Source organism: Bos taurus, chromosome 11 (genome assembly GCF_002263795.3).
Source record: "Bos taurus isolate L1 Dominette 01449 registration number 42190680 breed Hereford chromosome 11, ARS-UCD2.0, whole genome shotgun sequence".
NCBI classification, from domain to species: Eukaryota; Metazoa; Chordata; class Mammalia; order Artiodactyla; family Bovidae; genus Bos; species Bos taurus.
In genome coordinates this window covers 105,247,425-105,528,993 of record NC_037338.1, presented here as the reverse complement: position 1 = coordinate 105,528,993, position 281,569 = coordinate 105,247,425, and the positions used below count along the sequence as shown (strand labels likewise).

General features: G+C 58.3%; 2 protein-coding genes across 6 annotated transcripts; one reads left to right on the top strand and one right to left on the bottom strand.

Annotated features, from left to right (window-relative positions):
• The first annotated feature begins 78,701 nt into the window (after positions 1-78,701).
• On the top strand, positions 78,702-87,517 carry FCN1 (ficolin 1). Of its 3 annotated transcripts, XM_005213509.5 has the most exons (10): positions 78,702-78,818; positions 80,088-80,201; positions 82,522-82,584; positions 82,996-83,031; positions 83,551-83,763; positions 83,960-83,992; positions 84,385-84,512; positions 84,978-85,107; positions 85,978-86,112; positions 87,086-87,517. In XM_005213509.5, the coding sequence occupies exons 1-10, from the start codon at positions 78,716-78,718 to the stop codon at positions 87,331-87,333; spliced, it is 1,203 nt and encodes a 400-aa protein (XP_005213566.1). In that variant the 5' UTR covers positions 78,702-78,715; the 3' UTR covers positions 87,334-87,517. The 3 variants fall into 3 exon arrangements, with proteins under 3 accessions (XP_005213566.1, XP_059747041.1, NP_001010996.1); NM_001010996.1 differs by lacking the exon at positions 83,551-83,763 and having other exon boundaries at positions 78,716-78,818; positions 87,086-87,333; XM_059891058.1 differs by lacking the exons at positions 80,088-80,201; positions 83,551-83,763.
• Positions 87,518-109,686: 22,169 nt separating this feature from the next.
• COL5A1 (collagen type V alpha 1 chain) lies at positions 109,687-260,902 on the bottom strand. Of its 3 annotated transcripts, none has more exons than XM_024999726.2 (66): positions 260,378-260,902; positions 223,145-223,312; positions 217,370-217,583; positions 216,164-216,326; positions 197,618-197,749; positions 196,200-196,337; positions 195,126-195,377; positions 194,029-194,196; positions 193,840-193,896; positions 190,487-190,528; positions 190,207-190,269; positions 183,772-183,846; positions 182,845-182,937; positions 181,417-181,473; positions 180,523-180,576; positions 180,158-180,211; positions 178,827-178,880; positions 177,589-177,642; positions 176,377-176,430; positions 175,354-175,398; positions 174,514-174,567; positions 173,946-173,990; positions 173,465-173,518; positions 173,204-173,248; positions 172,175-172,228; positions 167,351-167,395; positions 166,978-167,031; positions 163,734-163,778; positions 163,094-163,147; positions 160,964-161,071; positions 160,321-160,374; positions 158,051-158,104; positions 154,690-154,734; positions 154,510-154,563; positions 153,531-153,575; positions 152,994-153,047; positions 151,960-152,013; positions 149,089-149,142; positions 148,188-148,295; positions 146,460-146,549; positions 146,315-146,368; positions 144,947-145,054; positions 141,904-142,011; positions 140,899-140,952; positions 139,651-139,704; positions 139,447-139,554; positions 138,028-138,081; positions 137,824-137,931; positions 136,546-136,599; positions 135,493-135,600; positions 134,675-134,728; positions 134,346-134,399; positions 133,484-133,537; positions 132,866-132,919; positions 131,947-132,054; positions 131,808-131,861; positions 131,663-131,716; positions 131,258-131,365; positions 130,099-130,152; positions 129,241-129,276; positions 128,805-128,858; positions 128,100-128,355; positions 126,838-126,950; positions 121,249-121,317; positions 117,400-117,633; positions 109,687-111,977 (listed from the first exon to the last, which is right to left on the bottom strand). In XM_024999726.2, the coding sequence occupies exons 1-66, from the start codon at positions 260,499-260,501 to the stop codon at positions 111,831-111,833; spliced, it is 5,544 nt and encodes a 1,847-aa protein (XP_024855494.1). In that variant the 5' UTR covers positions 260,502-260,902; the 3' UTR covers positions 109,687-111,830. The 3 variants fall into 3 exon arrangements, with proteins under 3 accessions (XP_024855494.1, XP_024855495.1, XP_059747891.1); XM_024999727.2 differs by lacking the exon at positions 121,249-121,317 and adding an exon at positions 121,119-121,187; XM_059891908.1 differs by having other exon boundaries at positions 196,209-196,337.
• Positions 260,903-281,569: the final 20,667 nt, after the last annotated feature.

The window sequence follows — 281,569 nt, the reverse complement described above, 5'->3', positions numbered from 1 at the left end:
GTTAGCTGGAAGGTCAGACCCCTGTGGCCCTGTGGCTGTGGGTGCCTGGAACCCAGGTCAGTGATTGCAGAGGTTGGAGAAGGTACCTGCAGTTCCTGCCGGGGGCGGCAGGGCCAGGCTTGGGGGCTGAGCCCCGAGCCCCCCGCTCACTGACCCTGCATGGCCGAGACCTGTGACTGCCTGCCCTCCCTGCAGGGCAAGCTGCTGGCTCTAGTGAGTGAATGAGTCAAGGTGCCCATGGGAAGCTGGCTGTGGGTCCTCAGACGGTGGTCTGGGCCATAAGAAATCCCTCCAGCAGGAACTAGTCGTCAGTGTCTCCCACCTGCAGGGAGCTGGATGAGCAGAGCCCGTTGCTGGAATCAGGCACTGCGCTCATTGCCCACCTCAACCTCCAAAGCTCCTTGGCCCCTTAGGCCGCCGGCACGGCTCCAGGTTCTGGAGCTGGGCTCTGCTCTCTGTCCTTGTAGCCGGCTGTACAGGCAGTGTTCAGCTCCTCTAGCCTCCAGGGGAAGTGGGAAGCCCTTCATGCAATGTGGCAGGTGACCCGAGGCCTGGGGCCCAGTGACTGGTCAGGGCAGGACGCAGGGCCTCCCGAGACCCCCACCAGGAGGCTCAGCGAGCTCCCACCAACCCCGCTGAAGTCATCAACTTGGGGCTGCTGGCTGGCGGGGTGCCTGGACCCTAGAACAGGGAGCAGAGCTTTGCCCAGACCCCTCTGGACGGCAGACACTGCCCCAGGGCTGGGCATGCAGGCGGCTGGCTTCCCAAGACCTTTTTGGGTCTTATTGGAAGAGCCGGCCTCCTAATCAGGTGTGCGTGACATCCTCTTCTCACATACCCTGGGACGAGGGTCTGCTGAGGTCTCACTGTTCCCAAGCAGGCGGGCGGGACCGGCATGGCCCGGAGGAGACTTCAGCATCGTCACCTGCAGCTGGGAGGCCCCAGGCCCTCAGAGCAGGAGAGACTTCCGCCCAGACCCCACGAGGCTCCTCCCCGCAGGGTGGCGCTCTGGCTGCCGCTGCAAAGGACCACAGGTGGGCGGATTCATTCTCTCCCAGGTCCCCCTCATCAAGGTGTCGGCAGGACCTCGCCCCCCACCCCCCCCGGAGGCCCCAGGGGAGGAACCTTCTGGCCCCTTCCAGCCCCTGGAGGCTTTAGGCGCCCCACAAGGACAAAGAGCAGAGCCCAGCTCCAGGACCTGGAGTCACCGGGCCGAGTGACTGCAGTCAGTGTCTGCCTCCATCTTTATGTGGCTTCTCTTCCACCTGGGTCAGATGTCCGTCTGGGCCCCTTGTTCGAGGGCCCTTGTGACATCAGGCCCCTCGATAACCCAGGGTCTCCCTCCCACCTTAGCGTCCTTCGTTACACCTGCAAACACCCTGCTTCTGCGTAACTTCACATTTACAGGATCCTGGGGTTGGGACCCGTTATCTTCAGGGGCCACAAGCAGGCTGAGCAGACTCAGCAGGAGCCCCACAAAAGCTGGACCCTGGAACCCAAGGCTGACAAAGTCACAGACTCTCAACGTGCCATGCTCTGCAGCCATTTTTCAGTTTAATTGGCTTGAAATGGATTTGGCTGGGAGGGACGTCCCAGGAAATGGATGGGTTTAATAACACCTCCCATCCGTGCAGGGCGTGCCAGCTCCGGAGCCGGGGCACATCCGCATGCATCCATCCTCTCGACGCGGCCCCTGGAGCCGGGGCGCATCCGCACGCATCCGTGCTCTTGGCGCGGCCCCTGGAGGGGGCAGTGACACCAGCGCTCCGGTCACGTCTCCACAGAGGGGCCACCCCTCCGAGCCCCGGGCGGGCTTTGCAGCTGAGAAGCCAACCCGCAAACGTCCACCTCCAGCCCAGACCACAGGTGGCCGGGACCCAAAAAGACAGCCCTCTCTGGACACGTCCATCTGAGCATCCTTCTGGGAGCAGAGGGCGCCGTGCGCTGGCACCTGGCACCCTCACCCGCGAGCAGCCGGGGTGGCTGTCCTCCCTGCAACAGGCCCGCATGTCTGGGCAGCAGACGGGCACTGCTGCCGGCCGCAGGCACGGGCTCCAGCCCAGGCCTGGCGTACGCACCGCTCCTCATCCTCTGAGGTGCCCGACCTCTGGATCTACCCAGGGGAATCCTTACTCCCCTGCACCCCTCACGCAACAGAGAGAGGCCGTGGATTTCAGCTCAGGGTGGGGGCTGGTCGGGGTCTGCCGCTGAGAGCCTGTGGCTTCACCCCTAAGGGGCTGAGAGCGCCTCCCCGGTGAATGGTGGCTGGAAGGGGGCTAGAAGCACCTCCACCCTTCCTGCCCCAAGACCATGGGCTGGCCCAGGGCGGGGGCTGGGCAGAAAGGCTGGGCAGCCCTTGGCCCTTGTCCACCCCTCCCGAGTGGGGGTGATGGTGCGTCCGGCCTGGGCCCAGGACCCTCTGGACAGCAGACGTTTCCAAGGCTCAGGGAGAGGCTGCAGGTGGGTCTGGAAATGCTGTCTGGGTGACTCATGGGAGTAAAAGGCAGGTGGGACCCCCGGGCCAGTCTCCCCAGTGACCTCAAATGTCTGTCTGATGACAATCCAGAGCATTGAAGGGCCTGGCCCACAGCAGGATGGGGCCCCTGTGGACAGGGTCCAGGCCCCGGGCAGGGCAGGCTTGGTCAGGGCATGGTGGAGTCCCCTGTGGACAGGGTTCAGGCCCCGGGCAGGGCGGGCTCGGTCAGGGCAGTGGGGTGGGTCCCCATGGCCAGGCCCTGGGCAGGGCGGGCTGGTCAGGGCATGGTGGAGTCCCCTGTGGACAGGGTTCAGGCCCCGGGCAGGGCGGGCTCGGTCAGGGCAGCGGGGTGGGTCCCCATGGACAGGGTCCGGGCCCTGGGCAGGGTGGGCTCGGTCAGGGCATGGTGGAGTCCCCATGGACAGGGTCTGGGCCCCGGGCAGGGTGGGCTCAGTCAGGGCGGTGGAGGCAGCAGTGGCTGCCGTCAGCCAGGTCTTGTCTTGGTGAGCACAGGGCCACAGAGAAACGGAAAAACAATTCTTGTTTTTTCTGAGGAATTTGTCATGTACGTAACACTGTCAGGAGCGCTCAGCTGGGAGCGAGACGCCTGGTCTGGACTTGGGCTGTCGTCTCTACGCCCTGTCCCCAGAGTCCTCGCCTCTCTGGCACCCGTTATTCGCGTTTGTGTACCTGCTGGGAGGAGGCAGCCGTGAACCAGCTGTTAGCCATGTTTCCATCCCTCTCCCGTCTGTGGGCTCCAGAGTCAGTCCCCTCCCCTAAACCCGGCTGCAAGATGCCAGCAACGGGGTGCGGCAGAGCCCCCACCAGGGCAGACCCCAACTAGGGCAGACCCCCCACACTGCGGCAGACCTCCCAAACAAGGGCAGACCCCCACACCAGGGCCAACCCCACCACCGGGGCAGGTATCAGGGAGGGAGGCCCAGCCGGGGGCACTGGAGCCCAGAGGGCCTCTCCAGGGTGGGGTTTCTGCAAGCACAGAGGACTTGGGGTGTCAGATCTCGGCTGTCAGTGGAGCACACTTCTCTCCTTCCTGTAGACATGCTCTTCAGGGAAGCACCTGGCGTTTCACTTCCCTTTCTCTTCTAGGAGGTCAGGCCGCGCTTCCTGAAAGCTTCATCTCTTATCCATGGAGTGTTTGTGCTGTGGCGCCTTGGAGGGGCTGGGGCTCTGGACAAGGATGCAGCTCCACACTCCTGGGCCTAGCGTCGTCCACCGGGGCCGCCTTTACACCTGCTGCCCGGACCCAGGCCCGCTGTGCGCCCTGCCTGCCCACCCCCACCCTCGAGCCCCACCAGGATCCCAGGACCTGGAATCCAACTCTGGTCCCGGGAGGAGGAGGAGGGGTCCTCACACCTGCCGGGCGGCCAGCACAACCTCACAGACGCTCGCCGGCAGACACAGGGCCGCGATGGGCCGGCATCTCTGACTCCTTTCCTCTGTAGGGTCCCTGAGCTTGTGTGATCTCACCCATCACCTAAGGATTGAGTCCATTTCCGCAGCTGCCCTCAGCTTTGTTTTCCTGCTTCGTGGGAGTCTGACTGGGGTTCCCTGAGACACCCCACCTGGGGCATTTAACCAGATGCAGAGCCCGAGGTGAAAACTCAACAAATGGCGGCCAGTATCAGTCGTCTTTGCCTTTTTATGTTGTTCATGGTGTTCTTGCTGCGAGAATACTGGAGTTGTTTGCCATTCCCTCCTCCAGTGGACCACCTGCATATTCATTGCACGGACTGATGCTGAAGCTGAAGCTCCAATACTTTGGCCACCTGAAGGGAACCGCTGACTCATTGGAAAAGACCCTGATGTTGGGAAAGATTGAGGGCAAAAGGAGAAGGCAGTGGCAGAGGATGAGACAGTTGGATGGCATCGCTGATATAGTGGACGTGAACTTGGGCAAACTCCAGGAGATGGTGAAGGACAGGGAGGCTTGGCGTGCTGTCGTCCGTGGGGTCGCAAAGAGTCAGATATGATTTAACGACTGAACAACAACAAATCCGTTGTCTTACGTACAATTTCACTGGCTGTGATTTATTATTACTGTCACTGTTATCACTGGCCCATCCTATCAAACGAGGGGCTGCTTTCTGGAGCCTGGAGAGCAGAGTGCGACTCCTCCCAGACTAGGATGGGCTGGAGAAGAGGCAGCCAGGGCCAGGCCCGGGCAGGCGGGGGGCATCCAGAGTGCCTGCCCGTGTGACCTTCAGGTGGACAACCAGGACCCTGTGGTGCTTGGTTCTGCTTAGATTTTTGTTTACCTGAAATTTAAATTTTTTCGGGATAATGTTGACACCATTCAGGGGAAGCAGCTGTCAGTTGGGTGACTTGTGTGTTTCGTGTGCTGGGTGGGCATCTAATCCACCTGTTTTTTTTTTTAAACATCTTTATTGACATACATTCGCAGACTCACAAGGCATCCATTTTGAGTGTACGGCTCCACAGTTTCTAGGATATTTGCAGATGAACATAACCGTTACTACAGTCATTTTTGGGAACTTTCATCAACTCAGAAAGGAGCCCTGTTCCACTGACTGTCACTCACCGGCCCCACCCCTACGTCCTTAGCAACTGTCCCTCGGCTTTGTGTCCCAGTGGAATTCCCTCTCCTGGGCGTCTCGCAGGAGTGGAATCGTGTGAGGCATGGTCCATAGCGGGCTTCTTCGCTTCCTGTGCTTTCCAGCTTCATCCACGCTGTCCCACGTGCCAGGGCCTCACACCTTGTCGTGCTAGTAAAAGCCTTCGTGTGGATGAACCGCATCTGTTTATCCAACCATCGGAGGTGGTGGCAAGGGCTGTCTCCTCGACCTCAGCCTGCTGCCTGCCCTTGGCACGGCCAGCCCAGGTTTAGCAAAGAACCCTGATGAAACTGGTACCCGAAACAGCCCCCCGCTCCATCCTCGATGTCGGCCTTTAGCAGGAACCCTGACAGGCCAGGTGAGCAGAATTCCCCACCTGGCTCCCCAGCCAGCTCCTCTTTGTGACCCCACCTCCTGTCTCCCCCGACCGTGGGAGTCCATCCCCGGCCGTCCTGCTCTGCTCAGAGCTGAGCTCATTTCTGCCCCACAGTCTCTCCCACCGACTACGGTGACTTGAGTCAGGTCTGTCTTGCTATTTTTAACACGTGCTGGGGGCAGATGTTCTCTACCAGCAGACATCCGGTCTGTCCCCATCTAGGCCGTGTTCCCACCTGCTGCTCTAGCGTTCAAGTACAGGGTTCGGCGTGGACATACGTTCCCGTCTTTCTTAGGTACTTGTGCAGGAGTGGAATTTCTGGGTCTTGTGGCTGAAATTCTGATGTCACAGAACATCTTGTATTTTATCTGGCAGCTTCGGGCCCTGCCCATGCACGTGTCTTATGGTGGGGCAGGGGGCGACCTCTTCCACTGCACTGAGGGTTAGGGTTCTGGTCCCGGAGTGGAAAGAGGCCAATGCCAGTGGTCACAAGTCACGGCTCTGGGTCACGAGCTGCCAGTCTGCACACGGGTCGTCCGGTGGCCTCTGCCACCACCTGCCTCAACTCTGGGCTGGGTGGGCTGGTCTTGGGGTCCCAGGGACCCTGGAAGACCCAGGCAAAGCTCGCAAACAGGAGGGGAAATGTGCTTTCAGATGCCCATCCTGGGCCCCCAGCCCCAGTGAGGCCAGGAGAGTAGAAACAGGACAAATTTCTCAGGCACCTTTATCAGGGAGTCTGCCCCGGGCAGCCAGCACACAGCTCCCCAGACAGGCTTTGGCAGCAGCGAAGCCTAAACACTCTGCCTGTTCAGAGGCTGGACATCCAGGCAGGCGCGGGCAGGGCTGGCTCCTCCTGGCCAGCTCCCTCCTCGTGGGGCCTGCAGACGCACCTCCCTGCCCGCCTCCCACTGCCTCCATCTGTCTCCGCACCTTTCTGGTCTCTCTCTTTGTGTCCACGTCTCTTCTCGTAAGGACACCGGTCAGTTGGGTTTAGCCTGCCCTAAAAACCTCATTTCTAACTTAGCCACCTCTTTCAACTTTATCTCCGAGTCCAGTTACACACTGAGATCCTGGGGCTAGGACCTCAATATAGGGATCTTGGGGACACAATCCATCCTGTGCCTGTATGCGAAGTCACTTCAGTCGTGCCCGACTCTTTGCGGCCCCACCAGGCTCCTCTGTCCAAGGGAGTCTCCAGGCAAGCATGCTGGAATGGACTGCCATGCCCCTCAGTTCATCCTGGAGCATGAACCAGACCTGGAGGTGGTGCTGGGTCCCTGGGGATGGGCTGCTTTTCTGGAAGGGAGAGGACTCAGGTAAAGACCCATTTACGCACAGGAGGAAAATGAGGAGAGAGACTGGGGAGGAAGGAAGACAGGACGGCAGCCCATAAGGGGTGGACACGGGTGAGCCTGGCCTCGGGGTTCCCAAGAGGAAGGGCGGCTGGCCTGCCTCCCAGCCGCGGACCTGGCTCCAGGCACCCTGGCTAGGCAGCTGTCTGGGCCCCCGGGTCTAAATCAAGACTGTAACGAGGGCAGCCCAGCCCCTCTTCTCTAATTAAGGCTGTAGGGAAACAGAGAGCTCCCCTGTAATTCAGCCCCGGCCCCTTCTCTGTCATCTTAATTAAGGTTAGGGCTACCGTGGCTTAGACGGCTGCCATTGTTAGCACTAAATCAAATGCCGTTTTAGGATACGGGCCGCTTGAGAGTGAGGAACGGCAGGGCTGAGAAATAAATATTTGAAAAGGGCAGAGAAGCTGTGAAATTGCTGCTTTGCCCTCATTAGCATGGATCCCAGCTCCGTTTGTCTGAAGCCCTTGCTCTGCAGAATCCCGCCGTGGAGGCGCCCCCAGCCAAGCCGCCCATGGAGGTCAGTGCCCCGGGGTGCAGAGGGCAGGCTGGGCAGCAACAGCCCCTGGGGGAAGCGGGGATGGCTGCCAGGTGGAGAAGCTGCCATAAACAGGCCTGTGGGCCCTCCAACCCTGATGCCCGGGTTTTTAACTGTTATCTCCTTTTTGGGAGAGGGTCATAAGCCCTTCTTCGGGGCACTGAAGGAGTGGCCCACAAGTGCACACCAGAGTCTCATGAATAGATGGCAGGTGATAAATGCACTGCACATGGCATTTCAGGGAAGTCTGAGCCCCAGGGAGAGGCCCCTTGCCTGGTGAGTCTACAGGAAGCACTGATAATAAAATAGGTCTCTCTTGGAAAAATAAAAATCGTTGTCAGTGGTGAAAACTGACGAACCCCAACTCAGCCAGGTGGCCAAGGTCAGGGTCAGCAGAGATGAAGGTGATGGGTTGTGTTGACAGCAGGCACCCTTCACAAGATGGGGAACCTCACCTCTGCAGCCTTTCTCCCCAAACCCACCACCCAAGTGCAAACTGGAGATGGAGGAAGCTGGACCAGTGACCCGAGGAACACTGCCCCAAAGCCACTGATGTGAAAACATCCGACCAGTCCCAGATGAGGGGCAGTCTACAAAACTCCCGCCCAGCCCTCCTGAACTTCCCAAGGTTATGACCAAAGACAACGAAAATCTGAGGAAACGTGCCAGCCCAGAGGAACCCAAGAAGACGTGAGAGCTAACAGCCCTGTGGGTCCCTCGGGGTCCTGGGACAGAGGAGGACATTAGGGAGACACTGGTGAGACCTGAGTAAAGTTTGAAGTCTAGTTAGGGATGGCTCTGTGGAGGAAAACAACTCTCCCAGCCAGCACCGATTCCTCATTATCCTTTTTTTTCTGATTGAAGTATGGTTGATGTGCAATATTATATGAGTTTGGTGGTGGCTTTAGTGGTAAAGAACCTGCCTGTCAATGCAGGAGATGTAAGAGACCTGGGTTAGATCCCTGGGTCGGGAAGATCCCTTGGAGGAGGGCATGGCAACCCACTCCGGTATTCTTGCCTGGAGAATCCCCATGGATAGAGGAGCCTGGCGGGCTACAGTTCATAGGGTTGCACAGAGTTGTAGATGGCTGAAGCGCAAGAGGGCATCAGAGGGCAGACACACTGAAACCATACTCACAGAAAACTAGTCAATCTAATCACACTAGGACCACAGCCTTGTCTAACTCAATGAAACTAAGCCATGCCCATGGGGCAACCCAAGATGGGCGGGTCATGGTGGAGAGATCTGACAGAATGTGGTCCACTGGAGAAGGGAATGGCAAACCACTTCAGTATCCTTGCCTTGAGAACCCCATGAACAGTATGAAAAGGCAAAATAATAGGATACTGAAAGAGGAACTCCCCAGGTCAGTAGGTGCCCAATATGCTACTGGAGATCAGTGGAGAAATAACTCCATAAAGAATGAAGGGATGGAGCCAAAGCAAAAACAATACCCAGCTGTGGATGTGACTGGTGATAGAAGCAAGGTCCGATGCTGTAAAGAGCAATATTGCATAGGAACCTGGAATGTCAGGTCCATGAATCAAGGCAAATTGGAAGTGGTCAAACAGGAGATGGCAAGAGTGAATGTCGACATTCTAGGAATCAACAAACTAAAATGGACTGGAATGGGTGGATTTAACTCAGATGACCATTATATCTACTACTGTGGGCAGGAATCCCTCAGAAGAAATGGAGTAGCCATCATGGTCAACAAAAGAGTCTGAAATGCAGTACTCGGATGCAATCTCAAAAACGACAGAATGATCTCTGTTCGTTTCCAAGGCAAACCATTCAATATCACAATAATCCAAGTCTATGCCCCAACCAGTAACATTGAAGAAGCTGAAGTTGAACGGTTCTATGAAGATACGAGACCTTTTAGAACTAACACCCCAAAAGATGTCCTTTTCATTATAGGGGACTGGAATGCAAAAGTAGGAAGTCAAGAAACACCTGGAGTAACAGGCAAATTTGGCCTTGGAATACGGAATGAAGCAGGGCAAAGACTGATGGAGTTTTGCCAAGAAAATGCACTGGTCATAGCAAACACCCTCTTCCAACAACACAAGAGAAGACTCTACACATGGACATCACCAGATGGTCAACACCGAAATCAGATTGATTATATTCTTTGCAGCCAAAGATGGAGAAGCTCTATACAGTCAGCAAAAACAAGACCAGGAGCTGACTGTAGCTCAGATCATGAACTCTTTATTGCCAAATTCAGACTTAAATTGAAGAAAGTAGGGAAAACCACTAGACCATTCAGGTATGACCTAAATCAAATCCCTTATGATTATACAGTGGAAGTGAGAAATAGATTTAAGGGCCTAGATCTGATAGATAGAGTGCCTGATGAACTATGGAATGAGGTTCATGACATTGTACAGGAGACAGGGAACAAGACCATCCCCATGGAAAAGAAATGCAAAAGAGCAAAATGGCTGTCTGGGGAGGCCTTACAAATAGCTGTGGAAAGAAGAGAAGCGAAAAGCAAAGGAGAAAAGGAAAGATATAAGCATCTGAATGCAGAGTTCCAAAGAATAGCAAGAAGAGATAAGAAAGCCTTCCTCAGCGATCAATGCAAAGAAATAGAGGAAAACAACAAAATGGGAAAGACTAGAGATCTCTTCAAGAAAATCAGAGATACCAAAGGAACATTTCATGCAAAGATGGGCTCGATAAAGGACAGAAATGGTATGGACCTAACAGAAGCAGAAGATATTAAGAAGAGGTGGCAAGAATACACAGAAGAACTGTACAAAAAAGATCTTCATGACCCAGATAATCACGATGGTGTGATCACTCACCTAGAGCCAGACATCCTGGAATGTGAAGTCCAGTGGGCCTTAGAAAGCATCACTACGAACAAAGCTAGTGGAGGTGATGGAATTCCAGTTGAGCTATTTCAAATCTTGAAAGATGATGCTGTGAAAGTGCTGCACTCAATATGCCAGCAAATTTGGAAAACTCAGCAGTGGCCACAGAACTGGAAAAGGTCAGTTTTCATTCCAATCCCAAAGAAAGGCAATGCCAAAGAATGCTCAAACTACTGCACAATTGCACTCATCTCACACACTAGCAAAGTCATGCTCAAAATTCTCCAAGCCAGGCTTCAGCAATATGTGAACCATGAACTTCCAGATGTTCAAGCTGGTTTTAGAAAAAGCAGAGGAACCAGAGATCAAATTGCCAACATCTGCTGGATCATGGAAAAAGCAAGAGAGTTCCAGAAAAACATCTATTTCTGCTTTATTGACTATGCCAAAGCCTTTGACTATGTGGATCACAAGAAACTGTGGAAAATTCTGAAAGAGATGGGAATACCAGACCACCCGACCTGCCTCTTGAAAAATCTGTATGCAGGTCAGGAAGCAACAGTTAGAACTGGACATGGAACAACAGACTGGTTCCAAATAGGAAAAGGAGTTCATCAAGGCTGTATATTGTCACCCTGTTTATTTAACTTATATGCAGAGTACATCATGAGAAACGCTGGGCTGGAAGAAGCACAAGCTGGAATCAAGATTGCAGGGAGAAATACCAATAACCTCAGATATGCAGATGAAACCACCCTTATGGCAGAAAGTGAAGAGGAACTAAAAAGCCTCTTGATGAAAGTGATAGTGGAGAGTGAAAAAGTTGGCTTAAAGTTCAACATTCAGAAAACGAAGATCATGGTGTCCAGTCCCATCACTTCGTAGGAAATAGATGGGGAAACAGTGGAAAGAGTGACAGACTTTATTTTTCTGGGCTCCAAAATCACTACAGATGGTGACTGCAGCCATGAAATTAAAAGATGCTTACTCCTTGGAAGAAATGTTATGACCAACCTAGATAGCATATTCAAAAGCAGAGACATTACTTTGCCAACAAAGGTCCGTCTAGTCTATGGTTTTTCCTGTGGTCATGTATGGATGTGAGAGTTGGACTGTGAAGAAGGCTGAGTGCTGAAGAATTGATGTTTTTTTTTTTTTTTAAAGAATTGATGTTTTTGAACTGTGGTGTTGGAGAAGACTCTTGAGAGTCCCTTGGACTGCAAGGAGATCCAACCAGTCCATTCTGAAGGAGATCAGCCCTGGGATTTCTTTGGAAGGACTGATGCTAAAGCTGAAACTCCAGTACTTTGGGCACCTCATGCGAAGAGTTGAGTCATTGGAAAAGACTCTGATGCTGGGAGGGATTGGGGGCAGGAGGAGAAGGGGACGACAGAGGATGAGATGGCTGGATGGCATCACCGACTCCATGGACGTGAGTCTGAGTGAACTCTGGGAGTTGGTGATGGACAGGGAGCCCTGGCGTGCTGTGATTCATGGGGTCGCAAAGAGTCGGACACGACTGAGCGACTGAACTGAACTGACTGAACTTAAGCGACTAACCATAGCACATTGTATAAGTTACAGGTGCACGGTATAGTGATTCGCAAGTTTTAAAGGTTATGCTCCACTTGTAGCTATTATCCGGTGTTGGCTGTACTCCTTGGCTATACTGCCTGTATCTTGAGCTGCTTTTACATATAATTTGTAGCACTGCATCCTCTGCCCTTGCATGACCCCCCTTCCCTCCGGGACTCTAACCACTGGTTTCTTCTTTGTTTCTGAGTCTGTTTCTTTCTTGCTCTTTGTTGCTGTTCTGTCACTGAGTCGTGTCGGACTCTTTGTGACCCCGTGAACTGCAGCCCGCCAGGCTTCACCGTCCAAACTATGTCCCAGAGTTTGCTCAAATTCATGTCCATTGAGTAGGTGACGCTAGCTAACCATCTTATCCTCTGACACCCCCTTGTCCTCCTGCCTTCAATCTTTCCCAGTATCAGGGTCTTTTCCAATGAGTCAGTTCTCCACATCAGGGGGAAAGTACTGGAGCTTCAGCTTCAGCATCAGTCCCTTCCAATGAAAATCAGGGCTGATTTCCTTTAGGATGGACTGGTTGGATCTCCATGCTGCCCAAGGGACTTTTATGAGATTTCTCTAGCACCACAGTTCAAAAGCATCCACTCTTTGGTGCTCAACCTTCTTCATGGTCCACCTCACATCCATACGTGACTACTGGGAAAACCACAGCTTTGACTACACAATCCTTTGTCGCCAAAGTGGTATTTCTGCTTCTTAGGACTCTGTCTAGGTTTGTCACGGTTTTCCTTCCAAGGACGAGCGTCTCTCAGTTTCAGGGCTGAAGCCACTGCCTGCTGTGGTTTTGTTGTTGCTGTTACAATCACTCGTTGGCTCTATTTTTAGATTCCGTGTATAAGTAACGTCATACGGCATTTGTCTTTCTCTGTCTGACCTAACACTCCAAGTCCATTCGCGTGGTTGCAAGCGGCGACATGTCACGCTTTTTTACGTGGCTGAGCCGTATTCCACTGCGTGTGCACCTTCTTCATTCGTTCATCTGCTGATGGACACTTAGGCTGCTTCCACATCTTGGTAGAAATAAAGCTGCTGTGAACTTTAGGGTGCACGTATTTTTTCAAACGATGTGCTATCAGAAAGAGAAATTAAGGAAACAATCCCATTCACTATCACATAAAAAAAAAAAAAAAAAAAAAAAACACCTTGGATGAAACCTACCTAAGAAGGTAAAAGATCTGTACTAGGAAGGCCGTAAGACACCTATGAGAAAAAACTGAAATGGCACAAACAGGCGGAAAGATGCTCTTTGTTCTTGAAATGGAAGAACCGATATTTTTAAAATGACCACACTATCCAAGGCCATCTACAGATTCAGTGTAACCCCTACTGTAATGCCGGTGGGATCTTTCACAGAACTAGAACAAATAATGTAAGAGAGCGTGTATGAAAGCACAAAAGACCCCCAGGAGCCAAAACCATCTTGAGAAAGAAGAACAGAGGTTGAGGAATCCTGGTTCCTGGCTTCAGACTACACTGCAAACCTACAGTGATCAAACCAGTGTGGTGGCGGGGCAAAAACAGACGCATGGGTCAGTGGAGCAGGACAGGGAGCCCGGAGAGGAGCTCACAGCACGGCCAGGCAACCCACGACAACGGAGGCAGCAACATCCACTAGAGAAAAGACCGTCTCTCCAATAAGGGTGTCGGAAAAAGTGGACGGCTACATGTAAAAGAATGAATTAGAGAATTCTCTAATGCCTTACACAAAAATAAAGTCAAAATGGATTAAAGGTCTAATAAGATCTGATACTATAAACTCCTAGAGGAAAACAAAGGCATAACAGTTTTTGACTTAAATCACTGAGTTTGTTTTTTTTTTTTGGAACCACCTCTTAGAATAATGGAAATAGAAGCAAAAATAAACAAATGAGACCTAGTTAAACTTAAAAACTTTTGTATAGCAAAGGAAACCAGCAATAAAGGGAAGGGCAACCTACTGGATGGGAGAAAGTGTTTGCAAATAGTATGACCCATAAGGGATTAATATCCAAAATATATAAACAGCTTTTACAGCTCAACATCAAAATAAATAAATAAATGAATAAACAACTTAATTAAAAACTGAGCAAGGAGACCTGAATAGACGTTTTCCCAAGGAGGACATGCAGATGGCCAATCAGTTCGGTTCAGTCGCTCAGACGTGGAGGACGGATCGCCGTGCGCGGGTGGTGGACTGTAAACTGTAAACGGCTGCAGCCACTGTGTGAAACAGGAAGTTCCGGAGAAAATTCAAAACAGAGCGGCCTCGCGATCCGGCGGTCCCACTCCGGGGCGCGTGCTGGCCACTCCTCCTCGTCCTCCAGGGGTAAAGGGACCGGATAAACGCTCGCAGAGCCTCTGACGTAAGCTCCGCAGCTGGCGTCTGAGGGTGTCACCCATCATCCCCAGTGCTTCCTGGTTTTGAGGGCAGGCTTCACTTCCGGCAGCGATCTGCTCCTCGTCACAGCCTGGGTGTTTTGTCAGTTGCCCATGCGGGACCGCTCATTGGCCAGGTGAGTGCAGGTGTGGTCTCTGAGCTGCTGCAAGCGCTCTGTGTGGGCCCGTCTGATTTCCACAGGGGATGCCCTGAGACAGCTGCTGCTGTTTCCATCTGCAGGGGCTGTGCACACACAGGGCCTCCGAGAGGCCTGACGGGAACAGCGGAAGACCCACACGTGCAATAGACTAAAGACCCAGGAGCAGATCACTGCCAGAAGTGAAGCCTGCCTATAAAAATAGGAAAACAACGGGGATGACAGACGACACCTTTAGATGCCAGCTGCACCGCTTACGTCCGTGGCTTTGGGAGCGTTTATCAGGTCCCTTTAATGACAGGTACTGCAGTTCCCGGCCCCAAGGAGCTGAGGCTGCAGCTAATCGGCCTGCCCCAGGGGGAGCCGTGGGCGCCCCACCTGTGCATGGGTTTACCTTGAGGCCAAGACCTGCAGATGGAGAGGCCACGAGGAGTGAATGGGAGAAGCCGGGTCCTCAGCTGCCAGAGAGGTGGGAGGGAATGAAGACGCAAGACCACGCACCAAACATGCAGGTTCTGGGGTCACCCAGCCCTTCTGAACTGGAGCCTGAGGCCCAGGAGTCTGCACGTTTAGGGGCTCCCCTGGTATCCTCACACGGTCAACACCGAGCTGTGGGTACCGGCCGCGTGGATTCCAGCCCGGTCTGATGCTGGGGCGCTCGCGTCCAGTTTCGGTGCCTTAGGTGGGCATCGCTGTCCTATGACTAGCCACCTTCCCCCCAACACACACACTGACTCCTCTAGCCACAGGACTGTCGCTGCCTGCACGAGGCGGGCAGGGCCTTTGGCCAGGTTGGATGGACGTGTGCCTTGCCCTGGAGAGATCCCAGAGTCCCCTGCCCCGGAGAGACCATCACCCGCAGCCATGCCTCGGCCCTCTAAGGGAGCTTGCCATGGTCCCCTCTCTCAGTTGTCCAAATCTGCTGAACTTCAGATGTACCAGTTACCGGCAGGGTGTCTGGATCCTGGGGACCTTGGCTAGGACCACCGCTAACGAGTCTGCCCGGAAGTGCCACCTGCCTTGGGGCTCTCGCAGACCCAGGGCTGCCCCCCTCCACCATTCCCTTCAGGCCTCTGGGTAACCGTGTGTGTGCACAGACTCCCCTACCACACCCCTGCACAGATGGAGCGAGGGGGCCAGGGCATGGGACCTGCTGGCTGAAGGGCTGCAGGTGGAAGCTGGGCGTCTCCTGCAGAGTCCAGTCCTCCAGATGCTCGCTGAGCTCTCGGCTGATCTCTCCACGCCGAGCAGACACCGAAGTGGGGCGACCTTCACCTGGGAGAGCTGTGTCTGCAGTCACTGACCCCAGAGGAGGGACCACGGTCGAGGCTGCCCAGACAGATGAGCCTGCCCACACCCCATGGCTGCTGAGACGAATTACTACAGGCTAGGGGCTTAACACGAGAGAAACCTCTCGTCTCGCAGTCTGGAGAGCGGCAGTCCCAAGCCAAGGGGTCGGCAAGGGTGGGCTTTCCTGGAGGCTCCGGGGGCTGCCCCCTGCCTTCGCCAGCGCCCAGCTGTGGGCCTGTTGTTCCAGTGCCTGCTCTGGCATCACGTGGCCGTCCGTCCTCCGCGGGCCTCTTCTGGTCCCCAGGCCTCCTCCCGAGTCCCCTCTTCCTACAAGGACACGAGTCACGTTGGATCAGGGCCCACCCTGCTGTAGAGTGAGCCGCTGTAACTAATCACATCTCTAAGGAGCCTGTTTGCAAGTAAGGCTGGGCTCTGAGGTGCTGGGCGCGGGCTCCACACGAGAATTTGGGGGGCAGTGAGGGTACAATTCCTCACAATGCTGGGGAGGGGGTCAGCTTTGAATTTCTCTCCTGCTGAAATACCTACCAGCAGTTTATCAAAGGCAATTCATCTCTTTTCTTCTCCTCCCTCTTGGCAACCCAGCACAGGCTGATTCTAATCTCCTTTGTTAGCATCCCGGTTCTGTGGTTCTGGCTCACCTCTGGGCTGGGGGAGGGGAGCGGGGCCGCCTTGGACCCTGCCCTGCTGGGTGTTCCGCGCCCCCCCATCCTGGACCCCTCAGCCTCCAAGCCGTCACCTCATCCCCCCGACGGCAGCCTGCCTTTGTCCCTGTCCTGGCATGACACGGCCTGTCAAAGCTGCGGAGCCCAGGCTCTCTGTGCACCGGAGGATATTTTCAGCCAAGAGAAAAAAATCTTTGGGAGAAGGAATTTTTAAGATCTCAGAGAAAAATAATAATTGCAGGCTGCACTGTTATTAAGTCTATTTTTAGAGAACTTTTCGGGCTGTTCCTCCCACCATAACTATCAGTTGTGAAAAGTGATGTGTGTTTTCACCTGCAGAGCGCAAACCCAGCAAGATTCCGGGTCTGATTTATCTATTCAGGGCAAGCGGATCTTCAGTGTCAGCCTCGCTTGCCGTTACCTGCACCTCGGCAAAGACCATGAAGTCCTGAAGTCAGAGGTGGGGTTAAATCCACGCTGAGCGTGCCAGCTGCCATCACCCTGAGAGCTGGACCGCCGCCCAGGGACAGTGTGGCTGCCAGGCCAGGAAGGGGGCATCGCGGGGCCGGACCCCCGCAGTGAGGGCCTGCATCTGGGTTTGGGCAGCCTGGAGGGAGGGTCACCTTGGCTGGGGTGGCCCACAGCCAGCAGGAGGCCCAGGGAGACTCACGTCCTGCACCGTCTCTCCGCAACCCCGAGGAGGAAGGGCCGGGCAGTCTGCGGGCGTCTGTGTGGCCGCGGTCACTGTGGGCCAGCCTCGGCCACCCGCCTGCACCCGTGCTCCCCGCCCTGGCCTCACGGTGGAATCCCCCGGAGCATGGGGTCACCAAAAAGCATGGCCGGGGCCTGAGGTCTAAGCCGGGCATGGTGGGGTGGCGTCCCGCACTCCGGACAGTCCCTCTGGCTGCCCCGCTGGTATCTCAGACCCACCGTGTTCAGAGCATTTCTCCTGAGCACCGCCCTCCCAGACTCCTGTGATCCAGGGAACAGGGCCCCTGGACCCGGCCCGCAGGACAGAAAGCAGGGGGTCACCTCTCCCTCCAGCCCTGCTGCGCCCCCACCCCACAGGGCAGAGCCAGCTTCTCCACCCTGAGACTGGGCCTTCCCCCTGCCCCCCACAAGCGGGTCCCACTGAGACTCTGACATCTCCCTCTCGCTGCCACTCAGACGCTTTTCAGGACTCAATGTAGAAGCCCCTTCCCAGGGGAAGCCCCCCGACACTCTCAGGCTGAATCATGCTCCAGCCTACCCCCATCTGGCTCCCGAGGGTCAGGGGCCCAGAGATGGACCCTCCCAGCACCTGGCAGGCGTGGGGAGGGGGCCACAGGGAGTTAATGAAGGGTCAGGGGATGGGTGAGATCTGGTAAACCTTTGATCCCAGAAATCTAGGCGCTGCTCTGGGGTCTTGGGGTCTTGGGCGGAGGGGGCAGAGGCTCAGGCAGGACTGAGGACAGCCTCAGGCTGAGTGCCTCCGCTGGCCGAGTCTGCATCTTCGGGCAGCCCCCGCCCCGCCTGGGCCCTCCGGCTGGAGCTGTGTGGAGCGCCGGTGAGCTCTCCAAACCCTTCTCTGTTGGCTTCCTAGGACGGGACAAATCCACAAACAAACATGAGTTTGCAATGGCCTCTTGCTGCTTGCTTTGCAGTTAATGACTTTATCTGTCATCTCAAAGCAGAGCCGGGACTGACCACAGGGAAGGGGACCTGGAATTGTCCCCAAAAGGCCAGACCAAGGAGGGCTGGACGGCTGGCCTGACCATGAAAGGGGCCTCGAAGCAGGACAGCGCAGCGCAGGGCGGGCCGGCCAGGAGCACAGTTTCCCTGTTGCCGTGTGTCCTGCCCGGGCTGACGGGGGCCTGAGGGACACGTGGGAGGTGGCAGCCCCTCTGCCAGCCCCCAGAAACCCAGTGGCCTTCCACGAGGGTCCTTAAGGTCTTTTCTGCCAGCAGTGTTCAAACTTTGCACCAGAAGCTTACAGCGTTTGTGAAGGAGAAAAACACACAGAACTTCCTTCCCAGGCAGGGTCCCCAGATAGAAGTACAAATAAACATACAGGATGCCCACTTAAATTTGAATTTCAGATAAACAATGAACACTATTTTAGTATAAGTGTGTCCCATAACATTTAAGATAAACCTACACTAAAAAGGTAAAGTTATTTATCGGATCAAAAATAATCAAAGTAAATGAGGAATCCTGTATTTTATCTCTTTGAACACTTCCCTCAGGCGTCCAGCGTGTTCCCAGCACATCCCAGAGGCCACCTCCACGCAGTTCTCAGCTCCCAGCACTCCTGGGAAAGAAGCCGCTGCCCTCTCTAGACAGCTATTCAGGTTGTTCAGAGTTATTCAGTCTGCAGACTTCTGACCTTTCAAGAGGCAAACAGCCAGCTGGTGGCAGACAGAGGCCTGCAGCCAGGTCTCCTGCCCGTCCGTTCACTCCTCCATCCCCCGTCCATCTATCCATCCCCCGCTCATCCCCCGGCCATCCTTCCTTCCATTCATTTATCCATCCATCCATTCATCTTCCCAATGCCCCAACGCCCAACCATCCACCCTTCTATCTATCCATCCATCTATTCACCCTCGTATCCATCCACTATCCACTCAGTCAGCCAGCCAGTCAGCGAGCTACCCAGAAAACATTTATTCAGAGCAAACTAGGCTCTGGGGCCTTGTGCAGCTGCTGGGGAAACAGAAAGAACAAGATGGAGTTGATGTGTGCAGTGGGCTTCATGATCCATTGAGAAACCAAGTGTTTGCGGTTAGTGCTCTAATCTAGGGCTTGTGGGGTTCACTGGGGGCCCTGGTGCAGGGAGGCATTGTCCTGAAAGTGATCCTGGGGCTTGCCTTCCAGGAGACTAGGGCGTTTGCTAAGAAAGAAGCCGGGAGGCGCTCCAGGGAGCAGCAGAGCAGACGCAGGAGCCGTGTGCGCCGTTCCCCGCCCACCGAGGACCCAGTTTGCTGCAGCCTCAGACCTGGGCTTCTCCTTTAGCGCTACTGACATCTTTGGACAAGTCAATTGTCCGCTTAGCTACATCCCTGGCCTCTGCCCACTGGGTGCCTGCAGAAACTGTGACCACCACAAATACCTCCAAGCATTGCCCGACGTCTCTTGGGGGCCAAAGTTGCCCTCAGTTGAGATGCTCTGTGTTAGAGGCTAGAGAGCCAAAGCGTAAAAAGTGCATCTTTTTAAAGGTGCTCATGGTCCTCCCAGAACCTTGGTGGCACAGAAGTTGGTGGGGACGGGATGGAAAGCAAGCCTGCTACAGCAAGCGCTCGGTGCAATGGCATCTGAGACTCTCGAAACCACAAGCAAAGGCCTGGAAAGCCTAAGACTATCCAGGCAGGGTTAACAGTGTGAGGTAGATTGCTACTCTTAAATATATATCAATAATATACATGTGTGCGTGTATATATAAATGGTCAATAGCATATTGTATTTTTTCACACTGTTTACCCAGCATAATTTGCAGTTGGTCTGTATTTGATTAAATGCCATCATCTTTTATGTACGAGTTACATAAGTAAATAGAAAAATCATTTACACTCCAACGCCCCATGAAAAATTAATCTCAGGTCTGTCCCACACGGCCATTCTGAGTCGAGCCGTGTGGCTCATTGAATGTCGGGTGGGGGTGGGGGTGTCATGCGAGATGCTCTGCAAACTCCATTTCTCCATCTTAATAAGCTGGAATCTTCAAGAATGTTCCTCGAATGTGTGGATTCAAAACTATAGTTGATGGTTTTTTAATCAAGTAAATCTTGCAAAAGTTTCAAAACAACAAATTATTTAGTATGTTGCCAGACCAGGAGCTTCTCCTGGGAAATCATTTCCTTGGTTGTAACATTACCAGAGTTTGAAAGCCAATCCGCTGCACTGGGGGGCTGGCACACCCCAAAGGGCTCTGGATTCACCCCTGGAGGGTCTCTGGAAAGAGAGCGGCTGCCTGTTTCCCTCTGAGCCTCGGCCTGGCTCTCAGACCAGGACACCCTCTGGGCTGGCCCTGTGCCCTGCGGTCCATGCACACCTCTCGGGTGAGCTCCAGATACGCCCACCCCCCCCGCCCCATTCAGCGCAGCCCACAGCAGAGCCCCCCGGGGCCAGGCAGGGTGGTGAATGCAGAAAGAAACCTTGCTGGTCCTCTTTCCAGGAGCTTTTCTAGAGCCTTCAGGAGACGCCCACTGCCTCCAGCATCAGCTTACTTTGCTCCCCACCCCTGCAGTCGCGGCCTGTGGCTGCCATGACAGACGGCCACAACTGGGTGACTTCCGGCAGCAGAGCTTTATTCTCTCCCAGTCCTGGAGGCCAGACGTCTGAAAGCAGGGGAGGGTCCTTCCCAGCGCCCTCAGGTCCTGGGGCCCCAGGCCTCCTTGGCTGTGGGCGCAGCACTCCTGCCCCTGCTCCGTCCTCTCCTCTCCTCTCCCCGCTGAGTCTCCCCGCTATGTCACTTATAAGGACACTCACCTTTGGGTTTAGGGCCCACTGGGGTAACCCTGGGTGATTTCATTTCGAGACTCTTAGCTTAGTGACATCTATAAAACTCCCGGGGCTCCCACCTATAAGGTATCACTCAGAGGTCCCAGGAGGCCACCATTCACCCCAGGACACCTTCCCCTCCAACAGAGGGCCCTGCTCAAGACCAAAGGCTTTGTTGAGGTCTTTCCTTCCTCGGCTCCCAGGGTCTCAAGTGTTGTCCTGTCCCCTGCTGGACAGTCAGCTCCTTCCCCCACCGCATTCTACTTACGTGTGGGTGCTCCAACATGCCCCAGGGCATCACTTCAGGCAGGTGCTTTCTCGGCTCCTGGGTTCACTGGCCAGTACTGCCTGCCAGCCTCTGTAGCCTCAGGAGTGGCATGGGATTGGAAGTTTGTAGTGGTGATGAGCTTTTCCCACGCAGGGCCATAAAATTCTCCCAGTTAGAACCTCTCTGACTTTACTAGGGGCTTCCCTGGTGGCTCAGATGGTAAAGAATCCACCTGCAATGTGGGAGACCCGGGTTTGATCCCTGGGTCGAGAAGATTCCCCTGGAGGAGGAAATGGCAACCCACTACAGAATTGTTGTCTGGAGAATTTCATGGACAGAGGAGCCTGGCGCACTACAGTCCATGGGGTCACAATGACTGAGTGACTTTCTTTCTTTTCTTTCTTGGCTGTATTCCTTCCCAGCACCTCCCCTGGCTGAGTTCACCCTCCGTTTCTGTATCCCCTTCCAGCATGTTGACTTTGGAAGCCATGGGTAAAGGGACAGGAGGGGAGATACATATGCCCGTGAGTCTCCACCCAGAGAAGGCTGCCTCCCAACAGGAAGCTGCGTGGGGCTTCCTGTGAGTGGAAAATAAACACGTGTGGGGCTTGGATATCATACTTGACCTAACCCTCTGGTCAGGGATCCCATGCCAGCCCTGAAAGTCTATTAAGAGTTGCTCAAGCTTCTGGGATTGGGGGCTGGGTGCCAGAGATTTCCTTCCAAAAGGTAGTTTGAATGGTTAACCTAAAACAATAAAAAGCCAGTCATTTTATCAGCAAAAAGGAATTATTCAGGACAGGCAAAGAACTTCAATTTGGAACATGCAGTTTATGACTAACCACATGCAAGTTTGGCGAAGGAAAAACTCTTTCTTAGAGAGAAGGGGAAGCGGGAGGGCTGTTCTAAACAAAGAGTCCATTGGAGGAAACTGGGAGTTGGAAGTGTGGTGGCTTTTCATTGGCTGTGCTGTGCTGGTCTCTCATTGGCTGAGCTGTTGCCAGGTGGGGAGAAAATCTTCCTTTCTCTGCTGGGCAGTTAAGTAGTAACTTTCTTCCTGATGGAGACTCAAGGTAGGTCTCTACCTGTTGGGATCTGTATCTACATTGAGTGGTATGTGCATGAGAGCTCCATTTTAGTAAGGTTTCCCTTTATTAATTTTCACAGATCATGTTGTTCTTTTGCTTTAAAAATCTAGCAATGCTGAGAAGCCATTACAAAAAACATTAATAACATGGGAGACATGCTCATTGTAAAGTTCAGTGAAAAATGCAAGACATCTTTAAAGAATAAAAGAATTCTGTATAAAAGAACTCTGTGAGGGCAGAGGACTAGGTGGGAGGCAGGTTGTTCAGTCGCTCAGTCGTGTCTGAATCTGCAACCCCATGGGCTGCAGCACGCAGGCTTCTCTGTCCACTATCTCCTGGAGCTTACTCAAACTCTTGTCCATTGAGTCAGTGATGCCATCCAACCATTTCATCCTCTGTCGTCCCCTTCTCCTCCTGCCTTCCATCTTTCCCAGCATCAGGGTCCTTTCCAATGAGTCAGCTCTTCACACCAGTTTGCTTAAGTATTGGAGCCTCAGCTTCAGCAACAGTCCTTCCAATGAATATTCAGGGTTGATTTCCTTTGGGATGGACTGGTTGGATCTCCTTGCGGTCCAGAGGACTCTCAAGAATCTTTTCCAACACCACAATTTGAAAGCACCAATTCTTCGGCGCTCAGCCTCTTCCTGGGTGGAATGTAAGCAGTGGCCACCATACTTTCCATGCTCTTTCCTGCTACATTTGGTGTTTGTGAGCGATCACTGTAAGCGCAGCGGCTTAAACCAGTGCAGACCCATTCTTCCAATGTCTGGAGGTCAGAAGTCTAAAATCAAGGCGTCAGCAGGGCTGGTTCTTTGGGGAGGCTAAAGAGGATCTGTTTCCTTTCTTTTTCCAGCTTTTGCCAGGATTCACAGGTTCTGGGATTCACGGGTTTGGAGGATTAGGACACTGCCATCTTGGGGGCCATTATTCAGTGCACCAGCGTATTTTCTGATTTTCCCATAATGAATACCTATTATCTTAAAATGCACAAAAATATTTAATGCATGTTGTATAGCAGACCTGGTGATGCCCTAGCAGTGCTGGGCCTGTGTATTTATTTTCAGTTAAAAGTGCTTAGCAAGGCATCCAAAGTCCCCCTAGTGCAGCTCACTCTTCCACTTCAGCTCCAGGAGCGCTCATCCCCCATCTCTCCAGAACCTTCTCTGCCTTGCTCTCCTAATTTTTGCATCTCCTAATCCTTCAGCCCACCTCTGGGACACATCCCACCTTGATCCTCCTCTCCCCAGCTGCCAGCACTCTTGCCTGGACCACCAGGAAGAGCTGTGCTCCCCCGCCCAGCCCCAAAGCCCAGCCCAACAGAACTGCAGGCAGAGCTGTGAAAGCAGAGCCCAGGTCACTGCACAGCTGCTCCTGCCTCCCACCCTCCCTGTTCTTGACCTGGAAAGTGCCCACAGATGCCACGCCTCCCTGCATCACCTCCTCCAGGAAGCCCTCCCAGGCTCTAGCAGATGGAGTCTGTCCCCCTCGTCTGCATCTCGCAGCTCCCCACTCTGAGCACCTGGGAGTCGAGCTCAGGGCTCTGACTCCCACCTAGAGTGGCACAGGCAGCACACGGCCCAGCCAGGCGGGGCTCTCACCGGCTGCGGAGCCTGCTCTGGTCTTCAGCGTGCTGTTTACATCCACCAGTGGCTACAACTTGGTTTCCATCTCCTCCACAGTTCCCACTGACCTTAACGAGTCCCTCAGGACCACCCCGTGACCGCCCCAACCACAGCTTTCCTGGATCACCCCCTTCCTGAAGCAGGCTCTAGGTTTCCCTTTCACTGTGCAGGCTCCCCCTCATCGCCTCAGTGTGGCTTCCCCCACTGCCCTCCCCTCTTGACCTCCTGGCCGCAGGCGACCAAAAGCAGCCTCCAGCTTCTGGACACCATCTGTAGACTGGTGACTCCGTGTGTGTGTGTGTGTGTGTGTGTGTGCGCGCTCAGTCATGTCTGACTCTCTGAGATACCGTGGACTGTACCCCACCAGGCTCCTCTGTCCCTGGGATTTTCCAGGCAAGAATACTGGACGGGGCGGCTCTTTCCTTCTGCATGTCGGTTCCAGACCTTGCCGAGGTGCTCTGTCTCAGCTGTTCTCTGCTGACCACTCCCCAAGAGGCCTCCACTTGGAGATGGCCCCACCGCCTGCCCCATCCAGTCGTCTCCCCGCCAGCCACATCTTTGCATCTCCTGATCTTTCAGCCCACCTCTGGACACATCCCACCTTGATCCTCCTCTCCCCGGCTGCCAGTGCTCTTTCCTGGACCACCAGGAAGAGCTGTGCTCCCAGGCCCAGCCCCACAGAATGGCAGGTGGAGCTCTGGTAGAGGGCCCAGGCCACTGCATGCCTGCTCCTGCCTGCACCGCCCCCTCCGATGGCGCAAAGCCCCCACTCCCGCCCCCTCTTCCAAGGGCCCCGCCACCCACAGTCAACCCCCAGCCAGCCACGTTTCCACGTCAGCCCGACGCGTCGTCTCTCGGACTCTGAACGGCTGCTTTATCCGTGTCATTGTCTCTTTCCCGGCCCACCCCTCCCACCTCCACCCTCCCGGCCCCCACCTTTCCCATCCCACAGCCCAAAGCATCCTGTTCATTCGCCACAGTCTCTCCCACTTGGCACAAAGGGGAGAATGCAGTAAATACGCCTTATACTTCAGAGTCAGTTAGGAAAAGACAGAACTGACATGCAAAGTGGTGAGTGTCCCAGGACAAGGCCTCCGGGAGACCCTCTGAACCCCGGCTTAGGACGTCCATCTGCTTGGAGGGGCTCCGCCCTGGCCGCGTCCCCCCAGCCCCGCGGGGAAGACGCCTGGGCAATCTCCCCTCGCCCCACTGCTCATCTGCTCCCCAAAGCTGCTGAGGAAAGAACGGCCTTTGATTTGCTAACAAATGATTGATTTGCCTCAGTTTGGAGCAGCATGAGCCATTTTAATTAGCAACATCTAACACTGTTAGAAACGATTTCTGCAAATGTTAGCAGCTCCATTTTTTGTCTCTCCAGTCACTGCAGTGAAGACACAGACATGACCCAGCCAGAGCCCTGGAGTGACCCTGCAGAGAGCCCGGCCCCTGGTGAGTTACTCAGACCCTGGCGGCCTCGAGGGATTGTCCTGGGGTACGGTCCGCCCCATGTCAGGCCTCCAGGGAAACGCCACCTTGACGGCCACCGGGCCACCGGGCTTGGTCAGTGCCGTTCAACACCTGTGGGCGACTCGCGTGCCTGGCACGGGGTCCTCTTGGCCTGGATTTCACACAGCACATGCAACAGCCCTGGGACCCTGGCAGCGTCCCCTCCCACCTGTGAACTAGGGGACGGGCTAGAGGGTCCGGGGACCACCCTGGTGAGTGGCCAGGTGGGGTGCCCACCCTCCTCCAGGGCTGGTTCCAAAGCACTGTGGGGCTGGACATCGGCCACCTCTGGTCTGACAGTCCCTGTATTTTGTTCAAGCGTGGCCTTCTGCTCAGCTCTGACCGACACCCAAACAGGGCCTTGGCTGGGCCTGACCTCGTGGCTGGTGGTATCCTTACTGTTGGCCTCATGCCCCATGAGGGCAGGACCCCTGTCCCTTGGCACAGTGCCCGGGACTCAGGGGGCATCTGTAAAATAAATGAACAAGAAGATTAATTCACAGGGTGATGTTAAGGATTGAGTCTGATACCAACCAGGGTTCTTGGCCTTTCCCAATCAATAGAAATTGATCAGAGGCCAGACAAGAAGTTCAGGCAAGGCTTTATGGGGCCCCTGCTGCAGCAGGGGGAGGCAAGAACAAACAGCTCCCCTTGCTCGCCCGCTGAGGGAGTTGAGCTGGTTCCTTACGTGCGGTGAGCAGGGGTGTGTCCAGGGTTTGGCCCAGAGGGGTGGTTAGGAGGCTTGCCCACCCCTTAGGTGGTGTTGAATGCAGGGGCCATGCACACTATACCCTGCTTTTCTGCTCTTTCGGCTGCTGGTGGTTCAGAAGCGGCCATGGGCTTTTTGATCTTTCTGTAGCTCGTCCATGATTTGCCCGATCTGCCCACGCGAGTGCGCTTGCTGGTGTTGTTAGTCCCTGGCGGTCCCTTTGTGTTTTGCTTCTGGAGCAGACGTGTGTCCACGTGCACGCACTGCGGCAGAGGGTCCCGGGCCCCAGCCTGTCCCAGGCCCACGCGTCCAGAGCCTGGCCTCCCCTTGACGCCTGACAGCTACTCAGTAAGCGCTGCTGTAGGAGAAGGAAGCGGGGAGGGAGGGGTGTTCCGTCCAGACGCCGGGCCACACTCACCAGCACTGCATCACGCCAGTCCGCTCAGCCCCACCGAGGACACCGGTGCTGCACACCTTGGGCCACGCCTGGCTCCCAGGAACAGCCGAGGCACCACGTGGTGACCAGCGGTCTTTCTTCCAACGCCGCACTCCAAGCCCTGACGAGGTCTTTAAGGGCCGAGCTCTGGAGCAGATCACACCTTCTCCTGCACCTTCTCCTCCTACCCTTCGTGGTCCATGGCGAAGAACGCCACCCCTGCACGAGTCTGCCCGGATGAGAGGTGCCCTGAGGCTGAAACGCCTCCTTCTCGGGGCGGGCCCGCAGCCCAGACTCCCAGACGCGCCACCCCCAACCACCCGCCATTGGGTGCACTGGGCTGCATCCAGCCCTCTTGCTGCCCCCGAGCCAGGGAGGGTCTGGGTTGTGGGGGGAGCACTGAGCATACAGACCCCCCGGGAAGGCTGGGATTTATACAGATTACTCTTTGATGGCTTCCCAGGTGGTGTTGGTGGTAAAGAACCCCCTGCGGTGCAGAGGACCAGAGTTCCATCCCTGGGTCGGGAAGATCCCCTGGAGGAGGGCATGGCAACCCACACCAGTATTCTTGCCTTGAGCGTCCCATGGACAGAGGAGCCTGGTGGGCTACAGTCTGTGGGGTCGCAAAAGAGTTGGACATGACTGAGCGACTGAGCACGCACACACACTCCCTGATACAGGCTGGAGATTCAGGTTCTTCTGCAACAAGCCTGGGAGGCGATCAAGGGAAATAGGAACTGAATCTAAGGTGGGGATGAGACCCGCCCCCCTCCCCGCCCCCCCCCACCCCCCCCACTGTGTGTCTGCCAGGACTAGGGACATCTGCTGTTCCTTGCTGGAAAATGGATGACGCTTCCTTCCAAGCTGATCACAACCTGCGATCATGCCCAGGCAACAGCTTTCCAAGAATCCGCCAGGCAAATCCTTCCCAGGCACCGACTGCGGTTTTCAAAGCTCTCTCATATCTATTCTCTCACAAAAGAAAAGAAAAAAAGCCACTGTTTGTTGAGTGCTTGGTGTGCGCTCACCAACTGCCGAGCAGAGAGCGTTAGAAGAGCCGGTCTCGTCCAGCTATGCCGTGGGTGAGGCCTCGTCATGGCGATTGTGCCTATGAGCAGACTGAGGTGCAGAGAGGTTAGTCCACCTGCCCAGGGCTCCCCCGGTGGCTCAGATGGTAAAGAATCTGCCTGCCAATGCAGGAGACCTGGGTTAGATCTCTGGGTTGGGAAGATTAAGATCCCCTGGAGAAGGGCGTGGCAACCCACCCAGGTATTCCTGCCTGGAGAATCCCATGGACAAAGGAGCCCGGCGGGCTGCAGTCCACGGGCTCTCAAAGAGTTGGACACAACTGAGCGACTAGCACAACAACACAGGGTCACACGACAAAGAGGCCGAGATATTTGCCAAATCTCGCTGCTCCCAAACCACACCCTTTGGCCTCTGCCCAAGGCTCCTGACTGCCTGCCCAACAGATGACCCAGAGCTCAGCTTTCCTGCAAGAAGAATCATGTTGCTGTGCAGAGGTGAGGACAACTGGGCGTTGGCGATGTGGGTAGCAGGCACTCTTTACCTTCTGGGATTTTTGAAGATTTTCACGCAGAAAAGTGGAAAATGAGTAATGAACGCTAAAGGTGCCCAGGTCATGCCTAGAGCTGAGCACCACGTCCCCCAGGCCTAGGACCTCAGTGTCCAGAGTCTTCAAAACTTTAGCTAAAAGGGCAAAGGGACAGTTAAAGCCAATCTTTGCTGCAAAGGGAATTTAATCTGTACCTTTTCTCATCTTCTGCTCGGCTTTAGGGCTCAGACGGTGGGGGTGGGGGGTAGGCGGCAGGCAGGCAGGCATCCTGCCTGATCCACAAATCGACAGCTTGGTGGTCGGCACTCCTGGACGCCACTGTTTCATCCTTAGAGGCACCAGGATGGGCAGGGCACCCGGAAGTGCTCACCTGTGCTCCAGAGACAGCCGGGTTGGGTACCAGGCAGAGCTGGGAGTCAGGACTTCATAGCGAGAAGCTCTGAGTACGCTGGGGTCCCAGGAGGCCCTGGCCCTTTCACAGCATGCTTGGCAAGGTGGTGGGGGGCCTGCCGCCCACAGAGTGCGCCCTTGGGCAGGTGACAGCTCCTCTGTGCCCCAGCTGTCTCATCAGTGAAACCAGGGCGTCCTGAGGGTGAGATCATGTAAAAGATGCTCTGACAGACAGTAAAGTGAGTCACTCAGTCCTGTGGACTCTTTTCAACCCCTGGCCTGTAGCCCACTAGGCCTCTCTGTCTGTGGGATTCTTCCAAGCAAGAATACTGGAGTGGGTAGCCATGCCCTTCTCCGGGGACCTTCCCAACCCAGGGACTGAAGCTGGGTCTCCTGCACTGCAGGCAGACTGACTCTTTACCATCTGAGCCACCTAGCACTTGGTAAAAGCAGTCACTCCGAGCGTGAGCTGGCTGTGTGAGCCTGGAGCAGGGCGGGGGCAGGGGAGTCTGTGCACCACTTTTCTAGAAGTCTCTGGAGACGCTCATGTGGCTGACACCCACATACAGAGCAGCAAGCCCACCCGTGAGGAGACTCTCCCCCACCCTCCCCAAGGTCCCTGGGAAAGGCCTGCGTGGGGAGGCAGTGGGGCCCCACAGGTGGACCCCACTCCTGCCCCATAGCCAGGTTCTCCCAGTACAGAGCCCCGGGGTTCCCAGGGGAGGCTGAGGAAATGGGGCTGCTCCCTCTTCTCGGGAGCCTGGAATCTCACCTGGAGATCACTACATGGCAGTTCAAGGAGTGTCCAAGGCAACGGCAGGCCCGGAGAGCGATGCCCACACCCCAGGCCCTGCAAGAGGCACAGATGGAGGCTGAGGCAGCAAGTGCATGGGGAAGTGGAGCCAGGAGTCTAGTGGGGGACACGGCCGGCACGGAGCTGCTCCCCTCGTATGCCTGCAGTCTCGGCCCGGAGGTGGACGCTGCCTCCTCCCCACTGGGGGAGGCGGTGACCACCTCGTCCCCCTCGTCACTGGAGCCCAGGTTCTGCAGAGGGCAATCTGGAACCTGTGTGTGTGTCCCTGGAGCCTGAAGCCTGGGAGGTGCAGCGTGTACGTACCATGTAGTTCAGTTCCAAATCCCCGGCTGCCAGGCCACAGGGGGTAGGTATACATTTTTAGAAATCAGAACATTGATAAAAATAGGCAGTTGGTGGGTCCTGCTGGCAGAGGACGTTCCAGGCTCTTCAGCAGGTGCTTTGGGCAGAGGGCGGTCCCTCCTAATGATGCTCTCGCGTGAAGTGCAAAGGGACAAAGCAGTCATGTACCCAAGGAGAAAGTCTTTTTCCGAGGACCCCCTTCCCCAGCCTCGACACTCTGACGTTCCAGAGCAGAGCCACCCGTCAGAGGCCCCTCATGCCCAGCAGGACTGGCGACTACTGCTGAGTGATGCACACACACCCTTGGCTCCGCGTCCGCGTGGCTGCCCCAGGTGAAGAATGCAGACTGGGAAGCTGAGCCCGGGTCTGGTCCACTGTGCACCAGGCCCAGGCTCACCCGAGCCCCGCCCACCGTGACCCGGGACCCGCCCACTGTAACCCTGCCCCACTCACCTTGCCCTGGCCCCGCCCACCGTGCCCGAGCCCCGCCCACCATGCTCTGGCCCCGCCCACCGTGGCCCCGGGTCCATCGGCCTTCTCTGTTTCCCCCTAGAGGCGGAGGCTGGCGCTTGCCTCTAGTCCACTCGTCCACTGATTCTCTTTCAGTTCCAGTTCACAGGGGCCTTGGCTTTCTCCCAAAGACACCTGTGAGTGAGTCGCCTTGAAGAGCAAGATCCTTTGTTTTCTGCCCTCAGGCAGGTGTTAGGAAGTCGGGGCACCAGTGTTAAGAAAAAAATGTCCCGAGGCTCTCTGCCGGGGGAGGGGGGACGGGGTAGGGGGGAGAGGGGATGCGAGGAGGGGGAGGGGGAGGGGCGGGGGGCTGGGGGAGGAGCGGAGGCCGCCTCTGCTCTGCCTGGCCATCTCATCACCAAGCTCAAGGGCGAAAATCCTGTATGACATTCAAGGCCTGTTTCTGTGCTGAAAGCAGAAACACACTGCCGGGGCTTAATAAGCCTATTTAATTAAGCTGTAAGTCTTAAAATTAAATTACAGTGAAATCCATACCTCCCTTTAACAAGTGTAAATGAGGGCGCCAGCCGAGTCCCTGGGCTGGCTGGTGGGAGCCGCCCTCCACCTCCCCTGGCTCCTCTGAGTGGACCTCGTGGCGCTGACAGCCCGGGGCGCTGTGCCAGCCTGGGGGCCTCAACCAGAAAAGCTCTGCTGTCCACAGCGGGAGGACACTGGCCACACCCCAGGGCTGGCCCCAGGGCTTTGCGGGGCGGGTCCTCCTAGGCGCCCAGCACAGGAGAAACTCAGGGCCGCCGTGTAAGGCTGCACGGTTGAGCCCAGGTCCGATCCAGGCTAGGCAACGCCTTCCTCCGCTTCCCACAGTTCTGCCAAGACCACGCTGTTTCCCCAACCTGAAGCCTGCTCTGAATTCCATGACCAGGTCTGTTTTGCTAGGTCAAAACCCTGCTGGAGGGACTTCCCTGGAGGTCCAGTGGGTAACACTTTGCCTTCCAATGCAGGGAGAGTGGGTTCAATCCCTGATCGGGAAGCTACGAGCTCATATGCGTCACGCCAAGAAATCCAGTACATAAACAACAGAAGCAATTACTGTAACATGTCCAATAAAGACTTTAAAATGGTCCACATTAAAAAAAATCTTATGAAAAATTACTGGAAATGATGAGTAATTGTTCATTCCCTAATTCTGCTCAGTATGTAACCTCTGTTCCCAGCTCTGAAAGTACCCAGCCCGCTGGTGACCTGAAAAGATGGCCGCTGCAGCAGCCAGGGGCACCGCCATGCCGGCTGGAACTGTGGGCAGAGGGCAGAGAGGCCAAGTCCCCAGCCCCCAAGCAGACCGGCACCAAGCTCCAGGGGAAGGAGCTGGCCCCACTGCTCCCCAAGTTCTGAGCAGGTGGTCAGGGCACCTGAGTGGGTCCCTGGGGATCTGCAGTGGAGGCTGGAAAAGCCAGCTGCCTGGGCTCCTGGAGGCCAGGGTCCTGCGGGTGCAGCCCTTCCTGCTGGGGAGATGAGGGGCCACCAATTCCAGGGAAGTCGGGGTCAGATGTAGACCCTCCCAGGGGGATAAGGGCTCAGCCCCACCTCAGCCAGCCCATGACTCTTCAGCTGAAACCAGAGCCTGGAGCCAAATCACAGAAAACCTAAATTTCTGGGTTGAAAAGCTGTGTCTTGATGCTGTGTGCAGTCGGCCCAGACACTGTGAGGCCTGCAGGGAGCACCATCCTCGGTCGACACTGACAGTCAGCATTCTGGGCTTTGGTGGGAGCAGGGTGGAGAGACCTGAGGGCGGCTCCTGCAACAGCTGATGGACGCCTGTGGTCAAGGGCCAGATCAGTACCGGCCAGGCTGTGCGGGCCTCCCAGGCAGCGAGGGAGGAAGAGAGGAGTGGACCTCAGGCTCTGTCCCTGCAGCCCCACTGTGCACCTGTCGCCCCGCCTCTGTTCCCCGGCCACCTTTCTAGTGTGGGGTCACTGTACCACTGGGCGGCCCCTCTCTCCTGGTGAGAGAGCTGGGACCCTCCAGAGACTCCCGCTGTTCCCAGCCAGGGGGCTCTCTGCCTAGGACCATCTTGTTCTTCCTCTGATATATGAAACGATAGCCTCACTCGATCATTTCTTTCCTAACATTTTGCAATTGCTCTGCCAGCAAGGGGCTGTGTTCACTGAAGCTCTTCAGGCATAATTTGATTAAGATGTTGAAACACCATCGCAGAAGCAAAGCTCTGGAATAATCCGTATGGACAGCTGGTAGAAACACGAGCTGGGGCCCCTCACACCCAGGAAGCTAGAAGCAAAGCAGAACGACACTTCCTTCTTCCCCCCGCACAGTCGAGTTCCTTGCACGCTGACCTCGCGTGCAAAGGCACTGCGGTTAGCTGCGCTTCGCCCCTGAGGATGATGAGCCCTGAGTGCCTATAAAAAAACGTGTCCCAGTCTCCCGTTTCACAGCTGGGGTCTCTGTATTCCTCATAAGAAAGGTGAGTGAGAGCAGGCAGCTACTGGTTGAGTTCCGGCTGTGCATAAATTCTCTGTCCTGGATTACTCACAGTCTGATTATGGAGATAAAGCATGTGCCCGTTAAACAACAACAAAGACAACACAGATGAGGGGGAATTAACTGGCAAACAGTGTGGTTCTTTTTAGGAAGCAGAGAAGTGTAGAGAAGGAGATACGTGAGTGTGTGGAGGGGCGTGTGACAGGACTTTCTCAGGAGGCGTGGATTCATACTGGACTTTGAATCAGCCGGTTTTACTTGCCCGAGGTTCTGTGGGTCAGCAGTCTGGACTGGCCTCATCTGCGTGACTCCTGAGCAGCAGACGTCTGGCAGCTGGTGGTCCTGCATGGTCCCAGATGGCCTCGCCCACGCGCTGGCTGGTTGGGAGCACCGTCGGCTGGGCCTCCCTCCCCTCTGAGCCTGGGCTCCTGTGTGTGTCGTCTGAGGGCAGTGAGTTGAGGGTGAGACCCCGCCGCCATCCCGGTTCCCGTAGCCTTGTCTACCCCTGTCTGTTGGTCAGCCCTGCTGCAAAGGGCAGGAAAACAGCTCCACAAAGAGCTGCAGAGTCACGCTGGAAAGGGGCCTGTGCTCAGGGGTGGCAGGAATTGTGTCCTGCTGTGCAAACAACTGAACATCCTTGGGAAAACCTCAGTGTTACAAACCACTAGCCTCAGATGGGACCTTCTTGTGGCTCTGGGCTTCCCAGGAGGCTCAGTGGTAAAGAATCCATCTGCCAGTGCAAGAGATGCAGGAGACTTGGGTTCGATCCCTGGGTCGGGAAGATCCTCTGAAGGAGGAAATGGCAACCCACTCCAGTAATCGTGTCTGGGATATCCCATGAACAGAGGAGCCTGGCAGGCTACAGTCCATGGGGTTACAGACTCGAATACAATAGTGTGAATATCTATAGGAAGATGTATGATACCCTTTCTATGCCGTAAAGAGCCACAGGCTAGCAGGTCTTAGTAAAATTGCTGGTTGACACGTGATGGTCCCGGGAGAGTTCGAGTGGGAAGCAGATGGCATCCAGAATCACATTGAGGGTGTCATTGGTAGGTGCCAAAGGGCACGAGCAATCTGTGAGCTCGTGAAGAGCTGTCTGATGTCTGGTTCAGAGTGGAAGGACCTTCATGCCTACCTGTCTCCAGCATAACATTTGTGGAGTAAATGAACAAGAGGAGGAAATAAAGTAAGGTCTCGTTGGCACTCACACAAGCATCCCTGCCACTTATGGAGCACTTTATGTTCCTGATTTTCTTGACCCATCACAACATCTTTCAATGCCATTATTATTATCTTCTTGTCATACACCCTGTCAAGGGCTCCTTCTCCAACCTGTCATGTTCCAACAGGTAACCCTTTCTTGTACACTCCTCATGCCCTGAGGAGAGAGCTTTCAAGGGTCTAAACTTGAGCAGATCTGCGTGAACACGTCTAAAGCTTGGAGCAAAATCACATGTAGCAGGGATGCCCAGCCTTATTACTCCCCCATTCCATCTTGTCCTCGCTCAATCCCAGGACAAACAGCCAGAGGCCCTTCTGTTCCCAATCAAGGTGGACTCCAAGGACTTCAGGATCCAGCGGTGGACACAGAGATGCACCAGCTAGACCCCCTCCAAGATGACCCGGCTGCCCAGCTTTGGGGAGAGCTCAGCACATAATCTCCAGCTATCAGCTCCCTTGCAGTTCTCTCAGCTTTTGCTTTGCATGTTTTTGAAACTGTTATTAGGTACATAAACGTTGAAGATTCAGAAAACGAAGATCACGGCATCCGGTCCCATCACTTCATGGGAAATAGATGGGGAAACAGTGGAAACAGTGACAGACTTTATTTTTCTGGGCTCCAAAATCACTACAGATGGTGACTGCAGCCATGAAATTAAAAGACGCTTACTCCTTGGAAGGAAAGTTATGACCAACCTAGATAGCATATTCAAAAGCAGAGACATTACTTTGCCAACAAAGATTCGTCTAGTCAAGGCTATGGTTTTTCCTGTGGTCATGTATGGATGTGAGAGTTGGACTGTGAAGAAGGCTGAGCGCTGAAGAATTGATGCTTTTGAACTGTGGTGTTGGAGAAGACTCTTGAGAGTCCCTTGGACTGCAAGGAGATCCAACCAGTCCATTCTGAAGGAGATCAGTCCTGGGATTTCTTTGGAAGGACTGATGCTGAAGCTGAAACTCCAGTACTTTGGGCACCTCATGCGAAGAGTTGAGTCATTGGAAAAGACTCTGATGCTGGGAGGGACTGGGGGCAAGAGGAGAAGGGGATGACAGAGGATGAGATGGCTGGATGGCATCACTGACTCGATGGATGTAAGTCTCAGTGAACTCCGGGAGTTGGTGATGGACAGGGAGGCCTGGCGTGCTGCGATTCATGGGGTCGCAAAGAGTAGGACATGACTGAGCGACTGATCTGATCTGATCTGATCTGATGAATTCACACCATTATCATTATGAACAGACTTTCTTCATCCTGGTGATATCTTTGCTCTGAAATATTCTTTGTCTTATAGCCAAACCAGCTTTGTTTTGATCAGTGTTTGCATAATGTATCTTTTCTGAATTGTTTTCTTTTAGCCTATTTCTGCCTTTATAGTAATACAGATTTCTTATAATTCAGATTATACCCAGGTCTTGCTTATTTACCTAATCTGTTAGTAATTGCCTTTTAATTGGTGGGTTTTGGATCTTTTACATTTAATGTAATCACCAACAGATTGGTTTTCAACCTACCATCTTGATATTTTTTCATCTTATGCCTCTATTTTTTGTCCTCTTTTTAAGTTTTTTAAAGAATCAATTGTGATTTTAAAGAAAATTTTATTAAACTCCTGTGTTGGCGAATTAGCTATGAACTCTTACTGGAATGCTTTGTTGATTATTTTGGTATTTATAGTACAGGTATGAAGCTTGTCAGTGTCTTGTTGTTCAATAGAGAAGTCCTGTCCGACTCTCTGTGACCCCGTGGACCACAGCACACCAGGCTTCCCCGTCTTTCATTTTCTCCTGGAGTTTGCTCAAACTCATGTCCATTGAGTCAGTGATGCCATCCAACCATCTCATCCTCTGTCACCCCCTTCTCCTCCTGCTCTCAATCTTTCCCAGCATCAGTGTCTTTTCCAATGAGTAGGCTTTCCGAATCATGTGGCCAAAGTATTGGAGCTTTAGCTTCAGCATCAGTCCTTCCAATAAATATTCAGGGTTGATTTCCTTTAGGATTGACTGTTTTGATTTTCTTATTGTCCAAGGGACTCCCCAGAGTCTTTTCTAGCACAGAAGTTCCAAAGCATCAATTCTTTGACACTCAGCCTTCTTTATGGTCCAGTTCTCACATCCATACATGACTACTGGAAAAACCTTAGCTTTGACTTTATGCACCTTGGTCAGCAAAATGAAGTCTCTGCTTTTTAAACACTGTCCAGGTTGGTCATAGCTTTTCTTCCAAGGAGCAAGTGTCTTTTAATTTCATGGCTGCAATCACCATCCACAGTGATTTGGGAGCCCAAGAAAATAAAATCTGCCACTGTTTCCATTTTTTCCCCATCTGTTTGCCATGATGTTACGTGTGTTCTCCAACTGTGGTATTGGAGAAGACTCTTGAGAGTCCTTGGACTGAAAGGAGATCAAACCAGTCAATCCTAAAGGAAATCAGTCCTGAATATTCATTGGAAGGACTGATGCTGAAGCTGAAGCTCTAATACTTTGGCCACTGGATGTGAAGAACTGATTCATTGGAAAAGACCCTGATGCTGGGGAAGATTGAAGGCAGGAGGAGAAGGGGGCAACAGAGGATGAGATGGTTGGATGGCATCACCGACACTATAGACATGAGTTTGAGCAAGCTCTGGGAGTTGGTGATGGACAGGGAGGCCTGGCGTGCTGCAGTCCATGGGGTCGCAGAGTCGGACACGACTGAGTGACTGAACTGAACTGATTTGCCAAGAAGTTATGGGACTGGATGCCATGATCTTAGTTTTTTGAACACCGAGTTTTAAACCAGCTTAAACTCTTTTCTCTCCATTAAGAGCTTCAGCTCCATGTTTATCATGCTCTGTTATTTTTTCAGTAGTTTTTTAAACCTGTGCTTTATTTTGTGAAGTTTCTATTGCTCTGTCTTAAATATCACTAATTGTTTACTCTTCATTCTTCAGTATCAACTCTGTCATTAATTCTATTTAATGTATAAGTCATCTTAGACATTGTAGTTTTCATGTCTAGAAGTTTGATTTGAATACTTTTATATCTTTCATGTCTCTGTTTAATATGTTTACTCTCCTGTAACATTTTGAATGTATGGAATTCAATTAGACTAATTAGGTACTCCTTATTCACTAATTCTATTATCTGTGTCATTTCTGGGTCACTTTCCATTGAGTGATTTTCCTCCTTAGTATAGGTTGTTTTTTCTTGGTTTTTTTGCATGTATTGCAAGTTTTGGTTAGATGCTGCTGCTGCTGCTAAGTCACTTCAGTCGTGTCCGACTCTGTGCGACCCCATAGATGGCAGCCCACCAGGCTCCCCCGTCCCTGGGATTCTCCAGGCCAGAACACTGGAGTGGGGTGCCATTTCCTTCTCCAATGCATGAAAGTGAAAAGTGAAAGTGAAGTCGCTCAGTCATGTCCGACTCTTAGCGACCCCATGGACTGCAGCCCACCAGGCTCCTCCGTCCATGGGATTTCCAGGCAAGAGTACTGATATCATGAATTTTGTCTTGTTAATAGTAACATTATATACAATCCTATACATATTCTTGAACTTACTCTGGGATGTTAAGTTCCTTGGAAACATTTTACCTTTTTGGTGAGCTTTTTCAGACAAAAACAGAGAAGCATTTCAGTTCAGTTCAGTTGCAGTCGTGTCCAACTCTTTGCGACCCCATGGGCTGCAGCACGCCAGGCCTCCCTGTCCATCACCAACTCCCGGAGTTTACTCAGACTCATGTCCATTGAGTTGGTGATGCCATCCAGCCATCTCATCCTCTGTCGTTCCCTTCTCTTCCTGCCTTCAATCTTTCCCAGCACCAGGGCCTTTTCTTATGAGGCAGTTCTTCATATCAGGTGGCCAAATCAGGTGTCCATATCGGAGGAGCAACATTTAGTCGAGTGCTACTTTTTGTCAATACTCTTTTGAGTATGCCACTTGCCCTGTAACTTACGATGTCTTACACTCTGGTTGTGAAAACAGACTTCTTCCTAGTCCTGCATGAGTTCCCAGGCTGTTCCCCGCAATCCTCTTGAGTGCTTCCCCCTTCAACCTCAGGTATTTTCCTCACTTACTTGCGCTGATTTGCTGAAAACTCGTGGGTCCCCCTGCTGATGGCTAAGGTTCTCTGCAGCTCTGTCCCCTGAAGACTCCAGTTGCCCTGGCCTCCCTGAACCTTGAGCTCCAGCTCCTCCACTGAGAGTGACCTTGGCCTGTCCCGAGTTCCCTTCTTGCCTACATCCTGGACATTCTCCATGGGCAGCAGCAGGAGCAGTCACAGGCCTCACTCCCTTGTGTCACAGCTTTCAGGGTACACTCTTTCGTGTTGTCTTGTCTGATGCCCAAAATCTTTGTAACTATCGTGTGATCTATTTTGCCCAGTGTTTTTGTTTTTGTTTTCAGTTTGGGTTTTTTGTTGTTGCTCTTTCAAGAGGGGGAATAGTTTGGTTTCTGTCAGTTTATCTTGGCTGGAAGCTGTGTTAATTTTTAATGTTGTTTCTGCTGAGAGAAGGCTTTGCGCAACACATTCATTCACCAAGCACTTGCTCACTGAGTGTAAGTGTGCTGGGCAGAGGATCACACAGGGGAGATGAAGCAGGAAACAGACAGGGTGGCTGCCGTCAGAAGTAGAGAGACACTAAATGAGTCTCACAATTAGCTATTTAACTATATAGCTGTGATCCCCGAGGGTTATACAAGCTGACAGTGTCCAAGCAGATGTGATCAAGTCAATGTGATGGTTCATGAAACGTACATCTTTAGATAATGAGTTATGATTAATTTCCCCTGCAGACTTAGAGAACAGAAATGGGTCCAAATGGCCACTGGGTTTACCAGGTGGGAAGTGAGGGGAGTCCTAGCTAGAGGGGTGTGGGGAGAGGGAGGGAGGAGGGGCCTCCAGAACACCCACTGCTCCTGTACCTGTGCCCCGGGGAGATCCCGTCTCCCCGCAGCTCGTCTCTGCAGCCTCTTGTTTCCGCTGTCAGATAGCAGCAGAGGTCACGCAGCTCCCAGGTGCCCAGCTGGTGTGAGGGGCTGAGGGTTAAAGAACAAAGAGAGCAGCTCGGTTCTTTCAGGGAGGAGGGAAAGCATGAAAGTGCTGATCTGGAAACTGCAAGGAAGTGGGGGAGGAGGCCACATCAGACTGTGTGCATGGGGTGTGTGTGTGGTTACAGGGAGGAGCGAGACAGGGGGTGGAGGGGCACTCCAGCCAGTGTGGGGCAGGAGGGTGGGCACCATGGGGGCGGAAGAGTGGGCAGCACTCCCTCCCGAGGAACAGGGAGCAGGCCTCCAGACCCTCCACCACTGGGGCCTGCCAGGCCCACCGTCTCACTGGAGCTGAGTGCCATCCCTCAGGAGGGCCCAGGATCTTTGCAGGGAGAAGAGCATTTCTGCTGTGCCAAGCTGTGCCAGATGGCTTTGTATCGGGGCTGCTGGGGTCCAGGGACAGCACCAGGGCATGAAGATGCTCCAGCACACACATGCAGTCAGGACCACGGCTTTGTCCTTCCCGCCCTCCTACACAGCCCAGATGCTCAGCTAGAGACAGATCGGCCCTGTGGCCTCGCCTTCTTCATCCTGACCTTTCAGACAGGATACGGCTCAGAGGCGGGGAGTCGGGAAGCTTCAACTGACGTTGTAGCAATATAAGAAGGTAAATATGTGTTGATAGCTGGCCTTCAACACCCAAATCCCCTGACGTCTGGTCCCCATGTGGGGGGAAATTGGTAAGATGGCGCCAGTCAGGCTCTCTCACCCTATACTCTCATGCCCTCTCACCCCATTCTTTCATGCCCTCTCACCCCATGTTCTGTAAACAATGGCTTTGCAAGTTTATGTAGCAGCTAAATCACTTAAAGAACTGTGCATGCACGCTACACAGTACTCACCTGGTCACAGGCTACTTTGTGCAGTGTGCCTGTATGTGCAGCATTGGGGAAGGCTTTGCCGCTGTACTGGGGTTACACTGTTGTGGCATCATGATTGCATTTGTGTGAGGTTATCTTATGGCTACATTATGGTTATGTTATGGCTGCCCATCAGCCAAGAAAGAGGCTTTGTTACGGCAGCCATGCCAGTCAGGAAAAAATAAACGTGTCTGGGGTTCCTTCCACTCCTAGAGTCTTCTTCTAGCCTCTTAGCTCTAGCCTTGCCTTTGCTGGGTTCAGTGAGCAGTGCAGGCAGTGTGAGCAGTGTGGGCAGTGTGAGCAGTGTGAGCAGTGTGAACGGTGTGAATGGTGTGGGCAGTGTGAGCAGTGTGGGCAGTGTGAGCAGTGTGAGTAGTGTGGGCAGTGTGAGCTGTGTGAACAGTGTGAACAGTGTGAGTAGTGTGGGCAGTGTGAACAGTGTGAGTAGTGTGGGCAGTGTGAGCAGTGTGAACAGTGTGAACAGTGTGAATGGTCTGAGCAGTGCGGCCAGTGTGGGCAGTATGGGTAGTGTGGGGAGCGTGAGCAGTGTGGGCAGTGTGGGTAGTGTGGGCTGTGTGAGCAGTGTGGGCAGTGTAAGCAGTGTGAACAGTGTGAATGGTGTGAGCAGTGTGGGCAGTGTGGGTAGTGTGGACAGTGTGGGCAGTGTGGGTAGTGTGGGCAGTGTGAGCAGTGTGAATTGTATGAGTGGTGTGGGCAGTGTGGGCAGTGTGAATGGTGTGAATGATGTGAGCAGTGTGAGCAGTATGAATGGTGTGAATGGTGTGGGCAGTGTCAGCAGTGTGGGCAGTGTGAGCTGTGTGGGCAGTGTGGGCAGTGTGGGCAGTGTGAGCAGTGTGAATGATTGGTGTGGGCAGTGTGAGCAGTGTGAATGGTGTGAGCAGTGTGAACAGTGTGAACGGTGTGAGCAGTGTGAATGGTGTGAATGGTGTGAGCAGTGTGAACTTTGTGATTGGTGTGAGCGGTGTGAGCAGTGTGAGCAGTATGAACAATGTGAACAGGAAGACAATCTGCGTCATGAACAGCTTTAGCAAGACACTGTGTCTCGCCACTCTCTTGTGTATCCATAGTGGTCCTGAGCCCGGACATCTGGGCGAGGTAGCGCATTCCGATGACCACACTGGACTGGGCAGCAGGGGCTGGACTCACGAGCTCTTCCCTTCCTGACAGCTGTGACATTTCTGAACCAAAGTTCCTTGAAAAGCACCCACCCACTGTCAGTTGGCCCTGGCAGAGCTCATCGCTATTTATTATTCACACCAAGAAGGTTTTAGGAGAGGCTGGGTGCTCATCGACCGGGAAGCACAATTATTGTTTCATTAAAGATGGATTACACATGTGGCTGGTCATTATAATAATGACTCTGCTGACACCGTTAATTGGATGATAAATGATTCCACCCTTGCTCCTCTGGGTCAATACCAGAGCTGCTCCGAGAAATGCTGCCAGCCTTTCTCCTCCACCCGAGGGTCATGAGAGAGTCGTGGAAGGGCAGGCAGTGCTCAGGCTACATGTGAGGTCAGCTTGGGGGTCAAAGGCACCGGGCTGGACGTTTCCAGCCTAATTCATGGGCACACCCACGGCTGCCAAGAACTCAGTCGACCTCAACTGTCTCCATAAGGAACTTAATTTCAATTTAATAAGACAGATACTGTGTGGTTTAATGACACTTTATCATTAGAAGCAGATTGATGGACGTTGAAGGCATGAGGCAGCCCTACCAGGTGCGGTGATGCTGGGGTGCCCTTGTTAGACCTCAGTCAGCACCCAGGCTGTCGAAGTGCTCACTCATTCATTCATCTCTTCACTCATTCATTCATTCATCAGTCACAGGCGGTCAGTGGATGGATGTGGGGAGCAGACACAGCCTGCACCCTCCCTGGCTCTCGATCACGAGGGAAAAGAGGACAATGAACTGAGAACAGCTGTGCAGGGAGAGCCCAGGTACTGTGAGCTGTGGGCGGGGTAGGGGCGGACCTTGCTCTGGAACCCAGGGTGTTGCAGGAGAAGTGTTTATGAGGAAGGCAGCGCCTCACCTCCCTCCCCCCACCCCTGCCTCCTTGAGGGTGAGAGTCTTTAGATGGAGCTCAGCAGGAAGCGGGCAGGAGAGAAGGTCGAAGTCCTAGGGGTGGCAACTCCCAGGGGTTGGGGAGGCCCTCAGGAGGGGGTTTTGCAGGAAAGCTAGGGGTGGTGGAAGCCAGCAGGCAGGGGAGGGTTCAGGCTCTCAGACCTCCAGACCCTGAGCTGTCAGAGGGAGTGGGAAATTCCAGCCAGGGATGTTGAGGACTGTAAATGTTGGAAGGAGGTGCTCCAGGCCCCGGAGGCTCCCCGGGAGTCCCCCTCAGCCTCCCTGGGGGCCTTGCTCCCAGCAGCCCACTGCAGAGTCTTCATTTGCTTTCCGTACAGAAGGCGAGTGTCTGATTTGTTACAATTGACAAGTAGAAGCTGGTAAACGCACGGCCCACTTTCCGTCCACTAGGCCGGCAGGATTCTAGCTGGTCCCGTGCAGCATCAGCGAACACAGCAGTGAGCTCCAGGCCGGCCTCGCCTCTGAGCTGGGGCGGGGGGCAGGCGGCGGGGGCCAGGGGCTCCGCACAGGGCAGGGCGCTGCTCTGCAGTTAGAGCTGCATCACTCCTCTGCTCTGGGGACGCCGGCAAATGTGGGGACAAGTCTGGCCCCTGTGTTTGCTGAAATTCAGGCCTCATTTCCGGCTTCTAACCACTGAGTTCTTGTCCCCAAAACAACTTGCTCCTTTGGAAGTACACTTTTGAGATTGAGTAAGAGTGAAGGTATAGCAGAGGATTGTCCCGATTGTGTCTCTCTTTACCCCTCTTTTTTTGTGGAGAAGGAAGCAGAATTTAGCACTGTGAAAAATTAAAATATTGAGAAGGCAGAAATGAGAAAAAATGATTTTATCTTCCCAGCAGCCCTTCCTCCCTTGATTGACCAAAATATGGGAGGACCTGAGCAGCCAGGATGTGCCGAGGCCGAGAGCCGGGGGTGGTGGGAGCGTGTCCAGCAGGCGGGCCGCGCCCCCCACTCCCGTCCGCGTCCTCCGGGCTGTCAGCAGCTGCCCACGCCAGGCCGCCTCCTGCCCACGGACACGCTTTTTATAAATGGAAGGAGCTGTTGTCTTTCTCCTGGTGGGGGCGAAATCCTGAGACGAGCGCAGGCGCCTGGAGGCAATCATGTTTCCCCAGCAGGGATGAGCTGGTAGAGATGCACAGGGCCAGGTTGCTCATTCAAGGTCAGGGGCAGAGTTGGTAAAGCGGAGGAGCACTTTAGCGCCTTTTAAAATTGATGACGATGCAGGCCTAATGTAAAGAGGGCCTCTGGAGCTGCCTGGGGGGGTGGCTGGAAGCCCCGTCCTCCTGCGGGCTCTGAGCTGGGCGGCTCTGCTGTGTTGCCATCCCCCATCCTGTCCCCAGGCAGCTCTGAGGCAGGCTGTGCCGCTCAGTCTTCGAGTCGAGGGACCTGAGTCTCAGGACGTCCATCAGCTGCCCAGTGCCTCCCCGACTTCCCGGAGGCTTGGTCACGGGGCTGCGTGACTGTATCTATCTCCCAAGGTGGCTGGTCTCCCTGGGCTGAGCTGTCCTTCACCGTGACTCCTTTCCTCCCCATCCCGGGCTGGGCAGCACCCGGGGCATCTTTACTGCTTCCCTGCGGGTGTGTCTGGCTCCCTAGCCGTCTCCCGCACCATCCCTCTCAGGGCATCTTCAGAGCCCACGGATCTGTCCGCAGCTTCCCATCACCGAGGACAAAATGGATCAGGATGTGAAAGGATGGCCTGGTACCCCGGGCAGTGACCAGCCCAGACCCCAGTGGCACTGCCCACCTAGTTCTGAGCCCTCAGGGCCGTGATGGTTAAATGCAGGGCCGGCAGAGCAGGCTCCAGGCCACCAGAAGTGCATCTGGGGCTTCTCTCCGCCTCCTCCTCCCTCCAGCCGACCGCAGAGCAAGGCCGTGAGTCAGGCGAGGCGTGGCCACCCTCACGCATGAAAGGCCCACAAGGGAAATGAGTCTGGGAAAGTGGTTCTTCCCCCTGCTGTGGCCTTAGACCACTAAGTACCTGCTCAGCCCATCACGGAGCATGGGGACCAGCCCTGAGTGGTCTTTCCAGGAAGGCCCATTAGCAGGTGGGGACCCTCCAGGGATGGGGCGGACGCCCCATCCAGCTCTGTTAATCATGTTTTTAAAGTCCCCAGTGCATTTGCACTAGCTCTTCCCACCAACCAGTGAGCCCATTTCCGCCCACTGAAGACTCCAGGGAAACAGTCTCTGCATCCCGGGAGTCAGTGGGGAAGGGCTAGGAGGAGGGGCCAGTGTGGGCAGAGCCCGAGGCTGGGGAGGCTGCCCGGCACTTCGGAGGGCGACCCGGGAGCCAGCACGCGGAGCTGTCACGCAGCCGTGTCTCCCCCTGCTCATGGGGGATCTTGCACCAGCCCACTTGCTTTTAGATATTTTGTGTGTGTGCTCAGTCATGTCTGACTCTTTGCGACCCCATGGCCTGTAGCCCGCCAGGTTCCTCTGTCCATGCAATTCTCCAGGCAAGAATACTGGAGTGGAGTGCCATTTCCTTCTCCAAGGAATCTTCCCCGCCCGGGGATCAAACCCAGGTCTCCTGCATTGGCAGGTGGATTCTTTACCACTGCACCATCTGAGAAGTCTTATGTACTTTATTCCCCCCAGTTTCAAAGGTTGCACAAATTAATCCTACAAACTTTTCTCTGCCCATCCCTCAAGGATGTGTGCGGGCTCTGCGGGGGCTTGGGGCAGACGTGTCCCGGTGATGTTTCAGCTGGCTTTGTCCAGACTGAGGGCCGTGGAGGAGGACGGCTGGAGCATTGGGGGCTCCCTTGGGGAGGACAGAGAGGCAGGTCTGGGGCTGCCGTTCTGCCCCGAGAGGCCCTGAGAAACTCTGGTTGGGTGCAGGTGGTCAGTTACTGCAGTCAGGACCCCCTGGCCTCAGCTGACTTCCTGAGTCCAGCCAGGGGGCTGTCAGACTCGGCTCTGAGTGGACACAGAAGGGAGATAGCAGAAGGCAGGCTCAGAGACTTAGCCCTCTGTTTTGCAAAGATGGTGTGTTAGTCGGGTAACAAATTACCCCCAAGTGGAGAGGCTTAATTGACAGACATCTCTCATCCCGCCGTGTCAGTGGGTCAGGCACTCAAGAGCCGCCAGATGAGAGCTTCTGGCCTCCCGTTTCTCTCGAGTCTGCCGTCAAGGTGTCTGTGGGGTAGCCCCACAGGAAGGCCAGACCAGGGCTGCAGAAGGGCCCTGCAGGACGGCACACTATGGCGGGGGCACCTCTGAGGGCTGTTTAGGTGAACTCACTGCAGGGCCAGCCCCTCCCCAGGCAGACGGTGCAGGAGAGGACGCCGGGAGGAGGGTCAGCCCACTTCCGAGCAGGTCTCAGGAGTCACTCCCAGTTGTGTCCTCCACACTCCTTAGAAGCAGCCACTAAGCCGTGCCCACAGCCCCGGGAGGCAAAACAAGCCCCGTCTCTTGAAGGGACACTTGCCAAAGAGTTGTAGACATCTTTGTCAACTTTTGTGAAAATCTTTCCGTATTTCTCTATGCCTCTGTGTACCGAAGGGCATGAAAACTTGAATTGTCAGAATCCGAATGAATTGGATGCTTTTGGAAGAATCTGTATTGAATCCTGGTCTTGTCATTCAACCAACATCTGTGACTACCAACGCGTGTCACTGTTTTCCTGGGCTGTGTAGTGTTTCACACAGCGTGATGTCAAGGGAAGTGTTAATGGGATGGTGGATGTTGCCCGAATGTCTGGAGCCACCATTAAATGTATTTAGCTCATGGTTCACTGGCCATTCAAGTTGCAGTCCAAGTTTAACTACTTTAGACAGACTTTGGGTGGATATGGTGTCAGAGATGGCTGGCACTCTCCCTGGGCTCTCTTCTTCCAGGGCACGTACAACCTCATTCTCAAGGCGTCCTGGAGTTGGGGGTGACCAGGTGCAGGGGTCACCCCATGGGACACGGGGGTGAGGGTGGGTGGGGAAGCACCTCTCTCTCCCTTTCTCTCTACTTGAAAGGCTGGGGCCTGGATCCTCGAGTGACTGTGAGGGTTTTCTGTTGGGAGAAGGCCCTGGGATTTGGGGACTGTCCAGTGGAGCCCACCACAGCTTTGTGCCCTTGTCCAGGGACCTCTGGAGATGTCCTCCAGGGGGCTGGGTTCTGGGTCAAAGGACACGGGCAGCTTAAATGCTGACACGTGGCATCGCTGCCCGCCACGAGCGGCGCTCACCCTCCTGGGGCCTCCCTGGGGCCTGGCCGCCAGGCCCGCCAGCTCCATCATGAGGCCGGATGGCCGCCAGAGGTGTTCACTAGGGCTTGGGACTTACCCTGCCCTCAGGTCTCACCCCCTCTGTCCTGGACGGTGGACTGCCCGAGTGGACAGAGTGGCTCAGCCCGGCATCCGTCCAGGAATGTGGTTCTGAGGAAATGAATATTCAAAGAGCCCGCCTGTGGGTCCTGGGGGCGGTGCAGGGGGCTGCAGAGCAGGCGGGCCCGGCCTGGCTCTGACCTCGCTGCGGTAGGTGCCCCGTGCTCCGCGCTGGTGTCCGCGGATGCTGAGCTCCTGAGGGCAGCTTCTGTCTTGGCCCAGCTGAGCACACAGGAGGCGCAGGTGCAGTTCATCCTGTGAATGAGTGGAAACCAGAAGGGCTGAGGGGAATGTGAGGGTCCGAGCGGCTGCCCCTGAAGCTGATGTGTTGTGGCCCTAAGCCAGGGCCTCACAGAGTGGCCATGTCAGGGGACAAGGTCTTTGCAGAGGAGCTCACGTTACCGTGAGGCCGTTAGGGTGGGGCCTAACCCAATATGTTGCCATTAGTCAGTAAGCTGCGTCCAACTCTTTTGCGATTGCGTGGACTCTACCCACTGGGCTCCTCTGTCTATAGGATTTTCCAGCATGACCAGTGTCCTTATAAAATGGGGACATGTGGACACAGGCAGAGAGGCGTTCACGTGCGGGCACGGGGAGAGGGCGGCCTCAGGGAGCCAGCCCTGCTGACGCCCCGATCTTGGACACCCCGCCTGCAGAGGGTGCATTTTGAGCCTCCTGGTCTGCGTACAGCGGCTGAGCAAACCGACACGGGGGCTTTGTGGAAAGTGCTGGCTGGCAGCCTGGCTGAAGGGGGGCCTAAACCTCCAAGCAGTGTCACCAGTCCCAGTAAATACGCCTCCGGGGCCGCCCCCCATGCCCAGCACCCCATCGTGCTGTGCGGCCTCCCAGCTGCGGAGCCAGGCCCACCATTCCTAGTTCGTTTCTGAAACCTGCTGATTTGGCCTCATTACCTGCTCCGGGTCTCACTGCCGGTGGTTTTGTTTCCACTCCTCTGGCTTGTCAGCACATTTCATTTCAACGGCAAGAAGTGGGTCTTGGATGGCCAATTATTCCCCATTTAGAATCGTTCTCTTCAGCACAAAGAACCTCACACGGAAGGCTCTTCATTTTATTTCAGGCAACTCAGACAGCAGTTATGCCCCTTGATGAGTTATCGGGGAGAGGAGCGAGCAGGCGTGAGCGTGAGTGTGTGAGTGTGTGCCCCCTGTGCTCAGGGCTGTCTCTGCTGTTCACTGTCAGTTACCGTCACACTTTGGAGCTAGCGACGCCAGACCGTGGGCTGAAGCTGAGCCCGGACACCTCTGCAGGACGGAGCATAAGTGCCCTAACTTCCCTGGGCCTCGGTTTCCCCTCCACGTACGGGAATCACGGGGACCACACCTCAGGTGCAGAAAGCGATGGCACAGGGCCCAGGTGCCAGAGGCCCAGCAGTGCTGTCATGATCAGCCCTGGCAGGCTAGTTCCTCCCGGTAAGCCCATGAGGTTGGTGGAGGACATGTAGCTAATGAACCCATTATACAGAGGGGAGAAGTGAGGCTCAGAAGCACCGAGGGCGGTGTGCCTAGCTGGGACTCAATGCAGGCTTCTGATTTCAAACATGCTTCCTCGCAGGGCAGGCAGGACACGTCCTCTGCCTCAGGGGCTAGAGGTGCCCAGCCGGTAAGCGCTGCCCCAAAAGCCAGACGCCTAATACAAACATGCTTTTGCGTGGGAGATATTTTCTTCCTGGCCTTTCAAATGACCACAGCTAATAGTCACCCTTATGCTCTGAACAAGTTAAAGAAGAGATTCTTTGAGGGCATTTATTTGCCTTTGTGGCCTTTAAAAAGCATAATCAAAGTTTATGTCTCTGGCTGGGAGGGCAGACCTCCCATTTATCATAAAGTCATGGCTGGAGGGGTCAAGAGGAGGGGAACCTGGGCACCCGCTGATTGTCAGGCTTCTGGGCGGGGCTCTGTGCCAGGGGAGCCCCGCGGACGAGATCTCACAGCAAACCCGTCCGTGTTCTGTGCGGCCACGGCTGCACGGGGTGCGCCCTGCTCGCTCCCACGTCCTGGGGTCAAGCCCGCCCTGTCAGGGTTGAGACAGGCAGAGGCCGGGTGAGGGCCTTCGGGGGCGGAGCTGCGGGGACACCTGCAGTGCTGGCCGCTTGAGTAGGACACAGGCCTCAGGCCCCCAGAGCGGCCGGGGTGCTCTTGTGACGAAGCCTGGAAAGAGTTCCGTTCACCTCCCCGTGCTGAGGGTGTGTCCATCAACACTGCTGGGAGCATCACAGACCTCCATCTGCTTCCCGGAACAATCTGAGCTTTATTGAGGTGCAACCGATATCCCAACACACGCACGCTTAAGTGTACACGTCTTTTTTCCCTGCGCCATTAAAAAGTTTGTTTTATATTTTTAGATTTTATTGGACTGTGGTTGACTTACAATGCTGTGTTAGTCTCAGGCGCATAGCTTGGAGATTCAGGTATATGTGTACACACACCCATTCTTTTTCAGATGCTGTTCACGTCCAGGTTATCACAGGACACTGAGCGAGTCCCCTGTGCTGTACAGTAGGCCCTTGCTGGTTAGCAAACACGGACAGGTGTGCTGCGAGGTCTCGTCCACGGGGCTCCCCTGGCACAGAGCCCCTCCCGGGGAGCCTGACAATCAGCAGGTCCCCAGGCCGGAGGAGCAGAGAGGGGAGAACCCCTCCTCTGGACCACTCCAGCCGTGACTTTATGGTCGTCTCTCTTCTATGGAGTCGTGGATGTATATTAATGACATCTTGTTGAGTTTGGACGCAGCCACACACTCACGGTACCTTCACAACCCCGGTGCCTACCGCACCCATCACCTCCCAAAGCTTGCTGGTATCCTTCTGCTCCCCTTGTAAGAACACAGCCTGAGATCCGTCCTTTGCACCTATTTTAAAGGGTGTGGTTCCCTCTTGGAGGTTGGTATCATCTTGGACAGCAAAGCCCTAGAACTCACCCTGCACCCGGACAGACCACACCTGTTGACCTCCGTTTCCACTGGCTCCGGCGGGAGCGCAGCTGCTGTGAAGTGGACAAGGGCTGACGGAGCCCCTCCTGTGGGCTGAGCTCCTGGGGCCCGGAGAAGACCCAGCCCCGCCCCCTGCTCTCAGGTGTGACTGCCTGGCCGGGAAGGTCAGAGCCCGTGCATGGCCTTAATCACTCACTGCATGTGTCCAGGTACTGGCGCCGAGGTGGAGAGACGTGAGACAGCCAAGGCCAGGCAGCCTGTGTGTGTGGGTGGGGGGTGCTGGAGGTCTGTGGGGCCAGCAGGGACTGAGAGGTGAGCCTCTGGGGTGGAGAGTCGGGGGCTGTGGGCCAGGTGAGCGTGGCACACTCAGAAGACCACATGGGCTTCTAGGGCGCTGGGACTTTGGGCTTCTTCAAAGCCCCAGAAGTCTTTTCTGAGAACCTCGGTCCGCGTCTTTGTCGGTAAGTGCTCATGACTGTGAGCATCTTACGCGAGCTTCAGGGAGAGCTCAGAGAACTGCGAGGCCCCGGCCCCGGTCCCGGCTCGGCCTCCAGCTTCTGGTCACAGCTGCCCTTGGCCTCAGCTGCCCTCTGTGGGAGCCGGAGGTGGGGGAGTTAGTCTCCAGGTGGGCCACCTGGAAGGCTCTAAGGATGGCACAGGGTTATTCAGACAGAACAGGGCGGCTCGGCTGTGAGATCCTAGGCACTTGGGGTGGCATGGGGGCTAGTGACCCAGGGACCGCCCCCTTCCCTGGGGCTGGCCGGGGGGCTGCTGTCGGGCTCTCCTGGGGAGCCAGGGAGGCCCTCGGGGCGCTCCATGCACCTCCCAGGCAGCTTGCCCCTGCACTGCTGTGCGCTGGCCCCAGAAGAGCCACGACACCTGCCACCCCAGGCCCAGGGCAGATTCGGGAACCACGTGCGCCGTGCCCGGCGCCCAGGAGCAGAGACCTGCACCGTCCTCCCGGCCGAGCCTCTCGCCCATATCCTTTCACGCAAGCAGCCTTGACAGAAGCCGTCGCTGTTTCTGCAGAGCAGCTGGGCTGCGTCGCCATCCCTTGGGGACGAAGGTCACAGCGCCCTTGTCTGTTCAGCACGGCTCTGCAGAAACGGCCTAATTACTCATTAAAAGCTGGGTTGGAGCCCTCGTCCTGCAGCTGCACAGGCCTTAATTACGCCTCTCCCCGTGCATCCCGGAGAGCAGGGCCTGGGAGGGGACGGTCGTTAGTTCTTAATTGGCTTCGTGTGCGCAGCCTGAGCAGGCCCTCTCCTTGGGCTCCCAGAGATGCCGGAAAACCCTGGGAGCGTTTCCTGCCCTTTCCCCGGGCCGCGTCCAGAACTGGGCGTTGGGGCCTCTTCCTCCCGCGTGCTGCTCACTTCTTCCCAAGGAAGCAGCTGTGACTGGACCGCCCGGGGGCGGTCTGCAGCGGGCACGCTCCTTCCCAGGGTCCCACCCGTTGTCTTTGCCTGGGTATCCCCCTGGGTGTCCTTGGGCCGTCTGCCTCAGAATTGCCCTTGCCGGTCACACAGCTAGTCCCCAGGCCCCTCGCAGTCATCCCCAGAGAATGAGTGTCTCAGAGGATCAGAAAGGGGCTTTTCCAGGCTCTGGTGTGAGCAGTGAAGGAGGCACATTCCCTCCTGGGTCTGCTGGAGAGAGGGCGGCAAGCTCCTCCCACACCATGTCCCCACCATCGGGGGTCAAGAGGTGGAGTGTTTCCTGCCGAATCAGTAAGCAAGGATGTCAGGGCCATCAATTGCAGCCCTCCAATGTGAGCCCTAAGGGCGCTCAGGAAGGAGAAGAATACGTGTGATCTGGCAGGTATCAGGTTGCAGCCACTCCCATCGGTGAGCCCAAGAAGCTCAAGGTGTGGAAACCACAGGAGACTGGCCCCTCAACCGGGCCGCACAGGAAAGGAACGGAACGGTTCCAGGGAGCCCAGACTCTTGCCTCTTACCAAACGGAGAAAAGTGCTACGTTCCTCACTGGAAATATCTGGCTTCCTTTAATTAACAACACTTTTTTGATGTTCAGACTGCCTGTTGTTTGTTGCAAAACTTCCTGGCTCCCCCGCTCCCCTCCTCTGAGCAGTTCTCTCAGGGATACTTGAGATGCTGCCTCCCGGGCTCAAGTCCTAAAAGTTCCCACTGAATAAAATGGAACCCTCGGCCTTCAGGTTGCATGTATTTTTTTCTTTTTCAGTCGACAGGATGGTTCCAGGCTTGCAGCAGCCCAGCCTTCCTGGCCCTCTCCACCTCTCCACGTGCCCTTCCAGCTGCCAGCGTGCGGGCCGGGGGTGACACATGCCCGCCTTCAGGCCCTCCCGGCACCCTGCCTCGGGGACCATCTTTCTGACACCCACAGAGGGGCCCTCCCCTCCATGAAGCCTTGCCCTCTGGACTGTGTCCACCTCTTTGCTGCCTGTGAAGTGGACTTACACCCTAAATGGGTCAGGGTGCTTCATCCTCCCTGTGGACTTGACTCCATGTTGCAGCTGCCCTGCCTGTCTTGCTCACGGTCGGCATTCGCCATCTCAGCACCAGATCTGTAACGACTCAAGGAAAGGATGGAAGATGCAGGGAACCCTGGCAGGATTCCTGACAGCAGGGTGGAAGTCAGAGGGGTGGCTGGTGCTGCACCGGGGCACGGTAAGTGGCCACAGCCTCCACCCAGAGCCGGAGCTGCCCTCGAGGGGGAGACTTCCTAAGAAGACCCCTGCCAAGCGGAGATGGAAGGCAGGTGGCTGTGGGTCAGATCTCCTCTTCAGACGCAGCCACAGATCCCTGGGGGAGCCTGGGGCTGGGGCTCAGGCTCCATCCATCTGGAAGGCCCCGGGGCAGCAGCAACTCTAAGGCGTCAGCTTTCTTGAGATGCTCAAAGCACCGCAACTAAAGTGGAAAACAGCAACGTCCAACCCACGGGCAATGTTAACAGCTCAGACACTTCGGGAGTGGAGGCTTGGGCCGCACATCAGGCAAGGAGCCTCAACAGTGAGGAGGAGGGCGGAGGCTGAGAGCCGGGTGGGGAGGCAGTTAGGAACAGTCCCTGGGCCCGCGTGACCAGGCATGGCTCATCCCGACACGCGTGTGTCGTTCACACAGTCACCGAATGTGCTCTGCCTTCCGGCTCCGTGTCCCCGCTGCTAAGCCAAGTGGTGTTGGCAGCAGTTACTTGTCTCAGTTACATGGGGGCTGGGGGGGCGGCCTCTAAGCTGCCCCGTATTCACAGCTTTACATAAACCCCCTTCTCGAGTACAGGCTCACCAGGGACTCACTGCTAATGAATGGATAAACTCTGGCACAAAAGCTGGGCCCTCACGTCTGGGACGCCACTTATAAGAAGACACGGACTCCACGTCCTTGGGCTTCCCTGGTGGCTCAGACAGTAAAGAATCTGCCTGCAATGAGGAGACCTAGGTTCGATCCTTTGGAGCCCGAGCTCCAAGGGATGCAAACTTCCCTGTGGAGAAGCTTGTGTGTCGAGATCCTGACCACTCAGCTGGCAGCCGTGTGGGTTAGCATGTGAGCGTAACCAAGTAGGGCCCTCTGGATCTTTCCAGGACAGACCCCTCTCCCATATCGTCTGCTGCAGCTCCTCCGCAGTGCCCAGCTAACAGCATCTGATGCATGCTTCTGTGCTGTTTTACAGATGCTGAAGCCACCACAAAATGGAAGGACTTAACGACTTGATGGCCAGGAGCACACAGCCCCCAGACATACTGGTGCCTGAGGCCCGAAGACGTGAACCCCTGAGACACGCCCTGTTACCTCCCCGTCAATAATGGAGAATGTGCAGGAGCCGGCCAGACACCCTGGGGTCCCGTGCCTCACGTGGCCTTTAAAAAGGCCCTGCTGAGACCCTCCTGGGGAGTCAGGGTTTTACAGCATGAGCCGCCTCCTCGCCTTGCCTGGCGCCTGGACAGGGAAGGCTGCCCTTCCTTCACTACAGCCTGCTGTCGGCAGACCGGCTTCACCGCTGTCGGGAGGCCCTCCCCAGTCCAGGCTCCAGACCAGCTCTTGCGGGCCCCCGACTGCAGCTGTAGATGACTTTGGGTAGAGTCCCCCAGCTAAGACACCCCAGATTCCTGTCCTCAGGGGTATCGGTGAAGCCTCCAAGTTTCGGGAAATGTGTCCCACAGCCCACACGTGATAGACAATGATGCTTTCAGTGCTGAAGTCACAGGGGCCGAGGGCGAGTGTGACTAAGCGGGAGCCCGGGGAACAGCCCCGGGGGTGAGGAGAGGGCTCTGTGTTCGATTTGGGCAAGGCTTAGTGTATTTTCAGTTTTATGGAGGTCGTTAGCATCACGTCAGGCGTAAGGCTGGATCCTGCTCTTGCTCGGGCACTGAGACTGTTCGGATGAGGTTGGTAGGGGTAAGGGTGATGGTGTGGATGTGGTGGGCTCCTGCTGTGTCGCCTGCCTTACTTACTGCCCTCTCCTGCACAGCCCTGGGCTGGTTTGGTCCCCAAGGGCAGTCGTGGCCTTGGGAGGAAGGCTGGGGCAGCGCCGGGCACAGCCTGTCTCTTCTCTGTGGCTGCCAACTCCTCCTGGGTTCAGACTCCTGGGCCACCTGTATGTTCAGCTCCTGTCCAAGGTCTCCAGCATCTTCCCAGGGCACCTGGCCTTGAGGCTGGAGGCCATGGCAGTGAGGCTACCCTTGAGGGTCCACGCATCCCAGCGGTTTCCTGGTGTCCTGCTTCCCCACTGGGCATCCACCTCTACCCCTGGCAGGCTGCCCGCTGACCTCAGGTGCCACTGGCAGATGCAGAAGCAGAGCCTCCTATTGGCTGTGTTGCCAGCTCCCACAATTGCATCAGGGCAAAGTCCTGTAATAAACCCTTTAACTGTATCTCCCGGTGGTCCTGCCTCTCTGATCAAAGCCTCATCCTGACCTCATTCCGAAACAGCGAGGCCCTGTCCCCCAGCCCTAAAGGAGAAGAAAGGGCCTCTCTGCGGTGTGTTGGCTGTCACCAGGAAAATGGTGACAATGTCTGAGGCCAGCCAGACTTTCCACTGAAAGAATCACATAGGGACACCATATGAAATTCACAGACATTGCTCCTGCCCTTTAGAATAATCCCCCTGAGCCAGGGCACAGGAGCGCTGTGGTTGCTCTGCTCATCAAATCAAGATGGCAAGGACTGGGCTTGGTGACTAGCCCACACGCTGTGCACACACGTGTGCACACACACACACACGCATGCACACACAGACGCACAGAGGCACATGTACAGAGACATAGACACACACAGCCAGACACAAGCCACACACACACAGATACACCAGCTCACTCCAGCCCCATTTTGCGTTTTAAACAAAGGCCAGGAGAAACGGCACCTCAAAGGGTTGCTAGTGGATTCGACATTATTTTTTGAGACTTTAGGAGGAGAAAAGGGTCTCAGGAAATATTACTTCTTGTTGCTGTTGACACTGCAGGCAAGACTGGAATGGTGAAGATCTGTGTCGGGCGGCATGTGCCACGGGATGCAGCGCGTGTCTTTGTGGGCACGGGTCTTTCCTCAGGGGGCTCACAGTGCCAGCAACACCTCCTGGGGGCCCGCCTGGGTTGCCTCCACTGCCTCCCCGCGTCCTGCCCAGGGGCCGGAGGGATGCTCTGCACACAGAGGTGCGGATGTCGCTGGCTCAGGCCGTCTCTCCATCCTGGCAGCTCCTTCCATGGTGCCGGCCACATGGAGATGAGGGGACTGGCCAAGAGGGACAGGGAGGCTGCAATACTGCACTGTGGCCAAACTTGTGGGGAGAGCGCACAGCCAGGGTCCGGAACGTCCCGGGTGGCGAGGGGCATTCTGCAGGGGGCACTCTCGTCATCAGCCGGCTCCCACGTGGGCCCAGGAGACTTCGTCAGAGTCCAGTCAGCTTCCGTTCATAATTTATCAGTGCGCACCTTCAATATTCTGCTCCACTGAAACCCTCTAATGAATGGTGCGGCGTGAAACCAGAGGCTTGATGAAAGATCAGCTGGACAGAGAAAGATACATGCTTATGCCACCTGATGAGAAGAACTGGCTTGCTGGAAAAGACCCTGATGCTGGGAAAGACTGAGGGTAAGAGGAGAAGGGGATGGCAGAGGATGAGATGGTTGGATGGTATCACCGACTGGGTGGACACGAGTTTGAGCAAGCTCTGGGAGAAAGTGGAGGACAGGGAAGCCTGGCATATTGCCATCCATGGGGTCGCAGAGCAGGCCACGACTGAGCGATTGAACAACACAGTGGTTAGGCAACCGTGCTTACTCCTTGCCTTCTTCTGACAGTGTCTCTTCCAGGTTACAGAGATCAGAGCTTGGACCCATGGCCCTCAGCCCTCAGCTCTGGTGTCCACCAGCCTTTGCTCCAGCGAAGATCCCACTCCAGCCTCAGGCCAAGGGTCACATCAGAGTGTGGGCAAGCCAGCGTGGCTCCTCCTTCCTTTCTTGCCCTGTCAGCTGCTCTTCCCGAGGTCGGTGTCCAGGGCAGGCTAAGGCGTGGACATGGCAGGCCCCTAGTGATGCGAGTCCCCTGGCCAACCTCACTCAGCCGGGGGCAGCCAGCACTGCCCGACCTAGATGACTAGAGGAGCAAGTGCTGAGTGCAGAGATGGGGATGCAGGATGCAGGTCTCTGAACCCACGAGGCTTAAGCGTGAGGGGCACTTCCGTCTGTCTCCTTCATCACGTGCCCCCAGCGCCTGGCGTGATTGGAGTGCAATAGAGATTCGCTGAGCAGATGAACCTGCACGAGTTTAGTGAAAAGTCTCCCTGAGTCAGTGCTGCTCCTGGATTCTGTTTTCCTTCCGACACTGGACGGCGGTTCAGTCAGAATGCACGCCCCGCCTTTTCTCACCCACCCATCCAACAGGGCTCTCCCGAAGGGCCTGTGAGAGCTGCAGGGCCAAACAGAGGTGGGGCCGGAGGGCCTGCTGCCGGCTTCTGGGCGGTGGCCCTGGGATCCCCCAAGGAGAAGCCCAGTTAGCAGACTGGAGGCGCTCCCGCCTTGAGGGCTTAGGCCCTGGGCACTCAGCTTGGTCCTGAGGGTCCAACTTCAGCTGAAGGACTGAGAGCAGCGTACGAAGCAGCTGGAGGGATTTTGTTTGAAATCTTGAGGAAGTCAGGACAGAGGAGAGTGGTGGGTGAACGTGAGGAAGAGAGGAAGAAGGAGGGGTTCTGGAGACTTGTGCTGAAAGAGTTGTGGCCAGAGCGAAAGAAGGCTTTGTTTTGGCACCATTTAAAAATGGCCACGGGCTTCCCAGGTGGTGCTAGTGGTAAGGAACCAGCTTGCCGATGCAGGAGACAAAAGAGATGCGGGTTTGATCCCTGGGTCAGGAAGATCCCCTGGAGGAGGGCATGGCGACCCACTCCAGTGTTCTTGCCTGGAGAATCCCAAGGACCGAGGAGCCTGGTGGGCTACAGTCCATGGGGTCACAAAGAGTTGGACACGACTGAAGTGACTTGGCATGCAAAAATAAGCACAGTGCCCACTGAGAACATGATATTTAAGGCAGAAGAACAGGATGCTTTTCCCCTAAAATAAAGAACAGGACAAGGATGTCCACTCTCACCACTTCTATCCAATGTTGTACTGATGCTTCTAGCCAAAGCAGTTAGGTAAAAGAAAGAAAGAAGGAAAAGGCAATCAGGAACGAAAGGAAAAAGTGAACTATCTCTTTTTGCAGATGATATGATTTTGCACATAAACGATCTCAAGTAGCCCCTGGTGAAAAAGACTCACAGAACTAATAAGGAGCTCAACAATGCTGCAGAATATAAGATCAACATACAATAATCAATATATTTCCATATACTTGTAGTGAATAGCCAGAAGTGAAAATAAGAAAATAATTCCATTTATAATAGTAGTAAAAGGAATCAAACATATAGGGGTAAATTTAGGATGTCTAGGGGTAAATCATTTCATGCAAATAGGTGGGGAAACAATGAAAAAAATGAAAGACTTTATTTCTTGGCTCCAAAATCACTGCGGACGGCGACTGCAGCCACAAGATTAAAAGCAGTTGCTCCTTGGAAGACAAGCTCTGACAAACCTAGACAGTGTATCAAAAAGCAGAGATGCTACTTTGCCAACAAATGTCTGTACAGTCAAAGCTATGGTGTTTCCAGTAGTCAGGTACGGATGTGAGAGTTGGACCATAAAGAAAGCTGAGCGCCAAAGAATTGATGCTTTTGAACAGTGGGGTTGGAGAAGACTCTTGAGAGTCCCTTGGACTGCAAGGAGATCCAGTCCATCCTAAAGGAAATCAGTCCTGAATATTCTTTGGGAGGACTGATGCTGAAACGCCAATCCTTTGGCCACCTGATGCAGAGTCAACTCATTGGAAAAGACCCTGATATTGGGAAAGACTGAAGGCAGGAGGAGAAGGAGATGACAGAGAATAAGATGGTTGAATGGCATCACCAATTCAATGGGCATGAGTCTGAGCAAGCTCCAGGAGATGGTGAAGGACAGGGAACCTGGCGTCTGCAGTCCTCGGGTTTGCAAACAGTTAGACATGACTGAGTGACTGAACAACAACAACACATTTAGCGACAGAAGTGCGTGACTTGCCTGTTGAAAACTACAGAACATTGTTAACAGAAGCTAAAATCGAGTAAGTGGAAAGACGTTCCAAGGTCTTCATAGAAAAGGCTCACTGCTGCTCCGGGGGTAACACGCCTCAAGTTCATCTATAGGTTCGGTGCAGTTCTTACTGAAATCTTTGCTGGCTTTGTGTGTGTGAAAGCAGATAACGTGATCCTAAGACTCACGTGAAATGCAGCGAATCCAGAGTAGCCAAACCAACCCTTAAAAAGAAGAACCAAGTTCCAGGACTCAGCCTTCCTAGTTTGGAAACCTGCCTCAAAGCTACAATAAGACAGTGTGGTTCTGGTGTCAGGACAGATGGGGAGACCAGTGGAGCGGCACCGAGGCTCTGGAGGCAAGCTCTCACTTCCGTGGTCACCTGTCATAAGGACTCCAAGGCAGCTCAGGGGGGACGAATAGTCTTTGCAACAAATGGTCCTGGGTAGCCACACGCACGCACAGAGATTATCTACATGTTAAAAACTATCTCAAGATGTACTGAGACCTAAATGTCTACGGAAGTCTTGCAAGAAAACACAGGCGTGCATCTTTTCAGCTCAGAGCAGGCCAGAGTCTCTTTGAAATGACATCAAAAGCACAAGGAACAGAAGGAAAGTACACAATGTGGACTTCAAATTAAAAACTTTCGCACATCAAAGGACACGAGAAAGTGAAAAGACGACTGGCAGAGCGGGAGAAAATATTTGCAAATCGTGTCTCCGACAAGGGGCTTGTATCTAGAATATATAAATAACTCTTACTCCTTAATAATAGTAAAAAGAAATATCCAGTTTTTTTCAGGGCAAAGGACATTTCTCTAAGTAGCATATACAAACAGCCAATAAATACATAAAAAGAAACTCAGTGTTATGCGCTGCTGGGAACATGCCAGTCGACTCCGCAGAGCGGTACCCCATGACCCCACAAGTCCACTCCTGGAGACACACCCAGCAGAGGCGAAAACATGGCCCAGAAAACATGTCAGCTTTCATCACTGACCAATGCCCACCCCGCCCCGTCTCGTTCCCCTGTGAAGCAGCGCACAGTCAAGGGTGTGGTGGGTTAGTGCAGACTGAAGGGTCCCAAGACCTCAGCAGAGCCGAGGACACTGGGGCTGGGGTGGAGGGTGGGGCTCCCACACAGGGTCAGAGTCGGGGGCAAGTCGCTCAAGATCCCATATTGAGATGCGAACCTGGCCACTGAGTTCTTTCTACCCAGGACACCCGTGGCCTCCTCTTCCTCCAGAAACGGTGGTGCTCCCCCTCTGCGAGCCGCACCAGCAGCCCTGGGAAGAAACACCGCTTCCCCGGATCTGGGCAAGGCCGCCAGGAGGGCTGTTGGGTCCGATCCTGGGCGGACTGTGGTCACAAACCGTTTTTGGAGAACTGACTCTGGGAATTTCTTTTCTGCCTCACTTCTCCCCTGTGTCAAAGGACCAGCTTGGACCACACGACCTCTGAGCTCTGAGGATAAGCTCTCCTCCTGGAAGACTGCCTGCAGAAACCATCAGTGAGAAGCCCTGGTCAGAAGGACGCGCCCCCACCTGCACACTCAGGACGCCCCTCACTCGGCCCGGCCCCAGTTCTGATCTGGCTCCTGTCCCAGCCACCTTCACCCTTCATGGCTGGAGCAGAGCCCCGCGCCACTCTCTGTGTCAGGGGGTGGGGCGCACAAGAGGGGTTTCATTTACCCCTGGTTCCAAGACCCGGGGGCAAAACAACAGTAATGCCGTCTCGAGCACCGGGAGAATTTTACCCACAGCCTCCGGCTTCCCCAACAATTTGAATGCCAAGGAGGACGTGCTGTATTTATAGCAGTGCGTCCCAATTGCAGAGGAAAGTATTTGAGAGCAAAACAGCACTTTCTTTTAAACTGCTCGCCTTGAAAACGGCCAGGCTGTCATCATTCTGAGGGAGGCTGCGTGAGAGCTGGAAATGCAGGTACCAGAGAAAAAATAAGAACAAAGTCACGCGCAAAAGGCCCTGCATGACAGCCGCGCGCGGCAGAGCGGGGAGCTGGGCGGCTTTCCTTTTCTGTAAGGCAGCGTGGGCATTGATCCCCGCAGGCCTGCCCTGGCGAGGCTGGAGAAGCAAGCAGATGCCCCAGCACCCACAGGGGCTGCGTCTACCGGGCACCCGGGGTCTGGCACGGGCACAGCAGACTCAGTTTCCTGGGTCCTGGGACGAGAATCAGCACTTCTCTCCCCAGGGCTGAGGTGATTAATGAACAGCAGAGGAGAGCTTTGAAGATGAAAAATACCCTCACCATCCTGGGGATTAATCATCGTATAATGAGTGTTCCATGACTGTGCGGCAACTTAATTACCTGGAGTCGACAAAATGGTTTTCCTCCCGCTCCTCTCCGGAGGGACGGCTCCCACGGCGGGGCCCGCGGTACGGACGCTCAGCAGAGAATCAAAGAGCTCCCTGAAGCTGCACAGAGGCTCCAGGAGGCTTCTCAGACGACATGGCCTCGAAGGTGTGGGCGACAGGCAGGAATGGCTCCTCATGTGTGATGGAAATTGGGTTGAACTGGCGTCGTCCTGAGCCGGCTGAGTGTCTTGCCCCTCAGAGCACCTGTCCCAGATTGGGGGACGGGCTGTCAGCGTGGGCCTCCAGCTGGAGGTTGGAGGCCAGACCCTCATCACGGGAGAGGCTTGGGGGCAGGACACTGGCCCTGGTCACCCCACCTGAGGCCATAACCATTGGGCACCTGCTCTCCCCTTTCTGGGGGCTTTTTGTGGGGAGAGGCAAGAGGAGCCTTTTAAACAGTGAAGTGTTTCTCGTGAGTGAGCAGACTCACCACGTGACCTGTGGATAGGAAGGGTCCACGCTGAGTGGACATTCTTAACCCCGGCTGACACTTCCAGGGAACCTCGCCAAAGTGTCCTGCCCTCTGCTGCTGCCGCCAAGTCGCGTCAGTCGTGTCCGACTCTGTGCGACCCCATGGACTGCAGCCTACCAGGCTCCTCCGCCCATGGGATTTTCCAGGCAAGAGCACTGGAGTGGGGTGCCATTGCCTTCTCCAGTCCTGCCCTCTAGCTTATTGCAAAGGGGCATTTGAACTCATCAGATCAGATGGGACTTGAGAACATGAGACCCAGGGAGGCAAGAGGCCCCTCAAGAGCAGAGCACCCAACCTGGCCAACGCAGGGTCCGGGAGCCCCGCGGAAACCCCAAACACCCTCTGCTGAGAGGGCCTCAGTTTTGCTGCCTGGAAAGTGGGGCTGAGAGGTGAGCAGTGCCCTCCGCAGGGGGCTTCTAAGGCATCCCTACCGCCTCCTCCCCTGCCCATGACAAAGCCCAGAACCCAGACCCACCCTCTCGGAGCAGGACGAGGTCCCGCACCCTGGGATGCTGCTAGGACCTCCCTGAGTCCATGCAGACAGACTTCTGATAGCTGGAGGAGCCCAAGGTCTGGATCTGCAGCTGGGGAGCAGGACCGGGGGAGGCTGGGCTGACCAGGATGAGAACCTCCGCTCATCCCCGTCTGGTTCCAAATCTGACCATATCCATCACTGTCAGCTCCAGGGGAGTGCAGGGTGCCCCCCACCCCCAGACAGCAGCCCGCCCAAGTGAAGTGCGGGAGCACAGAGAGACCACTCCCACCCCAAATCCGCTATCTTCAGAGGAGGGCCCGACAGTGCTCCAGAACACCGGTATGCCCTACGGAGTGCTTTCCTCCAGCCCGAGGGCTTGGGTGTGCTCAGTCGCTCAGTCATGTCCACTCTGTGACCCCGTGGACTGTAGCCTGCCAGGCTCCTCTGTCCATGGGACTCTCCAGGTGAGAATCCTGGAGTGGGCTGCCAGGCCCTCCTCCAGGGGATCCTCCTGACCCAGGGACTGAATCCACGTCTGTCACGTCTCCTGCATCGGCAGATGGGTTCTTTACCTCCAGCACCACCTGGAAGCCCGAGGGGCTGGGGAGGCAGAGATGTAGTCAGTCACCACCCAGGTCAACCGCCTAGCTGTGGCTGATGCATGTTCAAAAGGAACGGGGAGGCAAAAACTCTCAGGAAGCTTCCGCTGATCAGTCTTTACAAGACCATGTAAATTATTTTAATCAGATAATTTTGGGGGTCCTTCCAGCTGAGCTAAACCAGAAAGATTTGAATAGAGGAAGCAGAACTAACTTGAAATCTGAGGCTAACGGGGGAGGGCCCCTGAAGGATGCTAATGACAGCCGGGCATCAGGGGACAGCAGCTGTGTCCTGGAAAAGGCAAGACTCTGTCTCCTCGTCCTCCTCGCAAAGCCACGGTTCACTGCCGGCCAGCATCTGCGTTCTCCACCTCAGCTCGCTCTGTGACATCCACCAGGTTGCCTCCGGCTCCCCAAATGTCACCTGCAAAATACAGCCCCCAGCCTCCAGGTTACAGAGATGAAGAACAGCTATAAGTCACTGGAGCCCTCCCAGCGCAGGATGACTGTCACCTGTGACTGATGTCATTGTGGGTTTTCTTTACATAAGTCCTGTTCAGTTCAGTCACTCAGTCGTGTCCGACTCTTTGCGACCCCAGGGACTGCAGCACGCCAGGCCTCCCTGTCCATCACCAACTCCTAGAGCTTGCTCAAACTTATGTCCATCGAGTCGGCAAAGCCATCCAACCATCTCATCCTCTGTCATCCCCTTCTCCTCCTGCCCTCAATCTTTCCCAGTATCAGGTTCTTTTCCAATGAACCAGTTCTTCCCATCAGGTGGCCAAAGTACTGGAGTTTCAGCTTCAGCATCAGTCCTTCCAAAGAATATTCAGGGCTTATTTCCTTTAGGATGGACTAGTTGGATCTCCTCGCAGTCCAAGGGACTCTCAAGAGTCTTCTCCAACACCACAGTCCAAAAGCATCAATTCTTTGGCTCTCAGATTTCTTTAAGTCCAACTCTCACATCCATAGCTTTGATTAGCTCTCCTTCTTTATTTCAAAGAAGGTTGAAATTTGCCTGTGGCTGGTGCTGCGTGCTGCGGGCCATGCATTCAGTGCTGCATCAGCTGCGTGACCAGGTGACCCAAGGCCCCAGGCCACTCCTGTCATCAGCGAGCTCACAGGGTCCAGGGTGGCCCTCACGTCCTCTCATGCTGTCTGTGCAGGTAATGGTGTAACCGGGGGGCTTCTCAGGCCTTGGTCCTCTTGCTTGAAGGAAACTTAAAATATCTAGATGTCTGGGTTGCCCTGCGACTCAGGACTCCCTCCATCGGGGTTGTTATTAATATGACAACATCGCTGATTTTTCTTTAGAGGGGCTTGTAGTAGGAAGTGGGGAGGCTGCTGTGTCTGATACCCAAGGCTGACTGACCCCAAGTGTTTCCTGAGCCGCTGCAGGTTGGCAACTCTTGAAAAAGGAGCCTGGCTCCCTGGGAGGCTGGGGATCAGTGGAGGTCCCCAGACTGTGGTTTTGGCTTACCCAAGAGGTGCCCCAGGGCCTGACAAGCTGCCAAAGAAAAAATCACAAGATGTACCCTGACCTGGTTTCAGTTCTTATTTGTCATCCCTTTTGAAACAATTTGTGGGGAAATTGCCCAAATAGAATGCTTACAAAACAGGTTATGACTCGCTCACGGAACTCGCTAGTTGAGTTTGGAAATTTTGGGGTGGATTCCTGAGCTTGGAGTGACCTGTTATCTGGCTTGCCCGGGACCAAAGGCTTTCTGGGACATGGAAGTTTCACTGCTGAAGTGAGGACAGTCCTAGGCAGATGGAACCAGTTGGTGAAGGCCCCCTATGGTGGCTGTCTGTGCCCAGAAGCTCCATCATGTTGATTGGCCAGTGGCCAGCCAATCAGAGGCTTCCCTGGGATTCTTCTCTTGTAGTTGCTGGGTCATGCTGTCTCTTGCCTCCAGCTCACAGACCAGGATGATGGTGACTTATCTGCAATTGAGCCCACGTTCTCTCTGTCTCTGGGGAAGGAAAGAGCCCAGGCAGAGACCCACATGGGTGCATGTGTGCTCCTGGGAGTCTGAAAGTCCACCCACCTGCCCTCAGCCACCTCTTGTCACTGAGAGGGCCAGGATAAGGGATGCTGGGAGGGTGGAAGGAAGCGTGGTGTGTCCAGGCCTGAGGCAGGGCCCCGTGTTCCACTCCGCTGGGCAGAGAACTTGCTACCTGAGGTGCCTGTTCGGGAAGAAGGAGCTGAGAAGAAGGTATTTACATGCAATAAATGTTGAATTGCTCCCAGGGCTTCTCCGTAGCGCTGTGTGTCTGGGATTAATTTTATCCATTCTACCCACATCTCGATACCCTTCAGCAAGGTTAATCCTGTCCTAATGCAGGTTTAAAAATTAAATCCACTGCAATGAACAAATGTCGTGGGCAGCCTCAGCCTATTCTTTTATGCAGAGTAAATATGTTTGCACAATGGCTCTGGGAACAGAGCTCCAGAGCTGGTAACGTGTGCGCTCAACACGGCTTCATCTCTCTGCTCGTTTCATGCATTATATATGACGGTCCCCATCCAGCTCGCCAGCCTTCAAGTCAAGAGCAAAGCAGATTGTGTTCTGGTCCCCGGAAACAAGGAGCCAGGCAAGGATTTAGGATTTTAAGAATTAGTTTAACTTGGATGAGAACTGACTCCTGGGTTTTTTTTTTTTTTTTTGTCTGTTCACAGGCTTTAAAAATGCATGCAAGAAGTAAGCAACAGCCACAAACAAAACAAAATAACTCCTGCTTCTAGGCCGGTTTTCTCTGGGTTTCCAGAAGGTGACAATGACCTCCATCCCTTGCAAATCGGGAGGAGGACGCTGTGAGATCTGCTTTCCCCGCAGTGTCCTCGGGCCTGCAGACTTGATTAAGATATTAAACAGCACACGGGTGAGCCGGGTCTCCCGGGGAGCTGCCTCTGCTGGAGTCCTCAGCCTGATGCAAGCGCCTCCAATCCAGGGGTGCCGAAGGCTCTATGGGAATGATCTGCCTCCTGAGATATAAATTCCAATTTACTGTGACACAAACGATTACCCTGCAAACACTGGTCATCCGTCTTCAGGTACCTGGGGGATGTTCTGGCTGGTGTTATTATCTCCTGGAAATTAAAATGGCCCGAGGGTGAGGATTACTTCCTGCCAGAGCCAGGGTGTCCTGCCTCCCCTGCCCCAACCTCTGGGCCTGGGAGTGGGTGGCAGAGGCCCTGGGTCACTGGAGGAGGAGCTGTGTAGAAAGCCTGGTGGCGGGGAGGGGGTTGGAAGAAGAGGCCCCTGTGTGGAACAGAAGGCCAGGGTCTCTCCCCTGATGGCCCCACTGGGCAGAAGGGTCCCCCTGTGGGGAGGGGTCTCCAAGGTCGGCTCCCCCCCTCTAGGACTCCCCGTCTAGGCCTGCAGGGTGGGCCTCCCGCTCTAAGGACCCATGTGCCGGCGTCCCTGGTCCACCCCCCACCTCCCCCACAGAACTCTCCTTCTGAAACAGCTTTATTGAGAGCTAAATCACATGCACAAATGTGCCCTTGTTAACTGCACATTCAGTGCTTTATGTGTATCTGCAGCGCTGTGAACCTTCAGTGCATTTTGGCTTTAGGGGGCAGTGAATATTCTATATCCGAGAACATTCTAGAACATTTTTATCAAAGAAAGCTCGTATCCCTTTGTTTCGCCCCCAGCACCCCTCCCCTGCCCCGGCCACCCCTGGCCTGTCTGCATGGCCTCTCCTCTTCTGGACATTTCGCATCAGTGCAGTCGGGCAGCATGTGGATTCGTGACCAGCTTCTCCACCAGTGCCGTCCGAAGGCTCAGTCAGCGCCTCATCGGCGCTTCTGCTCTGATAACATCCTGTTGTATGGACAGCCATGTGCACGTGCGTGCTAAGTCGCTTCAGTTGTGTCCGGCTCTGTGTGACCCCATGACCTGTAGCCCACCAGCCTCCCAGACCACGGATTACTTTCTTATGCATCAACCAATGGGCGTTGGGCTGTGTCCACCTTCTGAGCACTGTGAGCAGGGCTACTGTGGACAGGAGGGTCATGTTCTCATGCGGATGCCCGGCGTAACCTCCCTGGGGACTCACCAGGGAGTGGAATGGCGGTGTTGAGGCGGCCCTGAGTCCCGGGAGCTTTCCCAGAGGCTGTCCTGGCCTCCTGAGTGGGCGGTGAGGCGGCCCTGAGTCCCGGGAGCTTTCCCAGAGGCTGTCCTGGCCTCCTGAGCGGGCGGTGAGGCAGCCCTGAGTCCCGGGAACTTTCCCAGAGGCTGTCCTGGCCTCCTGAGCGGGTGGTGAGGCAGCCCTGAGTCCCGGGAGCTTTCCCAGAGGCTGTCCTGCTTTCTGTCCTGGCCTCCTGAGCAACCCTGTTCCAAGTCGCTTTACACCCCCGTGGAGACACACCCTTGAGGGCTGGTCCCAGTTCCTGCAGAATTTAGGATCTTTCACCGCCCTGCCCCCCCGCCCACCCTGAGCAGAGTCCAGACACAAAGAGCTGGGGGACTCTTGCCTGCGCCCCGAGGTTCAAGCCGTGAAGGTACAACTGGGAGCAGGGCCGGGTTCTGCCAGGGTCCAGGGACACAGGCTGCAGCTGGCCGGGGGTGCGTGCGGGGGGTGGGGGTTCCGGCTTCAGCAGAGAAGGGTCAGAAAGCACGTCCAGTCCAAACGACTCCTGAAAAACAGGGAAACTGAGGCTCCGGGAGAGCGGGGTGGCCCTGAGGCTGCAGACCAGCCTGAAGCCGTGGAGGGAACTGCTCCCTCGCATCCTTCCCCGCCCCGGCTGCCTTGGGCAACACGGGACTGGAACGGGGGGCTCATCCAGCAGAGGGCAACCAACTGTCTTCTGGACTTGGTTGCCATCGGTTCTTACCTTTGATACTGGGTAGGTCTCCACCTTTGCCAGCCAAGGAAGAGAAAGGGGGTGATGGCCACTGAGGCTGGGTGATGGCAAGGCAGAGTTTATCCCTCCACCACCCGGAGTCTTTGAGCACGTGTTGTATTTCCCGAGCCAGAGCTGAGCTCCCGTAGGGCAGGAGCCCCCACATGTGTCCTGGCACACGGGGCTGACAGAGCATATGCCCGGTGCCCAGCAGGGCCCACAGGACTCTGGGGGGGAGAGGAGAGACTGGCTCTTTTTGCATGCATACATGTGCCTGTGCGTGTGTGTGTGAAATGGGTACATACGTGTGTGATGTGTGTGCATTGGTGCATATGTGTGTGTGCATGCACGTGTGTGCATGGGTATATACGAGCAGCTGTGTGTGCATGCCTGCTTGTGTGTATGGAAGTGTGTGTGTGTGTGTCTGTGTGAGAGAGAGAGAGACAGAGAGCGACAGAGAGAGAATGAGTTCTCATTCTAGAATAAAAGGGGACTGGTTTTTCTCAGCTCCATTTTTAGTGAATCATCATAGTTTTTCCTCATCAGATCATCTCTCTAGAAAAAAGCCAATACATTCAGCGGGTGTATCGGGTATGCCTATTGCACATATTGAACGGACATATTGACATACTGACGCATAGTAACATCTATTTTCACCAGTAACGATCAATTAGAAAATATGCTTTTTTCCAAAGGTGTCATGCACGGGGCAGGAACAGAAACCGTATGGAATCTAGGAATTAACCCGAATGGGAGACTCTCATATGACCTGAATATATAGAAAGACTCCAGGCCCCTCTGATGGGAAGAGCTAATGTTATAGAGATGCCAGATCTCTTCAAATTAACCCATAAATCCAATGCGACCCCAATCAAAAAGTTTCTTGCAGAACTCAGACGTGATCTAGGATTTATGTGGAGGGTGTTCATTGGAAGGACTGATGCTGAGGCTGAAACTCCAGCACTTTGGCCACCTCACGCGAAGAGTTGACTCGTTGGAAAAGACCCTGATGCTGGGAGAGATTGGGGGCAGGAGGAGAAGGGGACGACAGAGGATGAGATGGCTGGATGGCATCACCGACTCGATGCACGTGAGTTTGGGTGAACTCCGGGAGTTGGTGACAGACAGGGAGGGCTGGCGTGCTGCGATTCACGGGGTCCCAAAGAGTCAGACACGACTGAGCGACAGAACTGATTAAGGTCCACAAAGAGCTTCACCAGCTTTATAAAAGAAGTGTGACTAGGGTGTGGACTGTCCTGCGAGATACAGGACATCCTGCACAAAGAAAGAAATGACTCCCATGTGGTCTTGACAATGAGCGGTGGACTGGATTCCAAAGTTCGGGGCAGAGACCACCGACCGCCTGTGGGATCTTCATTCATTACAAGGTGGTCCCACAAATCCAGTGGCAAAGGACAGAGCTCCAGACAGTTCCAGAAACTCGCCCATCTGATGGAGCATAATGATGAATCCCCGTGTGTGTGTGTGGGGGGGAGGGTTACCTAGAAACTAGGAGGACCACAGGGAGTGAAGAGCCAGATGGGAGACGAAGAAGAAGAAAGTTAGAAAATGAAATGCAGGGGATTATCTTTGGGACGTCGGGGGAGGGAGAGACTTCATAAATAAAACTTTGAAAGCAAAAATGGTAAGTGCAAAAGACTCCAAGGCCAAAGCTAGCGGGGAGCCAGTGGGAAGGGAGCAGATGCCTGTACCGTCTGAAACCCGTGACTCACGTCTGGAAAGCACTCCGAGAAGGAGCGTCCTCAGGGCGACGGAGAGCGGGTTACGCAAGAGGAAACCTGGTGCTACAGCGTGGGCGAGCTGTTGAGGACCCAGGCGGCCATCAGAAAGCTGAGCAGTGCAGAGGAGGGGCCCCGCGGGGACACGTCCATTCTGAAGGACAGTCCCTTCAGGTAGCCGAATCCAGGCTCCGCAGGCCGCAGGGCCTGGAAACCCACGTGGTGTGAACACCGGGCCCTGGGAGACTGCAGGGCGACATGGGCGGCAGCGGAGGGTGGGCTTTGAGGTCACCCGGGAGACCGCCTAGGAAACACGGACAGGTCCAAAGCGATGCAGACGTGGCAGCCGAAAGCAGCAGGCTGAATGTAGATAAACGCACCGAGACTCACGTCCCTGAAAGTCTCGGGCTCACACACACACACACGCGTGCAAGGCCCACACGGCCGAGTGGAGAAAGCAGAATTCAGAGTGAGCTCCAGTAGGTGCCACTTACCTATGTGAAAAGACAGGCACACACGAGCACACTTTCCGGGAACGTCGTTCAAGTCAGAAGGTGTCCCTGCTGATAGCTGAGGACGAGGAGGCGAGGGAGGGGGCCCGGGACAGGCCCGACGCTGGGGGCTGGCCTAGAAATCAGGTCATCGCTGGGGTTTGTGACAGTGAAGAGGCGGGGATTCTACAACTACGGGCCCGGTGTGACTCTCCCGAGCCGCAGGGGACGTTCGGCAGGAACGTCTGCGGACATTTCCAGTTGTCATGACTCGGGCCGGGGACGCCACTGGCGTGTAGCAGGCACTGGATGGCTCCTTTGGCAAGAGCGGTCTGGGCCAAAATGTCAGTAACGCAGGGCTGAGCGAGCCTGCCGTGGGGGAGTTGTTTATGGCGGGAGAAGGGACGTTTCAGGTCGATGAGGGGTGGGGAAGAGAAAGCTTCCTTCTGGCAGTTGACAGCCTGGCACAGTGCCACCCCCCTGCCCCCCACCCCAAGTTTTCAAGAATGTTCCAGGAGGGGCCCTGGGGGGGGAGGTCTCCCCTTTGGGGACCCCAGGCACTTCCGTCTCACTGGGCCCCTTCCTCCACAGAAAATCATTAAAAATTGTATTTTGCAACGATGGAGGTTCAAAGTTGAATATAACCTTGGCCATATTTATCTACTTTCTTCCTCTGATTTTAAAAGACATCAAGAACATTTTTGTGGACCCCCTAGCATCTGTCATGGGCTTCCCTGGTGGCTCAGTGGTAAAAGAATCCTCCTGCAATGCAGGAGCCTTGAAAGATGCAGGTTCGATCCCTGGGTGGGGAAGATCCCCTGGAGGAGGGCACGGCAACCCACTCCAGTATTCTTGCCTGGAGAATCCCGTGGACAGAGGAGCCTGGTGGGCTACAATGGGGTCATAATGAGCTGGACATGACTGAGTAACTGAGCATGCACGCACAGAAGTTTCCAGGGACCGTAGGCACTCTTGGAGCAGTGGGGGCCGCACGCCTGCGGAGCCCTGCCCCCCGAGGGGGCTGCCTTCCGGCTCCAGGTCTGGTCAGTGTGCACAGCAGACAGGGGTCCCCAGGACACGGCTCCCAGCATGCTCGACGGGGCGGCCAGGACCCAGCCCGGCTGCTGAGAGGCAGGGGCAGGGAGGGAGGCTGGGGTGGGGAGGAGGTTACAACACCACCTGCCAGAGGGCTCCTCCTCACAGGTTGTGAAACACCCACCGGAAACAGAGGCTTGGCACGGGCTGGGTGGCGGGGGTGCTTGGGGGGCAGGTGGCCAGGCCTGGAGGACGGCCTGGGAAGCCAGCAGAGAGGCTGCCGGGAGGAGGTCAGGGCCAGGGGAAGGGTAGGCGCTGACCTCCCCACAGTCACTGACCCCATGGTTCCAACTTACTATCCTCACTCCACAGGGTCCCCAAATCCACCCTGTTATCCCAAGTTTGGTGACAAAGAAGACTCAGAGAGGTCAAGCGACGGGCTCAAGGTGGCACTGCCTGGGTCAGGAGGACCCGGGCCTGGGGGTGCAGCCTGGGGCTCCTTCACGGCGAGCCCCGCGTGCTCCTTCTCCCCAGATAGAAAGCCAGGACAGCTAGTGAGGGCCCCTTCCCTGGGCTCCAGGCTGGACTTGACTTGGCAGGCAGCCTCCCCGCCGCTGAGCAGCTCCGGATGTAGACGGTCTTCACAGCCAAATGAAGGTGGCTTCGGGGGATATCGGGGGGACCCTGCCAGGTCCGGCCGGCACACAGCCCCTTTCCTGAGGCCCTCCAAACGCAAGTCCTTGCAGGAGCAGGAAGGAAGGGAACCAGCGGAGGGACAGGGGACGTCCTACCCTGGGGGCCCCTCCCTCCTCCTGGGAGGAGGAGGCTGGGACTGGGGTCTTGGAGCAGCCAGCCCTCTGCGGGTTGGGGAGGGTTTGCACCTGTTCTCCCAAGGGCCCTGACGTTCCTGGGGTTGTTGTTCTGACGCTCAGTCGTGTCCGACTCTCTACAACCCCATGGACTATACTATCTGCTCCCTGTCCTTCACCATCTCCTGGAGTTGGCTTATCCATTGAGTCAATGATGACATCCAACCATCTCATCCTCTGTGGTCCCCTTCTCCTCCTGCCCTCAGTCTTCCCAGGATCAGGGTCTTTTCCAATGAGTCAATTCTTCGCATCAAATGGCCAAAATACTAGAGTTTCAACTTCAGCATCAGTCCTTCCAATGCGTATTCTGGGTTGATTTCCTTTAGGATTGACCGATCTCCTTGCAGTCCAAGGGACTCTCAAGAGTCTTCTCCAGCACCACAGTTCAAAAGCATCAATTCTTTGGTGCTCAGCCTTCCTTGTGGTCCAACTCTCACATCCATACATGACTACTGGAAAAACCGTATCTTTGACTATACAGACCTTTGTTGGCAAAGTAATGTCTCTGCTTTTTAATATGCTGTCTACAGACTCCCCTAAGAAAGTTGAAGGCTGAAAATGCCATGTTACTCACTGAAGCATTTCCCTCAAAGACCCATCAACTCATCAACAGAAATCAATAGTTGGAGCGGAATCCTGTTGATTAAAAAACCTCACTTTGCTGTGTCTCCTAAACAATGACTTGGTGGCCCCGCCCTAGGCCCCATTGGAAGACCCACTCTAATCCAGACTTCGAAATCTCAGTCAATCGGACCCACCCTTCCTGCTCCAGAGCTCTGAAGCTCTGGCAGATGCTGTGGCCCTCACCCTGAGCCAGAGCTCTGAAGCTCTGGTAGATGCTGTGGCCCTCACCCTGAGCCAGGACCTAGGTGGGGGGATTTGGAGCTTGAGCATCACTGGGCGGGCTCACACCTCTCCTGAATCCACAGTCATGTGCAAAGGCCCCAGGAGAGCCCCGGCGCGCAGCCCCTGGGACTGGGGTGGGGGGAGATGTGCGGGAGCCCCGGCCCTGGACCAGCTCCCTCAGAGGCAGTGGAACAGCACCTGTGTGTGCTGACAGCCGGCCTCCCGGGAGCCAGGCAGGACGCAGGGGCCTTGCGAATCCCCGTGCTTGCTGGGGACCGCCGCGCTGCAGCAGGAAGTGATTCAGATCAGTGTGGCCACTGCAGGCTCCATTCCACTGTATTTAAACGTCCTTTTTGAAGTGGACAATAACACTTCCTCACCAGAGTGCAGAAACAAAGCGTGTCGGGAGAAGCTGGAGGACAGGGCCAGCCCCCGGAGGAGCCCTCCTGAGGGGGCTGCCACCCTGGCTGGGGCACCTGGCCGTCCTCTCCACAGTCTGCTCAGCGCACCTCATGCCAGCACGGCTGTGTGGAGTGGCTGCTTTTGAACTTTACGTACAAACGCAACCAGACAAGGTCTCCTTTCTGCTGCCACTTGCCCTGAGATGCTGTGCTTGTGAATTTCCATGCTGGTTTGGAGGAAGCAGGGACTCGTCTGTGTGACACTCTGCAGGTTTCTCCGGTTTGAACACACGTCAGGCGGGGGTCTGTCCGGCTCCAGATGGACACTTGGTTGCTGTGGTTTGGCGCGGGACGCTGTCCTGCCTGTGTCCTCTGCCCGGGCACGCGCTGGGAGTTGGGGCGGGGCCGAGCTCCAGGTCGTGCGTCATCAAGCTGGTGCAGCCGTGCAGGCCTCCGATCACTAACCAAGTCAGGGGTCTCATCTGTTTTCTACCGGCCACTGAAATGTCTCTTCTGAGGGGTGTCTGCGTAGGCCACTTTCCCACTTTGCACAGGAGCATCGATTTCCTGCAATTCCTTCTTTCTTCTGCACACAGCAGTTTGTGACTGCTGCGTGCGGCTGATGGCTCCTCTCCACCCCCTGGCAGCTTTTGTCTCTCTCGGGGGTGTCGTTTGAAAGCCCAGTATTCTTAATTTCAATGTCAGTTTTCAGACTCGTCCATTACTTAGAGCTTTTCATTCCTGCATGAGATACCGCCAAAGTTGTCTGATGGCTTATGATGGGGCCCAAGACTACCGTTCCGTCTTTCGCATTTGGGCCTGTGATTCTGCCAACATGGCTCTTTTTCTGCTGTATGGAAAGGGTCAAGTTTCATTTCTGGTTTTCCCATGTGAATACCCAGAAACTCACAGTGCTTATTGGAAGTTTATTCAAAGAGAAGAGGGCTGGGGGAGGGAGGGAGTGGGAGGCTGGGTGAGCAGATGTGAGCTCTTAGTGCATGTGTGGGTGCTAAGGCACTTCAGTCATTTCTGACCCTTTGTGACCCTACAGACTGTGGCCCGCCAGGCTCCTCTGCCCATGAGCTTCTCCAGGTAAGAACACTGCAGTGGGTTGCCGTGCCCTCCTCCAGGGGATCTATCCCATCCAGGGATCAAACCTGTGTCTCTTACATCTCTTGCATTGGCAGGCGGGTTCTTTACTACCTGGGAAGCCCAAGCTATTAGATGTAGGATGGATAAGCAAGGTCCTCCTGTGCAGTGCAGAGAACTACATTCAATACCCTGAGATAAGCCCTAATGGAAAGAATATTAAAAAGAACATATGTGTGTGTGTGTGTGTATAAAAGCAAATCGCTGCAGTACAGCAGAAATCACACAACATTGTGAGTCCACTATTCTTGTTTAAAAAAGCTGGCGCTTTCCCTGTTGGCTCTGTGGAGTTGGCCCGTCATGCGTCGAGTTTCTGAGTGTGCCTGAATTTGTTTCTAGATCCTTTATTCGGTTCTGATGGTTTGGCCTGGATCCTGGAGCTGGCACCACACTGTCTCAGTGACTTTATCTGCACGACAATTACTGGCATCAACTAGAGGAAGTCATCCTTCCTTGCTCCAGCTCAAGACATCCTAATCATTGGCCTTTAACCTTTAAGCAAATTTCAAATTCACCTCGCAAAGTTTCCCAATAAAAGGGGCCTTTAACTGATAATGCAGTGACTCTACGGGTCAACTAGAGAGAAACTGGTATTTTTATGACGTTGAGCATTTGAATCCGTGAACAGAGAGCATTCTTTTAGTTGCTCTCTTTAAGCATCTCTCCTTCACACCTGATGTTTCTACATGGAGACTAGTGTCTATTTTGCCGGAATTATTCAGTTATTTGAGTTGCTGTCACTATTGCAAATGTTTAAAGTTCCTTTTTGTAATTCACTGTTTAACTATTAGGAACATAATTGAATTTTGCTAAGCTCATTCATGATAGGATAGGACACTGAAAGGGGAACTCCCCCAGGTCGGTAGGTGGCCAATATGCTACTGTAGATCAGTGGAGAAATAACTCCAGAAAGAATGAAGGGATGGAGCCAAAGCAAAATCAATACCCAGTTGTGGATGTGACTGGTGATAGAAGCAAGGTCCGATGCTGTAAAGAGCAATATTGCATAGGAACCTGGAATGTCAGGTCCATGAATCAAGGCAAATTGGAAGGGGTCAAACAAGAGATGGCAAGAGTGAATGTCGACATTCTAGGAATCAGAGAACTGAAATGGACGGGAATGGGTGAATTTAACTCAGATGACCATTATATCTACTACTGCAGGCAGGAATTCCTCAGAAGAAATGAAGTGGCCATCATGGTCAACAAAAGAGTCTGAAATGCAGTACTCGGATGCAATCTCAAAAACGACAGAATGATCTCTATTCATTTCCAAGGGAAACCATTCAATATCACAGTAATCCAAGTCTATGCCCCAACCAGTAACGCTGAAGAAGCTGAAGTTGAATGGTTCTATGAAGACTGACAAGACCTTTTAGAACTAACACCCAAAAAAGATTTCCTTTTCATTACAGGGGACTGGAATGCAAAAGTAGGAAGTCAAGAAACACCTGGAGTAACAGGCAAATTTGGCCTTGGAATACGGAATGAAGTAGGGCAAAGGCTAATAGAGTTTTGCCAAGAAAATGCACTGGTCATAGCAAACACCCTCTTCCAACAACACAAGAGAAGACTCTACACATGGACATCACCAGATGGTCCACACCAAAATCAGATTGATTATGTTCTTTGCAGCCAAAGATGGAGAAGCTCTATACAGTCAGCAAAAACAAGACCAGGAGCTGACTGTGGCTCAGACCATGAACTCCTTATTGCCAAATTCAGACTTAAATTGAAGAAAGTGGGGAAAACCACTAGACCATTCAGGTATTATCTAAATCAAATTCCCTTATGGTTATACAGTGGAAGTGAGAAATAGATTAAAGGGACTAGATCTGATAGACAGAGTGCCTGATGAACTATGGACGGAGGTTTGTGACATTGTACAGGAGACAGGGATCAAGACCATCCCCAAGAAAAAGAAATGCAAAAAAGCAAAATGGCTGTCTGGGGAGGCCTTACAAATACCTGTGAAAAGAAAAGAAGCGAAAAGCAAAGGAGAAAACAAAAGAGATAAGCATCTGAATGCAGAGTTCCAAAAAACATCAAGGAGAGATAAGAAAGCCTTCTTCAGTGATCAATGCAAAGAAATAGAGGAAAACAACAGAATGAGAAAGACTAGAGATTTCTTCAAGAAAATCAGAGACACCAAAGGAACACTTCATGCAAAGACGGGCTCGATAAAGGACAGAGATGGTATGGACCTAACAGAAGCAGAAGATATTAAGAAAAGGTGGCAAGAATACACAGAAGAACTGTACAAAAAAGATCTCCACGACGCAGATAATCACAATGGTGTGCTCACTCACCTAGAGCCAGACATCCTGGAATGTGAAGTCAAGTGGGCCTTAAAATGCATCACTACGAACAAAGCTAGTGGAGGTGACGGAATTCCAGTTGAACTATTCCAAATCCCGAAAGATGATGCTGTGAAAATGCTGCACTCAATATGCCAGCAAATTTGGAAAACTCAGCAGTGGCCACAGGACTGGCAAAGGTCAGTTTTCATTCCAATCCCAAAGAAAGGCAATGCCAAAGAATGCTCAAACTACCGCACAATTGCACTCATCTCACATGCTAGTAAAGAAATGCTCAAAATTCTCCAAGCCAGGCTTCAGCAATATGTGAACCGTGAACTTCCTGATGTTCAAGCTGGTTTTAGAAAAGGCAGAGGAACCAGAGATCAAATTGCCGACATCCGCTGGATCATGGAAAAAGCAAGAGAGTTCCAGAAAAACATCTGTTTCTGCTTTATTGACTATGCCAAAGCCTTTGACTGTGTGGATCACAAGAAACTGTGGAAAATTCTGAAAGAGATGGGAATACCAGACCACCTGACCTGCCTCTTGAGAAACCTGTATGCAGGTCAGGAAGCAACAGTTAGAACTGGACATGGAACAACAGACTGGTTCCAAATAGGAAAAGGAGTATGTCAAGGCTGTATATTGTCACCCTGCTTATTTAACTTATATGTAGAGTACATCATGAGAAACTCTCGGCTGGAAGAAGCACAAGCTGGAATCAAGATTGCCGGGAGAAATATCAATAACCTCAGATATGCAGATGACACCACCCTTACGGCAGAAAGTGAAGAGGAACTCAAAAGCCTCTTGATGAAGGTGAAAGAGGAGAGTGAAAAAGTTGGCTTAAAGCTCAACATTCAGAAAACGAAGATCATGGCGTCCAGTCCCATCACTTCATGGGAAATAGTTGGGGAAACAGTGGAAACAGTGTCAGACTTTATTTTTCTGGGCTCCAAAATCACTGCAGATGGTGACTGCAGCCATGAAATTAAAAGATGCTTACTCCTTGGAAGGAAAGTTATGACCAACCTACATAGCATATTGAAAAGCAGAGATATTACTTTGCCAACAAAATTCCATCTAGTCAAGGCTATGGTTTTTCCAGTAGTCATGTATGGATGTGAGAGTTGGACTGTGAAGAAAGCTGAGCACCGAAGAATTGATGCTTTTGAACTGTGGTGTTGGAGAAGACTCTTGAGAGTCCCTTGGATTGCAAGGAGATCCCACCAGTCCATCCTAAAGGAGATCAGTCCTGGGTGTTCATTGGAAAGACTGATGCTGAAGCTGAAACTCCAGTCCTTTGGCCACCTCATGGGAAGAGTTGACTCATTGGAAAAGACTCTGATGCTGGGAGGGACTGGGGGCAGGAGGAGAAGGGGACGACAGAGGATGAGATGGCTGGATGGCATCACCGACTCGATGGACATGAATTTGAGTGAACTCCAGGGGTTGCTGATGGCCAGGGAGGCCTGGCGTGCTGCGATTCATGGGGTCGCAAAGAGTCGGACACGACTGAGCGACTGAACTGAACTGCAGCTCATTCATTCTAAAAATTTTAGATTCCCCTGAATTTTCTACAAAAGTAATAGCAGCCTTGTACTTGCCTTTCCAACTCGTATACATCTGATTTATTCTTTTCTGCCTTACTGCTCTGATAGTGACGCTGTGCATCTGACCAGAAGTGGTGATGTACGAGCAACCTGGCTTGTGTTCACTCTGAGGGCGCCTTTCGATTTCCGCCACTGACCGTGGTGTCGTCTGGGCAGCCGTGGCGTCTGGAGGTCTGTCTCCACGCTCCGCTGTCTCTGTTTGTCCCTGTATGTGTTGTCTTTTGTCCTCACGAGCCTGGTTATCTTGTCCTGCGTTCTAAGATTTAATTTGAAAGATAGGTATATTTGCAGAAATCATTTAAGTCTTGGGGTAGTAGTATTCTTCTGAGAAGACCTGTGTTGGTTTCAGCTTGGAGCAAGCAGGCAACCGTGACATAGGCAGCCCTCACCAGAGTTTCAAAGCCCAGGTGGCTCCGTGGTAAAGAATCCGCCCAGCAGCGCAGGAGCCACAGGAGACAGGGGCTCAATCCTTGGGTTGGGAAGATCCTCTGGAGAAGGGAATGGCTACGTACTCCACTCCAGGCTACCCATTCCTGCCTGGAGAATTCCATGGACAGAGGAGCCTGGGAGGCTACAGTCCATGGGCTCAGAAAGCATCGGACACAACTGAGGGACTAACACTTTCGCTTCTGTTTGTCTTCTGAGGACAGATGGCCCCAAATACCTCAGCTGCCGTTGCCAGAAATCAGATGCCCTTGGTTGATCCCACTTTAGGACATCTGAGCTTGACAGAGTCTCGCGTTCTGGCATCTTCGTAGGCCCACATACTTTAGGGACATTAAAGTGATACCTGACTGTGCGATCAATGTCCCACCTGCAGTCATCCTATCAACAGTGAGAAGAAGAGGAAGCACCCTGGTACAGGGAGGGGCTTGCGCAGATGGGGTAGCGGGGCTAACACCAGCCACCTCTCTCCCCTTCCAAGACCAGGTGAACGACCCTGCACGAGCTCCTCTCCAGCAGACAAAGCTCAGATCCGTAGCTGGCTGGGGGCTGAGTGATGACTGAGGCAAGGCGACCTCTTTCCTCCTCTGTCTCAGGGGGCTGGAGCCGCCGCACAGCACTGTGCCGAGTCGGTGTCATCCCAGAGCCCACGGAGATGGACGCTGGGCCCTGTGCGCCTTTCAAAACCTCAGGTTTGGCCATCCATGCTGCTTTCCTAGTTAGACAGTAAGTGCGGTTAGGATGCCAGCTCACGCACGCTGCCTAGAGAAATGTGAGTCCATGAAGGAGTTTCGCCCCCAGCTCCTCCCCTCCGGCACCACCCTGCTCTCCTTAGTGACCCTCTACACGTCTGCAGAAGCCCTTCCCGGAGCGCCACCGCCTGTCCTGGTTCAGGGTGATCACTGTACTGGTGTGGAGGACAGCCTCTGGGATCTAGGGGGGCAAGGCACAGCCTCACCTTCAGGTGTCAAGACCAGACCCGGTGGTCCTCGGAGCCTCGGACAGACTCGAGGAGATGTCTGGCTCCCACCAGCAGAGTGGCTTCAGTTCCCCCACTGTGAAATTCAGATCATAGTGTCTTCCTGATGGGGCTGCTGTGAGTAGCATTTGGCACCTAAGAAGCACTCAGGATTTTTTTTTTTTCTCTTCCCCTGTGTTAGGTGCTTAGTCATTAGAACATTCTGGAAATCAGGTGAGGGAGGGAGGGGTCTTGCTGCTCCTCATACCCCAGTCAAAGCCTTGGCGTGTTGCCTGGGCAGAGCTGGGTGATAAGGAGGGGGTCTGGGGATGGAACTTTCCTTAAGCCACAAAGAAGGCAGACCCCTTCCAACGCAGGGTTCCTGGGAGCTCTCTCAACCGGCAACAGGGTATCCTGCCAGCAGAACTGAGCCCAATTCACTGGGCAGCCTGGTGGGGCCCAGAGGGAAGGAAATGCCCTTTGCCATCCTCTGGCACCTCCTGTGGGTGTAAGCAAAGAGGCAGGAGGAAGTGGGCGTCCCCCTGGAGTGGAGAAACCGCAGGCCCAGGCAGGGGCTGGCTTCCACTGCCCGCAAGAGCTCGGGCACAGACCACAGGACATGGAGCTGGGAGGCGCGGCCGGGGCCCTGGGGCCCAGTGGCCCGCTCCTCGTGTGCCTGTGCTTCGGGACCCTCGCTGCCCAGGCTGCAGACACATGTCCAGGTGAGATGGACCTGTTTCCGGCCCCTGAATGCTGGAGCTCCCCACTCACTGACCATAGGTAGCATCCAGGGTGAAACCCTCTATCCGCACCTTCTGAAGACTCAGCAGCTCAGCTGCAGCTCAGCTTCATCCTCAGACTAGGAGACAACGAACGGCCCAAGGCCATGTGGGAGGAGCGGGAATTTAATCCGTGTCTGTCTCCCTCTCAAGCCTCGGATTTGCTCCACGGAGCATCCCGTCAGGTCTTGGCTCTGCAGCCAAGAAGGACAATGCCCCCTGCTTCCTGTGTTCTCCTGGACTTTTTAGAAAGGTTCTCTAATCCCAGGGCTCCCACGCTCCCTTGGGGTTTGTTACTGCAGATTTTTGGCTTTCATGCCAGAGTGTGAATTGGCAGGTTTGAGGTATAAGAGTGGGTGGCCTCCCTTCCGATCTGTGCAGGGGGCTGCGCCCACGCCTGGAAAGAGATATCCCTGAGGACAGACCAGTCTCACCGTGAGTTGAGGATGTATTTGTGGGGGAAGCATAAACTTGTTCCCCTGAGAGCATCTCTGGTGGAGACAGATTCCACAGTAGCAGCTCCCGTGTCTGCAGCGTCTCTGTGCCTGGCTGACTCCCACACACTCTAAGTTGTCTCTCGTGAGGATGTTTTAGTTTTGAAATCAACAAAACTAATTTTTCTTTTTTTCCCGAGAAGGAAATGACCCCCTGGTTCCTGTTCTACTGGAATTTGCTCTGTGTTCTTAGATCAAATGCATCTTCTCTCCGGGGGGACCTACAGGGACCCCTTCCAATTCAGGAGCTCTATGGTCACAAGTCCGAGGCCTGGGGTTGAAAATGTTATGCTCTCCCCAACCCCCAAGTCTTATAAATATTTATTGTTGTCATGTAGTGGAACTACATGCCATGAAGTATACCAAGAATCTAAAAATCTGCATTATCTGATCTAATTCTCCCCACAGCCTTATTTTTGTCCCCATTTGGATTCCCAGAACTCAGAGGGGTTGAGTGACTTGCCCAAAGACACACAGCATGGAGGTGGGGGGCTGGGAATCAGGCAGGGTGGATTCCATGCCCAGGCATGGCCTCCCCACTTGACCAGTGCCCACCAGAGGCAGGAAGCTCACTGCCAGGCTGACCCCTCATCTGAGACCAGTGACACCAGCCGGAGCCGAGGGACCAGGTCGCCTTGTGGCAGACACTCTTGGCTTGGGCGGCATGTCGCTGGCCCTGTGATGAGCGCCCTGACCCCAACTCCGCGTTTCTCTGCAGAGGTGAAGCTGGTGGGTCTGGAGGGCTCCGACAAGCTGTCCATCCTCCGAGGCTGCCCAGGGCTGCCCGGAGCCCCAGGGCTCAAGGGAGAGACGGGTGCCGCTGGACTGAAGGGTGCGTGCCCCGGGTGGGGACGGGGCTGGTGGACTGAAGGGTGCGTGCCCCGGGTGGGGACGGGGCTGGTGGACTGAAGGGTGCGTGCCCCGGGTGGGGACGGGGCTGGTGGACTGAAGGGTGCGTGCCCCGGGTGGGGACGGGGCTGGTGGACTGAAGGGTGCGTGCCCCGGGTGGGGACGGGGCTGGTGGACTGAAGGGTGCGTGCCCCGGGTGGGGACGGGGCTGGTGGACTGAAGGGTGCGTGCCCCGGGTGGGGACGGGGCTGGTGGACTGAAGGGTGCGTGCCCTGGGTGGGGATGGGGCCACAGAGCTCCGGCTCTTCTCAGACCAGAGCCCGAGCAGGGCTGTGCCCGCTGAGGCACCTCAGTTGGGAAGTTTGGGTCACGGGTTCTGCCCAGAGGTGACCCCGGCACCCCCCCCGGCACTGCCGTCCCCGGAGCAGGGTGCTGGTCTCAGCTCTTCTCAGCTCACGTCTGGGTGTCTTCTCATGGAGCATACGCTTCCAGGCCCTTGATCAGGACTGGCTTTTCCGTGACCGTTGGCAGGAGCTCTGCACCTCAAGCACCCGGTGAACTCACCCGGAAACCGGGGCCCCAGGTTTTCCTCCCTGCGCCTCAGAGGAGAAACCTGGGGCTCCGAGCAGCCATGCACGGCCAGGGAGGGAGGAGCTGGGTCTCCACCCAGTGTGAGGGCCCCCAGCACTCCACACATCTGCCCACATGGCAACCCCCTCCCCTTACAAGGTTTGCGGCCCTGAAACGGGCTCTGAGACGGGGTTCTGCTGGGGGACCCCAGGATGAGGGCACTTCTGGTCCGCAGCCTGCCAGGGGCTGTGTTTACTTGGCCACAAGCGGAAGCGGCCCTGCCCCTCTGTCCCACCCCCACACCCCACACCCCAGGGCGGTGAGCCTGTGAGTAGACCCCTGCCCTTCCGTTTGCTGAGCCTGGGGCAGCCTCTCCCGACCTCCCATCAGTGCCTGGGAGGAGGGGAAGGGGCCCTGGGTGGTCCTAGCCTCCTGCCAAGGTTAATAATGCAGACCTGGGCCTCATTATTTCTTGGGCTCCAAAATCACTGCAGATGGTGACTGTGGCCATGAAACTAAAAGACACTTGCTCCTTGGAAGAAAAACTATGACCAACCTAGACAGCATATTAAAAAGCAGAGACATCACTTTGGCGACAAAGACCTGTCTAGTCAAAGCTGTGGTTTTTCCAGTGGTCATGTACAAATGTGAGACTTGGACCATACGGAAAGTTGAGCCCTGAAGAACTGATGCTTTTGAACTGTGGTGTTGGAGAAGACTCTTGAGAGCCCCTCGGACTGCAAGGAGTCCAACCAGTCCATCCTAAAGGAAATCAGTCCTGAATGTTCATTGGAAGGACTGATGCTGAAGTTGAAGCTCCAATACTTTGGCCACCTCATGTGAAGAGCTGACTCATTGGAAAAGACCCTGATGCTGGGAAAGATTGAGGGCAGGAGGAGAAGGGGACAACAGAGGATGAGATGGTTGGATGGTATCACCTACTCAATGGACATGGGTTTGAGCAGTCTCCGGGAGTTGGTATTGGACAGGGAGGCCTGGTGTGCTGCAGTCCATGGGGTCACAAAGAGTCGGACACGACCGAGCAACTGAACTGAACTGAACTGGGGCTTCAGGCTGCTGACCCTTCCCCTCTGGAGGTGGAGTCGGAACCTTCCCAGTGGGATACGTAATTGTGTCTGACCTCCCTGCATCTGAGTTCAGCTGGTGATTCAGACAGTAAAGAATCTGCCTGCCATCCATGAGATCCCTGGGTCTGACTCCTGGAATGACAACCCACTCCAGTGTTCTTGCTTGGAGAATTCCATGGACAAAGAGCCTGGTGGGCTGCAGTCCGTGGGGTTCCAAAGAGTCGGACATGACTGAGCAGCTAACGCTGTCCCCTGCATCCAGGGTGGAGCACAGAGAGCTGGGCCCGAGGCTCGAGACTCCAGGTGCCCCCGTGTGATAGGGTCTGTGAGGACGTGTTCCTGGCCCCAGCCCCCGATTGGACGGCAGAGCTCTGTGCGGTGGCGTGGACCTGGGCCTGCTCCACAGAGGCCTGCAGGAGCTGGACGCCGGTGGCGCCCTGGGGTGCCGGCTGTCTGCAGCGGGGGCCACGGGCACTTGGTCCCCACTGTCTCCGGTATCACCCTCAGGCTGGGGCCCGGTGGCAGCAACCCTGAGGATACTGGAGCTGGGATGGGAGGGTCAGGACTTTATTTCTCAGGGCAGACAGAGCTCAAGTAAGGTGCCTCAGATGGCCTTTCCCAATGGTGTGTCTTTGGGATTTACAGGAGAACGAGGTTTGCCCGGAGTCCCTGGGAAGGCAGGGCCGGCTGGACCCAAAGGAAGCACAGGTGATGAAGAGCTGCAACCCCCCAGCAGGACCCTGGGGCCTGTCTACAGAGCCGGAGAGTCAGACCAAGAGGGGCGGGGAGGTGGAGAGAGGGGGGAGAGACAGAGCGGGAGGGCGGCGTGAGAGACACGGCCTGTCTTACCGCCCGCGTCCTGAGAGCCTCGAGGCGGCGCGTGAACAGGCCCAGGGTCCTGGGTCCCCAGCAGCCTGCTGTGACCCAGGGAAGGATCCCAGGCCTCACGTTCCCAGCCGCCCACCCGCTCCACCAAGACCCAGGCATCTGAAAGCCGTGTGAGCGTGGAGCATGCGTGAGGCTGAGCCACCCCCCGAAGAACTGAGCCTGGGGTGGCTTCCAGAGCGGAGGGTCGCTGTCCACTGACAGGCGTCCTCTGCATCCCCTGTCTCTCCCCAGGAGCCCAAGGGGAGAAGGGTGCACGTGGAGAGAAAGGTGAGCCCCTTCCCTCCCTGGGGGCACCCGGCAGGCTTTGCAGGGGGCTGGGGGGGTGGTCCACGAGGCCTGGGTCACAGGAGGTGCCCCGGGGCCCAGGAGAACGTCTGGGTGAGGAGCTCAGACCATGCCCTGGCCCCGCCTGTCCAGCCCATGATTGGGGCAGAAGGGCGGTCCTCGTGGTTGGAGGCTCGAGGAGCCCGCAGCTGCCAGTTTTGCCCCGGGGAGACTGGCAACACTGATTCAGTGCATGACTGTGGACGTTTCGCCTTTTCTTTTTTCTGATTTATGCCCATTTATTTAAACATTTCTTAAAGTAAGAAAAGGTAAAATACCAAGACACAGTCAGGCTTCCAGGCGGCACTGGCGGCAAAGAGCCCGCCTGCCAGTGCAGGGGATGCAAGAGACATGGGTTCCATCCCGGGGCTGGGAAGATTCCCCCAGAGGAGGGCATGGCAACCCCCTCTGGTATTCTTGCCTGAAGAATCCCCGTGGACAGAGGACCCTGGCGGGCTACAGTCCTCAGGGTCACAAAGAGTCGGACACGAGTGAGCACTCACAAGACACCGTCACATGCTTTGACGACAAGTACAAAGTGCGCTGGTTGGGGCCAAGCATACCCCAAACGCCCCCAGGACTTTCCACGACCAGAGGCTCTGATGGTGGAAAGTGACGGGCCCGGAGGAGCTGACCCTCAGTGCCGGGAGCCTCAAAGCCCAGGAGAGGCGGCCGGTACGGTGGTCCAGCCAGTTCCCCCAGCGAGCCCCGCGGCTGAGTCTCGGAACCGCTGCCCAGGGCTGGGGGCTGTCCGTCCTGAAGAGCTGGGCGACGGTTTCCACTGTCAGTGCCGTGTTCATGGAGCAGAGGGGCTGATGGGCCCAGGGCTGTTTCCAGACGTGTGACACGCATGTCCTCTCTCCCACAACAGGAGAGTCGGGGCAGCTTCATTCATGTGCCACAGGTGACTGCACACACGCCGACCCCAACCCCAGACCTCAGCCAGGACCTGCTCCCGTGGGGGCGGTTGACCAGAAGGCCAGCTGCACAGACTCTGGTTCTAGCATCCAGAGATGAAACATTCTCTGCACATCTCACTCCCCAGTTACAGGCAGCTATTGCCTGAATGACGTGTGTCTTCCACAGCGGTCTTCCTGGGGAGCTTATAACTTTCCCTGGAAGGCGGGGTGCCCAGACCATGGTGGGGACAGCTCTGGGAGGTGGGGGTGGTCTCTGTCTGTCCCAGGCCTCGGTGCCACCATCCCCCAGGCAGGTGTCCCCTCCTCTGCCCCCTCCCCTGCCCCTGCCCTGCCCAGGCTCCTGACCTGGCATCCATCCCCCCATTTCCCCTCCCAGGACCTCGGACCTGCACGGAGCTGCTCACCAGGGGACACTTTCTGAGCGGCTGGCACACCATCTACCTGCCCGACTGCCGGCCCCTGACTGTGCTGTGTGACATGGACACCGACGGCGGGGGGTGGACCGTGAGCTGCCGGGGTCCCAGAGACGGCGGCGCGGCCCGTGGGCAGTGGTGGGCGTGTCCAGGAGGCTCCTTTGGTGGGAGACCAGTCTTTAGAGGCCTCTGTGAGACTGTCTAACCCCAGGCTCAGCTGACCCCGTCCTGTCACTGAGGTCGGGAGAAGCAGAAATGTCGGGGCAGGGGCAAGGAGGCCTGTAACCCCAGGCCATGGGCTGAGGCCCAGAAGTGCCCACTCCTCTCCAGACACGTGGCTTTGGGCTTATCGCCTGCACTCTCTGAGTCTCCATGATCTCCCTGGCCACATGTAGGTACTCCCCTGACGGTCCCCGGGGTCTCTAATGAGACCCACATCCGGGGCCCCAGCCTGTGGAGCGCTGTGAGCTACTGGTGCTGTGCTCACGGGTGGCGGGGCGCCCCACAGGGGGACGGCAGCAGGGGCCTGTCTCCCAGCACCCCCCTCCACGCACAGGTTTTCCAGCGAAGGAAGGACGGCTCTGTGGACTTCTTCCGGACCTGGACCGCGTACAAGCAGGGCTTCGGCAGTCAGCTGGGCGAGTTCTGGCTGGGGAATGACAACATCCACGCCCTGACCGCCCAGGGTAGGGCCACGGCGGGGGCTCTGTGGTTGGGGGGCCTGCAGCCCACAGCTCCTGACCCTAGTCCTGGGCTGTGTGGAGCAGAAGGCCTTGCCCCTCACGTGCTCCCCTCTGACAGCAGGAAGGCTATGCCTTTGCCAGCAGGGAGGCATGCTTCTCAGACTCTCTGAGGGTCAAAATCGGGAGAAGGGGGGTTATTGGAGGGAAGATGTCTTCTGGTCTCAGGACCAATCAGACCTTAGAACCGGAGACGAGGAAGTGGGCAGGAGGCCATCTGGACTGGGGTGGCCCTCCTCTCTCTTCCAGTCGTCAGTCCTGCCTTGAAACTGGGCTCTGAGGCCCACAGAACCCCTTCCCTCCTTCTCCCGGTCACTGCATGTGGGGGTCCCGACACGGGCCCCCTCAGCCCACTGCTCTGTTTCATAGAATCAGCCTCACGGGTGGTCCTAAGTTCAACTGTAAACCTGTGAATCCTATTTTAAATTCTTCCACTACCTCAGGGCAACCGTGAAGGTGTCCACTCATGTGCCTGAAATTCTTGCAAAAGAAACAAATACAGATACACTTTCCTGCCCTGGCATTCACAGCGGTTTGCAGGAGAATTTAGGGTTTCCAGTAGAGTGAGGCTTCATTCCATTCAAGGAATACCAACTGTGGGATTTGGGGCGAGGCTGGTGGAACAGAAGGGGAGCCATCGGAAGTCAGGGAGCCCTCCCTGGAGCCTCACATCCACAAGCCTCTCACACCTTCCCCGCTGAATTATCCCCGAATGCCAAGTTCAGACACGCCTCTAGAACTTACCCAAATTCTCACCTCCTTTGCCTGGAGGTGGAGGGTCCCTTCTGCTTAGACCTGAACACCTTCCTTCGACAGGAACCAGTGAGCTCCGGGTAGACCTCATGGACTTTGAAGGCAACCACCGATTTGCCAAGTACCAGTCATTCAGGATGGCAGATGAAGCTGAGAAGTACAAGCTGGTCCTGGGAGCCTTTGTGGAGGGCAATGCAGGTCAGAGTCTGCACGGCTCACTGCAGTGGCCAGGGCTTCAGCTCGGGGTTGGGGAAGCAGAGAAGCTGCTGGGCGTCCTGGCTCTGCCTCCCCGAGAGACCCTGGACTGGGGGCTCCCCTCTCGGGGCCCGGCTTCCCCATGTGTGATCGCAGATAAGAAGGTGCCTGCGTTTCTATGTAACGTGGGGGCCCGTGATGCTCTGAGGTCACTGACCCCGTCCTGCTAACACCTGGGAGAGAACGGTCATCTCACAGGAGGCCTTAGAGCCCCATTCCCAAGTGGCTCCACAGAACACCAACCCTGTGGGATGTTCTTTGCCAGAAAGACCCCCTGGTCACAGACTGTGGGAAGGCAATCCTTGTGGCTCATCCTGGAGCTTCCAGGGTACACTTGTGTTCAGAAATGGGGCCAGGTGCCTGCTGGACTGTGTTGAAGCAGAGCTCCGGAGAGCAAGGCCCTCCGGGATGCTGGAGGGGATGGCAAACGGGAGCCTTCAGGTGCCTGTTTGACACACATGGTCTCCTCTGAGCCGCCAAGGAAGGAGCAGGGCAGGGACCCTTGACCATGGTGTAGGTGAGGCCCAGGCAGGCGTGGGGGGCGTGGATACTGCGGGGGCCAGAGGGGAGCTGCACGCCCGGGACCGAAGCTGCAGCCAGGGCCCCCGGTGAGGCAGTGCTGGGCCCCTGGGATGACCAGGGCAAGCCAGTGGGAGGGGGCAGGGCCCAGGAGAGAGGCGCAGGCTTGGGGAAGAGAGGGGCCCCAAGGTCCTGGAGGTCTCCAGGGAGCCAGGAGGAAACAGGTGAGGCTGGAGGGAGGCTCGCGCCCTGGTGCAGAGTTCCGGGACCAGGAGGCGCCCTCTGCCCCATGGGGGTCTCCAGAGGGAGGTGCGCTGGGTGGGCGGCAGGGCCCCCCGACGGCGGCTCCCTCTAGGACCAGCGACACCCCACTCTGCCCGCTCCCCTCCCCGAGCAGGTGACTCCCTGACGGACCACGGAAATCACTTCTTCTCCACCAAAGACCGTGACAACGACGAGAGCCCCTCTAACTGTGCCGCGCAGTTCCAGGGGGCCTGGTGGTATCACAGCTGCCACTCGTCCAACCTGAACGGCCGCTACCTCAGGGGCCCGCACACGAGCTACGCCAACGGCATCAACTGGAAGTCGTGGGGCCGGTACAACTACAGCTACAAAGTGTCGGAGATGAAGCTGCGGCTCACCTAGGCGCCCGCAGCCTCCACGGGCTTCGCCCCATCCCCGGCGAGGGCCAGGCCCCCACGTGGCCCCGCCGCCCTCTGCCTCGGCTTGTAAAGGCGCACAGGGTCTAGTCCCTCCTGTCGGCGTCTGAATTCCGAGCCCCGCAGCCTCACCAGAAGAACCACGGTTTTAAAGAGTTTGCTTTCTGACATACTTCTTCCTGGCGGTTTTCATTTGCGTCCTTGAACTTGAGCTTTTCTGAGCATTTCCCCCACGGCCGATCTGCTGCAGGGGCTTCTGACCCGGCCGAGCCAGGGGCAGTTCAGGCCCCCCTGTAGCACATGCAGTCCCCAGTGTCCCCCAAGCATCAGCCGCAGCCTTAAGCTCCTGCTGTTAATAGACGGGGCAGTCCCCTCCGTCCCCTAAAGGCTCCTGCCTCCTCCCACCTCACTCCCAACATCACACGCTTTTAAACAGGTCACTGTGGGACTAGAAGACTCTCATTAAAAGGAGGGGCATTTGCTATAAATAGGGGCTTTCTGCTTCCACGGTGCAGTGCGTGCTCTGGGCCAGCCTTCCCCGAGACCCGCTGAAACGCCAAACACAGGTCCGCACAGGACAGGGGCTGCATCTGCCCAGCAGAGCGAGGGCAGCTGGGCAGCCACGTGCTAAACCCCAGGGGCAGAAGCCTCCCTCCGCACAAGCCTTGGTCCCTGGACCATCGCAGACCTCAGGGTACGAAGCTCAACAGCCTGATGGGAGACGGAGGACAGTTGTCTGTCTCTCAGGCCAGGGAGACGCCTCTTAACTGAGACTGCAGAGGAGCCGGGTGGAAAGGGAAAGGTCGATGGGTTCAGCTGCATTCACTCAAGAGCCTCTGTTTCTCAAAGGACTGAGTAGGAAACGGAAGGAAACTCACCCAGGGACAGAAATCCCTTGTGACACGTGTGTGCGTGTGCTGCTGCGTCCAGCTCTTTGCGACCCCATGGACTGTAGCCCACCAGGCTCCTCTGTCCATGGGATTCCCATGGACAAGGGATATCCCAGGCAAGGGTAATGGAGTGGGTTGCCGTGCTCTCCTCCCGGGGATCTTCCCGACCCAGGGACTGAACCCGGGCCTCCTGCAGCTCCGGCATTGGCAGGCAGGCCCTTTACCGCTGGGCTCCCAGGGACGCCCTTTGTCACACATAGGTTGCTAGCTTTCTACTGCTGCCTCAACTCATTACCAACGCACGAGGAAAATGTGTTATCACAGGGCTGTGTAGGCTGGAAGTCTGGCGTGGGCGTGACGGGACTAGAAGCAAGTTGGCTCGAGCGCTGGTTCCTTCTCTAGGCTCCAGGGAGCGTGCTCTCTCGCGGTTCCAGCTTCCGGAGCTCCTGGCCCTGCTTGGCTCAGGGCCCTCCCCATCTTCAGGGCAGCAGGAGTGCAGCCCTCTGGAGGGCCCCTCGGCTCTGAAGGACTCTGGCATCTGGCTGGGCCCACCCGGGCGTCACAGGCCCTCTCTCCGCCTCCAGATCCTTCGTTTAAGCACCTCTGCCAAGCCACTGTCGCCGTGTAAGGTGACGCACTTCCAGTCCTGGGGATCAGGCAGGAGCTCTTTAGCAGGGGGAGCATATTCTGTCTACCATGACTCATTAAAAAAAACCAGGATGATCTCACACCCAGAGTATTTAAAGAACTCTTCTTGTTGCTTAGTCGCTAAGTCATGTCCGATGCTTTGGGACCCCATGGACTGCAGCCCGCCAGACTCCTCTATCCATGGAATTCTCCAGGCAAGAATACCAGAGTGGGTAACCATTCTCTTCTCCAGGGGATCTTCTCCATCCAGGTGATGAGCGGTGATGAACCCATGCCTCCTGCATTGCAGGCAGATTCTTTACTGCTGAGTCACCAGCGAAGCCCAAAGAACTTCTACCAATCAACAGAATTTTAATCGCTTATTAAGAAGGGTTAAGAGATTTGAACAGACACTTCATAAAAATGATACCCATAGGACCAATACACTTATAAAAAGCTTCTCTGTTTTGTTGCAAATTATAACCAAAATGAGATGCTATTCCATACTCATCAGGACAGATAAAATTTGGAAACCTGACCACAGCAAGTATCAGTGATGGGGCAGGGTTGGGGGGATTACGTATATTGTGGGTAGCAGTGTGAGCTGACGCCACCAACTTGGGAATGAGTTTGGTGTTAATTATTAGAGCGGAAGACACACAGGCCCATACCTGGCAATTCCACTGCCTGACGTGGAAATGACCGTCGTGTGCCTCAGGGACCACGGCCAGGAGAACCTATGGCCAAACTCTTCACAACAGCCCCAGGCTGGCAACCACCCGAGGCCCGCGGAAGAGGGCAGATAGTGACGAAAAGACAGCTGTGTGTGGTGCCGCACAGCGGTGGGGCTGGACAGCTGTGACCTCACCCAGGATGGAGACGCAGGACGGCGGCTGGGGGGATGCTGGGCTGAGGGGCGGGCACGCTGCTGGCTCGCACGAGGCTGGTTTCCAAGTTAAAGAGACCTGCAGTCTTTGGGACGACCACCTGCCCCAACGTGAGGGCTGGACCATAAAGGGCTGAGCGCCGAAGAATTGATGCTTTTGATCTGGGGTGCTGGAGAAGACTCTTGAGAGTCCATTGGACTGTAAGGAGAGCCAACCAGTCCATCCTAAAGGAAATCAGTCCTAAAGATTCATTGAAAGGACTGATGCTGAAGCTGAAACTCCAATACTTTGGCCACCTGATGTGAAGAACTGACTCATCTGAAAAGACCCTGATATGGGAAAGATTGCAGGCGGGAGGAGAAGGGGGCGACAGAGGATGAGATGGTTGGATGGCATCACTGACTCAATGGACATGGGTTTGAGAAAACCCCGGGAGTTGCTGATGGACAGGGAGGCCTGGTGTGCTGCAGTCCGTGGGGTCGCAAAGAGTCAAACACAACTGAGCGACTGAACGACAGTAACAGCTTGGGTGGTAAATGTAAACCGGGAAGACAAGAGGCTGTGTGTACTTGGGTGGGAGGGGGCGGCGACAGGGACCCCGTGGGCCTTTGGGATTCTGAGCGGTGATGACAAGCCCGTGGGCCGCACAGTAACAAAAGCAGCCAGACCTCACTTTTCCTCTTAGGGACTTTCGTGTACACACTTACTTCACACTTTTATAACTATTTGTAAAGAAAGTGCACGCCTTAGATCTAGGAAGGCTGGCAACCCACGCGTCTTTTCCTGACGTCCACGGCCACTGACTCAGTAACTGAGGAGGTGTCCCTGCAGCCCACCGAGGGCTGACCAGACCCCATGAGGTGCTGATCGCCACCTCTCATCAGAAGTAAAGCCCGCTAATTAAAACTGCACTTTTCTTTCTTAATAGGTAAACATCTTATAAACCCAGGAAGACTTGGAAGTCTAGAAGTGATTAATATACCAAAAGCCTTAAAATTCTCACTTTCATATTAAGAAATCTGGATAGCTTTGGAATCTCACGGTCCCTTAAGGTTTAAAGAACCTGGTCTATTGTAAAGAAAGCCTCATAAATCCAGAGTTAAATATGTAATTATCCAGTTGACTTAGCCTTGTAATGCTATCTAGAAATCTTAGGACATTTATTCACAGTACTGGAATATGTAAGAAACTCTGGGTTCATAGCATTTGTAAGTGAAATCATTAGATTTCTAAAAATTAATAGTACTAAGAAGGTTTTGTCCGCTAGGCAATTGAAATGCCTAAGAAGAAATTGAATACATTACCCTTATTATCACAATTCAAAGTTTTGAAGGCTTAATGAACTAGATTTGTAGTATTCAAAGACCCTTAAAAGTGACTATTAAGATTTGCAAGTCTTAAAAAATGAGATGCGTATGTCGAATGTGAAAGATTAGGCAAAGTTTTTGAATATGTAGCTTTCAGATATCAAATGTATTTTAGAAAAGCAGAGTCTTTCCTAAACACAAGTGCCTATCAGACTCAAATCCTCGAAACTCAGTGATGGTTAGAACAGCTGCCCTGGCACCTGGCGGGGGCAGCCGAGGGGTTGTATTTAAGCAACCCCCCAGGTCTGTTCTCAGCATCCGCTCCTGAGCAGGAGAGGGAGCAAGGCCCCACCGCAAGGTTTCCACGGGCGGGTCGCTCTCCCAGGCTTGTTCTCACCACCTCTCTCTTATTAGTGAATATTTTTATTGCCCGATTTTCCCTCTTCCAGCTTGTGCTGGGGACACTTTCCCTACTCCTGGGGTGTTCGTGTCTGAGGACCCCCCTCCATCCCTGCCCTCTCCCGCTGACCAGGAGGGTCCTCCAGCCCCTGTAAGCTCACTGCCCTCTACCACTGACCAGGAGGGTCCTCTGGCCCCTGTAAGCACCCCTGCCCTCTCCCGCTGACCAGGAGGGTCCTCCGGCCCCTGTAAGCACCCCTGCCCTCTCCCGCTGACCAGGAGGGTCCTCCGGCCCCTGTAAGCTCACTGCCCTGTGGCTTCAGCGCCCCCTTGTCCTGCACACACTTTTTGTCTTTATCAACACGCGGCCAGATGCTGCTCTTGTGCAATTGTGTAGTCTTTATCCCTCTTGGCATGTTATTGCTGAAACTCAGCCTCTCTTCACTGGTGCCAAACAGAAACGTGGGCACAGAGTCTGGGGTGAGGTGGAGGAGAGTAGCTTTAAGTGCTTTGACGGGCAAAGGTGGCCACGGCGGGCTAGTGCCCTGAAAACCACGTGACCCACCCTGCAGGGCATCAGCTCAGTCGCTCAGTCGTGTCTGACTTACTGCGACCCCATGGACTGCAGCACACCAGGCCTCCCTGTCCATCACCAACTCCCGCAGCTTACTCAAACTCATGTCCCTTGAGTCGGTGATGCCATCCAATCATCTTATCCTCTGTCGTCCCCTTCTCGCAATTAGCTGTCTAATGGATGTGTTTGGATGTGAGAGTTGGATCATAAAGAAAGCTGAGCGCCAAAGAATTGATTCTTTTGACCTGTGGTGTTGGAGAAGACTCTTGAGAGTCCCTTGGACTGTAAGGAGATCCAACCGGTCCATCCTAAAGGAAATTAGTCCTGAATATTCATTGGAAGGACTGATGCTGAAGCTGAAACTCCCCTACTTTGGCCGTCTGATGCGAAGAGCTGGCTCATTTGAAAAGACCCGGACGCTGGGAGAGATGGAAGGTGGGAGGAGAAGGGATCAACAGAGGATGAGATGGCTGGATGGCCTCACCGACTCGATGGACGTGAGTTCGAGCAAGCTCCGGGAGTTGGTGATGGACAGGGAGGCCTGGTGTGCTGCGGTTCATGGGGTCGCGGAGTCGGACCTGACTGAGCGGCTGAGCCCACCGCCTCTGGCCCATCCATCTGGTGACTGGCATGTAGCTTGTTTTGGCATCTGAATCTTCATTTTAAGCGCCTCCCCAGATGCCTCTGAGGAACAGCTGGGCTTGGAACCCACTAATACGCTGTCTTCAGGGCTAAATGTACTCGTGGATGATTTCAGGGCAAGCAAACGAAAGCCCCGGGCTTCTGGCCCATCAGAGCAGAGCTCGTGTGGAAGGAGACAGTGGTGCTGCAGGAGGGCAGAGCTGAGCTAATTCAGGGAGGACATTTCTGTCTAAGTCACACGAGTTATCAGCCGAGCAACCAGGAGTCACCCCGGCCGCTCACGACACCCGCGCCTGTCAGCCCCAGAAAGCCCTGCTCAGTTACGTGGCTGCCACCCTGAGAGCCTCACAGCCTGCCGGGTGAGCACAGCCTTCTGTTCCATTTTCAGAAGCTGTCTCTGTCCTCAGCTCCTCTGTCGAGGCCACCGGTCTATGGGGCCTGTCCGAGGGTGGCGGGCACAGGGCGTGGACATCTGCGGCCCCGGGCACCCGGCCGCCTGGTGGAAGCGCTCTCCCAAGAAGCAGGGCCAAATGCACGGCCAAGGGTGCCCCTGAGGTCAGACGGCCACTCCGGCCTCGCTTCAGAGTGGCCCAAGGGGGCAGCAGGGTTCCCCGCCCACAGGGCGCTGGGGCAGGAGGGAGTGGGTGTCCATCCGGGGCTGCAGGGGCTCTGGTCCTTGCTCTGTCCAAAAGCCAAAAGCATGGACTGGAGCAGCTGCGCCTCGCTTTTGTCCCCGAAATCTAATGATTTCTATTTCAACCCCAATTAAAATGTAGGACACCTCTCTTGCAGGCACAGGACTCCGGGAGGGCTGTGCTCACTCCCTTGGGACAGATGGACATTTCCAGATGGTTCCGGGCTCTCCCGCCTTCCTGGCTGGAACGTGTGCCACATATTCGAGTGGGGTGGGGGCGGCGGGGGAGGGGGGGCGCTTGCAGCCTCCTGAGAGGCTCCAGGAATCAGATAATTGGCCGCCCCCCCCCCACCCATATGGTTGATTAGTCATTGTGACAATGACGACCAAGCTGAGAAGCTCCAGGGTGGCAGAAGAAATGGATAGGAAATTGCCTGAGGAAGGTGGGCTCAGAGCCCGGAGCTGGATTTAGGACAAGGGCGAGGTTGCGGGTCGCCCCACTCGCCTCCCTGCTCTCTGTCCCTCCCCCGGGCCACCTCTTTGTAAAGGTAAGTGACAGCTGTCTGCTTAATACACAACTTCAGATCTCAGGCTCGTGATGCCATACAAACGTGTCATGGTCCCACAGGGCCTGGGGGGCTGGTGACCCTGCAGTGATCCAGGCCGTCCTCGCCCTCCGGAGCCCGGCTCCTCCGTCCTGAGACACGTCCGGTCCCTTCCTCGCTCCTTTGCCTCCATGCCTCCCTGGATCTGCCATCTTAACGTGAGTTTGCTCTGAGCGCCCAGGCTTGGGCAGGAAAGATCTTACTCCCAAGGCTGAGTCACCCTATTCCAAAAATAAAAAACACTTCCCTGCTCTTTGGAACTCAAGAGCTTTGAGAAAGTTCCATCCCTTCCTTTGGGGGTCTAGCGACGCTTAGGTGTTTTCCGACTTGGTAAGACCTCAGCGTGCTGGACTCTTCATTTTATTTTTCCTGCTGGCAAATGGCTCGATTCTTCCCTAAGCCCTTCTCTTTCTTCTCTGTAATGCCCCCTCAGACCGCCGAGGCCGAGAAGCACGCACATTCTGGATTTGCACGGTCTTTGCTTGGAGCCCCAGAAGCCCCTCAGTGGAACCGCCTTCCGAGTCGTATGAGAAGCAGCGCTCGCGCCGAGCACGTTTCTGCCTTCCTCCCTGCCCCTCGCTCCGGCCTCCGCTCTTCCGATGTGACTGCTGTCCAAGACGACTGTGCTGACAGCCACTCTGGCAATCAGGGCAGGCACACAGGTGCGCTGAGGGGCCTGGGCTTCCCCGCCGGGAGACCGGGGGCTCTCAGGGGCCTGTCGGGCTGGAGGCTGCACGGCTTCCCTCGGCAGTCCACATGCAGGTAGGTAGTCTGATGAACGTGGGAGTCCAGCCAGGCCGGGCAGGCAGTGAGGCGGGATGGACTCAGACAGTCAGGCTGGGCCCGGGTGAAAGAAACATAGGACCCCTTCTGCATGTCACTCCCAAGTGAGTCTTCACCACACTTGTGGGGTGCCCCCCACTAGACCGGGCGCTCCTTCTGAGGGGGCATAGACTCGTTCACCCACCAAGGAGGGCTTTGCAGATGCCTGCTGAGGGATGGCGGGAGGGGAGGGCTTGTTCTGTCTTTGTTCACTAAGCTAGTAGAGCCGTTCCAGTGAAGAAAATGGGCTTCCCAGGTGGCTCAGATGGTAGAGAATCTGCCTGCAATGGAGAAGACATGGGTTTGATTCCTGGGATGGGAAGATCCCCTGGAGAAGGGAATGGAAACCCACTCCAGGATTCTTGCCTGGGACATCCCATGGGCAGAGGAGCCTGGCGGGCTACAGTCCACGGGGTCACAAAGAGTCAGACCTGACTCAGCGACTGACCGAACTTAGTGACGGAAAGAGAAGGTTGCCATGGCCTTGAGGAAAGGGGGTCCAGGCTCGAGGGTTTTCCTCTGTTGCTGAACATTGGGATACGGTTGTTTGCTTGTTTTACAATTTTTTGACATGGACCATTTTTAAAATCCCTCTTGAATTTGTCACAACACTGTACCTGTTTTATGTTTTGGCTTTTTGGCCCCGAGGCATGTGAGATCCTGGCTCCCGGACTCCCTGCGCTGGAGGCGAAGTCTTAACCACTGCACCGCCAGGGGAGTGCCCTGTGCTACAGTTTGAACATCCACGGAGCCTCCCCTCGTGGTGACCAACCCTCCTGGTTTGTCCAGCTCTGAGGGCTTTTCCAGGGTGTGGGATGTTCACTGCTAAAACCGGGAGGACCCAGGGTGACCCGGACAAGGTGGTCACCCTGCTCTTCCTGACCAGCGTCTCTGGGGAGAGGACGGAAGCTAGGGCATAACTCTGGGTGCAGGGAAAGTGGGGAGAGGGGCCTGTGCGCCCAGGGCGGTGCTCCTCCTCTTGGGGGTGGCATGCTGCCCCAGGCTGTCTCCTGCTCTGGGCAGGCCCTCCTCCTCGCCCCTAAGAGTCTGGCTCCCAGCCCGTCACTCCCATCCTAGTGATGCCCCCTCCTGGGCCTCTTTCAAGTGCAGAACTCCGACCCTAGGGCGCAGCTGTGCAGAGCTGAGCACGGCGCCCGGCCCTGGTCCTGCACCCCACGCCATCACCAATGCAGCCTGAGCAGCACCCCGTTTCTGGTGGGCAGTGCTGGGCTCCACCTGGGCCCAGCCAAGCCTGAAACTGACCAGATGGCCTGTCCAAGTCCCTTTCTTGTAAACTGTTCTTAAGGCGTGGAATCGTTGGAAAAGCTTGAACCTCATGGTGAAGGAAACGGGAAGTGGGGCCCGGCCGAGCCTGCCAGGCTGGTTTCAGGCTTTGGGGCGAGTCCCAGCTCCAAAGTTCAGCGTTACTGGGGGGAGGGGTGATGCTCCTCAGGCTGGGAGGGAGACCCAGTTCCCCCAGTGGGTTCTGACGGCAGAAAAGGCGGATAGGCTGGCTGCAGCACTGACCTCGCGCCCCGGGCGCCTGTGAGCGGCAGGCGATGGAAGGACAGAGGGCCGCCCGCCAGTCCCCGCTCTGGCCGGCATGCCCAGCAGAGCCGGGTCCCCAGGACACACCCCCGACGGGGCACCCCAGGGGCGGGGGCAGGGAGTGCGGCCGGGGTGGGGAGGCGGTTACGACAGACCCCAGCCAGCAGGCTGCTTCTCCCAGGTTGTGACGCTCCCACCGGGAAAGAGGCCGGTACAGGAGGAGGCGGCAGGCGGTCAGGCCATGGAGGGCGGCCCTGGAAGCAGGAAGAGGCTGCTGGGAGGTCAGGCCAGCGGGGAGGCTGGGTGATGGCTTCCTCACGGTCGCTGCCCCCAGCGTGTGCTCCGTCGCTCAGTCGTGTGTGGCTCTGGGCGACCCCGTGGACTGCAGCCCGCCAGGCTGCTCTGCCCATTTTCTGGGCAAGAATACAGGAGTGGTTGCCATTGTTTCTTCTAAGAGATCTTCCCAACCCTTGAATCTAACTGGCATCTGCTGCGTCTCCTGCACTGGCAGGCGAACCACTGGGCCAACTGGGAGCCCCACTGACCCCGTGTTTCCCCCTTATTATCCTCACTCCATGGGTCCGTGAGTCACAGGACAAAGGAGACTCAGAGCGGTCAAGCAACTTGCCCCAGGCTATACCATCTGAGCCTGGCAGCGCCCAGGGAGCCCAGCCCTTGCCTGTGACCGGCTGAAGCAGAAACTTAGCTGTGTTTGAGATCAGCCGCTCTCTGGGCCCTGAATGAGACCCAGGGGAGGGGTGTGCCCTGTCCCCCGGAGGTGCTCTCACTTCATCTCAGGGTGGGGGTTCTCTTGGGGTTGGGGGCCAGCCTCGCTCACCTGGATCGGGAGGCCCGCCCTCCTCCTGCGGCCGGACTTCCGGGCAGGCTGCCAGGGCCGTCCAGACAAGCGGTGTCTCAGTGGAGTTCATCTCTCTAGGGTCCGTCGGGGGTCATGGCCATCAGAGCCAGTCCCCGCCAGGCTGGACCTGTGCCCGCCCCACTCCAGAGGTCACGGCCGCAGTGAAGAACCTGGGCCTGTCCACAGTACACCCCGCCCCCCACCTCCCCACCTAGACCTCTGCCTCCGTCTCCCCCAGTGCAGACCTGGGCCCTTGGAGGAGCAGGAGGGGAGGGCAGGGCCCATTGAGGGACCCGCCCGGCCTGAGCTTGGGCTCCCAGCGGGCCCCAAAGCCCTGCTCCTGGAAGGCAGCCCTGGTGGCCTGGAGGAAACAGGACTGGCGTCTTCCCTCCTTGGGGACCCCTGGCTCTTCAGACGCCCTCCAGCTCTTACACCTTTCCACGGCCCCCTTATGGACGGACACGCACCTGTATGCAAGGCAGATGCACATATAATGCAAGTGAGTTCGTTACTACGGGAGGTTAGTTCCGAGCCCCCTTGCTCGCCTTGTACCTTTGACCTCATTTTCACAAATACTTTAAAAAATGAAGTCTTCTCAAGTCCCCAAAGCAAGAGACTATTTATAAATAAATTATAGCAAGGCTCATATTATTTATGAAGATCATTTTTTTAAACTCTCAGCCCACCTTTCAATTAAGCAGATTTTAAACCTAACACTTTAAAATTTTCTGGCTTGTCAAGTAAAGAATGTTTCTTGTTTAATAGTTTTATTTTTGCCTTCCACGATAATGATATGACACTTAAATTATTTTTTTCTCAAGAGGGATTGCTCAAGATTCAGTTCCACGAATTAATTATAACATCTATAAAGGAGGGTCCTTTCCAGGAGAATCTTAGTTCTAGGACTGAGAAGCCAAGTGCATGCTTGGTCGTTAAGTTGTGTCTAACTCTTACGATCCCGTGGACGACTGTAGCCTGCCAGGCTCCTCTGTCCATGGAGTTGTCCAGGCAAGAACACTGGAGTGAGTAGCCGTTCCCTTCTCCACGGGACCTTCCCGACCCAGGAGCTGAACCCAGTGCATCTTCTGCACTGGCAGGTGGATCCTTTACCACTGAGCCTCCTGGGAAGCCTGAGAGGCCGGGACATGGCTCAGACTCCCAGTCCCGCCTTTTCCAGCTGAGCCAGTGGGCTCAGTCCCTTCCACAGATGCTACGGGCATGTCAGGGTAGGGGGTCCCCAACCCCGGATCTTGGTCCTGACTGTGGCTCCCGGGGGTGCAGGCGAGGCCTCAGCTGCCCTGGAAGATGGTGCATCAGAGCCCGGGGCTGGCGAGTGAAGAGCTGCCTTCTGTGTTCCCAGGCAGAGTCCACACCCAGCAGGGACCGCCCCCTGCCCAGACGCTAAGGAGCCAGGTCTTCAAGGAAAGAAAGAGGCGGTGGGGATACTGCCGTGGGGGCAGAGCTCCTGATGCCGTGTTGAATCACCGCGTTTCAGTTTCTCCGTTTCTGTCTTGGGGACCAGTCGGGCCTGTGGGTGTGGGCCTGTGCTCAGACCTGGGGGAAGGAGGGCCACCAGCCCCGGGCCGCCCGCAGGCCGGCCCCGCTCCGTCCTGCTCTGGCTCACCTCAGGCCCTCGGGCAGCAGGAGACGCACGAGCGGGCGTGGGTTCCGGGAGCAGCGGCTCGGAGGTCAGGATACGGCTCCCCCAGATGTGCTGCCCTCTCCGAGGTTCTGTGCGGTTCTTAGACTGGCTAGGAGCCGTCTAAGGGACCTCGGGGAGCAAGGGGGTAGTAACCACCTGGGACCTTTCTGGATTCTCTCTGAGTAGAGGACGCAGCCAGAACGGACACAAGAGGGCTGACGGGGACACAGACAGCCAGGCAAGAGTTACGAACAGGCCAGCACCAGGGCAGGCCAGGACGGGGCGGGGGTGGCCCTCCTTCCCCCGGGCCTGAGGACAGGCCCACATCCACAGGCCCGACTGGTCCCCAAGACAGAAACCGACAGACTGAAACGCGGTGATTCAACTCGGCGTCAGGGGCTCTGCCCCCACAGCAGTATCCCCACCGCCCCTTTCTTTCCTTGAAGACCTGGCTCCTTAGCGTCTGGGCAGGAGGGCGGTCCCTGCTGGGTGTGGACTCTGCCTGGGAGCACTAGAGGCCACCGAGGACTTTACGGGGAATGGGGGCCGCGAGCCTTGGTGGCGTGGACCTGCAGGGACAGCTGGGCCGGGGGCTGGGCCCACGCATGTCACTTCACCGCTGAGCCCGGGTCAGAGGACACTCTCTCAAAGGGCTGAGCGTGAAGACTCTCGGACGTGCGGTCACCTGGCCTGGCCTCCAGCCCCGCGCCGGGCCTGAGCGTGGGACTGCCTGGAGGCAGCGTGGCCAGCAGGGGGCGTGAGACTGGACCGGCTCGCGTCCCCACAGGGCCCTGCTCCAGACTCTGCTCTCAGAGCCCCGGAAACACCCTCAGCCCCGGGGACACCTGGCCGGACGGGGGCCGGGGACCCGCAGTCAGAGCAGGGCAGTGGGGAAGGCAGCCCAGGTCTGCCTGCCGTCGGGGAAGCACGTGTCTTCATCGAGAACACGTGCCTGGCGAGACCTGGGGTGGCAGGTACTCTCACCCTCATCGGGGGCAGAGGGCGGGAAGTCGCTGGTGGCACAGAGTGTGAGGCTCCGGCTCAGGCTCTTCCGCTCCCGTGAGGATAGTGGTGGAGCCCCACATCCCCTTCCGGGAGAGGGCTCTGGACGAGCCGCCCCCAGCCGTGCGTGTGCAGGGGGCCGCTCCCAGGGGCCCCGGCCAACGGGCACTGCCCTCGGTGGCCCGCACCTTCAACTCCAACACCATGGTGCGGTTGTTGCATGCTTTCCCACCACCCACTGACGTTGTTTGCAAAGCTCTCGTGGGATCCCGAGGTAGCTCCTATTCAGGTCCGATGGGTGACCGTCATGCCACCAGCCCCCTGGCACCACATCACACCGTTTCCAGAAGTCTGTCATTGTCTTTGGCGGAGAAGGTGCTGTAGTTGTGAGTCGGGGAATCATCTGCTCAGAAGGAGAAGTAGCCTGATTGGCGCCCAGGATTAGGAGGTCCCGGATGCTGGTCCTGGTCAGGGCTGCCCTGTCCGGCTGTGCATGTTGGGCACTGCACACCACCAAGGGATGCCACTCACGTGGCCCCAGGGAGCTCCCTCTGCGGATGCAGTGGTCCTGCCATTCCCTCGTCGGGTCTGCTCCTCCCAGCTAACAGGCATCCTCTTGCCTGGGGGAGCGTGGCCCTCCCCGCCCAAGAACTCTCATTCCACAAGAGAGCGCTCCAATAATAAGAACGGGAACGGAACCTTCAGGGAAATGGGCTGAATGGTCATCCTTCTCCATATTCACCAACAATAGTAGTTGACAAAAAAACCACAGCTTGCTGGACCCTGTGCTGGGTCACGCCAGCCTCGTGGGCACGCTCAGGTGTTCATGGTGTCACGTTACTGTGTGAATGAAGAAACCGGTGAGGTTAGGTCCCCACCAATGTCCGTGGAAGACGCAGAGCCGGGACGCTGGCACGGTCTCTGCTTCCCCGGGCCCGAGCTGAAGCCCCGGCCGCCGCAGAGCCCCGTGCAGACTCTCACCCGCTCTGCCCTCCACAGAGGCTCCCAGGACCAGCTTGCGCTTCTCTCCCTGGGGCCCTGCGGCTCCGGGCAGCCATGGGCAGCCTTGGAGAATAGAGAGCTCGTCGGAGCCCTGCAGACCCCCGGCTTCACCTTTGCAGAGAAGACAGAGTACAGGGAAAGGCTCATCCTGGGCCTGAGGGCCTAGCGTAGGCCTGCCCGCGCCAAGAGCGTCCGCCGCACACTTTGTCTGAGTGTGTGTGGACCTCCGGCCTCCTCTGCCGGGATGAACTGAGAGCCAGTCTTCCCTGTTGGTGGAGCCCTCTCCCACCAGGAGGGGCTGGCAACTGAGTTCCTCCTGGAGGGAGTTCAGAGGACGCCGCCCCTGTATTTCCTGGTTTTCAAGAGCCTCTTGAGAGTCTCTCAGACTGCAAGGAGATCAAACCAGTCAACCCTAGAGGAAATCAACTCTGAATTTTCATTGGAAAGACGGATGCTGCAGCTGAAGTTCCAATACTTTGGCCACCTGAGGTGAAAATCTGACCCATTGGAAGAGACCCTGATGCTGGGAAAGATTGAGGGCAGGAGGAGAAGGGGACGACAGAGGATGAGATGGTTGGATGGGATCACCGACTCAGTGGACATGAGTTTGAGCAGGCTCCGGGAGGACAGGGGGGCCTGCTCCACTGAAGTCCATGGGGTCACAAAGCATCAGGCACACTGAGCGACACCAACCACCAAGCATCCACTGCTCAGAACAATCAGTCCACCCAAGTGGCCGGCTGTGGGGGTGTGGGCTGCTGCCGGGATGTAAGCTTTCAAGAGCAGGAGACGCCAGACTCCATCCATCGTGGGCCGGGCTTGGGGGAGAGGCGGCCTCCCTGGCGATGTGCAGACGGAACAGGAGGGAGAGACCTGTTGAGCTGGGGCCAGAAGGAAGCCCTTTGGCACCGGAAGGGGGGCACTTGGCACCCGCGCTGTGTGGGCGGGGGTTGCTCTCAGGCTGGGCTGAACTTTTCACCGGGCACAGACGGGGCAAGAGGCTGGTGCTCACAGTGTTACCATTTTAGCGTAAAGAATCTGGCCTTGGGCTTTCCTCGTGGCTCAATGGCTAAGAATCTGCAGCTAACGTAGGGGACACCAGTTCGATCCTTGGTCCAGGAAGATCCCACCTGCCGTGGAGCAGCTGAGGCCATGCGGCGCAACTGCTGAGCCTGCCAGAGACAATGGCTGAAGCCTGCGCACCCAGAGCCCACGCCCCGTAACCAGGGAGGCTGCCGCACGGGAGCCTGCGCACCCAGAGCCTGCGCTCCATAACCAGAGGCCGCCGCACGGGGAGCCTGCGTACCCAGAGCCCGCGCCCCGTACTTAACCAGAGAGGCCACCGCACGGGAGCCTGCGCATTGCAACTAGAGAGGAGTCCCCGCTGCTGCAACTAGAGAGGAGTCCCCACGACAACGAAGACTCAGTTCAGCCCAAAGTTTACATAAATAAATAAATCTTTGAAAGAAAGGAATTCACGCGGCATTTGATGTTTGGAGTAGCAGCTTTGTGAAAGTCGCTCAGTCGTGTCTGACTCTTTGTGACCCCAGGGACTATACAGTCCATGGAGTTCTCCAGGCCAGAATACTGGAGTGGGTAGCCTTTCCCTTCTCCAGGGATCTTCCCAACCCAGAGACTGAACCCAGGTCTCCTGCATTGCGGCAGATTCTTCACCAACTCAGCTATGAGGGCAGCCCTTCAGGGAAGTACCAGCTTTAGTTAAGAGAATCTGGCCTGTTAAAATAACAACCTGATAATTCAGCTGAAAACGTGACCTTGAATAACAGAACGAGTTAGTGATTTTATGGGGAAATATTGCTGTTTGGTTTATTGTTTATAGTTGAGAGTTAAGAGGCCTCTAAATTCATCACATTGGTATGTGTCCATTAGTAGATCCCTAAAAATTAGCTTCTACTCAGAAGGTTTCGTTAAAGGCAGACAACTGAAACGCGAGAGCACAGATGTGAATTGGTTCATTTTGAAAATGCAATTAAAACATTGAAAGCTGTTAACTGAGTCAGTCAGTGGAACAGGAATCACTCACAGGTCCCGTAAAGGAAGAAATTCCAATGTGCCCTTTTACATATAGAATGAGGTTGATACATTCAACTTAAAAGCTGAAGGAATTGCTGGACTTTAAAATGTATAATTTTAGTAAATTGAACAAATTGCATTTGAATTAATTTAAAAAGACAGTTGCACACGGAGTAATCTTCTCTGTGCCAGAAAGGGAACAAGAGTCAGCCATGATGCATCAGAGAGGAGAGAGATCCACACGGCGAGGATCAGGCCTGGCTCCGCTGGGGTGCCTTGGACAGCATCTCTCGGAAGGGATGGAAAATGGAGATGCAGAGAAGGAAAGACACTGCCTGGGGCACACAGCCTGCCAGTGGGGAGCCAGGACTAGAGCTCTGCTCCGGAGGTCGGTGGGATGCTGGCGCCCCGCCCTCCCTCCCCCTTCCTGACTCTCCCACCCCGCCCTCCGGCTTCCAGTACACATCCCCACCCCTGCAGTGAGGGTTTGCAAACCTGTGCTTGGGCTCTTGCTGCAGGGCACGCTTTCCTGCTCCCCGCACAGAAATTAGACAATCACTAATGGCAACCCACTCCAGTGTTCTTGCCTGGAGAATCCCAGGGACGGGGGAGCCTGGTAGGCTGCTGTCTATGGGGTCGGTCGCACAGAGTCGGACACCACGGAATCGACTTAGCAGCAGCAGTTCTGCGAGGTTCCCCACAGGAGCTGAAAGGCCGCTCAGGCCACAAGCGAAGGATCAACCCAGGATGATGGTCGAAACGGGAAGTCCTGTCACTGGCCGCCTTGCACATGGGTGAGTCCTGCTCCCGAATTTCAGAACTCACCGCTGCTGCTCCATAAGCACGCCCTGGGCCAGCACACTGGGATTCCACTTCCTGTTTGGCCTCTCCAGCAAGAGGAAGCACTGAGGCCGAAGCTCCAAGCCTCCAACCACCTGATGTGAAGAGCTGACTCACTGGAAAAGACCCTGATGCTGGGAAAGACTGAGGACAGGAGGAGAGGGGACGGCAGAGGATGAGATGGATGGATGGCATCACCGACTCGATGGACATGAGTTTGAGCAAGCTCCGGGAGATGGTGATGGACAGGGAAGCCTGGCATGCTGCAGTCCACGGGGCCGCAAAGAGTCGGACACGACTGAGCAACAACCATCAGGAGAGAAAGGGGTGTTTAGTGAATACCTGCTGCGCACCAGGGGCTGGTCTGGGCCCCATGACGCAGAGGGAAGCAGAGACGGTCCCTGCACACTGGGAGCCTGCGCTGTCAGGGGAGACCGAAAAATTAAGTAGACAAACAACTACACAATACTAACACAGGGTGAGCTCTGATACAACGTGAAAGCCGCGTGCGCCACCAAGGAGACATGAGCTGAAGAACTTCCTTCCGTGTTCCTGGTTACAGGATCTGCTTGGCAACAAATAAGCCTTCTTCAGTTTTTCACATTCTTTTTCCATCGTAGGTTATTATAAGATACTGATACAGTTCCCTATGATTTTCAGTAGCACGTTGCTGTTCATCTGTCTTATATATAATAGCTTGTATCTGCTAATCCCCAGCTCCTACTCTATCCCCCCACTTCCCCTTTGGGAACCATAAATTTGTCGTCTGTATCTGTGAGTCTGTTTCTTTTTGTAAACAGGTTCATTTGTATCATTTTTTAGATTTCACCTATACTGCTACTGCTGAGTCGCTTCAGTCGTGTCCGACTCCGTGCGACCCCATAGACGGCAGCCCACCAGGCTCTGCCGTCCCTGGGATTCTCCAGGCAAGAACACTGGAGTGAGTTGCCATTTCCTTCTCCAATAAAGGGATATCAAATTAGTCTTTTTCTGGCCTACTTATTTAAGTGATAATCTCGAGGTCTATCCACGTTGCAGCAAATGGCAGTTTTCATTCTTCTTCATGGCTGAGTGGTATTCCATCGATACATGTACCACATCCTCTTCATCCATTCGCCTGTCGATGGACATCTAAGCCCCTGCTCTGTCCTGGCTGCTGTAAACAGTGCTGCCGTGAGCCCTGGGCCGCGTGCGTCCTTGTGGGTCACGGCTCTCTCCAGATATATGCCCAGGAGTGGAATTGCCGGATCCTATGGTGGCTCTGTTTCCAGCTTCTTAAGGAGCGTTCATACTGTTCTCCATAGTGGCTGCAGATGTACCTTCTCACCCGTGTGTAGGAGGCTCCCTTTTCTCCACACCCTCTCCAGCATTTACTGTTTGTAGATTTTCAAATGATGGCCATTCTGACCGGTGTGAGGGGATACCTCACTGTAGTTTTGACTTTTCTGATAATTAGCAACAATGAACACTGGTTTTTAAATGTGCCTATTGGTCATCTGTATGTCTTCTCTGTATGTCTTCTTTATCCAATGAATATTTTATTTCATATATAGCCATCTTTATTTCTAACATTTACAGTTTGTTCATGCTTTAGTTTTCTTCTCTCTCTTGAAACGTCCCATTTCTTTTCTCATTATGCGCACCTTTTCTCGTGTGTTATTTAACCCATGTATCCTGCTCATTATGCGCACCTTTTCTCGTGTATTATTTAACCCATGTATCCTGCTCATTTCGAAGTCCTTGCCTGTAACCTTGGAGGCTCCTGCTCATGTGTTCCTACCTAGTTCCCCACTTGACTATGGGTCGTGCTTTCCTTTCTCACGTGTTGAGTGAGTCTTGATTCTGAACCAGACGGACACTGAGTCCCAGAGTCTGCATTCTGAGCTCCCTCAGAAGCAAACTGAGCTTGGTACTGGTAGGCAGGTGGGTGGGATCACCTGAGCCTGGGGATCTTGGCTCTAGGCCTGTTATGGTGGCTCTATTTTGCCCTCAATCCCAGGACAAGCTTCGGGCCTGGGGTACTGTCCTTTTACTTAAGGGTTGGGCTCCCTGGGGGAAGCCTGAGGTGTTTATCAAATCCATCCAAAATAATGGGAGTCGAACTCAAACTGCCTCCGACCCCAGGCAGTGCTGACGCCTCCATTCAGCTGTGTGGGCTCCCAGCTGGCCCCCCGCCCAGCAGTGCGTCTTGACCATCTCCCCCCACGCACGTTCAGATTGACCATCGGCAGGGACAGGAGAGGGTTCGCAGCAGTCCCGGGGGCTTTCACAACGTGGCTTCCTGTGTTCAGGAGGTTCCACCCCCTGCCCAGCTGGTAGCCTAGACTTTTCCCCAAGTCCCCCGCCCAGTGAGACAGCCTCTGCTTGAGAGACGCTCCTCTGCACCCCATGGACCAGAGGGCCCGCAGGAGGAGGCCAGGGTGACTGTCCACCTCAGCCCACGTCCAGTTCCCATCTGCTTTTTGTCCCTCTCCATTGTCTTCCAATAACTGTATCTTCACAGACAACTCTAGACTTTACTGGCAGGAGGGTGGGTGCAGTGAAAGCCGTCTTCCAACAATCAGACCCAAGATGCCTGGAGGGTGTTGTTTTAAGCTCTTCGTCCCTCAGTGACTCTCAGGAAAGGTGACATTTGAGCAGGGAGCTGAGAGGCATGGGCGGGATACGCAGTGTTCCAGGTGGGAGTCTTACGGCAAGAGGATGAGATCCTGGTGGATTTGAGCAAAAGCCAGGAGGCCGGGTGCCTGAGAAAGTAATTGCTGGTAGGAGACGAGCAGGAAGGCCGACATCAGCCCTGCAGCGCCGGGATGTCGGCGCCCGGCACCCCCTCCTTGACTCGGCACCCCCTCCTTGACTAACACTCTTTCTTCCGCTGAATAAAGCACCTTCTCCGGTCTCTGCCTGGCAGGTCTCCTTCCATACCACAGCGTCGGGTCCACGTCTCTCGAACTCAGCCCCGATCTCATCAGTCTCCTGCTCCCCAAACCCTTCCCTGAACGCCTGATCCTGGCTCCAAGACAGACTGTCCACCCTGCAGAGCGCTCAGAGCCGCCATCACCTCTGAGCCAGGCCCTCATCCTCATTGTCTTTGTTGTTTATCTGGCCAACGCGGGGATGCTCTCATCGCCGCACGTGGCGGGCGCGTCACTGCTCACAGTGGCCGTGAGCTGGGCGCCTGCAGACCTCTGCTCATCGGGGCATCTCATTCTCTTCCGCCTGAGCCCCCGTCACGTCCTCTCAGAGGGAACGTGAAACTCAGACATCCCCCATCTGTGGTCATCCCACTGGGGCTGCAGGCGGGAGAGGAAGACCCCTCCTCCCTTGACAAGTGGTCGAAGAGGTGAAACCGACATGACACCACCCTCGTCACCTCCACCCACCAGAGGGGCCCTGCACATGTTCCTGCCTCCTCAGGCTCTGTCTTTCTGCACCAAATGCCACTCGGACTCAAGGTGTCAAGCTGATTTCTGCCAAAGGATCGCTAATAAGAGGAAACACCTCTGAAGGCTTAAAGACTTGAATTTTAAAGAGATGCATTTTATACAGAAGGACCACACTTCTCTACTGGGGAATTTTAGCATCAGAGGATTTGGGGGTGGAGGGGGTGTGGGTATATGCTTCAGCCTTTGTAAAATCCAGTAAAACCCAGTATGCAGCAGGCACCTGCCTCTCCGGTAGCCAGGCTGTGTGGGGGATGAGACTATGTAAGCTACCAGCGCTAATCCCTGTGTGTTCCAAGTAGCAGCAGGACGCCTGGGGATTTTCAGAACTGCAGGTCTTCGGCAGCCTCCAGAGCTGCTCAATCACGTGCAGGAGGGAGGGACAGGAACCTGCTTTAACAAACCTTCCAGCTGACCCAGGAGCAGGCTTCGGCCAGCACTGTCCAGGGACGTCCAGGCCCTGACCCCTGACTGCACGGGCTTTCCTGGGCAAGGAAGCTCGGCACCCCACCCCCTCCTGTGACAACCCTTTCTTCCTTGACCCCAGAGCCCATCGTGTCCACAGATCTCACCTCTCCCGGGACGGGAGCAAAGTCCCGGTGAGCTGCCTCTACTCAGGTCTTCAAAAGAGCCAGTCCAGGCGTCGGCAGCTGCAGTGGGGGGCTGGCACTGAGGGGAGCGGTGCGTGAGCGAGTCCAGCTTCCCTGCTCTCATCCTTGAGGACGCACAATACTCGTCGGGCTCCAGGCCCCGGCCACACCAGCACCTGTGGGCTCTCGTCCTCCGACCCAGCCTGCAGCAGGTGCTTCCGTGAGTCAGGTCTCCGGAGGAGGGAAGAGGCGGAGACAAGCAGGGGGCCCTGCAGGGCCTCGCCCCAGAAGGGTCTCACTCGGGACGCTACCGGCTTTTAAAATATTTCACGTAATTGATTACTTTTTGGCTGTGTTCTGCCTTTGATGCTGCGCACAGGCCCTAGTTCCGGTGAGCCAGGGCCTCTCCTGTTGCAGACGACGGCTCTAGGGTGCCTGGACTTCAGTAGTGGCAGAGCGTGGGTTCAGTGGCTCCGTGGCATAGGGGGTCTTCCCGGATCAGGGATTGAACCTGTGTCTCCTGCGTTGGCAGGTGGATTCTTTGCCACCGAGCCGCCAGGGAAGCCCTCTCAGTTTCATCTTTAACCGCGGACGCTGAGAAATGGTTGCCTTTTCGCGCCCTGGAAACCCTCAAATCTGCAGACTCTGTTTCCTTTCACGCTAAATGCGGCTGAGAGCAAGCTCCCCGAGTCACTGCCGTGGTTCCGACCTTTTTCCAAGTCACATGCTCGTGAGCAGCCTGCAAGCTCTCACAGGTCACAGAGAGCAATCTGACCACACATTCTACCCCGGAGTATGGGGCGCCTTCCACCCTCCGACGGCAGTTCCTGACTTCTCTGCCCGCAGTGGGACCTGCCACCTCACACTGGCGGAAAGGAGGTGCCCACTTCCGGGCTCACGTTCCCCTCTGCCCCGGGATCGTCCAGGCTGGTGGATCTCAAACCCAAGCAAGCACCAGGACTCCCCTACCGACCTGGTCAAAACACAGATGATGGGGCCTCCCCCAAGTCATTCGGTTTAGCAGGTCTGCGCGGGGCCCGGGAATCTGCATTCCTAACAAGGGGCTGATGATTTTGCCGACGGCCCACAGACCCAGTGGCTTTGACAGTAACCACACTCCCCGACATCCACGGCTGAGACCAACAGCTGCACGTTTCTCGCTCACGCTGCAAGCTCCTGGCGGTCTGGCTGGGGACTCCCTCCTGGAACATGCTCGCTGGAGACACAGTCACTCCAGGAACACGGCTGCCGAGATGTAAGAGGGAACCACCAAGACTGCAGGAGCCACTCGCCACTTCCTCTCAGCGTCATCGGCTGTCACGAGCCCGGGGGCCAGGCAGTAGCGTCCTTCTCTGTTTAGCTGGACAGCAGAAGCGCGAGCCTGGGGACCTGGCACCCCTGCAGGGCAGCCAAGGCCTGAAGGACCAAGGATTGTGGAAACTCCCCTACGAGGCGGGAGGGCTGAGGTCTGGCCACAGCCCAAGGGCTCTCAGGGCACAGCTCTGTCTTCACAATGCCCCCTGCCACTTCTTCTGAGAAAGAGCTCCCTTGGCAGATGGTCCGGCCCATGCCTTCCTTCCACTTTCTGTGACCACGGCCAGGGTGTTGAGAGTTTCCACTGTCCTGAGATTGGGGTCACACATCGATTTAATGCAGGGGAAGGCCCTGGTCACACTTAAGAAGACAGCCGATCACATCTGTTTACGGTGGAAACAGTCATCTTGATTTATTGAAAAACTATTACAATTATTCCTCTGTTACACAGGTTTAAAATATTTTAAAATACTCTTTCCTGGGCATTACAGTGGAAACGTATGAACACGTCTATTGGGTTTTCGGGAAATGTACAATATGTCGCTTGACATTCTATTTGAAAGGGCCTGATGTCCTAGAATATTTACTATAGGTTTTCTTTTGACCATTTTCCTTTTCTCTTCAATCAACATCTGTCCAATTATATAGATGAGGGAAAAAAATAAAATTACACCGAAAGAATTTCTGCAAATATAAGAAGTAATTTTATTGCAATATATCATAGCTAAGTGGTCTGGGGAGAATGGGACACGTTTTGACTCAGTACAAATTGCAACAGCTTTGAAGGGACCAATGGAGGAGAGATTGACAGAATGAGAGGAGAACTTGGTGGGATGAGAAATCGAAATGGAATCACATGACCTAGACAACACCCACAGGGCGCCCCGTGGCAACGATCCGATATGGCTTTTCTATCGAAGAGATGAAGGACAGGGTCATTGGCAGACGCTGGCATCCTGGGTTCGGAAGAATCTCAAAGCCAGACTTTTCTTTGGCAAGAGCAAGACTCAATTTCCAGGGGATTCGGGAAATCCTCGTGGTGGTGGTGGGGGGCGACTCCTGGGTTGCTCCGCTGTGGTTTCCTAAGCTGGAACCGCGGTCCGATGGGGCAGGGTGGGCGGAGAACAGCACCAGGGCCGGGACCCACAACTCCTCCTGAGGGGGCTGCACAGGGCCCCAGGGCCCGTCTCGCTTCTCCCATCCTGGCAGGAAAGGGCATTGCACAAGGGCAGCTTTTCACAGTAAAGGAATCACCTTTCCTGCCAGCCCAGCAAGTCCTTGCCCTCGCGCGGTGAGGAGGACCGGTACTGGATGGAGCCTGGCTGGCCAGAGCACCCGAGCACCCGAGACCCACGCCCAGCACATTCGCAGACGGAAATCCAAATTGCTTTCGTGGGGATGAGGCACAGCTGGCGGCCCCGGCGGGACTCACAGAGTTCATTGCACATTTGTCTGTCTGCCGAGGCCACACGGAGGGCAGCCCCGCTGAAGGCCACGTGCTGCCTCAATTCAGTTCTTGCAAAAAAAAAAAAAAAAACAAAAACAATGCAGAAATTAGCACCACAAACATTCGGCAACTGAATACAATCTGCCATCGTTACACTGTGGGAGGCGTCCGCATATTGTGTGTGTGTGTCTTCGGATCACAGACGCACAGCCTAAGAGTGGTACCCCGCCTGGAGCGGCATCGCTGCTGTCTGGGAGGAGGGCAGGGCCACGGGAGGGCAGGTGGCAAAAATCTAGATGGTGGCGGCGAGAGCCAGGAGGGAGAGAGATGGGGATGGGGAACGAGGCCCAGCAGGCAGCCCCAGGGCCACCTTAAGGAGATCTTAACACGTAGCACCACAAGAGGAGTGTAAACATAAGCACCAATTTTCACTGAATTATCATCGACAGAAAATGCGGTTTCCCTGCCCTGGACATTCTCCCATCAGGCTCTGCAGGAAGAAACATGGAAAAAGGAAGCAATTAAAATTAATTTAAGCCTGCGTTTTCATCTAAGTGCATGTGGAGAAGACAGAGTGTAAAATCCTTTTTCCTTTTTCTCCCTGTTTAAAAAAAAAATCCAGAGCTAATCAAAGGCCTATCTGAAAGGGGCACGGCCACCTGCTTTGTGAATGGTACGGTGAACGCTGTCTGCCTTTGGCAAGTTCCCAATTCATCACACGTCCTGGAGAGGGCGGGGGTGTGGACTGCCTCCCGGCACACACGCCCCGGCCGTTTTTCCAACTCTCCCAGTGGGACTGCAGCGGGGTTCACAGGCATGATTGAAAGTCAGGGACACTGAACATGCATGACGATACAATACAAATATTTACTTAAAACTCACAGAAACAGAAGCACCTTTAATCCATCGCAAAGGCACACACAGGATGGCATTTGGCCTGTGAATGGATCTTGTTAAAAACGGAGGCTCTGGAGGGTGGGGTGACCTTTACAAGGCTGGCCTCGGAACAAGGTTTGAAGGTCAGGGGACAATACGCATCTTCAAGTTGAATTTTTTTTTTTTTTAAAAAGGCTTGATCTCCAAATACGGCAGCCCTACCCTTCTCCGTGAAGACCATCCACGGGCTCGGTGGGGGGGCCCCGCTCCCTTCCCAGGGAGTGCGGCGTGGCCGGGACGGGGCTGCCGGAAGCAGGCGGCTGCGGGGCGTCTAGGTCATGTGATTCGGCTCCGGGGTGGGGGCGCGGACGCGGCTCTTTCCCTTTGCTCTCGTGCGGGGCGGCCCGGCGCCGTGGGAAGGGCAAGGGGCCCTCACTGTCCGGACGCCCGCAGGCGGCGCGCTGAGGTCACAAGGTTGCTCTTGGGGCCGGGCTCGCGGCTCCTAGCCCAGGAAGCAAGCCGGCCCCACTTCAAATCCAAATTTCTGTGACGCTTCACCGAAGTCGTTGAACATGATGTCGACGATGGGCACCTGCTCCACCTTGGGCGTGTCGATCTCCAGAACCGTCTTCTGATACCCTTTCTTCGTCTGCGGGGCGTGGGGCGGAGGGGAGACGGATGGGTCAGCAAGGGGGTTCCACGTCCGCCACACCCTCCTGAGCTCCGAAACCCACCCCCAGCAGGATGACCGCTGTGGGAGTAGGCAGCTCAAGCCAGGACGTCCATCCAGCCCCAACACTTGGGAGCAGGACGCAGTGTAGGGAGGCTATGCTGAGGGTCCCCAGCCCTTCGGGACCCACGCTTCCATCCCCACCAGCTGGGAGCCCCCCCCATTGAGCCGCAGGGATCTGCCCCAGGGCAGTCCAGCCAGGATGAGTCAGCCCTCCCCAGCTCCAACCACTGCCTCACTCCCGTGAGTGTCTGAGTTCCCGCCCAGCACCACCCTGGTGGACGTGAGCCCCACCTTCCGAGTGGGAGAGTGAACCCCCAGGGGTACAGAACTGCCCCAGGAGGGTTGGCTCCCCTACCCCACCGGCCATGGCCCCAGAATACATGAGAGCCTCCCACACCCAACCCTGAGCACCAGGACACCCGTCAGGGATGCACTGGTCCCGCCCCCGGCAGCTCCCCCAAGATGAGGGTCTGGGATCATCGCAGACGCCGCCTGCCGGCCTGTTCTGGACCAGTGGTCTTCTCTGCCTCGCCTGAGACCAGGTGTGGCCTCGATGGATCCGGTCCCAGGGAGGCTGTCCCTCCACCACCCAATCCCCCACAACGCGTGACTAGTCCAGGGAGAAGGCAGCACCTCCTGGGGCCTTGACCCCCTCCAGCAGGATGGCGTGGGCACGACCCTCTCAGGGAGGCCATAACCATCACCTGGGTGACCACAAAAAGCCCCCGGAGCCCCATGTGGCCCTGGCAAGGTGGTCAGTGAGTCCAGCTGCTAGGAGGTGGCCTCCACTGTCTGGGTGGCAGGCTTCAGTATGGCCCTGGTCCCTGATTTCCCGGTGGATCGCTCCTCGGGGGAAACCTGCCTGGTGAGGACAGCCTCAGGAGGGAGCTTCACATGTCAGTCGCTCAGCAACCTCAGGCACCTTCAGGGACTGACTGTGTGCGGCCCCAGACCCGATGGGGAAGCCTTACCCCCTGGGTGACTGTGTTGGGAGGTCATTAGGTCACTGGGATGGGGCCTCATGAATGGGATTCGTGCCCTTTTAAGAAGCAGCTGGAATGCTAGCTCTTAACCCTGTGTGAGAACAAGGGGAGATGGGGCGGCCATCTGCAGCCCGGGGGAGGGCCGCTACCAGCCCGGACATGAGCCTCCAGCACCGCAAGGATGACTGTGTGCTGTTGACAAGCCCCTGGTCAGCAGTGAACTGACCAGCAGCTCAAATAGACCAGGACAGATGCCGGGCCAGAGCCAGCCCGCTAAGCTACCCCACATTCGTCAACCTCCGAAACCAAATCGGGTGACTAATATCCGCTGTTTTAGGTGCTAAATCTGGAGGGTAACTTGTTACTAGCAATGGATGACTACCGTACTTGCTGCAGCTCATTTTCCTCCACTGGAGGACGGGTAGCTGTGCTCCAAGGACGTGGAGAGGATGGGCAGAGCCTCATGGAACAGAGTTCCTGGCCCAGCCTCCATGAAGGTGCGTTTGGACTGAGCCTGGGAGCGACCTGCTCTGAGTTTCCTTCAGAATCTCCACAACCCGCAGACTCGCCTCCCCTTGGCCCTGCCTTCACAGGAAGGGAGCACCCTCAGCGGGCCAGGCTGGGACTGCTTGAACGCCAGGATCAACACTTCAGAGTCAAGCTGCGTCCTCCTGTGAGCTTGTTAGTACCGCTGGCTTCAGCCCGTCCCGGGGACAGAATTCAGGAGGCCGAGAGCGGGATGGAGAGCGGGATGCGGCGTCTGCGTGGTTTAGGTGTATCTCGGGCAACTCTGACACGCGTGGGTCACGGTCATCGTCTGAGTAACACTGTGTGAAGGACCTGTCCAGCGGCCAGGAGCTCAAGGGCACAGATGCCGTGGGCTCCCGGCAAAGCGGCCGCGGCCCAGCCTGGGGGGAATACCAGCCCTCCACTGCCAGGGAAGGGGCTAAGGACCACCGCAGCCCTGTGGGTGCTGGGAGGGACTGGCGGGCAGTGGGGTTGGACTCAGGGCCCCCAGGGGGGATGCCACCCTCGCCTCTTCACCCTCCCTTGGCTGGTCCAGCGAGGATGGTTCAGAGTCCACCCATCCCTCTACCCCAGCTCTGGCCCTGGTCCGACCACCACCCAGCAGGGGCTCGAGTGGATGGCTGCCCTGGCCTCCGATGGGCCTCTGCTGTCACGGGGAGCCGGGCAGCCCGGCTTGCCTCTCCTCCACAAAGAGGCCTTGGCGGTGCCAGTGCCCGCCTCCTCCTCCCACCAGGGACGGCAGCGTGTGCCGAGCTGGCAGATGCTTCCTCCCGGATGGATGGGGCCCCAGGGCTGCAGTTATCAGAGCGCTCAGAGGGGCCTCCGTGAGCACTGGGCTCCATCACCCCGTCACTCCTGAGGCATAAATAACCATCACGGGCTGGCAAAGGCCCCCCGGGGTGCGCGGAGCTGCACAGACCGCGGGATTTATGTGGTGGAGCTCCTGGGGCCTCCTGCCCAGTGATTCGAGCCTCTGCATTCAGTGGCCCCCTCACCAGGCTGCGCAGCTGCACCACGCCAGAGTCCAAATCCCAGTGTCTTCGGTCCTCACTACAGTGTGGACCAAGCGGGCCTCCAGGGAGGCAGGCCTCTCTGCCCCCAGCCTGCGTTCCTCGAGCCTCCGGCACAAGTGCCTGTGAGGGGTGTGACCTTTCAAGTCGTGGCTGCACTTCCGGCGGGTGGTGGCGTGGCGCGGGGTCAGCAGAGCACGGCCGCTGCAGGCCGTCCTCCAGAAGCGCCTGGCGCCCCAGCTCCGTGCTCCACCCGGCCCGGGCCTCCCCACGTCCCCTCTCCTGCCTGCCCGCTGAGCCCGTTTTCCCCATCAGCTGGGTTACTCTCTTTAGACACGACCTCTCCACCTTCTCAAAGACAGACTCTTTCCAGGAGTAAAAACATCAAGGGCCAAATGCAGATATTTCCATGATGCCAAGTCTTGCTTCTGTGCCTAAGGTGCCCGGAGGACCAGCATGGAGCATGGCAATGATCGCCAGGGTTCCTGGAGTCACAGCAGCTGGCTGCATCTGTGTTTCTCTCAAGGAGCAGCTCAGGGCCTGGATCTCACGTGGGCCTCGGGGTCGGGGTGCCTGGGCGGCAGGGCTGGCTTCGGTGGGCGGAGATGAGGAGCTGGCTCCTTCTGATCTTCTCTGTGACTCGGAACCTGTGACTGTCCATCCTGAAGCATGGTGGCCCCCTGCCGGGCACTCTTGTCCCCAGAGGGGCGCGTGGCAATGCCACCTGCCCCTTCACCCCAGACACATTTTCCCAGCATCCTTTCAGGGAACGGCCCCTCTTCTGGAAAACCAGTCTCCGCTCTTTACCAGGTGACGCATATGGGCCAACCAGAGTGCTTCCCTTTCTGCCAGGGGAGCCGGGGAGCTCAGCCCCACTGCAGGCTCTGCCCCAGGGCTGACGCTCCTCCCCAAGTCCTCATTTCTCCTCCTCCTCCACCTGACTGCCTCACCCTCGGGAGCCCGAGCTGCCCCAAAATAGGAAGGGCGATGATTCTGGGCTCACGGCGGCTGAGCGTGGCTCAGCGCTCCTCCGGCACATTCCTCCCGGAGCAGCCCTGTGAAACAGTGCTGTTCTTGTCTTCCTTTGTAGGAGGCAGACGCCAGACAGGATTTTAGTTGGTGCCTCATGACCTCTGGAAGCAGCTTGGGGTTTGCGTCAGGAACGTGAGCAGATGCTGGACGACCAGGGCTTCCGGAGCTTTGGGTCCTTTTTCCCGGGGTATCCTGCATCCCTTGACCTCAGGGAAGGACCCGCTCTGCACAGGCCACAGTGAGGTCCAAAGGACCGACCCACACCAAGGCCAGGGGCCAGGGCATCTGGGTGGGGGCGGCTGCCCTGCGGGGCACCCTGGCCCCATGCCTGCCCTGCACACACTCACCTCTAATCCCCAACGAACCCTGGGGGTTGTAACTAGATCCTTTTTTGGGAAGAAGGACTAGAGCTCCCACAGCCGAATGGCCCAGGCCAGTCCCAGCAGAGCAGCCAGGGGAGGAGGCAAGATGTGAGCCTGGTTCCACCTGAGTCCTGCTCGTAGCAATGGGTCAGCACCTGCCTTCCTGCCGGCCCGCTGGGCTCATCCCAGACGCCCCAGGCTGGCCAGGTGGCCAGTCTACCTTGATGGACCTTAGGTAGAACCCTCAGATCCCACATGCCCCGACAGCATGGGACGCGAATGCAAAGGCAGGAGCAGTGGCTGCTCGCAAGCAGGCAGAGGCAGCTTTGTGCCCGGGATGCCTGCCCCCACCTGCGGACGCTTGTGACCAGCTCTGACACATGCCCTGGCCGCTCTGTTCAACAAGAGGGTTGGAGCCAAGTGTAAAAACCTCCAGAACCAAGAAGAACCAGAACGGATGCAGATGGTTTACTCCATGTGGAAATCCATGGGAAGGGCCCCAACTGGGACTGGGTCCTAGGATGGAGGGAAGGGCTTCCTGACCATAAGATGGGAGGCTGGAGCCTTCCAGAGGAGGGTGTCCACAGAGGCCGACACCATGCAGCAGGCCCGAGCCTACACTAGCCAAGTCCCCCGAGGGAGCCAGGCCGGGCAGGGACCTCGGGCAGGGTCTCTGGAAGCAGGTGGTGAGAGGTCAGGGGTCAGACGTCAGAGGTGGCAGTATAGACCAGCAGGATGGTGATTTCTGGTGACCCCCCCGACCTCCAGCCTCGGACAGGCCACACGGGAGGCCCATCTGAGGGTTTTACCAGGACTGGGCCCCGTGCACGGCTGCGCTAAACATCTCTCAGGATCCCAGGACAGAAGGACCCAGCTCAGTTCTAGGGGCTGACCCTCACTCTGGGGGCACACGTAGGGGTGCAGAGGGGCAAGCACAGGTCCAGGGAGTGAAGGCAGCCCAGCCCTGGGCGGCCTCCCTCGGGCCTGAGCAGAGCATCCTTCCTAGAGGGCGGCACGGGGTCCAGGGAGCGGACCCAGTGTGGGCTGGGGATGTCACGAGTGGGCAGTTCCACTGCCTGCTGTCTGCAGACATTTCCCAGGATGGCCATGTTCTCAGGGGCTCAGCCTCAGCTCCGGCCAGTCCCCAAAAGTGGAGGTGTCTCAACTTCCAAATCGGATCAAGAGCCCTTCACGGCATCCTAGGCTTCAGGGACCCGGGCTCGGACTCTCCAACCCCAGCACCTCAGGAAGGTCTGGCTGTGGGCTATGGAATTCCACGTCCACTAGCCATGGCCAGCCCTCACTGCACCCAGTGCCCATCACATGGCAGGTGCCCAGGAAACTCATGTCAAGCAAATGACTGCACCGTACGAGACGCATCCGGCCCTGCCCCGCCCCGCCCCGCCTGAGCGCAGACACTCACGGCGCAGCCGTCCACCAGGGCGCGGATGTAGGGGCTGTTGTCATATGACATCTCCTCGTCGTTGGAGCCCAGGAAGCGCATGGCCTTGTCATAGCTGCCCGTGGCGGCGTCCTGCCAGGCCACCGACTGGTAGCAGTTGTAGGTGATGTTCTGGTGGGCGGAGGCGCTGAGCAGCCGCAGGAAGGTCATCTGGACGACGCCCACGGGGTTGCCCTCGGCGTCCACATAGGAGAGCTGCAGGGCGACAGGACGGGGGCTCAGCGGGGTGGGAACACGTGGCCGCCCAAGGCCCCTCGTCCACATGGGCAGGCTTGGGAGCTTCAGCCCTGAGCTGTCTCCTCTGGAGTGTGGGCCATGCCAAGGGCCCCACCTGGAAAGGAGCCACACACCTGGGCCCCCAGGCCAGCACTCACTGGCTCTCTGGGGGGTTCCCTGGAACACAGTGAACCCCACCTCGTTTCCTTCAAGGACCCAAGTAACCCACCCACTCCTTGCCTGGCTGGTCCCTACTCAGCCTCCGGGGCCTGACTCATATGCTTCCTCTTCCAGGAAGCCTGCCTGGGTTAGATGTCCTCGCCCAGCGTGGCCTGGCTCAGTGTCCGTCTCTCCTAATGGCTGTAGGGCCCTCCGTACCAGCACTGGACTGCTGTGTTGGGGTCCCTGGGGCCTGGTCTCTGGCCCTCCTTGGACCGAGAGTGCCCGGAGCACAGGAGCTTGGCGTGCACATCCTGTCTCTGTGCCCTGAGGCAGCATAAGGAAGGTGCTCACTAGATGATGCTGACCACTGGCTGGTCGCCATGATGTACAAAGACCTGACCGGGGCCGTGAGAACTGGACACAGAAAGGGCAGGAGGCCTTGGAGAGGGATGGGCCGGTTGGGCGTGAGATATGTGGTGCTTGGCCAGCAGACGGGAGGGCCAGCCTGTGAGAGGGTCACGGGCCATATGGCCAAGAGCCAGAGGCCTGGAGGGACTGGGCACTTCTCTGAGCACAGGGGGAAGGCCTCTGCTGACCCCTCCCCGGGCGTGGACCCAGGGGAGAGCACAGCCAGTGTGGAGGCCTAGGGGTCAAGGGGTCAGCCTTGCCCACGTGAGCGGGCAGCCTGAAGTCGGGGCGAGACACCCAGGAGAGAGGGCAGGCTGGTTCCCAAGTGACTCCTTGGCGTCACGGGCTGGGAGCTCAGTGGGCCGGTGCCGGGTGCCCTGAGGGACAGATCAGCTTCTGCACCTTCTCGATAGCGGCTCTGTGAGCTGCTGTGCCCGGCAGGGGTGGGGGTTCCCAAATCCCTGGGATGAGGCAGGTCTCTCCTCCCCTAAAGGCCCTCCTCTCGGACCCAGCAGAGCGAGCTCGGCCCGTGCTGGGTCCCCATCCGACAGGGGCGGGCTAACATCAGGGCCTGACACCCCAGGTCCTCCTGACACACAGGTGCTCCACCGCTGCTCTGGCTCAGACCCCGGCGCCTGGCTCAGCCAGGCAAGCGCACTGGCTGCCCCCAAGCACACAGAGGCAGCTTGGTGCCCGGGATGCCTGCCCCCGGTCGGGGACGCCTGTGACCAGCTCTGACACACGCCCTGGCCATTCTGTTCAATAAGAGGGTTAGAGCCGAGTGTAAATCCTCAGGAACCAAGAAGAGCCAGAAAGGATTACAGACGGTCTACTCTACGTGGAAATCCACGGGAAGGGCCCCAAACACCCGTGCTGATCACACGAGGGGCACTTGAAGTCACTACTGTCCTTGTATTTAGAGATCTCTGTGTGAGGATGGCTGATGGCGGCGAGCCAGGCCCGGCCTCCTGCTCCTCCCCACCAGGGCGGGGAGAGCGCAGAGCGGCCAGCCAGCTCCCCACGTGGCCGCCGGCCACCGACCTCCAGCTGGACCTTGAGGAGAGAGAGGGGATACCAACCGCGGTCTGGGCTGTCGGCGTTCCTCCTGGAGGGAAGGTGACTGACTGGAGGCAGGAGGCATGCGCACAGAGGCGGGGGCAGTGCTGCACACAGAAGGACCTGAAGCTCCGGAGCCGGGCAGAGGTGAGGCCCGGGCTCTGCCCACCCCGAGCCCTACGCTGGCATCTCAGAGCCCTGGGTGAGCCCTCCCCTCCTGGGGAAAGGGGCCGTGCAGCGTCCCGTTGGTGACGCCCAGGGCAGCCGGCTGGGAAAAGCGCCTGTTTCTTTGCGGGGGAACCGCGTCTATGCCCTGTGATGCCCACTGTGATGGTCACAGGCAGCTAGAAACGATGCGGCTGGAACGTGGAGGAGACGCGTGGCCATCCCCGGAACCGTCCCTCACCTCCGGCCTTGGTCAACTGTCCGCGAAGCAGGACGTAAGGAGGAGGTGGGCTCGGGCCGGCGGCTGAGAGCGAGTGCTCTGCGCCCTCGTCTACGGAATCAGGCGGTGGGCATGGGGCTGAGGGCCCCTGGCTGGAGAAGCCCAGCAGCACGGCTGCAGAAGGGGCCCCGGCCCCTCCTCCTCAGTCCTGCGCCCACCTACCAGCATCCGCCGGGCTCAAGTGCCCTGGGCACTGCCTTCCCAAGGGGTACCCACTTCAGGTCCTTCTGCATGCCAGAGGCTCTGTCCTGAGGACAGCCCCAAGGCGGCACGGGGAGGAGAGCCAGCAGGAAGGAGGGGGAGAGGGTGCCTGGGTGTCTGCCCAGAGACAGAGGAAGCCCACGACAAGGCAAGGCGAGTGCAAACTTTGTGTCTAGAAAGAGCTTCGGTGACCGGGGCTCAAGGACACGGGGCGTGAGCTGTTAACAGTGAGCACGTAGCACCTCGGGGTCTGGATCAGGGTCCCCAGGGTGGACTGGTGGAAGGCCCTGCTCTGAGTCCCGGGGGAGAGCGGCCCTGGGCCCCTGGGGAGCCAACTGAGGACGGAGGGTCAGGTCAGGCCCACACCCTGGACCCGAGAGCTGCTTCTGAGAGACAAGTATGTCCTTCCAGGGCGGCCAGGCGGACCCTGGCGGAGGAGGGGACGCAGGAAGCGAGGGGCTCTGGTGGCACCTGCAGTGTGGCCGCGTCTGGAACCTGGGCCTTGAGCTCATCGGGAAGGGGCACAGAACTCTGTGCTGGGCTCCAGAAATGGGCCCGAGTCAAAGGCCCAGAACATTCTGGAGGGGAAAACGCCCTCCCGGGCGGAAGCAACCACAGCCCCAGGGGATCGGGCGCAACGGGCCCCAGTCTCTCGACCCCTGGAGACCCACGAAGTCCAGTCCTTTCGAGGGACGCCAGCTGCCTGCACCTCCAGATAGACCGCTTAAGACTGGGTCCCCAGAAGTCAGCACAGGGACCAGCACGACTGTGTGGGACACAGCGGAGGAGCCCGCGGCCCCTCGGCCCCGGCCGCAGCAAGGGCGGGCCCGGGACATGAGCCCTGGAGGGGCTGCACGGCCTAACAGGCCGGGGCTCACTCCATCCGAGCTGCCCGCTAGGACTGAGCTAAATACACCCTCCACTCCTGGGGTCTGTGGTCTCGGTTCCTGGCAGACCCAGCCGGGGGCTCTGAAAGCCAGCCTCACGCCCTCCACCTGATCAGACAGCTGTCCAGCTGCCCTCGGCTAGAGTGGACCCCCGTCGGCGCGGCAGGAGGGGCCAGCCTGAGCCTGGCGGTCATGGAGGCGGAGCAGTTTGGCCAAAGGGCGAGAGCAGGTGAGGCGCTGGGGGTCCGTCCCATGCACAGCCGCGCCCGGCCGAGCCGCAAGCAGGCAGCCCCGGGGCCACTTACCAGCGACCCTCGCTTGTACTGACTGTACCAGGTGGAGGGCTGCTCTTTGGGCCAGCGGGCCATTTTACTCTGCAAGATACGAAACGGGCGGGTTTAAACCACACCGCACGCTCGGCAGAGGCCGTCTTACCAGTTTGCCACGCTTGAATTCACTGAACCAGGAACCCGGGTTTTCTTTGGGCCAAGAAGTGATTCTGGCCTAAACATCGAGGGGGGAGGCAGGGGAGGGAGAGAAACAGAGAGAACGAGAGCGTTACTTCTGCCTCCTCGAGAGACACAGGTGCGCCGTCTCCCCGCCGAGCGGAGCAGCTGCGACGGCCGGCCGGCCCTTCCGGCGCCCCCCAGGACAGGCCTGTGACCACTGTGGGGACTGGCCCTGGCGCTTTCCAGGGGTCAGCACCGGCTCCATGGGCAGGATCAGAGTTTGCATCTGATCGCTTCCATGTGTCCAGCACCGAGTACAGAGCCTTGTGCTTGGCGACTGCAGAGACACGCCCCTGGAGCGGATGAATGAACGAAGGGGTGGGCGCACGGCTGCTCCTGCATCTCACCCGGGGAGGACAGGAAAGACAATAGGGCCAGTTACTGCTGACGCGCTGAGGGCACCCCAAGGGCATCCTCTCATCTGACCCCCCCACCTAGGGGCGATCTAGGAGCGCAGCTTCATCTCCAAGGCCTCTCCCTGGGAACAGAGCGGGCAGGAGACCCTCCCAGGGTCCAGCCAGGGGTGAGGTACACATGCGTTTCCCGCCTGTGACGTGCACTTTGGTGGCACATGTGGTGTGTGTGCCGAGCGGGCGGTGGTCATCCTCTCCGGGGAGATTGCCTGTGAGTCCAGCCTGTTCCCAGCTGTCCCTCTGGTCCCCTGCCTGTGCCGCGGGTCCTGGGCCCCATCCCCGGCTCTTCTCCTGCACTGGGCTCGCGCAGGGGAGCCCGAGCAGTCGCCCCAGGGGTGGGCCAGCGTGTCCAGCCCGCCTCCCGTCCTGCAGGCTCTGCCCCCAGTTCTGAGTCTCTGCTCTCGGTGCTGCGCTTGGCTAGCATGAGGGCCGCGTCCTCCCAGAGCAGGAGCGGGGCTGCAGGCAGGGGCAGGCCTCACCCAGACCTCTCCCGCTGCCAAGGGGGCCCTGCAGCCCGGGCGACTGGGCACAACGTTTCCACCCACCCGAGGCTCCCAGCCTGTGGGCCCGTGGAGGTCAGCACACGAGCAGAGGAAGAGCAAGGACCCACGGGGCTCACTCAGTGCCCCAAGCCCAGCGTCCGCCCGGCTCCACCACCCGGGAAGGCTCCCGGGGATTCCCCTGGCTCCCCGGGAGTGAGGCCGTCTGCAGAGGACAGACAGCAACACAGGGAAGTGGAACAGCTTTTTTTCACCTGAATTTCCCCCGGGGCCTCCATCAGAGGCAGGGCCGGGGGCTGGGTTTCCTCGTGACCCACAGGGATCTTGCTGTCAGGAGTGCGTTTCCCCAGGATTTAAAATCCCAGGTCGGGGGAGAGCGAGCATGAGCCAGGGTCCCTGCTGTGCCTGTCAGCGCAGGGCCTGCTCCTGTGGCCCCCGGGGGCACCGGCGCTCCCCGTGGGGATCGTGAACCTCAGGGACGGGCGCCGCGGCGGCTCCCCTCGAGGGAAGCGGCTCTGGGCGTTGAGGCCGCTGGAAACTCGAGGACATGGGTGCCCGACTCCTGCCGGGGGTGACCCTGGACCTGCGCAGCTCCAGGAACTGGCCACCTTCAGTTTGCGGCAGGGACGGGGAGCCGTAGGGGTGTAACATCATGGAGGAGAGTGTGCAGGAGGTGCAGAGGGCACCGTGGCCCAAGACTGCACCATCTTCCCAGCTAGAGCCCTCGCCCTCCTTCCTCAGCTGCCCTGGGCCAAAGAGAGCCCGGCTTCCAATCGTGCTTGAGAGAAGGCGACATATGCCAGAGACACACGCCTGTCCCTGCATGACATCCACACGCCATCCACACGCCACCCACACGCCACCCACACGCCATCCACACGCCACCCACGTGCCATCCACATGCCACCCACATGCCATCCATGTGCCACTCACGCCATCCACATGCCACCCACACTTCACCCACATCACCCACACACCATCCACTGCCATCCACCTGTCACCTACACATCACCCACATGCCACCCACACGTCACCCACACACCATCCACCCATCACCCACATGCCACCCACACACCATCCACACACACTGGTTTACACCTGTCCACACACACAGACGCCACCACAGACCCGAGGTCTCTAAAAGACCACTGGTGACTCAGGTTGACAGCTTACAAAATCTCCATGGATCAGAACCTCACTAAACAGACTATAAAGGAATGCATCGCACTCAGGAGCAAATACCCTAGAAGCTGCCACTAAGAACTTCAGCAAATGCCACCTTCTACAAGATGTATTTGGGTTACTTGGCCCTTAAAGTCCTTTCATGGGCTTCAGGCTGGTCTGAGGTCAGGACTACAGGGTCATTTTGGGAAGCATCTGACCAACCAGTGGTGGAAATCCTAGCTAGGGGGTAGTCGGGGGAAGATACCCATGAGCCAGGCACTCCTCAACCCTCCACACACGAGACTGAGCCAAGCCCGTCCCATCCCTAGCAGTTTCTCCTCAAAGGAAACTCAAGTCTATTCTGGAGGAGATCAGTGGAGAAATAACTCAAGAAAGAGTGAAGGGATGCAGCCAAAGCAAAAACAACACCCAGTTGTGGATGTGACTGGTGATGGAAGCAAGGTCCAATGCTGTAAAGAGCAATATTGCATAGGAACCTGGAATGTCAGGTCCATGAATCAAGGCAAATTGGAAGTGGTCAAACAGGAGATGGCAAGAGTGAATGTCGACATTCTAGGAATCAGCGAACTGAAATGGACTGGAATGGGTGAATTTAACTCAGATGACCATTATATCTACTACTGTGGGCAGGAATCCCTCAGAAGGAATGGAGTAGCCATCATGGTCAACAAAAGAGTCTGAAATGCAGTACTTGGATGCAATCTCAAAAACGACAGAATGATCTCTGTTCGTTTCCAAGGCAAACCATTCAATATCACAGTAATCCAAGTCTATGCCCCAACCAGTTATGCTGAAGAAGCTGAAGTTGAACGGTTCTATGAAGACCTACAAGACCTTTTAGAACTAACACCCAAAAAAGATGTCCTTCTCATTATAGGGGACTGGAATGCAAAAGTAGGAAGTCAAGAAACACCTGGGGTAACAGGCAAATTTGGCCTTGGAACACGGAATGAAGCAGGGCAAAGACTAATAGAGTTTTGCCAAGAAAATGCACTGGTCATAGCAAACACCCTCTTCCAACAACACAAGAGAAGACTCTATACACGGACATCACCAGATGGTCAACACCAAAATCAGATTGATTATATTCTTCGCAGCCAAAGATGGAGAAGCTCTATACAGTCAACAAAAACAAGACCAGGAGCTGACTGTGGCTCAGACCATGAACTCCTTATTGCCAAATTCAGACGTAAATTGAAGAAAGTGGGGAAAACCACTAGACAATTCAGGTATGACCTAAATCATATCCCTTATGATTATACAGTGGAAGTGAGAAATAGATTTAAGGGCCTAGATCTGATAGATAGAGTGCCTGATGAGCTATGGAATGAGGTTCGTGACATTGTACAGGAGACAGGGATCAAGACCATCCCCATGGAAAAGAAATGAAAAAAAGCAAAATGGCTGTCTGGGGAGGCCTTACAAATAGCTGTGAAAAGAAGAGAAGCGAAAGGCAAAGGAGAAAAGGAAAGATATAAGCATCTGAATGCAGAGTTCCAAAGAATAGCAAGAAGAGATAAGAAAGCCTTCTTCAGCGATCAGTGCAAAGAAATAGAGGAAAACAATAGAATGGGAAAGACTAGAGATCTCTTCAAGAAAATCAGAGATACCAAGGGAACACTTCATGCCAAGATGGGCTCGATAAAGGACAGAAATGGTATGGACCTAACAGAAGCAGAAGATGTTAAGAAGAGATGGCAAGAATACACGGAAGAACTGTACAAAAAAGATCTTCACGATGGTGTGATCACTGACCTAGAGCCAGACATCCTGGAATGTGAAGTCAAGTGGGCCTTAGAAAGCATCACTATGAACAAAGCTAGCGGAGGTGATGGAATTCCAGTGGAGCTACTTCAAATCCTGAAAGATGATGCTGTGAAAGTGCTGCACTCAATATGCCAGCAAATTTGGAAAACTCAGCAGTGGCCACAGGACTGGAAAAGGTCAGTTTTCATTCCAATCCCAAAGAAAGGCAATGCCAAAGAATGCTCAAACTACCACACAATTGCACTCATCTCACACGCTAGTAAAGTAATGCTTAAAATTCTCCAAGCAAGGCTTCAGCAATATGTGAACCGTGAACTTCCAGATGTTCAAGCTGGTTTTAGAAAAGGCAGAGGAACCAGAGATCAAATTGCCAACATCTGCTGGATCATGGAAAAAGCAAGAAAGTTCCAGAAAAACATCTATTTCTGCTTTATTGACTATGCCAAAGCCTTTGACTGTGTGGATCACAAGAAACTGTGGAAAATTCTGAAAGAGATGGGAATACCAGACCACCTGACCTGCCTCTTGAGAAATCTGTATGCAGGTCAGGAAGCAACAGTTAGAACTGGACATGGAACGACAGACTGGTTCCAAATAGGAAAAGGAGTATGTCAAGGCTGTATATTGTCACCCTGTTTATTTAACTTATATGCAGAGTACATCATAAGAAATGCTGGACTGGAAGAAACACAAGCTGGAATCAAGATTGCCAGGAGAAATATCAATAACCTCAGATATGCAGATGATACCACCCTTATGGCAGAAAGTGAAGAGGAACTAAAAAGCCTCTTCATGAAGGTGAAAGTGGAGAGTGAAAAAGTTGGCTTAAAGCTCAACATTCAGAAAATGAAGATCATGGCATCCAGTCCCATCACTTCATGGGAAATAGATGGGGAAACAGTGTCAGACTTTATTTTTCTGGGCTCCAAAATCACTGCAGATGGTGACTGCAGCCATGAAATTAAAAGACGCTTACTCCTTGGAAGGAAAGTTATGACCAACCTAGATAGCATATTCAAAAGCAGAGATATTACTTTGCCAACAAAGGTTCGTCTAGTCAAGGCTATGGTTTTTCCTGTGGTCATGTATGGATGTGAGGGTTGGACTGTGAAGAAGGCTGAGCACTGAAGAATTGATGCTTTTGAACTGTGGTGTTGGAGAAGACTCTTGAGGGTCCCTTGGACTGCAAGGAGATCCAACCAGTCCACCCTAAAGGAGATCAGCCCTGGGATTTCTTTGGAAGGAATGATGCTAAAGCTGAATCTCCAGTACTTTGGCCACCTCATGCGAAGAGTTGACTCATTGGAAAAGACTCTGATGCTGGGAAGGATTGGGGGCAGGAGGAGAAGGGGACGACAGAGGATGAGACGGCTGGATGGCATCACTGACTCGATGGACGTGAGTCTGAGTGAACTCCGGGAGTTGGTGATGGACAGGGAGGCCTGGCGTGCTGCGATTCATGGGGTTGCAGAGTCAGACACGACTGAGCGACTGATCTGATCTGATCTGGAGGAGAAACCTTAATTTTGGAACTGGTTTTCATTTCCTGGTTTCAGCTTCTGGATTTCATTCCTGAAACTGCACACATTACACAGCGGGGGCCCGGGGCCAGCCCCACCGGGAGAGGAGGTGGTGGGGGCGGGCACTCACCCCTTCAGACTTCTTGTCGGGGAAGACGCACGTTGACCCCCCGGCCGTGAAGTTGCAGTAGACCTTGAAGGAGTCCCGGGAGCAGCCTTGGTTCGGATCCACCCAGTATTCGCCTGGATCACAGGGGCAGGGGCAGGGGCAGGGTCTAGGTCAGGGTTGGGGCCAGGCTGAGGTCAAGGTCCGGGTCGGGGTTGGGGTCAGGGTCGGGGTCAGGGTCAGGGTTAGGGTCGGGGCCAGTGTCAGGGTCTAGGTCAGGGTTGGGGTCAGGGTCGGGTCAGGATTGGGGTCAGGGTCAGGGTCAGGGTTAGGGTCGGGGTCAGGGTTAGGGTTGGGGTCAGGGTCAGGGTTAGGGTCGGGATCAGGGTCAGAGTCAGGGTTAGGGTCGGGGTCAGGGTTAGGGTCAGGGCTGGGGTCAGGTTGGGGTCAGGGTCTGTTTCGGGGTTGGGGTCAGGGTCAGGGTCGGGATTATGGTTGGGGTAGGGGACAGGGTCAGTGTCGGGGTCGGGGTCAGGGAGGCAGACTGTGAGAGCTGCCCCCTGGATGGTACAGAAGCAGCTGCCACTGGGTGGCCCAGCAGTCACGGGCACGGCCCGGCCTCACGCCACAGCATGGCCCCCTCTGGGTGACCCTAAGGGCCTCCCACTGTCCCTGCTGGGCCCATGGAGCCACAGGGACAGGCTTGTCCCCAGGAGCACAGCTGGAGGGTGAGGCCCACAGGGCCCGGCTCTGGGGGCCCAGGAGGGTGGCTCTCCCCGCTGGGCGGGTGGGTGGCTGGGAGCCCAGCGGTGCTCCGGGAATGGTTCCGGAAGTTCACGCACGTGGGGTCACAGTCAACAGCACGGGACTGGTTTGCGTTTGTATGGAATTCCGGAGTCTAAGCGGTGCTTCCCCAGGCGCCACAGCAAACTCCAGCACGAGGACTCCCTAACACGGGTGCGGCTGCAGCTGGAGCGCACGCCTGACGGGGGCGTGCTTTACCCCCGTTTACAGATGTGCAGCCCCGGCTCCGGGCAGAGCAGATGGCATGCCTGACAACAACTGAGCTTAGACTACACTCTGTTCCGTGCGACCCCAGGCCTCGACCTCTTTCCTGGCTCCCAGGACGGCTTCCCGTTCTCCTGCGATGCCTCGCCAGGTGACGGGGCAGAGGCCCCTGCATCCCATCCCCCCAGGGAGGGGACCTGAGCCGGGTGCATGCCCACCCAGGCATGGGTCCCTGCCACTGCCCGCTCTGTGTGTCCCCAGGCCTGCAGCCGCCCTACCGTCAGGGAAGTCGGGGTGGCAGAGCTGGAGGTCTTTGCAGGTGCGTGCGGGGTTCTGCGGTGTGCCCAGCGGCCGCTTCATCTGCTCGATCTCCAGCTTCAGGGAGTTGAGCGAGCCGAAGATCTCCTCCATGCCATCCGCATAGTCCATGTACTGCTCGCCCTCTGCGTCGTCCATCAGCTGGCTGGCATCGATATTCCGCCGGGTCCTGGATGCCTGGATCGGCAGGGGCTGGATGACCTCGCCTGGGGGGCCCTGGGTGCGGAAGAGGGCAGTGGTGGGTGGGGCAGGGCAGGGCCCACAGCCAGGGCCGCAGCTGCAGGCGCCTGTCCATCTCAGCACAGTCTTCTTCCCTTTTCTATGTCTCTGGAACATTCCACATGATCCCGCAAGGCCTTGCCCGGTGCTGCCTGACCCCTGCCCAACACACGCATGTGTGCACACACACACGCATATGCGTGCATACACACCTGTTCACACAGAGGTATGTGGGTGCACACACACACACACGTGTGTGTTTGCTCACCCTTCATCTCTCCCCAGCCATACTTCCGAGGGCGAGGCGCCATGGGCTGACCTGTGTCCAGGGCCAGGCCCCGCCCCACCACACGTCACACATTGTTAAGAATGTTTTGGGATCAAACCACACAATTCCCTCAGCATCAGGGGACCCCCCAACTCCCGAGTCCTCAAGGGCTACTCACTGGTGGGCCAGGGGGTCCTGGCTGGCCTGCCTCACCCTTCGGGCCAGTGGGACCCTGGGGAGAAAGAAAAGAGAATCAGCCATGGTCACTGAGGCCTGATGGGACCTGTCCACCTGGAGGTCGAGAACGATCCCCGGGAGCACGTGGGGAGGGCAGAGAGGCTGATCGAACGTGCTGGGCGCCCCCCAGCCGCAGGTGTGAGAACCAGACACCCGAGGGGCAGCCTGGGGGGCAGGGCCCTTCCTTGGGCGCAGGGAGCCATGGTCTGCGGTGACTCAGGCTGGAGGCGGGCGCAGGCCAGGCCGGCCCCAGAGGAGGGGCGTCAACCACCAGCCCGGAGAGGCAAGGGGGATGGGGACCCCGGGAGGTTCTCAGCCCACAGCCTGTACCCCCTCCAACTCCGGGCCCAGGGGCTGGTCAGGGCGATGCCACTTACCGAGGAGCCCTTAGCGCCTTTTGGACCAGGGGGCCCCTGTGGAGAGAGGCAGGGCGTCAGCGGGGGGCGGCCCCTTCCCCCAGGCCCCGGCTGTGACCCACACCCCCACAGCCCCGGCCCCCTTAGGCCCTCCTTCTCTGCCCGCGGCCCCTCCCAGGAGTCTGAGTTTGCACCTGCTTCACGGGGAGGCAGGTGGGGGGGCGCTCACCCACACGGAGGCTGGGGGTCCTGTGGGCCCCAGCCCAGCCCCTCACCCTCCCCCGCAGGGAAATCGCAGCTCAGGCAGCCGGAGTGAGAAGCAACAGGGGCGTGGAGGCCCCGGAGGCCCTGACGTGGGGCCCCCAGCCCCTCCTGACAGCTTGCCACAGAGCCAGTGGCAGAGAAGCTGGGTCCACCTTGGGCCACGTGGACCCAGGCCCAGGTGGCGCTCAGAGGCCGACTGGTTTGGGCGAGAAGCAATTCAAGGCCCGGGGACGTGTCCTGGGTCTTCCAGCTGCAGGGCGAGGCCCCAGGCTGGTGCCTGGAAGCCAGGACCCCAGGTCCTCGTGTCCGGGCCAGGCTGGCCCTGCTTGTGCAGACGGCGAGGCCCAGGAGGGACCGGCCGCTGTCCTCACTGTCCCCAAAACGCCCACAGAGGACTGTCCACATATCCTAAAAAGTCTGGAGAAAGAGGCTTGCCCCCGTTCCCCGCACCTGAATCAGGGCCCAGTGACCTACTTCCTTGTTTCCATCGCTCAGAGCTCGCATCAGAGATAATGAGCAGAGAAACCCAGGGGGCCCCCAGACCCCGCCCTGGGGCCCCACAGCTTCCCTGTGGCCACTCCCACCCCGCTCCCATGTGCCCCTCCATATACACACCGGCAGGCCGGGGGGACCCGGGGGGCCAATCGGGCCGGAAGGACCGGTGATACCCTGAAAGGAGCAGAAACACGGTCGTCATCGCTCAGATCGGGGGGAGCCTGACCTGCAGCCTCGGCCCCCGGCTCTCACTGGCCTCCTCCCCTGACTCAGACACGTGTGAGCGGAGCCCTCACTCCTTGCGGGGCCTGATGGGGCCTGAACGCCTGCCGGGAAGCCTGGCACCCAGGGGCCCCTGCCCGGCCGGCCTGGAAGGACCCCCAGGGAGCCTGAGCGTGACCCCTCTAACGTCCCGTGTGCGCCAGCCCCGCCCGGTCCCCCTGGCTGCTTTCTGCTCTAGCTGGGGGTCCACCCTGAGCACGAGCCCCGCTCGGGGGCGGCGAGCGTCCTGGGGCCCTGTCTCTTCCGCCTGTCCATCCAGCCTCCCAAGGGCTTCCCCACAGTGGAGCTTGCATCCTGACTGACCCCCTCTCCTGGTCTAGGTGCCACGGGGAGACACGGCGGGGTGAGGCAGGGGATGTCGCCTCCCGCCTGGGCTCCTCCCTCCAGCTCTGCCTCAGGCACCCTGCCCTCTCCCAGGTCGGGTGCCAGCCAAGGTGGGCACGGCTCAGGGGCACGTGTGAGCCATCACACCTGGCTTGGGCAGCGGGGGTTCACAGGCTGCAGTGAGGCCCCGTGGCCTTGCTGTGGGGACAGGAAAGGCGGGCCTGCCAGGCCTCAACACCCCCACGTACACCCTCCCATTCCCCGGCCAAAGAACCCACTGCCAGAACCCCCCAGGTGCAGGGCAGGCCAGCCTCGCAAGCTGTTTTCCTGGCTGTGGTTTCCCGGGGGCTGGTTCCCAGGGAAGTCTGGGGTCAGCTGCACATATATGGAGTCAAGGGGGAGCCAGGATGCAGCTGAGCGTCGCCAATGACCCTGGACGCTCAGCTGGGACAGACGCCTTTCTGAGTGTGGTGGGGGTGATGGCCTTCACTGCGGAGGCCAGCAGGACCGTGAGGGCTGCTCAGGGCCTGGGCTGCGCTCCAGTTCCGCTCCTGGGCCCTGTGCGCCAGGGTGATCCCGGCGCCGCGGCTGCTCCTGCCCTGACCCCGTGGCCAGGAACGTCCTTCCAGCTTGAACTAGCCTCGAATCTTTGGATACAGCCTGTTCCACGCACCTGTTCTCCCTTAGGGCCCGAGGAGCCCTGGGGGCCGGGGACTCCGCGGTCACCCTTTTCTCCCTGTTCGCCCGGAGGTCCGATGAGGCCGATCAAGCCTGGGTGACCCTGTGGGAATGAAAGGGGCATTTGTGGTGGCAACGCCTCACGTCCGGCCGCGTGGCCCAGCCAGAAGCGGCAGCGCTGCCTTCCGCCCTGCTCGAAGCTCCTGCAGTGGAAATGTGCCCCAGGCCGGCCCCGACAGCGGGCAGCGGCCGGGTCTCCAAGCCACACGGATCTGTTCCCTTCGAGTCGCCACCCCGAGCAGGTGACGCTGGCAGGGACGAGCCAGACCTTGTGAGGCCCGAGGCACAGGCTCTCAGGGGGCCCACACTTCAGCCGCACGGGCGCCTGCAGGCCACTCACCTTCTCTCCTTTGGGTCCAGAGTCTCCTTTGAGGCCGGGGAGTCCTGGGGGGCCCTGCGGGGGAGGCGAGGGGCTCAGAGTTCTCATCCCAAACCCCGCCCTCTGCCACCTCCGCCGGGGGCCCCTGGGGCACGTCCTGACTCACCATGGGTCCTGGGGGGCCATCAGGGCCCGGGGCTCCGGGGAGACCTTGTTCACCCTGAAACACAGTCGAACCTGCACGTGAGCCCCGCCCTCAGCAGCTGCCGCCCCACCCTCAGGCCCCCCACCCTGGGGCCACTCACCACTGGGCCCGGGATCCCTCGAAGGCCGTCGGGCCCCGGCTTCCCGGGGGCCCCCTGGGGGCCAATGGGGCCAGTCTTCCCAGGAGGGCCTTCCAAGCCGGCTTCTCCCTGCAAGGAGGACAGAGTGGGGCCCCGATGCTTGAGGCTGTGGTCACCCCAGCCCGGAACCACTGCCCAGAAACCCCGAGGAGCCTTGGTGAGAACCCCGCATGCCCCAACACCCAGGGGTGCCCCCAACTTTCCTGCCTCTATATAGAGGCCACTCAGCCCCCATCCTCCACCCACTGAAGACCTCAGTCAACTGGGCTCTAGCCGCCCAGCCACCACGGCCACCATGGCGGTTATGGCCAGCTTGGAGCTCACGGTGGACACGGCCACGCGTCCTGAGCAGACCTGGGCTGGACGAGCTCCACAGTCTCAGTCGACACTGGGGCCCCTCCACTCCAGGAGGAGGCACCCAGGCCCCACCCAGAGCTCCTGGGGAGAGCGGCCATGAGGGCTCTGGGTGCCAGGCTGCACCCTAACCTCACCGCAGGGCACCCCACCCTCTGCTCTGCCCTGCAGTGGGTGCTGTCACCGTCTCTGCTTTGCAGGAGAGGCAGCCAGGCGCGGCCAGGTCAACGCCAGGCCCTGAGGTACCCGGCACGGGCCTCCCCTCCCCCAGGCTGGTGGGGCACATGAACTGCAGTGCCCAGTCAGGGACCCCCAGCCGGAGGCACAGCCTGTCTCCCCCTGCAGAGGATGGGCTCTTCCACCCAGGTCTGCATGGAGCCGGCCCCTCTGAACCCCACAGCCCCTCTCTGTGTGTTCAGCATCCAATCCCTCTCCACCCCCTGACCCCAAGTGGCCACCGTGCCCTCGGCACGCCCTGGAAGGCCTATGCACAGTAACGGCCACAGCCGGGCTAGAAAGCACCCACCTTGGCTCCTTTCTCCCCCTGCCTGCCTTCGGGACCTGCGGGGCCGGGCGGACCCTGGAGGGAGCAAGAGGGCAACGCGTGAGGAATGGGCTCCCAGAAGCCGAGAAGGCAGCTGAGCGCGGTGGGGCACAGGCCTGGCAGGGGCGTGGGGCTGCTCCCAGGCCTCCAGAACAAGGCCCGAGGCCTCTGGTCCCAGAAAAGGGCAGCGGGCTGGGCTGGGGGTCGGGCACTCCGGTGGCCTCCCCTCCCGCACACTCAGAGCGGCCGCGGTCATCGCAGCCCCAGCAACAGATGGTTCCGTTTGTGGGATGATTCAGTTTGCTTGCTCTGACTTTTCCAAAGGTCTGACCCGGGGGAAAGGGGCTTTTTCAGCTTCGTGGGTGTGTTTTTTCTCCCACGACAGCCATAAGAGAAGGTCTGCTCAGTCAGCTCATCCTGAAAGGAGTGGCGCATCGACCTGGCGGCTCTGAGATTGGATACCGTGGCAGCACGCCGAGCGGGCTGTGAGCTTCAAAGAGAAGCCGCTTCCTCCTCCCAGGGGCTACCCAGGTTCCCAGGGTCTGTGCAGGGCGGGGGAGGGGCAGGTTTCGTGCAGGGACGCCCGGCAGCTCCACGTACCCTTTTTCCTGGAGGCCCAGATGGGCCTGGCTCACCCGTAGGGCCTGGTGATCCCTGGGGTGGGAGAAAGCAGAGCATTTAAGTCAAGGATGTTAGCTGAGACCCGGCGGGGCTGGGTGGGTCTGAGGCTAAGAACACACAGAGCTTTCACTCCGACCTCGGCCAGCCCCAAAGCTGCCCCTCTCGTCTTCTGCAGAATCGGCCCTGAGTGGGGGTGGTCCTGGACTGCCCTGCCCTGCCCTCAGGCTGCACCAGTGTGGGGGCCCATCCCACCTGCGGCTCTGCTGCATCTGGGGAGGGTTCCCAGCAAGCCGGCCGGCACCCCTTCTGCAGAGGTGGACCCTGGGTCACAGGCCAGGAAGGGGTAGGAGGGCAGACATCTCTTCGGGGCCCTAAGCTGGTGTCCCGAGCTCGAAACAACGTTTCGGAAACCCGATGAGAGGCACGTCCAGTGTGAGCTCAGCTCAAGGCTCACGTGGGAAGAGCCTTTTGAGGAGCACATCCAACCCTACCCGGCAGAAACAGGGATCCTGAGGATGCTGGGTGGGCTTCTGAGGGGGTGTCGCGGACACCGGGCTTCGTGTGCAGAGCCGCCGTCAGGCCTGGGGGTGCATTTCCCCTTCTGGGAGGAGGGTCCCCAGCTCGCAAGGGTCCTCCGAGGACCCTTGGCTGGGTCACTACTCTAAGGCAACTGGGTGAAATGAACAGAGCAGGTTGCAAGGCCTGACACCTCCCTGCGCGGCCGCGTCGCCTGACGCCTCCCTGCGCGGCCGCGTCGCCTGACGCCTCCCTGCGCGGCCGCGTCGCCTGGCGCCTCCCTGCATAGCCGCGTCAGGGCCCCAGAGGTCCCAGGTGGACTCACCGTTTGCCCGGGTTCACCATCGTCTCCTTTGTCGCCAGGGGGACCGTCTTGACCCTGTGGGACCAAAAGCAGGTTTCTTCTGTGCCCTGGGCACACCCGAGTTCAGGCACCAGGACCCACTGGTCCCCGGTCCCGACCCCAAAACCCACCCGGGGTGCCCACCCAGGGCGCTCGGAGGGGAGACGCCTTTCCCCGCGTGCTTGTCAGAAGGGGGTTGAGCACCATGCTCCGAGCAGAGGCAGAACAGCAGCAGACGGAAGGGAAAAGACAGGCCTGGAGGCAGGTCACGGGCTGTAGGGACCCCTGGCTCGGCACTCTCGGGCACCTACCGCGGGGCCGGGTTCTCCGGGGGGACCGGGATCTCCGGGAAAACCGACGGGGCCCTGAAATGGAGCGAGAGAAGCGTCAGCCACCCTCCCAGAGCGCGCTGGACTCACAGGGCTGCGTCCACACAGCCGGCCCATGCCTCCCGCCAGCCTGGCACCTCAGGGCTCCCCAGAGCAGGGGGCTCCCCCCAGAGCATCATTCCCTGTGCGGTGGGCCAGACGGGGCCGCCGCTCGCCTTCCAGAGGCCTCAGAGGGCAGCCTCCTGCCCAGGTGTCTGCTCCTGGGGCCGTGGCTGACCCTGATCCTGAACCCTGAACTGTAGGACTCGATGCTCTGCAGACCCTCCTGAGGCAAAGCGAGGCAGACCGCGGAGGGGTGGGGCGGGGCGGAGGGGTGGGGCGGGGCGGAGGGGCGGGGCGGGGCGGAGGGGCGGGGCGGAGGGGGTGGGGCGGAGGGGCGGGGCGGAGGGGCGGGGCGGAGGGGCGGGGCGGAGGGGCGGGGCGGAGGGGGTGGGGCGGAGGGGCGGGGCGGAGGGGGTGGGGCGGAGGGGGTGGGGCGGGGGGGTGGGGCGGAGGGCGGGGCGGAGGGCGGGGCGGGGCCGGGGACGCATAGAGCCCATTCGGTCCGGAAAGCTGCTGGGTCCATGCACGTGGCCTCCGAGCTGTGCCCCTTCCCGGCCCCTCTCTCCTCCTCCCTCCTCCACTGTTCCAGTTCAGGACCCAGGGGTCACCCCACACCCGCGGGGTCAGGCAGCTTCTGTGTCCCCCAGGCCCGGGAGTGAGAGGACACTGCTGAGAGCCCAGCGTCCCCCGGTACTCACGGGGCTGCCTTTGGGACCGTCGTCTCCGGGAGGGCCCTTGGGCCCCGGGGGTCCGGCGGCACCGGAGGGGCCCGACTCGCCTTTCTCCCCCCTTTCGCCTTTGGGTCCCTGTGGGGAGAGGCGGGGAGCGTGTTCCCAGAGCCAGCCTGCAGCCCGCCCTGCGCTGGCACCACGAGGAGCAGAAGTACCCTGACCGAGGCCAGGCCACAGGCCCCTGGGGGGTCAGCTGCCTCCAGAGCCTCCGCCCCCAGCAAGTCCCCAAGAGTCCAGCCCCACAGGCACCGCGAGGGGTCTCGGGACCCCACTGGTGTCCTGGGGCCTCTGAGGCTGAGGCTCGGCTTCTAGGTGAGAAGGGCAGGGCTGCGTCCTGACGAGACAGCAGGCGGCGTGGACCCCAGGGGCTACAGGGACCCAGGCTGCCCCCTGCACTGGGACCCTCAGGTGGAGGGAGCCCAGCACACCTCCGGCCACCAGCCACTCCCTGGGCCAGAGAGCAGCCCCCAGCGGGCCTCGAGAGACCACGCATCTGACCTGCGAAGGAATGTCCCAGGTCTGGGCTCACAGGTGACAAGAATGAGCCCCATGCTTGTGGAAGCCCGTGAGGGAGCCCAGAACACCACGGACGGAGGGGCAGCTCACGCACAACTGTCCTGGGCGTTCATCACTAACATCAATGTGTGTGCACACTCACACACATGCACACTCACACATGCTCACACACACGTACACATGCACACTCACACACACACATGCACTCACACACGCACACACTCACACACACACACGCACACACACACACGCACATGCGTGATCACACACACATGCACACTCACACACACACGCGCACACACACGCACACACACAGGCACTCTCTGTCACACACACACTCACTCCCCACCACACTCCCTCTTTTTTCCAGCAGTCTCGTGATGGAGGCACAAGAGGAGGCCCGACTCCCATTTCACGGATGGGAAAGCTGAGGTAGAGTGGGACCCTGCCCCCCGGCAGCCGTCCATGCCACGCCCCACCCCTCCCCAGAGCCCGCTCACTCACCGGGGGGCCCCCTTCGCCGGGAAGGCCAGGCTCTCCTGCTTCGCCGGGTTCACCCTAAGGAGGAAACGCAAAGTGATTCCAGCAGTGAGGAGAGCAGAGGTCCAGCCCAGGTGTCCATCAAATCGTCCCTGACACTGGGCTGGGGTGGGCTGTGGGGACGGGGTGAGACAGCGGTCACTGTCCTCTTGGGAGCGCCCAGGACTGGAGGAGACACAGGTGAGGAGTCCAGGGACACAGGGGTGACAGTGACACGCACGAGCGTGCAACACACGTGGAGGGAACGTGGGGTGTCAGGGATGGCCCTCCCCAGGAAGGGGTGCTCCCAGCCGCCCTGGAGGACGACCGGGAGAGGCCAGGTGCGGGAGGAGGGACAGCGGGTGAAGGCAGATGGAGAACAGCATGGTGCCCTGGGTCTGCCGGCTGGAGGGGCAGAGCTGGTGGGGGGTGTCGCGGGCTGGGGGGGATGCGCCCCGTGGCAGGTGGGGGGAGGACGCGGCCCCCAGCAGAGGCTGCCCGCCATAACGGGTGGGCTCAGCAGGTGTGCTCCCCTGCGACTCTATCATAAAAAGGGAGCAGTGATGGGACACTGGTTTCAACTGAATGACCAGACTTCAGCAGAAAGTTCTGGAAGGTGTGCAAGGAATGCAAATGGAAGGGCACATGTCCACCTCCTTTCTTTTATCCCAAGAAGCTGGGATCGGTGCTCTGAAATAGTGCAAACTCCTGGGCCCAGGTGGAGTCAGACTCTGGCACCGTCTCGCCCGCCACACCCCCGCGTGTAAGGCATGTACACACGTGTGTGCACGCACATACACCCAATGGGCTCAGGCATCATCTCCAGGGCCTGCCACACGCACGCATGTAAGGTATGTACATGTGTGTGCATGCACATACAACCAATGTGCTCAGATATCTCCAGGGCCCAGACCCTGGCATGAACCAGGTCAGATGACGAGGACCGGAAGCTGTGAGATGACAGGAGTTGAGGGAAATGGGAGCTGAGACGGGAGCAACTACACACGTCAAGGACAGACAACCACGGCTGTCGGAGCCGATCTCGGAGCGGGGGCGGCGGCCTTTGCTGGGGGTCGCATTGTGTGAAATCCCGCACAGGCTGCCCTGGGTGGGGGTGGGGCTCCCAGGGCCACTGCACAGCCTTCCAGGTTTCGAGATGCTTGTGGCAGAACAGCCTAGCAGTGCACCTGCGTGTCTCCACACACACACGCACACACACGCACGCACGCTCACACACCAGGACAGTCACGGGGCGTGCGTCACCTTCTCTCCCACGGCTCCAGGGTTGCCTATTCCGCCGGGGGGTCCTTGTGGCCCGTCTGCACCTGGAGCTCCGGAGGGTCCTCGGGGTCCGGGGGGACCTGGCGGGCCCTGGAGAAGGGGAGCCGTTGAGCCCAGAGCAAAGGCAGGCCTCCCCCAGAATGCCAGCTCCGCCACGGCCCGTGCCCCAGGAGCGGCCCCACTCACCATCTGACCCACGTCGCCTGTCTCGCCCTTCTCTCCGGGAGGTCCCGGCAGACCCTGAGAACAGGAGGTCGTCAGACACTCAGCCGGTGGGCATGGCTCCAGTGCCCCCCCAACCTCTGCTGCCTCCCAGCTGAGCACCCCAAAAGCCTCGGGGATGCGCATCTCAGCTACGCATGAGGATGGCTTCGAGATCCCGTCTCAGAATTAGCCCGAGGAGAGAATCGGAGAAGTGGGCAAGGATTTATGGACAAGGTGCTTATTGCAAGTGTCCCATAAAACAATAAAGCCTAATGAGCCACCAGCAGGGAGCTGCCGGAATCAATTATGTCACCACCATATGCTGGGACACAAGGCAGTGACTAAGAGTCATGTTTTTGAAAATAAATAGAAGGTGACATGTTCAAAGAATATTTAATGGCATTTGACGTGACTCGTAACATAACAGGAAGCGGGAAAGCCTGGTCCGAGTGTTCTATACGTGCAGCGTGACTCAGGTTTTGTGAAAACCAAACAGAAGGGTGCACACGCTTGTGCACGTGTGTGTGTGCGTGTGTGCGTGTGCATGTGTGTGTGTGCGTGCGTGTGCATGTGTGTGTGTGCGTGTGTGTGCGTGCGTGTGTGTGTGTTGCGCAGCTTGTGCATGTGTGTGTGTGCGTGTGTGTGTGTGCGTGTGTGCGTGTGCATGTGTGTGCGTGTGTGTGTGTGCGTGCGTGTGCGTGCGTGCGTGTGTGTTGCGCAGCTTGTGCATGTGTGTGTGCATGTGTGTGTGTGTGTGTGCGTGTGCATGCGTGTGCGTGCGTGTGTGCGTGTGTGTGTGCGTGTGTGTGTGCGTGTGTGTGTGTTGCGCAGCTTGTGCGTGTGTGTGTGTGCGTGTGTGTGTGTGTGTGTGTTGCGCACGGGCGTTTAGAAGGTGGGCATGCGCATGCACTCAGAAGCCAGTCTGGTTTCCTTTTCTAATAAGCTACAGTAGTTTCCAACATTCTACAATGAGCAGGAAAACAAACGTCACGGGGTAAGAGAAGCGAAGCTAGGAGTGTCTAGACGTCTGTGAATTCATGGCTCTTCGGGCGTGTGGAGGAGGCCCTGTGGCTCCTTAGCAGCCCCATTTTAAACTTTTTATTGGACTATAGTTGTTTCGCAACGTCATGTTAGAGTCGACTGTACACAAAGCGAGTCAGCTCTGTGCATACACACCCCCTCTTGTTTTGACTTACTGCCCCTTTAGGTCATACAGAGCTTCGAGCAGTGTTCCCTGAGCTATGCACTAGGCTCTCGTTAGTTACCTGTCTTACATGGCGTGGATGGGGTATATACGTCAAGGAGGGAGGGAGCAGGAGGGGAGGGCAGAGGTGTGAGGGCCGGGGAGGCACAGCACAGACGTGGGGAATCGACCCAGCTCTGTGCCAACTCTGCTGTTACCTGCAGCCCCACGGGGCCCGGGGGCCCGGGGAAGCCTCTCGGACCCTCGTCGCCTTTCTGCCCAAAGAGGCCCTGCTGGCCCCGAGGTCCCGGCTCGCCATCGGCTCCCTGCGGGGAGACGGAGGAGTGTGCTGAGGACCGGAAGTGGACCACAGCAGCTTGAGGGGTCGGCGACTCCGAGGGCTGTTAGCCGCGGATACTCACGGAGGGGCCTGGCTGTCCGATGGGGCCTTGAGGTCCTGTAGGCCCTGGTGGACCCTGTGGGGAAGAGACAGAGGTGGTGGCTCCTGAGTCGCCGCTGAGGCCACTGATGTGGGGGCTGGCGGCCCAGCTCACCGGGGCCCTGCCCATGCGGGGCCCACCCCGGCCAGGCTGCGGCTCCAGAAGGCAAGAGGCCCGGGGTCCAGCCCTGAGTGTGTGCGGTCGGGGGTGGCCAGAGGGCCCTGTGCACCACCTCAGCCCCATCGCACACTCGAGACACGGGCTGCGGAGACCCCGTTCAGAAACGAGACCTGAGGTCAGGGGACTCCTGCAGGGCTGAGCAAGGGCCTGACTCAGGTCACGCCTGGAGCTCGATGCCGCCCCCAGGGCGCCCCCAAGCACGTTCCACTGTCGGCCCAGAGAGCGTGGGGGAGAGGCCGCACTGTGCAGGGAGTCTGACCCGCCCGGGCCGGCACTGGGAGCACACAGGTCCCTGCCCGCCCGGGACACACACACCGGCGAAGAAGCCCGCAGTGCAGGCCTCCTTCTGCGGCCCCCGGGAGGAGCTGCAGCCTCGTGACAGCGCTTGTGCAAGAACGCACTAGCACTTCTCAGCAGAATATTTTTTAGGGAAAATTAAGAGGCGTTTGGTCAGGATGCTGCAGCTGCTGGAACGGCCCGCAGCCCTCAGCGCTGAGAGGCGGTGACTACGTCCGTGGGACCAAAATCCTCAAGGACAAACATGCTCCATTTGCTTATTTCATTAAACCTGCGAGGGCTTCCTGTTCATCTGGTAATAAGGGATTCACTTGCAGGCGTGTGTCACTTACATACATACACGCCTAACACACACCTGTGCACGTACACACACAAGATTTCAACGGGGGGGAAAGCCCATCACCCGGTTCCCATCGGTTACGGGTGTGAGTGCTGGTATCTCGTTGTTGGTGATGAGTCGCTCAGTCATGCCTCTTGGCAACTGCACGGACTGTAGCCCACCAGGCTCCTCCGTCCATGGGATTCTCCAGGCAAGACGACTGGAGTGGGTACCTGTGCTCTCCTCCAGGGGGTCTTCCTGACCCAGGGATTGAACCTGTGGCTCCTGCTGCAAGTCCTGCATCGCAGGCTGACTCTTTACCACTGAGCCACCAGGGAAGCCCGGTTACCTTGTAAGGGTGGTTAATGTCAGTGGGGACAGTGCACCGAGCCGAGCACGTGGCCCTGAGCCGTGGCTGCGCTGGGGCCCCTTACCTGCTCGCCTTTGTCTCCCTTGCTCCCTTTCTGTCCTGGCTCCCCAATCTCTCCCTGTGGGAAAATGGGAAAGACCCGTCAGACGGTCCAGTGGCCGCTTGCACGTTCTCTGCTCCCCGTAATTAATTTTTCTCAGAGAGTAAGAACCATCTCCTCTCCAGGGGGACCTCTAACTTTCCTAAGATGAAACATTTCCATATATTAATTTGATTTCCTCTTTAATAAGAGAGCTGGAAGAGATACGACCTTGATTTTACGCTTTGCAGGATTGTAGTAGATTTGAAAGTGTGGCAAAAAATCATAATGGAAATATTTACTTCGTCAAATCGGATGACAGGACAGTGTAATAAAGACAACTCAATTACTATGCCTCCAGAACTATTAAAACCCCTCATGCTTCTGCTATGCCGGGCTGTCTCCCACCCCGAGAGGCCAGGCATCAACACTGCAGAGGTTATAAAGTCAGAAATGTCACCGGAGAGTTCTCACAAATGGGAAGCTAAACCGGAGAGCTGAATTCCTCTGATTTCATTAAACGGAGAACACAATGCTACGGTAACAGCATCAGATTATAAAGCATATTCCTAACGAAAGGGGGCCTTGATGATTCAAGCGGAGACATTTAAAAATAGATACTGAGTAAAACCTTGTTAAACTCAGCTCCACAGATCTGGAATCTGAGATGATCTAGAGTGCTTCTCCTTGCTCTGGCTGCTACAGCAGATGTCTTTGATGACATCAAAACCACAGAAGAGAGCACTGTGTGAGTCCCCTCGAGCGTGTCAGAGGTCTCATTCGTTACCGCTATTTGGGAGCTATTCCAAAACCATCCGCTAACGCAAGGAACGCCAGATGCACAGCACGGGGTCCCTGTCACCAGAGCCCCCGCAGTGCCTGCGTCCCTTGGTTTGAAAGGACCCCCGCCCAGCTCCGACCTGCAGATGTGGGCCAAGCTGGGCCATGCGGGGTCCACGATGGGGCGGGGCTTCTCCAAATTCCTCTTACCTTGTCTCCATCTTCTCCAGGGGGGCCCACAGGGCCAGCGGGACCGGGGAGCCCCACGGGGCCCTGGAGACCGTCTCGGCCAGCTGGGCCTTGTGGACCCTTCTCGCCCTAGAGAGGAGAGGGGATGACTGTTCAAAGGCAGCTCCATCGCGGGAGCATCCTGCCAGCAGCTCGTCTCCCGGCCAGAGCCCCACAGGCGGGAAGCGGGCGGTTCCTGGGGAGGGACCATCCCCCAGGTCCTCATGGATCTGCCAGGTGCGCCGGGGCGGCTCCTGGGGAGGGACCGTCCCCCAGGTCCTCATGGATCTGCCAGGTGTGCCGGGGCGGTTCCTGGGGAGGGACCGTCCCCCAGGTCCTCATGGATCTGCCAGGTGCGCCGGGCGGTTCCTGGGGAGGGACCGTCCCCCAGGTCCTCATGGATCTGCCAGGTGCACCGGGGCGGCTCCTGGGGAGGGACCGTCCCCCAGGTCCTCATGGATCTGCCAGGTGCGCCGGGCGGTTCCTGGGGAGGGACCGTCCCCCAGGTCCTCCTGGATCTGCCAGGTGCGCCGGGGCGGCTCTGAGTCCAGTCCTGTATCACTGTTCCCCACGCGCCTCTGTGGTCAACCCTCACCCATCCTGGGAAGGGCTACTCTCTCCCAGATGGGCACGGAGGCTCGTTCATACAGTGGAGCCGGGATCCAAACCAGGGCAACCCGATTCCCGGGTCTACGTGTGCGATCGCCCAAGTCAGTGGCCAGGGCGTCTGAACTCCAGCTCTGGCCAACTTGCTCACTCTCTCGATTTTCTACTAATACCACGCCGCACGCCCCCTGAGCAGGAGCACAAGCACCTGCACACACACGCACACACACATGCACACACACAGGCATGTGCGTGCACACACGTACACACACACACACACAGGCACACATACGCATACATGCACACACACGTACATAGGCACACACGCACACACAGGCATGTGCGCACATACATGTACACACACATACACAGGCACACATATGCACACACACGTACATAGGCACACACACATGCACGCACACACATACACGTGCACACGCAGGCACACGCACACATACACAGGCACACATGCACAGGCACACATACGCACACACGCGCACACACATGTACATAGGCATGCACACGCGCACACACAGATGCACACACACAGATGCACACACACACAGGCACACGCACACACAGGCACACATACGCACACATGCGTACACACACGTACATAAGCACACACACATGCACGCACACACACATGCACACACATGCACAGGCACACACACGCACACACATGTACATAGGCACACACACATGCACACATATGTGCGCGCACACATGCACACACACACATGTGTACACACACACGTGCGCACACACACACCCATCTTCCTTTCCTCACAGCTTTGCTTCACTTTCCTCATCGCCCCCTTGGTTATCCCAAATGATCCTCACTGAGTTCTTGCTCTATTTTGCCAGCCATGGGCTACCCCGTGGGTGGCCGGCACCTTCTCACCCAAACTGGGATCCCTGTCTCCCGACAGAACCAGGAATGGAAACAGGAGGGGACGCGGACGGGAAAGCGAGCGGCCTCACAGTCGCTGGCAGGCCTCGCCGTGCCCGTCCCCTTCCTGCACCCCCTTCCCTGTCCTGCCGCACATTCACGCCCTGCTCCTCGCCTGAGAGTCCCCGGAAAGGCTCTTCCACAGTTAAGCCAGAACATGCCCAGGCATCCCATGGCTCGGGTGGAATCTTCCTGCTGACACGACACCTGACCTTTGCTCGGCCTTTTCTCCTCAGGTGGCTGTGCTGGGACTGTGACGAGAGTTTCGCGGACGGTGCCACCCTGGGAGGTTTCTGCTCAAGCCCCGACTCTCTTGAAACTGCGAGCCCGAGCCATGTCCACCTGGCTCCGTGTGCTGTGTTTTCTCTACCCGCACCGAGTGCCAGGAGGAGGGGGGCGCGGGCAGAGCCCAGGGGGATCTGCGTCCTGCAGGCCTCAGGGGACAGGCCAGAGGCCTCAGAACTGCCGATGGCACGCCAGACAGATCGGCCAGGCGCCCATGTGTCCAGCGTGGTTCCCATGTGGACTTCTCGCCAGGAAGGCAACCAAGGCCCTCTTTCTAACCCTGAGGCATGGGAAACCCATGAGGCAAACCAGCCTCTCTAACAGAAATCAATCCTCATAGGTGTCTTGACTCAATGGGACATCATCCAGGTAGCCCATCCCCCTGGAACTCAGACTTCTGTGACATTTGCAATTTGGAGAGGAGCTCTGAGCTGGAATCTGTCTCCATGGCTGAGTGAATGTGAGGCCAGGTGGGCGTTTGCACAATCATGAGGCACATGTCAAATGTGGCTGGGGTGAGGGTTCATCTGGGCAGGAAGGGGCATTTAGGGAGACACTAGGGGAGAGAGGCTGGCGGTCAGCTTCCCAGGGCATGTCTGACTAGATACGAAGGGTCTCTAACTCCCTTCATGGAAGCCGAGACTCCAGACCAGCCCCCACCTGAGCTCTCACAAAGCCTCCGGGCGGGGGCAGGCACACCTGGGTTCATCAGGTGTGAAGTGTCGGCTGTCAGGGGTCTGGGAAGAGGTTGCTTATCTTCCCATCAGGTCGCCTATCCCTTTTCTTTTCCACACCTGCCCCCAGACCAACACAGCAAGCGCCATCCCAAATATCCACCTTTCCCCTACACTGACCAGCCGTGGGCCCAGGCCGGGGTGGGGGCCCCATCCTGTCGGGGTCCCCAGAGCCTGGACTGGGCCCAAGGCCACGTTTGGACAGAGTCTCCACACGCCCCCACGCCCGGCCCTGGCCTGCATGTCCCAGGGCACAGACGCACAGGCCTGTGAGCACCCCTCCAGCTCAGACCACTCTGGGGAAGCATCTGGCCGCCTTTGGATGTCAACCGTGACAGCCAGGCACACATCGCAAACTTCACCACCCACCCCCTCCCACAGACCCCAGGGAGACGCCCAGGGAGCACAGCACACAGCAGGGACCGAGCTCCTCTGGGGCAGTACTTACAGGAGCGCCTTTCTCTCCAGCTGGCCCAGGGGGCCCCTGGGGCCCGGGTCTCCCTGGAATTCCAATGGGCCCAGCAGCACCGGCTGGACCTCTCTCGCCTGGAGATCCCTGGGCAAGGCAAGAAAGTGGTTTATTTCAAAGGCTCTCCAACTGCGTGGGTACGACTTCCTGAAGCCCCACCCCACCACACCATACCATTCCACCACCTCCTCACTCTAGAGCCCGCCATAGCTCCCCAGGGCCCCGAGTGAGCACAGACTATCCGGTCTGTCCTGAGGCTGTTTCTGAGCCCCTCCCATAACTCCAAGCCCCCGCAGAGCGTCTGAGGACACCTCTTCTTTAAGTCCTGCCCTGGAGGGACCTCGTCTGGGACCCTGGCATCTACTTGGCCCTGTGGGCTCCGCCTGCCCCCGGGGTGCTCACTGGCTGCCCGGCTCCTCCACGCTGTCCGCTCTATGGGGGAGGCTCTGGCCCCAGGACAGGACTGACAGGTGGGCACGTGGACTAATTCTGGGGGTCAGCACTGAGGACCCTGGTTCCCCGGGAGGCATCCTGTTCCCAGCCTTTATCAGAAGGAAGATTACTTTTCACCTCACTTCCCCCTGACTTCCCCATCATCATCGCTCTCAAACGGCCCCTAACTCAGGTGGAAGGGGATGTTGTTTCATGGTCCACCCTCAACCCAGCCAGGGGCCGGGGCCGCTCCTGAAGCCCCCACCTGAGCAGATGAGTGGGGGCTGTCGGATGGGCCCCGTTTTAAGGGGGAAGTGAGGCAGATGTCACTTCCCCATAAAGAGTCAGACAAGAGCGGGGATCTGTGGGCACAGCCTCATGTGGCCACTGAGTCCCCCAGACCATAGCCCGGGGTCTCAAAGGTCTGAATCTTTAGGCCTCGTGTAGCTGAATCTCACGGTTGGGAGGGACCCACTTAAGGAAACAGCACAGCTCTGGGGGCCAGGCCTCCTGCCTGTGCTGAGTCACCTTTGCCCTGAGCGGCCTTGGGTGTGTGGATGGCCCGGCTCGAGGCCCTGGAGCTGCGTGTGCCCGTGTGGGCTGTGCCAGGCCTGGACCCGCGCTGAGCACCTCCACGAGCTCGGGGGCCCACTCAGGCCTCGTCCACACTCCCAGCCCTCCAAGTTCCCTCACACAGCACGGCCCCTCCCCGGGCCTTCCTCACTGGCTGGCAGCTCAGGCACGTTGGCCACATCCATCCCGACTCCACCTCCTCCACCATAGCCTTCCCAGGACCCCCGGGGGACCATCAGAGCCAGGGTGCGTGCTCCCCAGCCCTCAGGACACCTGCTCTCCTGCAGAGCAGGCTTGGAGGGAGAGGGTGGGAGAGGCTTTGTGCTGGGCCAGTACACTCACCGCGGGGCCTGGTGGGCCGGGGGGGCCTTCACTGCCTTTCAGTCCAAGCGCCCCCTGCAAAGCAACGGGGTGTGAGAGGGGGCCGCAGGGAGAAGCCTCCCCAGGAGGGACATCCAACCCGTCCCCCGGCGGACCCCTCACTCACCACTGGACCAGGAAGGCCTCGGTCTCCAGGGAAGCCTCGCAGCCCGGGGGGACCGTCTTTCCCAGGAAGGCCGGCGGGGCCTGGGTCACCCTGGAATCAGGGCCACAGGTCAGTTTCGGGCGATGCCCACAGCCCAGGTGGATGGGGAGTGGGTGGGGCCGGTCTTTAGATCCACTCGGGAGCTGGGCTGGAGGGGGGCTTCCCGGGGCTCACAGCTTTAAAAGGAACCTCTGGGTCTTGACTTGCTTCACTGGTTGATGGATCCGGGCGCCGGAGCATGGCCCAAGCTCACACCTGGGAGCCTGTGTGGCCAGCTGGCCCTGCGTGTGGCGTGGGAACTGACTCTGTCTGGGACTCTAATCATGATCTGTGGAGTCCTGCTCCCCGTCACATCCTTCAGGGCCACAGTGGCCCGAGCGGGGGCTGAGGGCCTGTCCTTCCCGTGAACCCGGGGATCCTCGTAAAACTGGCTCAGGTGAAGAACTCCGTGGCCAAAGCATTGGAAGCTTTGCCTGAAATGGACTCGCTGCTCAAGATATTCGTCTTGAGCCTGAACCACATTTTCTGAAAGGATTCTCTGTCTGACCATGTACCTTCCTTGAAATTCACTAAGGCTGTGACATCTTCTAGGACTTTCTCTGGGGTCCCACATGGGAGGGTAGGGGCGTCCTTTCCAAACTCAGCCAGCTCTCTTTATGGCTAAATGGCTGTCTCTACGTTATACACACACACGTATGCACAAGCACATATGTATGTACTCCATCATGTATGCCTGCATACATACATGTGCGTGTGTGACCTTTTCACTCTTTGATTACTCTTCAAGTTTACTTTGTATGTGGTCATGCAAAGGGCTGGAGAACTTATCTCTCCCGAGTCCCTCACTGAAAAGCTGAAAGAAGAGGGCCGTTTGTTTTTACGCAAAAACACAGGAAGTTATGACCGCCAGCTTGGGGCACCCAGTCTGGGGGTGGGTTTTTTAATTATTTATTCTTTCATTGATGCTTTCAAATCGTGGTGCTGGAGAGGACTCTTGAGAGTCTCTTGGACTCCAAGGAGATCAAACGAATCAATCCTAAAGGAAATCAACCCTGAATATTCATTGGAAGGACTGATGCTGAAGCTAAAACTCCAATACTTTGGCCTGATGCAAAGAACCGACTCACTGGAAAAGACCCTGATGCTGGGAAAGATTGAAGGCAAAAGGAGAAGGGGGTGGCAGAGGGTGAGATGGTTGGATGGCATCACCAATTCAATGGACATGAGTTTGAGCAAATTTCGAGAGGTAGTGGAGGACAGGGAAGCCTGGCGTGCTGCAGTCCATGGAGTCGTGAGTAGTCGGACATGACTTAGCGACTGAACGACAGCTTTCGTGTCTTAAAGTGGAGAATTTTTTAAAGGGTCACTTTCCGCTATCTTCAGCTTAGACACATGAAGTGTCAGACTTCTGTCCATTTCTGGGAACGGGTGGGCGGCCACTCTGGGTGCCCTGGGGAAGAGGTGGTCCACAGCCCCCCATCATCTCTGTCCGGGAAGCTGATCAGCTCAGGCCCTCCTTCAAAGTGAGCAGAGAGGAGCTGAGTCCCTGGTCTGAGCGGGTGCATTGGCATGAAGAGCAGCTGCTTGAGAATCACACATTCATCAGAGAAAAGCATCAGAAAGACACAGACCAAGGGCTGAAACCGTCCCCAGGAAAGTCTGCTCAGGACAAAGGTCCCAGCCACTCACCTTCGTCCCTTCTTTCCCGGCCAGGCCCGGGAGCCCCTGTTCACCGGGGGGGCCTGGGGGCCCAGGGTGGCCACGCTCGCCCATGGGACCAGTTTCCCCGGTGGGACCCTGCAGGGAAAAAGCGTGTCAGCCAGTAAACACATTCCAGGGACACGCAAGAAAGTAACCTTCTCTGCCTCAGTCTAAGGACAGCCTGGTCACAGAGGCGAAGGGCCACTGCGAGCCCACCAGACCATCACCTTCCTTTGAAGGTCTTCTCCTTCTGGTAAAAACCCAGGGAGAGCAAAGCGCACTGGGGGTGCTGTTCACCAGCTACTGCCCGGCCCCCACTGTGGTCCTGAGTCTCGTCTCCAATGAAGCCGGCGGGACCTGCGTTTCCTCGGCCTCGGGGGGAACCCCTGTGCAGGGAAGGGCAGGGGGCGCACCTTCGTTTCCTGGGTCAGTATCTTATTTACCGCCACGTTAGGCACAGACTTTCTGGGAAGCAAGGTGACTGTGCCCCGTTTTGTGGCCCTGAGCCTGCAAGCCCATTCTCGCACAGATCCAAGGTTAGAACGGCAGCCCCGGGCACTGGATCCAAGGCGGGGAGTCAGGCTGCATGGACCCCAAGGGCTGGGCTGCCCAGAGGGTGGAAGCCGGACTCCCCGGGCCTGCCTGGTCTGCCCACAGAGTTGGCACCTGGCTCTGCCCTCTCGGTTCGCGTCATGCGATCACTCCCCATCTCTGCACCTGCTCTGCTCCGTGGAAAGCACCTCTGAAGCAGTGGTCTAGGCCTTATGACGCCTCCCGGCTGCACCCATGCCCTGGCGATGCAGGGATCTTCCACCCTGAGCGTGACCCTGTCTCCCGAGTGGGCGGGGACCCGGGATGACCCCAGATGCCAGCGGGGCCTGTATCTCACCTGAGGGCCGACCACACCTGGGGGGCCTGGAGGGCCGGTCTTGCCTTGGAAACCCTGCGAAGAGAGAGTCAGCCCGCTGAGACGGCTGAAGCGGCAGACAGAAGGTCACCCCAGCCCCCACCCCACCCCAAAACAGTTGACGTCCGAGACCTCATTGAAAAGGGCCATTTCTCTTGTCCCACTTCGCATGAATTTAGGAAGGTCAGGAAACCAGACAGGATCGTTTCACTAGCTGCTTCCATCACCCCGTCTTGCTCTGAGAAATATACTCTGTAACCGTTCGTCCTCCTCACGTCACTAAGTGTCTGTTTTCTGAGCAGACTTGGTGTCACAGCTGCTGGAAACTACACCCGGGAGCCACCTCTGGGCTGCCTCTCGTCAGTGACTGTGCGGGAACTGTCCTGCTGGTGTCCCCAAGGCCCCTGGGGCAGGACAGCCGGTTTTATACGGCACCCACTGAAATCCGGACGCAGAGGGGACCTGCCACTTCCACAGTGTGGCAGCTGGGAGGTATTCTTAGCTCGACTCAACAGGAACCGCTTGTTTCTGCTCCGCTCGCTGGCACGGACCCGGCCGCCTGGCTGCTCTGCACACGCTCTCCCCCAGAGGCGAAGCTGACGGCAGAGCAGCACGGGTTTCATTTCCGGCATTCATTTCCACGGAGCTCGGCACGTGCGGACAAGATGCCATCTGCAGGCGCCACGTGACGCCGGGGGAGACGTGCAGATGCTACGCCCGGGAGGCTTTCAGTGGAAACTCTACAGCGTCCGCAGAGGGAAACGGCTCGTTTAAGGCCGCAGCAAGAGCCGCGGGGCCAGCTGCCCACGGGGCTGAAGGGCAAGGACCTCTGACCCAGAGCACGACAGCCAGCGAGTGTGCAGCTGAGGGACACTTGATGCTCAGCCGCTGGACTGTGCAGACCCAGAGCAGAGGCAGCTTCACAGCAGAGTCTGGGAGGGCTCCAGCCGAGCTGCACGCACGGGACTGGCACGGCCATGGCCGAGGCCGCACTCCCCACAGGAGACCTCTGTGCGCTCAGTCGTGTCCGACCCTTGGTGGCCCCCGGGACTGTAGCCCACCAGTCTCCTCTGTCCATGGAGTTTTCCAGAAAGAGTACTGGAGTGGGCAGCCATCTCCTACTCCGGGGGATCTTCCCAACTCAGGGATCGGACCTGTATTTCTTGTGTCTCCGCCTCAGCAGGCAGATTCTTTACCACCGACCAGCTGTGAAGCCCCCATACTACACTTAATCTTAGCCGCAAGGCCAGCAGCCTTTACAGGGTCAGAAACAAGGCATGCTGGACAGATCGAAGGCATCTCCCCTGCTCGGGGGGCTGGGCAGCAGTGCCCACGTGGAGGCAAGGAAGGCCTGCGTGTGGTCCGCCGGGGGACACCCACGCCAGCTGAGGCCGGGGTCCATCTCAGTGCTTGTGACGAGCGGGCTCTGGGCTCGCATGTAGGAGGTGCTACGACCTCTTGTGTTTCCAGTTCTCTAACGAAAGCACAGGTCATGACCCCGAGGAGGGCCTCTCTGCAGGGCATCTGGACTGACCCCTGGAGGACGCCACACCCCAGGCGGGCCCAGATGGGGGTGCCCCTGAATCTCCGGGGCAGCCAGGCCTGGTGGGGGGGCAGGAAGAACCTGCCCTGCTTTGCCAGCAAAACAAGCGGCTTAATCACTCTGCCAGCCTCTCCCCAGAACAAGGCAGAGGGGAGAGTGCGCACCGTGAGACGAGAAGCCTTCCATCCGATCTGCTCAGGAGAGCACTGGAGAAAAGCGTGCAAAGCTGGGGGTGCTTTAGTTTTTCTCCAGAAACAAAAGAGCAAAGCGAACTCTGTTTTCTGCCACGGAGCACCAGGACGGCACATGTAGGGGACTCTTCATCACCACGAGCCAAAAAGGGACCCAGGGATGTTTTTAAGAAGCACCAAGACGTATTAAGTGTGCTGTTAAGGATCACACTTCTCAAGGGGCCGGCTCCTCCTGGGAGAGTCAGAGGTCTCTGACCACATGGACGCCGGACGCAGACACAAGGGGGCCTTCCCGTGGGCCAGTCCCCACCACTATGGTGGCCAGAAGGTCACCAGGCGCTGCGAACCCCAGCTGTCCAGAGCGGGAGCCCCCAGGTCACAGGGTGCCCACGCCCTTCCCAGGGACAGGCCTGGGGGGACTCAGCATGAAGCTCGCTTGAATCCCCCGTGGCTCCTGGGACCAGGAAGTGACCCCAGTGCTTTTTCTAGAACTAAAAAACGTGGGCGTCCATTAAGTCCAGCTGTCAAAGACTGTGGCGGGCGCTGCTACAGGTCAGGGCAAGGCCAAGGTGAGCCCTGACAGCAGACGCTGGCCCTGAGCACAGCCAAGGGCCCAAACTCCAGCCCGACCGGCCGCCTGCCCCCTTACTGAAAAGGGCACTTGGGGGAAGCCGTCTGCCTCCCTGCCATCCCCCCCGAGGCAAGGGCCGGGACAGACAGGGCTGGGGGTGGCATAAAGTAACCGGAAAGCTGGAAAGGGAGGACCTGCCCAAGGAGTGTCCAGTTCAGACGCACGTGGCGTGCGCTGGGCCGCGCTCCGACCCTCCCGGGGAAGGCAGGGGCCACTCCTCTAGGTTCCGTTGGCGTCACGATGGTTGCACGTGTGACCTTGGGCCAGGCTGCCCAGGACGGCTTGAAGCCGACACCTGCCCTCACACACAGAGGCCAAGGGGCTGCTCGGAGGCTGTGGAGCTCCCTCCAGAGAGGGCGCATCCCGCGGCCACAGGAGCCGGCCGGCCCTCGGGGGGCTTCCCAAGGCTGAGCCTCAGCCTTGCCTGAGCCGACCGGCAGTGAAGGTCGGGCGCGGCGCCCACATCCCCCGGCGCTGCCCACACTCACCGTCTCGCCTCGCTGTCCAGGGTGCCCCGGGAGCCCGTCCTTGCCTGGGGGCCCCTGCAGAAAGCAAAGGAGAGAAGCTTCATCTCATCCCAAGACACACACATCTTCAGGACTTTGTGCCACCCCAGAGGACAAAAGCTACCACTTCAGTTCCAAGGTGATGACGGCAAAGTCACAGTAACAAGCACTCCTGGGAGCCCGGGTCTGGGCTCCACCCCCTTGAACCCTTACATCCACCCTGAGGGTCACTGTCGTCTCCCACAGGGAGAAGCCAAGGTGTCAGCAGCCCCTGAGGCCCGGCCGCAGGAGGCACTGGGCCCAGGTCCATGCAGGGCAGAGGTCGAACTCCTTCCTAACCCCCGTGCCCACGCGCGTCCCAATAGGCAGCAACTCCTGCGATGAGGGGCTTTTCCTTCTTAGAGGAAATACACTGTTATCTGCTGCGAGCTGAGCTGTGCCTCTCCCCACCACCACCAGGAAAAACTGGTTGAGGTCCTAACCCCCTGAAGCTGCGACCCTGGCCTCATTTGGGAACAGGGTCTCCGCAGACGGGATCAGGTCAAGGTGAGGTCTGGCTGGGTTAGGCTGGGCCCTCATCCAGAGTAGAGACAGAGAATGTGAGACACAGGAGGAGAGAGGAGAAGGCCAGGCGAAGATGCAGGCAGAGTGGGGCTGGGGGTCCATGAGCTCAGGGGGCCAGGGGCTGGGAGAGGCCTCCGGGGGAGGCATGGGACCCCGGCCCCGGGAGTTCGGGCTCTGGCCTCCAGACGGAGAGAACGCGTTTCTGTGGTTTTAAGGCGCTGGGCTTGTGGCCATTTGTCGTGACAGCACTACCACCCTGACTCAGGGCCGACTGGACAGTCATGATGGTCTGATGACAGAGGGGTCCGTGCGCCCCAAACTGCCCCTCTAGTCAGAGCTCCTGGGCTGGCCCCCCTCCCCTGAGCCCGCTGCCTGGAGGCCGGAGCCCTGCGGAAAGACCAGCGTCTCCGGGACACCCTGGACCGGCCCCACAGGGAAAATGCGGTACTCACCGGGGGGCCCTTTGGTCCAGGGAACCCCGTGGGTCCTTGGGGTCCGTTGGGTCCCTGGGGACAGACAAGAGCCAGTATGAGGACAGGCATCGCCCCAGCACGTGGGCCCAGCAGCCCCACCATCGGATCTCTGAGCACAGGCACGGTCACCCCTACTCCCCACGACTTTCGAGAAGCTCTTTCCAGCCCTGCCCTCGCCAATGTGAAAAGTAAGTCCGTTACACAAGAAGGTCCCTTGGGGCAGCGTGAGGCCCAGGACTCGGTTTCCGGACATCTCAGCCACCCCCCCACCTCAAGCCCCAAGGCCAGGGCCAAGGGGATGGGGTCGTCATCTCCAACCAACAGAAAAGACTTTACTCCCGGGGAAGGCCACCCCCGAGCCACCTCTGGATTTTAGTAACCACCCTCCTTCTCCAGGGTCGAAGGCTGGCCATGCTCTGCCCCGCCCCCCAGGAAGAAACGCTGGGGGCCGCCGAGGGCAGGCAGCTCTCCTGCAGACGCTCCTGGGGGTGTTCCTGGACGCATCCAGGTGCTTACCCGTTCACCTGGAGGGCCGGCCGGGCCATCGCCTCCAGAGTTGCCCTGGGAAGGCAGGGAAAGAGCAAGAAAAGCTTATTATTACTATTTCTGTCATTACTATTTCTGATGAAAAGACTGGTCCGTGACAGCATCACAGGTGCAGCATCGCCTGGCGCCCCTGTGCCCTCTGCAGTCACCCCGCCTGCATATGGAGCAGAGCGCACCAGCCTCGGGTGGTCCTCGCCTCTGCACACACACCCAGTACCGAGCCGCCCTCGCCGGGACTGAGACACTCCCAGGAGAACGCGCTGCTGCTCTGGGACAAAGGCCAGGCTCCCACCAGGGGCCAAAGCTCACGAGAAGACGGGACGCAGGCTGCGTCCCAGGCCCACCCAGCAGCCCGCAGCAGCTGAGCGTTCAGTCAGCCTCCGGGGGCGCGACTGGGCCCAGAGCTCGTCACGGAGGGACTCGGGCAACCCCCGGGCCTGCCCTGCCCCTGCCTGGCTCGCCGCCTCCGCCAGCCGCGGGCCCATCTCCTTAGCAGCAAAGTGCGCTGGAATCACGACCCCCACAGGGCAAAACAGGACGGGCCTGCTGCCTGGCCAAGGTCTGCTTCCACGTCGACTGGAGTAGCTGGTGTCAAGGCCCCAGGGTGGGAGAAGAGGCCTTCGAGGTGGGTCTGGACTCTCGCAGGGGTGGAAAGAACTTTCTTTAGAATCCCGGCAAGATGTCCCTTCCAAAGCCCTCTCGAAGAAAAGAAACGAGGCCTCCCCATCAGAGCGGGGGGACATTGGTCCAAAGCCTGGCTGGGCCTGACTTCCACGCTGCGGTGGCCCCGGGTAGCCTCTGTGGTTCGACCTCACCTAACTCAACCAGCTCCTTCTTAAATACCCCCAGGAAATCTTCTTTCATTCTTTCATATTTTGCAGCGGAAAAGGCCGTGGGGCCCCCTCCATGGGGGGTCAGGCCGGGGCCACAGGGGAGACCACATACGCACCTTGGGGCCAGGCTTGCCGGTGATGCCCCGTGGGCCTCTTTCACCTCGTGGGCCCTGGACAAACGGAAGAGAGGACAGGTGGACCCCAGCCCTGCGCGCGCGACGCCTTCATCCCCCTCCCGCCAGGCAGGCGCCCCACCACCACGCCCAGTCTGGAGGCCGCCCTCCGCCCAGGGTTACCGTCGGGCCTCGCTGCCCCCGTGGTCCCGGCTTCCCAGGGGTGCCCTGCAATCAGAGAAGGGTGTCGGTCAGTCACGCAGCACGCCTGCCATTGAGTGGGTGATGCAGAGACCACTGGAAGTCAAGCTAGAAAAGCCCGCCCCCTTGTCTTGGCTTGAAAGGAAGCCCTCTCAGGGTGGCAGGACGCACCCCTCGGGCAATGCGCCCAGCCTCACGTGTCTGCAGAGGGCCTTCTGAACCCCAGCTCCCTCTGCTGCCCGAGGGATGCTCACCTCACTTCTCTGGGGTCCTCCCCTCAGAACATCCACTCCCTGCCCCTTCCCTCCCCCGCCCAACCTTCCCTCTTCATCTCTCGCAGCAGTGGAGGTGGGGAGGAATCATTATTACGAGAGGAGAAAGCCAACCCCTCTCATACATAATTTACTTCCGCTACAGTTAAGGATATTAGCCATTAAATTTTCAACAGGCTCTGCAGACAAACAAACCTGCAATTTAATATATAAATCATATATCCCAGCGTCATTTGCTTCTCTTCTAATAGAATTTAGACTCCTTCTCTCTGTTGTTTTGCATTTTCCAAACCACGGAAAACAAACGCACCGCAATCTTTTTTCCCCAAAGCAAAGACGTAATAGCTGTAAGTGCAGTTTACCGACAGCGCGTGCGAGTAACGGATTGATCAAGGCCCATCTCCACTGCCTCTCCATTCATCTTCCGGAATTATTATTTTTTCCCTGGTTTCTAACGACGAAGCCCCAGATGGATCTGCATTGCTAAGGACCACCTAAAACATTTCCTCTCACCATCTTTCACTCATTTGCTGCCAGAATCAAAACTGCTTTCCAGAGCCTCCCGTTTTGAAAGGAATTTAATAAAACCGTTTATGATGATGAGGTAATTATGGAGCTTTTAAACAATGCACACTGGTCTCCCTGCTTCCTTTAGGCGGCGGCATCTCTTGGCTTCAAATAAATATTTGCTGACGAGAATTAATGAAACATCTGCTTTCTTCAACTGATGGGCTCCCGCCAGTGAGACACCGTGGCCCACCCCCGGGTGACTTCCTGGCATCGGTGCGTAAGTCCAGCTGGCACGTCAGCTCATGCCAAGCCTCCATCCAACAGCAAGACCTGCATCACGATTCCGATCCTGCAGCCTGACCAGCTCTCGGTTCCAACCTAAACAAACTGCCCCAGCCTCAGCCTCGGATTCCGTCGGCCTCCCAGGCGGCACCAGCCTTCCCAGGTTTGCTGTTAAACGGAGCCAGAGTCTGCACCCTGGTGACGGAGGCCGCTGGACAGAAGACGCCCCACTCGTGGCCTCCTCAGCAAATCTCCCGTGAGCACCTGTCCACCTGCCCTTGCAGGGGAGGCAGGGGTCCTCCCAGAACTGGCCTCGCTAGAGTCGAGATGCCCTAAGCTGGCGATGGAAGCTTTGGGCTGCAGGAGGTATTGCTAAGGGGCTGGCTCTTCCCAAGCTGGTCTGGCGGGGACCCTGCCTTGGCCCGGGATGCAGGCCAGTGATAGGGACAAGCCATCAATGGTCACGTGACAGCCAGCTGTACGTGGACCCCCCGGCCAGCAGTCTGCCGGCCCAGCCAGCCCCTCCAGAGAGGCTGGGATGAGGTGGACGGAAGAAGACCTGCCGGCTCTCAGGCAGCCCAGATGCAGGGGCACACGCGTGTCAGCACACACGCCACCTGTCACGTCCAGTATCCCAGCCCTCAGACGCATCGGCAAAGTCCCGAAGTAGACGGTTTCCCTGAGGTGTCCAGGCTTCAGGCCCCGTGAACCAAGCTGGACTCTCAGACCAGGAGTGAGTCCCCGGTCCCAGGACCTCTGCTTTTCAACCACCCATTCGCAGTGACGACCTCGGTGGCCACGTGCCAATGCCCTGGAACAATGGCGTGTGGGGGCCGGGGGAGTCCAGGCACCTGCCCGGCCTTCTCAGCTTGGGGGTGGAATGGCTGAGAGGCAGGAGAGGGGAGCGGGGCTTGGAGTGGAGTGCCAGTCCCGGGGCCACAGCCAGGCCTCCGAGGCGTCCCCAGCCCGGCTCCTCCATGCAAAGCAGTGGTGGTCACATCACCGGCCCCTGTCAGCCGTCATGACCCCTCCTGGGCATTCTCTTGGCAACGTGGTGTGGAAGGCCCTGTTCTCCAGCACCGGGGCTGCCTGCTCTGTGGCTCCGAGGTTCCTCTGCTTTTACAGACCCTGGACTACTACTTTCCACGAGTGACCACCTTTCCCCAAGACGCTAGTCAGACTGTCCCCACCAGGAAGAACGAGACAGATAGGTAGGCAGGTGGCTGATAGACACACGGACAGATGTAAGTACAGATACAGACACGGACACAACACGGACACGGCATAGATAGGAACACTCAGGTGCGTAACTTAGGACACAATACAGACGGGACACAAACATGCAGACACAGACAGGCGTGTAGACACGTCTAGACACCAATACACACAGACAGAGTGTGGTCGCCCTGTGTCACGCTTGCACTCAGGAAGCCCCGTTTTCTCTTCCTGAATCTGGCAAACACGTCCATTTACGTGGATTGTGGATGGCTTTAGGTCTTCCCCCGTGCTTTCTAGAGATCGCACTGTCTCAGCTCAAAGACAGTAACGGTAGCTGGAGTGAGCACTTAACAGGGGCAGCTCGTCCGTCTGGGCAGGGAGGACCCGCCCAGGCCTGCTCTGCACACCCCACACGCCTGTGGTCAAGGCCGCTGGGAGTCTAAAGGCCCAAGCGGTCGTTCTGATCCCGTTCACCAGGAGCAGTGCTCAGGCTGCCTTGTGTGGCGCCACGAAGGGCAGTTCCCGCCGGAGGCCTGGGGTGGGGAGGCTGGGGGACGGCCCCGCAGTCTGGGCCCTCGGATCACCTTCACACGCGATGACAACGGAGGGAAGCCAGGCCCACTGCCCCCCGGAGGGTGTCCAGTGACACGGCAGCCCAGGCAGAGGAGGGGTGCACCTGGACCCCGGATGAGGGGCTCACTGAGACGTCAGCACAGAGCGAGGGCCTCTCCCGCCTTTTTTTAAAATGAATCACTTGGGCTGCAAGAGAAGAGTCTGGGTTTCGCCAGTGACCTGAGAGCTGCTGCAATCGTGGTGAGCGTGAGAAAGCGCCGTGTCCTCCACACGCCTCCCTCTCTGGCCGGCTGCCTGATCTACCGCACTCCCGCCCAGCCCAGCACTCCGAGAGCCGCCAGTACGTCGCGTAAAGACTGGGGTCAGCTGTTCTGGAAAGCAGTTCTGGCAGCAAAGTGGGTGAGAAATAAACATGGTGTGCGGAGAACAGACTCGCTAACACCGAGGCAGCAGACAAGCTGCCTGCGCAGAGGCCAGGCGGTCCTTACCCTGCCGCCCTTTTCTCCGTTGGCGCCGGGAAATCCAGGAAATCCGATAGAACCCTGCAAGAGAGTTCATGAGGGAAGAAGCGTCAGAGACTGACCAGGGACGAGCCGTGCACTGTGCCAGCTGGAGGACGAGCCTGCCGGAGTCCTCAGCCCCGGGTCAGACGCCCCACCACCACCCACCACTCGCCACCCAGCCACCCACCGTCCACCACGCGCCCATCCACCCCCCATCCATCCATCCTCCATTCACCCACTCACCACCTACCCACCCCTCATCCACCCACCGTCCATCCATCCACACACACCCCACCCCCATCCATCCATCCCCCCACCCCCCACACCCCATCCATCCACCTTCCCGCCATCCACCCCCCATCCGTCCATCCATCCCCCCACCCCCCACACCCCATCCATCCACCTTCCCTCCATCCACCCCCCATCCATCCATCCATCCCCCGACCCCCCATCCATCCATCCACCATTCACCCATTCACCACCTACCCACCCCTCATCCACCCACCATCCGTCCGCCCATCTGTGCACCCAGCCACCTTCCATCCATCCTCCCATCTACCCATCCATCATCTATCATCCATCCACCCCCTCACCACCCCCCACCCACCTACTCAGTATTTCCTGAGCATCTCACAGACTCTGAATCTAAAATTCAGAACTGAATCCTAACCATGCTTCCCCTTCCTCCCTCTCTCCACACCCTCCTCTCACACACCCATGTCTGCAAAACACTGGTGTTTGGGAAGAAAAGAGCCTGTGCCACCGAGATGAGCCGGGGGTGGCGTGTGACTCTCACATTCATGGCATTTGCTTTTTGCGCCTTGTTGTCATGTTTTATCTTCTCACAACACCTCTAAATAAAGCACGGCAGCTTATAAAGTCAAAAATGAATGCAAATGTATGCCCCAGCCGTGGCATCGCGCGGCTCTTCCAGTTCTAGATCTTTACAAGGTGCACGTGGGCAGGTGAGCACGTAAGAGCTCCGACTGAATAAATATCCAAACACCCCCTATGTGAGCTCCTGGTGACACTGTCTAAATCGTTTGCTGAGTCCGTCTCTACTCTCCACCTGGCTTAAAAGCCTGACCTGAATGTGTGCTTAGCCCAGGACGAGTTTACTGATGCTACTCAGCTTGGCCAGCCCACCCGTGTGCCTGCCTGCTGATACAAAGAGGAGGAGGAGACTGGACCGAGATTTGCGGCGGGAAAACCAGGGGTGCTGACTTCACGGCTCTCGGCTCAGGAGCGGGGTCAGCACCCCAGGACCACCCAGGCTGCCCAAGCAGCTTCAGGGTTCTCCCTCTGCCTTTACGAAAAGCTGCCTGAACTTGATCTATAACCCCCCACCTCGTCTCTCCCAAACTCCTCCTCTCTTTCCCTTCTCCCCCTCCCCAAATGGACACGCATTTCAGGAGAGAAAACGTGTCCATCAGGGTCTCTCCATACAAGTACTGCAGTCAGTGGGCACATCGCTAACGGACATGAAGCAAAACGATTTCATGGCAGATGAGTCCCCCCCGAGTGGCGGCTGTGGGCTCACCCGCCAAGAGGGGAAGCTCGCCCTTCCCCAGGGAGGACTGCTGTGGGCCCTGCCATCAGCCACGTGGGAACACCTAGGGCTGCAGCCCAGCCCGCGGGCCCTGCCTCTGCTAACTAGGAGGGCGTCCGGAGGCTTGAAGCCTGAGGAGGGCAGGATGCAGACACAAACCCGACAGATCCGTGAGTTCTCTTTTGCTGTTAATTACATCTCTAGTGCAGGCAGCTGGCAACTTTTTAAGGAAGAACCATGAATAATAAAAGGTGAGACAGAAAAAATGGTTTAAGTGATTTGCAAAGCCTCAAGGAGCTGTTTCACATAACATAGAGCATGATTTCCACTAAGACAGTCTTCGTCTTCCTTTTATGCTCAGTTACGAGCAAATAACCTCTGAATTTCCAGGGAGAATTAACTCTGCGGGAGGTACACAGCTCTGGGTATGGAGAAACCAGTACACAAAGTCCCTGAGAGGCCAGAGGGGCTGAGGACTCAGACGTGCAGCCCAGGATCTGCCTCTCTGAAAGGCTCACCTAATTCTCCCGGGCTCTCCTTCTGACTCAGCCAAGTCACTGCAGAAGGCTGTGAGTGGGGCAGACCCAGGACACGGCCACCGTGACCTTCTGCTTTGTCACAGCAGCTACGCAGGGCGGGGCAGGTGGGTGACAGCGTGCAGGCTGGGGAGACGCCACGGGTCAGACCTCACCAGGTTGTACGTTACCTTTGGCCCCTGTCTTCCTGGGTAGCCTGGCAGTCCTGGGACTCCGAGTTTGCCCTGCGGAGAGAAAGAGGTGCGTCACGAGCTGGCCGGCCCTGCTTGGAACAGAGAGGAAGCCGGCGTGTGTCGGCAGGGGAACTGGAGCAGGATGCAGACTTCACGGCCTCCAGAGAGAGCCTGTCTGTCCTCCTGGGATGGTGTCCTCCCCAGAATCCCTGCCTGGTTTGGAGCAAGGCCCCTCGAGCAGGAATGGACACCTCTACTGAAGCCAATGGGTGGAGGCTGATGCCCCATGTATGAGAAAAGCGCTCTCTGTCTGTGGGGTTTTGCTCAATCCTTCTGTTGAAGCGTCCCAGCCTTGGAGCCGGACAGCAGAATGTTTGGGCTAATTGTGAGCCCGTTCCAGTGCAGGGGCTGGGGAAAGGGGTGGGGGAGCAAGATGAGGGGGGCGGCCCCCCGCAGGTGTAAGAGCAGCTGTCAGGAGCCCCCACTCCCAACCCTGAGCTTAGGGAACGCCCCCAGGAGCGGGTGCAGTGGCCCAGCAGGCCGGCCCGTGTCAGGATGCACACCAGCCTGGCCCGGGGCTCTGCCTGCCCGACCCGCCGCCTGGACGCCCCGGGCCATCGGGAGGGCCCGCGTCACGTACCTTCTCCCCAGGGGGTCCCAGAGGACCGGGGTCGCCGTTCGGACCGCCTCGCCCCTTGGGACCTTCAGGACCGTCCTCCCCTCTGGGACCAGGTGGGCCGATCTCCCCCTGCAGGTCAGAAGGAGGAGGTGAGGGCGTCGCCCACAGACTGCAGTCCGCGGGGGTCCCCCACTGTCTGGGAGCAAGGAGGGGTGGTAAGTGTCGCTGGCCCGGCTCAAGCAGACCAAGCCCCGTCCCGGCCCTGGGAGGCTTCAGCGCCCACTCTCTGGCCCACGGCCCCCTCTTTTCCCAGCGGCCTTCGGTCGAGCACCTCCTGGCTGAACTAGGAGCTCTGACCTGCTATTTCCCCACTGGGCAGGGGGCGGGCGGCGGGGGGCGCTGCCTTCTTCTCCCGAAGCCCCGGGAGGTCCCGGAAAGGCCCAGGAGCGCAGCCGACTGCAGCCTGACAGTCAGCGCCCACGGGAGACCCACAGGCTGTGTCCAGAGACTGAAGGGCGAAACGCCGCCTCACTGGCTCTGCCACGTACAGGCGGGGAGGCCTGAGCCACCAGGAAGGGGGCCTTGGGGGCCAAGCGAGGGCAGCAGCGGGGGCCCGGCCGCGGAGTGCCCGCCTGGCCTCGCCGTCTGCGTGGGCCCTCCTCTGATCCCCGATGTCCAGGAGCAGCTGCAGGACAGCTGTGAAACCCCCCTTAGAAACGTGCATCACAGGAATAAAGCCGGCTAAAGGCTGCCTCGTTTCTCGGCTCCAAGCTCTCTGCAGGACGAGGACGCTCTGTCCCTAAGCGCTTTGCTCACTCAACCCGAGAATCCTTCCCATGTTTACTGAGCCCTCAGGAAATTAGGAAATGCCAAGCGTCGGCAGAAATGCCTCTCCGGGAGAAATTACGATGGAAGAGGCCCCCTCCCGGCCCCCCGTCCATCCTCAGCCAGAGGCGAGCCCAGGGCACGGCGTGTGACTGGGGGATGGCTTGGGAAAACGTGTGCCTCACGTTGCTGGAAAGGAAGATAAAAGGGGCTTTCACCAGCCAGACAGGGAGAGGCCCTTCAGATGTGGGGAGCCATCACTGTAGAGAAAATTCTAGAAGGACTGTCTTTGGCAGCAGGGTCACTGGGACAGGACTGGGACACGAAGACCTCTCTTTTCTTCCCCTCCTTCTGACGGAGGCCCGGATCCCATCTGCCTGTCCAGCACGGGACAAAGCGCCAAGCCACAGGCCCTCTGGTTCTGGCGGGTTCTGGAACGGCACCTGCGGGCCCGCTCTGGGGGGGACAATCGGGCGGCCAGCCACATGGCAGCCTCATTCCTGCTGACAGCGTCCGTCCAGGGGCCGATGCAGCGGCTGCCTCTGCGGGCCCTCCTGGGGTGCAGGGCTCTGCTCCTTCTGGACTTACTGGGGGGTCTCCAGAGTGTCCCCACAGCCTCAGGCATCTGGCCCGCCAGCCCAACCCCCCCAGCATCACCTGGGTCACCCTCCCTTCCATGGAGACTCCACCACTGGTTTCTGCGGGCACCTGCAGTGTGACACACCCCAGCCTGCTCCCCTGGAGCCGAGGCAAAATATTCACTAAAAACCAGCCAGGCTGTTATAGCCTCAGACAGCCCGGCCCGAGGTCCAGAACACAGGGGCTATGGTTGGGGGTCTGGAGAGCAGCTCAAGAGGTGGTTGGGAGCCCAGACGCCCGAAGGGCTGGTCAGGGAGCCCAGGCCCCAGTCGGGGTGTGGCCCTGCTGGTGACCCCCCCAGCAGCCTCAGGCAGGACGCAACCCTCCCTGGTGAGCTGGGCCATTTCTGCGACCCCTTCTCTCTCCCGGACACCTGTCACACTAACGATCCACAGGCACCGCTCTGCAAATCGCCCGGTCACGCCCGACTCTTTCTGACCCTGTGGACTGCAGCACTGGCCAGGGTACTGGCCAGCAAGAAAAAGCCCCCACTGACTCCCTGATGGATACATGGTGGAGGGGCCAGGTGACCCCACAGGCAGGGTTGGGACCAGGTGTCAGCTGCCGCAGCTCCAGGCTGGGAGCTGGGGAGGAGCTGGCCGCTGCTGGTGGCCAGGAGCCTCCACGGAGGCCTCAGCTCCGTCCTGAGAGGCTGCCCTGGGGCCCCTCCCTGCCCCCGACACTCACCCGATCGCCCTTGATGCCCATGTCTCCTTTGAAGCCTGGGAAGCCATCTTCACCCTGAAGGGGGACCAGAGAGAGCCTCAGTGTAGGGGAGAGAACCCTGCCTGGCTCCCCCCACCCCAGAGCCTCTGGGCCCCACCCCACGGCCAACACGCTGGGTGAGGACTCTGAGTGCCCGGCCCCGGCCCTCGGGAGCTGTGTCCCTGTTAACCCTTTGCCTTCTGTGGCTCTGGCCGGCTTGCAGCAGGAAGGCTGCAGCCCTGGGGGCCCGGCTTCACTGGGTCCCCCGGCCCAGCTCTGCTGGCACCAAGTCTCTGCCTCATGTGTGCATGACCACGGGCCTGGTAGCAGGTGACAGGTGGATTTGAGGACAGGGAGACCGACAGAAGACCCCCAAGATGGGTGGTGCCGCTACTGATGGCCTCGCAGGACGGCCAGGAGGCGCTCTCGGCCAGGCCGGGCTACGGAGGGGCTGGCGGTCAGGGGCGCTCGGTCACTGGGCCCCAAGGTTCACGGGGATCTGCGCGCACCGGTGCTGTCAGTGAACTGGGGGCTCCCACGTCAGTGGCCTGTGGTCACTCCGGTCCCCAGGGCGGCCCTCCTGGCTCCTGGCCAGGCCCCGCGGGGAGGCAGGGACACTCACCTTCTCACCCTTGGTGCCCTTCAGACCTCGGATGCCGTCTGCCCCCTGTGCGGACAGAGAGGGTGAGCAGTCATGGTCCAGGCTGAGAGCGCGCCTGGCCCCCAGCACTCGGGAGGCTGAGCGCCCCCGCAGGCAGCCCTCAGCATCCCGGTCTCAGGGCACAGAGCAGCCCAGGCAGGTGCCCCTCCACCCACAGCCTGCTCTTTTCTGGAGGCAGATGGGCTCAGGTTCCACTCTGTAGCCTGTGACGAGGCCCCAGACCTCTGTCCACTTGGAAATTCGGGGTGATGACAGCCCTCACCCCGTCCCTGCTGGGAAGCCCCAGGGTCTGTGCCTGGCACACAGCAGATTCTCAATAAACAGAGCTGTGTTCCATCTGATGGTCTTCATTCTCTATTACTATTAATACGTGGTCATTATCATAACAGCATCTAATAGCATTAATTACCACCTGGTAACACCAGCCACCCCGTCACTCTCAGTGTATCGGCTGAGCGAGAACCGTCAGGCAGGACCACTCCGAGCCTGCCGGACCAGCTGAAACGGCTCCATCCCGGGGACAGACTTGGCAGCCATGGCCCACCGGCCGGCTGGGTGCGGAGCCCGCCCCGCTGACTGCCCAGGCAGCCTCAGGCCTCCGCCTGCGGGGCCCCAGAGAGGCCGGCCTCCCGCTGGGACCCAGCTGAGCCTGCGGCCAGACCCTTGTGCTGCCGGCTGCCCTCTTGTGGCAAGAACTCCGCTCAGAACCGGCAGCTCTGAGCCTGCGCGCGGAGGCCCTGGCAGGCTGAGAAGAGCTGCGGCGGCCCTGAGGGCCGGCTCAGACAGACGCAGAGAGTGCAGAGCGGGCTCAGCTTGCGCCCTGGGGGCCGTCCCGGGCTGCTTTCTGCTCCCGGACAGAGGGGAGGCCAGGGACCCTGAAACCCCGATTTCGGGGGGTGGGGTCTGGCGCCTGCTCTCTGGCTTGCCCAGCAGGCCAGGTGGGCTTCCCTCCCCACGCCCGTCCAGAAAGAAGATGGGGAGACAGAATCGGGGGGATCCCTGCCAGACCTGAAGTTCTGTGGCCTCATGACCCGTCCGAGGCCAGGGAACGGGGCCAGGGAGACAGAAGACCAGGGCTTCCCGGCCTGAGCGCTGGCGCCTTGGGGTCTGGATGGTTCTTTGTTGCAAGGCTGCCCGGGCACGTAGGGGGTGGAGCAGGCTTGCAGACCGCTGCCCCTCAGTAGCCCCTGAAGTAGCCCCTCCAAACCATGGCACTCAGAAGCGTCTCCAGGTGTCCCCGGGGGGAGAGTCCACCCCGGGTGAGAGCCCTGGACCAGAACACCCACCACGGCCCTGGTGGCTCAGGGTTTGGGGAGGGAGAGCCAAGGCCACAGAACAGTGGCGGGGCAAGGCCCTCTGGGTCTCCGTCCGTGAGGGCACAGAGGTGGACGGGGCTTCCCAGGCCTGGAGTGTTCGCATGGGGGGCTTCCGCCAGCCCCCCAGCCCCGCGGGGGCTCAGCGAAGGGCCGTGTGACCTCACAGTGCTCAATGGACCCCTGAGAAAGGGCTAAGTCGGGGGGCGACCAGGAGAGGCGTAAAGGTCAGTGAGGTCAAAGAGCTCAGGGGGCCCCTTTCTAGGGAGGAAGGCAGGACTCGGGGAGGAAAGCGGAGGGCCTTGGTCTCCCACGGCGACGGTGACACTTGGGCCGGCCTGCACCTCCGGTCACCGCCCTCCGGGCCTCGTCACACCAGGGGCTCCGCGGGTGTTCAAGCACACGGGCATGAGAACCCACTAATCCGCGAACACAGCGTCCGGCCCTGCTCTCCCTCCCACCCTCCGCTCGCCCGTCTAGCGGGATGGCTCGTGTCTCGGATGAATTCTAATCAGGCCGACGAGATAAGCGCGTTCTCCATGAGCATCTCGGAGTAGACACCTTTCCGGCTCACAGCAGCAGCGCCCGCGGGTGGCTGTGGATCGTGGCTGGCACGGGCTCTTTGTGCAACCGGAATTGGTAAGATAAACATGCTCCGAGCTCACACAATCAGCGCGGCTGCTAGATCGCTGCCCTTGTAAACTCATCAGGCAGCGCGCGGGCCGAGGGCCTGCTTCAGAGAGAGAGGCTGCCGTCCAAGGTTCCCGACCCGAGGCGTCTCTCTGCCCCTGACCTTGGAACACCTTGACTCCGGGAAATGGAAGCTGGGCCCCCTTGGGGTCAGGATAAGCGAGTCTAGGATGAGTCCTGAGTCCCACGTGGATTTGAGGGGAGTTGTGGGGAGGTCCCTAAAACATGAAATCTTGGGTTCTCCTTCCTCCACCCCGCAGGGCAGGCGTGCACTCTGACGTGCAAAACGTTTGAAAGCATAAAGGAGTGTGAACGACACGGGTGGGGACTCCAGAGCTTACGGGCGTGTTCGCGCAAGCCCTCCAAGATAAACAAGATGTTTTATACACGTACATACACAGGATCCTTCACCTCAAATGGCAGTTGTTCTGAAGGAAAGAGCCACCCTTAGCTCTCCTGCGAAGCCTGAGACTGAAGACAGGGCAGCAGCCCCGCCCGAGAAGGAAGGGCTCTCGGTGCTCGCACGCCGGGCGCGCCTGTCTGCCGGGTGCGTGTTCAGAAAGCAGCATCACCGAAGACTAGGCTGCACGGCGCAAAGCAAACGCTCGGCTCGGGGCAAACTGACAGCCTGAGTCTGGGACACGGGGGCTCTGCACTCGTTTAAAGAGGTTCCGGGAGCCTTTCGATGGGTAAGAATAGATGGAGTCTCCCGCCCCCCCCCCCCCCAACAGCAAGGTCTGCCCAGATGTTACTGATGGGGACAGACTCTGTCTCAACGTGCAAACAGCCCAGAAGAAAACGTCCCAAATTCCCAGGCGAGGGCCCCCAGCTCGGTGCCTGGGCTCAGGACAGCTGCCCTGAGGGGCTCCAAGACCAGCAGGCCACTCAACAGGGACCGTAAGAGAGCAAGGGCGAAGGGTGCCCCACGTCCTGGAGGCCACCGGCGAGCTGCCTGCGCTGCCCCAGACGCTGGGGGGCGTGCCCTGCTCCATGGGAGCCCCTCCCGGCCCCCGGGGCCCCTCCATCACCCGCTTGGGCTCACATGCTGGGAGCGGATCACCCAGACCAGGGCTGCCCCCGCGTGGGCGGGAGGGAGGTTAAAGCGCAGGATCCCTAACACAGGTCCATCCCTAACACAGGTCCAGCCATGCCCCGCAGTCCTGATCCCGACCTCCAGGAAAACCCCAGGCTGAGACGCTCACCTTGACTCCGCGAGGACCTGGGTAGCCGATTGGACCCTGGGGGCCGGGAGGACCCTGAAACCAGATGGGAAAGTGTGTTAGCCCCATCTTGGGTGGATGACATGGGTTCACTCCGAGCTACCCTGGGTCCTTCCAGCACAAGCCGGAGAGCGGGCCTGCCCCCAGCACACTGCCCTCTCGCTGTGAGCAGAGCGGATGGGTGTCTCAGGCCAGGCCCGAAGGAGGAGACATGCGGGCGCCGCCCAGCTGCACGGGGAAGGGGGGCCTACAGGGGGTCTTCTCAGGATGGATGCGAGCAGGGCAGGAGTCCCAGATCAGAGAGGGGCCCAGTCCCACCCACCCTGGAGGGGCCAGGGGTGCAGCCGGTACCCACCTGCCCTCCCTTCTCTCCTGGAGGGCCTTCTTTGCCAGGGTGCCCCTGTCGGAAAAAGAAGGCTGGTGTTAGTCAGTGGCCGCTGGGAACGCAGGCTTCTCCCACAGCGGTCTCCAGTGTGAGGGTCAGAACCTGGGTCCCTCCTGTTCTTCCCCGCAGCGCCTTGGTCCCCCCGCCCTTTGGCCCTGACCCTCGGTGGCTTCGTCTGTTAACATGGGAATGGTGCCGGGGTGCGGCAACGGCAGGGGACGAGCTTCCAAACCCACAGACGGGCCCCAGCCCAACGGTGCGCCGGGGCCCCAACGCAGCCCGCGCCCTGCCTGCGGTGGGCAGGGTCAGTGACAGCAAGGCCATGTGTTCAAGGTCAACCAGCAAAACCACACTAGTGGCCAAGCAAGGACAGAGAAGGGGGACCAGACCTCCCAGGTTCCCAGGCACCCCAGGCCTTCAGTCGTCACCCCAGGCGACACAGATGGGGAGGGAAGCTGGGGGCAAGGGGAGAATCCACCCAGAGATGCAGAGCGGGGGCCCCAGGAACCGCTCAGGGCCCTCTCTACCCGGGTGCCATCAAGCCATTCTCAGGAACTTCACCTTCTCTGACTTTCAGACCCAAGCTGGTCACTAAGTTCAGTGCCTCTGAGCTCAGGAGCCAAACACGGACGATAAAAACAGAACCTGAGTGTTCACTGTCAAGAAACGGGGTCCTGCCCCCAAGGGCGCCAGTAAAGAGAAGCCACGGTGTGGGGTGAGGATGCTGGCAGGCCAGGGCAGCCTGACTCTAATCCTGGGAACCCCCGGGCTGCTGTGTGACCTTAGGTGAGTCGCTTGCCCACTCTGGGCGTCCTCTCTCGAGGGTGTATAACGAGAGAGGGGGTTGACTGCTCTCAGCTCGATCCTTCCAAAGTTCTGAGCTCTACCTGTGGGACAGCAGCGTTGCAGGGACGCGGACCTCACCCACTTGAACACATGATTTGTGTGTGTTCTTTTTAATTTGCGATCATTGTGAACCGGATTTGATGCCACTGCGGACAGCCTGAGGCGGTGGCCACGGGAGGGGGAGAATGCGGAAGTTCCTTTGCTGGAGGGGGTGTGGTGCCTGGGAGCCTGTGAGGACAATCAGGCGCTGGCCGGACCACGCCTGCGCCCGGGCCTGGAGGGGACACGCGGCCCGCCCTCCACCTTCCTGAGACGAGGCTCACCGCCTGCGCCCGGGCCTGGAGGGGACACGCGGCCACCCTCCACCTTCCTGAGACGAGGCTCACCGCCTGCGCCCGGGCCTGGAGGGGACACGTGGCCGCCCTCCACCTTCCTGAGACGAGGCTCACCGCCTGCGCCCGGGCCTGGAGGGGACACACGGCCGCCCTCCACCTTCCTGAGACGAGGCTCACCGCCTGCGCCCGGGCCGGCAGGGCTGCACCTAAGTGTGCCCGGGACACGTCCTGCCCCGGGGTCGCTGGGGAAAGGGGAGGCCTCCTCCCCTGCCACGTGGGCTCTTCCTGGGCCTCTTGTACCGTTTCCACCAAACCTGGAACTTCTCCGTGAAGGGACTGAGGTCACGGGCAGCTGTGGGTGGTGACGGCAGGCCCCGGACACAAACGAGCACGGGCCCCACATCTGGGGAGCGAGCCGACCCTCCACCTGGCGATGACCTTACTTACACGGTGGCCCTAAGGACAGACCTGAGGACTTGCCGAGTGCTCTGGGGGTTAAGAATCTGCCTTGCAATTCAGGGGACTCAGGTTCAACACCTGGTCAGGGAACTAAGATCCCACATGTCTTGGGGCAACAAAACCTGCGTGTCACAACTGACCTGATACAGTAAAAAAAAAAAAATTAAAAACAAGAGAATAGACCTGGTCACAGTGTTTTGGAACAGATAGTGTAGAAGGACGGATCATTGCCACGACCAACTGTGTTTTAGGGGGTACTGGGTTTTTTGGGGGTATACCAAACAGCTTTCAGGATCAGCTTTCAGGATCAGCTTTCAGGATCTTAGTTCCCCAACCAGAGATTGAACCCATGTTCCTGCCGTGGAAGCGCTAAGTCCTAAGCCCTGAACCGCCAGGGAAGTCCCCACCGTGATTACTGCTGTTGGAATGGAGGCCAGGCTTCTAAGCCGTGTTCCCAGGATGAGAGCGGCTTTGTGGGGGGAGCACAGCCCTCACGTATTTTGAGCGTTTGCAAAAGGAAATCCATCCGAGTCAGAGGGGCCAGCTTCCCGCTGTGAAGGGCTGGCCGTCTCCACTCTCTTTCCACTCGCTGATCTCTCCCCAGAATCCCGTAACCAGCAGGATTTTATAACAGAAAAGTAATAAAGCTTAAATTATGTATATTTGATATTTTCTGATTTAAAAAGTAATATATGTTCACTGTAGACAAATGCAAAAATAATAAAGCTTATTTGTATTTGATATTTTTCTGATTAAAAAAGTAATGTATGTTCATTGTAGATAATTAGGCAAGTGGAAGAGAAAATTAAACCCCTTCATAACCTCACCAGGCACGGTGACGGTGGCCAGGGGTGTGATGCAGTGCAGCTAATCTATTTGCTCTGTGCGTTCGCGTGCAAAATTGGCGTCAGAAGACGATTTTTAATTTAGTATTATATCGCGCATCTCCTCCTGTCACTGAATACTTGCTGGAATTTGACTGTTCCTGGCTCTGTAATGTTTCCATGAGCCCATGATTCATTATCCGAACCCTGTCACGTGTGCCTGGAATGACTTCTCGAAGAGTCCAGAGCAGCGTCTGCCCTGAAACCTCTTACACTTCTCAGTGGCTCTGAAATCTATCTTCCCTTTCTTCTTAACCCACACCAAGCCAACACCAAGGGGGAGAGGGACAAGTCTCCTCTTTACGGCTGGGACTACGCGACGCCTCTGTAAGGAGAGGCTTCAGACCCTTTGTCTCCTCCCCATTCACCTGTGACAAGGGCTGCGTGGCCCCCAGCCTGCAGCGCGGACGTTCCCCTCGAGGGCTCTCTGTCCCTCTCCCTGCGGCGCGGACGTTCCCCTGGAGGGCTCTGTGTCCCTCTCCCTGCAGTGCGGACGTTCCCCTGGAGGGCTCCATGTCCCTCTCCCTGCAGCTCCGACGTTCCCCTGGAGGGCTCCGTGTCCCTCTCCTTGCAGCTCCGACGTTCCCCTCGAGGGCTCCATGTCCCTCTGTCTGCAGTGCCGACGTTCCCCTGGAGGGCTGCGTGTCCCTCTCCCTGCAGCTCCGACGTTCCCCTGGAGGGCTGCGTGTCCCTCTCCCTGCAGCTCCGATTCTCCCCTTTTGATCTTTCCCTTTTCGCGTCATCACTGTTGACCTGGCACAACCACCCCCCTCGCGTCCCTGGTACACTCATATTTTCAAGTGTGACCACTGACTGGGGGAAGAGAAATGAGGACCTGTGAGAGCTGGCCTCCTGACTCCCTGGGCGGGGTGCCCCTTAAAGGCCCCTCTTTCCCCACAGCATCCAACAGGAAACGAGTGACCCCTCAGGGACTCTAGTTGTTGGAGTTCCAACTCAGGAGGGGAACTCCAGGTAAGGTCAGGGGACTGGGGGCCATGCAGCCACCTCCTTCCCAACATGCCACGTGCTAAGTCACGTCTAACTCTTGTGACTCCACGGATGTAGCCACCAGGCTCCTCTGTCCACGGGATTCTCCAGGCAAGAAGCCTCGAGTGGGTGGCCGTGCCGTCCTCCAGGGGATCTTCCCAGCCCAGGGACTGAACCCGTGTCTCTTATGTCTGCGGCACTGGCAGGCGGGCACTGAGCTGCCCGGGGAGCCCTCTGACACAATGCACCGTGGGAAACGCCCACAGACGCCCGCCGCTGCAGCAAAGGGAAGCAGCGGCCGGGAGGATGCAGGCCAGCCGTGCTCATCATGTCGCCATGTTGCTTCTCTTCCTAATTTTCCAGAAGCAGGTATTTCATCATCAGAAAACACAATTAGGTGTCGATGTATGTGAAAGCACATAAAAGCCATGTTGCAAAATTTTCATCTCTTTGTACCAAACTCACGTCAGAGACTGAGCCTCCTCACCCACCCGAAGCAGCTCAAAACAGGAATGAGACTGTGATCTGTTGGTTCAGATAAGCCTGTGATGGGTGACTCACTGGACCAAAGGATTTTCAGAGAGAAGACAGAAACAGGCCCTGCCCCACGCCAGCCAACCGCCAATCGACGGGTGGAGGGCTGAGCGTCTCAGCTCATTTCTAATGGCACTATTAACAGAGCAAAATAACTGTGTCTGAAACAATTAATTTCGCTAATCATTCTCTAAAACAGGCTCTCTACTTGGCATCAATTAGATACACTAAAAATAACCGAGAAGTAAAAAGCCCATTGGCAGCGCACGCGGAGGCTGGTGGGTGCGGACAGGCCCGGCGTTTGTCACTGTCCCGCCCCCTCCCTCGCAGCCTGGCCGCGGGCGGGTTTGTCCCTCACTCCCTGCTTCTAGGCGGCATCTGCTCAGCTCCACAGCTGCGTGTGCACACCCTGCTTCCCAGTGCGTGATCGCTAAAAATACACGCAGCGCGGGCGACGCACACGAGGCCCGGAGCCCAGCCGCCCTCGTTGCAGCTGAAAGTGCGGGGGGCGTGGGCAGCAGATGCTCCGACGCGTGCAGCTCCCAGCCCGTGATGGAAAGCACGGCCAAAACCCAGTAATTCCTGAGCCAGCAGCGGGGTCTTCATCGAAGGAGCTAGAAGAGGCAACGTGGGCCAGGCACGTAGCCAGCTCCAGAGCTGGGGAGGGGCCGTCTGCCTGGGTTCCCGACCCCCACCCCTGGGTGGGCACGGGCGGGGGATGTGAAGGTTGAGGGGGCCAGGGTACTCACCGGGGGTCCGTCAGCACCAGGCATTCCTGGGAGGCCGGGTTTGCCCAGGGGACCCTAGAACAAACCACAGACTTCATAAGCCGATGCCCCGGGGTGCCCTTGGCTGCCCACCCTCTCTACACACCCCCAAAGTCACTCTTCAACATATCTGCTCAAAAAGCATTTGCTTAAAAAGGCGGCTCAGAGCTGCCGCTCCTGCGGCCTTCGCCCAAAGACGGCGCACCCTCCGCTATGTCCAGGGCCTTCGGGTTTGGCTACTAGAACAAGACAACCACCCAGTGGAGACAGGAGTCGGGTCTGTGATGCCCTGAGAACTGCCCCCCGGAGGACGTCCTGGCTGGTGCCAGCCGGGTGTTGGGTTTACCGGGCACCTGGGGCTGAGCCACAGCCAGGCCAGGGCCCAGGCTGTCTCCCCAGCACGTGGCTCGGGGTGCCCAGGATGTGTTTAGAGTTGGCAAATTTAGCAAAAAGAAAACAAGGCCAACGACAACGAAACAAGTGCCTGCGTGCTGAGTCATGTCGGTTGTGTCCGACTCTGTGCGACCCCAGGGACTGCAGCCCGCCAGGCTCCTCTGTCCATGGGACTCTCAGGAAGAACACTGGAGTGGGTTGCCATGCCCTCCTCCAGGGATCCTCCTGACCCAGGGATTGAACCCAGATCTCTTCTGCCTCCCGTATCGGCAGGCGGGTTCTTTACCACTAGCGCCACCTGGGAAGCCTAAGAAAATGAGATGCCCGGGTAAACAGATTTCAGAGAACAGAGTCTGAATTTTACTGGGCATCCTGTATCTGTTTTTCTTCCTGAGTCTGGCAACCTTATATCAATGCATAACTAAGGAAGGGAGGCAGGAGGGAGGGACAGGGCCACAGCAGAGCCGGCCGGGTGCTGGCAGGCACCGTGCCCCCGGGCTGGGAGGCGCTGTGCCCCCAGGCTGGCAGGCACTGTGCCCCCGGGCTGGCAGGCGCCGTGCCCCTGGGCTGGCAGGGGCCCTGCCGCAGGCTCACCCGCGCCCAGCACAGCCCACCTACCTTTTCTCCTGGAGGCCCGATAGCGCCCTGGGGGCCCGGAAGACCCTGGCAGGGAGAGAGTGAGCAGGAAAGGTCAGGGATTTCTCGAGCCAGAACCCCTCCCCGCCGTCCGCCCATCATTCCCCAGCCCCGTCCCAGGCCACCTCCAGGCCGCAGGCCCTGCTGGCCGACCGGCAGCGCGGGGCGGCCCTCAGGGGCCACTCAGGCCCTGGGTTCTGTCCCCCAGCTCCCACTGCCCACAACCCCGCCCTGCTCACTCACCTGGGCACCTGGGTTGCCCTGCTGCCCCGGGGGGCCGGGCTCTCCCTGGGGACCCTACAGGAAACACAAGCAGGCATGATGGGGGCTGCGGAGCTCTCGAGCCCAGGCGGGAAGCCAGGCCCGGGGACCCCAGCTGGTGCGGGCGAGGGCACGGCCACCCAGCAGGGACATGAGACGGGAGCCACCGGGAGAAAGGTTCTATTCAGGTCACCCACTTCTGTTACAGGAGACCCACACGGCGCGTCTCGGTGGGCGTGGTCACGGCCCCTGCCCTCAACCAGCCCGGCCGGGGGATGAGGACGCCCTGCCCCTGTGTCCCCTGGGCTCGGAACGGGGCAGGGCCTCAGCCCGTCCTCTCCTGCGGGAGGCCCGCACTGCCCGTCCCAGCCCCCTCTGTCAGGGTGGCCTGAGTCCCCCTCCCACGCCCTGCGTGGCTGTGACCACCGTGAGGCCATGGTCGGGGCGGGACCCCTGGACTTACCACGTTGCCTTTTGGGCCTGGTTGACCATCCATTCCCGTCACACCCTGGGTGGCATTGAAACAGAAAAGAATCAACAAAGCTCAACGGGCAAAGCCCAGCGAGCACGGCTTGGTCCCTGCCCATGAGGTCAGAGGACGGCTCGTCCTTCGTGGGAGGGGAAAGGCTTGAGCCCAGATAAATGCTGAGATTGGCTGCAGGTTAATGGGGCTGCTGGGTTCATTGCGGGGGGCACCCTGCGTTCTTGGACAGCTGAGCGGGGGGCCCGGCCCTGGAAAGCCGCCCCCAGACAGAGCCCTGCCCCACCATGGGCTGCTCCTCCCTTGAGGACTGTTCGAGAGGGTCCCGGCCAGCACACGCAGGGAGGAGACGGGCGTCCTGGGGACTCGCCGTGTGTGGAGAAGGTGGAGTGAGCCCAGCCCGCCTCCACGCCTCCACCCGCAGGGCCATCCTCCCCACACCTCACACGGGTGCTGGGCTGGGTGCACAGCTGTCAGTGTGGGGGGCTGCCCGCAGGACTGCGCGGGCACAGCTGGGGGCAGGGACGGGGCAGACAGGCAGGGGACTTACGGGCGGTCCAGGGGGGCCTGGGGGCCCCTTCGGCCCCAGCAGACCTCGCGGCCCCTGCAGGAGAGAAGAGCAGAGACCGTCAGACTCGGCCCAGAATCCCGGCCCCCGCCCCGCCTCCCCTCTCAGCCCCCCAATTCCCGATGTCTCTGCTGCCCGGGGAGTGTGGCCGACACCCCTCCCCGCCCGCTTCCTCTGCTCACCCCACCCCAGCTCTCGGCCTCGGCCCTGGGGACCAGGGGCGAGGGGGGGCCAGGACTGGTCGGGGCTCAGTCCCCATCCCCGGCCGGGTGGGCGCTGCCCCTCGTCCTCGGGGGGTCACTGCCTGCCGTCGTGGCCGCTCCCACCCCACACCAGCCGGCGCTTGATTTCAAGGGCCCTTCACTCTGACAGAACCTTCTCAGACGCCGTACAAGAGACAACTGTCCCCATGTCCGTTGCCACTTAAATGTGCTTCACGGTTTTAATAACCACTCACATAAATGTTTTCAGAAGTTAATAACCCAGAAGGCATCGCCTAGGCCCGGCTTAGAGGAGTGTGGTATGGATGAGCCTCCCTGGAGGCTAAGCAGACACCTGGGGGGTGATTCAGTCCCAGCGAGCGGGTGCACGCTGACCCCGGGGCCCTCCATCACGGACCCTGGACCCTGCAGTTCTCTCCCTGACCCAGGCTCAGACCGACTCCTCAGCGTCGCCCTGTTCACCTCCCCGTGGTCCCCCATTCCGTTCCCCAGAGTCCCCAGATTCGTCTGTCTCAAGGCTGAGCCCTGTCTAATCTGGGCCCTGAGTCGATCCGAGAACACCAATGAGAGACACAGAATCCCACCCGGTCCGTGCACTTACGGGCTCCCCAGGCAGCCCTCTGGGCCCGACTTCCCCATCGTCGCCCTGTGTGGGGAAGAGAGGCAGAGATCAGGGACACGCCACGCAGCCTGGGCCCCAGAGAGACGCCCTCCCTTCAGCTCTGCCGGAGCCTCGGCCCGGGGCTGCCTCAGCAAATGCCAGGGCTACTAGCCCTTGCGCCAGCAGGAAAGACCCGGTGCGTCCTCCTCCTGGAGGCGAAAGGTGAGGTCATGGCTCACAGACCACAGCCCCGGGCAGAAAACATCCCTGGTTACCTGCCAGGTGCTGAGAGAGACGAAAGATAAACTGCCTGGCAGAAAGCAGACAGAGACGGGAAGATGATGGATGACAGGTACAGCTTTAAAGATAGGCAGACAGACAGACAGACGAGAGATAAACTGATAAGAGATGGGTGATTAACAGATCACAGATGGAGAGATGCACGCACAGATATGTAGGCAGACGACAGGAAATTTAAAGATAGGTAAATAGACGTAGCCCACCAGGCTCCTCCGTCCACGGGATTCTCCAGGCAAGAGGACTGGAGTGGGTGCCATTTCCTTCTCCAGAGGTAAATAGATAACACACAGACAGACCGACGGAGGATGGAGGCAAAGCCCAGACCCCCAGCATCCCTCCCTGCTGGGTCCACACACGCCCATCAGTCTGCCCCACCTCCAGGGCAAGGACAGTCACTTTCGGGGCTCTCTCCGCCTCCCTCCCTCCACAGAGCCCGCACTCCGCCCCTCGAGGCCTCCATCTGCCCCTCGCTCAGATGCTGAGCTCATCAGCTCCCCTACAATGGCTTTCCAGAGATCACGCCCTGGGGCAACCAGTCAGAGGGCTGACGCCCACATCCGTCAGCTTCAAGGTCCAAGAGCCGTGTCTACCGGAAGGAAGTTGGGTGCAGCCCACTGACGCCCCCGCCTCCCCGCCGCTGACGTGGGTGCTGGCTGCTGCCAGCGCCTGCAGTCTTCAGAGGAGACGGGCGGCAGAGTGCCCAACATGCAGTGGGGTACGTACCCTTTCTCCGTCTTCCCCCGGAGGTCCCGGTGGGCCGGACGGGCCAGGGTCGCCCTAGGAAGGCAAGCAGGGTCAGCACCAGCCCCCTGGGCGGGCACACACGGCTGTCTCAAGGCCCCCATTTCATCTGCTTCTGAGGCTGAAAATCCCACCCCACTCCCGGGCCTTTCCCAGAGTCACAGAGGACTGTTCGGAAAACACGGTGCCTTCTGGCTCATTGGGAGGCATGGCTGGCCGGCAGGACGCTCCCCTGGGCTCAAAGTCCTGGAGGCGGGTCAGCTAGGGTGGCACCGAGGTCCCACAGGCACCCCACGACCCGCGGCAGCATCCGAGCGGCACCCCGCCGACCTCTCCCTATGAAGCAGGCTGCACCCCAGCCCCATGCTGCCCCCGAAAGGGCCACCGCTCCGCACTGTGAGGGTCAGCGCTGGCCCACCCGGCACCCTGCAGCCTCAGGCCCTGCACACCATCGGCGCTCAGCACCTGCTCGTCGGTGGCCCAGCCTGATCGGGGTCCCCGGGGTGGGGGGTTGGAGAGTGGGCGCAGCAGCTCTGGCTACAGCGCTACAGCTGCTCCCAAGGCAGCACAGGCGTGATGGGTGAGTCGTGTGACAAAGCCAACACGTGTGTGGGCGCTCGTGTGTGCACACGCGTGTGCCGTACACACATGCATGTGCCTGCGTGTCCAGGATGTGCCAAAGCATCAAAGAATTGACAGCATCAGAGAAAACAGGTGAGGGAGGAACCGTCACGGAGCTGCTGGGAGCGTCGGCTGCGGATGCCTGAGTCGCGTTAGACGAGCCGGGCCACAGCCCCCGCCCCGACGGCCGTTCACAGGGAGGCCACGTGGGGCCGGCCCGCGTCCCGGAGTCGCCCTTTAGTGGTGCAGGGAGTTCCGGCCGCCCCCGCAAGGGCAGCTGTCGGGTTTCCTGACGGTGTGGAGGCCTCTGAGCAGAGGGGGCCTCCTGCTGCCTGGCCCCCCTGAGGGACGGACCCTGGTGGCCCTTCCGCCGTCAGCAGCTGGGGAGAATCGGGCCCTCCGTGGGCTGAGCTCACGTCCCCAGGACGTCCTGTCCATGTCCAGCTCCCCTCCACGAGGCTCACTTAGCGACCACCCTGGGATCGAGGGCCCGGCCCCCCAGGAAGCCTAAGCCTGCCCCGAAGGGCCCTCAATAGCACCTCTCCCCACGGCCCCCAGACAGCACTCACTCACCCGGTGGCCCTTCTCCCCCGGCAGCCCCGCCAGGCCATCGAAGCCGCGGTCACCCTGCGGGGAGGACAGAGGGCAGCTCAGCGCAGGCCCCACGGCTCCTCTGTGGGCCCCGGGTGGCGGTCCACACAGCATCTGCACACCCAGGGCCCCCACTGGCCACCCCCCAGCACACCAGCCACAGCCCTGGGTCCACGTTCCCATCTCTTTTCCCAAAACCCCAACCAAGGCCACACAGAGACAAATGGCTTCTGTCCCAGGGCCACAGACAGTGAGACCTGTCCACGGAGACGCTGAGGCCTCAGACGCTGAGGGCTGCAGAGTCCGTGAGTGTGCGTGCACATGCAGTCACACGCCCGCTGGCTGCCTGTGCCCCTCACCGCGACACGCCAGGGCCCAGAGTGGCGCCCACACCCCGGAGGTGCACCTTCTCGTGCGGTGCACGGCTCAGCACTGCCCTTGGGCCCTCGGGCACCCCGGCTCCCCGGCCAGCCCTCCTCCCGCCACCCAGGGGGCCTCCTGGGGCCCAGCTGCCCGCCTCGTGTGTGCTGCAAACCACACGAGGGAAGGCTAGTCCAGCCTGAAGTCTTTTTGCTGTTGAAACAAGACGGCCACCGACTGGACAGACTCAGGAGCGTCTCCTCTTGTCACCAAAGCTCCCTGAGACCAGGAGGGCTCCAGCTTCGCTCAGGACTCACAGCGGGCACCCGGGGGCCGACCCACGCCAGCTGTGGGGTGGGCAGGGGCAGCGCCCCTGAGAACAGCTGCCATCCCCACTGTGGGCTCCTCATACAGCCCTGGACAAACTCTTGCAGGGCGAGAAGGATGGGTACCAAGAACAGGGCTGGTCCACCCCAGATTCGGGGACAGAGGGACAGGCCCGCCGCACCACGGCGGCCAGGGTCGTGGGCTGCCCTGGGCTGCAGCCTCCTCAGCCAAGGCAGAGGCTGCCCTCAAACACACCTGAGCTCCCCGAGTACAATGTCTACTTGCTCCCTGCAACCCCACGGAGCTCAGACTCTGCAACCTGGGCAAGACGACTTCCTGCCCTTGGACTTGAGTGACCCATGAAATTCACCCCGCTGAGTCCTGTCTTCTCGTCCACGTGCCAGAGGGGCGGATCCAAACTGACCCTCCTGCCCCCGGACGAGTGCACTCGCCCGTCATCGCCATAGTCCTCACAGGTCGACGGCAGGGGCGATGCTGACCGCGGACACCAGGGGGCGGTGACCGGCACCTACCTTGGGGCCAGTCTGCCCAGGCATCCCTCTCGCTCCATCACTGCCGGCTCGGCCCTGGAACAGAGCGGGCCAAGGTGTCAGCACAAAGCAGAGGCCAGCGCACGGAGGGCTCTGAGGAGCGGCTCCCTGTGACGTCAGACAGAGGGCCCCGCAGCCCCCGCAGTGGGCTGGCCCGGAGGACCCAGACCAGGAGTCCCGGCTTGCTGGTCACAGGTTCTCATCTTCCCAGGCCTGACCATCCTGAACCTCAGAGCAGGCACAACACCACCATAAACCACCCAAGTGTCTGCCACGGACCGCTGAATTCCAGCAGGGGTCAGGGATCTAAAAGGTAGCCCTTTCAGAATCGGCCGTGTACCCCTCTGCCCGTGGACCTGGGGCCTTGAGGGGCCAACTCGAGACAGCCGTGCTTGAGAGCCATTCACTCTGTAACTTCCCTTCTAACTACGATTAACTCCCAGGATGGAGGCCCCCAGACCACTAGGGAGTGACTCTTTTTTGCCTCGAGTGCTTTGCAACTAGAGCAGCAACTGGCGACCAGTGATCAACGTCCTTGCAGAGAGGTTCATCGACACGAGAAATGAGCATTCCTTTCACTCAGCAGAAACAGTCAGTTGATGGAAAGATCTGCTAGTGAGAGTCTGATGTGGGTTAATTAGGATTTCCCCAGCTGGCGTGGACGCTGCTCATGAATTTATGTTGGGTTAGAAAGGCATGCGCCCTCTGTCAGTCACGACGGTAACCCGGAAGCAAAGCAGTTCCCTCTATTGACTTGCCAGCCCAGACAGAGAATCTCGGAGGCTGGGACGGGGGAGGTGCGGCGGGGGTCTGAGAAGCCACCCGGCTATTTCCCCCAACAAAACCGAAGCCGTTTCTGGAGAAATGAGGCTGCCCCAGAGAAGGAAGGACCACTGATCATTTTGTCTTTTACATGCTTGCTCCCAAAGAACCTGGGAAACTGCTTTAATTCAAAATGTGGGTTAACAGGGAGCTCAGCTCGGGGCTCTGTGATGACCTAGGGGTTGGGCGGGGGCGCTGGGAGGGCAACTCAGGACGGAGGGGCTCCAGCTGTGCTCTCAGCCACCTCACACCGTTGCATAGCGGAGACCACCACAAGAGTGCAAAGCAACTATGCTCCGCTTTAAAAGAACACGTTGGACTGTGTTCAGATGCTCCGGACAGAGGCTAGGTGCAGGGGGGCTCGCTGCAGTGGGATGGGACCCACCCAGCCCTGGACACAGACGTGTCCTTTGAAGGCGGGGGAGCCCGGCCAGCGAGACTCAGCACCACCACCGCAAACGCAGCGCCGACTCCCGCCGAGAAACACTCACCCTTCTCCCAGGCTTTCCTGCCGGGCCAGGCGGGCCCTGCACACCCCGCGGACCCTGTCCGGGATCAGAGGGCAAAGGTCAGTAGCGTGTCCGCTTCTTGGAGGACAAAGCCAAGCCTGGACCCCGTGCTCATCCCCCTGGCCGCCCAGCTGTCAGCACGTGGCGTCACGCAGACAGGCGCAGGGTCCGCGGCCCTGAGCCAGGGCAGGATGGGAAGCAGCCCGCGCAGTCCCGCTCCGGACCCCACGGCTGCTCCGCCTCCAGCTTTGCATCAGAGAGGGCAGCTCCCCACACTCCGCTTCCCTGACCAGAGGCGGTGACAGGGCTCCATCTTCCCAGAGAGAAGGCGGCCCCGGGGTACATACCTGAGGCCCCATGTCTCCTGGCTCACCCTTCAGACCTCCGCTCCCAGGAGGGCCCTGGGGAGACACGCCTGGTTAGGGGGTGCCCAGCACAGGTACACAGGCTGCAGGGGTGGCTGGGGAGGACTTGAGGGGGTGAAGGACCCGGGGCTGCGCCTGGGCAGGGCCCCCACAGAGCCCGCCTGCTGCCTTGGACACACCCCGAGGGACGAGCAGTCATTTAACTGGTTTGCATCTCGTCCCGGGTTGGAAGGAAACCCTGGACGGGCACGCGGGGGACCCCTGGGCTCAGCACACGCTCACTTCTCTCCAGGACGGATCTGCCCACCGTCCGTCACAGCCCGCAGTCCAGGGCCGTGTGTGGACACCCTTGTCCACTGCAGGGCAAGATTGCCAGATGCCGGGAGGGCACAAAATACACCCCAGGGCCAGGGGCCAAGCCCACCCCCTCCCAGGGACAGAGAGAGGGCCCTGTGCGCCTCGATGCCCCGGCTCCTTGCAACTGTAAGGGCCACACAAACCCCCGGAGACCCCTCTCCCTGGCCCTGGGATGCCCGGCACACGCTGCCCAAGGAGTCGGGCGGGAATCAGGGTCTGCCTCATGCTGAACTGGTCAGGATGGTAAACAGCCTCAAAAGAAAGAGGCTTGGAGCCCCCGGGGTGGTGAGGCTTGGAGCCCCCGGGCTGGTGAGGCTGGGAGCCCCCGGGCTGGTCAGGCAGAGTCGTGGTCAGTGTAAGTGCAAGGGCTTCCCTGCTCCGAGGGCAGCCCAGGCCTCTGGTGCTCAGGGCACACCCCCCCAACCCAACCACCGCAAGATGCTCTGACCCGGTGAGCTGGGAGCCTGATGGGCAGGGGCCAGTGGGCGGCACCCACCCCCACACCCCAAGATGACTTACCATGGGACCCGGTCTCCCAGTGAGACCCATTGGGCCAGCAGGCCCCCTCAACGCCAGCTGCAAGGCAAATGGGACATGCTGAGAAGCGGCTGGTTCACCTGTCCTGACAGGTGGGAAGGGTCGGTGTGAGAGGCCAAGGACAGGAGCCTCTGTGGCGGGAGGTCACAGGGACCCCGGACTCCCCTCCTCCAATCCTCTGGGCTCCCAGTGACAAGCACCAGCAGGGCGGCAGCCGGGTGGGTGCCCAGAGCCTTGGGCTGACCCTTCCTTCTCCCCACCTGCCCCGCCATCAGCCCCACACCCTCACAGGGAGCGTGAAACGCGGCTGCCCTGTGGGGCTGGCTGGGCATGTGTTGCGCACGAGCTGAATCACACATTCCCCGAGAGGCACTTCCAGCGCCCGGGGGTTACATCGGGGAGCCTTCAGGGGTGAATGAAGTTCTTGCCCCAGCCATGGGCGGCACCCCTGCAACCCTGCCCAGGTGCCCGCTGCCTGCCCGCTGCTGAGGCTCACTCCCGCCTGCTTTCTCAAAGGGCCTCTTCCACACCCATTGTGCAACTGTTCCCTGCATGATGCCATTTCAATTTTGGAAGATTCTGTGTTACAAAATCTTAAGAGCCCATCACCCACTTGGCTTCAGTCAACACACCCACAGATTCAAAGGCCAGCCAGGCCGGCCCGTCAATAAGCCCAGTGGCAGGGGATGGGGTCTGTCGCCTGCTGACTGCATCACACAGCAATTTGCTCCATGGCAACGACTCCGTACTCGCTGCCCTGTAATTCATTATCCATGCACTCTGATCATTAGCATCTATCCGCGGCGACAGAGCTACATAAATATCACCAAACGAGGGACTCCTCAGCAGCTCCTTGCGACGCCCCATTACGGGCACTCCAAGGAAGGATGGCCCACCCCGCCGGGTGGCATTTGCTCTTGTCAACAGCAATCAGCAATCTGGAGCCTCGTCAATTAAAACGCAATTCACTCATCAGCTCGTTTGCCGAGAGCAGAGTGGTAAGGAGGCTCCTTGGGACCCTCAGGCGGAGCGAGGGGCTTTGGAGCCCACCAGCTCCCCCGACCCCAAGGTTCAGGCTCGGCCCAGCCTCATCACAAGGGGCCCCCCAGGAGGACGTGGGGTCTGTCCATCCCAGAGCCGGGGGGGAGGCAGTAGATGGTTGAAGAAGACGGGGTCAGCAGAAGCCAGAGGGGCTCAGCGGCCGTGTCCATATCTGGGAACCTGGGCCCTTGGTGTGGACAAGGGACCCCTGAGAAGCCTCCCCCACCTCTCCTGGTGCTCACCAGGGCCCCCAAATGCACAGGGATGACTGGACACCCCCACGGGCTCCTGAGTCCCAGGTGAGCACCCCAAGTCAGCAACCTTGCAAGCTGGGCTCCGAGCCGCCCCCCACACCCCAGCGCCACTCACCCGGGCCTGTTGCAGGATGGCTTGAGCTTGGGACTCCTGCGCGGAGACCATGGGTCCTTTGGAGCCCGCGTCGCCGCCCCCTCCGAACCGGAACTGCAGATGTAAGACTGGGGTCACTGGGGGTGCACGGACGTGGGCGTCCATTCTGACCCCTGGGCTGAGGGTGTCCAGCGGCCTCTCAGGTGACAGCAGAGCCTCGGGGGGGGCTGGCTGGCAGCTTCCAGTCCCGGGCCTCCCCCCTGCTTATTACGCCATCCGACTGCCCGCACAGGGCTGCCCGTCTCTGCCCGACAATTCCAGCCCTGGGGATTCTCCCCTACCCCAGCATCCATGGCATCTCCCTGAGACCCCAGAGCCCCGTGCCAACGCCCATGCAGAGGGGCACACGGGCTCAGGCAGAAATGGACATCAGTCCAGACCAGCCCTCCACACTCGCCCTCCCAGCCTGGGCTTGCCCCGTGCCAACGCCCATGCGGAGGGGCACATGGGCTCAGGGAGAAACGGACGTCAGTCCAGACCAGCCCTCCACACTCGCCCCGCCGGCCTGGGCTCCCCGAGAGGGAGGTGGCCCGGGTCCTCTGCAGACCCCTAGGGTCAGGAGCAGGTCACATTCAAGGAGGGAGTGGGTGGCTCAGGGGTCCAAGGGAGAGGGCAGGTGTGCGGCGATGGAGAGGGACGCCACACAGCTTCTTGCAGAGCTGGGCTCTGCTCCCGCCCTGGATGCTGTCAGAGGTGGAGACCCCGACCTTGGCGTCCACCCTGCCGGGCCAGCAGGACACTCCCAGGAGCTATCTCCACAGGAAGGCTGGCCTAGGCTGGAGCCCATCTGTGGTCAGGGGATCGACCCCCTGGAAGCAGCCCAGGGACCCCCCCAACTCTGAGCCCCGAGCCTGCCCACCCCAACGCCACATCCGCAGGTACACTCACAGGCAGCATAAGCATGGTTCCAGGAGGGCCGGGCAGCCCGTCAGCACCAGGAAGGCCTGGGCGTCCAGGGGGACCCTGCGGACAGAAGGCAGGAGAGTGGGTCAGGGCCCGGGAGGGAGCTGGACTGGGGCGACGTGAGCGGGCGACGTGAGGGGGCGAAGCGAGGGCCCGCGGGAAGCACACTGCAAGCACAGAGCAATGCAGGACCTGGGCGCAGGCCGGGCAGATCCTGAGCCCGGAGGAGGGGGCTTCACTGAGGACTGAGGCTGAGGAGACCCCGGACCAGAGCAGAGCCGAGGGGAGAGGCAGAAAGCCTGGAGTCTGTGATCCAGAGCGGCAGAGGCCACCCCGCGGGAGGCAGGCAGGGGCGAGGCATCGGGGCTGCCACGGCCCCAGGAGCGTCCCTGCCAAGTGTCCCCCCGGTGCTGACGGCCGAGAGGCCAGCTCATCCCCAGGCCCCTCGGCTGTGCCGGTGGAGCAGATGCTGCACTGGCCACATCCCCTCGTTTGGACGGACGCAAGGTGCTGGCATTCCAGGGGGGACGGACGGGGACACAAGGCCTCCTGAGCACTTCGAGGCCCCACCTCTGCACAGACACCACCTCAGCGCTCAGCGCTGGTCCCCGACACCCCCAGTCCCTGGCAGAGCCTCTGACTGATTCTGGCCCAGGTCAGGCCTAGGTGAATGTGGCACGGATGCACGTGTGCCTCGTCGCTTCAGTCGCGTCCGACTCTTTGCGACCCCATGGAGTGTATGCAGCCCACCAGGCCCCTCTGTCCCTGGGATTCCCCAGGCAAGAGTACTGGGGTGGGGTGCCATTTCCTTCTCCAGGGGAGCTTCCTGACCCAGGGATCAAACCCTCGTCTCTGATGTCTCCTGCGTTGGCCGACGGGTTCTTTACCACTAGCGCCACCTGCAAAGACCCCTGAACATGAATAATACGGCTTCTTGTCAAAAAAGTGTTTTTATCGCTCAGCTTTTCACGGAGGCAGACGCCCAAGCAGCTTGCCGAGGGTGAGGTTCGCGTGCAGACAAGTGCAGCTCACGCCCCTCAGTGAAAGGGACCGCCACCGGCCCACAGCGGGGTGCCGACGGAGCCCTGCAGGCAGCAGGCACTCACGACTGCAGCGTGACGCTCCCGGGGCAGACGCAACTGACTCCCAAGCCCCGGCCCAGAGGACCAAGCACGAGGGGTCCACCCCAGATGGGCCGGGAAGGGCACGCCCGGCCCGGGCCGGACCCCCACCCGCCCGTCTTCTCCTTTGTGGTGGTTTTACTCCAGGGCCGATCCCTCCTCTTGTGAAATGTGGCAGAAAACAGATGCCTGCAAAGCGGAACGTGAAGGCTCCCTCTTGATTCTCCAGGAGTAGCCGAGGATAAAAGCCTGTAGGTGCCCAGGGAGGCCGGAAGCACACGCACCGAACACGCAATACGAATCACGCCTGTGAGTCCACGGGCGGAGCGGCGGGGGGCAGTTCCCCTTTAAGGAGATGGTCTTGCACGCGTGTCCGGCAGCCTGTGCCTTCCCTCTGCCGCACGTGGAGGCCTATTTGCGAGCTCGGCCTCACTCCTTCCAATGGCGTCAGAGGTCCCCGCCCTCACAGGCTCCTCACTGATTGAATCCGTCCTCCTCTGATGCATGTTTGAGTCCAGTTTTCATTAGGACACAGGCTGCCGTGATGAAGCTTCAGGCATCTTTCTTCCCTCTTTTTTTTTTTGGCTGAGCCATGAGGCACGTGGAATCTTAGTTTCCCATCCAGGGATGGAACCTGAGCCCCAGAAGTGAGAGTGTGGAGCCCCAGCCACTGGACCGCCAGGGGAGATTCTAACCGTCTTTCTTAGGCGGGTGCTCAGAAGCAGAACTGCTGGGTCAGAGGGTCTCTGCAATACCCCCACCCCGACTTTTTATTGCTCACAGGCACAGCTAAATGGTCCTTGCTTGCCATTTTCGAAAATAAATAAATAAATAAATTCCCAGAGGATAAAATTTACTTAAAAAAGAAAAACCCAGGATGTGCTTTGCCAGCCAGACTTCCTCTCAGAAATTCTACCCTGACAGCTGCTCACCGCTGAGCTTTCTGCCTCTGAGTCGATCTCAACACAAACCCCAGACTCAGAGCTTAGAGTCTGTGTGTCCCAGGGATGAGAGGCCGTCCATGTAGTGCCCACGGCCATGTCGTGCGGGCTCGCACGTGTGTGTGTGTGTGCTAGAAACCAGGAAGCACACTGGGGCAGCCCCTCACCCACTAAGACCCCCTCCTGCGCTTTCTAAGCCGTGGGGGTGAAAATTCAACCTTGGGGCCCCAAAGCATCTTTGCCCTTGTGCTGACGTTATCAACTACACTGAAAACAATTCCCAAGAGCATGTTGGTAGACAGACAAAAGTCTGGAAACCCCGCAAGAGAGGGAAGGCTTGCCTGTGGGAGAAACCCCCTGTTTTAAGGGATCCTCCTGACACCTTAAAATCTGATGCGAGTCCCATGCAACGCCACGCCTGTATTCTCTGTATTCAGCGCTGCTCAAAAAAGCTGTCAGCCAAACTCTGCCAGGCCCTGGGGTCTGTGTCTCAAAGACTCTGCCCTCCAAGCCAAAATAGGGGTCTGCATCCCAGCCGCCCCGCCGCCCTTCACTGGACTCGAGCTGAGGACAGGGCCGCTCTGTCCATGGCCTGTGGCGGACGCAGGGCTCGGCCCAGCCACCAGGTTCAGGGCGACCTAAGAAGAGCCGCCCGGCCTCTGTGTGTCTTTTGATCGCTGCCCTGAGCCGGCCAGGCAGACGCTGTAAAGCGCTGGTGCTGCGGGGCAGGCCACACGCGGACCAGGCACAGACACAAGGGCCCTTCCGGGTCAACAGAGGGCTCTCCCGAGGCCGTCCTGGCCTCGGTCGCGCTGGTGCAGACAAGAGGGAACAGAGAGCTCAGACACTGTGAAAGCGGCTGCCGGCTCCAGCCCCGCTGATCCAGAGCCCGCGACTCAGCAGCAGGCGGGTCGGGGCTCATGTCCGGCTGCAGAGCCCAGCCGCGGCCCACAACAGAGAGGCAGCAGGCTGGGTGGGGAGCGCTAGAGACCAGGCGAGTCTTCAGGCTGGGATACTTCTGCTTTCCCGCTTCAGAGAGGCCGGGAAAAGGAGAGAGGGGCCGCATCAGCCCTCAGACCCTCAGCGTCGGGGTGGTTCGCTCAGGTCTGCTCCTGCACAGTCGCAGTTTGGGGGAGGCCAGAGGCGTTCGCAGTGGTCACTTCCTGATCTAGATCTGAACACTGGCTACCCTTGTGGCTGGGGCCAGAGCCTGGGGGGAAGCTGCACCCCTCCCCCAAGGACTGCCTTGGTCACGCCCTGTAGCAGGAGAGGGCCGGGAAGTCCCAGACAAGCTCACTGACATCTTCTGAGCCCAGGAGGCCAGACAGGCCTGGAGGGAGACACTGGGGGTTTCTGCTTCCAGCCCACGCCTCTCGGGATGACCCCCACCCCGCATGCTCCCTAATATGAAAAAGGGTCCTTCCGGCTTCCAGGGGGTTCAGGGTGAACAAGGAGACTCAGGTGGCCCCAGCTCCATGCTAGTGAGGCCTCATGACAACGTGGCAGGGGGGTGAGCAGCTCACAGAGAGGACGGCCCCACCTCCCCCAGGGAAGGCCCGCATCACCACGGCTTGTGGCCGGGACCTCACGGAGACACCCGGCTGTGCAGAGCAGGTGACTAACCAGGTGTCCCGAGTAGGATGGCTCCATGAAAGACGTCCCGGGCACCCAGGGACACCGGGGGGCCAAGCCCCACACCCAGCCCCCAGGAGGCGGGAGATGGTACAACAGTCTGCCCTGTGGGTAGCCGCAGTCACTTGCCACGGCCTTTGCAGAGCTGGAAGCTTCCTACAGGCCTCAGTGGACGCTGCATCTTGGCCGCGTGGCAGGGACCCAGGCTATGTCCAGTCCTCAGACATGAGCGTAAATCTAGCCAGCGTGCCCAGAGCTCACGCTCTGCAATAGAGAAGCCTGCCACAGCTAGAGAGGAGACTGCTCTCCACAACTGGAGAAACGCCTGCACAGCCAAAAATACGTAAAGAAATAAGTAACTTCATTTTGAAAAAAAGAAGAGCTGCAGAGTCCCAGGATCAGGGCAGGCAGGGGCAGTGGGCGGGGATCTTGCAGATTCCCTGGCGAGCAGCTCTCAGGTGCAGACAGGCACGTCGGGCCAAGCAGATGATGGCGATCAGAACAGGCCACGCCAGACATGCCACTTCAGCTGAGAACTCACAGATGCGGGGAAGGCCGCTGCCCTCCCCCGGTCAGCCTAAAAGCAGGACACACGCTTCCCTTTGCGAGGTGGTGGGAATTCTCCAGCACCCCCCCCCGAACCAGGATGACGGGAAGGGAGAAACCCCATCACTCGAGAGGGACCGCGGGCCCTCAGGTGAGTCTGCATAAACAGACCTTCCTGAAGCCCCCCTCACCGTCTGCGAGTTTCTGCCCCCTCCCACATGTATTTCGCAATCACTTCTCCACAGTTTAGTGGTTTTTGATAAAATGGTGTATAAGTTCCCAAATCTAACCACTTATCAGGTTTTCACTTCTGTATGAAGCCCTCTGTACGTGTGAAATTAGAAATATTAATGAGATGCTTTATCTTTTCTCCTCTTAAGGTCTTTGTTTAGTTTGCAGTCCCACAGACAAAGCCCAAGAGGGTGAAGCTTTCCTTCTCCTCCACGGGGATCCTGAGGTCGCCCTGCTGGCGGGAGGCAGCACAGGGTCCTGACTCTGCATCCAGCTTCTTTCATGGCTAACAAGCTGACTACCAGGAGATCCGGGCTTGAGAGGATGCTGAGCTGTGAGCAGGGACGATCCTTGGAAGAGAACTGGCCCCGAGGGTGGGCAGTGCTCAGCTCCTGGAATCAGCCCTGGGAAGGGGCCCGGGAGGGCCGGGGGGCTGCCGGCTTCCCTTCCAACTCCAAGAACAGCAAGCTGCAGAGCAGCTGATGGCTCTGCCTACCCCACCCTGGTCCCCGTCTCCTGGACCCTGCCTCGAACTCCAGAGAGCTCAGCTCTAAAAGGCCCAGCTTCCACGGTCAGGGGCCCCCGCTCCCCAGGTGTTTCAGGAGCATTTAGATCCTCAGCACCAGACCAGGGCCCAGCGCTGTGCACGCTTGGGGAATGTGCCAGGTGGACAGGCGGGCACTCGAAGCAACGCCGAGGCTGACAGGAGACGTGGTCTGTGCTATCCGTGGCCCCGGCGGACGGCGTCCCATCCCACATCTAAGAGAGACGTCTGCTCTCGCTGACGTCTGAACCTAGCCCACCCCTGGGTCCATCCGAGGATGCTCTGTGAGGGGACATGGCTGTCACCCCGTCTCACACAGACCTGTGGAGTGACCTGGGTCAGAGACGGCAATCCCGGGTTCTGGGCGGGGAGGACGGGCCCCTCACTTGCTTGTCTCACTCACTCAGCTGTAGCCGAGCAGGAAGCTGCATGGACGCGTGGGGAGGCCGGGCGTGACTCAGGCCACCACAGAGCCAGGGCCCCTACTCTGGCCCCCAAGCCACGGGCTCAGGGAAGCAACACGGCAAGAGTCCCGTCTGGTGCCCCGTGCGACCCAGCTGCCCTCTCAGGCCACGTGGCCCCCTGCTCCGTCTGCGGGCGGCACCTCATGCCACCCGGAGCATCGCCTCAAAGCCATGGTGCCCGACAGCCAGACACCCCCTCGGAAGCAGACCCCAGCTACGTCCTGCCCAAAACCGTGAGGTCCTCGCTCTGCCCCGGGCCGTGTGCCAGGCGTTTCTTAGGTGCAGACACGCTCCCAGGGCCCCTAACCTACAGCCACACCCAGTTAGTGGCGCTGACTCTGGCAGCACTCACATCCGCGTTCATTAGACCAGCAGGAAAACAAGAAGGAAAAAGTCAAGGTGGACGAGAAGCCACAGGGCTGCAGTACCCCCAAACCCCCACGAGGTGTCAGAGCGAAATCTCAGCGTCCAGGGCTCAGCCCGCGTCTCCCCTGCAGCCACCCAGGGCGGCCGGAGACAGGCCCCTTGACCCAGAGCAAGTTCTCCAGCGTCTGTCGCTTGATTTCTAACAGGGAAGCTGGAGTGAGGGGCAGGACACCTCGGGCCCGGGAGCCCCAGGCACCGGAGTGTGAGCCCCACAAATGCACGGCTGCGGGGCCAGCGCCGTGCACCGCCCTCCCCCGGAGCCCCCAGGGTTCACGACCCAGCTCCTTGCAGGTGTTGCTGTCCCCAGCTCAGGGCCAGGCAACGGTCCACCCCTAAACGTCAGAAGAGAGCAGGCGCAGTAAGGGGTGGCGTGAGAGGTGGCCAGGTCAGGGCAGTTTGGGGAAGGACATCGGTGTGTTGTGGTCACGCGCGCGTGTGAGGACACGGCCGGCCCCACGCGGGGGGGGACGCCCGGGTGAGGCCACAGAGCCCGGGATCCCAGGGGCTGTGCTTACTCTTTCTCCAGGGTCACCCACTTGGCCTGTGGGACCCATCGTTCCTGGAGGTCCTGGGAGACCCTAGAATTAAACACGAAATCAGGCAGTTAAAGATGCAGTCACAGGGCAGTGCCCGCCTGCCAGGAGAGGGCAGGGGTGGGGTGGGGAGCCGGGCGGGTGGGCACGGGTGCCCACCCCAGGGCGTCCGCTCCTGATTTCCACCCAGGAGCATTAAGGGGCCTCCCTGCACCCCCAAGGACCCCCGTACAAGTCACGGGAAATAAAACAGGACACTCACCGCGGGGCCTTCGGGGCCAGGCGGCCCCTCCAGGAGCATCCCCTGGAAAAGACAGAGAGAGTGTCTGAGCCCCTAGGATGGCCTCCCCCATCCCGAAACGTGGACCTGGCCCCCCAGCCCCAGCCCCAAGGACAGCTTCCAGGCCGGGTGGCCCACAGGACCAAGGACCAGGCCTCTGGGTCCACACCCCCTGCCTGGGCACGGGTCTGAAGCAGCAGCCTCTGCCGTGGGGCTGTGGTGGGGGCCGCAGTGACCAAGCTCTGAGCACCTCCAGCCAGAGGACAGAGAGGGGGCCAGCCCCTGGCCCCATTGCTGGCCTCCTGTCCCAGGGGGCAGTGCCCAGGTAGGCCTCGGTGATGGCAGCCCAGGGGGCAGTGACCCCAGGCCGAGGGCCCAGTGAAGGTGAGACGGCAGCCTGGGGGTTCAAGGGGGACAAGTGGAAGGGGGTCACAGGCCGAGGCCCCTTGGGGCCGACAGCTCAGACAGGCCGCGCTCGGCCCCACCCCACCCCCCTCCAGCCCCGCCCCCGGCCGAGCCCAGGTCCACGCAGCCTCCAGCCCCCAGCCTCGCTGTCGGACACCAGGCCCCTGCAGACCAAGCCCCTCGTCCTCCCCCCGGGGCCCCCGGACACCGGGAGGACACACCCTGTGTTTACACAGATGTGCGCACAGAGCTGTGCGCGCAGAGCTGTGTGCGCAGAGGCGCGCACAGAGCTCCTCCGGCCGCCTCCTCACTCTCGGCTTCCCTGGCTCCTCTGACCACGGCAGCGAAGCAGGCTCAGAACTGAGCTGGGACTGAGGGAGACAGCCCTGGCTGCCACACCGCGGACACACCGCCTCTGTTCTCAGGGAGCCGGCCCGGGGTCGGGCCCTCACAGGAGGGTCGCGGGCCTGGGGAGGGCTGGGGGCTGCGGGATGGGTGGGCCCGGCGGAGGGGCACCTGTACTTTCCCAGGAGTGGGGAGGGACCCGCGGCCACCACCCCACCGAGGAGCGCTCCCGAGGCACAAAGAGGGGGTCTTCCTGCACAGGCCCCAGTCCACATCCGCCAGGAGGGGGTCTCAGCCTTAGCCGAGCTCCACACAACTCTTCAGGGCGGGCTGTCCATCTGCTAAGCAGCAGGGCCCAGAAAACCTTCCTTAAACCACGGAGGAGGCTGGACACGCCTGCGATGGGCCTTCACCAGGTGACTCGGGCTCCTGGATGGGGAGACGCCAGGTCCCTGAGGGCCCAGCGCAGCCTGGAGCACCAGGTCTCATTGACCTGAGTCCCCCCCACCCTGGGGGGAGGTCCTGTCCTTTCAACGAGCCACTGGCGATGCTGACCCATGACAGCCGGTACCGGATCTCAGTGGGAAACAGCTCTGGCGGGAAACATCCTTGAGATGGATGGATGGAGAGAGAGGAGCTGATTCCAAGGGAGACAGGGAATCTCCGTGGACAGCAAGTCACACGCCCTGGAGGGAGGTCACTGGGGCAGGTCGGGGACAGCAAGCAGCCCCCTGACCTCCACAGGCCAGGATGTGTCAAGACCACCTCCGCCGTCTCCCAGGGCTCGGCCCTCTGTTTATGGGAAGCTAAGACTTGAGGACAGCCAGCGATGCTCCAGGTTGAGATGTTCCAACTGCTTACATGGTGTCCCCAGAGGGACTGGCCTCACCCCACGGGTACTCTGAACAGGCTAGGGGCTGGGCTGGAGGGAATGATGGGGCCAGAGCGCATCAGATGGCCCCCTGGAAGAGGCTGGACCAGACGTCCTGCAGACATGCTGTGTTGGACTGCTTCTCTGTTCTCAGCCTGCATCTCCACCCGCCCTCTGCAGTGGAGCCTGGACACCCCGCGCCCCCCTCACCAGCCTCCATCCAGATCTGGACGCTACGGCCCTCGAACAGGGGCAGCCCAGGCTGGGGGATGGGCGAACAGGATGCTCGTCCGGACCGAGATGCCAGGCAGGCCCTCCCAGAGTCGGACATCCTGGTGTCAGGATGCTTCATGTCGCTGAGCAAGGGGCGACCTGGCCTTGGGCCCCTACCCTGGCACCCTGCCCCCTTCCCCTGCACCCCCATCCCTCACCCCAGACAAGCCCTGTCTCCCTTGGATCCTCGGGGAGCACTGGAAAGGGGGTGTCCTGAGCCTGAGAACAGGCTGTGTGTGCCCAGTGGCTGCAGCCCCACAGGAGCTGGGACAGGCCAGGGGTGGGGAAAGCGCAGAGCACGACCGTCACCCAGTCCCCTGTCCTGACGCCCTGGCCCCTGGCTCCCGGTGCCTCTGAGGGGGTGACGCTCCAAAAGAGCCTTCCCAGTTCCACAGAAGGACGGGCGCCGCCTCAGGTCTCATGCCAGGGGTCCCGGGATCAGGGGGGCCCTGGAGCCTCCACTTGAGTCACGCCCTGGGATCAGCCACCAGGACCTGGGTGCTGGCGGCAGAGGAAGCCCGAGCCCCGGGCCCCAGGCTGGTGACCCTCCTGCTTTTGGGGGGCATGTCAGGACTGGACCCTGGCAGCCAGGACCTCCCTGATCCCACGTCCAGAGCATCCTCCCGGCCCCCAAGGCCGTGCCCCCCACATGCGGCTGCAGGGCAGCCCTCCTCCTCCGGCTGATCACATGGCTCCTTGCCCGCCCTGGGTCAGGGCCGGGGCCTCAGGCCACGGGCTGGGCCCTGGTGCTCCCAACCAGGTACGGCTCCCTGAGGGCAGAGGATGTGGGACCCTGCGAACACCCACAAACCCACGAGGGGCATGCTGAGCTTATTCCCAAGGTCAAGGCATCATCAACGGTCATTTTGTTCAACTTGCCCCCAGCCCTGTCGCCGAGCACAGAGCAGTTTTATTCAATGGGAGTTTGGGTGTGGAGCTGTTTTATTAAATCCCCTAGAGGGGGCTGAAAACCAAGCTCACCTGTTTCACCAGCTGCAGGGAGAACAGGTCCTCCCCGGCCGGGACCTGCAGCTCCAGGTCCCCACGCGGCCTGCTAACGCCCTCTGCCCTCCCTGGGGGGGGGGGGGGGCGGGGCTCCCTCCCTCCCAGAGCCGAGTCTCCTTCCCGAGTGGGACTGGAGGCACAGATGCGCCTGGATCCTGGGCGTGCGGCACCAAGGGTCCTGACGCATTTGAACCTCGGCAGACACCCCTCTCCAGTCGAGGTCCAGACCCTTCTCCTGCCCAGAGATTTTTCAAAGCAGCACGCGGCATCCGCGAGGTCAAGTGGTTCCTCACGGTGGCCCGGGGCACAGAGGTTCAGGGGTCCCGTGGGAGCAGAGTAGGGTCCCCATCCTACCTAACCCGCCACAAGCCCCCAGGATGCAACCCCTGACCCCTGACCCTGCCGGTTCCAGAGAGAGAATAAGAAAGTGTCTTACCGGTTCGATGATGGCGGGTTCTCCTTTTTGACCTTTCTCGCCCCGAGGCCCTCCCATCTGGGGTTCATGAGATGCAGAGAGAGGGGAGGAGGAGGAGGGAAAAGGCTCAGGTTACACCAGATCCGTATGGCTGAAGAGGCAGGGGGTCCCCACCCGAGGCCCAGGGAGGTGCCCTCCGCGGCCACTCACCCCCTCATAGATGGTGTCCTGGTTGGCAGGCATGCCTGGCCCGATCTCCGATGGGGAGATGGTGGGGTCGTAGTACGGGTCATAGTAGCTCTCGTCCAGGTTCTTGATGGTTTCTTCCGTGAACTCTTCCTCCAGGTCATCTATCCCCTCCTCCGGAGGCGGGGCCGGCTGGGGGGAGGGCAGAGGGTTTCACCAGAAGGACGCCAGGTAACGGGTAGGAGACACAGGCCCCCGGCCAGGAGGCTCAAAGGACTGTGGCCTCCCCAGTCACAGGACATGGGGAGCCTGGGGGCTCACTTCCTGGGAGGCACTGTCTTCCTCTCATAGGGGAAACTCGCCCCAAACCCCTACTACCCCGTGACAAACCAGAGCTGCACAGGGACAGCCATGCCACCCCAGACTGTCCCGTGCACTTGGGGAGCCCCAGCCACCAGGGGCTCCGCCTCAGGCCCAGGGTCTTGGGGTAACATGTCTGTAACCCCATGCCTGCTGGCAGAGGGATCTGAGCCCACCACAGCCCCGTGTGTGCCCTCTGGCCATCCAGAACTCAGCATCACACAGTGGCTATTTCCAAGCGTCCGCTATGTGCCCTGGCCGCGCCAAACCCCTCTTTAACCTGGAAACAAGGCAACGACCCCGGGGGGGCCTCATGGGCGCCAGGCTGTAAGTGAGACCACTGGCTTCATTCAAGATGAGGACATCACCGTCCAAGGTCAGTCACCGGCGGAGATTTCAGGTCGGGTCGTGTCTCGTCTGCCTGTCCGACCCCCAGCTCGTGGGCCTGTCCCCCTCCCAGGCCCCAGACAAGAGCACAGCTGCAAACATGTGTGACCTCAGCCATCGCCACCCGAACCCTGCGAGACCTGGAGGCCGGGGTTCGTCCTGCCCATTCTGCCGATCGAACGCTGGCAACACCGAGATCCACCCAGCCAGTCGGTGATTCTAAACTCGTGGGGCCCCGGGGAGCATCTAACACGCCCGGCTGCCAAGCGCCAGGTGTGGGGGGCGGGGGACAGGGCCGCCGCCCCGGGACTGCACAGTGAGGGGCAGAGGGGGAGGAGCCCAGGGGCCCGGCCTGCTCGCAGGGAAGCACTCACGTTGGAGTCGTTGGAGGTGAGGACCGTGCTGGTGGGAACCTCGGCCCGGGCGCCCTGGTCCGGGAGCTGGTCGGGGTTCTCATCCGGGTTCTCAATGCCTTCGCCGTAGCCAAAGTCCTCGTAAGGCGGGGGCGTGTAGTAGTCTTCACTGGGCACGTAGTCGTAGTCGCCGATGCCGGGGTCCTCCTCCTTCCCGGGGCCCTCGGTGGTGCTGGGCGCCGAAGGGGCTTCCGTCGGGGGCTGGGTCAGCTCCTGAGAGCCGGGCACAGGCACGCAGGGTTAGGGGGGCGGCCAGCGCGGCGGGACCAGGTCTGGGGTTTCCTCCGAGGCTGGAGAGGGAGGCAGACCCATCGGCCAGCTGGACCCTGTGGACTGGGGCGAGGGGCCCCTCGGTCCGGGGAGGCAGCCCAGCCCCGGGCCGTGCTATGCATGACTGAGCCTGGGATCACACACCCGGACAGGGTGAACTCTCACGGTTTCTTAAATAGTAAGATAACAGGGCATTCCCTGGCGGTCCAGTGGTTAAGCCTCCACGCTCTTACTGCCGAGGGCCTGGGTTCAGCCCCTGGTAGGGGAACTAAGATCCCGCAAGCCATGTGACAGCCAAAAATAAGAGGAAGAGAAGCTTCCAGACTCTGAGAGCCACACAGGCCAGTGTCCCGGGCTCTCTGGGGAGGGGGCCGTGTTCCATCATATCCACGTCCCCGCGTCCCCCACACCGTGGGAAGCCCTCTGCCCCACGCTCCCCGTGGACAAAGCGCATATGGTCCCTGGTCCCTCATTTTTCTGCCGAGCTCCTACCCACACCACGCCTGGTCTCCACATGTCACCACACAGCCCCCATTCTCACCGAGGCCTCCCTATCCCCCTCCCCCGACCCAGGGGCCAGACCTCGGCCACCCCTCCACCCTGCCCCACGACCCCCGGGACCACCCCCCAACCCCGCACCCCAGCTCCCAGGGACACCCCCACCCCACACCACAGCCCCCAGGGACACCCCCCACCCCACACCACGGCCCTCGGGACTATCCTCCACTATCCTCCACCCCGCACCCCGGCCCCCGGGGACCGGACCTCAGCCACCTCCGTGGTCTCTCGAGCAGCCTCCACGGGCGTCTTGGTGGTGATGGGGTCTTTGCCTGTGTCGTCCGTGTCCTCATAGTAGGGGTACTCGTAGTAATAGGTATCTCCTTCGTTGTCTCCGTCTGGGTACTGAAACAAACAGCGTCGCATGAGGAGGGCCGGAGCCCCCGCCCCGCTGCGACGCCAGCCTGTGTCTCCCCTGCGGGCTCAGCCAGTAAGAGCGGACCCCACAAGCCGTGCCCTGCCCTAGGCGCCAACCCTGTGGGCCTGACAGACGCACCCCAGCTCCCGGGGAGCAGAGTCAGCCCCTCGGGGAGTCCTGGGGAGGAAACAGGCCTCCATGCCCTCTGAAAGGTCCAGATGTTCTGACCTTGAGTGCTCGAGGGCCGGGACTGACAGCCGGACCGTGGGCTCTGCTGGCAATGCCGCTGCCGCCCGGGGCCCCCTGACCTCCACGGAAGGCCCAGACCACACGGGAGGGACTTCCCGGAGGACGACACGCAGGGTACTGCCCTCTGTATGGGGGTGGCCGGGAGGCCTTGGCTGCAAGGATCCAGAGGGGAGCACTGTCCACTCCCTTCTCGGGATGTGGGGAGATCCCCTGAGGAGGAAACAGCAACCTGCTCCAGTGTTCTCGCCTGGGAAAACCTCAGGGTCAGAGAAACCTGGCAGGCTCTCGTCCAGAGAGTGGAAAAGAGTCAGACACGGCTTAGTGACTGAATCCAAGACACGTCTGAGCCAGGACCCCGGAGCTTCACGGAGTGCCCGCTTGTCTCCTGCCTGCTCGTGAAAGGGGCGCCCAGAGGAGAAGTGAACGGCAGGCCCGAATTTTACTTAAAGGAAACAAGTCAAACCTGAGCAGGGAGGACAGAGGATTTGAAAATGGTGCAAAGAACTGACAATCAAGTCAGCTGGGGAGCTGCTGGACTGTGGGGGTGGGTGGATGGCCAGGCTGGCCCCAGACCCCAGTCCCGGTCGGCAGATGGCGGCATCAGACTCGATCCAGGAGCTCTCGGGACATGCTGGCCCTCGCAGTTCCTGCTGCTCCGGGGGTCAGAGCACCCATCGCTGTGCTGGGACAGCGCTGAGCCCCTCCTGACCCACAAGCTCCAGACGGTCCCTGAGGGCACCTGCAGCATTCCCGCTCGCTCAGCGCCCGCCCAGGTGCTGAGCCCGGCTCTGGCTCTCCTGACCCAGAAACTTGTGTGAAATGCTCTTGACCAACCCTCCGTGACTCAGTCGCTTTGGAGCACAGAGCGCTTCATAAAGCGAGTCAGGGATCCACCTTGTCCCCAGGACCGACTGTCGTCTCACCCAGTGGGTTTACTTGAAACGGGGGTCCCGTGGCCTCTGTGTCCCTCCACCCCCGACCCTCCCAAGGTCTGGCCACAGGCCCCACCAGGACTCACGTATTCATCTGGGTTGGGGTCCTGAGACTGGGGTTTGTCGGGGACGGCCGTGTCACAGTCGGGGCTGTAGTGCTCGCAGTAATCGTAAGCCGCCCGGTGGTCCGAGACGAGGAGCAGCTGCTGGATGTCACCCTGGGAGAGGAGAGAAGTTCTGAGCAGGTGGCACAGAGGGAGCCCGCTGGGCACCCAGGAGAACTGCCTGACACCTGAGAACTGGTCCTCAGGGCCAGACCTCCTGTGCGGGAGCTGCCTCACCCAAGCCACCCATCCACCCACCCATCAACCCATCTACCCACCCACCCACCCACCCAGCCAAACACTCATCCACTCATCTACCCATCCATCCACCCAAACACCCACCCATCAACCCAAACACCCATCCACCCACCCAACCACCCACCCATCCAACCACCCATCAACCCACCAAACCACCCACCCATCCACCCACTCATCCACTCATCTATCCATCCATCCACCCAAACACCCGCTCTGCTTTCCCGCCACTGCAGAGGGCGGGCGTGCGGGGTGAGCTGCCTGCTGCTGTCCCAGCCCCGGGCCCGTAACAGCGGGAGCATCGTGGGGGCAGAGCCTGTGAGGGGCCCCACCCGCCCACGGCTCAGCACAACCTGCCCAGCACCCAGGCCAGAGCCTGCCCTCTGCAAGCCCACTCTCCCTCGTCTCCTTTGGCCGGCAAAGCCGCCCACCCCACCCGCCCTCCTCTGCCCCGCCCTCTCCCTGTTTGGGTGTCAGAGGCTCCCGGCCCTCATTTTAAACTCTCCAGCAGAGGAGAACCATATGACAGAGCAGTGAGTCAAAGCCACACGTTTTTATTAAACCATGTGACTTCTATTTCAAATCTCATCTAATTCAAAGACAATATTTTCTCCCTGCGACTGGCAGCTTGACATCTGAATGTGTGTGCGCTAAGTCACTTCAGTCGTGTCTGACTCTTTGTGACCCTATGGACTGTAGCCACCCCAGCTTCCCTGTCTAGACAAGAATTCTGGAATGGGTTGCCATGCCCTCCTCCAGGGCATCTTCCCCACCCAGGGAAGGAACCCGACTCTCTCATGTCTCCCACTTTGGAAGGCATGTCCTCTGCCACCAGCGTCACTATATACGCTCTCCAAATGAAGCTACGGGAGAAAAAGAGGCTCAAGGCCTTTGTGGGGGCAGCCGTGACCCCAGGCAGAGGGTGCACCCCTTGACGGAGCAACTGGCACACTCGTCACAGTTCCTGTCTCCCTAGAAAGCCCCGGTCCCGGGGCTGTGGACATAGCCAGAGCATCTCTGTGTCCCAAGGCGCCTGGCCCAGCACCCGGGCTTGCGGCCCCGCACCAGGGGGTGAGGAGGCCAGGGGCTCAGCCGTCCACACCCACACACAGGCCCAGCCCAACAGAGACGCCGCTGTGCACCCCAGGCCCTGGGATGCTCCTGCTCACCCGGCCCTCGGGCGGGCCTGTCCCCACCTTGCCCACTCCCTCCCCGGGTGGCGGCAGTGACCATGTGACCAGTCGAGGCCCCCCACGCCCCAGCGTGAAGTCCCCTTCATTTCTGGCACCCACCCTCCCCTGCAAATGCCCATACGTGTTGAAAAATCATTTCCCTCGCCAAGTCCTTGGATGGGTTTTCACACAGGCTTGTTCTGTGGGCGTGTCCCTCAGAGGGCAGGGGTCCACCATCTGCCCCTTGGGGTCTTCACGGCAGCTCTGGCGGAAGATGCCAGGGGCCGCAGACCCTCAGGGCCTTGAGAGTGTCAGCAGGACAGCCCCTTCCACTGGCCTCCAGCGCCCCCCGCCCCTCTCAGCCTCTCCACGGAGGGGCTAGGGGTCTTCAGCAGGTTTCAACATTGGGCTGCCCCCAAAGATGTGAGTTGAGAGTTTACAGAGTTTTCTGAGAAAGTCAAAGTCCCCGATACAGTAAACCTGTCTCATTTCACAGACCGAATCTGATGTCAGTGGGGGTGGGTCCCCTGGCCCCAGCAGCGGATCAGCCCAAGAGCCCAAAATCTGGGGACGCTGGCCCTGTGATGGGGTCCACCCTGTGCCTGGCCACAGCTGGGCACCCCCCACCCCGGACATATCTCTCCTGAATCTCACCACAGCCCTGATTACCGATGGGGAAACAGAGGCTGGGGGATCGAACCAGGAAGGTCGTGCCGCAGACCTCCTTGCCTGGTGACTCTGGCACTGTCTGGCCCTTGACCCCCTCATCCACGATGCCATGAGCACTCACCAGGGGGCCCCACTGGGCCACCTCTGCCCCACTGAAGTCCCTGCAGTGACAGGGGTGGGGTTCGCTTACTCACACTCACTACCCACTCCCTGCACTTCCCCCCACCCCGGCTCCCCGCAGCCATCCCGCAGAGCCCGGAGCAGCAGTGCACGCCCTGCACAGCGAGCTACTGACCGAATCCCGCCCGCCCACTCCCCCTTCGGCCTGTGAGCCCCTGACGGCAGCATTTTCCCTGGGACCCACAGGGGCACGGGACCCACAGGGCCACGGGCCCCACTGCACCCCCTGACAGGGCCCCCTGGTTCTCACAGACCTCAGGATCCATGAAGTCAGTGCGGCCCAGCCCAGAGCAGGCGGCTGACCTCCGGGGGCCGTCGGTGGGGCGGGACTGCGACTCCGTCTCCTCCATCAGCAACAGCCCAGCCCAGGCTGCAGCATGGACCTCCCACCTTGTCCGGACCAGCCGCCCAGGCCCAGAGGTGGTGGATTCCCCCCCAGTGCCCACCGGGGGAGCCGCTGCCCCTCCCGTCCTCAGCCCAGTCCCACGGCCTTCCCCTGAGGGAGCTGGCTCTGCTTTCTCTTCCAGCCCCATGTCACAGGTGCACCCACTGAGGCTCGGGGGCGGTCACTCCCCCAAGGGCACTAGTAGGGGCTCCTGAGCCACTGCCCGGTGGTGCCCACTCAGAGCAGCCTGGTCTCCTCGGGGCCACGTGGCGAGTCCCACGCCTATGCCAACCTAGGTTTCCAGCTCCTGTAAACAGCACTGCCGTCCCTTCCAGGCAGCCTTCCACGGGGCAGGTGCCTGCCCCGCCCACCTCACGGATGCGGGTGACGCCAGCATCCATATCTCCGAGGCCAGGCCCCGCCCTTTAACCTCCCTGTCTAGCTTGAAATGCTGCGCCCTGCGCTGGGCATGTCGCCTGCCCAAAGAGGCAGGGGAGCCGCGGCCGTCACAGCCTCCCTCACGCTGACGACGTGCAGGGCTTTCTCCTTTCACGCACCGTGTTTCTGCCCCACCAGGTCAGTGAAGCTCTGCAGAGGCCCCAGGAGCTTCTGCACCTGCCCGGCGGCCATGGTGGCCATCCCACACCCCGCACAGCCCCGATGCCCAGGGTGGCTGCCGCCCGTCCGTCTCCCGGCTGCGGGCAGGTCAGGCCACCGGCACACACAGACGTGAGCGTCCTTGGCTGAGCTGGGCGTTTTTGCTGAGGGGATCAGTTCTGCCTTTTCCCATAATGAGATTTGATCCAAGCTGCGCCCCTGCTGTGAGCTGAGGAAATTGCAGAGTTTCCGCTGGAGAGCTCTACAACCCCGAGGGCACTGGAGTCGGGAAGCATCTTGGCTGAGACAGGGGAGGCCCCGCTCCACACGTCCCTGCTCGTTCCCAGCTCCCTCCCTCCCTCCCTGCCATCTCATCCTGCACCCCCTCCTTCAGTAAAGCCGTGCCCCCCCAGGGACCGCTGGGCACCACGAGCCCTCCTCGGCCAAAGAAGACGGGCCCCGGGGCTCCGGCCACGCACTTGGCTTCTCCTGTGGCTCTTGCAGCTGATTTTAGCCGGAGCGCTTCCCACGCATAAATGGAGACGTGGGATCACTTGAGAGGATGGAAGGACGCCTCCTGTCCGAGGCTGCAGGAGGGCTGAGCTGCCCAGAGAGCGATAGCAAGGGAGAGGCACCGGCCACACTTCCGGCCACGTCTGGCCCGAACGAGGGCAGCCCAGTCCGAGTCCACTTCCGAGCGAGAGAGGTGCGGCAGGCACGCGCGTGTGCACGGGGTCCCTGCCCACCCCTCAGAGCGTTCGTCCTCAGGGGAGCCTGCTTTGTCTGACACGTGGGACTGGCCCAGGGGACACAGGGAAGGCAGGGGGCTTCGGCGAGTCATCCCCTTGACGTCCTGGAAGACTTCCCACAAGAAAGGCCTCCCGAGTGCCCTCCTCCTGCTCAAGCTCTCCTAGCCCCAGCAAGTCACACTTTACACCCTGCATCCTGGGCCACACAATGGAAAAGGAAGGGCCCAAGCCAGAGGGGCTTTCAATAATTCTTTCCATGGTATTCGCAGCATCCTTGGAGTGAGAGAGTGAAATGGACACCATTCAGGTGAGTGAGTGGTGAAGAAATATTTCCATGTGGTTGGATTCCTGCTGCCCCCCAGGGCCCTTGATGGACCACGCCTGTGACCCTCCCCCCATTGCATGGCGACCCTGGCTCCAGTCCAGTTCTCACCTGTGCCCCCCACCCCTGGGTCTCCTCACACCTGTGCTGACGCAGGTCTGGGTGCCTCACCTGAGTCTCCACAAAGGGGCTGGGGCAGGGGCGGCGAGGGACGATCAAGACCCAGCATCCTCGAACCTGAAACTGGCTGCAGTGACTCAAGGGTCAGCTCTGTGAACTCCAGACCAGGGGTAGGGCAGCAGAACCAAGGCAGGGGCCAGGCTGGCTCACGGGCCCACCCGACTCCATAAAGGCTGGGGCTCACGTCCTCTCCCCACCAGCTACACTAGGTGAGCAGCCCAGCCTGGCTGGCATGCGAGGAAAGCCGGCCCGTCCTTCCCTTCTCTGGACCCTCAGGGCAGCAAGCCTGTGGGTGCTGGGCTGACCACACGGCGGGGACACATGTGTCATGACAAGCTCCACAGAGGAAGAAGCACGAGCCTGGGCACCAGGCATGGAGGGGTGAGGCAGTGACCATACGTGGCCTGGGTGCAGGAGTCCCCTCCTCACCAGCTGGGTGCCCTTAAGCACATCACTGAATCTCCGCAGGTGCATCTGCAAGGCGGGTAATAAGGTCCACCTCACATTAGTGTCCTGGTGACTAAGAGCAATGGAACATGCAGGACACCCGGCAGGACTGGCCCCGATGAGGCCTAGACAAAGCGTGACTGTCACCACCTCCATCACAGCCACCACTGCTACATCACCACCACAGTTATCACCACCACCACCACCACCACCATCACCACCATCACCACCAAAATCACGACCAAAATAACCACCACCATCACCACCACCACCACCATCACCACCAAAATCACGACCAAAATAACCACCACTATCACCACCACCACCACCATCACCACCAAAATCACGACCAAAATAACCACCACCATCACCACCACCACCACCATCACCACCACAGTCACCACCATCACCACCACCACCACCATCATCACCATCACCACCACCACCACCATCATCACCATCACCACCAAAATCACGATCAAAATAACCACCACCATCACCATCACCACCACCATCACCACCACAATCACCACCATCACCACCATCACCACCACAACCACAATCACCACCACCATCACCATCACCACCATCACCACAATCACCACCACCATCACCACCACAACCACAATCACCACCACCATCACCATCACCACCATCACCACAATCACCACCACCATCACCACCACAATCACCACCATCACCATCACCACCACCATCACCACCACAGTCACCACCATCACCACCACCACCACCATCATCACCATCACCACCACCACCACCATCATCACCATCACCACCAAAATCACGACCAAAATAACCACCACCATCACCACCACCACCACCATCACCACCACAATCACCACCATCACCACCATCACCACCACAACCACAATCACCACCACCATCACCATCACCACCATCACCACAATCACCACCACCATCACCACCACAACCACAGTCACCACCATCACCACCACCACCACTATCATCACCATCACCACCACCACCACCATCATCACCATCACCACCAAAATCATGATCAAAATAACCACCACCATCACCATCACCACCACCATCACCACCATCACCACCACAACCACCATCACCACCACCACCATCACCACCACCATCACCATCACCACCACCACCACAATCACCACCATCACCATCACCATCATCACCACCACCACCACAATCACCATCACCACCACCATCACCACCACCACAATCACCACCACCACCACCATCACCACCACCACCACCATCACCATCACAACACACCACCACAATCACCACCATCACCACCGCCACCATCACCTCCATCACCACCACCATCACCACCACCACCACCACCATCACCACCACCACCACCATCACCACCACCACCACAATCACCACCATCACCATCACCACCATCACCACCACCACCACAATCACCACCACCACCACCATCACCACCACCACAATCACCACCACCACCACCATCACCACCACCATCACCATCCACCACCATCACCACAACCATCACCACCACCACCACCACAATCACCACCATCACCATCACCACCATCATCACCAAAGTCACCACCAAAATAACCACCATCACCACCACCACCATCACAACTACCACCATCACCACCATCACCATCACCACCACCATCAACACCACCACCAACACCATCACCACCAACACCATCACCACCACCAAAATCACCACCAAAATAACCACCATCACCACCGCCACCACCACCATCACCACCAACACCATCACCAACAACACCAACACCAACACCAACACCAAAATCACCACCAATCCCATCACCACTGCTACTACCACCACCACCACCACCACCACCAAAATCACTACCAAACTAACCACCATCACCACCATCACCATCATCACCACCATCACCATCACCACCATCAAAAATATCACCACCACCACCACCATCACCACCATCACCACCACAACCACCATCACCACCACCATCACCATCACCACCACCACCACAATCACCACCATCACCATCACCATCATCACCACCACCACCACAATCACCATCACCACCACCATCACCACCACCACAATCACCACCACCACCATCACCACCACCACCACCATCACCACCACCACAATCACCACCACCACCACAATCACCACCACCACCACCATCACCATCACAACACACCACCACAATCACCACCATCACCACCGCCACCATCACCTCCATCACCACCACCATCACCACCACCACCACCACCATCACCACCACCACCACAATCACCACCATCACCATCACCACCATCACCACCACCACCACAATCACCACCACCACCACCATCACCACCACCACAATCACCACCACCACCACCATCACCACCACCATCACCATCCACCACCATCACCACAACCATCACCACCACCACCCGCACCACCACCACCAGCACCACCACCAGCACCGTCACCACCACCACCACAATCACCACCATCACCATCACCACCATCATCACCAAAGTCACCACCAAAATAACCACCATCACCACCACCACCATCACAACTACCACCATCACCACCATCACCATCACCACCACCATCACCACCACCACCAACACCATCACCATCAACACCATCACCACCACCAAAATCACCACCAAAATAACCACCATCACCACCGCCACCACCACCATCACCACCAACACCATCACCACCAACACCAACACCAACACCAAAATCACCACCAATCCCATCACCACTGCTACTACCACCACCACCACCACCACCACCAAAATCACTACCAAACTAACCACCATCACCACCATCACCATCATCACCACCATCACCATCACCACCATCAAAAATATCACCACCACCACCACCATTACCAGCATCATCACCACAACCACCATTACCACCACCACCATCACCACCAAAATCACCACCAAACTAATCACCATCACCACCATCACCATCACCACCACCATCACTATCACCATGAACACCATCACCATCACCAAAATCACCACCAAAATAACCACCATCACCACCAACACCATCAACACCATCATCACCACCACCAAAATCACCTCTAAAATAACCACCATCACCACCACCATCAAAATCACCACCAACTATACCACCACTGCTACCACCACCACCATCACCACCACCATCACCATCACCTTCACTACCACCGTTACCACCACCACCATCACCACCACCAAAATCACCACCAAAATAACCACATCACCACCATCACCATCACCATCACCACCACCACCATCATCATCACCATCATCACCAGCACCACCATCACCACCACCACCACCACCAGCGAGGCAGGAGACAGTGGGCCTCTGCCCGGACACCTAGTGTTTGTCAAGTGGAGTCAACCTGAGCCTTTGCTCTCACCCAGACACTCCAAGGACAAAGCTAGTGGCAAAAGCTGAGCTCTGCTAAAGCAAAAAGATAAGGTGTTCACAGCTGAGTTCAAGGAAGACTTTCCTGTCTGCACCTGCACAGGAAGGCTTCTTGGGGGTCAAAAGAGAGGGGCCCACCCCAGAATAAGTGTGGACATGCACTCATGGCCCTCTGTGGTGGGATACATCTCAGAAAAACGTAGCGCATGCATCTAGGAGAGGGCCTGGGGGCCGGTCAGGTCCATGAAGAAAGAAGCAAGATAAGCTTTGGCAAAGTTGGAGAGCAGGAGGACTGTCCTATAGAGGTGATTTCCATCGCTTCCATGCTGCCCTGCTCCTCACTCGGGGCTCCTGCAGTCCTCTCCTGGGGTGTGTCTCTGCCCTGCTCCTGAGTTAGACAGACTGCTTTCCTGCGTGCTCTCCCACACACTGTGTTGTGTCTCTAATAATAAACTTTGTGCCTGTTTTTACAGGTTTTGCCTCCTTGAAACATTCTTGCTTTCAAACAGGGGCAAGAGCCAAGGCCCTTTGCTTCTAGCCTCTAGTCCCTGGTGGTCTACTGGCTAGAACTCTTGATTTTCATCCAGGTTCCCCAGGGTTAATTCCTGGGCAGGGAACTAAGACCTCTTTTCAGGACTGCTCACTGATCTCCTCTGAGATCACCATCACCACCAAGACCAACATCCTCACCACCACCACCATCACCACCACCACCATCACCACTGTCTTCATCCTCACCACCATCCCCATCCCCAACATCCTCACCACCACCACCACCACCATCACCACTGTCTTCATCCTCACCACCACCCCCATCCCCAACATCCTCACCACCACCACCATCACCACCACCACCATCACCACTGTCTTCATCCTCACCACCATCCCCATCCCCAGCATCCTCACCACCACCACCATCACCACCACCATCACCACCACCACCATCACCACTGTCTTCATCCTCACCACCATCCCCATCCCCAGCATCCTCACCACCACCACCATCACCACCACCATCACCACCACCACCATCACCACTGTCTTCATCCTCACCACCACCCCCATCCCCAACATCCTCACCACCACCACCATCACTACTCTCATCATCACCTGTTACCACAATCACCCCCATCCCCGTCGTTAACATCACCACCATCGCCATCAGTCTTGGGTCTCTGTCAAAGGCTCACCAGCGTCTCCCTCTGAAGGCAGTCTTCTGATTACTCATTCTTTCACCCTTTCAACTAGGATTTTTAGCAAGTCTATAATGAGCCTATGGACACAAAGATGAGTAAATCGTGTCTTTGACCTCAAATCTCAAGCACTCATTGATTCCTCAGGAGATGCCCAGGTGACCAAGTGAATAACTCTGCCTGGGGAAGTCAAGGAAGCCATCTCAGAGGTGGTGGCCTCAGGCCCAGGCCCTGGTGGAGGAGGTGGATGGTGAAGATTCATGGTGAAAGTCCTATTCGTGGTTCTCACTCTGCCAGCACCTTACCTCTGCCTGGATGAGACGCTCCACCCCAGGCACCAGCTCCGGCTCAGACTCCAGGTCTTAGTTCAGCTCTTCCGTCATCCCACCCTCCGTTTCCAAGGTGTCATGTGATGCCACCTCACACCATGGCCGCTAGCGGCCTGCCTGAGTCCCACGTCCCCTCCACGTTGACACCCCACGCCGACCTCACACCATGGCCGCTAGCGGGCTGCCTGACTCCCGCATTCCCTCCATATGGACCCCACGCCCATCTCACCCATGGCCGCTAGCGGGCTGCCTGAGCCCCGCATCCCCTCCACATGGACCCCACGCCCACCTCACACCATGGCCGCTAGCGGGCTGCCTGACCCCCGCGTCCCCTCCACGTGGACCCCACGCCCACCTCGTGCCGTCCCACACCTGCCAGCTGGTTGTTGCGAACCCAAGTGCAGAAATCCACCTTCACTCTCACGGAATCCCAGAAGACACTCCCCAGCCAGAAAGACCTCTCTGAATCTTATTCTGTGAGCCAGGAGAGTAACCTGGCATCGTCTGTGACAGGCGGGATCTTTCTGCAGACCCTCAGCCACCAGAAGGACTCCCATGCAGAACACACACTCCTCGTGGGGGCCATCCAGGGGAGTGGCAGGCAGGGGCGACTTTAGAGGCCAGGGCTGCCCCACACGCTCCACACCAGCACCCGCGACCTGAGCAGACTCTGCTGCAATCCAGCCTCACTTCGAGCACTGAGGCCCTGCGGTACGATGCCAGCCAGGGTCCCAGGCTCCCCCCGAGACCCTGCCACCTCAACTGCAAACGCTCACTGCTGAACACGGGTGGGAAGAGTGCAATGGTGTGGCTGACTCCCGGGGACAAACTGCACGTCCCAGTTCCTGAGACATGGCCCCAAACACAGCCTCCAGGGAGCACTAACTACAAACCGGGAGCCTGGGCTCTGCAGGAGGCGGCGGGTGCTCAGGGAAACTAGCTTGTGGGATTATCTCTACTGACTGAAGTGCAGAATTCTGGGGCTCCAGAGGATTAACAGTCATCACAGTGCCCTAGAGTCCTGGCCTGTGGGTCCCTGGGTACCATCCTCCCAGGGGACCCAAAGGTCGGTGTAAGCTGCCTCATGCCACCAGGCAGACCTCCAGCGTGGCATCAGCCCGACTGGGCTGGGACGCGGGTCTCCTGCTCACTGTTTCCATGGAACAAGCCTGCAGGCCTCTGCCAGGCTCAGGAGGGGCCCGCTCCCACAGTGTCTGGGCAGGGGAGGGCCTGCCTGAAACTCCGTGGGGTCTCTCTGGACCCCTTCTTGCCAGCCCGGGTGGAGATGCCCCCCGCCACTGCTAGGCTCAACACAGATCCCGAGTGCCCAGCGCGACCCGGGCCAGCACCCCCACCCCGCCAAAATCACTGCGTACCCGAGGGGCAATTCCAGATGAAAGCCCCTTGGCTGGGATGGCCGCACGTGGCCGCGCTCCCGCCGGCCTGGGCTCAGCCGTCACACCGCCGCAGCCCGTGGGCTGCCGGCCACCCGCCCCAGGCAGGAGTCGTGGCCCCGGCACACCCAGGGCCCAGCCCCTCCCGGACCTGAGAACCAAAAAACAGAAACGCACCTCCAACTCTGCACACGGTCCTCACTGGCCAGTCAGCTGCCCACTCAAGCCGGGAGCTGTGCACAGGGCTGCCCCCTACCCCAACTAGTCGGGAAGAGACTACCCCTGCCCCCCGGGCGCCGCGGACAACTTGGCAACCCAAGAAAGACTTTGATTTGAAACCAAACAAATATCCATGCCCGCAGACTTGCGTTTAATAACCCGCACGTGCCCTGCAGGCATTGAAAGGAGAGCCGCCCCTCCCCACACTGGCCTGAGCAGCGGGCTGGATAGGGACCCCAGACCAGGGGCCCAAGTCCTCATCCCTGGAACCTAGAGATGGCGCCTCCCAGGGAAACGGTGTCTTTACAGGGGTAGTTCAGTGATGGGTCTGGAGAAGAGATCAGGCTGGACTAAGATGGGCCCCGCCTCCAGTGACTTGAGTCCCTGTCAGAGGCAGACAGAGGAGAGGAGAGGACGGTGGGGATGGAGCAGGAGAGGCGTGAGGCACCCACAGCGGGGTCACTGGGCCAGGGAGAGGCGTGAGGCGCCCACAGCGGGGTCACTGGGCCAGGGAGAGGCGTGAGGCGCCCACAGCGGGGTCACTGGGCCAGGGAGAGGCGTGAGGCGCCCACAGCGGGGTCACTGGGCCAGGGAGAGGCGTGAGGCGCCCACAGCGGGGTCACTGGGCCAGGGAGAGGCGTGAGGCGCCCACAGCGGGGTCACTGGGCCAGGGAGAGGCGTGAGGCGCCCACAGCGGGGTCATTGGGCCTGCGCTTCCCCGGGGGCCCCTGCCCGCCCCCAGGCCACCCGAGGCGGCGCCCCTCCGGACTATCCACCTGCTGCTGGGCCGGGCCGTGACCCTGTTCTCCAGGCTGGGAGGGGCAGGAGGGACCCTCCCTGGAGCCCCCGAGGGAGGCTGCCCCACCGACTTCACACTGCAGATCTCTGGCCTCCAGAACTGGCACCTAGTTCACTCCTGTCTTTTTAAGAGACCCAACCGAGGACATTTGTTTCTGGGGTCCAGGAAACACAGAGACGGCGAGGTCGCTGTCCTCGCCAGGAACCAAAGGGGGTCGCCATGAAGTGGGCAGGGCTGAAGCAGAGGGGCAGCTGGCTGTGGCTCCCGTGCGCCCCCTGCACCCCAGGGTCCCCCACAGGGAGCACACGGCCGCTGCACGGGGCCTGCAGTGGCAGGGGCTGCTCCTGGGCAAAGCGCAGCAGGACGGGAAGGAGGGAGCAGGGACCAGCGTGGACGCGGCCCTCCAGCCTGGCCCAGCCCAGGACTGGAGCCTGCTGGGGTGCCCCTCGGGGGTCCTGGACCCAAGACTTGGCCCTGGGAGCCTCCACCCCTCACCCCATCTAAGGTCCAGGCACACATGTAGACCGTGACCCTTGTCGTGCAGACCCTGGGCCCTGCTGGGCACCTCTGAGCGCCAGGGCCTCCCCTGGGAGTCGCTGGGGGGCACACGCGGCCACACCAGCCTGGGCGGGACAAAGACGTGGGCCCGGCACTCGGAACCACCCGCAGGGCCACCTCTGTGCTACCGGGTCCGGCGGGAACGTGGCCGTAAGGCAGCCATGGACGGTCGTGCAGAGCGCTCGTAGGGGGTCTCTGACGCTTCGCTCTGAGTCTTGGGGGCTGAGTGTGCAGTGGACCCCAGCATCGATCCTGAACGCCCTGGCCTGTTGTCCAGACAGAGCCACGGTTCCCACCCGGCCTGGCACCAGAGCCCAGCTCCTCGCATCCCCAGGACGGGCCTACCTGGCAACCCCAACTGGAGAAACACTCGTGTGCCTGGGGCGGGGATGGCACCTGGCCTGTGGACACCCTCAGCTAGTGGGGCTGGAGGCCCAGAGACAGCCCCTGAAAAGCCCGCGGAGCCGCTCGGCACCCTCAGACGCCCACCCGCCTCACCGACGTCCGGCCACCCGACATCTGAGCCCCACCCCGCACCGCCTCCCACGGAAGGAAAAAGCACACCCCGGAAGTGACGGCGGCCCTTCTCCAGCCATTAGGGTGAAACTGACAAAGCTGGGGAATGGTGGGCAGAAAGGGCCGCAGAAAAGTGTGAATGGTCACCAGCAGACCAGCGGGGCCAGGCCCGGCCACGCCCGTGGGAGGAACACGCCCCAGCAGATCGCCCACAGCGTGACGGACCCAGGAGCCACCTGCTACCCCGCCTGCTGTCCATCACCACCCCCGTCCACTCTGGAGCCACCAGACCAGCCAGTGTCCTGCACCCGGTGGCCTGGCCAGGTGGTCAGGACAGGATGTCCCCAGAGGGCTCAGGGTCACCGGTCACAGCCTCGGCCTAAGACACCAACCGACTGCTCCCTCTGCTCCGAGGCCCCGATGCCAGACACCCTTCACGTCCAGGAGCGCCTTCCCGAGAGGGATCCCGGGGCCGCCTCCGAGAACCACTGGGGAAGCGCCTCTCAGGCTGCGGCCCGTTCCCACCCCGGGAGAGCTGAATTCCAAGAAAGACGGTGTCAGTGGGAAAGAGAGGCTCCTGGAAGAAGGGCCTCGGGGATTAGGTAAACCCCCGGGGCTGCCCAAGAGGCTGGAGGACGGCAGACAGATGGCAGGACCCTTCCTCGGGCTCGAAGCCACTCCCTCTCCGCTGGCACCCACGGGGTTTGCAGAGAAAACCTCCAGTTTACAGTCTGTTTGGTCTTGTTGAAATTTTCAACACCTTCAAAGAGGATTTGGCTCCTGGCCCAGAACTCACTGGCTCCCTGTCCCCCTGGGGAAGGTCTCCTTCTCCACATCCCCCTCCCCTTCAAGGCTCACCTGAGGGGAGGGTCCTTCCCCCAAGGAGCCCGGAGCAGACCCTCACCAGAGAGGAGGCTCCTTCCCCCACAGACCCAGAGCACCACCGGGCCCTGACGTGCCCCTCATCCCACCCTGCAGACCCCTCCATCTGGAGCATCGGCCAGCTCCAGGCACACAGGGGAGCCCAGCGAGTGCAGGGTCCACCGGATGGGCCCTGTGCTTCAGAGTCCAGACCAGGGAACAGTGCTGGGCAGGCAGAGGGCCTCAGGCATGCAGGGAGGGCTGGCTCTGGCAACGGCATGTGATGGCTCTGCCTGCCAGGCACCAGGGCTTCCCAGACCCCACCAGCCAGGGGACTCTGGTGTGCTCGGGGCTTGTACAGGACGACGGGCCCAGAGCAGGGCCGGGCACCCGCCAGCATGGCTGGGACCACCAGGGAGGCGCCCTGGCTTGCGATGGTCCTGGTTTCTACAGTCAGATGGTAGAGAGACACCGGGCAGCTGGGACTGTCGTGCCTGCCCCCCATCATGACCTCGGGACAGGCCGTGGGCCCTGGGCAACCACAGTTCTGGGCACCGACACCACTGCACTGCAGCCAGCTGGGTGACCTCCGGTAAGTTAGTCAACCTCTCTGGTGCCAGATGACCCAGCGCAGGGAGGACAGAGCACACAGGCGGTGAGCGGGCATGGGGCCCTGCGGGCTTCCCACCCAGGCTTGTCCCCGAAGAAAATCAGCCGCTTCCCACTGCCTGCCAGACGCACTCGCTCCCCTGGCAGTCTTGTCTGTTTCCAAAAACACAAAGCTTGTTCCTAAGCCCGGGGTGAAAACAAGACGTCTTCCTGCCCAGGGGGCCTGCAGGGCCGCTCTTGGTGGGGGTCTGAAGAAGGACCCCCGACTTCCCCAGACAGCAGGCCCCCAGGGGCGGGACAAAGCCTGGGAGCTCCCACGGTTCTCGGGTCCCAAGGCGCAGGCCCGCCCCAAGAGAAGGGAGAGGACGCAGGGCACGGAGTTCCCAGGAATGTCACTGCAGGCTCCAGCAGGCAGCTCCCCGGGTGGCCCTCGGGCACGCGCTCCACCTGGGAACAGGTGGGCAAGGGCGGAGGCTCGGCCGGGTCAGCGAGGTGGGAAAGCAACAACCAGGGGGCCAGCCCGAGCCCCCTCCTGAGCTGCCAGGGCACCCGAGGGGCAGCCCCCACGGGGACCTTGCCCAGGACACGCCCTGGCTGGGGAGGTGCCACCCAGCACCTCCCTCCCTGCGGGTCTCTGGGCCCAGGACGGGGAGCCCGTGAGCCCAGGTGGCCCAGCCCTGCACGGCACGGGGCCCTTGCCTCCAAAGCGCGTGGCTAGCACTGAAGTCTCAAGATGAGACGCGGGACAGCGTGTGACCCCGCGCCCCGGCAGGGGGCGGGACCTCAGTCACAGCTGCTACCACAGCTGACAGGTTAGACCCCAGACGGAGCTGACGACAGGCCACCCGCTCTGCCAGGGCACCGGCATGCATGGTTCACTGCGGTCCCACGGTGCGGGCCTCTTACACATATCACAGGGTATCCCAGGGCCCCCAGCATTGGCCCTGCCATGCCCCTTCTGCAGGTAAGGACTCCGAGCCTGAGGGGGGCTCCAGGCCATCAGCCGGAGAGGAAGCACCTGAAGGCCTGAGGGGCCGTGATGTGCACTCGCTCCTCCTGGGGGCTTTGGAAGGGTGGGGGGCGCTGTGTCCCCAGCTGCAGGGCAGCCCCATCAGAGGCAGGCTCACACCAGGGCCAGGGTAGGGAGGGGGGCCCAGGGAGTGTGGGCAGCTGCCCCCTGCCCAGCTGCATGCCCAGGCCAGCGGTGGCCCCAGGGAGGTCCCCGGTAGGGTGCGGACCAGCTGAGAGCAGGCACTGCTCTGCGGGAAGGGCTGTCTACCTTGGTCCTGTGGTCTCCACCCCCACTCTCTCTCTCTGGATAAAGAGGCCTCCGTGGGGCCACACACACCCCGGAAAGCCCAGTGTCCCCACAGACGCTCTAGAGTTCAGCAAGTCCCCGTTTGGAAACAGTGCAAATCGTGAGGCCCAGTCTGTGCCAGAGGCCACTTGGCTGTCCACCAAAGTACCAGAACCTTCCGGCTCCCCCCCACAGCTTGCAGAGCTTCAGGACAAACCAGCTTTTAATGAGGGGAAGTCACCCTCCCCGGGGAAGAGTGTGGCTGCTGGGAAATGGTTTTCAATGGTGCTGGCTCCTCCTTCTAAGGAGACGCCTCTAGGAGCCAAAACGGTTAAAATGGCAAGTGCTGCTATCTGGGATCTGCTGAAAAGGCAAGTTAAGTCATTTTTATTTCCAAACATAAAAATAAAGATTCTGTCTCACTTGCCACAAGACCAAGGGTGGCTGGGGACCTGAGGACCACCCGCCCAGCTTTATCTGCGAAGGACGAAAAGCAAACACGATGCCCGGGCCCGAGTGCACCCGCCTCTGGCTCCCGGGGCTTCAGCAGGAAGGATGGGACGGGCCACACTTTCAGACACGGACACGTCCAGCAGCCGGGAGAGGCCAAGGCTACGGGACGGCTTCCCTCACGGCATGAGGAGTTTGTAGTCAACAGAAGTCTCTGGGGCCTGGCAGCCCCTCAGCCTCAGAGCGAAAGCCACGACCAGGAAGAAGGGCTCCTGGAATTCCAAACCTATTTCTGAGCTGCAATCAAAAAGCCTGCCTGCTTACTGAGCAAGACCTCCCCCGACGGTCGGAAGGCTAAGCAGAGGAGAGAAACCTGGGCTATCCAATTTGAGATCTGCTTCTTCTGACAATCATAAACTGTTTTCCCTCTCTAACCATAAACCTGGGTAACAGCAGCGGAGGCATCGGCGGTCCTTAGCCACCCCTCCCCCGCGTGAGCATCTCAGGGCAGCGGGGAGACCTCATGGCTCATAAACAGAATGCCTGGGACTTGGGCCCGCCCTGACCTCTCCAGAGCTCCCCACAGCCCTGGAGTCTCCACAGGCTTGTGCTCGTGGGAAAACAACTCTTCTGGCTCGGAAGATCAGGGAAGAAGAATTTGGCATAGGATCCTTTTAAGATAGATAAAGCTTTCCCCTGAATCTTTACAGTAAAAGACCCACTAGCAGCACACAAAAGGGCCCAGAAATCAGAGCGATCCAGATCAGGTCCTGCACAGACAAGCTACTGCATGGCCTGGGGGTTCAAACCCCAGTCTGCTCACGGACCCTCCTCTGCATTCAGACTTCCAGCGAGAGGAGCGAGGGCAGTGGCAGGCACCCAGGCTCCCGGGCGCTGGGCAGGGCCCCCAAGCCAAGTGCGTCACAGGGGAGCCCCCTTGAGCCCCCCACGAAGGCAAGGCTGCCAGCAACCACATGTTACAAATGAGTCCTGAAGCTCCCCAGTGGCACTTGCCCTACCCAGATCCTCACACCAGCAGGAAGTCTACACCAGCAAAACACTCAATCCCAGTCTGTGCGACCCCCAAGCCTTGGACACCAGCTCCCAGGGGGAGCCCTGAAGCTGCTCAGGCCTGGGTCAGCCCAGCCGTCCTGCAGTTCATCCCGGGTCTCTGGGCAAGTGAGGTCAGAGCGGAGTCACGCTCAGAGGGCGTATCCTCATCACGCCCCAAATCTGGCAGCGCCAGCCGGACCCAGGAGCCCAGCCTACCCTGTGGTCCACAGGCTGTGGCCGCCCTGGACAGCTGCTCTGCAGAAAAGCGGCCAAGTTCAGCAGGACGCGCAGAGCTACCTTCACACTGGTCCTCCCCACCCCCTGCTTCCACGGAGGCGGCTCTTCTGATTTTCCTTGCTAACCCACATCCGACCAACTGTGCCCCATCCACCCTTCCACCTGTTCCGACACCAGGCCGCGATCAAGCCTGACGTGTGTCAAGCGCTTGCTGGGAGCGGGCAGTGGTGCTTACCGCGTTCAACCCCACCCTAAGTTTTGCCACGGTCTATGAAGAAGCCACACGCACGATCCCACTTTACAGGTGGAGACACTGAGGCTCAAACGTCATAGCAACCTGCCCAAGGCCGGAAGTCCCGCCCCCTCGGGCCTGCACTGAGACTAGGCCCCATGAACCTCTCATAGCTACGCACGCGGCCCGGTAGGAGCCTGCAGAGAGACAAGACCAGAACTGCATCCTCGCCACATGCTCAAAGCCCAAGGGCTCATCCAACCGCCTGCCCATCTCCCCAGGCAGACATCAGTCCTGCCTTAATAGAAGAGGGACGGTCAGCACTCGCTCCCCCCGCAGCGGAGTGCAGGATACCGGCCACAGCGGCGTGTGTCCCAGGGGTGTGGGACGGCCCGGCCCCCTGCTGACCTCAAACACTTCCTCATCCAGAATCCGGGTGCCGAACACGACGATGCCGTTGACGTCTATCACAGGGTGTTCACTGCGGTCCAGGAACTTGGTTGTCTTCTTTTTACAGTCCAGGATCAAGGTGACATTCTTCTTGTGGACGCTGAGAGCAATTCTGTGCCACCTGCAAACAGCCAGCCCAAGAAGGTGACGGGGGGGTTGCGGGCGTCACCAAGTCCCACGACCAGTGTCCCTGCCGAAAGTCCCCGGGGACGTGGGAGGAAATCTGTTCTCTGTCGAGTCGCTCAGATCCGAGCCACTGCGGTCAGGGTCCACGCCTCGCACCACGGGAGACCCCTGCGCTCGAGTCAGGTCTCTCGTCTCTACGATGACGTCAGCTGTCTGGCCCGGAGCGCAGCCCTGAAACCTGGCTCCAGTCAAGGGCAGGGAAGCCCTGTAGCGCTCCCCTATGTAGCAGCCCAAGCCCCAAACGCAAATGCAGGCTGTGGGGAAACCGAGTCTGTCGGGAGATGGGGGGACAGATGGACTTACTTGAGACTGTCGGTGAGAATCACAGGACTCACATCCTGAGTTCTTGAAGGATCGCAGCATGTGGCCTCAGACGTGTGGGCCACAAAATGAGTGATTTCAAACCACCAGGCTTTAGGGAGGTACTCAATAGAGAGTTCTGGAAAAACCTGGCTTCTCCTTTTGCGATCACTCACTCTCACACCTGTATCTGCAACCCTGCGTGCATGCTAAGTCGCTTCAGTCGTGTCCAGCTCTTTGCACCCCTATCGACTGTAGCCTGCCAGACTCCTCTGTCCATGGGACTCTCCAGGCAAGAGTCCTGGAGGGGGTGCTGTGTCCTCCTTGTGTCTGCATCCTTAAGGATGTCGCAAATCCTTTCTGGAATCGATGGGAGTACCTACACAGTCTCCCGTGTCCCTGCAGACGCTCACAGGCTAGCGTTTGATGTTGTTTAGTGCGCTTTACAGGGGGCCATGGAGGCTCAGGGAGAGGTGAGGTCTCCAGAGCCACAAGGATGAGCCCAGACGGAGACCAGCCCCGGACTCCAAGCCCGGTGCTCTCTCTGACCTGTGGGCTGCTGACTCTGTCCTGCTCTGAATCACATCCTGCTGCTAGGTCCCCAGCTCCCAGGGGCCTTAGGTGACCCACCCAACCCTCCAGCAGGGGAGGGAGGGGTTGCCGAGCGGTGCTACTCACTTGCCATCTGACAGGTTGATGCCTCTGAAGAGGGGGTAGTCCTCTGGCCCCGGCTTCCCCGTGTGGTCCTCATAGAGGAAGACCGGAGAGCGGCCCATCTCCAGGCCGATCTGCTGGATGCCCTGCTCATTGTAGATGGAGACCAGGAAGGCCTGGCTGCCTTTCTTGGCTTTCACAGTGGTTAGGATGGAGAAGTCCTCAGGAAACGCAGATGCTGAAACAGAGGACAGAGGTTAGGAGGCCGCTGGGAAGCCCTCAACCCTGCCCAGCCACAGCTCTCTGCAAACAAACCAACTCAGGGACCTGGAAGCCTTTGCTGTGGATGGTGGTGCACAGACATTTGCTTCACATCTGCGCCTGGATCAAACTGTTCCTGCAACCCTTCCTTACCACCACATGGCCAAACCCACCCCTTCCGAGGCTCAGTCCAAAAAGAAGCCTGATTTCTCCTTCGAACTGTGAGCCTTCAGTCCTATCTCTTCACTCCCCAAACCTGAATACATCTATGTCTCAATCCTTAGAACTTTCTAGAATGTGAGCTTCCTCTGGGCAGCTGCTGTTCCAGATGCACCTCTGACACCTGCAGGGCCTGAGGCTGAACCTCTCAGAGTGTGTCTCATCCACACCCTCTGGAGGGTGGGAGGACAGAGAAGAGGGGAAGGAAGGCAGGAGGCTGGGGATTACCACTCGAACGGCAGAAATTTCCTGGTCGACACGCGAATCAGAGAAAAGGGAAAATAACTCAGAAGACGAAACCCCAGCCCTGCTATGTTGGTAGAGGGAGAGTTCCTTATAGCACAGGCCGGACCCCCGCTGGCCCTGCCCCTCTGGCTCCAGAGTCCTGCACACACACGCCCTTCACACCCTGCATTGTGGATGGGACAGGGACCTATCCCCCTCCTCCCATCCGTCCTGGCGGTGGGGTCAGTGGTGCTCTCTCTGCGCGGTCTGCAGTTCCCCTGGGAGCCAAGGCCTGGGGCTGGGCCAATCGATGCACGGCCAGGAAGGCTCAGCGCAAGTCAGCATGTGTCTCAGAACCAGGGGACGCAGCGGGCCCAGAGGAGTGTCAGCAGGGGCTCTGGCCCGGGAAGGACAAGGCCCTGAGGCTGACACCGCCTCCCGCCCAGCACGCTGCGGTGGGCTAGAGCCGGTCCTGGTCCCGGGTAAGGACAGAGCCCCTCACTGACCCCCCACTCCTCTAGAACTACCACAAGGTCAACCAGACGGCCCGGGTGCCTGAGCTGGGATCAGTGAGGAGGGTGTCCTTGGTGGCTCAGATGGAGAGAATCTGCCTGCAACTTGGGAGACCCAGGTTCCATCCCTGGGTCGGGAAGATCCCCTGGAGGAGGGCATGGCAACCCAAACCAGTATTGTTGCCTGGAGAATCCCATGGACGGAGGAGCCTGGTGGGCTACAGTCCACGGAGTTACAAAGGGTCAGAAAGGACTGAGCGACTGGCACGTCCACATCCAGTGAGGAAGCTGTCCGTGGGTGCCCTCTGCCGCACAGCCGGCAGCTGGCCTCTGCTTCAGGCCCCTGTAGGAGAGCCTGGCCAGTGCCCTGCTGGGGGAGAGGGGGCTGCCAAGGAGATCCCCACCCCCGAGGCCCCCAGAGGACCCAGGGTGGAGGGGTCTCTCTAGGGGGAGGATAAGAGGGTTTATGGCAGCTTCGGGCACAGAAACCAAACCCCAAAGGCCAACAGAGCTGTGTGAGCTCTTAAGGCTGTGATGGAGGGCAGGTGGAAACGGCCATCCCGTGGGCCCCAAAGCTCAGGCTAAGGTGCAGATGCAGGAAGGCATGTGGCTCGCAGCCCAGGATCAGGTCCCACTGTTGAGAAGCTGCCTGTTGGGGTCTGTTTGCTGTGCTCAGCGCCATGGCCCACCCACCCCCAGGCGGGGAGACAGGGGTTGGGTTTGGCCAGTGGTGTAGGGAAAGGCTTCAGGAAGGGTTTGATCAAGGGGCAGGTATGCAGGGAACGTCTGGGCACCACCATACCCAGCCAGGGTCACCAGGTCCAAGGGGAGGGGTGTAGTCAGCACAGTCACCTGGGGGAAGGCTGGCTTCATTAAGGCACGGACTCAGGCTGCCCTTGTGTGCACGAGAAACTGTTTGAAAAGAGCTCTGTGGAGGCCAGGACCGTCACCAGCGTCTCCGCACACTGTGCTCCGAATGTGAGACGTGCTGGGGGACCAGAGACCCCAGCCTGCATGAACTGCCGTGGTGGGGTGGGGCAGGGGGAGTGGCTGCACGCAGGCTCCAGGGCAAAACCCTAGCCGGGACCTCGGCAGGCCCTTTGGTCCCCGGGCGTGAGCGGACACTGAAGGGCCCGGGGTAGCATCTGACCCCAAGCATCTCAGAGGTCCCTGCTCACATCCAAGACGGACAACAGTCACCCTCGGAGTCCGTGAGCCCCTGCTCTCATCTCAAAGGTCGGCCTGCCTCCCGTGTCCACCCCGTGGTGACCCCATGCCACTGACATCACCCTCCTGCCTCAGGTAGAGAGAAGACTGGAAACGGGAGGACCCCCCACCATCATCAGGCACGCAGCGCAAGACCACGGACGCCCTCACTCCCAGCTCATTAAGATGCTGGCTACCGATGCTGAAATCGCTTCCGTGACACATGTTCTCAGCTCAGATAACCTGAAAGGATGAATTACATCTAACATTCATCCCTCTCCTGGCAAAATAACAATGGATGTAGCACCACTTCAGAGACGGTCCGTTCTCATCTCCGCGCGAGCAGGACACCGGCGAGCTTCGTGATCTACACTGTCGGGGAGAGGCTCGCCTTCTGCCCAGCACTTTGTGTTCTATCCTCAGAGAAAAGTCAAATCCGAGCAGCAGGCTTGGTGAGAGGCCCCCAACTCCCTTAGATCATCTCCTGTTCACTCGGCCCCTGACTCCCTTAGATCATTTTCCGTTCCCTCGGGCCCCTGACTCCCTTAGATCATCTCCTATTCCCTCGGGCCGAAGCCCAGAGGCACTGCAATAGTTTGGGTAGACCGTGGGCGCTCAATAAATGCACGTGCCATTAAACTGAACCCTACTAGGCCAGCAGTGGCTGGGCCAACAGTTGCACGTTCTGCTGGACACAGGCTGATTCTGGAGCCCCAGCCCGTCACGACGGTGGCAGTGGGGGAGGGGACCTTGTTACGCCCAGCCCCCCTGCTCAGATCCCAGGCAAGGAGAGAGTCTCGGGGTCCCCAAGGTGGCCAGAGGGAGGCTGAAATGGGGAGCGGTCCCCACGCCCGGGCATGACCACGGCTGCCCTGTCTGGATGCCTTCAGAGGGGGCGGCTGGACCTGGGCAAAGGCAGCTGGCCAGTGGCTCAGAGGATGCAGGGGTGCCCCGCCAGTGGCTGGACAGCCCCCAGGGACACATGTGCCTGCGGCACTCCAGGAGGGCCCGTGACAGCTTCTGGCAGGGTCTCAGGCCGGCTTTACCTTGACGTGATGTTCCCCCACTGCCCACTGCAGGTGGCGGGGGCAACAAGGCCCAGGAACCCCCAGCCCGCCACCAGGCAAGCTGGGCAGCCTTCTTTGGTTGGTTGGTGGCGCCCACTCCCCACAGAGACCACCGCCCTCGGGTCTGATTCACTCCCTGTGGCTCTGTCCAGACGGGGTCAGGAGACCCAGCACTGCCTGGCACAGTCACGCTCTTGGTCCTGCCGATTCAGAACCCAGACCACAGGCTGCAAGCGAGACTAGAAAATCCTTCTCAGATGAGGGAGGAAGGCTAGCGCCCTCTTCGCTGGCAAGAGCAGAGAACACCACGCTGCGGCTCTTCGCCGCTGGGAAGGGGGCTGGGCCTCTGAAGAAGCCGGCCTGTGGCCCCTGAGGTCCCGGGACACGGCCTGGACGCATGTGGGGGCACAGTGCTGGAGGACAGGTGAGTGGGCAAGGCTGGTGTGGGCGGCTCTGGGGGGTAACTGGGGTCGGGGCTGGGGAAGGGCGACAGGGCCCCACAGAGGCCCCAAGCCTCATCCGAGAGAGGCTCTGAGAGAAGAAAAGACAGGGAGGCTGGGCGTGGTCATCAGCCCCAGACTGCAGAAAAGACCCCGGAAACGTCCGCTTAAACCATCCCGAAGGAGCGCCCAGTTCCACCTGGCGTTAAGGAGGCGATCATTACATACGGACCCATTCGACTCCATGAACGAATTATGGCTCGGAGGCCCTGTAACAGCCCTTTAAACTCTTTCAGCATCTAATGAAGAGCCTAATTTGAGAGCCTGGGGAAAATATGGGCTTAAAAGAAATTCCCTGTCTGGCTGTTCCGGAGTTCATACCAGATCTCCAGTAACCGGCCCGTACCCTGAGACCCTCTGATGTTACTCGCCACAAGATAACAAGGCGGGGCATGGATAGAGGACACCAACTCCGGTGAGTTGGCTGTGACCCTGAATTGGGTGGCAGGGGTCAGATTGAACTGCCTGCCAGCAAAGCGACTACAGACGGCCTCGGGGCAGGACCTTGTGAGATGCCCGCGCAGTGGTGTCCGTCCCGAAGCACGGGCATGAGGGTGCAGGGCCAGCAGCGCTCCCAAGACGCCTCGCCCCCAGCCCCTCAGCCCCCCGCAGGGGAGTTCTAAACTGGGGACTCGGGGCAGGACAGCTTCTCGGTGATTCAGAACACGCTGGCCCCGAAAGGATAAGAAAAGCTCTTTGGACGTGCGGCAGAGTGACATTCCCGAGGGTCTTTGTAGCGAGTGACCCGTGGGGCCCTGGTGAGCCCCGTCTGCAGTGATGGTCAGACACTCTGGAGGGGGTACGTCTGGCACCCCAAGGTGGTCAAGGGGCGTCCACAAGACACAGTGAAAGGCCTTGGGGCCCCCAAAGGAGCTCACCGGCCCAAATGCCGTTTCTGAAAAGAGCAGACCCAGCCTCTCTCGCAGAGACAAACTCTTAAGAGTCCCTGCGGATTTAAAGAGAGGCTGAGAAAACACGGGCGTGAAGCAGAGGGTCAAGAGTGAAAGGGCCATAGGAAGTAAACGCAGCCCTGAAAGGGCACATCCTTCTGGAACCCGGTGGGCACGTGGCTGACAGACCCCACTGCCGGTGGAAGGACTGCCCGACTGGAGGGTCAACGAGCGAGGCAGGTCGTTACCGGAAAGGTGGCGCTCACGCTTCTGAGGATTACAAAGCATCTCTGGGGTGAGTGCATCCCAGGGTCCCCGGGCCCTCTCTGATCGCAATCGGGAAGAAGAGCCCCACTGAAGTGGGGGGAGAGGTTATCAGTCACGGGCCTGGTCAGCCGGCCCAGGCCCCGAGGCCAGCGGGGGGGCCTACCAGCAACCATCGCTCCGCTCTGGGCTCGTAATTAAAAGCAGCAATGTGACACTTGGCAGTTGATTCTCATTAAAAGCCTGCACTCTCTTGCTGGGAGCTCTGATGTTTGGTGCGTGTGTCTCTTAATGTCCTCACCCCCAATTAAGCTTCAGTCTAGAAGCGTTTCCTTTCCCGTGACCCTGGGGTTTCTTAACCCCACCCCCGGGGAACCACGCCTTGGAGTCCCGGCACCCCGCCCCCTGCTGGAGAGACACCTGCTTGGAGAAGTGGTGCAAACAGACGAGGCCCCGCTCCCACCTTTGGGTGTGGACGGTGACCGCTTTCACTATCCTGACATCAAATCAGGCTCCTTCCCGGAAAACCAAGCACGCTTCTCCCTCCATCAGGCGTTCCTCCCCGCCTCCCTGGCTCCGGGCTCCCGGTTCTGCTGCCCGGCTGGGGGCGGGAAGCGGAGCCACACCCCCGTGAGGCACACACGCTGTCTCTTACCAGGGTACAGCTGCTTGGTGGGCGCGCTGAGCTGGGCATCTTTCGTGACTCTGTAGGCGACATCCGGGCCTTTGGAAGATCGCCGCGCTGCACAGAAGCCTGTGGTCTTGGTTATTCCATCAGGCAGGTTGTGAAAATCTAGAACCTTCAGGAGATCTGCTGGCTGAGCTGAAAGGACGAAAGGAGGTGATGAGTTAGCCATGGGCAGGAAGGGAGCACCCGAGGGTGCAGATGAGCTGCAAACCAACCCTCAGCCCCTCCTTCCACCCGCTCCAGGACCACCTCTGACCCTCAGAAGAGCCTGAGGGATCAGCTCAGAAATCGGGCGCTCTCGGGCGCAGGACACCGCATTTTGCGGAAATGCACACGGCCAGCTCCCACCCTGGTCCCTGCAGGCGGCCACCCCCAGGTGCGAACCCTCTCTTACTCGCCACTCACATTGCTCTTTTCCCCCCAGGTACCGCACCAGCCCCGGGCTCCCAGACCCCGCTTCTCACTAGCCTCACAGGAAACCCACCCCAAACAGAAGCTGAAAGGCAGCGTTAGCTCCCACCGCTGATGCAAGCAGCTTTACCCAGGGTGGTCTTACGAAATTGGAGTGATTGACGGCCTGTGACGTCCGATACGTAACTGCCGAGTGCGGGCCCCGCCCCGGGGTGCCACTGAGGACAGCGGGCAGGCTCCTGGCACATCTCATCCCCCATCCTTACCCAACGGAAATGCAGTTTTCCCATAAGCGTTTACACAAATAGTCAGTCTCCATTTGCTCCCAGAAGACCCATGCCTGCAGGGCGAGACAGCACCCAACTAAGAGCAACAGAGGGTGGGCCCCTACACCCCTTCCGGAAAGTTCGCGACCTCCCTCCCCTACTGCACAGGAGGGAGCAGCCCCTAGGACGGTGGAGACGCTCCTGGTGAACTCGACCGTCCCCCCAGATGCAAAGGATGGCTCCGCGCCTGCGCACTGCAACCAGTCACAAAGACCCCAGACCTCCAGGTGGCGAGGGCCACAGGCTTGGGATCCACATGGCCCCTGCCCTAAACAAGCCTTGGATGGACAGTGCAGCTCGTGTTACTACAGACAAGAGGCCCTGGGAGTCCAGGCAGAGGAAGTGAACTCAAATTCAGAGTCAGCGCGACAGGTCATGGTGTGTGCGGCCGGGGCACTGCCCTGGGCTTCTGGGGAGCCCGGTGTCCGGCAGCCACCTGTCCGTGTGGGTGTGGGCAGGGCTGCCACGCCCCCTCCTCTGGACACCTGGATCTCCCTGGCCAATCAGAATGCAGCACCACCCTGTCCTGGGTGCTGGGCCCAGGGTTGGGCACGGGACTGGCCCAGGCCGAGGAAGCTCCATCCTGGGGCCTCTTCCTCTCCGCTCTGCAGGCTTCACACTTGGGTGATGAGCCTGCAGCCCCAGGTGGCCTTCGCTGTGGGAGAAGGGCCTGCCTACAGATGTGGATAGACAGATTTCTGCCGTGCAGTTCAGGCTCCTGTACCTGAAGAAGACTTGTCTACACAAACCAATAAGCTGTCGTCACGTGTATGCCAGCCTGGGTTGGACGCTGACGCTTGCCGCTAAAAGGCCAGACTCCCTTCTGGGTGCAACAGCAGGGCTGACACAAGCACGCCCCTGAGGCCTCTGGGCCTCCTGGCTCACGGGCTCTCCTCCCCAGAGGGTCCTCACATGCCTGAGACTCGCTCAAGAGGCAAAAGCTGTGGGGGGAGAAAGGACCATCAGGGTTGGTTTCTCCCTCGCTGAGTTCCGAGCCATCCTGCAGCTAGCTGCTGCGTGTGGAGCCCAGCGCAGCCATCGGGGACGGGGGGCGGGGCTCCAGGCAGCCTCGCTGCTGGTCCGGGCAAGTCCCTAACAAGAGAACCGCCCAGATGGAGCCTACAAGGGGAGGAGGAGCCGGGCAGGGCGTTCAGGGCAGCAGTGGTGGATGGTGCCAGAGGCAGGTGCAGACGATGCCCTGCAGACCACCCCCCGTGAGGCGCTGGGGGCTGGGGAGGTGGCAGGCTGGGGAGGCTCCCGGGGCGGCCCGGGAGGGCTCTCCATCAGTAAGTACACCACCCCAACCCGTCCACCGCGCCCTGCAAGGCACCACGCTACGCCAATTCCACAGATCTGAGGGCGCCTGTCCCAGCAGCGTCATTTCTACAGCTCAGCTTTGCCACAGACCTCTGTCCCTTTAATCAGGGGACCGGAAACTGGGATGACGTTCCCAACCCCTGCAGAGGTGGGGACCCAAGACACCCTGGTCCAGGCGGGCGTCCGCCGTGAAGAAAGTGTGCCTACCCAGGCGTCTACCCGACACGGTGGGTCAGCCCCCCACAGGGCTCCCCAGCACCTGTCCACTTGACCCCAGACGCAGAGCCAGGCTGGCCAGGTGTGGGTGCCCAGCACAGCCCCGGCCTGGCCTCGGCCCGTGGGAAGAGACGGCTGTGCCAGCCGCTGGCTCACCTGCCCCGAGATGCAGCCGAGCCCTGGCTCATCTCTGAGTCTCGGCTCCAAGGTCGGCCCAGCCAGGAGGCATCGCAGACCCAGGCTGGTGCCGGGACTGACAGCCTGAGAGCTGCGATGATGGTCTTCCCAGATGCACGGGCTCTCGAACCGGCCTCTTGCACAGCCGGCGGGGAAAACGGTTTTCCAGAGGCCTTCCGGGCCATGTTTGTGGACCTCTGTTGCAACATGCTGAAAAAGCCACCCCTCCGCCTTGTGCCAGAGCTCAGCAAGCGTTTTTCTCACTGTCTCAAAGGTGTGGCGAGGCCCGAGAGACTCCAGGAGGACCGTCCCCCGACACTCTTCTCCCCACTGAGGCCAAAGGCCCCTCTCTACCCGGCAGCCTCAGCATCCCGATCAGGGCGAGAGTTCTGCTGGGAGGCGGTGCCACCTCTGGGGACAGATGGGTGTGGGCTCAAGTCCAGGGACCTGGGCGCTCCACACCGAGAGCCCTCCTCCTGGCTCCCGCCTCCGAGCAGAGAGCGTCCTGTGGGCTGATATCACCATGCGTCCGATGGGTCAGGAAAGACAGGAAAGGGACTGGCTGTGCGGCCTGACCAGGGACCCCTCCGTGCCGGAGAAGCAGGAGTGATGCCGACGGGGCGGCTCCGAGGCTTCAGGCAAGCAGAGCCGGGTGGCCTCCTCGTTGCCCCGGCCGTGGTTGCTCACTCGGGCGCTTCTGATGTGCTCCTGCTCCGTGGGGCCTGGGGGCTAAAAACTACATTTCCCAGACCCCTCTAGGGGAAGGGCTCAGGATGCAAATTCCGTTCCGCACTCAGAGGGGAGCTGGAATGTGAGAAACCTTCTCTCTGCAGAGTCTGGGCAAGCATGCTAGGACCTGGGGCCAGGTCGTGAGGACAACTGACATTTGCAGCTGTGACTTCGTGACATCTGGGTTCCACTCACTCTGGTGGCGTGACCATGCCTGGGGGCCTGGGGACGCCCCCACTCCAGCTCTGCTAGTGGCTGTGTGAACCCCCGATCCCTGCGCTCAGGCTCTCTCCTCTACAACAGCCTGCCGCTTCCTGCTTGCGCACTGAGCCTGCCTGAGACCGCACGCACGCAGCCAGGCGTTCCAGCCCCAGAGCTGTCCAGGAATGGAAGTGGGAGAGGTCAGTTTTAAGGCAGAAAGGAGGAACCTGAGAAAGAATTTGGAAACAGAGTTGAGTTCCACTTGCCCTAGGCCAGAAAGGCAGCATGAAAGCCCTGAAAAGTAGCAGCACAAAGAGGGGCTCAAATACAGACACACCTGCTGCACACACCGCACACCGACTACATGCGTGTGTGTGTGTGCACAGGACGGACGGAGGGATGGATGGGTGGGTGGATGGATGGGTGGGTGGACAGATGGAGGGATGGATGGGTGGATAGATGGATGGACAGATGGTTGGATGAACAAGCAATATATATGTGAATGGCAGAAATCAGGAGGTAGACGTCCTGGAGAGAAATCTTACAACTGGCCCGCTAAGGAGTCAAACATTTCAGCTGCCAATGGCAATGTCTCCACCAATCACACGAAGATGACCTCTCTGCCTCCCTCAAAAGGCACTTCCACAATCACCCCTAAAAGTCAGCTGCCTGCCAATGCAGGAGGTGTAAGAGACCCAGGTTTGATTCCTGGGTCGGGAAGATCCCCTGGAGAAGGAAATGGCAGCCCATCCCAGTTCTTGCCTGGAGAATCCCATGGACAGAGGAGCCTGGTGGGCTACAGTCCATGGGGTCACAAGAGTTGGACATGACTGAGTGACTCAGCACAGCACAGCACAGTACAGGACTGCAGCTCGGCGGGCTCCCTGTCCTTCACCATCACCCGGAGCTCGCTCAAACTCATGTCCACTGAGTCAGTGATGCCATCCAACCATCTCATCCTCTGTCGTCCCCTTCTCCTCCTGCCGTCAGTCTTTCCCAGCATCAGGGTCTTTTCCGATGAGTCAGTTCTTCGCATCAGGTGGCCAAAGTATTGGAGCCTCAGCTTCAGCATCAGTCCTTCCAATGAATATTCAGGGCTGATCTCCTTTAGGATGGACTGGTTGGATCTCCTTGCAGCCCAAGGGACTCTCAAGAGTCTTTTCCAACACCACAGCTCAAAAGCATCAATTCTTCGGCACTCAGCTTTCTTTATGGTCCAACTCTCTCATCCCTAAGTGTAAAGACATCTAATTCCTTGAGTAAGGTCTGTTTCCTGGGCCACGGGCCTCGGGCGGGCAGGGCCCAGCCTGGCGGGTCCCACTGGGGCCCTGGTGCTCAGCCGACTCTCACAGGAACTGCTGCTGAGGGGAGAACCTGCTCTGAGTCTGTGGGGCCCCTGGCAGGTCACCCAGGAGACACATCTGCCCTTCCTGCCATCCCTGCCACCTCCCAGCTTCCATTTCCAGAAGCAAAAAGAGCCACGGCTCTCCCGGCCAGCGACGGGGTGGGTGGCACGCAGGGCCCCCTCGTCCCAGGCCGAGCGCCCCCCGCCCTCCCCACAAGGCCCCAGCACAGGGCACGCGGCCCCATTGGGGAGGTCAGCGCAGCCCGCTGGCAAATAAGCAGGCCACCTCAGAAGCTCCGACCGCAATGCTTCTCCAATGACCCAACCCTGGGAACAAAGCAGAGGGCAGGGCCGGGGCAGAGCTGGCAGGACGCTGGCAGCCTTCGCCTCCCAGACGGTCTCCAGCAGCCGCTCACCCGGGACATCACAGGGCAGAGGCCTGGGCCCGGCGCAGGGAACCTGGGCGAGGCCACGGGCTCTGGGGCTCCCACATCTCCCTTCCCGCTCATCCCTGGGTCTGCAGCCTACAACTTCACACGCCTTGGCCTGGCACCAGGCCCACCTTCACCCCAGCCGGGCAGCAGCATCTCGGGGAGGTGGGGGTGGTCGGTGCCTAGTGTACCAGTCCTGCTCAGACCTGGGCCCACCTGGCCGCCTCTCAGGCTCAGCAGAGACGACAGGGAGGACCAGAAGTGGGAAGGGCTGGATGCAAGCCCTGCGCCGGGGTCTCCAGGGGGAGTGGATGTGAGGGGCCTGCCTGGCGGGGGTCCCCTGCGCCCGGCTCACCCCCTCCTGCCTCGCACCATCTCTGACCGCCTGTCAGTCTCTGTCGCTTCATGGGGATGAGGAAAGGCCACCGATGAGCCCAGCTCAGCCCACAGGGCTTGGTGGAGATTGTGCTTGTCACCTGCCTCTGGCCCGTTTTCCTATTTCTGAAGAAGGGCTGAGGACCCACCAGCAGGGATTCCAAGGGATTTTCACTGAAGGGGACCGCGCCACTGCCTGTCACCATCTGTACAGACCCAACTCAGCCATCCCTGCATCCCCAGGGGTGACAGAGGGCGCCAGGATTTAGGGCGCCGTGGACGTGACCCTGATGGCCCTGGGCAACGTGGCTTCCACCCAGAAATGGCGACAGGGAAGGGACAGTCTATGGGGAGGCCTCACTGGGCAACAGCCGCAGGAGTCTGGGCAAGGCTGGGGGAGACATTGGTTCACCCGCACCCAGCTTGGGAGGGCCAGCTGGGCCCCAAGCACCCCCCAGCGCCCACACACCCTGGGCTCTCCACCCACAGCCTCCGCCCCTTCAGTCACCTAGATGGCTCACCGAGGAGGTGCCTGCCTCTGCAGACGAGGACTTGAGCTGGCCGCAAAATGCCCTCGTCTCCAGACGCCACAAGGAGGAGACAGGGCAGGGTGCCCCCCGAGACACCTCCAGAGAAACCGCTGCCAAGCTCACTCTCCTTCCAGGCAGTGACTAGCAAAGAGCCCAGAGCAGAGCCCAGGAGATCAAGGTCACTCCAGGGCAGACAGGACCTGCTCATTCTAGAGGTTCGGGACCTCAGGGAGAACTCTGGTGGACGGAAGATCCTCAAACTCTGAACCGAGGGGCTGGGGAGAAGCTCAAAACCCCAGGCTAACAGAGGGTGACAGATAGAGGATGCCTCGCCTCTCTTATTTTCTACAACATTAAAATACTGGCCTGAGCATCAATGGAGAAAGATTCCAGAGACACGGCCTTCTCCTCTTCACTATGTCTGTTCAAGGTACCGCGTTGTAAACCCTCACGGAAGGATGGATATATGGCACAGGGATGAAGCAAGTGGGAGAACAGAGAGATGGACGGATGGATGATGGATGGATGGGTGGATGGGTGGATGGAAGGACGGATGGATGGATGGAAGGATAGGTGGGTGGGTGGGGGGGTGGATGGACAGATGGAAGAAGGGATAGAAGGACAGATGACTGAGGGAAAGATGACAAAAAATGATGGATGAAGCACGACTCTGTGAATGTGGAATGGATAAACGGGTGAATGAGTGAGTGAATGAGGGAGGGAAGGCAGTGTCTTGAAGACTCAGTTGATACACCTCTTGAAGATTTCAGACACTAATCCTTCACTGCCCCTCTCCCTGCCCTGGTGGCCTCACTCTCCCTCTGGGCCAGAGTCCCGTGTGACGAGTGTGTCTTAGTCCCTGCAAACTCCTCCTCAAGCAGAGGCAAGCTGCACCCTGGCTCAGGGTCCTTGAGAAGGGCCTCCCTGGGGGTCATATGTGGGGTCTGCGCAGCGTTTCAGGTCCTCCAGGGAGCCGGATGGACCTCAGAGGACTTGCAGTCCAGCCCCACCACCAAGAAGGGCCTGGCATAGTGTACTAGAGCTAGGACTGGACAGCAATCCCACTCTGTGCCGTCTCCCAGCCCGCAGCTCTCCTCTCTTGGCTGAAAAGTCAAGAGCTCTGAGGAGCTTCTGACAGACCGTTGGGAGCTTTTACGGTGAAATGTCAGCTGGAACAGACACCGCTCTGGCTATAGACACAGCGTTGCCAGGGAGTGGCCACAGTGGGGAGGCAACGCCCCCGTGCACACGTTCAGAGACGGGACACTGTGAAGGCCCGTCCGCTTCCGGTTGAGGCTGACCTGGTGTCTGGACGCCGGGTGCTTCCCCATGCTCCCACACTAAGCCCAGGTGCTGGGGGAGCCTCTACAGGCTCTGAAAGGACGTCTGTGCTACCTCCCAGCCTGGGGGCACCCACAGGGGGCCTGGCCACCCCTCAGCACACACACGGCTTCTGGGAAGTAAGTCACGCTGCCCACAAGGACTCACGGGACCTGCAGTGCCCTGGGGAAGGAGTCTTGCAGCAGGGGGGAAGATGGGGGGCTGCCAGGAGCTGACAGTGCCCCCCCCGCCAGGTCATCCGGGGTCACTCAAGGAACATTCCAGGCTCAGAGATGCTCGCCCACCCAGCAACGGCAGCACATGGTCACCCAGGCAGGATCGAGCTGGGCCTCACAGAGCAGGCTTGTTCCCACAGTCCTGACAGCTGTGGGGGCTGCAGAGCAGACTAAGGTTCCACACTGAGAATGGGGAAGAAGCGTGACCACCGAGGGACAGGGACCCTAAGACGCACGGACGTGTCGTCTCCTGTGTTCGCCTGGCACCTCTTCCTCCCATCGGTCAGCTCCTTTCCACCTGCCTTTGTGAAAACGTATGAATATCCACGTCCTTCGGGCCCATCCGTCCTCAACAAAGGGCCATGGGCCACAGACATCAGCCCTGCCTCCAGCTGCCAAGGACAACCCGGGGCAGAGCGGGCCGGGCCGTGCACCCAGCAGGAGCTGGTCTAGGAGCGGAGCCCGCAGGCCTGACGGGGAAACAGGTGATTAATCTCAGCTTCCTCGGAGGTAATTCCTCTCCTTGTTCTGGAGGAAAGGGGTGGGGATGGCACCCAGTGGCAGATGCCACGTGCTGAGGTTGGCTGCGTTTACTCGGGCGGGCTCTGCATGGCCCCAACTGCTTCCAAGAGGCCAGGGAGTGTTGTCTGTGGTCAGGTCAGCTGGGGTCACGCTGGCGGAGGGCCCTCTGCACCCTGGGGAGCCGTGCTAAGGAAGGAGGTGGGCAGTGCACGGGCAAGTTACAGGCCTGCCCCGGCTGTGGACCAGACTCGTGGACGGCGTCCTGAGGGGGAGCAGCAAGACCATTCCCTGAGGCTGGCCTGACCCGCCACGTGGGGCTTTCTTCTCCCAGTGGCGCTCTGGGAAGCCTGCTGCGCCACAGCCAGGGGAAGGCCCAGGCCTTCTCAACTCCCTATGCCATCACTGCAGAGGCCAGGCCGGGCCCTGGCACACGGACGTTCACATTTGTTGCTGGCAGGTCCCTGGGAAGAGCCTGGGGTTCCTGGCCTTGTCACTGGAGTCTTCAGGACCCAGGACTAGAGACTGACAGCCATGATGGGACCAGTGCCAGCACACCCCGCCCCAGCAGCAGCTCCACCACCTGGGCCTCCCACCTCTCCTGGGAGGCTGTGAGCATCACTCAGCGTTAGCAGCACTGAAAACACTGGATTTCCAAGCTGCTTCCCTCCCCCCAGTTACAATGCCAAGTCAAGGTGGTGCCCACCGGAGATCCCTTCTCTTAATGAAGCCTCAGGAAAACAAGAGGCCCACTGCATACCAGGGCGGGCCTCTGCCTTCTGCATGCCACCCCAGCTCCCCACCACAGCCTGTGCTGGATGGCAGGAGGTGGTCCTGTGGTCCTGCCATGTCCCCACTGTGAGGTCCCTGAGAAGGGGCAATGGTAGGCTTCATCACCAAACCGGTCCATCCTAAAGGAAATTGGTGCTGAATATTCACTGGAAGGACTGATGCTGAAGCTGAAACTCCAATACTCTGGCCACCTGATGCGAAGAGCTGACTCATTTGAAAGGACCTTGATGCTGGGATAATCAGATAATCACAATGGTGTGATCACTGACCTAGAGCCAGATATCCTGAAATGTGAAGTTAAGTGGGCCTTAGGAAGCATCACTACGAACAAAGCTAGTGGAGGTGATGGAATTCCAGTTGAGCTATTCCAAATCCTGAAAGATGATGCTGTGAAAGTGCTGCACTCAATATGCCAGCAAATTTGGAAAACTCAGCAGTGGCCACAGGATTGGAAAAGGTCAGTATTCATTTCAATCCCAAAGAAAGGCAATGCCAAAGAATGCTCAAACTACCGCACAACTGCACTCATCTCACACGCTAGTAAAGAAATGCTCAAAATTCTCCAAGCCAGGCTTCAGCAATATGTGAACTGTGAACTTCCCGACGTTCAAGCTGGTTTTAGAAAAGGCAGAGGAACCAGAGATCAAATTGCCAACATCCGCTGGATCATGGAAAAAGCAAGAGAGTTCCAGAAAGGCATCTATTTCTGCTTTATTGACTATGCCAAAGCCTTTGACTGTGTGGATCACAATAAACTGTGGAAAATTCTGAAATAGATGGGAATACCAGACCATCTGATCTGCCTCTTGAGAAATTTGTATGCAGGTCAGGAAGCAACAGTTAGAACTGGACATGGAACAACAGACTGGTTCCAAATAGGAAAAGGAGTTCGTCAAGGCTGTATATCGTCACCCTGCTTATTTAACTTATATGCAGAGTACATCATGAGAAACGCTGGACTGGAAGAAACACAAGCTGGAATCAAGATTGCCGGGAGAAATATCAATAACCTCAGATATGCAGATGACACCACCCTTATGGCAGAAAGTGAAGAGGAACTAAAAAGCCTCTTGATGAAGGTGAAAGTGGAGAGTGAAAAAGTTGGCTTAAAGCTCAACATTCAGAAAACGAAGATCATGACATCCGGTCCCATCACTTCATGGGAAATAGATGGGGAAACAGTGGAAACAGTGTCAGACTTTATTTTTCTGGGCTCCAAAATCACTGCAGATGGTGACTGCAGCCATGAAATTAAAAGATGCTTACTCCTTGGAAGGAAAGTTATGACCAACCTAGATAGCATATTTAAAAGCAGAGACATTACTTTGCAACAAAGGTTCGTCTAGTCAAGGCTATGGTTTTTCCTGTGGTCATGTATGGATGTGAGAGTTGGACTGTGAAGAAAGCTGAGCGCCGAAGAATTGATGCTTTTGAACTGTGGTGTTGAAGAAGACTGGTGAGAGTCCCTTGGACTGCAAGGAGATCCAACCAGTCCATTCTGAAGGAGATCAGCCCTGGGATTTCTTTGGAAAGAATGATGCTAAAGCTGAAACTCCAGTACTTTGGCCACCTCATGCGAAGAGTTGACTCATTGAAAAAGACTCTGATGCTGGGAGGGATTGGGGGCAGGAGAAGAAGGGGACGACAGAGGATGAGATGGCTGGATGGCATCACTGACTCGATGGACGTGAGTCTGAGTGAACTCTGGGAGTTGGTGATGGACAAGGAGGCCTGGCGTGCTGCGATTCATGGGGTCACAAAGAGTCAGACACGACTAAGCGACTGATCTGATCTGATCTGATACTGGGAAAGATTGAAGGCAGGAGGAGAAGGGGACAATAGAGGATGAAATGGTTAGATGGCGTCACCAATTCGATGGACATGAGTTTGAGCAAGCTCTGGGAGTTGGTGATGGACAGGGAGGCCTGGCATGCTGCAGTCCACGGGGTGGCAAAGAGTCGGACACAACTGAGCGACTGAACTGAACTGAGCCTTCATCACAGCGGAGGAGAGAGTTCAGCCCAGGGCAGACATTCAGGACAGTGAATGAAGGACAACCAGTCAGCCACCCACTGAACAAAACCAACCAACGTGCCAGGGGAACGTGCCTTCTGGGGATTCAAAGTGAACCCCAGTGGGAGAGAGGCCAGTGGGAGAAGGCATTCCAATTAGGATGTGCACAGGGATGGACCTGGCATCCCTGCTTTGGGCGTGAATCCTGCACAAAGGCCTGTATGCGTGCAAGGACGTCCACGGCAGGGTCGCTTGTAAGAGGCCTGGAAACAGGACGAACGCCCGTCAGTCAGGAGCTGGGTGAATAAACACCGCTCGTCTGTGCAAGGCTCCGCAGAGGCTGCAGGAGGGGGTGATCTGGCTGGTCCGACACAGAAAGACAGCTGAGGCATGGCATGAAGAGAAGAGATGTCTGTGTAGCCCGAAAACATGCCAGGTAGATGAACCCCCCAAAATGCCCAGAACTGCACCAGTCAAACAGTCAAGGGGGTACAGCTGGGAGCGGGGTGAGGACTGGTAGAAGAGGCAGATGGGAGGCTCATCTCACCTCTGTGAACCTCTCCTCCCAAAAACTGTTGTAAGTGTATATCCACATAAAAGGCACATCATTTTATTAACAACAACAACAAAAGCCAAGCATAAGTTTTAGGTATGGCAACAGATTCTTTAGCACAAGCGTCCATGAAGAGGTGGTATCCATGCCCCGCTCCTTTAATCAAGGTGGGCTCCATGACTACAGGACCCAAGGAATGTGGTGAAAGTGACCCGTGCTGGCGTACAGATCCAGGCTTAATAAACTGGCAGTCTCTATATCCTGTGTCTGGAATCCTCTTCTTTAGAACCAGACACCATGCTGTGAGGAAGCCCAAGCAGCTTCGTGGAAGGTCCTGTGGGAAAAGAAACCCACACCCCTGGCCGACAGCCCCAGCCAAGCTCCCAGCCAACATCCAGGACCGACTTGCCAGCCGTGTGGGAAAATCGTCTTAGAAACGGGCCCTCCAGCCCCAGCCAAGACATCAACCTGATGTCACGGGAGCAGACAAGTCCTCCCTGCCAGGCCACGCCCCAGGTGCAGACCCACAAGCACACTAAGACTGCAAAGCAAAAGATTGCTTTCGTCTGTAGACACAAGGTTTGGGGTGGCTGTTACGTAGGAATAGATAACCACAGCAACAGCAAGCAATAGACAGGGAGAGACACTAACAGAAATATAAGTGAGATACATACATGGCCGGGGTGGGGAGAGGGACACGGGGCGCTTTCTGAGGTGCTGGAAATGTCCTGTATCCTACTGCGCTGGTCACCACAGGACTAAATATTTGTCAAAACTTAGACCTTTCTTCTCCCCACTGGTGTCTAGCAACCACCGTTTTCCCTTCTGTTCCTGTAGTTTTGCCTTTTCTCAAATGGCAAGTGAATAGGACCATGTCCTATACCGTCTTCCACGTCTGCCTCTTGCCGTAACATGACGCTTTTGCGCCCACAGAGTGTCATGCACTCATTTCTCTTACCACTCAGCGGTATTCCGCCGTATGGATGTGCCACAACGCGGGCATCCATCTACCAGTGGTGGACACTCGGGTTATTTGCAGTTTGGGATGATAAATGGCATATGAACCTTCGCACAGACGTGTGTTTTCATCTCTTTTGGGTAAATATCTAGGAGTGGAATTGCTGGGTCCTCTGGCAAGAAGGCAATGGCACCCCACTCCAGTACTCTTGCCTGGAAAATCCCATGGATGGAGGAACCTGGTAGGCTTCAGTCCATGGGGTCGCTAAGAGTTGGACACGACTGAGCGACTTCCCTTTCACTTTTCACTTTCATGCATTGGAGAAGGAAATGGCAACCCACTTCAGTGTTCTTGTCTGGAGAATCCCAGGGACGGGGGAGCCTGGTGGGCTTCCGTCTATGGGGTCGCACAGAGTCGGACACGACTGAAGCGACGCAGCAGCAGCAGCTGGCAAGTGTAGGGCTGACTTTATCAAAACCTGCCAAACTGCTTCCCAAAGTGGCTGCCCCAATTTTTGTTCCCACCAATAACGGATGAAAGTTTCTAAAGCCACATAGCATGAGCCTTCCCTTATTCTTCTTTTTCAAGACTGTCGGGGTTATCTTAGGTTCTTTGCATTTCCATATAAATTGCAGAATCATCTTGTCAACATCCATTTTAAAAAGGCCAGCTGGGATTTTAATCGGCATTGCACCAACTCTGAATCAATTACAGGGGAAAATGGTATCTTAACAATAGTAAGTGTTTTGTCCATGAGCATGGTATATCTATCCAATTCTTCATATCGTATAATATCTCTAAGTGATGATTTATAATTTTCTTGTATTTCATCAGATTCTAAGTATTTCATATTTTGATGCTACTGTAAAGAATGTTTAAGTTTCTAACTGCTCATTTTTACTATCTAGACATAATACTGATTTTGGTGTATTGATTTTGATTTCTGTGTCTATACCAAACTTACTTATTAGTTCGAGAGGCTTTTGTGTAAATTCCTTAGAATTTTTAACATAGACAATCACATGGTCTTCAAGTAAAGATAGTTTTATGTTTTCCTTTCCACTTTATATGCCTTTTATTTCCTTTTCTTTCCTTATTGCACTGGCTAGGATTGCCATATAATATTGAATATGTGTGGTAAGAGAAGGCATCCTTGATTTTTTTCCCTGATCTTAAGGGAGAAAGTATTCAATAGTGGGTTTTACATGGATATCCCTTATCAGATTGAAGTTCCTATTTACTCCCCATTTACAAAGATTTACTCATCATATTTTTCACTTAAAACTATTACAAAGGAGTATGTAATCCCAGTTTTATAAAAGCAGGCTAGAAAAAATACTGGAAAATAAATACATTAAAATGTTCAGTTACTAATTTATTTGGCTGCACTTAACAGAAACCATCATAGAATCGGCATCACCAGCACCATGGCTTAAACAAGTGCAGGGCTATGATGGATTTTTATGTTAACACTTGTATGACGGACACGTATTGCTTTTATAACAAATTAATGGCATAACAAATGCCAATTCGTGTCCAGCAGGAAATGGTATTATATAATTAAATAACTTTCCTCTCCACACCTACCTGAAAACGCAAGGTATTCACAGATCTTTTGGTCTCTGCCTTGATAGTGGGCAACATTTAGCTGATCTTTCTAAGAGAAAACTGCAATTGCACTTCTCTGGAAGTCTACGCTTCCTGAGTCTGAGCTTTGAAGTGGGTCGCCCCCAGCCCAGGAGTCCGCACAGGGCCCGGTGGTCAGGCCTGGCCCAGCTCGACCCTGCCCTTTTGCACTGACACATGGACAGAGGCTAATGTTTCTGCTGGCTCCTTCGCTTTTCTAACACTGGCATCAGCCAGGATTTACCCTGAAATTCTCATTAGAGAAGACAGCTTTAGAAACACAAGATGGTTTTAACGCCCATTAAATGTCACACACCAAACAAAGGGGCAGATGAAGTTAAAGGAATGTTCCCTGTTCCAGATTACAGACACTGTCTGTAATCATCAGCGCCTTCACACAGTCCCGAATGGAGCTGCTCTCAGAGCTCAGGCCTTGGAATCATCCTGGTGTCTAGGTGGCTCTACGCATTTGGCACTGAAGTGACTTCACTCAGTTATGTGATTCAAGGGAAAGAACACTGTGCTGGGTCGCTCCGGCCTTTGCAGCGGCCGGCCACAGAGCTTCCCCCGGACCAGCAGGTGTCTTTCGACCACTGGAGCCACGAAAGCCCGCAAACCACTCTAAACCAGGACCCAAAACCAGCCACGTGGACACAAAGTGAACACAGAATTTTACATGGACCCCATCAGCACCCCGGGCAGAAGTCCCTACGGGTGGCAAGCCCAGAACTGACTTCCAGTCATCACCCACAAGCCCACATCACCCGTTCTGGCTGAGTTTTCCGAGTGCCACACCCAGTGGGGTGATGACGTCAAGTTTCAGGATCCCTTCTGCCCGGGGTGGACAGCTGCGGGCCCTCCCAGGGTCACGGCCTCTGGTTCAGAAAGCTCTGGCCACCCTCCAGAAGCAGGTGCAGGCCACCAGTGTGCAGGGCCATTTCTACCGGAGCCCCGTGGGCAAGAGCAGGCCCGCTGCCCTTTCAGCCACACGCCCGCCCTGCTCCAGCCCAGGGCAGCCCGCTCTCACACCCACCTGTATCGTGCCCCAAGACGTGAGCCTCACCCAGCCCTGTCCCCTGGTCCTCCAGTGTAGACACCAAGCACATTCGATCCATATGACCTCCTTGGCGGGAGAAGGTCCTACCAAGCTGGACCCTGATATCAGTGTCCACCCAACCGGCCACAGCAAGCACTTGGCAAATGTACAGATGGCCCGGGAAATGGAGGGGAGTGGAGAAGAGACAATTAGCATCTACGGCTGTCTTAGGCTCTAGAAGATGCCCTAGTTCTTCTGACTACACGAGAGGAGGTGTCTAAAGCTAGGAACACACGTGCATTATAACTGTTATTAATGATCCAACTTCAGCCACTGACCCCGTGGGGTAGGAAGAGCCACTCCATTCTCCAGATGAGGAACTGCAGTGTCCTGAAGGCCCGGGTGACCTGGGACGAATCACAGGCCCAGCAACGGTCACACCAGGCCCAAAGCATTCAGTGACAGCTCCCTGCTGCCTCCCGAGAGCAGAGAGGTGGGGAGCGCCTGGCTTTGAGGGTGGGTAACCCCGGTTCTCGCACATGGGGTGCACCTCGGTTCAGAACCACTGCCCGGGGCACAGTAGCCGGGACAGCAAATGCCCACCGTCAGCTGGAATGTGGGTCTGCAATAAAAGGGCTTTACAGCGTTTCAGGGCATGGCCACAGTGAGTCAGTGTCTAGGAATCCACCCGAAGGAAGTAGAGGCAGAGACGATTCACCAAAAGATGTTCATCCAAGTGTTATTTATAACACAGACAACTGGAAATAAGTCAAATCCGACATCAGAGGAACAGTTAAGTGAGGTCCACGCAAGCCTCTGATGGAGGTCCAGCAGCCGTGAATGACACGGAAGAGTCTGTAATGAATGACACAGGAAGTGTTCGCGAGGAAGGCACACAGCAGTTTCTACATGGGCTCAGCCAGGAAGAGCGGAAATGCGAGCAAAGTCTGTGTCCCCACCAGAATCCACAGGGTGAAATCCTGCCCCCAAAGACGATGGCTGCAGAGCTCCCACCCCCAGCACCGCGTGAGGATGCAGAGAGACCACAGCAGCGGGGAACCAGAAGAGGGTCCTCCCCCACGAGGCCGCACCTTGATCTTGGACTTCCCACCCTCTAGAAAGATGAGAAATAAATCTCTTCTGTCTGTAAGCCACCCAGGCTGCGGCGTTTTATTCCAGCAGCCTAAAGATAGAAAGGAAAGAAAAAGGAATTTTTGTATTTTCGTATTTCCCAAATTTGCTCTAACAAGTGCACTCTATTTTTACAGTCAAGAAAAGTTAACAATGGTCTTTGGAGAATTAGTAGAATCTCTGAATCAATAACTAAATATCCTGAAATGTGAACTCTCCACCTCCCAGCTCCCAAGATGCGGTTCATCTTAGACATGTTACTGCCAACTGGCAGGCTCCCATGCAGCTCCCCACCTGTCTATGCCCCACCTCTGCCAAGAGCCCTGGTGGACCTCCACATCGCCAGCTGCTCCTGAGTCACAGGCTTCCCTTCTCTCTTAAAAGCCTAAAAAGCAGCCAGCATCTCCTTGTTACCCTGCCTCCTGCTGCTGCAACTCTATCCACCCCGTCTCTCAGTCCAGGCCAACAAACTCTACAAGATTTCACTGTGCCAGGTACTACACCAGGCACTGCAGAAGCTGAAGCAAGTCAGCCATTCCTGGCCCTCAAGGAGCCCTGGGTAGAGGGTGGGAGCCTGGGGTGGTCATACACACCCTGATGGAAAACGGAAAAGCGGCTTGGAGGAGGGGGAAGCCCATATCTGTGATGGGGGAATGTGTGAATTGGTGGGTGGGTAAGCAGATTATGAGCTGGATCAATGGGTGGGCTTAATCTGGATCATAGACGGGTGGGTGGGTGGAGGTATGGATGGATGTTTGGTTGGCTGGATGGATGGATGGACTGACAGATGGAAGAAGGGATAGAAGGACAGATGATTAATGGAAAGATGACAAAAAGGAAGGGTGGATGAAACTCAACTTTGTAAACGGTTAAAAGGATAAATGGATGATGAGCGCATGAACAAAGGAAGGAATGGCATCGCCTTGAAGACGCAGTTGATTAACTTCTCAAAGATTGTAGATACCATCCCTTTACTTGACAATCTGCCCACCTTGGTGGCCTCACTCTCCCTTCTGGGCCAGAGGTGAAGCCCAGTGTGATATGTGTGTCTTATTGGATGGATGATGGATGGTGGATAAAGACCCTCATGAGTTTACACTGAATTTTGGTACCCAAATTCTCATCTCTGATAAACCCCCAGCCTCCACCACCATCTCACTCACACCACGCTCTAGCCAAGCTAAACCCTGCATTCAGAGACCGAGAGCACAGAGTGTCCAGGCCTCTGCACATTTAGTTTCCTGTATTTGGAATCCTGTTCACCCGCCCTCCATGCCTGGTGAATCCCTTTCACCATGCAGACCTCAGCTCAGGCACTGCGGCCTCTGGGAAGGACTTCCCCAGCCTCCATGCTGGATGAGTGGTCCTCCTCACTGCCCACTCTTAGAGAATGAGACGGAACTACGTGAGGTGGCCCTCTGATTATTTTGGCCCATAAAATGGTAATTTCACACGATTCAACCAAACAGACTCATCTCCACTCTAAGGCTGTGGAATCCCACCAGGACATGGGAGTTGGTCATCTCCACTCTAAGGCTGTGGAATCCCACCAGGACATGGGAGTTGGTCATCTCCACTCTAAGGCTGTGGAATCCCACCAGGGCATGGGAGCTGGTCATCTCCACTCTAAGGCTGTGGAATCCCACCAGGACATGGGAGTTGGTCATCTCCACTCTAAGGCTGTGGAATCCCACCAGGACATGGGAGTTGGTCATCTCCACTCTAAGGCTGTGGAATCCCACCAGGACATGGGAGTTGGTCATCTCCACTCTAAGGCTGTGGAATCCCACCAGGGCATGGGAGTTGGTCATCTCCACTCTAAGGCTGTGGAATCCCACCAGGGCATGGGAGTTGGTCATCTCCACTCTAAGGCTGTGGAATCCCACCAGGGCATGGGAGTTGGTCATCTCCACTCTAAGGCTGTGGAATCCCACCAGGACATGGGAGTTGGTCATCTCCACTCTAAGGCTGTGGAATCCCACCAGGACATGGGAGTTGGTCATCTCCACTCTAAGGCTGTGGAATCCCACCAGGGCATGGGAGTTGGTCATCTCCACTCTAAGGCTGTGGAATCCCACCAGGGCATGGGAGTTGGTCATCTCCACTCTAAGGCTGTGGAATCCCACCAGGGCATGGGAGTTGGTCATCTCCACTCTAAGGCTGTGGAATCCCACCAGGGCATGGGAGTTGGTCATCTCCACTCTAAGGCTGTGGAATCCCACCAGGGCATGGGAGTTGGTCATCTCCACTCTAAGGCTGTGGAATCCCACCAGGGCATGGGAGTTGGTCATCTCCACTCTAAGGCTGTGGAATCCCACCAGGGCATGGGAGTTGGTCATCTCCACTCTAAGGCTGTGGAATCCCACCAGGGCATGGGAGTTGGTCATCTCCACTCTAAGGCTGTGGAATCCCACCAGGACATGGGAGTTGGTCATCTCCACTCTAAGGCTGTGGAATCCCACCAGGGCATGGGAGTTGGTCATCTCCACTCTAAGGCTGTGGAATCCCACCAGGGCATGGGAGTTGGTCATCTCCACTCTAAGGCTGTGGAATCCCACCAGGGCATGGGAGTTGGTCATCTCCACTCTAAGGCTGTGGAATCCCACCAGGGCATGGGAGTTGGTCATCTCCACTCTAAGGCTGTGGAATCCCACCAGGACATGGGAGTTGGTCATCTCCACTCTAAGGCTGTGGAATCCCACCAGGACATGGGAGTTGGTCATCTCCACTCTAAGGCTGTGGAATCCCACCAGGGCATGGGAGTTGGTCATCTCCACTCTAAGGCTGTGGAATCCCACCAGGGCATGGGAGTTGGTCATCTCCACTCTAAGGCTGTGGAATCCCACCAGGGCATGGGAGTTGGTCATCTCCACTCTAAGGCTGTGGAATCCCACCAGGGCATGGGAGTTGGTCATCTCCACTCTAAGGCTGTGGAATCCCACCAGGACATGGGAGTTGGTCATCTCCACTCTAAGGCTGTGGAATCCCACCAGGACATGGGAGTTGGTCATCTCCACTCTAAGGCTGTGGAATCCCACCAGGACATGGGAGTTGAGGGCAGGGAGCCTGTCCAGCCTTTAGTTTCCAGCATGGGGGTCATGGTCAACCCAATTCCGCTGGCACACCCGTAACACCATCAGATGAACAGATGGACAAAGGGGTCTCAGCTCCTCCCCCCTCCCCAGCCCCCAGCTCTGTTCCAACAGGACAGAGCAGCAGCCTGGTAGGAATAACAGTGACTGAAGCTGGGGAAAGTCCTCATTCCATCAGGGACCTCAGGGAAAGAAGTCTCCGTTGTCCCATGACCCCACAAATCCCCCTCCCTGATTGTCCACACCTGAGGTCCTCCAGGTGTGGGACCCTCGAGTCTCTCCTCTGAGCTGGCTTTCTGGGTGGCAAGGCGCCTCTCAGCCAGTGGGGGAGACTGGAAGGACCCTGTGGCTCGGAACCGTGGAAGGGAACAAGCCTTATGACAGCAGGTGAGGGAGCACAGGGCTATGATGCAGGGTCACGAGTCATCACGGAGCCAGGACGGTGCTCATGGGGTCGGAGGTCACGGGGCATGTCCACTGTGTGTACCCAGCCACTCAGCACAGAAGCTGCCCCACAGAAAAGCAGTCACGTCCACGGCTCTCCTCGCTTGCCCACCGTCATTGAATGACACGTGATCAATCTAGTCAGTTCCCTCCTGCACTGGTCTATAGGTCTTGTTTCTTTTCTTTTTTGGACTATCGGCTTTTATAATTGACAGAGTCATTCCAGCCAAAAGCGTGTGCCTGCCAGCAAGAAGGCACACAGCTTCCAGGACAGCCAGCCCACGCTTTCATCCCAAGTCTCTATTCCCTACACACCTGCCCACCTTCCAACCAGCCCACCTGTCTGAGCAACACTCAGCCAATTCAAAAGATGCCAGAGAGAACTGCACGTCTGTGCGCCCAGCTGCCCCTTCCAGAGAAAACCACGGGTCCCCACGTTTGTGCCTCCTTCCTTGTCGTCTACGAATACGCAAGTGTAGCTTTCTGTGGGTTCTCACTAGAGGCGGATTCATTCTAAGAGGAGCTTTCTGCCCTCTGTAGGTTGGAGACTGATCCATTTCAGGAAGTACAAAGACACGGAGACACCACTCCTGCAGCTGCTAAGGGACCCTCCCCAGGAACCGCTCAGCGGCTTATCTGATGGCTCAAACGGCTCTCCTGACGGGCATCTGGTTGTTCCAGCCCTCACCTGCAGACAGCCGCAGCTCTGCTGCCATCTGCAACAGACGTGTCTGCACACACATCGCCTGTATCCACAGGAGACATTCCGAGAAGCAGAGCTACCAGGTCCGATAGCACATGCACTTTAGTATTTCAACAGATACTGCAAAGAGCTTCCCAGGTGGCCCCAGTGGTAAGCAGCCCGCCTGCCAGTGCAGGAGACATAACGAGGCGTGGTTCAATCCCTGGGTCGGGAAGACCCCCTGGAGGAGGGCATGGCAGCCCACTCCCATATTCTTGCCTGGACCATGGACAGAGGAGCCTGGTGGGCTACAGTCCATGGAGCCGCAAAGAGTCAGACACGACTGAAGAGACTTAGCACAGAGACTGCAAAGGCCCTTCCTAGAAGGACCGCCTGTGGGCACCGGCTCCCTCACTGGAACCAGCAGCGCCTGCTCTCAGCACGTGCTCTTCGTCCGCCTGGCCGGGTGAGAAGCTGGTCTCCCCGGCCTTCACCTGCATGCCCTTCTCCTGAGTAAGGTCAGACACCTCCCCACATGCTTAAGAGCTACTGGCCTTTTCTTTTCAAGAAGTAATCATAGCTTTCGTCCATTATTATTATTAACTCTTTGGTTGGTTTGTTCCTGGTCCTTTCTTATTGATTTGTAGCAGTTCTTTGACTATTAGAATATCCATCCTTTTTCTCTGATATACATATTTTCATATTGTTTTCTTACAGTGATGGGTGGTTTGGAGGAGGGGTGGGGAGTTAACCAGAGAGAAAATGTTGACATTTTATGGAGGTAACTTCTTTTTTTATAACTTGTAGAATTTATGTCTTACTGAGAGAGGCCTTCTCATCCAAGATCCTCAGGCTCCCGTGTTTTCTTCTAGTAGGTTTATGGTTTCACTTTTCGAGTTCATATCATTGGGCCACCTGGAATGCATTTTGGTGTAAGACCGAGTCGGGTTCAACTTCTTTTTCCCAGAGGCTTCCTCCTTATCCCAGTCCAGTCCAGTGACTACGCCTTCCTTTCCCAGCCAACATGAAATGCTACCTTTATCAAAGTCTAAATTTCCATGGCTGCCAGGCCTTAAAAACGGCAGAGCAATGGCTACGCACCCCCTTCTCGTCCCACACAGAGGGGAGGCCTGCTGCTCACCCAGACCCCCGGGACACCCCCTCCCCCAGGTGGGCCCCAGTGGGGAGGGGCGAGCGCCCACGAAGGGAAGAGCTAGGGAAAACCCGAGTCAGCGTGCTCCACTGATGCGCAGACGACATCAGAGATCTGGGGCAAGACCCGACGTCCAGCACTGGGAGGCCCTTCAAGAAAGTCAGGGCGATCACGGATGTAAACAGCATGCCCTCCTGATCCAGTGGAATGAAAAAGCCTGAACCAGCTGCCCTGGGCGCGGCCCTCCTCTTAGGGAGCGGGCCTGGCGGGATGAGGCCCCAGGCACGGCCCTCCTCTTAGGGAGCGGGTCTGGCGGGACGAGGCCCAGGGCACGGCCCTCCTCAGGGAGCGGGCCTGGCGGGACGAGGCCCCGGCCGGGTCTGCCTGTGCCCTGGAACGTGCTGGTCAGCACGGTGAGCCGCCTCCTTCCGTTCCTTTCCCTCTGTGCTCAGACTCAGTGGGGTTCCAGTCTGGGGGTTATGGGGGATTTTTACTTTCTTCTTTATAGTTTTTCTTATTTTCCAAAATGCCTATAATGAACATGTATCATGTAAGTAAAACTAAAGTGGGAAGAGAAGGAGGGCCACCCTCATGGACAGGGACCCAGCCGGGCAGTCGGGGGCCCCGGCTCCCCCAGGCCGTCCCCGCAGGCTCTACCTGGCCTCTGACCCGCAGGGTCCCGCACTCCAAGGGCACAGTTCATTCTCCCTCGAGGTATTACAGCGAGCCGGGCAGCACCAGGAAAGGGACACTGTGGACAGGGAAAAGCCAGGTCCCGACTCCAGGACCCTCCAAGGCCTCGGGGTCAGCTTGTGTTAGGTCAGCCCCCCGCCCACCCCGCACCACCCCGCAGGGCCAGGCGAGCCCTTCCCACGGGGCTGCCCCCGACGGCCCCAGCACAGAAGCGGCCGACAGTCAGTGCTCAGTAGGTGCTGAACTGCGATTAGGAAGGCAGTCTCCTCAACCACCCCGGGCGAAGCCATGCATGCCGCCGTGGACCCCCGCAGCGTCATCGGGCAGGTTCCATTGAGAAGCTGCGCTTCTAGAGAGCTTCCTGCCACAGCGCCTAGGGGAGGCCCACGGACACATGTTCCTGAGGCAGTACGTTCCCCTTGGGTTACAGACTGGGCGCAGGCGGGATTAACACCAGAGCCGGGCTCCGGGTCCTAGCCCGAGCGAGCGCACCTCGTCTCCCTCCCACCCAGGCTGGCAGTCCGCAGCCCCCTCCCCTCAAGGCCAGGGACAGAATGTGGGACCAAGGGTCGCAAGGACACAGGCGGGAGACCTGAGCCCCAGAGGCCCCCCGCCAGGCTTCCCCGCCCCTCGCCCCTGGGGCAGCCGGGGGCAGGCAGCGTTGCCCACCTGGCCAGCATCCGGCTGGACCTGCCCGCCCGGCACGGGCGAGGTGATGGCACCCGCCGCCGCTGCCCGAGTGCCGCCAGTCAGAACGGAGGGAAGAATCCCCGCTGCAACGTGCAACGTGAGAGAGAGTGGTGAGTCATCAGAGAGAGATATGCTGCACGGAAGCTGACAACCCCCGGACGGAGGGCGCTCAGACAGCCTGCGTGTCAGGCCTTCCCTGGGGGCGGGGATTCACTGGTGCTTCCCCAGCCACAGGCATCACAGCAGACAACGCTTCAGTGAGTGAGGAGAACGAGGCCAGGATATTGACCATGCATCAAAGTTTATGGAAAAGGCAGGTGCCTGGAGCCCAGTGATTTTGGGGGGCTTACATTCCACACAGAGGGCATGTCATGGAAACCGAGAGGTAGGCCAAGCTCAGCGAGAGCAGCCACCCCCGGGGCAGGTGACTTGGAGCACATGGTGCTCGATGCCAACATCTGTGCTCGCTGGGGTGGCGGGGGCGGGCACAGGAGGCCTCCTGGGACCACGGGAGTGATCTCTTACCTGCTCAGGAGTCCCGGAGAACAAGCAAGTCAAGGTAAGGACTCAGAAGTGAAGCAGGGCAGACAGAAGCTGGTGGAATGTAAAGACTTTCAAAACACAGCCAACAGCTTCTGGACGTGATTTAAAGGGTAAGATGACTAATGCTGAAATGAAAGGAGCCTGGGGTGAGAGGGTCTGGGAGGGTCCATCTGGAGAGACTGTGGATAAGAAGCAGGGTGGCAGCGGGGGAAAGGAGTGAGACACCGGAGGGGCTGCAGGCCTGCGGGGAGGAGGAGGCCACGCTCGAGCCCCAGGTCTCTCTTGTTAGCGGAGTCACCTGGACTAATCCTCACAGGGCGGACCTCGCGGGCTTGCTCGGTGGAGTGAGAGATCATGAGTGTAGGCGAGCAGGGGATCCGTGCCCACGGGGCGGGAGACACCCCAGGGACAATGCTCACTCACACCTGCTAGGGTGCACGTGACGTATGTGTGCGCACACAGACGTGCACACACACACATGCACACACACACGCGCGCGCACGCACACACACGCGCGCGCACACCCTCTGCTGCAAACGGGTCACGGGCTTGGGGATCCCCTGGGAGCTCTGTCTGGGCGGTTCCGACTGCTCTGTGGAGGTGAAAGCAATGTCAGCGTGGACCATCCGCACAGAACCTGAGTCTCGGACTCCACCCGGCACACCCCCTGGGCTGCTGGCCCACAACCGCCAGACCAGACTCCAGAGGGACCTGGCAGACCCCCCGCCTCTTCTCTCCTCTGGCCCAGAATACTGCCCTCCCCCAGATAGTGAGGGGCCCCCAACCTCTCCCAGAACAGCTCAGGCCCCGCACCTTTACAAGGACAGAAAGTCATTCATCCCTGTGGGCCTCAGTAAGTTCTGTTGTTTAGTCGCTAAGTCGTGTCTGACTCTTTTGCGACCCCACGCTCTTCTGCCCATGGGATTTTCCAGGTGAGGACACTGAACCGGGTTGCCATTTCCTTCTCCAGGGGATCTTTCCAAGGGACTGAACCTACATCTCCTGCACTAGCGGGTGGATTCATTACCGAGCCCCTCACGTCGGCCCACCCTGCTCCAGAGAGCCGGTTCAAAGCGTGTCAGCCAACACCCTCCACATTCACCAGGGGCACCTTTGGCTCCATCCCACAGCTCCTCCTTGACACCTCCTCGCACGCTGCAGGCACGGAGGGAAGTAACAGGTCCAGAGAGACCCTGTGTGCGTGGAAATCCAAACTGCACCTCCTAAAGTCTCACCCAGAGCTGAGAGGAAGACACCCTCAGCTCTATTTCGCACATGAAGAAAGGATGTTTTGGAGGTCACAGCTCAGGACCGCGGCAGTCCTAGCCCCCTGGCCACGCCAGGGGTTTCTGGCAGCTAGAGCCGGGCTGCGTGCCTCCTTTGGCCTCGAGCTGAGCACACCTCACGTGGGCCTGAAGCGTGAGGCTTGGATGCTGTGACAGAGGACTCGGGCTCCGTCCACCCCCTGTCCGCCGTGACTTCTGCCCACCAACCGTACCTCCAGCTAGAAATGCCCGGGACCACATGTGTGGGATATGTGCTATTCCCTTGGTTTCAAAGGAGCTGCAATTCCCTAACTTTTCCCAGTGGCATCTGCCTGGCCCGGACAGTGGGGTAGGTGGGCCACCCAAGGAGCAAACTTTCTGGAGGACTCTGACAACTCTCTAGGACTCATGACCCACCCTAAGGGAAAAGCAGGAGCAGAGCTCTTGAGCCTGGCCCTTGGCAAGCCCACTGACCTCCTTCAACAAAGGGCGGGCTCAGGAACCAGGCCCCTGGGCACTGTTTCTCTCCCAGGGTTTTTTATTTTTCTTTTCTGAAGTGCTGATAGTTTAAAGATGTGGGTTCTTCCCTGGCCCAGCTTCTCTGACCCGGAAGAGGTGATGGCTCGGCTGCCCGAGCTTCACTCTGGAAACATCTGATGGGCTGCTCGGCCTGCACCTGGCCCTCAGAGTGGGAGGGGCCTGACGTGCGCTCCAGCCTCGTCACTGGCAACGCTTGGCTCCCTGGCACAAGCCCCGTGTGCCTCTCCAGTCGTGTGTGAACCGATGTCAAACAGGCAGGACCCACCTGGCTACAATCCTCCCCTATCGCTCCTTCCTTCCTGCTAAAACGGAAAAAATGACTCAGCCAGGACAGCTCATGCCTGAACACAAACACAGCTAAAAGCTGGGCCGCCCCAGCTTCACCTGCCTCAAGCAATGGGAGGAGGATCCAAAGGGGCCTGGGACTCGGGGGGCTTTAGAAGGGGAGCTGAATGCGCACTGCTTCCTCCTGACCCTGGACAGGCACCCACCTCCAGCCTGGGCCCCGGAGGACAAGTTGAGGGCGGCCACCAGCTTTCAGCAGCCTCCCCACCCCTCTGTGCCGGGATGAAGGACCCAGGGAAAAAGATGGGGCTGAAACCCCACCTCACAGTGATGTCTGCTCTCGGAAGGCCCTGTCCCCAGGAGGCTGGGTGAAACTCAGTTTCCACAATGCAAATGCTATTTTAAGGGCTCTGCTACTCACTAGCTGTGGGGCTTCTGGGAGCCTCAGTTTCCTTGCCTGTAAAATGGGGCTACCTCTTGCCCAGAAAAGATGTCGTCAGGATAAAACAGTGTATGAAAGCCCTTAGAGCAAGGTAGAGGAGAGGGAGGGAGGGAGGAAGCAGAAACCCCCACCCCGTGCTGCCCAGCCCTCGACAACAGCCCTCCCCAGTGTTTGCAAATCCTGCTCACGTCCAGGCAGCTGTGTGCAATCAGACAGGCCCTGTCCAGGAAGGGGAGGTGGGAGCCAGTCCACGCAGAGGCCCCAAGGCAGGCGCTGCACGGTGTGGAGGACAGGCGCCCTCCCAGGCGGGGACTCCAGGGCGTGAAAAGGGAAGAAGACAGAGCCTTCCCACTGGCAGCAGCTTTCCTTCGGTTCTGCAAACAGGAAGCTTGAAGACGTTCAGAAGCTCCAAATTTGGGGATATCAAGTTTAAAACCCTGGGGCTCTGGAGGCCGGGTTCCAGCAAGTTCCCTCCGGATGCTGTCTGCCCGCACGAGGTGAGCTCCCCGATGGGGGTGACCGGCAAACAACGGTCATCACACCTGCCATGGACAGAGGAACCCTGGGACGGGAGACCTGAGCTCCCCTCCAGCCCCGGAGTCCCAGAACAATCCTTTGAGGTTCAGAGGCCCTCCCCGGATGGTGGAGCTCTGAGACCATCCGGTTCCCCCGGCCTCAGGACACCAGGCAGAGCCCACCAGCAGGTGACAGCCGCACACCGGGGTCTGGTCCCCCTGCCCCTCTGCTCTCAGCAGCCTGTGACCCTGGACACCGCCTCGTCCTCTAGGCCTGAAGGCGGGAGGCCAGACCGACCACTGACTCCATGAGCCCTCCCAGTAAAACATCCAACTCCGTCCTGGGGGGCTGGGCCTGCCCACCATCAGGGCCCCACACTCCTGGAGTGAAAAAGCAAGCCTGACACCGCTCCCACATTAAATGAGGAGGAAGATTCCATGGCGCCCCCCAAGCATAGCTGCAGAATGCACCCCCTGCCCCTTGCGGACTCGCCCCCTCGGGCTCCAGCTGGGTCCTTTGCACTGACTGTTTGGCCTCCTCCGAGGCCCAGCTGTGGCCCAAACCCGAAGTGACCGCTCTACTCCTGCTCTGTTGGCAGCACCTTATAGAAACTTTATACAAATTGCTGCCTCCCTGCTCCGCCCGACATGATAACAGCACAAAAGAGCGACAGCAACATGGAATCCTCGTCACTAATCGACCGGTACTGACCGCCGGGGCCTAGGCAGCAGCGGCGGTCACTGTCCCCAGCGTGCTTCAGCGTCTGTTCTCCAGCACTGAAGGTGGGGTGCAGGACACCCCGCCAAGGGCCCATATCCACACGCAGGCCACCTTCCACCTTTCAGCTTCAGGTGTGGAGATGAGCCACGCTGGGCCAGGAGGTTAAGCAAGGCGTTAGAGGTCACACGGCTGGGAGTCCAGACCCTGCTCTTGGCCTCCAAAGCCAGGGTCCCAGCCTCCGTGCGCTGAAGCATCACTGCTTTCCGGCCTCATCCCCTAACTCCCCTTCTGAAAGTCACAGGAATGACTGACTGGGAGCTGGCCGTGGAGGCTGGCCCCACGCGGTGGGGAGGTGGGGGGGTCGGAAGAAGGTTCAGACCTCCTGTCCAGTACGCCCAATGTTACCCAAAGTGCCCTCAGCTGGTCATTGGCATCAGATCTCTAAGGGCAGGCCCCAGGCTCCACCCCAGACCCTTGGATCCCAGATCTGAGAGGCAGGGCCTGCAGTGGCTGAAGCTCTGGTCTCACGGGGTCCCCATCAAAGACCTCCTGGTAGGAAACCGGATCTGCTCACCAGACTCTCTTGTTCCCAGGCAACCCCGGGCCAGGTCCCCAGACCTGGAGGACTCCACCCTCTGCAAAATGCCAGCAAAGCTGAGTTTGGGGCCCAGCCCTCCACTGGGACAATGTGGGGGCTCCAAATACAAACGTCGGGGCTCTAACACATGGCAGCACAAGTGACAGGAGCCTTCAGTCCCCCCAGCAGGCCTCTGGGGCAGGCATCACCAGTTTATACTCATTCCACAGATGGGAGGGCAGACTCAGAGGAGTATTTCCAGGTGCCTCAGCATCTGTGCTGAGCCCAGACACACGGGGACAGGTAGGAGGCAAGGGCCCTGCCCTCTTGGCTCACCAGGGCGCTGAGATCCTGGGGCTGGCAATGGCCCACCCTCCTTCTCACTGGACCTGGCTGAGCTCCTTCTTGGTGTCCCGCCCCTACTGAGCCGGCAGTGCACACGCTGGATGTGCAGTAAACACAGAGGAACAGCCTCGTGAGACCTGACATCAGGGATGGGCCTCAAAGCAAACAGGTGGAGGGGAGTCGGGGGCGAGTGCTGGGGGTGGTGACAGGGGTGCTGAGGGAGTGGGAGGGGGGCTGGACCACGTGAGAGTGGCCTTGGGCTGATCCTCATTAAATCCACGAGGACCTGGGGATCTGCTGCGCTGTGTTTGATCTGTCCCTGAAAAACAACAACAATAACAACACTCTCAGAGCCAAGCCCCAATAAACCCTTCCTCCTTAGGCTGACTTCCCCCACCTCCCAGTCGCTCTGATCTCCTTTATTGCAGAATGAAAGAGTCTTCTCTTAGAAGGGAGTGCTCATCCTCTGGCAGGGAAGAAAGCAAAGCATGACTGCTCCTTCTAGAAAGCAGGGAGGGCACGCAACGGGTGGAGGACTTGTCTCTTCCTCTCTCCCGCCGTGCAGGCCCCTGACGTGCCCCCAGCATCTGTGCTGACACCTGCAGGCCCCTGTCTTAGATGAGGGAGGAGGTCCTGAACACTGGCCGCCCTCCCACTCCCCCTGCCCTCTGCAGTCCAGCTCCTCCCTGGAAATGCGGGCCGAGCCTCCCACCACCCTGCCCAAGTGTGAGCCCCGCAGCCTCACCCCAGCCCGTCCCAAGCGCCGGGCCCACCACACAGGACCCCTGGATGCTCCTCAGGTGCCAGGGTCCACTGACACGTAGCTGTTGCCCAAGCCGTGCTTTCCAATCTAAACCATGAACTTAAATAACATTGAGAGTTGGACTGTAAAGAAAGCTGACCACAGAAGAATCGATGCTTTTGAACTGTGGTGTTGGAGAAGACTCTTGAGGGTCCCTTGGACTGTAAGGAGATCCAACCAGTCCACCCTAAAGGAGATCAGTCCTGAGTGTTCACTGGAAGGACTGATGTTGAAGCTGAAACTCCAATATTTTGGCCACCTGATGCAAAGAGCTGACTCGCGGGAAAAGACCCTGATGCTGGGAAAGACTGAGGGCAGGAGGTGAAGGGGACGACAGAGGATGAGATGGCTGGATGGCATCACCGACTCAAAGGACGTGAGTCTGAGTGAACTCCGGGAGTTGGTGATGGACAGGGAGGCCTGGCGTGCTGCGGTTCATGGGGTCACAGAGTAGGACACGACTGAGCGACTGAACTGAACTGAACTAACATTAGTGATAATTCCCTGGAAAAGAAGACATTTAGAAGCCCTATTGCCCGCACTTGCATTCAAGAATGAGCTCCTCACCCCACCTTCTTGACCTGAACATTTTCTGATCCAAAAGATGCAGAAGGTGCAGTACCCCTTCCTACTCCTCCGCTCAAAACCAACCGGGATGCGCGACCCTCTTCTCCTAGAAGAGCAAGGTCTGTCTACACAGACCACTGACACGGAGACCGTCCCCTCCACCCTCAGGCCAGGAGGACACATAACAGTCTTCAAGAAGGAAGCTAGAACTGCCCACCAGCACTTCAGATTCTCCCCAAAGAAAAAGGGCAAAAGAAGAGAAGAAACAGCGAAGGCAGGTCCCAGGGACCTCACCCCAGCAGACCGGAGAACGACACCTCCCCAGACACGGCCCCTGCAGACTGAACCTGAGGGCCCAGGGCTGGAGAAGGCACATCTTTGCTCCTCCACTTGGGCAGGGCCCAGGCCCCAGTCCCCAGCCAGCTTTCCCCTCACCTGCCACACAACAGGGTCCCCTAGCTGCCCGCCATGGGCCAGGGCCCCCGTTCCACGGGCGCACAGCTTCTCCTACCTTCCCAAAGACGACCCGGACGAGGAGCAAGACGAGACTACACACACTCCTAGTTTTATGCATCAAAAATGAAGAAGGAAGAATTGAGGCTGAGGTGCAGAAGCTACTCGCAGTTGAAGGCCATGGGCCTCTTTCTGAAGCACAAGGACCCTGCCACTAACAGTGTGCGTGCTAAGCTGCTTCAGTCGTGTCCAACTCTTCTGACCCCATGAACTGCAGCCCACCAGGCTCCTCTGTCCACGGGATTCTCCAGACAAGAACACTAGAGTGGGTTGCCATGCCCTCCTCCAGAGAATCTTCCAGACCCAGGGACTGAACACGTTTCCTATGGCTCCTGCATTGCAGGTGGGTTCCTTAACACTGAGCCAAAGGAGAAAGCCCTCCGAGGGAATCCTCCATTCAAACTCATAGGAGGGTGGGGCTCCAAAAGCCATAGGCTCTGGCAAAGCAAGCTGGCCTCTGATTGGCCAGAGCCCCACAGGCTGTCTGGTACCGCCCTCTGATTGGCCAGTGGCCCATTGGCAGGTGCCTCCCCCTGATTGTCTGCTGACCTAGGGACTGTCAGGTACAGCCCTCTGATTGGCCAGTGGCCCAGGGGCTGGTGGGTGCCTCCCTCTGATTGGCTGGTGGCATCATTTTACTAGCTGGTGTATGTTTCACTGCCTCCCACTTTGCACTTCACTGGACACTGCGGCCTGTTCGCAGGTCTGATTCCCTCACTGCACCGGAAGCTCCTGCAGGGCTGAGATGTTCACCTCCCACTCACCTGCGCACCTGCTCCTGGCGGCCGGCACTGGTCTGAGTCGCATTTGAGGTCTGCAAAGGCTTCAGGCAGAGCCACTGTCCCGCCCGAGTTTTCCACACAGGACCAGTCTCTCCTGCGTCCCCTCTGCGCCGACACAGAAAGGGCCTCGCCCCCGCCCTCTGGTTACCCCGCCGGCAGAGCGGAAGACAGTTGCTTTAATCTCAGCGGAAGGCGGGAAGCGATTTTTCCAATGCAAGAGTTTTTACAGTTAAATCACTCCAGTTACATACACACATTTTGATGTCATTTCGTACATTTATTTTTTTAAAAATAAAGAGGCTAATAAAGTCCCTGTTGCCAAGGTGCTGGCAGGAAAGAACAGGACAGAAGACCGAATTTCCCCTGAAAGAATATAGGCCTAGGAATCAGAAAATAAAAGAATCCACCTCCCTCTCTCCATTTCACGTACAGAGACGTCACAAGAAATCGGCCCCTGGGGCTCTGTGTAATGAAACATGGACAAAAGTGGGTCAGATCGTGGTTCCATTTCTTAGGTCTGAGTCACCCAAGAGTGGAGACATTTATTCCGACTGTGGGTTATGATGTAGGCTGGGAATCTGCCAGAAAAATTACAGAGTGAGTCGAAGCTGATGGGATGACGGCTCAGACAGTGTGACAGGTATAACCCAGAGCGACCCCCCCCCCACGAATCCCCACACACCCAGTGGACCATTCATCCGTCCGCTCCTTCCATCAGCTTTGCTCCAGCTGCTCGGGCTGCGGGGATGCACGAACAGCGTCTAAGTTAGCAAGGCCCCGCCCCCCTCCAGATGCCCTGGCAGACCATCAGCCATCAACCATGGTCACGTCTCAGGAGCCAGAGTCCTTGAAATGGGACGTGGGCAGGTCCATTCCCACCACTTGGCCCCAATCCCCGCTGGTAAAGCAGTGGTGGCCTGAGGAACGGCGTGCTGGGCACGACCGCCCATGACCTCCGCCACCTCCAGGCCGAGGCTCGAGGCTCAGACCAGACCGAAGGATTTGCAGACGGAGCCATGAACTCATGGCGGGGAGGGGGGGCTCTCTGAATGAGAACCCCTTCTCATTCACAAGACAGAGGGAGTGACTCGCAAGGCCAGCCAATGAGCAGTGCTGGGAACTCGCCCCAGACCCGCTGCCCCTGCCACCCGGGGGCCCAGAGCGGATGAACGGTCACAGCGATGCTGGGGACACCTCCCGTACTGCACCCTGTCCAAAATCCTGCGGAGGGGCGGCCCTGGTGGCTCAGTGGTGAAGAACACAAGTTTGGTCCCTGGTCTGCGAGGATCCCACACGCCCTGGAGCAACGGAGCCCACGCACCACAGCTACTGAGCCTGTGCTCTAGAGCCCGGGAGCCACAACTACTGAGCCCCAGCGCCAAGAGCCCGTGGTCCCCAAGAGACGCCACCACAAAGACGAGCCTGTGCCTCACAACTAGAGATCAGCCCCCGCTCTCTGCAACCAGAGACAGCCTGAGCAGCAGTGAAGGCCAGCACAGCCAAAAATAAATAAAATCTTATTTTAAAAAAATCCCGCAGGAGCCACAGTCATCACCCTTTCCTACAGATGGGAACCTGGTGGGGGTGGGCAGGATGCTGACCCAGCTGCAGGCCGCCCACCCCAAGGCATCACGCATACCGGGCCTTCACGCCGCGGGTGTGGCAAGGCAGCTCTGCCCACAAGAAGGGCCAAAACAGGCTGTGCCTGCAGGACCTAAGTATCCCCAGGAGCCAGGCCAGAAAGCTTAAGGCATATTTGGCCAAGTGCTGGCCAGATGAGTCGATTACAGGGGAGAAATAAACAGAGGGAAAAGCAGAAGCTATAATCTAACATCGCCCTCCTGTGAGCAAAAAAAAGACTCCCCAGATTATCAGACCCAGCTGGACCGGCTTGTCCTGGGCCGGACCCACAGCTTCATGGCTGCCTGGCGGGCTCCGTGGCCACCGGTCGCCTCCTGTCTCCCCAGCAGGGATGGGGCGCAGGGAGGAGAGACGTGGCCTGGCCGTGGGCGCCTCAAACACACCAGGCCCTGCCTGGGCAGACCGTGAAAACACAGGGACCTGTGTGTGGATGCGGGCACGCACACCTGCGTACGTGTATACACCCACCAACACACGTCTCACACATGCAGACACACGCATCCAAACACACCACACGCACAAATACACACACACACACACACACACACACACACACGTGTATAGCCCTCTGTTGGGCTTGTAAAGCCCTTTCACATACGTGGCCTAGGGCGACCTTTACTGCCATCCTGTGAGGTGACAGACGTGGGAAACGGACCCCCCCGAGCCCATGGGGGGCTGAAGAGGGTGCGGGAGGGGCCGGGCCGAGCCACTTGCGGACCGCGGAGCCCCGGGGTCTCACCGGGCCCAGAGCCTCCCACTGGACGCTCACAGCTACAGACAACAGTGGCAACACCGTGCGTCCTCCTTCCGCAAATCACCCCCCAAACAGCAGCCACAAAAGACGCTCCACTCATTGGAGAGGTGCCCCCACGTTCCGCTCCCTGTCTTCAGGGATCACCCCGATCCATCTACACAGCTACTCTCAGAGCAAGGAAGCCGTGTCCCCCCGTTTCTCAGAGGAGAAAGCTGAGGCACGGGGCTGGCCCCCGCCCAGACAACCCCTTAGAGGCAGAGGAACCCTCCCCGCAGCCCTGGGTTCAGTGACCTGACAGCCAAGGACTGTTCCCCAACCAGGACCCAACACGGCAGGCCCCCCAAGCCAGGGCAGGCGGCACCCCTCAGGTGGTCTCGGTGCGGGGCCCAGAGCGGGTTAGGACAGCCCAGCTGCCCTCCTGTCCCTTCCGAGACCCCCCTCTTCTCACAGCGGCCGCTCCTGCTGGCACAGCATCCCAGGGCAGGCAGCCCTGGGGGCGCCCCGCCAACCGAGTTAATGAGGGGCTTTCCAGCCAAGGGGAGCAGCCCCAGGAGAAGAGCAAAGTGGTGGGGCTGGGAAGGTCCTGCCAGCAAGGAGCACGGATGAGACAACAGCCAGAGGGGAAGGCAGGCACCTGCTAAGGGGGCCGCTTGGCAACAAAAGGAAGGAGAAAGGTTGAGTTAGCAGCACCTCCTCCAGGAAGCCGCCCCAGATCTCCCCAAGGGGGCCGACCCTCCACCCTGTTTTCAAGGATGCTCGGCCAAGAGAACAAGCAGTGCAGTGACCAGCGTCCACGGGTGGGCCTCCCCGCAGCCTGTGGGGCCTCCATCACCTCTGCCTTCCCCACAGCCAGGCCCAGCTGAGGCAAGGGCTCCCAGAGTCTGCAGCTCCCCAGGGTGAGTGAAGGGCCTGGTGAAAGGGGGGTGGAGGCTGCAGGCCTGCAGGCCACGGTGGCCCTCGATGGCCTTGGGTAAAAAGCGGGGAGGGGGCAGGAAGAGACCGGAGAGGGAGGAGGGAGAGAAAGGAGGGAGGCAGCGAAACACTCGGCTGGCTGGGACCCTCCTCGGCCCCGGTGAGCCTCAGGCCTTCCCAGGCACAGAGAGCAGGCAGACCCAGAGTCTGGGGCCTCAGCCCCCCGTGCCTGGGCCTCTCCGAACACCAGCGCCCTCACAGCCCCACAGGCCAGGGTGCGAGTCCAAGACGACAATGTCGGCACAGACCTATCAGTACACCAGGCAAGGGCCAGCGACTTTGCTCCAAATGTTACCGCGTGCTGGCCTCCCAGGGGCCGGGGACCCCGCCCTGCTCCTCGTGGCACACCCGGGGCTCCAGTGAGGGTGCAGCAACGGGGCCTTGGGGTGCCTGACTCATCCTCGACCCTCGGGGGCTCGCTGTTACTAAGTGACGGGTGGGAAGCCATTGGAGGGGTCTGTTCCCCACACCCCTTTGTGCCCCCCAACCCTATCTGTGACCCGGGGCGGAGGCAGGGATGGGAGACAGGGCCAGACAGCCAGAAGGCAGGGTGGGCAGGCGGGCAGTGCTCAGCGAAGGGCGTGGCCGTGGTGAGAGTCCAGAAATATCTGAAGGGTGGGGTCGTGGGGCAGGCTCTGGCCGGCACCCCAGGAACAGCCCCGGAGCAGCACTGGGGAGAAGGGCCTTTGTGCTTCCACCCCAGGGAGGGGACTCCTGCCTGTGGCCACTGCCGGCTGGCAGTGACCCCAGCTCCAAGCCCTCTGGCCACGGAAACCTGGACCAGAGGAGAGAGAGGCTTGGGGAACCAGCTTGCCTTCTGAACCCCTCCCACTGACTGTTCTTTTATGGGGAGGAGGGGGGAGGGGAGGAGAAGATGGAAAAGGCTGTCTTTCCAGCCAACTGGATTGAGTCAGAGGAAATTTAACCATTTGGTGACTGTCAAGTCCCACAAAACTTGGACAACTCTTCCGACCAAATAATTGCCAAAAGCGACCACGTGACCGGCGTCAACCAATGTCGTGCCGAGGAGATGACCTCAATTTCCAAATATTGGGGTCATGTTTCATTTCACTTACTCTCCTTTGCCCGTTACAATGTTAAACGGCCCCAAACGCAATCTGACTTTTCATGCCTTCACACACTTGGCCAAGAAGAAGGTAGGAAAAAGAGCCATGTTCGGAGAGAGCTCAGAAAACATCTGGTGAATCTCAAAATGGAGAGGAGACGAGCTGCACACCCCCCCACCCCCGCCCTGGATCTCAGTGGACAGCCGCTCCTGCGGACTGACGATGCCTTCCAAAAGGGTCCCACCCTGGAAAGGGAGGTCTGTGAAACCCACCCAGAGAGGTGGCTTCTTTGCAGGCTCTCAACGTCTCTTCGGAAGGAGCCAAATGTCTAAGTCCACAGCCATGGCCCAGGCGCTGACCCCGTGCCCACCTCAGTCAGGACGGGAAAGAGGAGGCAGGGGGCAGAGATGGCGAACAGCCCGCTCCAGACCCAGACGAACACTCGCTCTGCGTGCTCCCCAGCCCAGCTGTGGGGGTTTGGACTCCCCTTAAGGATTCCCACCTGACCTCCTGGGGGAAAGCCCAGCAGAGGAGCAAGGGCAGGGTTATATGGTTTTGTCTCTGACGGATGCCCAACACAGCTGCCCTGACCACATCCCCCGGCCCGCTCCACACCACCTCCCTGGAGGCCTCTGCTGTCCCCCACCTCCAGTGACCCCAGGAGAAACCCAAAGCCTGTGAGCTGAGCTCAGGATCCAGGAAACGCGGGTGGCAGTCCAGGGCTGAGATCCGAGACCCCCAGAGCCAGGCCAGGCTCCCCATGCCTTCCCCAGCCCCTGACCAGCTGGACACCCTGATTCCTGTTCACCCTGTCTGGCCCACCAAGCACTCATGTGCCAGCAAAAAGGGACGGAATACCTTGATTGGTAAGTGGAAGGTGGAAGTGATTCTTCCTGTATGTCTTCAAATTACAAAGCAGAGCACAGTGTGGGCTCTGAAGTGGTGCTGTCTCTAGGGGAGGGGGGCCTGGCTGGTCCAGCTGTCCCCTGGGCCACTGTCCCCTCCCTGTGCCTGCACTCTCCCTGAGCCTGCTCTGAGTCCATCTCCCATCAGCTGATGGGAGACTTTGAGGGCCATGAGCTCTGTTGGAAGACCTACCCCATGGGATAGGCAACCACAGAAGTGATGCTTGGAACACCACCGACATCAGGACAGTGTGTGGGAGGCAGTGGGGGCGGCAGGCATCCAAGCAGGCGCCCTGTGGATGCTGGCCGGCTGGACGCCACCCGCAGGAGAACGCTCCTTCTAAGGCCAGACCTCTGGCAGAAGTCCCGTCTGTGCATCATGTAAACCCCCGGCAGCCCAAACCCGGCAACATCTCCCGGTCTTGCGCCTAGAATTCCGTCTTTGGGCGGGAAACCTCCTAGAACCCTAGAAAACCTGCTTCCCAGGAGAAGTCGGGGGAGGGGGGCTCCGTTTCTGGGATTCCCGTCCCCGCCCTCCACCCTCGGCCCCCCATCCCAGGAGGCCCGGCCAGAACTGACCCGCTGTGACTCTAGGGGGCGACCCTTCCCGGGTTTCAGGAAAGGAAGTTGTGCTGCGCGCCTGCGATGTGGACAGAGAAGGTAAAGTTTCGGGACAAAAGTCTGCCTGCCTGGTTGGACAGCCCCTCCGGCGCATCCTACGCGGAGCCCCAGCCTCGGGTCCCCCGACGGCCCCGGCGGTCGGCCCGTTTGGCGCGGGGGAGGGCTGTGCCAGCGCGTCTCCCTCTCCGGGGCCCCCAGCTAATGGCATTCGGAGTCTCGGGCCGCGCATTCCACAGCCAAGCGGGGAAGGTCGTGCAGGCGCAGAAGAGGCCGGGCGCCCGGGGATGACAGCCGTGCCGGCCCCGGCGGCCCCCGGCCCCCAGAGCCCTGGCGCCCCGCGCCCTTACCTGCGCGGCTCGGAGGCGGCGCCCACAGCAGCAGCAGCAGCAGCAGCAGCAGCGGCGGCGGGGACAGCAGCGGGGCGCCCGGGCGGAGCGGGCTGCGCGCTTTCCAGCGGGTGTGGACGTCCATGCCGGAGGGGCGCGCGGTGCGGGGCGCGGGGCGGGCGCGCGGGGACGCACGGGGCGCGGAGCACGGCCCGGGCAGCGGACTCAGCGGGGCCGGCACGACCTTAGGGAGTCATGGGAGCAGCCGCCGGCCCGTTCTCTTTGTAGCCGTGGCCCCCGGGAGGGTCGGCTGGCGCGCTCGCCCACGGCCGGGAGGGCTCGACCTCGGTCCACGGGGCGCCGGGACCCCGCTCGGCTCGCTGGCCCCCGCCTCCTCGTCCCCTCCGGTTCCTTCTGGCCTCCTCCTCGCCGCCGCCGCCCCGCGACTCGCTCCCCTGGGCGCTGCGCTCGAGTGAGGTCCGGCGCCGGCCGCGGGGACGAAGGAGGAGTGCGACCTCGCCTCGGGCGCCGAGCACTTTTCCCCCTTCCCCTCCCGCCCTCGCTCCTGGAAGGCACCCGCGGAGGCCGGGGCTCCCCGGCGCCCGCAGCAAATCAGAGCGGCCGCTGGGCTCGGCCGGGCCGGCCCCCGCTTCCCACTGGGCGCCGCGGGCAGGGAGGTGGGGCCAGCGGGCGAGTGGCGGCGACGAAGGGGCTGGCCCGGGGCGGGCGGGGACCCGAGAGGGCACGGCGCCGGGCTCTGCCGGCGTGCGCGCGCGGACGGAGCCCCCCAAGGCCGATCCTGGACCCCCACTTTTCCCGCCCCAGGTGCCCACACCTGGCCGAGCCCCAGACCAGTGTGGAGGCACCCTGAGTTCGAGCATTTGGAGTTAAAAAAAAGTTGCAGCTCACCCCGCCTAACTTTTTCACGTACTTGGAGTTGAGAGCTCCTCTTCTGGGTGGAGACTGGACTTCCAATCCAGCCAGATCGGGGCGCCCAAGACTGTAGCAGGCGCGTCCACCCCGACCCACGACCCGCTCTCCACCTTCCCGCAGGGCAAACTGGGCATCCGTGCCCACGCTGAGGTCTGGACTCCTGAGAGGTCCTGGGGGCGGGGGGCGGGGCGAGCTTGGAGGTCACACATCTGGGATATTAATCAGGCGGAGGTCGCCAACACCCCCTCCCCCCTCGCTCCTCCTGCATGGAGACCCCTCTGCGGCAATAAGGGAAGCCAAAGAGACACGTGTTTGGGAGGTGACAGTTGCAGAGGATGAGGGCTGGGGTCCCTGCTGCCCTGGACCACCGTGGGGCACTGCCTCTCTTCCTCCAGGTCTTTAAGCCTCCGAGAGGTCTCCCTGGAGCCTCCAGGCTGCTGTGGTGGGCGGCAGCCCCTTCTGTTTGGTTCCCCCAGCCCAGAAATATCCACCCCACCCCCTCAAAAGCCTGCTGAAGCCTCCCTCAAACCCCTTCCTAGAAGGGCAACTGTGCTGGATTTTAAAGTGGAGGGAAGGTGAGTCAGGGGGCTTTTCAGAACCCAAGCCACCCCTCTGCTTTGAACAGACTGTTCACCCAGTGACGCTGAAGCAGTTCTGGGACCCCCAGCCCCCGGCCCCCAGACTGGACGTGAAATTCCCCAAACACCCTTCAGTTCCAACAGGAAGGGAGGGGTGGAGGGGAGAGGTTGGGTTTGCCAGCACGGCTACGGGCTGCCTCTCGAGCCGGCGGTAGGTCACTGGGGCTACCCCGGTGGCCCACACCTGCCCATGTGCTCTCGGAGGTGTTCAGTACCGCTCAGGTAAAGGATGAAACACAAAGTAAAGTGAAGTGTTCTCTCTGGTTTAGACAGTTCTTTCTTGTTGTTTCACAACCTGTGTAAATCACATCTGTGATTGGGGTGGGTGTGTGCTGTGTGCACAGGTGTGTAGGTCTGTAATTCCTGTGCTGGTCAGCTGGAGCTGGTCCTTGGTGAACCTTCACGAGAGAGAAATTCCACCAGACGCTCCCTGAGCCCCCAGCCCCACCTGGCCCCTGGAACGCCCCCCCACCACTAGGGGAAGGCCAGCTTCTCCTGAAGACGTGGGGTGCTACTGTGGCCCAGTGGTCTGGTTGTCAGAAGACAATGCTGCTCAGGGCTTTGTTTCCCCCGCAACACAGAGTGCTCTTCCAGGGGCCGCAGGTTCTCTGTGCTGGCTCACCAGCCCTCCCGACACCTGGAACTCAGGACGCGCATCTGGTCCCCCAAGAGCTGATAGTCAAGGGACACCGTGTCCCCCGGAGAGCTGACCTCACAGTAACGAGGAAGCTTGAGACCAAGGTGGGCTCATTGGTGCCTGGACTTGGGGGGGAGGTCAGTTTCTAGCCCACTGAGAAATTCAGAAAACAACCCCTAAACTGAGCACCCTGCCCTGTCCGCCCAGGACAGTGGGAGGGGGACCATGACGCCTGGCTACAACTGGGAGTCCAGCGGAGACAGCAGGAGCACCAGCCAGACCTGTGTGTTGGCCACTTCAAAGCCACTCTTGCACCAGGTCACACACAGCAGTAAAGAACACAGTCATTTCTGCCCCTTACAGATAATGAAGGTGAGGATCAGAGAGAGTGAGGGACTTTTGGTCAAAGTACCAGCGTATCCATACGTGGCCAAGCCCGAATTTGAACCCAGATTTGCCTTCAGGCAGGAAAAAAGGGAATCGCCCTGCCCAGATCCTTGCAAAGAATGCCTCATGGTGGGTGACCCCAGCAGCATCCCCTGACCCTCCCACAGCTGATTAAAAAGGAGTCCTCTGGAAACTATTTCCCTCTGGGCTCCAGGACACCTGTGGCGACTGAGACACTCGTGCCCAGCCCTGCCTCGCCCCCATCACCTCCCTGGGCCTGAAATACCTCGTGGTGGCTCTAGCTCCGGTGGCACAAGCAGCACCTGCTCACCTGGGAGCCTCCCTGCTCTCCTGTAACTGCCTCCAGGGTCCCACTCAGTCCCTCCCCGAGCGTTGGCTTCAACTCCCGGCGCTCCACTGTGGCAGGGACCCGGCAGCATCCAGGGTTCTGAGTGCCCCTGGCCTTCCGTAGCCTTATGTCTCCCAGGGTGCCTGGCGGAGTGTAGGGCAGGCAGCTGTGCCCCAGCTTTGCTCCTGGAACCCACCGCCCACCCTCCCTTCTTCTGCCGTAAGGTCTCCTCACCGATTTCTTTAAGCGACGGATCGTTGTCTCAGTGCCCACAACAGGCCCTAAGCGCGGCTCGCTTGTGGGCTCTCTCGTTTCCCCTGCCACCTGAAGGGGCCACCCAGCCTCCCGGAGTCCTTGGCTGGCTGGGAAAGCCCGCCCTTCCTGGGGAAGCCCCCAGGACAAGCGGCTACCTTCTCCCTCTCCACCTCTCCCAGGGGGGAGCTCACAGCCCCTTGGAGGAGACGGAGGAACCGGTGATCTGCTTGCCTCCAAGGGGTTCACTGCCCAGCAGACCCAGGAGGGACGGGGCAGCTCCTGCTCTGCAGGCTGAGTGGCTGGCGCCGCCCCGCACTCACCCACAGCCGTGGGGCGGCCCGAGGCTCCCTCCAGCAGACCTGCCTCCGGCACCTGTGGCCCAGGTGCGTCCTGCAGTTGGTGCCCAGGACAGGACCGGGCCAGCCCCGGAGCCCCAGGCTCGGCTGCGGCCCAGCGGCAGGGATCGCCAGCCCTGGACCTTGGGTGGCGAGTGCTGGCCTCTGGCCCTCAGCGCTCCTCCCCGGGAAACGGGGGCAAGGACGCCGGCCTCCGGGGAGCCCCGTGGATGAGAAGCCGGGCCAGGAAGGCCTGAGGAGCCCTGCGGAGTCTCCCTCCCACCCTCCCTCCCTCTCCTGCATCCTGCTGCCGGGTGGTCTCCCTCTGACCCCTCTGAGCCTCCTCTTGGACCCTTCAGGGCTTCACCCCATTCACTGGCCCAATTGAGTAAAACCCCTCTCGTTGGGCCGGGAGGACACAGAGTCGGGCCATAAGACCACCCGCTCTAGGACCGGCAGCTGGGGTGGCCCAGCCGGAGTGGAGCCCAGAGCTCCCGATTGGGCCCCAAAACCGTGTGAGCCCGCTGGCCCCAGGAGCCCCACCTCTGCCTGCGCTGAGCCCCGGAGGGGCAAACCTTCCAGCCCCGGGCCCTGCCCACGGCCCCCTGCAGACTGGATCCTCGGCAGGCCAGGGGCTGCTGCTCTGCCCGCCCAGGCTGCAGACTGTCCCTCCAATCACCAGCAGGATTCAGGCGGGGCGGCTCTCACTCCCAGGGCGGCCCTCCACAGTTACCAGGGGAAACCCACCACTTCAAGGCCAAGGTAGATGCGTGTCCTTCCCCACCTTCTCTTTGACCTGGTGGAAGAGGTGGAAGGGAACCCAGGCAGGCCAGTGGCCGAGGGCTGCTCCCAGGATGGCAGGCTTCCAGGGGTATGGGTTTGCTTGGGTGCCTACAACAAAGTACCCGAGACTGGGTGGCTTGAGCCCCAGGAATGTGCTCTCTCACCCTGGAGGCTGAGCTTCGAGATGTACAAACGTGAGAGCTGGACCATAAAGAAGGCTGAGCGCCGAAGAACTGATGCTTTTGGAATGTGGTGCTGGAGAAGACTTTGAGAGTCCCTTGGACTGCGAGGAGATCCAACCAGTCCATCCTAAAGGAGATCAACCCTGAATATTCTTTGGAAGGACTGATGCTGAAGCTGAAGCTCCAACACTTTGGCTCCCTGATGCAAAGAGCCGACTCACTGAAAAAAGACCCTGATGCTGGGAAAGACTGAAGGCAGGAGAAGGGGATGACAGAGGATGAGATGGTTGGAAAACATCACCCACTCAGTGGACATGAGTTTGAACAAGCTCCAGGAGACAGTGAAGGACAAGGAAGCCTGCAGAACTGCAGTCCACGGGGTGGCGAAGATCAGACACGACTTAGTGACTAAACAACAATGACCCGGAGGCTGGACGTCCAGCTCAGGGTGTGGGCAGGGCTGGCTCCCCAGAGACGGCTCCCGAGCTGGATGACGGCCTTCTTCTCTTCCCCCCATGTCTGTCCTCCTTGCAGGCCGTGTCCTGATCTCTTCCTAGAAGAACAACTCACATTGGCTGAGTTCACCCGAAAATGAAGGTGACTGTCTCTTCTTTAAAGGCCCTTTCACCAAAGACAGCCGCATCCAGAAGTGCTGGGGGTCAAGGTTCAGTGCGTGGACCTGTGTGGGGCGGGCATCAGTCACCCAGGACACCTCAGCAATCGCGTGGACCTGTGTGGGGCGGGCATCAGTCACCCAGGACACCTCGGCAGTCGCGGTCTGTGGGCCTTTGAGGAAGCCTGGGGTGGGGGCTCTCTGTTCTCCAGAACAGTAGGGGCATTCTGAGGCCAGTGGGGTGGGGGGGCGAGGGGTGGGCAGGACCCTGTTCAGCGGGAGGAGCCTGAGTGGCGGCTCACCGGGCCTGCTGCTCCAGCCCGGCTGACGGACAGCCTCGCTCCTTCTGCACGCGGAGCTGAGCGCCTTGGCTGTGATGTGTCCACACCGCGCCAGGGAGCAGGGGGTGGACAGGAGCCAAGGGGGTGACTGAACAACAGCAGCGACCTAAGACGCAGCTGCCCCCGCCCCTCACAGGCTGCCTCCCACCTCTTCTCTCCCCTCACGCTTGCACACCTCACTCTCCCGAGGAGAAGCCCGGGCTGCAGGCGGATGCACCGAGGTCCCTGTGACAAGTGTGGGCATGGCGGGTGCAGCCTCACCGTGGTGAGCCGGGCCTCCAAGTGTCCTTCTGCCTGCCTCTCCTCCCAGGGGGCCTGGCCCCAGCATCCTGGGCCGGTCCAGGCCCCAGGCTGTGCTCCACAGGGTGGTGCTGGGTGAACCCAAGACCGCGTAGGGGAAGAGGCAGCGCAGGAAACCAGGAGCCGGGGCTCCCGTCCTGATGGTCACCCTGCTCTCAGGGCTGCGAGATCCTAGAATCCCACGGGCTTTCTCCACTGGTTTCCCCGTGAAGCCCTCTCCTCTATGCCAGAACTTCCACACCTCCGAGAAGTGAAGGCCTCTCCCGCCAGCCAGCTTGGAATCCAGCAGAGGGCAGGGGCTGTTCCCTCCCAGAGCGCCCGACCACGACTCGCAGGCCTGCACCTGCAGACCAGCCAGGACTCAGCCGCTGGCATGGTTCAGACCCAGCACTCCGGTCTGCCCATGGCTGAAGCTCTTTGTGACTGCAGAGCATCGACCCAGGGCCAGGATGCAGGGTCCTCGGGGGTCAGGGAGCTGCCCTCCATCGGGGGCAGGGACAGGGATGGGCAGCCTGACGTCAGGGGTGCCCGCAGCAGAGGCACACTGGAGCGGCTGGCATGGGGTGGGCGAGTCAGGCCTGGCAGCCCCTCGTGGCGTGCCCGCCCCTGCTCCCTGCGGCACAGCTGTTCCATGTAGTGTCCACTGTGTTCCTATCCAGGGCCAAGCGAACTTGACGAAATAACAGGATTTCAGGCCGTGACAGAGAGCCTGGGCTTTGGACACTGAGGGCAAGTTTGCGGTTATGCAGACAATGGGATGTGGATCCACCCCTCTCGGCCTCAGACTGGGTGGACAGGTTACCCTCCTGGAGATGTTTTACAGGCAGAGGTTGAGTTCGCAGCCCAGAAGAGTGTCAGTTGGAAAAAATCCCTGTTGACCCTCGTAAAGAGCTCTCCGTGTAAGTGAGGCCAGGGCACCACTGCTCAGGGCAAAGGGCAGGTAGGCTGCCTGGGGTGGCATCTGCTGAATCTGGGGATCTCATACTTCTTTCTCCGCTGGCCCGAATGGGACCCCTCCTTGGAGGTCAAAGGCAGAGGTGTCCCTGGAGCCCAGAGCCAAGTGTCCCAGGCGTGCAGCGCGGCCTCGGACCCCAGCTTCCATCTGGAAAATGAGTCAGAGAGACCCCTTCACAGACTTCACAGTGTGATTGCCTTTGTGGGTGAGGCAGGGTCTGTTCCAGGCACAGAACACGTGCTCACCTTCAGGGTCAGAGTCTCAGAGGGGATAAGGCCCTGGCCCGTGAGTGGAGGTGTTGAGCAGAGGTGACTGGGGGCCAGCATCTGAGGACTCCCACATCCGGGGTGGGGGCTCTGTACGGAGCTGACACGGAAGCTCAGACCCCAGGGTCCCGGAGAAGTCGCTCAGGGCCTGCTGCCACCTCTCCAGGATGCCCTCCCTGGAAGGTCCCGCCAGCGGAGGGAGCACAGGAGCTCGGGCCCAGAGGAAGGCTCATAGGGCTGCGCTGCTGGGGCGGGGCTGGGGCAGAGAGTGCAGGGGCCCGGGGGGCCCGCTGGGAGTCTGGACTCTTCCCAAGGAGAAAGGGCCAAGTAGGGGTTTCAGGGGGAGAAGGCTACATCAGAGTCATGTTCTGGAAAGACCCCTGGCTGCAGGGTGGAGAACTGCTCAGAGAGACAAGAACCAAATCAAGCTGGAAGTGGGAGGGAGGTAGGAATGGGAAGGAGGGGGCTGGGATTCACCTGGACTTGCCAGGAGCCCAAGGGCCAGCCAGGAAGCCAGTCAGGTGTCCTCGTTGTGGACTCTGCTGGCCGCAGAAGGTGTGTGCAGGGCCCATCACCCTGAAGAGGCCCCCACACCTTAGTACCTGCCCGTCCACCGATGGGAGGGTGAAGTTCCCCAACACAGGGGTCCTCAACCCACAAGGGCTGGGCCACACTTTGTTCTCCACGCAAACACCCCCTTCTCATGCACCCCTCCACAGCCACCTCCAAGGCCCCATTCACCTGGCCTCTGGCTCTTCATCCGCTGTGTCCGACGAGGACTCACGGGCCACTGCCCCATTTCACAGGTGAGGGTGCCATGCCCCGAGAGAAGACCACAGACCCGTGCCTTCTGCCTCCCTGGTTTCCACCCACAGGGCTCCCCGCATGGCACCCTCCACCGCTCAGCGATCAGAGGCAAATGCTCTCTCCTTCCCAGGAGCGGGGCTGCCTACGCTTTAAAACTTCCTGGCCACAGGGCACGTCCACAGGGCCCCCCCTCCACCTCTGCCGCAGGTGCACACCAGGAGGATATGGGGCAAGGGGACTGGAGCCTGAGCGGTCCGAGCCCCTCTCCAAGCGGCCCCAGGACAGCTGCACCCAAGGATCGCGCCTCTGCCGCTTAAATGATAGACGAGCAGGTAAGTCAACTTCATGAGTTCTTGTGTGGCTTCTTTTTTTTAACTGAAAAAAAAATCAACTATATTTCAGTTTTAAAAAGGAAGTCACGCAAGAATTCATAAGGTGAAAACAGAAGTCTCTCTCTAATGATAGGGAATGTGCCTTAGCCATGTGAATAAACACGTTAATTAATCTCTTAAAAGTAAACAAACAAAGAAGAGCTTGGAGCAGTGGACGGAGGAGGCGGGCCCTCCGTGAGCGCCGGCTCCGTGGCGGGAGGCGGGAGGCGGGAGGCAGGAGGCCGCTCTTTATGCTTGCTGACGCTGGTGTTCCTGAAAAGTAAACTAGATGTGGTTGTTGTTCAGCTGCTAAGTCGTGTCCAACTCTTTGGGACCCCATGGACCTCAGCTGGCCAGGCCTCCCTGTCCTTCACTATCTCCCAGAGTTGATCAAACTCATGTCCATTGAGTTGGTGATGCCATCCAACCATCTCATCCTCCGTCACCCTCTTCTTCCTTTGCCTTCCGTCTTTCCCAGCTTTGGGGTCTTTTCCAAACTAGATGCTGATGTAGGGCAAAACCCTTCGGGTCATTTTTCTTCACCTCTCAGGCCAGTGACGCTGACCTGGGTGGGACAGAGTCCAGGCAGGACACACACACCCTACCCACTCCTCGAAACAGCCCTGCTAATGTCCTGGGATCCTCAGCCTCACCCTGGTCCTTGCAGCTGTGTCCCGGGGCTGCTGTAGTAATGCCCACCGCCCGGGTGACTGAAGCATCGAGAGTGCCCTGTGTTTCTGAAGTCCAGGTCAGCAGTGCTGCCCTCTCTCTGGAGGCCCTCGGGGTCTGTTCCAGCCTCTGCCAGCATCTCGGGCTCCCTGTCTGGTGGCCTCATCGCTGCACGTTTCGCTGCCATCTCGACTTGGCTGCTCCCGTGTATCTGCTCTTGAAGCTTCCTCCACCTCCCTCTCTCATACCGATCCTCCCTGGATAGTCCAGAATGGCCTCCTCCTCTCGAGATTCTCAACTGCGTGACATCTGCAAAGTCTTTTGCAATTAAGGTCGTATGCCCAGGGCCCCCCTCCGGCATCTGCAGCCCTGGACACAGGGAAATAGGCCTCTGTGCCTGGGAGGCCCAGAAGGCTCCGGGGTCAGCGCAGAGAGCCCGGGGTTGGTGGAGCAGGCACGGAGAACCCGCTGTGCTTTTCATGTCCCGAGAGCAAGCTCCCCTCTGGCAGGAGCCTCGGCGGGGACAAGGCAGCCGGCGAGTGGACAGACGCGGGTAGAGCCCTGCGCGTGGGGGCACGTTGCCCAGGGATGCCCAGCACTGCCTCGTCGGTACTGTTGTTTTTTCCAGTAGGTCCTAGTTTGGTTTTCATTTTTACCACAAAATCAATATTGTTAATGGAAATAGCTCCCAGATAAGATTTTCTTCCATAAGAGGAAATAGAAGGGAATATAGAATTTAGAATGAGTGTCCCAAAGCGGAGTTCAACGCAGACACTGAATTCATTTGCTCCTCTGAATCTTTGAGCTCAAGTCCCTGAACTGAGCAGTTGGGAGGCTTCAGGTGACTTGGGGTCCCGGCGGGGGGCGCTTTAGACAAAGTTGGCAGGAGCTGACCCAGCAGCTGTGTCCCCTTCTTTAAGCATCACTCACTCACGCTGAGCACCCCCAATTCACAGGTGAGCTTTCAGACTCGGAGCATTTAGAAATGGACCCCTTGGCTGACAAGCCCCCGATTGAAGGAGCCAGGATCCACCATCCACCCCAGGACGTGTGCCTACTCCCTGATGCCCCGCAGCAGAAATCGTGCCCACAGACCCACACAGACCCTCAGGGCCAGGAAGGGAGGGGGCTGCAGAGCTGACTTTGGGGGCCCTGGGCGGGTCTGGCTGTGCGATGCTGGTGGTGGCCCCCAAAGGCACGCCCATCCTCTGATGCCCAGAACCTGGACTGTGACCTTATTTGGGAAAAGAGTCTGTGCAGATGCTCTCTAGTTAAGGCCCCTGAGATAAGGAGATCTCTCGGTTTAGCCCTGAAGCCCATCAAGTGTCCTTAGAAGAGGAAGACAGAGGAAGATTGGAAACAGATGCACAGAGGAGACGTGATAGGAAGACAAGGCGGGGCTGGAGTGACGCAGCCACGGGCCAAGGAACATCTGGACTCGGCGGAAGGGACAAAGGTCCCTCCCTCGGAGCCTCCGGAAGGAGCTCGGCCTGCAGGCCCCTCGACCCTGCAGTTCTGGCCTCCAGAACCGGGGGAGAGTCAGTCTCTGTGGTTTTGCCACGTGGCTTGTGGTCGTTTGCTATGACAACCACCGGACTCTGATGCACGGGTCTGCTGAGGCCCGGATGGGCAGGCCCAGAGCGTGGGGCACCTGGAGCGGGCTCGAGGGGAGGGGGCAGACCGGGAGGCAGGTCTGGCTCGAGGCCAGGACCCTCAGCTGACCTGGCCGGGTGGTGCTTGTCCCCTCGCTGGGCCAAAGGGGTGGGTCTGGTAGAGGGTGCTGGGGGGGCTGCCACACAAGGCTGGGCTCTGAGAGGCAGGGCTGGGAGGGGGCCTTACTCCAATGATGACCATCCTTGTAAGAGACCACAGAGGCAGAGACCAGGCCGATGCAGCCACAAGCCTGTGGATGCCCGGAGCTGCCTGCAGCTGCAGGAGGCAGGAGGGTCCCTCCCCAGGGAGAGTGTGGCCCTGCGACACCTCAGTTCAGACTTGGCCTCCAGAACTGGGAGCTCCCCACCTCCCCCCGGTCGCTGGTGCTTCTTTACAGCTGCTGTTGTGTTGTTCTGTCAGGGCACGCCAGGCCTCCCTGTCCTCCACCATCTCCCAGAGTTCACTCAAACTCATGTCCCTTGAGTCAGTGATGCCATCCAACCATCTCATCCTCTGTCGTCCCCTTCTTCTCATGCCCTCAATCTTTCCCAGTATCAGGGGCTTTTCAACAAGTCAAGTCTTCATCAGGTGGCCAAAGTATTGGAGCTTCAGCTTCAGCATCAGTCCTTCCAAAGAATATTCAGGGCTGATCTCCTTTAGGATGGACTGGTTGGACCTCCTTGCAGTCCAAGAGACTCTCAAGAGTCTTCTCCAACATCACAGTTCAAAAGCATCAATTCTTTGGCACTCAGCCTTCTTTACGATCCAACTCTCACATCCATACGTGACCACTGGAAAAACCATAGCTTTGACCACACGGACCTTTGTCGGCAACGTGATGTCTCTGCTAGAAATGAATAAATCAGGCAAGTTAGGCTCCCCATACCCCCATCAGAGACCCAAACCTCAAAGATGTGGGAGACCAGCTGACTCCCACCAGCCCGGGGGTAATGTGGGACCCACCTGCCCAGTGCCCGGCCCGTCGGTGACACCTCGGGCTTGCCAACCTGCTTGGCTCAGAAAATGCTGGCTCTGCAGCCCAGCGCGCCAGGACCATCCGTCGTGCACTCACTTCCTCCCAGCCTAGGAAAACGCAGCCTCTATGCCAAGGAAAATGAGACAGAATGTGTGGGGAGCTAATGAGACCCTGGGCTCAGGCAACTCCGGGCCGCTCCCCCCGGGGGGTACTTCCATTCTCGGGGGCACCCCGCCAAGGCCCCTGCCCGCTTTGGAATTTCCCCTTTGAAGCCCGTGGGCCTGAGCCAGTTTGGAGCACAGGGCCCGGCTCCTCGCGGGAGAATGAAAGCAGTGGACCGACGGCAAAGACTGGCGTCGACTGGGCTCTCTTTATTTTTGTCAACAAGGAGATTTGTCTTAATGGGAACCAGCAGCGGGGCTGCAGTTTTCTGCCCCTACGGGTCTCAGCAGCAGTGGCCCGGCTCCCCACCCCAGGCAGGACACCTGTGAGTTCTGTGGGCAGGGCGGTGTGGCGGGGGTCCTGGGGAGAAGGGTCCCCGGTCCGCTCCATCCCTCTCTCCCTGCCGGGGGGTCCCAGAGCCACCCCTTGGGCTGCCCCTTCCCTGCACTGACCCCAGGGACAGACGCTGACTCTCGTCCCTGACTCGTGAGACAGAGGTACCGCAAAGGGACCTGCTCCTGGGTGGGTGGGGACTGCACACCTCGGCTGAGCTATTCAGCCTCTCTGGGCCTCAGTTTGCTCATCTGTACCATGGGAGCCTCACGGGCTTTCCCGAGGATTCGATGGGAGAGAACAGCCGGCTGGCCTGGAGGCAGGAGTGCCTGGCCTGTGCCCGCTGCTGTCACTCAGACTTCGGTCTGGATCGGGGAGAGTCCGACGGTGGGGCCCCTGGGGGCATATTTGCTTCTAAAGGGGCCAAAAGGCAAGCCTCAGACACTCAGAGCTTTAGACACAGGAATAATTCTCGGGCTGTTAGAAGCCCCTGCCCCACCGTCCCAGGGACCAGGCCCCCCAGGCCACCTCGCCATTACCTCTGCAGACCCTGAAAGATCTCATCTTCACCCTGTTTCTCCCAAGGCCTGTCTTCTTGCCAGATGTTAGCAGAGGGCAAAGGTGGGCTGGAGCTGGCTTGTACCAGCTCACAACAGCCAGTCACGTGCTTCTTAAAGCCGGCCTCTGTGGGAGGATTTCTTCTTTGTTGCTGTATTGGTTGTTCAGTCGCTCAGCCATGTCCCACTCTTTGTGACCCTGTGGACTGTAGCCCACCAGGCTCCTCCGTCCATGGGATTTCCCAGGGGAGAATACTGGGCCGGGTTGCTGTTCCTTCTCCAGGGGATCTTCCCGACCCAGGGATCGAACCTGCGTCTCTTGCATTGACACCGGATTCTTTACCACTGAGCCACCAGGGAAGCCCCTTTACACCGCAGAAATGGGCAAACCTACGAAGCCAGGCTTCTTCCTTACACTCAGTCATGAGACATTCAGCACCATCCGAACGGTTTCCCCCTGAGTGGCTCTCTGACCTTTGTCTACTTCCCCGAGGCCTGGGTGGTGGCCGGCATCTTCCCCGGAAGCTTTCAGTGATGTCTCGGGCATTCAGGGGAGGCTGGGCGGGCAGATCTTTCCCTTATCCATTTTAAAAGCTCAGATTTCCTGTGCGGCAGCCATCTGCTTTCTGAAGAAGCTGTGTTTTCTAAACAGCTGTCCTCAGATATTTGAAGGACTGTCATGTGGAAAAGGAGCCATTCCATATGGGCCCTGAGGAGACCAGAAGCGCCACTGGATAGATACAGGGGGGAGGAGTTGTTCCTGTCTCTCCAGAAATGTCTTAGAGCCACAGGGAGCCTTCCCAGGGCTTATCCTGTCTGCATATGTGCTAAGTCTCTTCAGTCGTGCCTGACTCTCTGCAACCCTATGGACTGTAGGCCACCAGTCTCCTCTGTCCCTGGGATTCTCCAGGCAAGAATCCTGGAGTGGGTTGCCATGCCCTCCTCCAGGGGATCTTCCTGACCCAGGGATGGAACCTGGGTTGCATTATGTCTCCTGCATTGGCAGGCAGGTTCTTTACCAACAGTGTTACCTGGAAAGCCCCTCATAACTCAGCTCACTTTCATGTGAGTGAATCCCTCCTGAGCCCACTTACTAGACGTGTCCAGTTCCTCCTGCTTTAATCACCCAGATGTCCTCCCAAGAACAGGGACACACACAGCTCTTTGCACGGGCCTACTCTGCAGCAAGAATTCCATGCCTGGTGACCAAGAGACCCCTGCTTTGCATCAAACCACAGAACTTCAAAGCTGAATGGGCTCCTGGAGGTGGGTTTTGTGCCAGCGTGGTCACTCAGCAAGCCCTGAGCTAACACTCAGCGCCTACTGCACTGATCTGTGGAGGAGGTCCCCATCCCCACCCCAAAGCCCACCCGAAGAGGGCACCCTGGAACCAGGAGGCGCCTGGTCTCCCATCCCCTGCCCTCAGGGTGGGGGGGTCGGGGTCTGGGGTTGCATTTCCCAGCAACCGAATGGTTGGCTTTCTCAGACCATCAACTGGACACCCCAGACACAGCATCCACGGTCCCATTTTGTTTCCTCTTTAAATGAATTAAAATGCTCACTGTGGATTGACAGTTGTGCTGACTGACGGTCTTAGGGCAAGGGACAGTGATTGCGTTTGTTCACATCAGTCTTAAGTTAGTGTCTTAGGAAAAAGATGGAGATGACCCGCTGAACAATGAATATTTCCTTCTATTTGCTTGTTGTTTGCAGTTCAGACCATGCTTTCCAACATACGCTTTCCTTTGTCCCCCATGAGAAACTCATAAAGAATAAAGGAGACCTTGGAAGCCAAGTCTTGCCCCAATCATAGCACGCGTGTGACAAAGCCCAGGTGAGAGCTCTGCTCCCCCAGCCGCCAGTTCAGTTTTCATTTCCATGGGAAATGGCTACGCCAAGATACAAGAATGATGACGTGGTCTATGGAATAGCTCCCAAGAACAGAGGGTCCAGTACTTGCCAGGCACTGTTGGGAGTACTTGAGACATAAATTCCTGTTTTATTTTTACAACAAATCCTGAAACATGGATGCTGTTGCTCTGCTTTGTAGAGGAAACCTGAGGCTGAGGGAAGGGAAGGGAATGTCCAGGCTGGACTATGGGCCACGTCTTCCCAGGTCCACACTGTGCTTTCAGGCCCCCGTCTTTATACCCGGATGCCCTCGCTGCTTAAGCCCCTACTGCTTCCCTTCCCTGCCGAGACCACCTACTGGGGAACCTGTGTTCCTTCATCCGAAGGGAGATGTAGGCTTGTGCGCAGACACCCATGGGAGAGTGAATTTGAGAGGCTGCTGGATCTGTTTGAAAAGTGTCTGCTTTCAAGGCAGGAGGCTGTGTGGGCTCAACAATTGCCTGACCTACTCTTGGTCCTCTTCTCTGAGATGAGACCCACTGCTCCACAAAGACTCTGCATAGTCCAGCCCCGCCTCCCTCCCCCCCCCCCCCCACCGCAGCCCCCAGGCTGAGTGAGTCAACTGGCAAGAAAGTCTCATTCACCCTAAATGATGACCAGCTGTGCTGGGGTAGGGGGCTGGGAGGTGGGTGTTGGAGACACTGAGACAGCTTCTGTCCTCTGCGGAGACACAGTTTTCAGTGAACATCCCCAGATACTTCTGATACTCCAGCCCTACTGGCAGACCAGCTGGTGACTAAGGAGCTCAGAGTCACGCCGATCTTAAGGTAGGTGGACCCAGAGCCAGGAGAGGCTTGTTTGGGGTTATGTAGGACACAAATGTAGGCCTTCCCAGGTGGCTCAGTGGTAAAGAATCCACCTGCAATGCAGGAGACCTGGGTTGGAAAGATCCCCTGGAGAAGAGAATGGCTACCCACTCCAGTATTCTTGCCTGGAGGATTCCACAGATAGAGGAGACTTGTGGCCTACAGTCCCTGGGGTCACAGAGAGCTGGACATGGCTGAGTGACCAACACACACACAGGACACAGGACACAGAGTCGAGGTGAGCAGAACGCCAGAAGGAAGCTTGGTGTGGGCTTTCTGGAGACCATATAGTGGATGGAATGGGGCTTCTGGAATGCCACGGAGGCTTCTGGGAAGTAGACCGTGCTTTGTGCATGCTGCATGAGGTAGACCAGATGGCCAGATGATTCTTTGATTCCATTCTTCTTCAGGGGTTGTGGAGGCTTTTTTTCAGTTCTGAAGACTCTCTCTAAGAGAATTTGAAGACACAGACATAAAATAGCTGACTCTTTTATTCCTACACCTCAGTGAACACCTTTGAATGGTTTGATAGACAGACTGACCAACTCCTGCCTGGAAATGCTGGCTGGTGTCACGACCCTGAGCAACTCACTGACCCCTCTGAACTCAAGCTCCTACCTCCTGGGCTCTGGTGATGATGTGGAATAACACACACTATGAGCTCCTCCTCTGCCAAGCACAGCACACGCGCTCTGCACGTCTCGGCTGTAAAGTGCACACCTGATCCTTGTCTAGTGCTGCGTGGCCATGGACCTAACCAGCTCGGCCGTTTCAGAACTGCGCTATGCCATTAACTGGCCAGAACGTGGCCACTCAAATATCAATTTTAAATTCATCAAAAGGAAATAAAATGTAAAATTCAGAACATCATGTCTGTTCCACTAGACACGATGCATGTGTCTGATGGCCACGGGTAACTTTTGGCCACAAATGGTAGATACAGAACATTCCCATCAGTGTGCCAAGTTCTTTTGGACTTTAGACAGCGTCGGTCCAGAGGCTCCACAGGCCCACGATCAGCCAGGACATGGGTTCAAAACACAGATATGTGTGCTCCTCGCCCAGAGATGCTGCCCAGAGGGACCCAGGATTTGCATGTATGAGAAGCTGCTGAGTGATTCTGAGAAGCACCAGGGCTTCCCCGATGGCTCAGTGGGTAAGGCATCTGCTGGCAAAGTAGGAGACACAGGAGACACGGATTTGATTTCTGGGTAAGGAAGATCCCCTAGAGGAGGAGATGACAACCCATCCCAGTTACTCTTCCCTGAAAATATCCCTTGGACAGAGGAGCCTGGCGGGCCACAGTCCATGGGGGTCACAAAGAATTGGACACAGACAGAAACTAACAGATACCCCGCCTTGAGCCCGTGAGGCCACTGAGGCCCAGCATCTTGGCAAAACCCCGAAGCTGGTGAAGAGGCTTCCCACGCACGGGGCCTTGCTCCAGGGGCTCTCACTTGTGTCCATCATCCACTGAGCAGCCCAGTTGGCCCCAAAGGCTCAATCCATTCTCCATCTGCATCTCTGAGGCCTCCTCCATGTCTGCCAGGTGGAAGGGATACACACCCTGGGCTCCCTCAGCTTCTCCAAATTGTGGTCTGCTGTGCTCTGGGTAAAGAGCAATACAACTGTTCATCTCGATGTTAAAACCAGTGGCTCAAAAACCCTGTAATTGTCAGAGAGCCCATGTGTGAGCCCAATCCACTGAAAAATGTCCTCAGCCCTCCAGAATGTTTTAATGGAAACAGCTTTCCGAAGGACGGAGAATCAGCCAGGGAGCCAAAAACTAGTTTCTTGAAAATGACTCATGTGCTGTTGGCCCAAGCCCGGCCCTCAGTCTCTGCACGGCTGATGCTGACTTGTATCCATTCAGAGTCTGTAAAATCTGCTCTGGATTCACTTGAGTTCTGGGAAATCCATCAGCAGGACCCAGAGGAGGGCTCTGAGTGGCACTGCTCGCCCTCCACCTCCGGCCAGCCATCCCTGAGAACCTGTCCTCCGTTACCTGGAGCCCCCAGCGGCCTCCCGTCCAAAGGCAGCCTCTCTCACGGGACCTCGTGCTGACTCCATGTGATGTCAGATGGCTCTGGGCCCCCATTCCGTCATCGGGGAGCTGAGGCTCGGTGGCCTGGGCCGGGTTTGGCATGAGGTCTTGCTCTACTACAGAGCATGGGCCCTGCCTTTAGGGGCTCAGTTGGCAGCTCCCTATGCTGCACCCCAAGAGCTCCTTCCTGGAAGCTTGTCCAAAGTGGCGTGTAAGCTCGGAGGAGACTGAGACCAATTCTAGGAGGAGGAGGCTGGAGGGAGGGCAAAGCACAGACAGCTTCCAGGATGGGGCCGGGGGCCGGGCGGGTGATGGGCGCACAGAGGGCCTTGTCTGCCATCCGTTACTCAGTTTTGAAGCTGCTCAACTCCGTCTGGGACTTGAACTCATGGTCTTTAACCTGAGAATCACACATTTGGTCTCAGGACTTAATGAAGCTCAGGCTCTTGATGTCTCGGTGCAGAGAGAATTCAACGAGAGACAAAGTGATGAGTAAGAAGTGGATTTATTTAGAGAAAAACTCCACAGACAGAGTGTGGGCCCTCACAGAAGGCAAGAGGTCCTGAGATGCGGGTTGGGTGATTCCGTGCGCTAATGAGTCGAGGATTAGTCCAACTCTTTGGGGGAGGGTCCAAGATTTCCAGGAGCTGAGTCACCACCCACTTTTTGGTCTTCGATGGTCAGCCTCAGAACTGACACAGCGCGCATGGATATGTCGTGTAGCTTTCTCTGATGTGTTCCGTCGAGCATGTACTGAGGCTCAAGGTCCCCTGGAAGTCAGATCTTCCGTCTTGGACCTAGTTGGTTCTAACCAGTTTCTGTCACATCCTATGGCTTTGTCGTTTGTGGAAGTTTAGTCACTCAGTCTTGTCCAACTCGTTGCAACACCATAGACTGCAGCCCGCCAGGCTCCTCTGTCCACGGGATCCCCAGGCGAGGATGCTGGAGCAGCTGCCCTTTCTAGGTCCTCTGGCCACATCGCCCTTTTCACGGTCGTGTCCTCCTCCCTCCCCACCCCGTTTCACCTTCTCTCCCCCAGCTTCATTAAAATGAACCAAAATCACACGCCAGCTTCCTTGTGTGCCCTGCTCCTCAGGGTGAGCGCAGAGCTGGCACCACAGAGGGCTCGGGGCTGTCCGACTGAGGCAGCACTCCCAGAGACAGGGAGCAGCCCTCCGAACCCCAGCCTCGGTGCTCCCGACCCAGCTAGTGGGTCTGCCTCCCAGCTCTGTCATGGGCGCTCACACTGATGCAGGCCTGGCCTGACAATGCACGCTGGATCAGGTTTCTTTACGGCCTCAGCCCCGCCGACATTTGGGACCAGATAATTCTCTGGCGTAACGGTCCTGTGTGCTCTAGGAAGTTTGCCAGCATCCTGGCCCTGGACCCACAAATGCCAGTAGCCTCCTCCCATTTACAGAAAAACGAGCATCTAGAGGCCTTGTCACATGTCCCCAGGGGGCAAAGCAGTCCTGGTTGAGAACCACTGATACCCAGGGATCTGGGGTCCTTGGCTGCTTTATCCTGCCTTGAGCTGTGTGCATAGGTGTCTCCTATGCACTGGGGGAGAGTAATCATTACTGTTAGCAGGTGCTCACAGATGCTGACAGAATGGAGTCCACTGGAGAAGGGAATGGCAACCACTTCAGTGTTCTCGCCTTGAGAACCCCATGAGCAGTATGAAAAGGCAAAATGATAGGACACTGAAAGAGGAACTCCCCAGGTCGGTAGGTGCCCAATACGCTACTGGAGATCAGTGGAGAAGTAACTCCAGAAAGAATGAAGGGATGGAGCCAAAGCAAAATCAATACCCAGTTGTGGATGCAACTGGTGATAGAGGCAAGGTCTGATGCTGTAAAGAGCAATATTGCATAGGAACCTGGAATGTTAGGTCCATGAATCAAGGCAAATTGGAAGTGGTCAAACAGGAGATGGCAAGAGTGAATGTCGACATTGTAGGAATCAGCGAACTGAAATGGACTGGAATGGGTGAATTTAACTCAGATGATGATTATATCTACTGCGGTCAGGAATCCCTCAGAAGAAATGGAGTAGCCATCATGGTCAACAAAAGAGTCCAAAATGCAGTACTTGGATGCAATCTCAAAAACGACAGAATGATCTCTGTTCGTTTCCAAGGCAAAACATTCAATATCACAGTAATCCAAGTCTATGCCCAACCAGTAATGCTGAAGAAGCTGAAGTTGAATGGTTCTATGAAGACCTACAAGACCTTTTAAAACTAACACCCCTTCCCAAAAAAAGTCCTTTTCATGATAGGTGACTGGAATGCAAAAGTAGGAAGTCAAGAAACACCTGGGGTAACAGGCAAATTTGGCCTTGGAATATGGACGAGGCAGGGCAAAGGCTAATAGAGTTTTGCCAAGAGAACACACTGGTCATAGCAAACACCCTCTTCCAACAACACAAGAGAAGACTTTACACATGGACATCACCAGATGGTCAACACTGAAATCAGATTGATTATATTCTTTGCAGCCAAAGATGGAGAAGCTCTATACAGTCAGCGAAACAAGACCGGGAGCTGACTGTGGCTCAGATCATGAACTTCTTACTGCCAAATTCAGACTTAAATTGAAGAAAGTGGGGAAAACCACTAGACCATTCAGGTATGACCTAAATCAAATCCCTTATGATTATACAGTGGAAGTGAGAAATAGATTTAAGGGCCTAGATCTGATAGATAGAGTGCCTGATGAACTATGGAATGAGGTTCGTAACATTGTACAGGAGACAGGGATCAAGACCATCCCCATGGAAAAGAAATGCAAAAAAGCAAAATGGCTGTCTGAAGCTATTTCACAAATAGCTGTGAAAAGAAGAGAAGCGAAAAGCAAAGGAGAAAAGGAAAGATATAAACATCTGAATGCAGAGTTCCAAAGAATAGCAAGAAGAAATAAGAAAGCCTTCCTCAGCGATCAGTGCAAAGAAATAGAGGAAAACAACAGAATGGGAAAGACTAGAGATTTCTTCAAGAAAATTAGAGATACCAAGGGAACATTTCATGCAAAGATGGGCTCGATAAAGGACAGAAATGGTATGGACCTAACAGAAGCAGAAGATATTATAAAGAGGTGGCAGGAATACACAGAACTGTACAGAAAAGATCTTCACGACCCAGACAATCACGATGGTGTGATCACTGACCTAGAGCCAGACATCCTGGAATGTGAAGTCAAGTGGACCTTAGAAAGCATCACTACGAACAAAGCTAGTGGAGGTGATGGAATTCCAGCTGAGCTATTTCAAATCCTGAAAGATGATGCTGTGAAAGTGCTGCACTCAATATGCTAGCAAATTTGGAAAACTCTGCAGTGGCCACAGGATTGGAAAAGGTCAGTTTTCATTCCAATCCCAAAGAAAGGCAATGCCAAGGAATGCTCAAACTACCACACAATTGCACTCATCTCACATGCTAGTAAAGTAATGCTCAAAATTCTCCAAGCCAGGCTTCAGCAATACATGAACCATGAACTTCCAGATGTTCAAGTTGGTTTTAGAAAAGACAGAGCAACCAGAGATCAAATTGCCAACATCCGCTGGATCATTGAAAAAGCAAGAAAAACATCTATTTCTGGTTTATTGACTATGTCAAAGCCTTTGACTGTGTGGATCACAATAAACTGGAAAATTCTGAAAGAGATAGGAATACCAGACCACCTGACCTGTCTCTTGAGAAACCTATATGCAGGTCAGGAAGCAACAGTTAGAACTGGACATGGAACAACAGACTGGTTCCAAATAGGAAAAGGAGTATGTCAAGGCTGTATATTGTCACCCTGCTTATTTAACTTATATGCAGAGTACATCATGAGAAACGCTGGGCTGGAAGAAGCACAAGCTGGAATCAAGATTGCCGGGAGAAATATCAATAACCTCAGATATGCAGATGACACCACCCTTATGGCAGAAAGTGAAGAGGAACTAAA

Excerpts from the sequence above, each read along its gene's own strand:
- FCN1 (XM_005213509.5), top strand. The coding sequence starts at position 78,716 with ATGGAGCTGGGAGGCGCGGCCGGGGCCCTGGGGCCCAGTGGCCCGCTC. Across the intron at positions 83,032-83,550 it reads GGGTGCACGTGGAGAGAAAG|TCCTCAGGGTCACAAAGAGT; the intron begins GTGAGCCCCTTC and ends GGCGGGCTACAG. Across the intron at positions 86,113-87,085 it reads CTTTGTGGAGGGCAATGCAG|GTGACTCCCTGACGGACCAC; the intron begins GTCAGAGTCTGC and ends CTCCCCGAGCAG.
- COL5A1 (XM_024999726.2), bottom strand. The coding sequence starts at position 260,501 with ATGGACGTCCACACCCGCTGGAAAGCGCGCAGCCCGCTCCGCCCGGGC. Across the intron at positions 132,055-132,865 it reads AGGGGGAGAAAGGAGCCAAG|GGAGAAGCCGGCTTGGAAGG; the intron begins GTGGGTGCTTTC and ends TCCTCCTTGCAG. Across the intron at positions 131,862-131,946 it reads GAGGGATCCCGGGCCCAGTG|GGTGAACAAGGTCTCCCCGG; the intron begins GTGAGTGGCCCC and ends ACTGTGTTTCAG.